Source organism: Rhipicephalus microplus, chromosome 7 (assembly GCF_043290135.1).
Source record: "Rhipicephalus microplus isolate Deutch F79 chromosome 7, USDA_Rmic, whole genome shotgun sequence".
Taxonomy (NCBI): domain Eukaryota; kingdom Metazoa; phylum Arthropoda; class Arachnida; order Ixodida; family Ixodidae; genus Rhipicephalus; species Rhipicephalus microplus.
In genome coordinates, this window is record NC_134706.1 from 88940729 (window position 1) to 89212348 (window position 271620).

At 46.1% G+C, this 271620-nt stretch overlaps 1 protein-coding gene, 2 long non-coding RNA genes and 1 pseudogene across 3 annotated transcripts; 2 read left to right on the plus strand and 2 right to left on the minus strand.

Annotated features, from left to right (window-relative positions):
- Window positions 1-17544: 17544 nt before the first annotated feature.
- Window positions 17545-228878, minus strand: LOC119185878 (transcriptional activator Myb-like). Its single transcript, XM_075869457.1, has 6 exons — window positions 223479-228878; window positions 221492-221638; window positions 214703-214936; window positions 163446-163633; window positions 18275-18336; window positions 17545-18197 (listed from the first exon to the last, which is right to left on the minus strand). The coding sequence occupies exons 2-4, from the start codon at window positions 221591-221593 to the stop codon at window positions 163514-163516; spliced, it is 456 nt and encodes a 151-aa protein (XP_075725572.1). The 5' UTR covers window positions 221594-221638; window positions 223479-228878; the 3' UTR covers window positions 17545-18197; window positions 18275-18336; window positions 163446-163513.
- On the plus strand, window positions 59963-61255 carry LOC119179639 (uncharacterized). The gene is made up of 2 exons (XR_005110838.2): window positions 59963-60162; window positions 61015-61255. It is a non-coding gene; the product is annotated as an uncharacterized LOC119179639 (long non-coding RNA).
- LOC119180069 (uncharacterized) lies at window positions 70965-72699 on the plus strand. Its single transcript, XR_005110955.2, has 2 exons — window positions 70965-71530; window positions 72510-72699. It is a non-coding gene; the product is annotated as an uncharacterized LOC119180069 (long non-coding RNA).
- LOC119186623 (uncharacterized) lies at window positions 181045-184675 on the minus strand (annotated as a pseudogene).
- Window positions 228879-271620: the final 42742 nt, after the last annotated feature.

Here is a 271620-nt window from a genome sequence, read left to right on the forward strand (position 1 = left end):
CGTGTGTTTACCGCTATCGAGCGAAGACGCGTGGCAACAGCTGCGTGTGTGAAGCCGACGTGTTCCCGGCGAAGAAGTTGAAGCTTGAAGAGTGGCCAATTGAAGGCGCGAGGGTTCCTGGAAGAGAAACTTCAGGGGTCAGCGGAACGACAACAACGCTGGACTTCGAGTGAGTGATTCTCAGAAGAGTATCATTCAGACTTTTGTTCCAAGGACTTTGGACTGAATAGGTTTTCTATCTCTTTAAGTGTCTTGGTTGTTCAATGCATGCGACTGCATTGTAGTGCGTATCATTGTCTGTGTCCGTTGTTTTGAGTATGGCTGATTGTACTGTGTAGTACGTTGTTGATTGGTGACGTATTGTATGTAACTATTGTGGAGTGTGCATTCTTGTGTATTGTTTTCGATCTGCCATTTTTGAGAATATAATATTTGTTTTGTTAATCAACTCTCGGCTCTGACTTGTTCTTTGGGCCACAGCCAGCGTCCGCTGGCGCGCCAAAAAGGACCACTTCCAAATTGTCCACGCTTTCGTGGTGCGGTTCGGGGGGCCCATACTTCGGCCCTTGGAATTAGCCCGGCGATCGCCTCCCTAATTAACGGGACTGTGTGACAATTAATCTGGCGTCCGCGACAGGACCTTTTGGTGCACAGTGTGTCCAAGGTAGTGAGAAAGAGCCTCGAGTGTTGATAGTGCTATCGGAACGATTTTGTGTGTTGTGCAGTGTTCTCGTTAACGAGTGCAGGGGAGTGTTCCGGTAGACTGATTTAGGCAGATATTTTTTGCACGTGTAAAAGGTTTTATTTGCGAGACACAATGGATCTCGAAAAGTTAGTCGCTCTTGGTGAGAAGATGGGTCTTTCTGGCACCAAACTACGGAAGTGGGTCACCGAGAAGGAAAAAGAAGAAAAAGAGAGAGCCAAAGAAGAAAAGGCAGCTGAGCTGGAAAAAGAAAGGCTGGCGGTCAAAAGAGCCAAAGCGGAAAAAGAAGCTGAGTTGGAACGAGAGAGGTTGGCAGCTGAGAGAGCCAAGGAAGAAAAAGCAGCTGAGTTGGAACGAGAGAGGTTGGCAGCTAAAAGGGCGAAAGAAGAAAGAGAGGCAAAGGAGCGACAGCTGAAAGAAGAATGAGAGGAAAGAGAACGGCAGCGGCAGCACGAGATGGAACTCGAGCGGCTCCGGTTGCAACAGCGAAGTGAAACTCCCGTCCAATCTAGAGTTGAAAACAGCGAACGGGAAGATCATGGCTTCCGCTTGAACCCAAGCAAGCTGCTCGTGGCGTTTGATGAAAGGAAGGACGACCTTGACGCGTACCTTCACCGATTCGAGACGATTGCGAAGAGCCAGAATTGGCCGGAACACCAATGGGCAACTGCTTTGAGTACTTGCTTGAGTGGTGAAGCGCTCAGTGTGTACGGTAGGCTGACGCCGACCGATGCAGCCAACTATGCAAACGTGAAAACTGCTTTGTTGAAGCGATTTAGATTTACTGTAGAAGGTTTCCGGGACAGATTTCGGACAGGAAAGCCAGCTGATGGTGAGACGGCTACGCAGTATGCCGCCCGACTTTGCCATTATTTCGACAGATGGATTGAACTTTCAGGGACAGCGCAGGAGTACGATGAACTTAGAGAGCTCCTAATTAGAGAACAATTTCTTACTAGTTGCCACCCAAGCCTGTCGCTGTATTTGAAAGAGAGAAAGGCTGAGTCACTTGAAGGAATGCTTGAATTGGCTGACCAATTCTCGGAAGCGCAAGGTGGCACTAATTTGGCCAAGGTCAAGAAGGATTGTCCCGATGATTCGAAGAAATTGGCTCCCGAAGAAAAGAAGCGTGCACCAGAGAGCATTCCGCGATGTTTTCTGTGCAACCGAGTGGGTCATCGCGCGAAAAACTGTCGAACGATCTTTACGAGCCCTACGGCAGTAAAATGTTTCAAGTGTGGTCAGACTGGGCACAAAGCAGACGCTTGTCGGAACGGAGTGAGTCAAACTCACCAGGTATCTTGTGTGCTAGCGGCCCCGAAATCTGATAATAATGCCGTCACCGATGGATTCGTAGAGTTGAAGAATGGGGAGAAAATTCCTATTGTGGGTGCTGTAATGTCAAAACATCCAACCGGTGTTACGAAAGGAATGCCAACGCTGCCTGGAAAAGTTGTGGGCAAAAAGATTACGGTTTTAAGAGATACCGGTAGCTCCACTGTTATCGTGCGGAGAAACTTGGTAGGGGAAAGCGAGTTAACCGGCAAAACGAAACCGGTTTGCTTAATTACCCGTACAGTTCGGATGCTTCCCGAAGCAGAGATTGAGGTTGAAACCCCATACTTCAGCGGGAAGGTTACGGCTCTATGTATGACGACCCCCCTTTACGACCTTGTCATCGGAAACATCGACGGGGCGCGAGGACCGAATGATCCGGAATGTTTGAGAGAAGGCCCTAAGACAGAGCCTTCGCCAACCCAGCGACCGCGAGATACAGTGGAGGAGCATCCCGTGATGGATCTCACTAGAGCCCAAGGTGAAGCCACGGCGCAAGAGACAGCGAATGAGAAGACGATCGTGTTGAATGAGTTCACGCGCTGGGCAGCTGGACGTACGTCGGCACGACCCCAACCGACCGACAGTGTAAAGGAGACGGAGTCGGCCAGCCAGGTCAAATGTAGAGACATGAACAAGCTGGTAAATAAACAGACCGGACCCGTCGAACGTCATGACCCGTTAGCAGGGTCGGAAGTGACAACGATGGCTGAGACGCTGCCTCAGATACCGTCGTTGGAAAAGGCTCGCCGAAAAAGAACATGGAAAAACAAGAAGAGATCGAGCGAGCACCACAAGAAAGGGCGCAAGCGCCGCTCGAAATACACAGGATAGGTGCTGAGGTAGAATCGGAATGTGTTTAACAGGGCTGAGTGCCATATGTTGTGTTAATGTTCTTGTTGTCCTGTGTCGCAACTGTATGTTGAGTGAGTCAAAATGTTTGTTTCGGTGATGTGATGTATAGTAATGATGTGAGTATAGTAATTGTTGTAATGAAAGAACTTTGTACCTTTGTATTGTTTGGAATATGTGATGGAGCATTGTATTCATGTACCTGTCGCTATACTCTATGTGTTGTGAGATTGAATTGCAATGTACAGTTGTATTGAGTGAACTATTGCGAATGTGACGTGTCATGAGCAACGGACTATGTTACAGTCTTTGAGTGTGTGGGGACTGTTGGCGCTCGTTTGTGTGGTTCTGAATATTATGAGATAATATTCTTAAAGTGGGGGGCAGTGTCACAGAACGAGGGCTAAAAATGGGCGCGCCGCCAAATTGTCGCGACGAAACGCCGGAGTGGCGCTGCGAGGTCAAAAGAAAAGAAAACAAACATCTAAAGGCTCCCCGGGGCGCGCGCTCTCCCCTCGGAAGCGTGGCTTCGCCGACGAACCTCCTCGCCCCACATCGGCGGCCAAGATAGCCCGCGAAAGTTCTAGAACGAAAGGGGCATGGTCATATCGAGTTGAGTCATCACCCGCGGAGGGCATTCCAACCGTCTCGCCCTCTTCCCAGCCTTCGCTGCGTATCGCGCCGACGAAATGACGAGAACCGTCTGGAATGTCGCGCGCAAGGTATTTAACCGAGCATCCGAGATGAGAGATCAGGAGAAGACGGAAGTAGCGCCAGAGTGCGTAGGGATTCCGCCGTGTAGTCGGCGAAGGTTTTGTCCGTAGGGACGAAGCAGGAAAAGAAGAGGATTTCCACCTGCGGGGTGAAGGCTCGAGCTACAGACAAGAGCGTGTGTTTACTGCTATCGAGCGAAGACGCGTGGCAAACGCTGCGTGTGTGAAGCCGACGTGTTTCCGGTGAAGAAGTTGAAGCTTGAAGAGTGGCCAATTGAAGGCGCGAGGGTTCCTGGAAGAGAAACTTCAGGGGTCAGCGGAACGACAACAACGCTGGACTTCGAGTGAGTGATTCTCGGAAGAGTATCATTCAGACTTTTGTTCCAAGGACTTTGGACTGAATAGGTTTTCTATCTCTTTAGTCTTTAAGTGTCTTGGTTGTTCAATGCATGCGACTGCATTGTAGTGCGTATCGTTGTCTGTGTCCGTTGTTTTGAGTATGGCTGATTGTACTGTGTAGTACGTTGTTGATTGGTGACGTATTGTATGTAACTATTGTGGAGTGTGCATTCTTGTGTATTGTTTTCGATCTGCCATTTTTGAGAATATAATATTTGTTTTGTTTATCAACTCTCGGCTCTGACTTGTTCTTTGGGCCACAGCCGGCGTCCGCTGGCGCACCAAAAAGGACCACTTCTAAATTGTCCACGCTTTCGTGGTGCGGTTCGGGGGGCCCATACTTCGGCCCTTGGAATTAGCCCGGCGATCGCCTCCCTAATTAACGGGACTGTGTGACATATGGCCACAGCGCAAAAGGGTGGAGATCAATTGCTAGATGTCGAATATGCGGAGAAAATAATGAAAGCAGTATGTGCAACTCTGCGGAGGCAAAGTGCTGTTTATGTAATGAAGCGCATCCTGGAGACTATAGATTGTGAGGCAAAAAAAAAACGAGAAGTTAAAACTATTGAAAATTGTGGAATGCAGGCGTTGCTACCGGAGGGAATTGTTAAATATTGTGTGAACGACGAAGATAGTCGCTATCAACATTAGGAAATTAGATCACTGTTCGGAGTGAAGAAGAGGTCGACGGGTTGGCTTCGCTTTGGGCACGGCGGCTCGTCCTTTCCTCAATATTTTGGTGCCGTGAAACCCGGGAGGAAGGACCTTCGGAGGTGAGACGGAGCGGACTTCACAAATTTCGACCCCAGTCGTAGCCTCGAGGACTTCTGTGAAGCCACCGTGGCTAAAGCTGATGTGTGAGGCCTAACCACCGCCGAGACCTGGGAGTGCGACTCCGGTGGCAACTGAAGCCGCTAGGAGCACCAATGGACGGACGTCAGTACAGGCATCGTCTGGAGGTTCGCAAGACGGGAGCCCTCACGTCTACTTCGGCTCCGTCCTGACTCGCCCTTCATGACGATGGCCCGATATTCACAAGGCAAGGTAGTCCATAGGTCAACGAAGTACTTCTTGACAGTGCAGCCCCGTGAGCGCACGCACGATCGTCTGGAGGCTCGCGAGACGGGGCCCTCACGTCTTCTCCGGCTCAGTATTGACGCCCTTCACGACGATGGCCCTATATGCACAAGATCACGAAGAATGACAGCCCGACAAGTGACAGATATTCGTTGTGTGAACCTTCTGCGATTGATGCCGTGACGACTCCGACTTCGCCTCGTGACACGGCCGGCCAGTGACTTCTCACGTTTCCGACACTGGACCGGATCATGGAGGCCCTCTACGTAAGGTGGAGTCAAACATGCAAGGCCGTCACGCAGGTCATCGCAGACGGCGAACGTCTTCGGCAATCGGATTGCCCAACAATCTGTGAGTTACGACGTATTCACCGAGTTTTGATTGAGCAATGTGAGGAACTCAGAAGAATCGACCAGGAAATAGAGGATGCAGTTGAAATCAATGATTTGGAAGCCGAGATAGAGGAAGTGGAAGTTTGTGAGCGTCAGATCATTCTGGCGAAAGTCAGAACCGAATATAAAATCGCCGATGCACTAAAAGTGCGGCAGGCTCGTTTGGAGACAAGAGTACAGATTAATTTGGAGGCAGAAGGAAAGGCACTCTCTGCGTCTGTGTCACCGCCATCCAGCCAAGGCCTATTAGACAGCAATCTTGTAGCACAGATGCCAGTCGAGTCAGCCCCGGGACATATTCTTGAGCGTGGTGGAAGCTAATCGATCAGGACCTTCACTGAATAAAGTAACGACCATCGAAGGAGCCTGCGCAGAAGAACCGTTACTTACAAGGACCCGGCCCACGCCTGCAGAGCTGTCGTGACCGTGCTATACCCATGAACCTGTTGTCAAGACATCTACAACAACTCCAGTTTTCGAGGTGGAAGGCATTCCCATGATTGAAAAGGGGGAAGACTTTGAAGACCCAAAGAGCCACCCAGTAGACGTTAAGAATACGTCGAAGCCAAGGCTGGCAGATTTAGACGTTGTAAAGTCCTCATCGCCCTGCGTACAAGTGCCCGATGGAAGAAAATCAAGGTTGATTCTCAATTCGACAAGAAGAAGACGAAATAAACGAAAGGCCCCGACGACACAAAAGCCAGCCCCTTGTGCTGCTGAAAGCTTAGGTTCTTCTAGAAAGCTACAGAAGTTAATATTAAAGAGGGTGTGCAAGGCACATCTTATTTCCGCTAAGTTGATAAATGCTGACTCAGCGCAACAGCGGCGAATGAGAGAGACCAGACGAAGGCGGAAGCAGAATGGTTATAATGTAAATGCAGCAACGAACAGAAAGCAGAGGAAAAGGTTACTCAAGTATAGCTACACGAGATCTTTCTGGAAGAGTCTTATTTGCGAATTTTCATGCCAAGGAAACTCGCTCAACGACAATGCAGGTTCATGAAGGTCAACGCGTTTAGAAGCATGTGTGTGGAACAAGCGCCGAAAGCACTGCTGGAAAAGCAGACGCGGTTGGATATCATGGATTTGCCCACATGGACTGACCTGGACTGACAAGTACTCTTAACAGCGCGTGCTTCGAACTTGGCGTGTGTTAGTGTTCTTCATCAACAATTGTGAGGGCGCAGAAGATGTTAAATATTGTGTGAGTGACGAAGATAGTCGCTATCATCATTAGGGAATTAGATCACTGTTCGGAATAAAGAAGATGTCGACGGGTGGGCTTCGCCATGGGCACGGTGGCTAGTTCCTTTCCTCAGCAGGAATTACAAGAACGCTCGAAAGGCTACGCAAGCGTAACAGCGCGACGTACTGGTGCTACGGATGCATCATTAGTAAAATCTATAGCAGAGGCTATAGAGAAGACAATGGAACAGGCAATGAAGTGTCTGGTCAACAATACTATTGGAGCCGTGGCAGAAATGTCAACATATCAGTTGACTCAAATCCCTGCTTCATTTTTTATGAAAAATCAGACTTCCCAGGAATATGTGGTTACAAGGAGTGAGTGCAACGATAGAAAGCCCGATAGCTCCTACACAATGTGCATCTCTTCAAGCAGGACCCCCCAAAGTGATAATGCGGGCAGATCCAGAACATATATCAGATGATTCGGGCGAGTTTACAGATATGGACGCAGAATCTCGAAATACCTTGAAGTGTACCAGATCTCCACTTTCAAAAAAGTCATCACAGAAATCAAAATCTAAAAAGTACTTGTCAAAGATCTTTGACAAGTACTTTGACAACCTCTCCAAAAACCCGTCTGATAGTAGAAGCGGCTGAAATGACACGCGATGATTTTGATTGTGTTAGTGCACCCTGTATCTCGCTCACACGGAAAGAACTATGTTTTTTGGATGGGGTGATAGACAATAACGGACAGTAATGTACGGAACTGGCACGTGTGATGTTTGTTGTCTACCATTTTTTATTCTTTTTCTCTTTTCACCCCATTTATAAACTGTGACGTTTTCAATAAACGTTTAGTTGAAGTTAAGCGCTTGTGTTGTGTGTTCTTTGTAATAGTGGCTGTGCTTCCTAGCAAGATGGATCCTTACCAACTGGCCCGATACAATTGTTTATTCTCCAAAAAAGACTTTTTGAAGAAACACCTCTTGAATAAAGCAGTCTCTGCGACCGGTTAATAGTGTCGAAATAGGCTCCCTAAAAGTATTACAGTGGAATTGTCGATCAGTAGGGTCGGCTACCACAGATTTATCATATTGTTTTCGCAAATTTCCCCAGATATCATTACTTTACAAGAAACTTGGCTTGCAATAGTTGTATATTCTGCTGCACGATCGATGTTGCTGCCTCTGTGCTGCAGTACCTCCTTGTCTTTACATATTTGAAAAATTGTCTGTTATTTCATTTAGATAGACCTAGCAGACGTGGTGGACTTGCCGTTTTTATATCATTTGAATTCAGTCATAGAGCGAATATTAACTACCCATGTGTGGATACTAACTATAGCTCAAGATCTTCGTCTTTAGATCCTTCGAAACTGATGACCACATATGACCTTCAATAAACTCGAAGTACACCTGCATTGGCAAATCGATGCACTTATATAGCGGCTCCGTCTTGAAAACGAGCCATTTATTTCATCTATGGAATTAAACAATGCACAGCCCTTGTCGTGTGTTCGTTTCATACTCGGGAGGTCACTGGTTTGGATCCCACTGTCGTACTCATCAGTAGGAGTCGAACCAGTGGCCTTCCACTTATGAAACGAACACGCTACTACTGCTCTGCGTTATTTTAGCCCACAGCTGAAATTAAGCGGCTCGTTTCCATGTCGGAGCCTCCATTATTGCAATGATTTGCCGTTTCAGGTGGACATTTTGGAGTTTTATTCAAGGTCATATGCCGTTATGAGTTTCGAAAGATCCGAAAGACGAAGATTCTAAGCCTAACATTGCAGGTTGGATACCACGGTGTGACATCGGCTGAGAGGCTAAGTGTTCGTTTCGTAACCGAAAGGTCGGTGGTTGGAACCCGTTGTCGGGTTTGTTTCTAGAAAAAGTGTTTCTATATTTCTGAAATTTTGTCACACCCCACTTAGCGGCAACTTGGCGGCGTGGGAACCTCGGGCTTCATGGTCCCATACCACCAAGTTGCCGTTAGGTGGAGTGTGTGGTGTATACGTATCTCGAAGGAGTACGGCCACCAGCGTGGGTCCGGTCTTAGCGAGCCGCAGAGCACGCGTTAACCGTCGCCGTGGCGAGAACACGATACTGCTCAAAGTCGCAACACTTTATTGTGGCAACACCAAAAGCAGTACAGCCCGTTGCAAAAAGGCGCGGCGGGAAAGCAAATAGGCTTATCCACGCCACGAGCACGTCTCCGCGGTAAAGGTGATCCACGGAGACACCGGGGCAAAGGCCCAGTTGCTCAAGTGAGGGCAAAGGCGCTCGCGTTGGCTTCGGAGGGAGACGGGTCGGCGTAGCCAGGCCACGCACTAGGACACCGTACCGCCCTCAGCCGTGCGTACGTAGCGGGGCAACAAACGGTGAGCGTTCGCCTCGGGCGCGAGGCGCCGTCAGCGAAGTCCGACGAGCCCCCGAGCGACGGGAGTCGACGGACAGAAAAGATTGCGTGGCTCACCGTTTGCTGTGCCGGAGAATATCTGACCGCTCCCGACATAGCGCGCGAAAACCTCTCGGGAGTCCCCGCGCGCGGCGCCACTGTCAACATCCGCTTCCGGGTGAGGGAGTTAAACGTCACTCCGCTCTCCCACCACGGCAGACTGCAAAGGAGGGCAGACATGTCGGGACATGAGAACGGCAGAAAAGGCGGCAAAGCCCGTGCAAAGGCAGCGGGCTAGCCTCAATTCCCACATCCCCCTCTCCTAAATTTGCCCTTTACCGGTCTGCAAAAGGCAGCCGGACGTCACCCATGCAGTTAAAATGACACTGCTATGAGCGACAGCTAACCTCAGTCCAGCCCTGCTACTGCTGCTAAAAAATGAGTACAAAGGAGAAACAAAACATAAATAACAAAATAAACACATGGCACTATAAAGATAACTGCGGAAGGGAGCACAGAAAAGTCGGACTGATGTTCGTGGTGCTGAAGCGGGATAGCGTCCACTGCGCGGAAGGGCGTGACAGTGTCCGCTGGGGGCAATGCCCGAGTGCGAGGTCAGAGGTACGGGAGGGGGCTCACTGATGGCTTGTTGCTGCTCTCGACAAGCCGCGAGTCCGACGAACGTGGCCTCGGCTGTGCTTCGGAGGCCCCGCATTTCTGCCTCAATGATGGAGCTGGTGCGTTGCGGGAAGCCGGGCCTCTCCAGTGGTCAGGGAGGCCGAACCAAAATTGGCTGCGAGGCGCCCTGGCGTTGGCCGGCAGCATATAGCTGCTTTCAGCTGGCCTCGCGCAGGAGCCATGGCGGGAAAGGCAGCACGGCTTCTTCGGCGATAGCCGAGAGCAGGGCACAGCCAGATGGTCTGACGTCAGTGGGTCAATGCCCCCCCCCCCCCAGCACCTCTAGTGTCCGCGTCGATGGGGGGAAAGCCATGACGCACTCTTCGCGGGCTCGCACCGAAGCGTCACGCACCCACACACGCACACACACCACCGACAGCTGCGCGAGCGTAGGCGCAAAGCGTCCTTCGTCTCTTTCTTCCGGCCAGCACCGACACTCAAGGTCACACACGTTGGGCGCACTAGGACACCGTACTGCCCTTCGGCCGTGAGTACGCAGCGGGTAACAAAAGGTGAGTGTTCATCTCGGGCGCGAGGCGCCGTCAGTGAAGTCCGACGAGCCCCCGAGCGACGGGAGTCGACGGACGGAAAAGATTGCGTGGCTCACCGTTTGCTGTGCCGGAGAATATCTGACCGCTCCCGACGCAGCGCGCGAAAACCTCTCGGGAGTCCCCGCGCGCAGCGCCACAGTCAACATCCGCTTCCGGGTGAGGGAGTTAAACGTCACTCCGCTCTCCCACCACGGCAGACAGCAAAGGAGGGCAGACATGTCGGGACATGAGAACGGCAGAAAAGGCGGCAAAGCCCGCGCAAAGGCAGCGGGCTAGCCTCAATTCCCACAAGTGTGACAAAATTTCCGAAAAAAATTATCAATTTAGATGAACCCGGTGGGTTTGTTTGCACAAAAAGTGTTTGTGTTTTTCTAAATTTTTGTCACACTCCACCTAGCTGCAACTTGGCGGCGTGGGAACCTTGGGCTTCACGGTCCCATGCCGCCAAGTTGCCGTTAGGTTGAGTGTGACGAAATTTAAAAGAAAAATGAATCTAAATGAACCTGGCAGTGGGACTCGAACCACTGTCATTTCGGTTATGAAATGATCACTTAACCTCTCCAATGTAAGTTTTAAGATCTTAGTCTTCTAAATCTTTCCTAACTTGATAAAACGTCAAACAAACGTGTGACGTCATGTGTGACGTCAGAAAAAAGATGAGCTTCATCAGGGGTGATAAGGGGCTAAAATTTTTTGACTGTTTTTGGCCATCCGTGTGGTGAAGCCGACGTACCAGGGGAGCTCTTAACTCCGAAAGAGCGCACAAATGGCGCATCGCTGCAAGGTGTGACGTCAAAGAAAAGTTGAACCTTATCGGGTGTGATAAGGGGCTAAACATTTTCGACTGTCTTTGGCCATTCGTGCGGTAAAGCCAGCATACCGGGGGACCTTTTAACTCCGAAAGAGTGCATAGATGGCGCATCGCTGCAAGGTGTGACGTCAGACAAAAGTTGAGCCTTATCGGGTTGGATAAGGGGCTAAACATTTTCGACTGTCCTTGGCCATTCGTGCGGCAAAGCCAGCGTACCAGGGGACGTTTTAACAAGGAAAGTGCGCGCAGATGGCGAATCGCTGCAAGGTGTGACGTCAGACAAAAGTTGAGCCTTATCAGGGGTGATGAGGGGCTAAACGTTTTCGTCTGTTTTTGGCCAATCGCGCGGAGAAGCCAACGTACCAGGGGACCTTGCAACCCCGGAAGAGCTCATAGATGGCGCATCGCTGCAAGGTGTGACGTCAGACAAAAGTTGAGCCTTATCGGGGGTGATAAGGGGCTAAACATTTTCGACGGTTTTTGACTAATTGTGTGGTAAATCCAACGTACCAGGGGACCTTTGGACTCCGAAAGAGCGCATAGATTGCGCATCGCTGCAAGGTGTGACGTCAGACAAAAGTTGAGCCTTATTGGGGGGGGGGGGGGATAAGGTGCTAAACTTTTTTGACTGTTTTTCAGTCAATGAACATGCTAGGAATTTTGAGCAGACAATGACTACTACGACACAAGCTGGCCGAGGTCTACGCGCCTAGACTAACAACAGCGCGTGTCATCTGATGGACCCATGTGTGCTCTCTTTTTCCGCAGGACCGCTACGCGACACTGAATCGGCGGACGCGTTTAGACGCGTCGGTGTGGCAAAAGAAAACAAAAAGATTCAACTGTTCCTTTAGGGCAAAGCAAGCGAACAACGGTATATGTGCCAGACTGAGCCTTGTTGTTGTGCCAGACTGAGCCTTGTTCACATCGATACTTGACAGTAGCACACAACGATTGATGGAATATTTATGCAAATATTTATACCTCCATTAGAAGATCAGTGAAGGCCCCGCCGCGGTGGTCTAGTGGCAAAGGTACTCGGCTGCTGACCTGCAGGTCGCGGGTTCGATTCCCGGCTGCTGCGGCTGCATTTCCGATGGAGGCGGAAATGTTGTAGGCCCGTGTACTCAGATTTGGGTGCACGTTAAAGAACCCCAGGTGGTCAAAATTTCCGGAGCCCTCCACTACGGTGTCTCTCATAATAAAATGGTGGTTTTGGGACGTTAAACCCCACAAATCAATCAATTAGAAGATTAGTGAAGGGCCACAGTGCACATATGTACACTCAAATGAAGTGTTATTTCTAAATCTCTTTTTTTTCATTTACGCGCAGGAACAATTATGAACAATTGAGGGGGGTCCGGTCGGCTGGGAACTTATCCGATCAGTTTTGAATGATTGCTTTTGAAGGTTCAAGTGTTGGAGATTGGGCAGACAGTAATATTAGGCAGGCAGCTGCCCGATTTCTCCTTCTTAGCAATCGCCATTAACTATGAAATGCCAAACTTACCTCTGTAAAAGTACTTACTGCTCTCAAATGTTCTGCTGTCAATTCAGAGTAGGGAGATCGCATCTCAATCTTCAGCTGCAGACTTGCCAACTGAACATCAGTGTTTGAACATGTATAGTCAGAACTTCCTATAGATAGAGAAGTGGACACTTCCACACAAGGGAGCGTACAGGACAAGCAAAGCTTTGATTGATTCGTAAAACAAGACTCACAGGCTTAGTACAATTATTGAATAACAAGCATCGAAGGAAAAGACATGTGGACAGATAGTCTTGTCTAAGCCCCTTGCCACGAAGACAAGTCTACTTGTCAAAAGGATCCCAGCAGCACGCAGTGTCTAACATTCATCTCGTAGACACTCCATATTCTGAACTTTTTCGGATTATGATCACTTTAATGTGAAATTTCATTTTAGCAATGCATCAATCTAATGTCTAACTGCCTAATTAATTAACAAATCTCTAATAGAGGGCAACTATTTGCCACCTTGACTGGTGCTGCAACCCCTATTGTGCATAGAAGTGCTCATCCAGTTGAACACCAGAGAGCACTAATTAAGAAAGAACATAACACGCAATGTAGATTTTATTTCAGCAAATTGCAACAACCAAGATTTATTTTTGAAACTAAAACTATGCAATACATCACAACAGCACAAACAATTTGACAAAAGAATGCAGTTTGGGAAGCTTCAAGTATAGTGTGAACCCAAATATGGTAGCGACATGGGAATGCACACTTGACTGGCTTGAAAGACATCTTGAAGTAGCACTACGGCTTAGAATGAACAAGGCATCGCATAACAATACATATTCCCAATAAAACAAACCTTGAAGCGACAATTGATGTTAGCCAAACAAAGGAAAAATACAAATATTTTGGAGGCCTAAACTACTTCGTAAATGTAGAGCAGTACTAGCAGGAAAGAACTATGTACAGCAGATCAGCAGATAACCTAGCGATCCCACGCAACCCTCAGTTTTCAATTCCTAATTTCCCTAAATGACGTGGCAACAAGAAAGGTTTCAAATAAAGCTTTGTACCCTACAATACTGACAGTTACAACTTTAGAAGTCAGCGACGTTTTATCTTTAAAGGCAAACTCACAAGCCTGCACCAATGGGCATGCACTACAGGCAGACGTTAAGAGCCCGATGTCCAGTGACCCCACATTTGGAAAACATTGTCGAGGGCATGGGCAGGACCTTCGCCAGCTTTTGAGGTTACTTGTTTAGTCACCAAAGTGACCTGCTGCCACCCAACAGTAATCATGGGGGCCTTTCCAGACTTCTAAATGTTGCCCAACTATACTGCCCAACATAAATTTAAGGGGTACGTTCACTACATTAGTCTTTACTACAAAAACATTGTGTACCCATGTAGCTTGGTGCGAAAACATGGTGCACCCATATAAAGGAAACCAATCTGGCAAGAAAAAACCAAATTAAAAACATCTGAAGTGCACTAAACTGAACAAAACGCACTTGCTATTTCATGATTGCCAGTCAATGAGCACTAGAACTTTACCGTGAAACAGTCTTCACTCATAAAGTACAGCACACACCTTCACTGCCGCAATGTGCTTATGTCTTGGTCCCTTTAATCGTGTTCCACAAAAGCGTATAGAACAACACCACAGTAACAGACAAAAGAAAGCACACATTACGCGCCAAACAGACTCCCATTAACCGCAAGTTTTCGTTTGTGGTCATTACGGCCCGTCCCGGCATACACCTCCCGTCAAATTGTTCGCTTTTTGGCATAATGATGCTCTTACATGTTCACCGACTGGGCAAATAGAAACTGAAGCATTCAAAGTTGAATGCCGAGTTGAAAAGCGTATACTATCAACAAAAATAGACTTGAGCACCTAACTGGTACACAGATGAAGTCGTGAACAATTAGCAGGTGGCCATGTGTTAGTATTGGGTTAAATACTAATGCTCACGACGACCTTCAACTAGGACGCCCGAAGTAAACAGATTCTTCAGAAGCGAAGACTCGACCTCCCGCACGTAACGATGGTGATGCCTCAGCTTAACTGGACAAACAAGAACCTACAGAGTGCGTCCGCACAGTAAACTATAGACCAAACCAAATGAGCATTAAGTTGAAATGTGATTGGAAAAGCGTATCTCCGAAATGCACTACAAACTAGTGCAAAACATGCGCACACGGAGAAAAAAAAGCCTCCCTGCCGCACAGAGTGATAGATGAATCTGTTCCAAGTTGCCCAGCTTTACATGCCGTTTAATGTAAAGGAGCATCAATATGCCACTACATTTCACAATGTGAATGTGGATGCCAATCATGGCTAACAAACATCCGTCAATGAATCTGGCTGCAGTTTTTTATGGCGGTTAAATACGAGCACTTGGGGGAATCGTGGCAGCATATGTCAGAATTGCTTTATTTATTCAATGATATGGGTTCAGCAAATTTGACACTCACTAAAACACGATTAACTTAATGGCATCCAAACAGTGTACCATTTCGGGGTGTGATGGATTTTTAAGGCTTGGAACCACCCTTGAAACAGCTCTGCACAAAAATAGGCAATATATTGCCGACGCGAACGTATTGCACAGCATTTCATGGGAAGCTGGTAGCCCAGGGTGGATTCATAGATCGCTGGCATGTCTCACGGGGGCTATGAAGGATGGAGTCCGTAGCGCACTCTTCATCCGCCGGCTAGCGATCACAGTGGAACGACACCGAGAAGTACTGCCGAAGAGTCCTCGCCACAGTGATAGGCTTTCTGCATGATGCGTTCTGAATAAGGCAAGAAAAAGGCAGGAGCCAAAAGGTGAATCCCTGCGGATGAAGGTACGGCCAGGCAGCAGGACAGGGATGGGACAGGGATGGCCAGGCAGCAGAACAAGAAGCACAGACTGGACGTAGAAGGCTTTGCGGGTTTGAATATGACATCCATCGATGAGATTGAAGGTTGAAGAGTTGTAAGTACACAAATATTTCACGGTTATATGTAGCACAGATACACAAAGTGCGCACAGCAATGCGAGCTCACTGGGGACGCAATATTTGAGAATGCCGAATTTTTACTTAGCCTAGAAAATGAAGAGTTAATAGGATGTTTCTGCAATAGGTAGAGCATTGGATGTGATACCCTAAGGTTGGTGGTTCAAACTGAAGCGAATGAAGTTCGTGCAATTTATATCTTAATTACCGCACAAAAGCTAAGGACAGCAATGTCTCCAATGCTTTCATTCGGCTCGTTCTGAATTTGGTCATGCTGAGCGAAAAAAAAAACCTATAAAGAAATGCTCCTTTTGTTCATAGCGAGCGTCTCACCTGCAGAGTTCATACACCAGGCTAGCACACAAAGGTTTATTGTTCATCCGCAGTCTTCTGCAAATGGCGCGATCTACCCTCTGGGGAAAAGAGTCGCAGTCACCACCTTCACTACACTTAATGCTGGAAACGCTTACAGGAAAATCTGGAGGACATACTGACCTGCAGGCTCGTCTCTTGCATGTTCCGGGTGCAAAAATTTTCATGCTAGAAGAAGTGAGCCCCATTCATGGCAGGGTAATGTTGAGTGCCATTGGAAGGACACTGAAAGTGCTAGTGCCACCAGACTGCGAGATACAGCATCATTCCATTAAGAATCTGGTCACTGCAGGTAATGTTTAGGCATGTGGTTTATCTGACATATGGGCGCGGCGAATATCTGAACGAATATTGTATTGAGAATTTCGAATTGAAATTCAAGTCCATGGAAATATTTAATATGAACTTATATGACCAACAGCATCACCTGACCTTTTGTGGAAGCCATTTCGCTGCAGCGGAGGGTTTCAATATAGTTAATGCATATATTTACCAGGAATACACACCGCCATGAAGCCTCACTTCAAACGGTTCAATGGACACAATATCGTCTCATCAATTTATCGTTTGAAAGCTTGTTATACTGGCTTACATGCTACAAGTATAGTAAGCTTTAAAGCTTTGCGTGCTATCTGCGTCAAATGAAACCCGAAAAGATGGAAGCCATCGCGATGGTATAGTGCGCACCATACAGTTATCACCGTTGACAGGTGCGCGCAACCTCTTCGGCCGCACTGTGCATTCATGCGTGCCTGTCCAAGGTTATAAGTGGACGGTGCGCCCTATTCCATCGCGAAGGCTTGCCGCTGTTCGGGTTTCATTTGACGCAGATAGTACCTTACATGTTATAATTTGCCTTCTACCGAAAGTAAATCGTGCTACTATTCAAATTTGCTTCCGGTTCCTTTTTGAACTTGAAATAAGGACATTTGCACATGCCTTATTTTAAATAAAGTGTTGTGCAGGTTGGTTGGGTCACAAAAAATATGTTCCTTATTTAGGGGCGAATCTTTTTAGAGTGTGGGTCGTTCCTTCCTCCGTAGCAGTACTATGTAGTCACCTCTAGTTTACGAATTTCTCAATAGAATTATTGCGTTGCGTGAATATGCCCTCTTAAATAATACCACTAGATGACGCTAGTGGGTTTAGCGGTATAGTGCTAGTCTTAGGGACACAGACAGATTGACGGACGCTTCGCCCCACTCATCATTCACTTCGTAGATATGCTGTATTTTTTATATTATGCGGTGTATACTATTTGAATTTCACTCGAAATTCTTCCACATCACTACTCGCGTCGAACCTAGAAAATTTACTGTTTTAGCATGTCTAGTAGTCTTAGCTCTGAAGCTAGCACTCGCATCGAAATCTCACCAATAATGGCACAAGTTGTAGACTGCAAACTGAAGTTCATTCATTGTGTAGCCTTAGAGTGTCACAATTTTTTTTAACAGTAATCTAAACTGGGCACCGATCGTTAAGAATTATAAAAAAAGGTTTCAGAAGACAAGCACTGACTTGACTACGTTTATTAGTGTCTGGTCCGACAAACAGATTTCTTTTGTTCCAGAAATAGAGATGAAGAAGCAAACCTTTTCTATCTAAAAAGAAATATATGATTGAAGTCAAACATTGTATGAATGAATTCAACAAAAATTTGATACTACTTGATCGTTTTGCAGTTTCTGCAGCATGCAGGAGATTTTATCCCCTCGGTCCTCTTTTTTTTGATTGATTGATATGTGGGGTTTAGACGTCCCAAAACCACCATATGATTATGAGAGACTCCGTAGTTGAGAGCTTTGGAAATTTTGACTGCCTGAGGCTCTTTAACGTGCACCCAAATCTGAGCACACGGGCCTACAGCGTTTTCGTCTTCATCTAGCTGGTATTTTATACCGCGACCTGTGCACCTTCGTAGTCACTGTTCGTGAATGTTTAATATTTTGCATATGCGTGCTCCAGCATTAGCCTGGGTGTGCTGTTAACCACAAATGGAGTCACGAGTCTTCTTTGTCTTCTCTTGCCCCTTTATACAACGTGAATTCCCTCACACAAGCCACTGCAGATCGTCGGGCAAGCATCGACCAAGACAACGCAGTGGGCTCGAGCTGGAGAACACCGTCAGCTGAGTGACAATCTACTAGAGACTTCATCACAGGTGGAGCAAGGACTGGACGAAATTCACCAGGAACCCGCAGGGCCGTCCATTGCGTGCATCAGATGCAGAGCTGCAAAAAAAAAAGCCACCCACTTATTTATCACGGCAAGACGTTGAGCACCAGTTTTGCCAATATACACAACTTACTTGAGGTTGTATAGACAGCACAATCCTCTGCGACAGCACCCTCACTTGGCGACTTCTTTGCGCTGTAGACAGAAACAATCACAAACTTTGTGTTATTGGTAAATTAGGCATATTTGTTAGTGAATATTTTGCTACATTCAAACGCTTTGGTGAAGGTAGCGCACTGTTGAACAAGATGTTGGACGTGGGTATTTTTGCAGATGTTTTAAGATTTTTTTACCATAGGCATGCTTGCTGTTAGAGTCCACTATATGATATAATTTAGGTGAGTCACTGGGTTGAGTTTATAAGAAAATATTGACTTACTGTTGCAATTACAATATTGCAATTACTGTTAAAAACAGCAATTTATTTTAACACTTCCACTTGCTTCAATTTTCATATCCAGAAAATTTGAATCAAACTAAATTTCAGGCACTTATAGACAGTCAATGAGTCTCGCAGAGAGAATGTGACAGTGCACTTTGCACGTAAGTATTTCGAGCATATGTGGAAGCTCATACAGCAAGGAGAGGCTATACACTGGAAAACATGTCGAGTTACCGTGCAAACCTGAAAGGTTGGCAGTGCTAGAAAATCACGGCAATATAATGCGAGAATGCGGCAACATTAGCTTATAAAGGGCTCCCCTATAGCTATTGAGTTCTTGCCACTAATGAAGCTCACTGCAACGATGACTGTTTTAGCGGTCCCCGATGGATCGCTGACTGTGCACCTTCTTGACAATGGTTCTCAGTTTTGCAGTGCACGGTCCAAATGTCGCCACCCCTTCACAAATCTGCATTGAGATGTTCCGTTGTGTGCAAGTAGAAATGATGATAGGATTGGAAATTTGTTTTCTAGAACTATGTCAAAAAAGCAAGCGTGCTGGACTTCGGGCTATTTTACGAAAAGGAGTTCCTAATCGGCACCTCAATTTAAAACTACATAAGTGTCTGCATGTTGGTGCCCGCTAAATGCGTCCACTGTGGTTCTTGTTCAATTTTTGATTGAACCAATGTCGTAGCTACAAAGTCACGTGGTGCAAGCGCCATCAAAGGCCAGCATGTTTCAGCACAGCCCCGCGTTAACCAAGTCGAAGAGGGCACAAAGTTGTGAAACCTATTTCTGGTTGTCTAAAAGGGGTTCAAACACAATCGTGAATGTGTTTGAACCCCTTTTGGCCCAACACAACCCACACAATTTGTGATTGTCAGTAAAAGATAAGCTTAGATTCTTTTGTTCTTGTACATTATGAAAATTTGATAGCAAAGGAATGCTTCCGTGCAAGATGAGGCCTGAAGTCGCTGTGTATAAACTGCTCAATCTATCAGGTGCTGGCTAAATGTCTCAATTTACATGCCAATGGCTGCTAATGAGAAATGAGAGACAGGAGAATTCGGCTTTTACTTTCTTACGGCTTGCGCTTCGTATCTACTTCTCATTTTTAACCACCTTGAGTTCATTCATGGTATATACAATTTCATTGTATTCATGGCACTGCGGCTCAACGCTCGCTAAACCTTTCTAAAGCTAAGGAGGTTACACCCAGCGAGTATAATGTAGCATCCCTTTCTTGTCCGATAGTGCTCAATGTACATGTCAATGGCTGCTAATGGGGATCGATGCGTGCGCGTTGACTAAAAGCCGAATGCTCATGTCTCTCATTCCCCATTAGCAGCCATTGGCATGTACATTGAGCACAATTTTTTATTGTTAAACAACGCACAGAAGAAATCTCTCACTGGCACCACCTTGGAGGTCAAGTGTTATACCTATTTCGGGTATGTGCCACTGGTGGTTACATACAAGGGACGCCCAAGCCACGCCATAAGGAGCTTCGCCCCTAAAATCCCTCATATGGAGGTCGACTGCAAGAAAAGCTAGACGAACCATTCAGCGAAGCTGAAATACGGTACGCTCTACAACAACTCAATGGCAGATCGGCGCCAGGGCCAGATGGAATCGACAATAAACTGCTACGGAATCTAGATGATAAAGCAATTGTAATCATTACTAAGAAGATAAATGAGGCTTGGGAAACGGGTACCGTGCCCAAAGAATGGCGTAGTGCCAAATTTTCGCTCATCCCGAAACCTGGAAAACCACTGAGCATCGATAACTTAAGGCCCATATCACTCACATCTTGCGTTGGAAAAGTAGCTGAGCATGCAATACTCAACCGTATCACGGACCACATTGAGAGCAGTGGGCTCTTTCGACACAACATTATTGGCTTCCGCAGGGCACTGTCCACACAGGACGCCATGTTGATGTTAAGAGAACACATATGTTACGGCCTCCTTCACACGCCCAAAGCCATATTAGCCCTGGACCTCGCCAAGGCCTTTGACACCGTAAAACATGAACACATACTGGGTGAAATATCGCACATGAACCTAGCGAGAAATTCTACAACTACATTAAAGGCTTTCTGGCGAACCGAACCGCCACCATACGCATAGGAGAGCAATGCGGTGAACCCGAACGACTCGGAAATATTGGCACCCCACAAGGGTCAGTGCTCTCGCCATTGATCTTTAATGTGGCGATGCACAGGTTGTCGGAGAAGCTCACTCAAATCCCATCCGTGCACCATGCCATATACGCGGATGATATTACCATATGGGTCCCATGTGGCCACTTATATGGCACCTTGGAAGGAATTCTTCAACAAGCACTGACTACAACTGAAGAATTTCTTAAGCCAACTGGACTCGCACTGTCCCCCACTAAATCTACTCGAACACTCTTTTACCCTCGACGAAATTCGGGCGAAGAGGAGCAGCAAGCAGTGCTCAAAGCTGAGAACAACCAAACGATACCGCAAGTATGTACGGTCAAAGTACTAGGGCTAACGTTAAGCGCCAAGGAGGGCCACAACAAAGAAGCACTCAAGCGCGTTGAAAAAAGCACGAACAATTTTTCAAGAGGCATTGCTAGAATTGCCAACAAGAGAGCAGGCCTCCTAGAAGACAACATCATGAAGGCGTATCATGCGTTTCTCGTAAGTCACGTAGCATACGCGTTCCCGTTTCTGAAACTTACGAAGGCTGAAATCAAAAAGGTCGACTCCATGCTTCGCAAGGGACTGAAAACGGCACTCGGCTTGCCCAATAGCACAAGCAACGAGAAACTCGGGCAACTTGGTCTGCACAACACAGCCAAAGAAATTTTTGAGGCACAGAGAGTGGCACAGATCACGCGCCTGTCGTTGAGGCAGGCAGGCCATCTCATCCTACGAGACGCAGGCATTTGCCCAATTTTTTAACCAGAGAAAAGAACACAACTTGGTAATGACGTGAGGAAACACATTAGGGTTGAGCCCATCCCGCGCAACGTTCGCCCTACGTTCAACAAAGGGCGAAGGGAAGACAGAGCGAGGGCACTCATAAACAAGGCAAAAAAACACAACACGCACGCGCTATTCGTAGATGCCGCCCGCTACTATGGCAGGGAGGCGTTTGCCATACGGTCGTTGATATAGACGTAAACCTCATAAACGCGGCAACCGTCCAAACAAGCCATGTCCACGAAGCAGAGGAAATGGCGATCGCGCAAGCCTTGCAAAGCTGCCAAGCCTACTCCACAGTATACACTGACTCTAAGACGGCGGCACGAACGTTCGCGGCTGGTCTAGTACCTAGAAGCACTGGAAAACTCACCGTCAACGTAATAAAAGAGTACGAGAGCAAAGAAACCCTTGTTAAGGAAGAGAAAGCTCAAATCTACGTATCCTGGTTCCCAGCCCACATGGGACAGTTACCGGGACTCGACCACTGCAATCCCAACGAAGAGGTCAACCGCCTGGCGCGTGAGCTCACACGCTGCGCCGCGGACAACGACCCCTTGATGAGTGAGCGGTACGAGAATCTCTGCAGCCAGGACAAAGCACTCACATACCACGAGATCACTTCACATTACCGGGGACAAAGACGTGCCTTCCCAGCACCGCACCCAAAACTTAACAAAGCACAAGCTCTAACTCTCAGAAGATTGCAAACACGTACGTACATAACACCATCCACCTTACACAGAGTCGACCCCGACACACCACCTACATGCTCCCTTTGCAACCATCCCTACTGCAATTTCGAACACATGCTCTGGCTGTGCCCTATCCATAGCGCAGCACAACTGAATGCCCAAGAGGCTTGGCAGGAAGCCCTCAAGAGCAATCAATACAAGCTGCAACTACAGGCGGTCCAGAGGGCCCGGACATCGCTACAAGCCTTCGGCTGCCAGCGCCATCCTGTGTGTAGCCTCCAGGTTGAATTAGGGTCGAATGGTCCTTTCTCAGCTTCCTCAGGATATGTTTAAAGTCAATCTCTCTCTCTGTCTTCCGCCTAACTGTGTCACATGTATCGACCTCTTCTCTATACCACCTATACCTGACGGCGATTACATGGTGGCCCCAATTCATGCCGTAATGCTTACTCATGGCGTCACTGTTCCGCACACCATTTTGACAATCGTTGAAAACCGCACATGCCTTCCTATTGTCAATTTTGCCCTCACTGCCCAAATTCTTCCACAAGGTATCTCCCTGGCTGAAATTACTGCTCTGTAGGCCATACGGTTGAACCCTTCAGAGTGGATGATTGCTGCACCTCAGACCATGAACCAACTCTATCACGTTCATCGGGCGTCGACGTTGACCACATAGTACTATCAGACCTCGCTCCTGATCAAGTGGAAGCCCTTCGTCACGTCCTGGAGTCCTATAGTGACATTTTCGACTTCGCCAGCACGGATTTAAGCCGAACGAGTGTTGTTACTCATCGCATCAATACTGGTGACGCGAGTCCTATTCACCGACGTCCATACCGTGTTTCCGCGTCCGAGCGCACAGCCATACAACAGGAAGTCAAAAAGATGCTTGCAAAAGACATAATCGAGCCCTATTGTAGCCCCTGGGCTTCTCCTGTCGTCCTGATCAGAAAGAAGGATGGAACATGGCGCTTTTGTGTAGATTATAGGCATCTCAACAAAATTACGAAGAAAGATGTTTACCCGTTGCCTAGAATCGACGATGCCTTAGACTGCCTTTACGGTGCTACGTATTTTTCCACTATCGACCTTCGATCTGGCTATTGACAGATCGCTGTGGACGAGATGGACCGTGAGGAGACCACATTCGTCACTCCTGACGGGCTTTATCACTTCAAAGTTATGCCCTTTGGTCTCTGTAATGCGCCGGCCACAGTCGAAGAAATGATGGACTCATTGCTCCAAGGGTTTAAATGGTCAACCTGCTTATGTTATTTAGACGACGTTATCGTTTCTCGCCCACATTCGACTCCCATCTCAAGCGTTTATCGGCGATTCTTGAAGTTTTTCGTCGAGCCGGACTTCAACTGAACTCGTCGAAATGCCACTTTGCTCGTCGTCAAATAACCGTACTTGACCACATCGTCGAGGCCGCAGGAGTCCGCCCAGATCCCGAGAAAATTCGCGCCGTCACGGACTTTCTTGTTCCGAAGTCAACAAAGGACGTTTGCAGTTTTGTGGGCTTGTGCTCCTACTTTCGACTGTTTGTTAAGGACTTCGCCATCATTGCACTCCCACTCACAAACCTCCTGAAGAAGGACACCCCGTTTTTCTGGGGCGCTGATCAAGCCTCATCTTTTTCCCAGCTCACGATGCTCCTTACAACACCGCCGATTTTAGCTCATTTCAATCCATCAGCTCCAACCGAGGTTCGAACTGACGCTAATGGGTATGGCATCGGGGCAATGCTATTGCAACACCAACGCGGACATGACCGTGTTATAGCATATGCAAGCCGACCGCTATCTACAGCCGAGCGCAACTATTCAATAACGGAGCGTGACTGTCTCGCTCTTGTGTGGGCAGTCGCCAAGTTTCGCCCATACTTATACGGGCGTCCATTCCGGGTAGTCACCGACCACCACGCGCTCTGCTGGCTGGCCTCACTCAAGGATCCCACAGGACGCCTCACTCGTTGGTCCCTACTATTACAAGAATACACCTTCACCGTATCGTACCAAACAGGGCGGTCACATCAAGATGCGGATTGTTTATCACGCTACCCTGTGGAAGAGGCTGCCCATACTGACATTTTTCCAGACCTTCTGTCTGTGACGCAGCTACTCAACCTTGGCCACGAACAACGCCGGGATGCTTCCCTGCGAACTATCATTGACAAGCTTGAGTCAATTCCTCTCGACGCATCTCTACAAATGTTCCTGGTAAAAGACGGCATCCTGTATCGCCATAACCCCGATCCATATGGCCATGACTTGCTCCCCGTCATACCATCACATCTTCGTGCGACTGTTCTCAATCAACTTCATGACGCTCCTTTGGCGGGCCACTTGGGCGTCTCTCGCACATACGACCGTGTACGTCGTCGTTTCTTTTGGCCTGGTCTTGCCCGCTCTGTTCGATGCTACGTCGCCGCTTGTGAGCCCTGCCAGCGCCCCAAAAAGCCATCTTCCCTACCAGCTGGATTCCTTCAGCCGATCGACATTCCCATTGAACCTTTTTTCGAGTTGGCCTCGACCTGCTTGGCCCATTCCCGATCTCCAGCTCAGGCAACAAATGGATCGCTGTCACCACTGACTATGCGACACGGTACGCTATCACACGAGCACTTCCGACGAGTTGCGCAACCGATGTGGCGGACTTTCTGGTATATGATATTATTTTAGTACACGAAGCTCCACGCCAACTTCTCACTGACCGGGGCCGGACCTTCCTATCAGCTGTCGTTGATGAAATCCTGCGCTCTTGCTCTGCCAAACACAAGTTTGCCACTCGTACCATCCGCAAACGAACGGTCTTACGGAGCGCCTCAACCGCACCATAACCGACATGCTTTCTAAATACGTAGCGGCCGACCACCAGGACTGGGACGTTCATTTGTCATTTGTGACGTTCGCATATAATTCGTCACGTCACGACACTGCCGGCTATTCACCATTCTATCTTCAATACGGCCGAGAACCCACCCTACCATTTGACACCTTGCTGCCTTCGGTCACTGAGTATGCCGGCGATGCCGTCGCGCGAGCCGACCACGCACGCCAACTCGCCCGCAGCCGCCTGCAGGCCTCACAGGAGTACCAAAGACAGCTCTACGATTCCCATAATCGAAACACGCACCTTTCACCGGGTTCCCTTGTCCTCCTCTGGTCCCCCACTCGGCGTGTAGGGCTTTCTGAAAAACTGCTGTCACGCTACACTGGACCATACCACGTCGTTCGCCAGGTGACTGACGTTACATACGAGATCGTTCCAGCCGATTCAACGTCATCATCGTCACCTTCGAGTGACATCGTGCACAAAGCTCGACTCAAGCCTTATCACCCTCCTTCTAACGCATCCGAGTTGCTCAAGCACCGAGACGGTGCTTCTACCGCCGGGAAGTTATGATACACAACAGCCGGCACAGCCTGGCTGCAAGAAAGAGAAAGACGACGTTGGTGGCTGGTTGTTGATGAACTGTCGCCATCTTGTTCGCCAAGCACGGTGCATCATATTTAATTTATTAAATAAGTTACCCGTGACAATATCATGGAGAGGACTCGCAGTGGCAACCACTGCGCCAAGGTTTACCTACCAGTGCCCCTCACATTTTGTAATTTGATGGCAGAAAAGAAATGGACACCACCATCGTCAACATTGCGGCTCTCGCTACACCTTATCAGTTTGGTGCTCGCAAAAATTGCCATGGAAGCAGCTCGATCCACGCCCATGGTCCCCACTTTTGCCCATTTGGTTTGCGCATGCCGTCTCTATGAAGCGCGATAGAAAAACTGAAGGTTTGGTCTAATCGTTGAGATTCATGTTTCACGAGCCACAGCATGACTAGAAACGTGCGTTTTATGGAACGCTTGCATGCCTTTCAGTCCGCTCATGAACGAGCTTAAACAACAAAATGAACAACACTGTGGTGAGAGCGCCGTGTGTCTTCCCTTTTCTCCTTGCCTAGTGTCGTGCTGTAAGCAGTTAAAGGGAAAGTGTTTTATCGCAAAGGCATCGGGCCAAACCTCAAGGTGAATCAGTAATTGATAAGAATCTCAAATCTAAACTGCAAATCAGACCTATAATCGAAGTGCTCACAGCAAATTTTACTACCTTGTCATGGTTGCCGAGTGAGCTGCAATTACCTGAAGACATTTTTGCATGGATTAACATTATTTAGAGAGTAGCAGGTAACTTTGTTCAGATGAAAAAAAAAAGATTGGAAACAGGTCCGGGATAAGTGTACAACCTGACATTAGTGGTGTGTCTATGTAAGCAGGATGTTTAGAATACAAAATATTATGTGAAGGGTAAAGCCACAAATTGTCGCTTTAACTTGTAACACGTACATATTGACTAAGCAAGTCTCAAGTAAAAAATTGGCCCCGTATCTACAAGTTAATCTGAAGATGTCGTCGAAAGGTGATAGTCTTACGTGTGGAGAGAGTGAACAAAACATTTATTTGATGTTCTGCGCAAGAAAATCGGTGAATGGTATTCTGGAGGCGCTGCGTTAGAGTGCCTCGAGCGTGCAGCGGAGGCGAACGAACGCATCAAGTCACGTCACACGTGGGGCATGTGCGCCATCTGGCAGTTTTATTGGAAAACGAAGCGCGTGGCTGTGAGACGGGTGTGCGCACCCGTCTCAGAGGTGATAAGGTGTAGAACGCAAGACGACGGGTAGGTGTCACCACTTTCTCGTCCTATCAAAGCGTTGGCAACACTCGCCTTTTCATGCAAGCGTTGCATGGTCAGCGCAGCGTGATAAGCGCTATGGTCCCTAAAATTACATATGTATACCTTTTCTGGTACAAGGCGCACATGTAGAATATATACGTGTTATGCTGCCCCAGACATGTGCAATAATTGCTTTTTAATTGACAATTGCGCAAGTATGAACGCTAAATGTTGAGCAACATTGGTGGGCGCTGCGGATGGGGTCGGCCGTTACAAGTACCCAGTGCCGTTAAAAGTGGACAAACAGACAAATGTACAGACAGACAGACAGACAGACAGATAAAAAATTTTGCGTCGAAGGTGCATGCCCAAGAAAGACTATGGAATGGAATGAAAAAACTTTATTTCAGTCCTGCAGGACGCGCTTAGCGCGTAGCGGGCGTCTCCCACGTAGGGACCGACAGGGAGTACCTGGCGGTCGCTTCGTGGGCCTGCTGGACGGCCCATTGCTGGTCGGCGAGAAGTGAGCTCCTGAGGGACCTCTCCCACTTGCTTGAAGTAGAGTCGGGAGGAGTTGTTCCACACTCCCAGAGCATGTGTGCGAGTGTCGCTGGGTGTCCACATGATGGGCATGTGTCGCTGGGGTATGCATCGGGATAATAAACGTGAAGCGTCGCAAGGTTTGGGTACGTGTGTGTCTGTAATAGGCGTAGGGTTAATGCCTGCGGTCGGTTAAGTTTCGGATGTGGGGGTGGAAAAATGCGGCGTTCCAAGTAAAAGTGCTTTGTGATTTCATTGTACGTAATTGGTGCATCCCGATTGGTATCTAACCCAGCAAGATGAGGTTGCCCTGTGGCAGTGCGGTCAGTAAGTGCGCGCGCTGCATCATGGGCGATCTCGTTGAGGTTGGATAGGGCACCCGGCACCTGGCCGAGATGGGCGGGGAACCAGATGACAGTGTGGTGCTTCAGGGCACTCGGGTCCGCATTGCGCAGGATACGTAACGCCTGGTTGGAGATGACTCCGCGTTCGAAGGCTTTGATGGCCGGCCTGGAGTCGCTGTAGATGAATTCCCGTTTGCTGTCGAGCATAGCTATAGCTATAGCTACTTGCTCCACTACTTCGGGTTTTCGGGTGAGGATTGTGGCTGAGTTAAGAGTCTGCTGCGCGGATGATACCGCGACCGCGGCGAAGGCTTGGTTGTTGCGATTGGCAGCGGCGTCCACGAACGAGACGTTGTCCGCTTCCGTCTCTATGCGCTTCAGAATGGCGGTCGCCCGCGCAAGGCGCCTGCCTCTGTTGTATTCGGGGTGTACATTTCGTGGTATGGGAGCGATCGTGATAAGATCGCGGATTTCACGGGGAATTAGAGTCAACTCTGGGGGGTCCCTGGCCCTCGAGGAGAAGAAGCCAAGCTCGCGCAGAATATGGCGGCCCGCCTTGGTGGTAGTGAGTCGGGTCAATTGCACACGTTCCTGAGCTTCGGCGATCTCTTCTAGCGTGTTATGTACGCCAAGCTCGAGGAGTTTGTACGTTGGAGTGGTGATAGGGAGGTCAAGGGCTCGTTTGACCACCTTGCGAATAAGCGCATTGAGTTGATCGCGCTCAGCACGCAGCCACTTGTGTATAGCGGCAACGTAGGTAAAATGGCACAAAACAAACGCGTGTACAAGACACAGCAGGTTGTCTTCTTTGAGACCATGGTGCCTGTTGGCTACTCTACGTACGAGTCGTATGGCATTCTCAGTCTTAGTCCTGAGCTTGTGCACTGTTTGGGTGTTGGTTCCGCGGGACTCGATGATCATGCCGAGGACCTTGATGGGGTCTACCCTGGGTATAGTATGACCATCTCTGGTGTGGAGGGTGATATTGCGTTCCGCCGGAGGTTTCCACCCTTTGGGCTTGGCACCCCGGCGTTTGGGCAAATATATCAACAGCTCCGACTTCGCAGGTGAGCACCTGAGACCGGTGTGGTCGAGGTAAGACTCGGTGGGGTCGATAGCCTCTTGCAGGGTGGACTCAATGAAGCCATCCGACCCTGTGGAGCACCATATGATTACATCATCCGCATAGATAGTGTGATTTAGCCCGTCTATTTTTGAAAGTCGTTCGGAAAGCCCGATCATCACGAGGTTGAAGAGCGTGGGTGAGCGTACTCTCGTCTCCTTGGAATGGCGAGCACTTCAGCATTCAACATCTGCGCCTGCGAGGAAACCCTCGAGCACATTTTATGTCATTGCCCAGCATACCAGTCTGAACGACGTATTCTGGAAGCCAAGCTCCGCCAGCTGGATTCACGGCCGCTTACAGAAGAGAAGATCCTAGAACCTTGGCCGATGGTCTCCCATAAACGCAAAGCCACGAAAACCCTCTTGCACTTCTTAAGGACCACCAGACTTCACGACCGCTTGTGAAAGAACAGTGTGACACCATGCTGTGTAGTCTCGAGCTGACTATTCATCCATCTATTTCTTACTCCTCTCCTTTTCTATCTCTTTCCTTTCTATTATTCTCCCTTCCCCCCACCCCAAGTGTAGGGTAGTCAACCGAGCCAAGCTGCTTGGTTAACCTCCCTGCCTTTCCTCTCTATTTCTCTCTCTCTCTCTCTCTCTCTCTCTTTCTCTCTTATTCGCACACCTTTCATCAAGATTACTTGTATAGATGCAAAACTATTACTATTATTAGTGAATACTGGACTACTTGTCAAATGCACTAACGAGAAAACCAAGGATAAGATTGGTTTGTGAACATGGATGTAAAAAATATAGCTGAGCATGTCATGCCATCGGAAGGACAGAATCAGTGAAATGGACACTAAGAGGTGGGCGGCATGGCCAAGGGCAGCAATCTTAGTGGAGGGATAAAGTAAAGTTTGCAAGCAAGAAACAGTCTGCTATAGCACAGGAAAGGGTGAATTGTTGGAAATCTTTCAGCGAACCTTCACTGCTGCACCGGACAGAATACAACCTGATGAAGCATTCGACAATTAGACTTGCCGTGATATTTCCCGTAGTTCCAAGACCTACTGTCTGTCTTGGCAGAAAAAAAAAGTTTTAATGTGAGCTGCAGTCATTAAAAGCCATCTACATAGCACTTGACAATACGAAAATGGTTGAAAATTATGAATGATCCTCTCTAATGCAATAACTCAGTGAAGCTGTTCGTGCCTATTGGTTTCAGGAATCCTTTCAACAAGGGTGGCTTTGAGTCTTCACCTCGACAGGGTGAACAGTTTTGACGGCCACAGTGAAAATACGACTGCGCATTGTAGTCTTGTGCAGCACTAGCTATTCCCGCTGTTTCACCATCCCTTCCTAGTCACATTTTGTAGTCACTGTGTTCTGTTGCTCAGAACACTACTCTAGGCACGCCAACGTTAAGCAGGAACTTCGAGCTGTACTCTATAGCACCAAGGAGGATTCTCTGGTAAGCAACTGTAGTATTTTTTTGTCTATTAGCTTCAGACAAGGAGGAGGCACTAACGCTAAACTCGCGCGCGACTAAGTCGATCGAATGCCTGCATTTACCGGCATCAGAACAAGACTGACAGAACTACAGACAGTCAGCGTCCAGCCTGTTGATCTATCACTCACTTGCACAACGCAGTCTTTTCCTGTTATAATTTACCCAAACAGCCATGTTAGGTACACTCATGTTTTTGCTTAGCAGTTCCTCATTTTTTCCAAAACTTAGATTTGCTTAATGTTGTGGGGCTTCTTTATTAAAAAATATATACATTTGCCATCACCTACCAACGAACCACTTCAGTTGAATCTTAGCTCAAATCAGCGCAACACCCCAGCTGCCATGACCCCGTGGAGGGTGTGGGGTATAACAATCTTACATGCCGATGGTAGCCTTTTCAGAGACAGAGAAAAACTTTTTATTAAATACTTATAAGCAAAGCATCTGGGAGGGAACCCTAGTCCAGGTTCCCTATGATGATCTCATAGAACAATTGCGGCAATTAAATCTACCAGAAGCAAGATTTTTTGTTAAATATAGCTTTTGAAGGCATGAGAAAGTGCTTACTTGAGGAAGTGCCATGACGACGCCCACCAGGCGATCTTTTGACCCAGAGAGTGTGTGTGTGTGTAGTGAGTGTGTGTGTGTGTGTGTGTGTGTGTGAGTGCGTGCGCGCGTGCGTGCGTGCGTGTGTGTGTGTGTGTGTGTGTGTGTGTGTGTGTGTGTGTGCGCGCGATGACAGGGCTCCTGGGAAGAAGCCAATAAACTCGTTAGTCACCTAATTCAATGAAGTCATTTAACTCATTATGTCTCAATGGACATATGGGCGTAAGCTTCATCTTGTCAGTTTATGGGTCTAGTGGACAAGAGGAAGATAAAATATGAAGTGATGAGCTAGTTTGTAGGTCTTAATGTGAAAATATTTAGCATACAAATACGTACAGAAGATAAGTCGATTCACTAATGATGATTTCGAGACTACTATATGAGAAATTGCTTTCTGCAACACTGGCTTTACTTATTTGCTGTGCAAGGCTGCAGCCAACCAATTCAATCAGTGCACGAGGTTGTTTCATGGCTCTGCAAGCGAGCAACAGTGCAAGCTGATTGTGAAAAATATGGGTCGTTTACTTTTACAATGAACAACATATTTCACATGTATCTTGATTTTATGATTCATGTAAAAAGGAAAGATGACATAGTGCTGAGCAATTAAATATTTAAACATGAATTAAGTCTAATCTGTAGAACTCGGGACACTTTTTCTCCTGCAATCGAGTATCGAATGCGTTAGAAATTGTTAGGCAAATTGAACATTTGAAGACATTGATCACAATTCATACATGAAGGGTGTGAAAGGATAAAAACCCGCAAAAAATGTAGTCTTACAGTGAACTAAAGGGGAAATTTAAGGACTCTTGTTAGGAACAACAGAGCGAACCACCAAGAAAGCCAAGTATGGGTTGTTATTTGCGGCAATGGCGACGTAAATCTCTAGAAAGAGTGGAGGAGGCGATATTTTCTCACTATAGCAGAGGCCGAACCTGGAGTCCTCGAATAATACGTCCGATGCTCTACCGACTTCGCTACAGCGGAGGTCATTCCTTCGTTCACAATACGGGACTACTATATGTATATGTATATATATATATATATATATATTGTGAGCATTATTTATGCGTCCCATCTTTTCATCTGTACATACTCATCATCACCAGTCAAGGTTAGGTTGTGGGGCACATCCTCAAGTCAATAAAGGAGAGTCTTGAGTGCACTCGACGACATCTTACAATATATATATATATATATATATATATATAGTGGGAGTAATAATTCAATGGGCCAGTTAGCCTTCGCGAAGGTATGGGATGGATATGGCACAACGGGAGCGTTGTCAACAAGGATAAATATATTTATTTCCCAACAGTTTCGGGAGGGGACCTCCCTTCATCAGGGGATGAGTTATACTGACATGAACTTCCTTGCTGCCGCGTCCCTCTCGCCTTGCAAGACGTTTGCGAGAGTGAGAGGGAACTGGAAGAAGAAAAAAAAAGAGAGAAAAAAGACGAAAAAAGAAAGAAAAGAAAGAAAGTAAAAAACAGGAAGAACCACTGTCAACACTGAGAACGAAGCCAACTGTCCGTCTACATCCACCTACGGTTCATATCACGTGCTGTTCAGTTCTTGGCGTGTGTCGGGCCACCCAAGATTGTCGCCGCGGTGCCGGGAGGGTCCGGGACGGCGTGCCTAAAGAAAGGGGTTTCCCCGTAATTGGTCGTTTGGTCGTTCGGCGGGCGGCGGGCGGTGTGTGTAAAGGAAAGGTTTCTCGTTAATGGGTCGGTCGGCTATTTACCTTTAATCTTCGTCCGTTTCCCTTCAACGGTCATGAAGTGGTAGGCGAACATAAACACTTTGTATGTGCATGTGAAAAAAAAAGAAGAAGAAGAGGACAGTGTACACGTACGAGTCAGTCAGAAAAAAGCATGGTCTCCAGCTATCAATCTTTGTCACCAATTTTCTCCTGGCTTACTTCTCGGAGGCAGTTGAGTTTTCCGGGGTCCTCATTGATACCGGCTACTAATGTACGAAATTTGAAAATAAAATAAAATTCAAATTTCGTACATTAGTAGCCGGTATCAATGAGGACCCCGGAAAACTCAACTGCCTCCGAGAAGTAAGCCAGGAGAAAATTGGTGACAAAGATTGATAGCTGGAGACCATGCTTTTTTCTGACTGACTCGTACGTGTACACTGTCCTCTTCTTCTTCTTTTTTTTTCACATGCACATACAAAGTGTTTATGTTCGCCTACCACTTCATGACCGTTGAAGGGAAACGGACGAAGATTAAAGGTAAATAGCCGACCGACCCATTAACGAGAAACCTTTCCTTTACACACACCGCCCGCCGCCCGCCGAACGACCAAACGACCAATTACGGGGAAACCCCTTTCTTTAGGCACGCCGTCCCGGACCCTCCCGGCACCACGGCGACAATCTTGGGTGGCCCGACACACGCCAAGAACTGAACAGCACGTGATGTGAACCGTAGGTGGATGTAGACGGACAGTTGGCTTCGTTCTCAGTGTTGACAGTGGTTCTTCCTGTTTTTTACTTTCTTTCTTTTCTTTCTTTTTTCGTCTTTTTTCTCTCTTTTTTTTTCCTTCTTCCAGTGCCCTCTCACTCTCGCAAACGTCTTTCAAGGCGAGAGGGACGCGGCAGCAAGGAAGTTCATGTCAGTATAACTCATCCCCTGATGAAGGGAGGTCCCCTCCCGAAACTGTTGGGAAATAAATATATTTATCCTTGTTGACAACGCTCCCGTTGTGCCTATATATATATATATATATATATATATATATATATATATATATATATATATATATATATATATATATATATATATATATATATATATATATATATATATATATATATATATATATATATATATATATATATATATATATATATATATATATATATATGACGCTACAAAATGGAGACACGTCGTGGTCCAGATGCCATGCGTTTATTCTAATGCACGCGCACTTCCTCTTCGTCGGCTTCTCCTAGAATCACCTTGTTAATGCGTCACACTTCCCCCTCCCCTCGAGAAAGTCTCAGTTCAGAAGGTTCAAAATAACGCCGCAGTTTGCTAACATGCACAGTGTCAGAGTTTCTACGTAAGGGTAGCACGGAGCGGTTGATCTCATAGTTCACTGTTGAGACCTTGCGTAGAATCTTGTAGGGTCCTTCCATGACAGAACTCAGTTTGCTGTTGTTGAGATGCCATGGTGTCTCGTAAAGGACAAAGTCACCGACTTGGAACTCAATCGGAAGAAATTTTTAATCGTAAATGACGTTGTTCTTATTATGATAGGCGATAGAATTGGTAACTGCAGTTTTTCGCGCTTCTTCGACGGTTTCTTCTCGTTGTTCCAGTACAGTAAGATAAGATGGAATTCCATACATCAGGAAGGAAGGTGCGTAGCCGGTCACTTCGTGGGGTGTTCTGTCGTATTCTCGTCAATTACCTCCGGAAGCAGCTTATTCCAAGACTTCTGTGGTTCGTCATTGATCTTACGTTTAAGTCTCGTTACGATAGTCTAGTTTGTCCGCTCGTTCATGCCGTTGCATTGTGGATGATGAGATGAGGTGAATAGTTGGTGTATACGATTATTTTTTAAAAACTGCTTGAACTTTCCTGCGGTTAATTATGTTCCACGGTCTGAAAGGAGCTTCCGTGGTTTTCCAGAAGAAAAAATTGTTTTTAAGCATGAAATGTAGGCGTCGCTGTTCTCACTTTTATGAGCAAACGCCCATACGTAGCGAGTCGCGTGATCAATAACCAAGTGTATAAACCTTTTTGACGAGCCATATCCAGAAAATCCTCCTATAGTGTCTATTGCAAAGAGGTCGAAGGGCTCTTCAGCTAGAGCCAGTGATTCAAGCGTCCTAAACTTTTTTGTTTTCGTCTTCTTGCATCTCTGGCATGTATCACAATGCCGAATGTAAGTGGAAACATCGGTTACCATATGCGGCCAATAATATTGCGGAGACAGGAGTGATAGCGTCTTCTTCACTCCGACATGCCCAAAATGTTGATGTGCATTCTTCAGAATGGTTGGGCGTAGTTAATGGGGCACGTATATTTTCCGTAGTCTTTTTCTTTTAATGATGATGATGTTATTTTCTAATGAGTGCGTTCCTTTTGGACGCTCATTGTTGCATCGCTGAAGGTTGTCGTGTGATAGAAGATTAACTATTGGGGCTCTGGAGAGCGCATCTGCTTTGACATTACTTGTGCCCTTTTGATGTTTGATGTTCACATCATACATTGACAGTTTCAAAGACCACCGGAAGAGTGGACCTTGAGGATTTTTAACATTCTTCAGCCACTGGAGTGCAAAGTGATCTGTTACAACAGTGAATGACTTTCCATGAAGGTAGCAATGACATTTATCAATGGCATCTACAATGGCAAGACATTCTCTTTCTGTAATAGCATAGTTCACCTCGTGCTTAAGTAGTTTGCGGGAATAGTAAGCAACAGGATGTTCTTTGCCTTTGTCATCAGGTTGTTTCAGCACTGCACCGATGCCTTCGCCAGATGCGTCACAGTACACAGTACATGGTCTCGAAGGGTCGTGTATGCGAAGCACCGGTTCTTCAGTTATCCACTCCTTCAGTTCACGAAAGAAAGGCTTGCTCGCATGCTTCTGTCCACACCCACTTGCTGCCTTTGTGGAGTAGTTTTGTGAGTGGAAGAGTGATATCGCTGAAGTGGGGGATGTACAGACAGTAGGTGTTTACAGTGCCCAGAAAAGGCTGGAGATCTTTTTCTCGTTTTGGTGTAGGAAATTTGAGTATGGCAGCCACATTACTTTGCTTAGGTGTCACTGTTCCTTGTGAAATTTTGTGGCCCAGGTATTCAATGCTGCAGTTTGCAAATTGGCACTTTTTTCGTTTGAGTTTTACGCTCTCGGTTTTGAGAGCTTTCAATAGCGCCTCAAGGTGTCGTATATGATCATTAAATGTCTCTGAGTATACGATCACATTGTCAAAGTAATTAATAACATTGGTGAGCTGATGTTTCGCTATTATTGATTTCATGGCTCTTTTAAATGTAGCTGGAGCGTTCTTCAACCCAAACGGCATTACCAACCACTCAAAATTACCATCAGGCGTGACAAATGCAGTTTTCTGAACATCGTCAGGGTGCATTTGTACATGCCAGTATCCCGACGTTACGTCCAACGTAGTGAAAAACTCCGCCTTTCCTAAGTGGTCAAGAATATCATCTATACGTGGAATTGGTTGAGAGTCGGGTACCGTTATGACATTGAGTTTCCGGTAGTCAATACATAGACGAGTGCGTCCTTCACCTTTCTTTTCTGCTAAAATGACAGGTGCGGCGTAGGGCGATAATGAAGGCCTCACAACACCTTGCTTGAGGAGAGCGTTAACCTGTTTGTTGATCTCCACTTTGTCTGCCTGTGAACATCGGTATGGTGCTCGACGAATAAGGACAGCATTGGTAAGTGCGATCTTATGTTTCTCAGTAGTGATGCACCCAATATCTGTCTGAGATTTCGAAAATATCTCGTCATACTTGCTTATAAGAGAGTCGAGCGCCACAGACTCATGCTCTGATAAGTTTTCTGAAGTCAGGGTTCGCATCAGCGGGGCTTGAATGGTTTCCTTTTCATTGTGATGCGGAAGGTTCATATTCTCACGTGCTTGTGTCACTGACTTGCTTTCCAGATTTACAGAAAGATTGAAGTATGAAGCGCTGTCTAGGCCAAGAATTAATTGCGTTCTCATGCCTCGCAGCACATGTGCATAAACTTTCTTGATGACGTTCCCAATTTGTAACTGAATGTTTACGCGACCCAAAGTTCGAATGCTTGATGCAACTTGCTGGACCATGATGCTGGAGTCTCTCATCAACTGAAGCTTTAGCTGTTTGTACACATCCTCGCTGATACAAGTAATTGTTGCTCCTGTATCGAGAATTGCATTTACTGGCTTTCCGTTGATGAGAGCACTGAAGTGTATTAATGAAACTCTGGGTCGCCCTCCTCGTTTCCCCGTTCAGTATCAATAGCGGACACATTGCCGTGACGCGGACATTCGTTGTGCCAGTGAAACTGTCGTGGGAAACCAGCAGCTGAGCAGTATCTACATTCGTTTTGCGGGGCACGCGTTTGAAGAGTTATTGTCGGTTATTGCGATCTGCTGAAGAGACGTGGAGCTCCTGATGCGATACTAGCGTTACGAGTAAAGGAAACTCCTCTCACCCGTTTTAAAGATGTCTCGACCCGTTGAGTAGCGGTGAGCCACTCTAATGACGAGTTGAAAGACAGTCCGGCGAGCGCCAGTTCTACATCAGGAGGAACACCATCAGTCAGCCCAGAAATGATGTGGCACTCTTTCAGGTCAGCCAAGGAACCCAGTCGCTTTTTCTCGTCGTAGTAGTCCTTGATGGTCTGCCCTCCTTTCAGTCGGTAGTGAATGAAGAGACGGAAGGCATCTCCGTCAGTCGAAGCAAAGTGGGCTTGCATGTCACGCTTGATATCGCCCCAAGTTGTCTCGCCGTTGCCGAAAATCTCTGTCAGGTACCACTTGAACGCTTCCCCTTCAATGTATTCGTTGAAGTGAGTGACCCGATCGCGGTGAGTCCATGATGCCTCGGCTGCCTTCATGTCGAAAAGAAAAAGCCACTTGTTGATGGGGACGTCTTCTGGTGTTCCCTTGAACTTCTGTATGTTGAGCAGAGGCTTTGGCTTAGCCATGGCACGTTGATGAGGTCGATCCTGTCGACTTGTGTGACGCTACAAAATGGAGACACGTCGTGGTCCAGATGCCATGCGTTTATTCTAAAGTACGCGCACTTCCTCTTCGTCGGCTTCGCCTAGAATCACCTTGTTCATGCGTCACACACACACACACACACACACAAACACACACACACACACACACACACACACATATATATATATATATATATATATATATATATATATATATATATATATATATATATATATATATATATATATATATATATATATATATATATATATATATATATATAGTAGACATCTAACAGACAAGGAATAAACAGGGGAAGTTATTAGAACTGAGACGTCACCCGTTACGCCACCGATTGCCAAAGAGAGGGAAGACCACTCAACCTCTTTTTATCCGGTTCCCTCTTGGCTACGTGTCTCAATCACTTTCCACATACAGGGATTTGTGCTGGGGCCGGGAAGTAAGAGACGTCATGATCTTTTCTTAATCATGGACGGATTTGATTCAATAGCAAGTGCAAATGGCTTACACACATACTGTCCGTGAACGACATCTCTGTTACAAGAAATTGTAACACATCAGCAAGTACACGCGAAACATGATACATAAGCGAAGTAACGGTGACAATACAAGGGTGCCTCAATACAGAGTAAAGACTGGACGACACAAAGGATAAAGTCATTAATTAATAAAACTGCGCAATGTCTCAATATGCCGCATCCCTTCCCGCAAAGCTCGTTTAAGTAAGGGAGGTGAAGTTCGTCTCACAGAATGTCCATGTAGTCGGGGCCTCGGAGTTGGCTGCTCGAATCGGGTCCGAAGGTTGGTTCTTGGAGTCGAGGTCTGATCTGCCCAATTCGTCAGCGTCTTCATCGTCTTCGTCATCGTCGCCTACGTCGTGCCTCTCAGTGATTTCCATCTTAGCCCTCTTTCGTAACACTCCATTCACTCGCCTCCTATCCCAAACTTTCATTCCTCATCGTATCGTCCTTGCCCCAGTATCATCTCATCGCCTCTCATCGCTATCTCTTCGCACCATTACCTTCCTTTTCCATTCCGTCTCTCTACCATCTCGAGCTCATCGCATCGTATATCTCTGACTCTCCCGTATCGTCTCGTAGTCCCTTTTTGTAGGACCCGACTCTGCCCCTCCGTGGCACCTAACCAATTGCCACTGTTGAAACGACACATTTCTCTGTCAATCGATGTGTGTCATCTTCGACGGTCGCTCCCGCGGCCCACACCAGTAGAAAACCCTCTCCCAAACAAAGCCGAGCAAGTAACAATGTACAAACTCAAGCATCAGGGAGAGAGATGGGTGAGCCGTCCGAAGACACTTTAATTACGGGCGAACAATGGTCCCGATGCTTCCGACAAAGTGTGTCGTCTATAATGGCCAACGTCCGGAGTTTGCAATGTTGTGCCAGAATGCTTTCGGCCGAACCAATTGTCCCGGTTTTTGGTACTTGATTAGCCGATGTCCACAACGAGACTCGACGTCCCCATGCAGCTTGGTGTCTCTCGCGAAATTCTCCGTAGCCGCCGCCTCTTCGTCATTCAATGCCGCGGGTGGCCATCCGCGCAGAACGCAGTAATGAGCCCTGGAGTCACGGAGGTTGACCGAAAGTCAGACTGGACCCGGCACAGGCGCTGTGGCAGGGTCGCATTCCCCGAACCAACAAAAGGTGCTCTGCTGCTCCCCCGTGCCACAAATCTGAAAGGTGCACGCGCATTATTTCCACCGTACACTGTCACACTGTCTGTAGACGACAAGGCGCCGCCCGGTCACCGTGTTTGCGCGGGGAGCCCGTGAAAATAGTAGAAATAATCCTTCCAGGTACTCCACTCCGGAATGCCCATTCGTTACACCGAAGGTTTTCTTTTTCTTTTTTTACGTGGGTTTAAAAAATGAGCGAAAACATCCTGAAAGGACCGGGGTTCAGTCCGTGTTTGCGGGGACGTCACAATCCCTTAATCTTGCAGAAGAATTTTCCCAGCGGGGAAATTCAAACACGAGAAAAGCGGGCGCATAGCGCCTTCGGGTTGCGCAGCGAAATTGAGACATTGCAGCAGTCCTAGGAATACGATATGCGAACACAGCACACTTGGGATTCAGCCCTGGTGGTAGCGCGTCGCTGAGAGGAACCAATCTGTGATTGTCGCTGAATCATCACCCATTATGAAGCAGTTTGATTCCGTGTTTCTATCGCGCACACCTCACTTGAAACCTCCAGAAACACCGCGGAAACTCGTGGATGACGCGTGGACAAAACGCACACTGGTCACAGCTGCTCGTCGGATGGTTTGGCACGCAGCATTCAGTCATGGGTGCGGAAGGTTCTTTATCATGCGAGCACATCACACACTTCGCCTGCAGTGTCCACTCTCGGCACAACCTAACAGAGGATACACACATTTCAATACGCTTTCATTCCACACATGCACAAAATTTTGAGACCTTATCGAACATTTCAAACCAAACGAAAAGCGGGATGGCGGGAGAACATAGGTCATTCAGGCAGCAACACTGAATTACCATCTCCTGCCTGGCCTCATTTCAAAACACAATCAACAAAATAAAACAAGTGTACAAGCCAAAGCAAAACAATATAAAAAAACTTAAAGTTCGGCAGAAGGTCTTTACTAAAGTAACATGCACAATGACCGAGTAGAAATTATAGAACACAAAATGGCATACAACATTGTGGACTCTTATGACCCTATAGCCGATACCCGAGCGCTCAGCGTCTACCTGTATGCAGACTTTTTCCCCGACTCCGAGTCCCAGACCCTCGTTAGATGGTCCGAACTTCAATCTACTCAACGCAGTCGCGGAGTGGGGCATGTGCGAAGCTATCTGACAAGACCACCGCTGCGCATGCCCGGGTTTGGTGCGGTGTACATCGAGTGTGCTGCAGTTCCCCTTTGGCCCCACAAAAACCACCCCGTTGCGATCTAGGCATTCCTCAATCTCATCTCTCTCTAACGCTCGGTATACCACCATGTCGACCCAGACTCCGACAACTGCATTTTCAGAAAACCCATGCTGATCCAACTCCATATCTGCTAGTCTCACTGGTAATGCCTCATCGTCTCGTGGGACCTTCGTAGTAGAAACCGCAGCTAAACCGTCTGTATCCGCTCTGGCAACCTCAACAGCTTTTGTTTCACCCAGTGGCACCGGCGTGCGACCTTTCCCCTTAAACACACACTCGCTCAATGGCGGAACATCCTCCTTGATCACGGAAATTATATTAACCACATGCGCACACGGTGAACCGCGACTCGTTTTTACGGAGCTGGTTTCCTCGCGAATATTTACGACCGCGATTGACCTCTGGGCGTCAACGTCATAAAAAGGAGTTGCGTCTAGGTTTCCAGAATCGAATTTTGTCACCATCTCCTTGTCTTTGTGAATGCGGCTGCCACCCGTCGAACTCCACTTTCGTCGCCGGTGCCGATGGCAATCTCGCCAAAAGTGACCAATTCTGCCACAGTTATAGCACCCGCCGGGATAAGGGAGCTGCTTAGGGAATTCCTGCCAATTTTGTTTCACCTTATTGCGTACTGCCAAGCTCTCCACAAGTTTTTCGAGGTGGTCAAGGCGGCTATGCATCTCATGAACATCCGTGTTCTCTTTTACGTATCGAACGGGTAACGAATGGCCCCTCGAAACTTTCTCATTCTGTTCTTCCTTGACTGCTATGGCAATGGCCTCGTCAAACGTCTTCGGGTCTCGAGAGAGGACAAATCTGCGGACCGGATCCCTCAGGCCTAATAAAAATTGCGAAAGCAGTTGTTCGGCTAGAATTTCGTGGCGCAGTGAAGCTTTCACCGGATCCTGACTATCGGAGCTCGTCAGGGTGGCAGTCCCGAGCATGCGCAAGCGACTCGCAAATGACCGCACCTCCTCATCTGCCCTTTGCCTCGCGTTTAAAAACCGTTCCGTTTTAAACATAAGTGGCTCCGTATCGAACCTCTTGAGGGCCAAATATTTGAACTCAGAAAAAGGTGCAGCCGCAGCGACGCCATCATCCCACCACGCAAAATCGTGCGCCGCGCCTACCATCTTGCATCGTGCTATGCAGAGCAGCTCACTATCCTGCCATTCACCCAAGCGACCAACCTGCTCCAAAATTTTCAAGAAAACCCCAATATCCGGACCCGTATCACCTCCCGTAAACGATGGAACCATTTCTGCTAACATTAACGCACTCATTTCAAGTGGGTCGTCTCTGTCGGTCATTTTGGTAGCCTGGTCGTTCATTTTTCCGCCTCTCCTTTCCTAGTACGAGGGTGAAATCTCGCACCGTTGCCCCAGCAGTAATCCCACCGTTTCCACCACTTGAGACGTCCGCCGCTACACTACCGATTGCCAAAGAGAGGGATTGCCAAAGAGAGGCGCTTGCCTTACACAGTTGCGCTGTAACTGTGTAAGACAAGCGCCTACAGGGAACGAGTTCACCGGCTCGTCTGTCTACCTCTCCAAATGCCCTTCCTCAGTGACCGAGGTAAAATTCCAGGAATGCGAACGTCTGCCAGCAAAGGAAGACGCGAACGGGAGCGTCTGTAGGTGGTTTATGGGCCTGGCGTTTTCCGCGACGAATGCAGCGACGGCTTCGGAAACCGACAAAGTGCAGATAATGAATACACGCAGGACCACACATTCGACTAGTCATATCATTCGATTGAGGAACTGCGCTTCGACTACAAGGATAAACAAGCATACTCAACCATCTTCCGCTCGCACAGCGTAGACAAACGAAGACTAATTCATTATTTTACTGTGCACGTTGTCGTGCTTTCTTTGCTCAAACTGCTTTTCGTTGCATGGTAAGTCAGCCATTTCACGAAATGTGTGGTGATACATTCAACCCACTCGCAATACAACGGGTACTCACCTCACAAACACGGTGAGAAGTAGTCGCCTCCAAGCAGTCTCACTTCACTTGTGTAGCCCAGCGTTTGCGTAGGCTAGAGCAAGTCGGGAAGCGGGAAGGTCTCCAGATGGTTTTGCATTGTGGCACGCAGCACCCTTGCATTTACACGTCAAAGTTCTTGTAGGTGAGCTTTGCGCGAGGATGGTGTCGTAGCGGAAGCTACGTCTATGGGGTAATCAAACGCAGCTCATACCGCAGCTTGCACACCCGCGCCAACATGCAGCTGGTGCAGTGCGACGGAGCAGGAACGCCTGGCCGCAAGAACGAACATGGCGCCTGTTGCCACGGAACCCGGGACTGGTAACATTGCGTTTTAGCGGGTGGCGGCAAGTGGTGGGTCAAAGGCTGACAGACGCGCGCACATGAAGGCTGCCTAAAAGACCTCGGCACCAAGTGCCACCTAATATCTAGCGGTGACTCGGAGGCCTCCAGCAGAGGCAGAAGTCCCTGCAGACTTCGACGTGGCCCACCGAAGCCTGCGCTTCCGGTGGGTCACGTGGTAGTAAGCAGTGGTTGAGCTGCTTGCGGGGCACCCACTCCCGCGTCTGTCAGAACTGTGCACCGTCTAGTATCCAGGTTAGTCTTTAGTGTTTATGATGGCTACTTCGTTGAATATTATTTCATTGAATGTAAAAGATTTTCGCAGTCCGGTAAAGCAAGCTGAGGCGAGTAGAGTAGCCCGTGTTGCAAATTGTGATGTTTTGTGCCTGCAGGAAACTGATTTCTTTTCGCTATCCGACGCTCGGTTTTTTAAACAAAAACTGAACTTAGATTGCTATTTCTCTTTCGCTACAACTAGTTTTACGGAAGTAGGCATATTCTGTTTAATCGGACATTATTGAGAGGTCACCATATTTCTTATGAAGGCGTTAGTAGAATTTTGCCTTTGAATTGTACCAACTTTTCTTTCCAATGTGGATACTCTGTGCGTAGGCGCCTGCACAAGCTGAACACTCTATTTTTTTCGAAAGTTGGATGTTTTTTTCTGACGGTCATCACGTAATTCTAATTGGAGACTTTATCTCTGTTATAAAAACGTGAAACGATGTACAAGGTCCTGAATGGGGTCGGCCTACTTGGTATTCACGTGAGCTAAGACTCCTTGTCCAGCATTTTTTATTGCAAAATGCACCAGATGTCATGCACGTGGAATACTTTTGTTTGGAGATGGTGCCGCGGACCATCCTCTATCAGACTCGACTTGGCTTATATTCCACATGTTTTAGAGGCGTTTGTCTCAGACCTACGTGTTCCGCCCATCCCACCTTTGCGTGTGTACATCTCTGACTATCGTCCGATTTTCTTAGAACTCAAAGTGGCATTACCTTTTAGGGGCAAAACTCCTTAGGGCGCGGGTCTGTACATCCCATGGGGCTTGTTGTTGGTGATGTACGTAGCCAGCGATGGCAATACTTTTATGTGGAACAAGATGGCGGTACTTCTAGTTGATAATGCTTGTATGTGATAAAATTTAAACAATGAACAAGAATGCACCGCTCATACTCGTTGGTGATTTCAACGTTGATATCGCATACACGACCAATAATTGGCTTATCGAACATGTGGCTTGTAGATATGCCCTCAGATGTATATTTTATGACCATATGGAACCAACCACGATCCGAGGAAGATGCATATACCTAGTGTTTGCAATTTTTCCGCTGCGAACTATATAGGAACCGCTCACCCTTCATTTCACAGACCATAAAGCCGTCATAATTAAGGGACATCGCAAGCCTTCAATCGTCTCTAAGAACAAATAAATGTTGATTTCTATATATACACAGATAGTGTTTGTCATGATGTCTTTAGAGCATGATCGACTGGTCGAATTATACTCGAAAGATTCACGGTTTTGCCAACGGGTCTATCCAGAACTTCGCCAACTCGTCATCATTCACCCCGTGGATATGCTGTGATTTGTTTTTTTCGGAGAAACCAAGGCGTCTTGATTTTCGCGTCCTCCAGGACGCGTGCTCTCGGTCAAATTTGTCCCGTGCAATACGCTTGTCACACGCTGAGTCTGATTCATTTCATTGGAATGTGCTTAAAATACCGCGGCACCTGCACTGCTAAATGACATCCACTTACGTACCAAAAGTGGACGATCAATCCCCAAAGTCGCTTCCATTCGGATCTTAGGTATGACGCTAGAAGCAACGGGTACCAACACCATCACGATTAAAAGGTTGGAAAAAAAGACAGACAGTGTTATTAGGCTCATAAGACGGGTGGCTAACCGAAGGACAGGACTATCAGAGGACAACTTGGTCAGGCTTATACATGCTTTTCTGCTGTGTCATTTTGCATATGTGGCGGCAATGCATGTCTGGAAGAGAATGGAAAGGGACAAGCTTAATGCAATGATCAGGAGAGCTGTAAAGAATGCCCTTGGGCTCCCCAACTACACCCACACCAATCGTCTCCTGCAGTTGGGAATTCATAATACATTGGAGGAAATTGCGGAAGCACAAGAAAGAACACAGGTAATTAGGCTGTCTGGCTCAAAAGCGGGGAGGATGATTCTCGCAGAAATGGGTATTCCACCAGCTCAGATTGAGGCTCTGTACCAAGGGTTGACGAGGGATCAGAAGGAAAACATCATTGTCTCGCCTGCCCCGCGGAACATGCATCCCCAACGTAATGTTGGAAGGAGGAGAGCGCGCGCTCGGGCCCTTCTTCGCCAAGTTGCGGATCTTGACGGGGGGGCCTGTTTCGTAGACGCGGCGCAATATGATGGCCAGAGAGACCGATTCACGGTAGTGGCAATCAACCATAAAGGCATTACAATTAATGCGGCGTCGGTATGCGCCAGAACTGCCAATGCAGCTGAGCAGGTTGCCATCGCCTTGGCTCTTTTAGATCAGCGTAATGAACACATATTTAGCGATTCTAGGGCTGCCATTCGTGCCTTCAGTGTTGGAGCTGTGTGCAAAGAGGCCAAAAACATACTCGGTGATAAGTTGCTTACAACCCATACCATTACATGGTTCCCAGCTCATATGGGAAACATGGACGGAGGGATCATAAATCTCAATGAGTTGGCCCACTCCAGGGCGCGAGGGTTAGCTGTCCGCGGCCATGGAGGACCTTTGGGTCGAACTGGAGATTTCGTAAACAGGGATCCGCCAACTACATATAATGAAATAACCCAACATTTCGCTATGGATAGGAGAATCTTTCCACCTCCACATGCGAAGCTAAATAGAGCGCAGGCGCTTACATTGCGATTACTTCAAACAGAAACGTACCCTAACCCTGCCTTTCTTCACAAGCTTTATCCTGATGTTTATTTAACCAACTCGTGTACAAAATGTGGCGGTTTAGCCACCTTACACCACATGCTCTGGGAGTGCCCTTCGGTACGTGGCACCGATACAGCATCGTCCAGAAAGTGGGACTCCGCTCTCCGGAGTCCAGACATAACATCGCAACTTTGGGCTGTCCAGAGGGCCCACGATGCGGCGCTAGGGCTCGGCCTTACTGTCCCATCGTGGGAGCGGCCCGCCGTGTGCTAGGGCGCACGCCTTCGGACTTGTCAATAAAGTTTTTCCAAACCAAACCTGCACTGCTTAGTTGAAGGGCGTTCATTTCGTCTTCGCGTTTCTGGGGAGCTGGCCGATACTGCAGCGAAGTTGCGCGACGCCTTGCGCGCCAAAACAGACAAAACCTGCACAGACGCTTCCTACGTGTGATCGATCTCTTTTTTGGCGCATTTCGAAAAGATGTCATGTTTGGCCATGCGGAATTCTCGCGATATAATACCGCCTATTCTTAAAGGTTTGCCTCACGTTCCTGAAGAAGCTGCTGAGTCTTTGCACGTCCCTACATCACCCGAAAAGGTAAAGGCAGCACTACATTCTATGAAGTGGAGGACGGCCCCTGGGTCAGACGGTTTCACAGTTGAATTTTACTTGTCATTTTTGAATGAGCTTGGTACTACTTCCTTAACCGTGGTTATATGGCGATGTTTTGAGGATGGTGTCTTTTCGTCCAGTTTTCGAGATGGCCATATTGTAGTAATCTCAAAAGCTGATGTTTCCTCCGTTAGCCTTGAAGATTGCCCCGCCGCGGTGGTCTAGTGGCTAAGGTACTCGGCTGCTGGCCCGCAGGGTGCGGGTTCGTATCCCGGCTGCGGCGGCTGCATTTCCGATGGAGGCGGAAATGTTGTAGGCCCGTGTGCTCAGATTTGGGTGCACGTTAAAGAACCCCAGGTGGTCTAAATTTCCGGAGCCCTCCACTACGGCGTCTCTCATAATCATATAGTGGTTTTGGGACGTTAAACCCCACATATCAATCAATCAAGCCTTGAAGATTGGAGACCTATCAGGCTTCTTAACGTTGACTATAAGATTTTGGCGACGGTAATAGTTCAACTTTGAGGACTCTGTTGAACACTCTGGTGGGTCATCACTAGGCTTCATTTATGCCTGGACGAGAAATATATATAGCTTGTCCTTTACCACCCGGGATATCATAGCCTATACTCGGTCGTGATCTGCGCGTTGTATCCTTGTGTCTTCGGACCAAGAGAAAGCATTTGACCTACTAGAGCACACGTATACCTTTGCACGCGTATACCTCACACCTTTTGGTTTTCCTGGTTCTTTTCTGGAATCACTTAGAAATACCTACTCTGGTACAAAAAGCACACTTGTTCTACATGATTCGGAGAGTGCTGCCTTTTCTAATACACGTGGGGTGCGTCAGGAATGCCCTTTGTCTCCTGTTCTATTTGTCTTCAGCCTTGAGCCATTTTTTTATGCTCTAGAAGCGTATTCACGTGTCCGGGGTTTCGCGCTTCCGGGCAGCCGTGCCGTCAAAGTCACAGCTTTTGCTGACGACATAACCCTGTACCTTTCAGACGAAGATAGTCTTTCACATAGCCTGTGTTTATTCTTTCAGTATGGTGACATTTCAGGTGCCGCACTAAGCTTCTCTATATCGCGGCATTTCTTCATCGCCTGTCCAAACTCCAGACTTAGCTCCACATTTCTTCTTCAGCCGGCTGCGTCTCTTCGCATTTTAAAAATTTTATACAACCACTACGAAGTTTGTAGCTTCATTTGGCCAAACGCCCTCGACAAATTAAAACAAAAAATTAAGAACGCCCGGGATATCGACTTCCCGTGTTTTGAGTGGAGGTACCTTGCGCAGACTGTGTTCTGTGGTCACATTTGGCACCTGTCTCACGTGGAGCCACCGCCTTTACACATCGAAAGGTCATTGCAGTCTACTTCTTGTGCCTTCTTTACGTTCGGTGGCACTAAGCTGGTTTCTCGTACGGTGTTAGGAGAGCAGCGTTCCCGGGGAGACTTTGCTTTCTTTTCGGTGTCAATACGCTGCCGGCTACTGGCCCTGCGCTTCCTGCTGCGCCTCGTACAAGGAAAAGAATCCCCCGCTCGATCTCTGGCATATTATTTTATAGGCACTCAGCATCGGTATTTAATGCCTAATATGCACCTTAATCGGGGCCCACAATCAGTAACACTTCCTTCGTTTTATGCAACAGCTGTCGCATTTTTTCGTCATATCCAGTCCACTTGCCCTGGGGTAGATGTGCTAGACAATACTATCGTTGACTTAACAGCCGCTTTGTTGCTCCCGTTAGCTCCTTCAGCAACATGCCCGAACAGCTCCCTACAGGAAACAAATAATCATATTTGGAGACAATGCGTCGTTGGTCATGTTTTCTGGACGGCTGTGCATGCTGGATTTCCTGGCCTCGGAGTAAATCGCTTTGTTTTTTTCTGAATGTTCTCGAGGCCTCTACACCTGCCTTCTCGTTGTTCTTCTCGCTGTCAATTTTTATGAAAGAAAATATGGCAAAAGGTGGCCTGTGCGCTCCAGTGGCTACTGGCAGCGTGTTCAAACGAGAGCGATAGCAACCACACTGTCATCTCGCGTCATCTCTCGGCGAGCAAAGCGACCATTCGTCGCTGACATATACCGGCAAGCTCGCCACCCCTCCCCCGTCAAGGCGATTACCGGCTCTCGCGTAATCGCCTCAAAGGGGGAGGGGGTCGCAATCTTGCCACTGGTTCCAGATCAGCAACTAACGGTTGTTTTGCTCACCGCGAGATGACGCGACAAGGAAGCGTGGTTTAGGGAGCCTACATGAACGGCCGTTTTTAGGGTGATGCCAGCCTTTGACCCACTACATGCCGCCAACGCACCGCCGCCCGCCAAAACACAATGTTACCCGACAGCAACGCCACGCTGTCGCCCCATCTTAATGCCCGCACTGCGTCTACGCCCGGTTGCGTTTAGTTGTCAATAATACGGCGTCGAACGTTGCGGTAGCGTGTTAAACGCTGCCGGTGAAGCCTTAGAATGCCTGGATGCTGCGTACCGCTCTGCACTAACCACAACAGAAAGGGGGTGCGAATGTTCCGCTTCCCAGCGAGCCCTGGACGACGACAACTATGGCTGGCTCAAGTGAAGCGAGACGGCTGGGAGCCCACCAGTGCGTCTCATATTTGCTCTGTGAGTACTGCGTATTTCGTTCACTGTTTTTTCCTGCGGCACACGTATATGTGTTTCGCGGTGTTCGCGAATGAGTAGATAACCGAAGTTGTTGTTGCTGCGTCCACGCATTGCGAGTAGGAAGCCCACAAACGGGACGCGTCCGCGCGTTCGTACGGAGACGCGCTCGCTAGTCTGAGCTGTTGCCACCCTTGCGTTCGTGTCAGCGTAACCTCAGTATTATGTCGCAAGTGTTTGTGTGTGGGCTGCGAATTTCTTCGTGCGCTCACTTTGAGAACTGGGTCGCTTACACGACCTTTTTGTTGCGCCGTACTTCGCGTAGCTGGAGGGAGCGGCGGCTGGCTCCAAAACGGCGGCGCACAGAAAACTATGCTGAATTTGGTGGAAGCTGGCAACAGCGTGCCCCGTTGCCCGCTGGTTTTGGCTGAGTTTCTTGAAGGCACTTATTAAGATGTCTCCACCCTAAAAACGGCCGTTCATGTAGGCTCCCTAGCGTGGTTGCTCTCGCTCTCGTTCGAACGCATTGCCAGTAGCCACTGGAGCGCACAGGCCACCCGTCGCCGTATTTTCTTTCATAAAAATTGACACTGTACATATGTAAATTTATCTTTTTGTAAAAATTTTTGGTGTGTCTGTTTATGTTCTGTTATATTGTACATATATAAACGTACCTTTCCGTCAGAATGTTTGACGTGTCTGTGGATGTTATGTACGATCGCGGTGTTCTTTTGGATTGTACTTGATGTTCACTGTTCGTGAGAATAAATTTCTGTAAACACATAACCCATAGTGTATCTTTATAGAGTTTCCTAAAATTAACTAGAGGGGACTCTGGCGCTGCGATCTTTTTGCGACCATGGGAATGATGGGTCCGTGTTTGTTCGTGTGGCTTGGAGCTGTTTTCTCACGAAGACTAGACACACATTTGTCTAGTCTTCGTACTTTCGGGTGGCGAATTGTACTTGCGGCTTCGTTCATTGCTGTGTTTCAGTTTTGTTTTGAAATGAAAATTGAAACCGTTGAACTTCGTGACCCGATTTGGAAAGGTAAGTCTAAAATAATGAGGTGGTGAAGCACAATCGCTGAACATTTGCTGATTGTTGTTTCGTGAGAAAACAGCTCCAAGCCACACGAACAAACACGGAGCCAAAATCAGACCAGAAGTATGAAGTTTAGACAAATGTGTGTACTACCCATCATTCCCATGCTCGCTGAAGCGCCGTGCGTCGCAGCTCCCATAGACACTAGCGCGAGAGTTCCCTCTGGTGTATATTAAAAAAACTCTATGTGCGTCTTTTCTCTTCAGAGTGTCCGAGCTTGATCCTCCTGTAGTAGAGTACGGAGTACTCTAAACCGTTAAGCACTTTTTTTCTGAATGCACATTAGCTAACGTTGCGAGCTATTCACTGGCGTGCATAAAGATGTCATAGTAGAGTACGGGGTACTCTCAATCACTAACAACTTTCTCTAAACACAAGTAGCTTCATAGACGTAACACGATGGCGTCGTTCATCTTTGTCCCATAGTAGAGTACGTAGAACTATGAATCGATACCCACTTTTTTTAAACACACAAGTAGCGTACGCGTAGTACCCTAAATCATGAAGAATTTCTTTAAAACAATTGTGTACTACCTCATAAACGAAGCGTTACTTGCACTTTTGAGGTGTTCTACCGTGTTACAAGAACACGTACAGGGACAAGTTCTATGGACGCGAACACGGGAGCGCGAGGCCTGCACGCTCCGGCGACTGGTGGCAGCGATTTCAAGCGGGAGCGAGAGTAACCACAATCTCTTTTCACGCCATTTAGCGTTGAGCAAAACAAGCAGTCAATAATAAGATGGCAACCCTTTCCCCCCTTAAGGCAATTACGCAAGAGCCGGTAATCCTCTTGAAGGGGGAGGGGGTTGCGATCTTGCCAGCGGTTTCATATCATCAATGACTGCTTGTTTTGCTCGCCGCGAGAGGACGAGAAGAAATTGTGGTTGCTCTCGCTTGAACGCGCTGCCAGCAGCCACCAAAGCGCGCAGGCCGCATGCTCATGCTCGCGTGCTCCCATTCATAAAAAAATTGACACGGTACTTCTATATCGGGCACCCCTTAAGAAATAAGATGTGACCGTCGTAGAGGTATGTTTGCTCGATGGTTGGAATTATCTTGAATATCACGCTGCTCCCTACCATATATGTACCTTTTGCGTTACTGCCATGACAGCCTGCGTCTGCTGCTTGATAAAATAAGCGTCATGTCAAATAGCTCACTGATGTTTGCGTCAACATTTCACAAAGAACTGAACAGCGCAGCTTAATTGATTGATTGATTGATTGATTGATTGATTTGGGGGGGGGGGTTTAAGGCCGCGTTCACACTGAGCATTCCGGCCGCCGAAAGTGCTCCGAATCCGGTTCGGCGGCGGCGAGATCCGCCGAAAGGGCCCTCTCCGCGCCGATTGCTCTCGGACCGATATTTGCGGCGTCTGCCACCGAATCGGTCCCCGCGGACCAATAGGAGCGCAAGTCAAGGAATTTCGAAAAATGGCGGCCAAGCCCTACTCACTTGTTATGCTGCAGTGCACGTAACTGAATGTTGAAACCAATGGGAGTTTAACCTACTCTGTGCCTACTTCGCCTCCGTATTTCGTGAAAGAGGTGACCGAGCTTGCTGTTGGCGTGACCGAGCTTGTTGCGGTCTTGCAAAGCAAAACGAACCCCCCAACGCCGCTGGCGTCGGTGGTTTTTCTGCTCTTCGTGCATTACAAGACAGCCACTTGCCAGCAAAGTAAGCAGTACTGTCTTCTCTTGCTTCTTGCGTACGAGAATCGTCGAAGTATACACCACCGGATAGCGTAGTAGCGTTTGCAAGCTGCGACAACAACCGGGTGACAGCGCATCCATCCCGCGTTCGCACCGTAGTAGATGGCATATTCGGCGGCGCGGCGCGCGTCCAGTGCGAACGACGCTGTGTTTCGGCGGCAAGGGAATTTCAGCCGCTGTAGAAAGCGGATGTTTCAGTGTGAACTAGGCATCACGGCCCAAAACCACTATTTGATAATGAGAGACGCCGTAGTGGAGGGCTCCTGAAATTTTGACCACCTGGGGTTCTTTAACGTGCACCCAAATCTGAGTACACGGGCCTACAACATTACCGCCTCCATCAGAAATGCAGCCGCCACAGCCGGGATTTGATCCCGCGACCTGCGGGTCAGCAGCCGAGTACCTTAGCCACTAGACCACCGTGGCGGGGCAACGGCGCAGCTTAGTACGTTAAAGGATAACCACCGTGGACAGACATTTTAGCTATGAAAACTAAGCAGATCCAGTGAAGCTGCTATACAGCCATCGCGACACTATTTTGTGTGCGGTACACTTCAGGGGCCTAGCTTACCGTCCATCCATCAATCTCATGCGGCGTGAATATTCTCGCCTTCAAGTGTTCAATACAGGCCATAACAAGAGTAGCAATGATTTAAACTGGGTTAAAATGAACGAGCACGGCCTCAAACACCTAAGTTACCCGAAATGGTCGAGGATGAATAAAAAAAATAAACAAAACCTCTAAATGACTTCAGGAAATTGCGCCTAAAAGTTCAACGCAGGCAAGCGAGGGCGCGCGGACCTCGCCGAGTCAGTGAATGCTTGTCCCCTTAATCTGGCTATTTATTGTGAGAGAAGCTTGACGGAATTCGGCAGAAATGACACAAATCCTAACTGCCGTAACAACCAGGCTGTCGACAAAGTGCAGCCAAAAGTAAGATACATCGCCCACAAAATTTTAGATTTTCCCTAAGAAGACTCCGCTCGTGCCGGGTAAGTCCTACCACAGTCCCTTAATACCGTTCTGGTCACGGAACTTCTCCGTCATTCTATGGGAGAGCTTGATATGTTGCCAAGAGCGGCTGCTACGCAGCGCAATCCGTCCTAGGGGGGGGGGGGGGGCCATCACCCCGCTGCGCCCGGCGGAACGCACTGGCCGCGGCGGCATCCCGAAGGCGTTGTGTGGTGGCAGCTCGCGGTTTCTGCATCAGCGAAACGCGAACTTCATGTGCCAGTGCACCGTGCTCGAGGTGGACGGCATGAAAATTCGAATGAACAATGCCTAAGACGTGCTGTGTTACGGGTTGCAGCTCCGGATACCGAAGCAACAAAGAAAAGGCGTCGCTCTTCTGTTTCCCAAGTAGCGCCGAACTCCGAGAGAAATGGAAGCGAGCTATACCGCGGCTGGAAGCTGGCGGTTTCAGCTTCGAAAGTAAGAACGTTCAGGTGTACGAAAAGCATTTTGATGCTAGCGACGTTGTAAGAACCGACGAGCACATCGCGAACGGGGTGGTCGTGTCGCTTCAGCGAGAGAGACCGAGGCTTCGCACGAACGCCGTTCCAAGAATTCTTGACGGGCTCTCGGCGTACCTGACAAAGCAGAAACCGCGTTCACGCCCTGCGACTCAGAGGCAACCAGCGAAGAGGCGGCGCGAATTGTCACCGAAACGCGCAGCAGTGGAATGCCAAAATGTCAACACCGACTCGGCAGGAGAAGCCAGTGACGGTAAGCTCTTGAGCCGGTTTAGTAGCGGCGTTACTTTGTTCCCTCCGCCCCATGACCCTGTGTTAGCGGCTGGTGGCATTGAGGTGCTTCTGAACAGTGTTATTGAATTGTATTACAGATTCAGCAGCTAGCGATAGCGGACACGCAGATCAGGCCTGCCAAACGGAACAGGCAGTGTGTTCGTTTCTTGAAGTGCAGGCGCTAAAGGCGCAGTTTTCGAGTACGCGGCAACGACTCGAACGGTGTCAGAAGCAGCTTGCGAAGATGAGAGTCCTGGCCAACAAAAATGCAAGACTCTTGCAAAACCTGACAAGCTATCTACCCGCGAGAAGCTTATTTACGATCAGCGCATCATGAAGGCAAACGCGAAATCTCCGAAAGCTGCCAGGTAATCTTTAGTCGCACATAACTGCCACGAAGCTATGAATATAATCACACATCTTTTTCGTGCCACTGTCTTGTGCATATTTTTTAAGAGCAGTGCACGCTAGCATTGCATGTCAGAGTAATCCTAAATTGCCCGCTTTGCATGATCGCACAATGCAAGCTGTCTGTTGCAATTTACGACTCAGGTATTTGCAAAAGCCCTCTACGACTCAGGTATTTTGCAATTTGTGTCCTGTATGTGTCCTGAAGTTTCCTTTTTATTACCTTGAAAATTCAGGAAGTTCTGCACATTTCAGGTGGACACACTAGCTGCTCTGCTGGACGATGTCCTGCTAGAGCCAACAACAGACTGCGTGGAGGACATTGGCCTCTTTTCGACCAAAGACTCCATTTTGGATTACCTCGGCGGATATGTAGCCAAGAAGTTTTCTACTTTGGATTGCTTTGGCTGCATCGAAACGATGTTGAGCACAACACGTCAGCCATCTGCCTTGATCCAAACAAAATCGAGGGGCTATTTGAAAGTACCTAGCAGCCGTCTTCTTGCTCTCCTGAAAATTGTTGAAGAACATGTAGAGACGTACACGGTGCAAAACATTGCATGCGGTGACGTGTACGCGAGGGTTGTTGAGGGCATTTTGCTCGACAGCCGCACAGCGTCAGCAAGTGTAGGTTGTCTGTTGCACTTTTTAGGGACAACAGCTGAGGTTGTACACTTTTTTTGAGATTTAGATTAAATTTCTTCACTCGAGAAAAAAAACAAAGCCTCGCGGGCAACTGTGCGCAGTTCATGCCCTGCAAGTGGTGGGCGGAAGCCACAGTGTTAAGCATAATGGCTGTGTATGTGAGCACGCCTTCCCATTTGTATATACTGTTGTATATCTTGTATATATTACACTGTAATATTTTCGTACTATTCATATTTATCTGCATATAGTGTAAATTGTGTATATTCAAATACAGTTTATTTTAGGCAGTGAGCTAAGGCAGAGTGCAGCTGTTAATGAAACGAAATACACATTGTACAGTAGAGTCACAGATTGTGTAGCATTGCTCAGAACAGCTGCAATAGTTTCTAGTGCTTTTCTTCTCCAAAGTGTTGTTCTCAGTGTATTTTGTTAAATAAATGTTTTCCAACTTTCTCCCTATTACATGCACCATATGTGAATCTCCCATTCATAAGTACACACGAGACTACTAGGCGGCGTATCATTAGCACCAAATTTAAGATTTATTGCATGCCTTAAATCATAACCGCCCTTCCCCCCCTCCCACCCAAAAAATAAAAACAAATGTGTGATGAGGTACCTCGGTAGTGGCAGAGGCGGCCAAGCGGCTAGCACTGGCATCAAAAGGAACTTCCAGATTAGGCTGCTGTACTTCCGTTCCCGGAGAAATCATGGGTTGTCGGCCGGTAAATAATAATGCCCTAAACAGTAAACACAAGGAAACGTCAAGCGGCGGGTGTCCCGTGTAAACTGCGTGGAAAGAAGTGATCAATCAAATGTTGGGCACGTTTAGAGCGGTCGCGAAAGCCCTCGGCATCGCAAGTCCCCGCGTCAAAAAAGCGATCGGCGCTCACAAACGTGTGTCCAAAACAACTGCGCATTTGGGTATAAACTCAATTGAAAGGTCTGGGATAAAACTTCTGGCTCAACCATTTAGTTCATTTGAATACTTGGGTAGTAGTGCACGAGAGGCGAGCCGGATATAAACCAATGTGATTGCTCCTGTACTACCCAGTCGTGTTTCATTTCGTTCATCTTCCTTCCCCTATTAGCGGCCCTACCAGAATATAAAGCTCACCTACCGCATAAACATAATCGCCCTTTGGCTGGGCGCAAATACAAACATGTTGTCGAGCAGATCAAGCAGTAGCTGCTCGCATCAAGAGCATGGAGCATAAGCATCGTCTTTCAACGCTTGCGAGCTATAGCTCGCAAGTACCGCTTCGAGGCATCGTAAGTATGCATATAATTGGGCTATGAGACAATTATTGACACAATGCGTTATCGCGCGGTGTGAGAACACTTTTAATGCGCTGCTGTTTATAAGGTGGGCCTGCACTTCCAAGTATACTACGCGTGCGTTCCAAAGTAAACAGCTCTCATTCGTCGTCGACACTGGATGCCGTTTCAACTTATTTATCCGGTGGCATTGATGCGTTCAGAGACGTTTAAAAAAAGGTAACAGAAAGAACAGTACGCACATAATCGCGTCGAAACGTCGGCCGCAGTGCGCATACAAGCCCAGCAGTGGAGGCGGCTTGTGGCCCCCATACGACGGGTGGCGCCTCTAGCGACAGATTTTGTCCCTATATCAACCTTCGGGCGGAGTTTCGTGACCAGAAAAGCATTGAAGGATTCTGGTCCTACTGACATATACCCCCCCCCCCCCAAACATTTTAGACAGCGACGCTATCTTAAACAGAGTCGTGGGGTCTCCACCATCGGGAATCGCTGGATGCTCGTGCTGTCTGTGCTTCGCACTCCCTCGGGTTTCGCAGTAGTGCCACTTCCATGCGTTTTTTTTTTTTGAAGATTGGAGGTTAAAACTGCTTGCATTCAAGGCTTATCGCAGCGAAACGCTTCTCTAAGGCGTAATGCGTGAAGACGTGTGTAGATAAGCAGGTGCAGCGTGCGTCTATAGTAGCGTGCGATAAGATAACTCCGAAGTGTCTTGCAGCCGCATACGACCCTGTGCGCAGAGCGATGGGCTGTGACTTCATTGAGTCGCGCATGGTTCATGTGTTAGCGTCATCATTGATAGTATATCAAAAGGGAGAGTGGTGTGCCATTTCAGAGGTAAACGTTTAGGTGCGACTGATAACATCCGAAATTTCAGTGCGTGTTGAGGGCCGCCCACATGGTGGCCTGGCTATAATTAGAGAAAGCTGTATGCTGGTAAATGTATAGGAATGATGTCCCGCAAGGAGATGTTTCCCTCTGTACACTGTAAAGCAAGCCTCCTTCGATATGGATGGACGAGAAGTGCACGCTGGCTTTATGACGTTGGATGTGATAATGATCCCCGTAACTGTATAAGGGAAGCCTGTGCGACACGCCACTTGGCCGTACTGGTTTCCGCAAATGGAAAGAGCGTCAATTATCGTCACTGGTGACCTATTCTACGGGAAGAGCTACGGGAAGGGATAATGCAGGTATCCATTTTGGCAAGCTAATTGAAGAGGTTGATGATTGATTTGTGGGGTTTAACGTCCCAAAACCACTATTTGATTATGAGAGACGCCGTCGTGGAGGGCTCCGGAAATTTTGACCACCGGGGGTTCTTTAACGTGCACCAAAATCTGAGTACACGGGCCTACAACATTTCCGCCCCCATCGGAAATGCAGCCGCCACAGCCGGGATTTGATCCCGCGACCTGCGGGTCAGCAGCCGAGTACCTTAGCCACTAGACCACCGTGGTGGGACTAATTGAAGAGGTTGTTCCAAGACCCTTTCTGAACTCAGCTATGGGATTGCCTCTAAGATTAGAGCTCATTACTGTGAGCACGTTCTTTTTTGAGTGCCTAGGGAAAGTGAAGATGGTCTATCTAAAGAAGAGAAGAAATAAAGTACTGAAAGCACATAATAATTCGAGGAGGTGCGGCGCCGATATCGATCTTTATCGACTGGTGTTGACGTGCGGGCGGCTTCTATAGCCGTCAATACGCGTGGAAGAAAGATGGTGCTGCCTTTACAGGCCACATCACCTGCTTATAATTGAACTCTCTGCCAAGGACGCGACCATTAACTCGCCAGCACAAATGGACACGACGATGCAATGTGCAGTTTTCGGACAGCTGAAAATGACACGACTGCAAACGCCAGTTCACGAGTCAATGGCAATGCCTTCTACACATCTTCGAAGAAGAAACGTAAAGATAAACACCCGGTTGGTCACTTAGTAGGAATCGATCTCAAAGACGGGGAACGCGGCCCCCTTACATGACTGTTTTTGTCCTTTTTTTTCTTTAGCGAGTGTGTTAATGAACCTTCAACCCATTGTGCACAACTGCTCTCATCAAGGGAGCAAGGCCGCTGCAGAGGTTTCCTTTCGAATATCTGAAGAGGTGATTTCGCAGTTAAGGAATGCTCCACTTTCGAATATCATAGTTTCACTCTTCCTTCCCCCCGACTCAAGAGAAAGAGAAGACAGAAGGTGGAGAGCAGAGGAGAACACCCGGTATCGGCATGTTTCTCAAATGCAGACTTCAAGTCGCATTTTGAAATAACCGATGTGTAATTATGAGAAAGGCCTTCCTCCAAATGGCAAAGTTAACTGACATTTGTTCAAACTGTCCGCTTCCACTCCGAGCCCCAACCTTTTTAACTGTACTGGCTCTTGCAGGACACAATTTTAACTTCAACATGTCAATTTTTATTTAAACAAAGCTAGTCTGGCAGCTCCCACCAATTGTTGATATTGCAAAGACCATGAAACAACAGTTCATCGTCTCATTTCTGGTAAAAAGTACACCGCGTTGTACAAAATTTCATTAGGTGCCTTCATACGATTCCTAAAATTGGATTTGAAGACACCCAATGTGGTTTCCTTGATGGATTAGTCCCTTAGGTACAGTGACGCCAAGGCGGTCGGTGCCTTGCAGATGTTTATTAAGCGCTGAAAGAGATGCAGGCTAGACAATCAATCTGAACTAGTAGTGCCTTGGTTTTCCGAATCGGTCTTTTTGTTGGTTCAATTTCTGCACTTTACTTTTATAAACCTATTTCTTCTTTATCTACTCTTAGCATTCGAAGTTATTGCTTTTCCTTACTTTTACAATTTTAACAGACATATTCTAACTTCAAAATAAAATTTTTTAAAAAAGTTACCCAGTTCTTAGCCAATTCGCAAGCGTGATTGTGTGCACGGCTTCAGTGTTCTGGTCTTCTCTGCTCTATCGTGTCTATATATGGCCCACTAAGTGAAGCGAGTTTGGGAGCCCTGGCTCAGTATGTACATTATAACAGCAGATTCGTAGTTATCTTTATCAAGGTTTGCAGTTGCACTGGTTGTAGGCGGTCCTGTCCTTAGTCACATTCGTCACATGAGCATGCAGTCAGTCATAGAAGCCTACACATGTCGCGCCAAAAACACACATGCTGATCGAATGTTAAACCCCAAAAATAAAGCGCATGATTAATTAGAAAGACACTTTCCGGGCAGACATTTCGCATTTACTTGAAGGATGTTTGGTCGACAGCCATTCTGGGCCCCGCGATAAACAGCTGCAATAGTCCATCCGCCTATACAGAGTGGAATGGTTTATTATCTATAGCTTTAGGACTGGCGTTTTATCGAACACGGTGGCCTAGTTTAGCAGTGGAGGGGGACGGAATGTTCAAACACTAGTGTTCTTATGTTCTGGTTTCGATTAATGTTTACTCCCAACGCGGGTACAATTTTAGAGGCCTGTGTTAACGCCTCAGAGTCTTATACACACACACAAGCCTACTCCATAGGGCGCGCAATAAAGCATGACGTCATGAGCCGCGCAGCCGGTTACCCTGCCTTTGGAGAACCTTGCCGAGTGCGTGAACGCGAGTATTCTTGAGCGCGGAGTCCTCCTTTATGGTTAACCTGATAATCATACACTGGGTTCGGCACGTAAAACTGCTGAATTTCAATAATTCCACTTTATTTGTACGTGACGCGCGCAATGTACACGTTACAACTCAACAGCGCTGGAACATCACGATAGAATGCAAACGAAAGCTGATCGTGCATGTCGACCAGATGCGCCCAGTGGGGAGTCGTACTCTTTTCGGATTGGCGCATCCACCCCAGCGTTATCAGATCACGTGACATTCCCATGAAGAGACACCGGTATATAACGGAGCCCGCGGCGAGACGCTCGACCAGATATCGCACTCTGCTCTTCGATATCACTCGACGCACCGGCTTGCAAGCAGCCTCTCCCCTCGAAACCATGGACCTGGACCTCAGCATGCTAATTCGCAACAGCAAATGCTGTGGTGACGTTCTTCTAGCTTTCTAAGGAAGGCGCCGCTATGGTCCTCGGACAGCTTACACCACCCACATTTTTTTTCGCCCTGCGGATGACGTTCAACTCGACTCACCGATGACCCTGCATGGTTTAGGATGTGAGTATATAGCTGTTCTCTGGCAGATTTTCCGTTCTTTTTGGGGGGGATAGGGAATATTGTTGAAGGCTGCTCAGTGTTCTTAGAGGTCGTTGTTTCGAGAAAAAAAAAGAAATTTCATGAAAAGTAAACTGAAAGGCGTGGTCGTCGTCCAAAATAATTACAGGTAACCTCGATTAGTAGTTTACTCACTAATATTCAAATATGGCTTTATAATTCAGTTACGGGATGTCAAGACTGGTTAACTCTAGTCTGCGTGCATTCATTGCTTATCGACTTGAAATGAAATATGAGAGCGGGGCCTATTTTGCGATATGCACCATCAAATCTTCGGTACGAATGCGCTTTCCGGTTGATTCCAGTTAAACATGCAACAAGATACTAGTCTGTGCCTTGAAACACAGAAGTAGTCTGAACCATTGGCAGCAGTAGTTATCGTAGTCGGGACTATTAGCAGCACGACCACTTTCCCTTACATTATGTTCCTAATAATTTGTTCATGGATCATTGGTTAGCTCGAGTTTGATGCAGCAATTTTTACAAGCTCTTCACTGCCATGCCTAAAAAATAAGACAAGAGAGTACACATTAGTGCAGAAAGACTTCATTGTCGGTGCGCACACAGTATGATCCTCCCTGTTCCGTAATAGAAAGAGTGAAAAGTACAGCTGCTGACATGCTTCTACCTAAAAGGTAGATTTTAACTAAATTACCGCTTCTGTATTGACGTTGTGATAAGCTTTATCTTCAAGTTTTCGGTAGCAGATGGTTGAAATGACGCGAGTGTCGCGTATCGAAAGAGAATGCGTAATGATGTTAGCTTTTGTTTACTCAATGTTTACTTTTTTTGCAGAAAGACGCCCATCTCCCGGTCTGTGACATGCTCTCCCGAGAAAAACACCTCGGCGCCACGCATCGATGTAGCCTTAAGGAAGACCGCAGATTGAGTACAAGAATAGATGTCGTTACAAAACAGAACGAAGAATATGTCGCTACAGCCCCTGTAAGGCGCCGTCCTACAATACATGTATGCAGGACGTTCGTGACAAACTAAATCAATTTCGCAAATAAAAAGGAAGCATGCTGCCAAACAAGTTGGCATTTCTGGTCATTTTAGTGAAAGTAAAACGCAGCAAACAGTCTTGAACTAATAAACTAATAGCGTGCCTCTCGTTGTATGATTTATAATTCTGATTTAACTAAGACAAGGAGTGAAGTGAGAGAGCCTCAAAGGTTATAATTAGCGACTTCACTCGATAATTCACTGGAAATTGTGCATGCTTGAGATCTGCAAGCACAAAGTCATGTGCACAGCCCATCCATTGCTGCAGCACACAGATGGAAATAGATTACCTAGGTATTGCTTCTGAGCACGAGATAACAGATGCTCATTGTTGATCCGAAAACCTTGAATAGTTTGATTTTTAGCGCATAAGTTGCGGTCGGTTAACCTTACCATTTACTATAATAATATACCTTATACACGAGAAAAAATGTGCAAGTGCATCTTTTACACCACCAACTACAATGACTCAAAACAGGCTTCTAAAGAATAATCTAAAGAATATTCTAAAGAATATTCAGACGTACAATGACAATAAAACGTTTAATGCTATCTTACCAGTGCCTATACAGAAATGCTCCATAAAAACAATCATTGAAAACAAAGATTTCAGGTACGCAAATGTTTGGTCTACAAAATCAATCATACAACCCCCGCCCCCCCCCCTCCCCAAAGAAAAGACCTACTCGCGGTTGATTGCCTTCTCAGCTTGAGTGGCTCGTGCACGTTTTGAACAAAAAGTGATGGGCTGCACAGCAGTGTACCTGAAAATTGTGGCAGAGTCATCCACGTTCTTTAATCACAATATGTGAGGAATAGAAATTAAGAATAACACATTTGTTAAAAGTAAAAACTAGGTTTTCGAAACAATCGCTCAGAAATACATCTGCCCCTATAAAACATGGATGCCAAACAGATTAGATTTCGGAAAATGTAACAAGATCGATTGCGCTTATAATTACGCGTTAAATTGAACGTTACTGACCACATCGAATGAAAAGTTAATATTATAACTGGGTTGCAGCTGTTCTTTTGATAGTGCACGAAAGTGGTAGTGATGTTTGCAGGAAGACGCATGCAACAATATGAAGCGCGATGTGTTTGTTTTAGATCAGTATTCGCAGGCTCGCCTTATCTCCCTTTCGTGTAATATAGCAAACATAAACACCAAATCAATTAATAAGGGAAAGTTAGTAGGTGACATCTAATATAGCATGCGCTACATAGACCCAATGAGCTTTATTGAGCTTCTGTAAACTTTGTAGTCGAGAGGCGGACTCTCGCTCCCGTTTCGGGGCCTGCATGATGTGTATTAGTCAACGGGTTTCTTCACAACACGGCGTACCTTGTAGTAAACAGAATGAAAAGAGCTCGCAGAGACATACGTTTAAACGAGGAGTATTAACGCAAATGTCTGTTCCTAATGGTATGTAATAAGCAATATACGTACTCACTTGCACAGAAAGCGCTCTAAAACAGGACTGATTACTGCTTGAACGATGTGCTTGAAGCGTGCGTAAGCTACCTGCAATGGGTCGAGTCGTAGATAATATGCGATGACTCGCATCAGCTACTCATGAGTATAAGGTGACAAGTAAAGTGGTGGTTCATATGCTGGAACTATGTTGTCTAAAGCGCCCCGTAGCAAACTTCAAAAAAAAAACGGACTTCCATCATAGTCACTGCAGAAGGTGTCGTGAATCTCATCACGAGTCTTGAAGTGTATACTTTATCAGGCATTGGTAACATTAACTCTAAAATGATGAAGAGCACCACTGGTATTACTAGTCACTTTCTTCGTCTTCTGTTTGACCAGCCTTGGACATCCGGTGAGTTGCCTAAACACTGGAAGATAGGCAAGTTAGTCCCAGTAGTAAAGTTCGGTGATCGCCCTGTAATTATCGACACATTTGACTAACATGCATATCCTACAAACTACTTGCACATATTATATTTTCTGAAATCCATGATCACATTCAATCCCACTTCTTTTTTTTCCTGATAAGCATAACTTCAGGAAAAGCTACTTATGTCGCACTCAGTTGTTCGAACTCGCCACAGACATTCATTTTATTATGAGCGGTAACGATGAAACCAATGGCCTCCTTCTCGATTTCGCCAAAGGTTTTGATACTGTTCCTCATTGTTGTTTAGTCTCTAAACTGTTTTCTCTCTGTATCCATTCATTAACACTCTCATAAATACGAAACCTTATGTCATACCGGCAGCAATTTACGGTAGGTACAGACACTTCATCTAACATTTGCGACGTATCGTCTGGTTTTCCCCGGGGCAGTGTGATGGTTCATTACACCTTTTATTATATATTGACAATTTGCCAGCTCACCTTCCATCCGCAGGTTATTCGCAGAAGATTGCGTCGTATACCGCACTATTTAATCTATTGACCACCATTCCGCCCTCCACAACCTACAAGTAGTGAGAGGCTTGACAGATGTCCCTTAACGCCTCTAAATGCAAAATAATCTCATTCACTAGAAAGTGTACTAACTCTTGAGGCGCAGGGCATCCATCCCACTGAAGACAAAGTGCGTGCAGTCACCGAAGCACGAGCGCCTACTAACAAGCAAGAACTGCAGTCGTTTTTGGGGCTATTGAAGTTCTACGACCGCTTCTTAGAACATCGAGCTACAGTGGCCAACGATCTATATCAGCTCCTGCAGAAAGAAGTCCCATGGACTTGGTCGCCACGCCACCAAGAGTCATTTGTTGCCCTTAAGCAACTACTTCGCAAGTCTACTGTTCTGCGACACTACGACGAAAGGAGACCCCTACTGCTAGCCTGTGACGCATCACCATACGGAGTGGGAGCAGTCCTCTCCCAACTTGACGACCAGGAACGGGAAGCCCCGATCGCTTTTGCTTCGCGCACCCTATCGCAGGCAGAGAGGAATTATTCCCAGCTAGATAAAGAGGGATTTGCCATCGTCTACGCAGCAGATCACTTTCGGCAGTACATTACCGGCAGGAAAGTGACTTTCATAACAGATCACCGGCCCTTATTGGGTATTATGGGTCCCCAGAAGCCAATGCCACAGACATTGTCGCCGCGAAAGACACGATGGTGCATCAAGATGTCGGCGTACGATTACGAACTCGTACATCGCACGGGGAAGAAACACCAGAACGCCGACGCACTAAGCCGCCTGCCGCTAGACACCACAATAGATGAACCACCCCCGCCGGGTGATATACTCATGTTCGAGGCGCTGCCGAACCCTCCGCTAACAGCTGACACGGTAGCAGCATCAACACAGGAGTGCACTGTCTTGAAGGAAGTCTACGCGGCTATACACGAAGGCAACGTGCAGAAGCTAAAGGGTGAACACTTCAACGCTTACCGCAAGCGAGCTGCGGAGTTGAGCACTCATCGCGGTTGCGTCACCTTGGGATCAAGAGTTGTAATTCTAGCGGCACTTCGCGAACAGGCCATGTCGCTTGTCCACGCAGGTCATCGAGGCATTGTTGCCATGAAAAAGTGCGCCAGAAGTTATATGTGGCGGCCTGGTATCGACCATGATATAGAATTAACAGTTCACGATTGCCAGCCTTGCCAATGCAACCACAGAAGCCCGCCAAGAGCCCCTATTCCTGAATGGGAAAGACCAGACACGTCTTGGCACACCCTGAACATTGATTTTGCTGGACCTATCGAAGGGTGTTCGTTCCTGGTGGTTGTAGACGCATACACCGAGTGGCTGGACGTAAAACAAATGGCTACAACGACATCGGCAGCAGTTATCGACACTCTGCGGTCGTTGTTTGCAACGTTTGGCCTACCGCGCAAGGTGGTCTCGGACAACGGCACTCCGTTTGTGTCCACAGAGATTCTCAAGTTTTACAGCGACAACGGCGTCTCGTCTGTTACATCAGCTCCTTACCACCCGGCTACGAACGGACAAACCGAGTGCTACGTAGCTGAGCTAAAGCGCGCCCTTACTAAAGACCAGACTGGGACAATGCAACGCCGCATCGCGCGCTTTCTCTTCAGACAGCACAACACTGTTCAAAGCACTACTGATCAAACACCAGCGAAATTGATGTTCGGACGAGAAATGAGAACCCAGCTGACAGCAATTGTCCCGGAGCCCTGAGCGAAAGCACCGTCGGAGGAAGAAAAGCTCCCGCATAGCACGAGAATTGAAAGTGGACAGTGCATATACGCCCGCCAGTTCCACAGAAAGCCCGGCTGGGTTGAAGCGACGGCACTCAAACGCATAGGTTTGCGGTGATGGCTCGTCGACATTGGTGGAAAGGCCACACGCCACCACCTTAATCAGCTACGCCGTTCAGGTAAAATTTGCCAAGGGAACCTTCCATTCAAGCAGCCACCTCGACGGAAGCTTCGTTCCACTTAGCCTGGCATCTCGCACCATATGAATCGGCGCCGCCGCCCGCCGGCTCTGAACACAAGAGAAACGACACCCAGCGAGCAGAGGCTTCTCTTCCTAGTGCGTCCAGAGCGTCCACGCACCCACGGCGGCCCCCAGATCGCTTCCAAGCGACAAGCTAAGGAGGGAGGAGATGTGTTTCAAGCACCCCTGTGTCACGAGCGGGCCTTTGAACCCGCGAAGGACCGGTTGCTGAAACTGCTTCCAGATGTTGACTCCTCCCCTTCCCCCGCTAGGCGGAAACGAGCCACCGTCGTTTCCCCCAGCAGTTCGGCCGCCGCCTCCATCCGAAGAGGAATAAACTTGTTTTTAACCGTTCGAGGCTGTCTGAGCTTTTTGGACTACCACGACCAACGCGTACGTCTATGGGCCGACGACAACACCGGACATAACATATATATATATATATATATATATATATATATATATATATATATATATATATATATATATATGTTATTCGAAGGTCGTAGGTTCGATTCCTGCTTACAGTTGGTAATTTTTTCATCCACTTTTCTTTCTTCTTATTTACATTCCATTAATGTTAATAACTTCCCCTGTACATTCCTTGGCATTACTGTCTGTTATATCTCATTATTATTGTGTTAAAAACACGGAAAAACGAGCCCTTAGGTATACACTTCTTTCCCTTATATATATATATATATATATATATATATATATATATATATATATATATATATATATATATATATATATATATATATATATATACACACGAGAAGAGAGATTGGTAAACGCCAAGTAAATATTTGAAAATGCAGACATTGAACGACTATGTTCGCAGCGGTATTAACGATGTCTTTTGATTTTCTGTTTTTCACAGTATACCTGAATTTTCATGTATAATGAATGCTTATTCGCGAACACGTGTCTGCTGAAACGTTTGGCCTTTGGAAAGTGCACGCCAGTGGCGTGTCAAGAGCGATCACTCTGGAACCCCTTGAATTTTTGGGAATGAAATTAGGCAAGATTTCGGTTTTGCGGGACAATTGCTTAAGACACCCTTGGGCAGTCAAGAATGTCATTCGCAGCAACTTGTCTTTATTTTTTTTTGCAAATGAACATGCAGCAGCGATAAATTAATTACAATAGAGCGTGAGAGCATGCTTCAGCTAACTATACCTGCTGTTAATTGCTTCAATGAACAAATTGTGTTCGGAGGGTGTCGCATTACAGTATTGCAACGTGATGCCACTACTGGGCCAGATACATGGCACAAAACTAAAAGCTACAAAAAATCATAGATGTATAAGTGAACACGACCGATAGTGGCGTTCAGTTTCCCCAAATAACAAACTTACCATGCAAATGAACCTATAGTCCTCTTTTTATCGCATCGAAGTTATTTTGAATAAATATAAAAGATTCTTCTAAGAATAAGAGAAAGCCATCTTATAAGAAAGGATGACTATTATAATTACAACCGCTTGAACGATGTCGCGAAAGGCTGGGTTGTGGCAGTGCTGGTTTGCACCTCACTCGTCGTGACTTGGATAGACTATACATGGCTCCACTTGCTCCACTTTATTTTATCTCATTTATCAGTAGGTACGTTTCTATCTCTTTCTGTTTATGCCTAAAAGTTATGCTGTAGAACACCCATAGTGCACCTGGATTGGGCCAAATATCAATACCCAAACCACTGGTAAATGACAAGTGAACACACTTACAGTGAACACCGATTAAGGGCCGCACGTTGCAGCTTCTCTTGTTAATCGTCTGGACGACTGAGAACGTGCGAGTTCATAGTGTTCATAATTTTCTATCTACAACGCGTGTCAGACCTCATCTATAACAGAGTTGCTGCAATATTCCGACACTTTAGTGACTCGAGTCTCACTATATCATACGTTGGAGAAAAAAGGGCGCACGTACCACTGTATTCGACTACCTAAATACAACACAGGTTACCTTATTTCATTTCCTTGTTTTATATTCGTTTTGGTGGGAATTATTCTCTGTGTCTTTTCATTTTCTGGTATTTACTATGGCTTGTGCTATTATCGGTTGCAGATTTTTTATATGTGCTAGCCTGCATTCAAACACCCACTTTGTTTATTTCAATATGAGTGTTCACTCAATAAGTGCGTTAACTGATTCAATAGACCATGTTAGTTTAGTTTGTTTTTCTTGTTTATACTAGTCAAATCGGGCGTTCCTACTTCTCGGTACTTCGGTATCCTACTTGTGGGTATGCGTCTTAAAAAATAAATCGTCGTCATTATCGTCATATGTAGCTATACGATTAGCTATCTCCACCTACAATAGCAGCCGTCCTATATGCACACCAATACTTTCCCGCTATTGTCCTCCCGCCCTAATATCTATTGACAGCGCTTTGGTACAGCATGAAACAATATGGCGTGGCATTCCATTCAAAGTGGAGAAAACATGCAAAGCTGCAGCTTTTTTTTTTTTCAGAACGCCTATATCACCATACGAGCAATCCGCGTAGAGTAGCTACATGGCTTCAATGGCTGCAATTCATGGTGCTGCAATCAAAGGCACAAATTTCATTTACACAGGCGCGAATTCATTGAAACCAACCAATTAACCAATTATACTTTTCTTATTACAACCGTCCAGTTATGTTTGGATAATATGAAAACCGATGTGGAAGAGTAGTTCGAGTGCATTCTTATATTTCCTGAAGGAATACGAAAAAAAGGAAACCACTGTTTGTATAACAAAACAGTGCGTTCCTGCTTAAAATGCAATATAAAAGGCGCGCAAGCAAGCACACACACACACACACACACACACACACACACACACACACACACACACACACACACACACACACACACACACACACACACACACACACACACACACACACACACACACACACACACACACACACACGGAATTTCGATGGTCTTTATTATCTCTTTTGATGACCAGCCAATCAGTGTGAGCTCAAAACGGAGTCATGAAACTCTATTTTATGATGTAAAACATGCCGTCTTACTCTTTAGCATGCATTTTAGTGATTCTTGATGTGTAAAGAGCTAGAAATACACAATAGTGGAGGAGGGTGGGCTGTGTAAGGCGTAGTACAGGACTCCCGACCAACGCTGACAGTCTGCACTTCTTGAATTGGTACAAAGTACCCGATGTGAGAGTTCTTGTGTTAAGCCCTTGCCGGAACGCAGCCTTCGTGGGCGGGAATAAAACCTGCAATAATTGCACGCCAACCATTTTTTTCCTGAGTGAAGAAAAAAAGTGTTCTGCATTGCAGGTGTACTTCAGGGATTAAGAAGATATGCACCAATTAGAAGACGGCACAGCATGGGTGCCATTACTCTGGTGCGAGGTCAGTCTTGCAGATACTGGAGAACAAAGAAAGTTGAGACGCATAAGCAAGTCTCACAGTGCCAGCACTACTTGAAGATTCATCGGTACATGGGCCAGTATTGCACCATCAGCCCATTCTGTAAAATGAGTCCGATAGATGGATATGTGGGGTGAACGTCTCAAAAAACCCATATAATTATGAGAGACACCGCAGCGGAGAGCACCGAAAATTTCAAGAACTTTTACGTGCCTCCCAATCAAGCACACGGGCCTACAGCATTTTTGCCTCCATCGAAAATGCAGCTGCCGCAGCCACGATTCTACACCGTGACCTGCGGGTCAGCAGCCGAGTACTTTAGCCACTAGAGCCACCGTGGCAGGGCAAAATGATTCCGATAATGTGATCAGCCGTACAGCTGCCATGGTACAGACACATGTACTCGAAGTGTATGTACCGTTACTTCATGATTTGATATGTGGGGTTTAGCGTCCCAAAACTACCATGCGATTATGAGAGACGTCGTTGTGGAGGACTCCGGAAATTTCGACCACCTGGGGTTCTTTAACGTGCACCCAAATCTGAGCACACGAGCCTATACCAATTTCGCCTCTGTCGAAAATGCAGCCGCCGCAGCCAGGATTCGATCCCGCGACCTGCAGGTCAGCAGCCGAGTACCTTAGCCACTAGACCACTGCGGGAGACCATTATGTCTTGACTCAATAACACTCTCAGAACAAACGTAGCGCGAACATACTCCTGATGCCAAAAAATAGTTGAATCTCTGTTCATTTCTCCTTGACGACATATGACACTCAAATCATATGACCATTGCAGGAACAGTATAACTTTTTCCGTTCTCATTCATTGCAAACGGCATGCTTTTGTAGATAAGATATAAGCGAATACTAAAACATTGGTTGATGGCATATGTAAATAAACGTGTGTGTGTTGTCTGCCAAGAATCACGTGACGAAATTGTTTGAAGAACTGACACGAATTCGAGATATTTTTTGGTCACTGCCCTAAATAAGTTTAGCACCGGTGTCGAGATCCTTAAGAAGAACGTCATAGTGCTTCGGATTGCATTGAATATATATTAACGGAATAACGCGAAAGAGCTAGTTTCGCAGAAATTACGGCGTCGGCGTCGGTGTGTGCGTGTGAGTCGTTGATGATCATCTTGTGCATGACTGAAAAATCGTGAAATGGAAATAAAATCAATAATAAAAATTTTGCGGTCCTGGTCTAATGTGGTTCCGGAGTGCTTTTATTTACTCAGCACTATAAGACAGCACTCATGATCGAAAATAAAAACAACACACACACACACACACACACACACACACACACACACACACACACACACACACACACACACACACACACACACACACACACACACACACACACACACACACACACGCACGCACGCACACACGCACGCACGCACGCACACGCACGCACGCACGCGCACTATCGCCAATTCAGTCGCTAGCCTGCTTTCTATTTTCTCGATAGAAACGTAACCATGCCCTAAATAGCCAAAGTTCAAGCACCCCTCCGACTCCCATTTGCATCTGTATACCTTGAATTTTCACTCACGCCCAGCGCTGCTTTATCACCCACAACCAATGACTACGTCGCCACTAGAGTTTCTCTGAGGCAAACTTTTGAAACTTTAAAACTGCCATTTCAGGTTCAGCATGAACTACAAGTAGCCAATGCATGACCACAAGGTGCCACAGATAGAGTTCGTCAAATGAACTACTTGCACAGGGCACTACGTTTGTTCACTACGTCTGTGCTCAGAGGGGTATCGCAAAGTTCATCCGTTCTACAATATAAGTCATTCATGGGTACTTGGAAACAGTCATCGTAGTTTGTAAAATTTCTCATCGCCCATGCGCCAGAAATCCGAGTAACTATAGGTCTCTACTCAGAACTGAGATCAAGAGCAACATTAGTTTCTTGCAACCGTGACAGATCGAGCACTCCGTCTACGAAGAAAGCAGAAAAAGCACTCGAGAGGCAAGGTTCTCGAGATCGTACGATCTGGACATCTTGCGTCAAGCACGTCTGCATAAGTAGAAAGATGCAGATTAAGACTACATGTTGGATACTATATTGACGTGCTGAGCAAGCTTTGTCGAAGGAACATTCCTTGCCCTATTGAGAACAGAACCTCTTCAAGTTGGCCTCGAATGGATGGGAGCAGCAGTCAGTGTCGTGCAACCTCTCATGTGCAGTGCAGCTGCACTGACGCTCTACGTTGTTATCCTTCGTTATCTTTTCAAGGTCAGCGCGCTTTCTCACATCGAATGTCTCCCCATATAAGCGGTAGTGAAACGTGCTCTTTCACCTCAACGTGAGCCATCCGTGCTGTAAGACGCTTTTCTTTCCACGCACCAGCGATCACTCGCAAAGCGAAACCATGGACGCCTACATCCTGGGTGACAGCCAGCAACTCAGCGAAATCTGTGCAAACTTGGGCCTCTAGTCAACATTGTGTTTCAAGCAATGCTTTTTTTTTCTTCCATTCACGATCATGACATGACCATCCCGAAATCATCACGTAAGTTCAAGGATTGGTACTTAGTTTCCCAAGTGTCTTCACTCACGGTTACATACGTAATGAAGAATCATTGACGAAGTTAAATATGTTTATTCTCTAATAGATAGATGCACCACTTCGCAATTATTTTATTGATTCGTTCAACCATTGTTATGTCGTTAACATTTATAGGTTGAATAGACATCCCCATTACTTATCATTACCTGAGGAACGGGATCAGCTCGTGCGAGACAAAATTAGTTGGATGCGAAAGGCTGGGTCCATGTAGATTTGACTCTCTTGAACGTCCATTAGAACTATTTCGGGGGTGATGCGCCACGAGTTCGATTCCTTTATTGCTATTCGTTTTGCAAGATAGCGTTGAGTGGGACAATTTCTGATGTTTACAAGTTATTTATGTAAAACTGCTTTTTAATGTTAAAGTAATTATTTGAATTTATGTTTGGTAGAACTCTATTGATACTTGAGTCATTTGAATTTGTTTCGAAACTATAATGATATTACTAATAAATGAAGTATATGGGCCATCCGATCACGAACTTATCTATATGTATTCGTTGTCTGCATGTTTTTTGAGCTCAACATGTTTAAAATACAAATAGGCAAAGCTGCGCAATTCGACTTTGTTATTATTATTTGGATTGCAGGTATCTTGTAACATTGGGGATTTAGATCAAACCAAAACACAGGATACGAGTGAACCTTGCGTGTTGCCTACGATTCCATATAAAGCTAACGATTGTCACGAATCATCATCTGACTAAAAAAAAGGTAATAAATGTAGAAACTGTGTGAGTGAAACGAACTAGTTTTGTTATTTGTTAAAAGCCATGAAGGATGACAAGCAGTTTAACATGCGACCGCAGAACAGTAACCTTACTTTTTTTACTTTTATTCGAGTAGTTCACTTGTTTTTACAATGTATATGGCCAAATAATAACGTTATTCTTGTTTTGTTTTTGTGACATGACCATTTCAGGAACAACGACCACTGTACGTTCAATATGATTCCATTAGAAAAGCACTGGACATTGTACACCACATTGAAAACAAGGCTTTGAAGACGAAGATGTACCGAAATATCCTGACAGAAACGTGCAGATGTCCGGAAGCAATCAGAAGAAAACAGGCCATTACAGAGCTAAATAAACAATTTTGAAAAAAGTAAATGTTATTGATTTCACCCAAAGATGCGAATTTGGTAACATCGAGTTACAGTGACAAACTCCTGGTCTCTTGATTACGATATCACATGTCTGGTCCTCTCAGACAGTTTAGTGTTCCTTCATAATTCGCAGTGTAAATATATTGCACATGCGCAATCAAACTCGTAGGTACACCGCAAAGACGTCATTTCGCTAGATAAGCGACTGACCACGGAACACCTTTCCTTTCCTTTATATGCTACCTCTGTCAGATGACAGGCCTGTTGTCTTACATCACATCAGCGAACAGCAAAGAATAGAGACGTGCGTTGTGACCAGAAGGAGACATAGTTTGGTGAAACGTAGCTGGCAGTGAATCATTAGCAGTCTAAAAAGTTCCGAGGTGCTATAAATCTTTTACATAATTCTCAAGTGCGCTCCCTCACGCTTTGCATTAATCTAAGTAAAGGCGGAAGTTGTTGTGCGCCGCGTGGAAAGGACGTCCTGATTGCATGTGCCAGGGCTTGTACGTGCTTACACAAAGAGATATCAGTCTACGTTTTCTACAGTATACGCTGGCAAGCTGTGGTTGAACACACTGTTTGCACAAGTGACTAGCAGCAATTAGCTGAGCTAGCTGCGTTGCAGAAAAGCTATAGACTTAGGATTATTCCGTTCATGCCGTACCAAAAATTTAAAAAAAGTGTGCGGTTTCACATTGCAGAAGAGCAATGCAATAGAATGCTGCGTTCGGAAAGCAAGTTCCTATTCTTTTAAACCGTCTTTCTAATGCTCATATCTGTTCCGCTGAATACGCGTAGTATGTTCGAACCCTTACAAGAACAAAAGAGTAGTCGTGGTTTTATTTGTGTGTGCACATTTTTAAGTAGAACATAACCAACAAATACTCTCTGTAATGTGGAAATCGATGCAGTCGAGTTCTGCAAGAGAAGGGTGGAAAATGAAAGACTTACAAGTTAATATACAGCGAAAGCTTGGAAACATTCAGTAGGCGTTATGGCTTAGTGCTTTTTGTCAATAATCTCCAAGTCCAAAGTGCACTGATGTACCAGCGCAATACTGGCACCAACATTGTGTATAACTGCTATTTCAGCCCACATTACATTCCAAAATTAGTGCACAACCTACAATGGTTTCACTAAAACTTTTTAGGTGAAGTTAACATGAAAACGGCAAAACGAACATTTCTTTTTCTATTTCTCCCCATTTGTACTTCAGGTGTGGTCGATTGATTGATTGATTGATTGATATGTGGGGTTTAACGTCCTGAAACCACCATATGAATATGGGAGACGCCGTAATAGAGGGCTCCAGAAATTTCGACCACCTGGGGATCTTTAACGTGAACCCAAATCTGAGCACATGGGCCTACAGCATTTTCGCCTCCATTGAAATGCAGCTGCCGTAGCCTGGATTCGATCCCGCGACCTGCGGTTCAGCAGCCTTGGTCACTAGACCGCCACGGTGGGGCGTCTTTTAGGTGTGGCGCAGTGGACAGCGGGCCGGACTCAGGATGTGTGATTTCTCGCAATGCTCGCCCTCGTAAACTATCTTGCTCGTATACATTAGGTCAGTTGCTCGACTATTTCTCTTTTTTTTTTCATCGAAAGACGCGACACAGTCAGCAGCCCAGTATGTTCGAATTTAAACACTCTGTAGTTATCACGGATCACTACAATATGCACAACTAAGCATCCCGCTCTATCAGTGTTGATGCAGCAAAGTGGCCAACGCTTACTGTTAGTTTCTCGAAAATTGTACTCTTTTGTAAATAGTCAATCATAAGTACTGGTTTCATGTGATTAACTGAACAAAAATAGTTCCATTGTAAACAGAAGCTCTCTTTGGATCACCGAAACCATCCTCATGAAACGTGAAAAAAAAAAGGAAATGACGCAGACACAAATATATGCGGGCGCCCCATTGGACTTCTTTTTAATAATCATACACTGTACGTTCTACCTAATGCCAGCAGCTACGAAAGTTTTGCGCCAGCAAAAGATAATGCGCAGGTATTTTCTACGTGACCCTGTCCACCGCGTCTTCAAATTCGCCGCAATACATCAGCCTAATAATAAACACAACGCCAGTGCAGAGCACTGATTAAGGATATGCTAACTGATGCCCAGCATCTCTGTGCCAGAAAAAAAAAAGAAGTGACAGCTCTCTTACAAAAATCCCATGATGTTGCGTAATCATAACGTCAATGCTGTAGATGCTGGAAATTCAACGCTTTGTCTCGGTATATTGGTCGCTATAGCATTCTGAAGAAGCCATAACGACTGCCGTAGAGTTTATCATGCGCGCTGAGTTGAAATGTCATAAAGGTGTTAGAAAACCTATAGAAAGAACAAACATTTGCAGCAATTCAGTGTAGCATTGCAGCGTTTAAAACAATTTGACATAAATAAACTTCTTTACAACGTGTAAGATTCTGTATTTTTCATACAACTGTCACTTTTTTATTGCTTTGTATTACTTTGACATCTCAGATTTATTGCGACGATTCATTTCAAATGAAAGAAACTGCTATGATGTATTAAATGCTAAGCATTTTTTTAGCAAACATCAGTGACTTAGAGCGTATATATCTACAGCCGCTTACGTTTGGGTGCTCTCGGGGTCTACGCCCTTAACTTGGCGTGAACCAAAATTAGCATGGAAGGGTAAGGTGTTTTGACGAATATGGTGAACTGGTCAAGACATGAGTAATGTCTTATTCCCGTCGCGTACGTCGTCAAAAACTTCCCGCCAGACAGTGGCACATGCCCAATGGCGGGTATGTGCCGTTGGTATGCGGGTATGTGCCACAGGTGATTGAAACTTAGTATCTACCCAGGTACGACGAGAACACACGTGGACAAGTTTAACGCATGGTTAAGAAATACCCGACATCGGTATATCGTCCACTCGACGAATGCAAAGAATAAATGTCAGAGTCCGAAATGGAATCGAACCCAAGAATTCTGCGTGACAATGAAGCAGTTTACCACGGAGCTATGCCAGCTCTCGGAACTACTTTTCAAATAGACGCTAATCTTCGTGAAACGTAAATAGTGGTTGCAGTGCTGCAAACCCAATTTTTTAAACATTGCATATTTACTCCTTTGATACAGCCGTCGCGTCGTTTTAACCTCAAATGTGGTTAGTTGCCATGCGCTGAAGTTGATTTATGTAGCAGTGCACACGGGCAGCATCCTCGAGAGCATCAGTGCTTCTTATCAGCTTCCGGTGTTGCTAATACGCATATTCCAGTTGGCATCGTTGTGCAAGTGCAAACAACTGGTTATATGAACATTTACAACTCTTCAACGTATGTCTGCGTGTGCAATATTTGTACATACATTTAGCGTCATGCAATGACATGTCGCTCAATAAAAAAAATTCAGAACGGTCACCTTCCCTCCATGTGCTTTGCACACGTCGATTCCCAGGTACGTGGGATCTGCCGCATTTTTGTCTACAAGTGTAATGCGCATCTCGTGTATTTTTTTTAATATATGTGCTCGTTTGCAAGCGTACTTCTGAGCAAAAATTTAGTGTGGCACTTTGCTTGTTTGAAAAACATCGTTGTTTTTCTGCTTTTGTTCACTTTCAATTTTTCTTACTGTATAATGGCAATGGTTACGGTATATATGCCCTGCTCTTGTGATATATGTGCATGTTATTTTGTCTCATAATCTCTACTGTGCGTTTAACTACGATCATGTCACGCATTCCGTTTTTTTTTCTGTCTTCCAAGCCTTGCCGGTCAAGCCACCATTTGGCGGTGGCAGGCCTAGCCATATGCACGAATTTTTTTTGAAGCCATAAAAGGTATTATTATTATTATTATTATTATTATCATTATTATTATTATTATTATTATTATTATTAAGGTATACAGGCGCGTTGCAACCAATGAAAAAAAAATTATTAGAGCTCGCACTTGCATTTTAAGCCCCAGGGAAGTGCAGAGCTGGCCATACTTCATTGCTTATCTTTCTTTTCTGCTCTATTTCTTTTTATTTTTCCAGTTTATTAGTGTCTTTTGTTTAATTTGTTTTTATCATCATCAAGAAGCTTAAAGAACAAGGGGAAGAGGACTTTCCTATGGAGCGAGCGTGCACTCAAACGGCTATGCTTTGGGGGCTACAACTAGTTTCGCCTGCGTTACGCCAAGCTACAACCACGCAGGACGACGACAGCACATACGACGGCGTAGGCCGCTTGAGTGTTGCGTACTTCACGGAATCTCAAAGCGCATCGTTGCAGAAAAGAAAAATGCACGCAAGCGGTGTGACGATCATTGCCGAGGTAGAGTACTACATCGAAAATGCCGGCAGATCATGAGAAATCCGGGGAATCGATCTCATGCGAAGCAGCGAAGGAGTATGCGGGATTCGCTGCATTTCTTTTTGTTGGTTCGGTCCAAGTATTACGAGGTGTAAAAGTTAACGTACAAGCCGAGTGTTACATGAACTATTCTTTAACAGTTTTTTAAGTCACGCTCATTTCTCTTGCCACGAATAATTTCCTCATTCTTTTTCTCTGTTTCTCAATCAAACATTTTCTCAGTCAAATTTCTCAATCTGTCAGGCCAAACGATACACCGTCGGGGTTAGCAGGTACAAAATTCTTACTTCATTTTTTCTTTTTTTTTTTGCGTGAACACATTTTTAGTCGGTTTAGCCTCCATATCAAGTTTGAGAACTCTTCATGTTATGGAATGATTAGTACAAAGCCAGGAGCCGACACAAACTTTTGGCAAATCATGCACTTGCTACCTTATTTTGACTAAAGCGTAGCAGCCTACACATCGGAGATATACTGTTTAGTACGTGAGCAGGTCTGGGCATTATGGAAGATACGTGTATGCTCTTTTGGTATTTTGTATCTGTATCCTGATGCTTCGGCCAGGTTGTAGGAGTTTCTGTCTTTCGCCTACATCATACGAAGCGGCGTGCCTTTTAGATAAAAGGTACCCCTTTGTGGGCAAGTGATTGAGCTTGTTTAGCAGTTGAGGCAGTTTGATTTAAATGCGTGATACTGCGTAATAACGTCTCGACATTTATTCATCGCTCAGTAACTTCAAACGACCGCAGAGATTGACTTTTGTCTGTAACGCGGCTTAGCAGAGAGACACGTAAGGTGACACGTCCTCCACTCATGGCACCCGCAAAAAGATGAAAGACGAACTTCTTTGAATCGCTCTCACCAATCATGCACCGTGGACATTGCGGCATACTCACAAAGCACCAGATTAAGCCGCAACATCGACAATGTTCACGCGCTGAACGAGATAAGGAGATGGAGCACTCGCCGCCCTGTCGAGAATAGACGCTGACATTCGGTTTTTGAAGTGCATACGTGAGAAGAAAAAGAAAGACAAAAAAGTGGAACGATCTATTTCATGCAACATAGACATTCCCTGTCAACAGTTCAGTTTCGCTGATGACCTGCATGTGTTGGCGTTATTTTTTCTCATTTCAAGAGCAGCAACGCATGGTCCCGCCTCAGGGATCATGTAAGCAACAGAGAATCGATTGACTTAATTGATTGATTGATATGTGACGCTTAAAGGCGTCCTAAAACACTTTTTCTGAGTAAACATGGAAATAATTCAGTAGAAAGCGCATTGCCTCTCAAATTGAACGCTGCAAAAATTTTAAGAATGCGTCCAGTGCGAGCGGAGTTACAAATATATGTCACACGCTGCAATCACATTCTCCCTTCTGTTCTCCCAAGGAAAGCGCTGGAAACTTAGCAGGGAGAAATGGGAGAGGCAAACAGAAAACGTCACTCGCGCCTCGAAGCATTGAGGATTTTTTTTTCCTTCGAATTCGCAGCTTTTTTAGTGCGATCGTGCGTGCACGCGTGGACAAGTGACAGCCTCTCGCGGCGACCTCTGTAACAACCGAGCACACCATGTTCAAATCAGCCAATGGCTGATAGATGGGTCGTTGACGTGTGATTTTTGGGCATATAACGCAATCGGTCAAGAGAATAGAAATTAATTTTAGCTGACATTTATAATTTATTGTGAATTACCGGTCATTTGCTGTGCTATAATGTTTGGCTCGCGTGTTGTCGGGAGCCTCTACTACCGATCAGCAGCGTTTTCTGACCATGCTCAAAAAGTGTTGCAAGGCCCCTTTACCATCCCAAAACCACCATTAGATTATGAGCCACGCCGTAGTGAAGGGCTCCAGAAATCTCGACCACCGGGGGTTCTTTAACGTGCACCCATATCTGAGCCCATGGGCGTGCATCATTTTCGCCTCCACATAAAATGCAACCAGCGCAGCCGGGATTCAATCCCGTGACCCGAGGGTCAGCAGCTGAGAACCTTAGCCACTAGACCACCGCTGCGGGGCGGCAAACAATCGAGCATTTAACCATGAAGCCAGCAGTCTGGGCTGTTTACGTCACTGTCTTTATACGCCCAAGCGATTACCGCTCGCCTAGACACGCCATGGAGCTCCACGTTAAAGGCATCGACCAGGCTTGGGATATTCTCGCTAACTTGAGCATGTAAACTATATGGCCACCGTCACCTGTCACGACCCTTCGTAAGGCAGCCTGGACACTTGCTTTCCTCCTCTTCACACGGCCTTGACTACTCAACATCATCGCGTAAGTACAAGATGGGCGTTACTGTTTTCCACATGTCGTGGCTCATTTTCATCGATAAAGAAGCAGTGGCCAAGTTACTCACATTTTCTTTCATAATCGATTGATAAGTTTGCTGCTTGTGATTACCTTGCCCTAAGGGCTTGAAGTTTGAAGCGACACTCTTGTTTTCAACAACGGCTTAAAATGAGGCGTAAACAAAGACGCTGGGAGTCTGAGATAACTTGGTCAGACGAATCGCGGCAGCTGAGCCTAAATCATCTGAAGATTTCATATTACAGTACACAATGTAATTTTGAGTATATGTGCTTAAGCCCAAGAGATCCGCTAAAATTCAGCGTCGGTTCAGTGTACCTCTTCCACTCGCTCCTGCATGTGGAAGAGGCAGCGTTGAGCCCCTACTTCTGGATATCCTTAAAGGACCACTTAACAGGCTCTGAAACGCGCACGAAAAGCTCGCACATTCTTCCTGCGCGTGACCAACCTATATATACGCGCAGTGACCTCAGCTCGGCGATCAGCGACGTGACTCGGCACGCAGCTCGTCGATTGGTCTAAACCAGGTTTGAACAAACAGTATTGAAGTCAATGTGACCGATTGCCGAGGTGACGTCACTGCGCGTGGTAGAAGGTTGGTCAGGCGTTCGAAAGATGCGCGACATTTCCTTGCGAGTTTCGGAGCCTGTTGACTGGCCCTTCAATCACCCATGTCGACGAATGGAACCACCCCAGCACCCAATACAACCAGCCCCCGACCGCAGTTCACGGAAGATTTTTATGCAAAGCATTTCTTAGCGAACTTCGGCGACTTTGAGCGTATCTATCTATCGAACCGCCTACGACAATTAGCTCTCCTGGCCGTTTCGATAATGCCATCGATACCAAACTTGGTATGGCATAGCATGACTGTATGAAGGACATATTTGCCTAGTCATAACATGAGATTCATGACATGTATGACATGAATGTCATTATTTACATTTCATGGTACTGCAGCTCTTGCGGTAGTTTTGTTCACATGACATGTTGCAGAACTGGTGTGGTATGGCATGATTGCATGGCAAACACAAGCGACAGACCCCAACATGAAAATCATGACATGCGTGTCATGTAACAACATTACTACATGCCACGCTCATGATGCGCCGGTGGCCGTTTTGCTACCTTCAGCTATACTAAACTTGGTATTACGGGACGTGACTGAATGATGAAGGTAGGGTACTACTGCAAGCATGATAATCATGAGATGCGTGCCATGTAACAACATGACTACATGCTACGCCCATAATGCCCTCGCGGTAGTTTCGCTAGCTTCACATGTACCAAACTCGGTATAACGTGACACGAACGAACGAAATAAGTAAATGACACGTCCAAACACGATAATCACGAACGCCGTGCGTCTCATGTAACACGACTACATGACACGCTGATGATGTGCTCACTGCCGTTTCGCTATCTTCAAATATGTCAAATTTGGTATTACGTGACGCCAATGAATGAGGAAGGTATGTGATTGGTACATACATGATAATCATAAGATGAATGTTATGTAAGACATGACTACATGCCACAGTCAAGGCGGCAATACATTTCGACGTGACGCGGTGCGCGTGCTCGCTGGCGTTCATTTGGTCGCGTCACGTCGTCGTTGCCACGCCAGGCGCCGGTGCCATATACTCGTAGGGACGCGCCGCGCTGCGTTGTTTTGACGCATGCGCGTTTCAGCGCGTCCGGCGTCCCTCCGTCACGAAAAGAGGCAGACGCAGTGTTGTCTGGCTAACGCATCGGCACGAAATGCAGCATGTCGCCTTTCGCGGCGATTGCCGTCGGTCCGCGCCGACGGACGCTGGTAGCGCCTGGCGTCAGACTATAGAATGCTCGCGTTTTGCTAACGTACCATCGCTGTGCCCAGTTGCGCGCGCGTCAACGCCACAAAGGAGTATATTGGGCCCTTTATGATGCGCTCGTGGCCACTTTGCTAGCTCCACATGTACCGAATTTGGTGTTACGTGACGTTGTTGGTTGGCGAGATATATGACTGGTGCAAAAATGATACTCCTGACACGCGTGTCATGTAAGAACATGACAACATACCATGCTCACAGCATGATCTTGGTCGTTTCGCTAGGTTCACACATATTAAATTTTGTATGACGTGACGTGAATAGATGACGAAGGTAAACGACACATCCAAACATGATAATCATGACACGGAAGTCATGTACGGCATCACTTACCTCTACCTCGTATCATTGTGCTGATTTTAGAGTGACACATCAACATTTCTAATTCGTGCTTCGCATATCATCGATTCCCGCTGTACGTGGGATCTGCCAATTTTCGGTGAGTGAGCTTTCACCGACAAAGAGACGCTAACCCCAATGACGAGCTCACAGTGCTCGCGGCGCCCGACGCTGGCGTGGCGGCGGCGACAACTGCTGCTCCTCGCCACGACGCTGGTGCCACCCTACTCCATCTGGCTCGCCCACGTTGAGCCTTACCTTCAGAAATCGCAGCCTTGTTAACCATGGAAGCGGTCGCAGTCGAAGGAACTGAAATCACCCATGAACACGCCACCCTCGAAGCCAGATGGATCTCTAGCCACTGAGACAAGCAACGAAATCACGTATCGAACGCTCCGGCATCGCCAACTCACCAGGGAAGCGCGTCCGATACCCCGACGCCGAAAAGATCTGCTCAGTGTCTCCCGCGCAAACCCAGGCAACCGCGTCTGCCAGATGATTACGTCAGACTTGTGATCAGCCCAAGGGATGGCCTAAACCTCTTTAAAGTGGGAGTAGCTTAAGTGCGCGATACTATTCTACGCGAAGTGGATCTGCATGCAACGCTACTCAAAGAGGACATTTACCGCACATGCGTTGAAGCTAATCTCCTCGTACCAAGCACACCTCATCTCTCCAATGCAGAAATATACAGTCCGATCTCCAAACTAGACGTGGAAACTGAAACCTATGATGTTCGAGCCTGCGTCACTTCCCACAAGAACACAGCAAAGGGAGTGATCCACAATATTCCCCCGTACGACTCTCCTGAAGCCATCTCAGCAAGTATTGTGAATGACCACAACCCCACGATATTATAAGCTCACTAATTGGGAGACAAACATGGTACTTATTATATTAGATGGCGACCAAGTCTCTTTCTCTTTTCATGTTTACTATCGAGGAGCCGAATACAAATGTTACCTACATAAGGAGCGCACCAAAGTCTGCGACAAATGCGGGGCAGTCAGCCACCGTCCAGATGTCAGCCCCAAACCGATTGCCATAATGTGCACGCTGTGCGGCACAGCCAACCGTGCTACTGCTCATCCATGCACCCTTAGGTGTCTTCTGTGCGGTCAAGCCCACCACACAGGTGACAAAACCTGTCCTCAACGCTACCAGACATATCACCTTTTCATTTATCGTCGTCAAGAAAAAGCTAAGCTCCAAGAACATCAGTACTTCTCAACCGCGATTTCTACGAAAGATGTTCATCCAGAATGCCAGGAGGTTAAGCCTAGGTACACCCGCTCCCGCAGTTCCAGTCCGACCTCGAAGCATCGTGGCTCACGCAGCCGATCAAAGCAGCAGCGCAAGAATCAGTCCCAGGAGCTCCTATTGGGGTCTACGGCGCCTGAGGCTTCACATAGTCAGCCCCCCCCTCCCTTCGGGAGTGGCAACCCGGTCTCATCCTCGCCACCCCTACAGTAAGCTCGGCTAGCATTGCCTCCCAACCTGCTCTTATACATAATGCAGCGCCCACAGCTACACAGACGACCACACTTAATAAGGAAACCATGTTAAGTACTATCACGGTGGAGCCGCGTTCGCTCCGCACGTTAGTACATGAACTTCGAGTTGAAAACACTGCTCTCCGAAAGCAACTTACCCAGCAACCTCCGTCCTCTTCTTTGCTTCACTCTGCTGACCTCCACGCAATCTCTGCTACACCCTTATAACAGACCCGGCATATCCTACGTCGTTGGGCAACAGCGTTGGCAGAGACACCAATCCTGACCTCACTTTCACTGCGAAAATTACGCATGCAGAGTGGTCCAACGTTCATGAACATCTAGGCAGCGACCACTATATAATACAAACGATCGTCAAGGCTGGCCCGCAGCGAACGAAATCCAAACAGTCTGCCCTAGTTGACTGGGGTGTCTTCCGCGAATTGCGGGCATCGGCCTCTCCAGAATCTCCCACCTCGATCGACCAATGGACAGCTTTCTTACTACGATACATTAAGCGTGCTACTAAGACTCCCCCACAAGACGCCGTAAGCGACACGGTAGACACCAAGCTGCTGCACATGTGGGAGGCCCTCACTGGTCTGCGCAAGCGCTATAACTCCAACAAATTGAACCGCTCATTACGCAAACCCATTGCTATATTAGCACGTCAAATTGAAGATTATGCTCTTCATCTCTCCCGCTAAAATTGGCATCAGCTTTGCAACGTTATAGAATGCTTACTTAACGTGCCCAAAACATGCAACAGTCTTCGCCATATGATAGACCCAACATTGACAAAGACTGCTCAGCGCCACTCCTTAATCATAGCTCTGCACAATTATCCAGGTGCGAATGAAGACCTTATCCAGGACTTATCTAGTCAGTTCATTTTCAGTGCTACTTCGTTTGATATCCCGTGCTACGATGGGGTGTATATTTCAGCCCTCGACTCCCAGATTACAAAAGCAGAAGTAAGGTCCGCAATTTCACAACTGAGACCCCACTCAGCGCCTTGCCCAGATAAAATTACAAATAAAATCTTACAAAACCTTGACAAAGAATCATTTGAAACGCTCACATCTTATTTGCAAAAGATTTGGGAGTCTGTAGAAATACTAACACTATGAAAAACCGCCTCAGTCATTCTGATACCTAAACCAGGCAAACCACTCCCTATCGAGAACCTTCAGCCGATATCTCTCACATCTTTTGTCGGCAAGGTACTCGAGTACGTTATTCACACTCGACTACAAAGGTTCATAGAAGAGCATGCCCTCTACCCGCATACAATATTAGGATTCCGCCCTAAACGTTTGACACAAGACCTAATGCTGCAATTGAAGAGGCTCTCGGTACGGGACACATGCTATTCTGGGGCTAGACCTCACCAAGGCATTTGACAAAGTGCTACATTCATCCATCCTGAGTAGGGTGCAGACAAGTTGGAAGTCGTGCGCTCTGGACTGACGAAGTTCGTCATGGCTTAGCGTGATGACGTGCTGACTCAGAGGGCAATGATAAATAGCTTTTTTTTTTCCTTTGAGGACGAGTAACGCGTAGGCATACGTTGATTAGTCGTCGTGTTGGTTGAGCGAGAGCCGATGTTGGGCGACGCGAGATCGAGCGGTGGGTCTGTGGCGTCCCAGTTGTCAGGGGCCGTTGACGGCGTTGAAATTCTCGAGCACGCGTATGGAGCGGTAGGCGGATGGTTTACATGCGCAATGTTGAGGCATACACGGGGTGCTCCGCGTGGGGGGAGCAAGGGGGGCGGTCCTCGGGATTTCCTGTCGTCTTCGCAGCATCATGCACGTTCAGTCGTACATGCTGAGGCCAGTCGTACATGCTGACGTCTCACTTAACATACAGTAGAACCAAAAGACCAAAATAGAACAAACTAAAAATTAGATCGAGAAAGTTAGTGCACATCATACCGAGTTGCTTCATTTTATTTCATTGAAATCAAAAGTAAAATTTTATTCCGCAACAAAAACATGTTACCAGGAGGGCAGGTAAAAACCGTGAGAACAGCTCGAGTAGCCCGGACCCCCTATAGTACACAAGGTAGCACAGAAGACATGCTAGGAGGAGGTGCTACTAACATGCCGGAACTACATGGCTCTTTGAAATCAATGTTTAGTCAAACCTTTTTGAATCCATCCACTAATGCACAGTGTCATCATTGTCGTAGCTAATACAACGACAGAATACCACTATCCCAAATGTTATGGCCGTGTTTCCAAAATATCCGCTAGGTTTGTACAATAGTGGGCAATGTGCAGTGGGCTGAGGCCCGAGCTGTTTAGTCTCATCGGCCCAACTAACTTTCTTCGTGCGTATTCCCCTTCATGCCCCTTCGTGTATTTGCCTTTTCTGGAAATCCAGGCACTTACCCTTAATGACCAGTCAGTTAGCCTAATGAGGCGGGTTTTCCTGCCTACGTGCTACGTGCCCGGCCTATGCCCATTTCTTCTTGATTTCAACTATGATATCTTTAACCCTGGTTTGTCCCTTGACCCGCTCTTCTTTCTTCTTGTATCTTGATGTTAAACCTATCATTTCCTTACCATGGCTCGCTGCGTGGTTTTCACTTCAAGCTGAACCCTTTTTATGGCCCTACAGGTTTTGGCTCCGTGCCAAGTACCGGCAAGATGCAGCTATTTTATACCTTCCTCTTGCGGGTTAGTGGCAAACTACAATTTAAGATTCAAAAATGATTGCTGAATGTGATCTACCCCATCCTTATTCTTCTAGTTATTTTACTTTCATTACTTGGCCCTGCGGTTACTACCTGTTTCAAGAAGAGATATTCCTTCACAACTTCCAGCGTCTCTCCACTTATCGCAAAGTGCTGTTTTCTGCCGAGACTGCTGTATATTTCTTTAGTTTTGTGCATATTAATGTTCAAACCTCCTCTTCTGCTTTCTGTGTCAAGTTCAGGAATCATGAGCTGAAATTCGTCCCATGAGTTACTCCTCAATGTAATCTCATCAGCGAATCGCAGGTTATCAAGATACTCTACGTTAACTCTTATTCCTAACTCTTCCCAATCTAGGGCCCTGAAATCCTTCCTGTAAACATGCGGTAAACTGCGTTGGAGAGGGTGATGTGTCACTACCTTACACCCTCCTTATTGGGATTCTGTAACTTTGTTTATGGAGAACTATGGTGGCTGTGGATCCACGGTAGGTTTCTTTCAGTATTTTTTGTAGGGTTAGTCGATGCCTTAATTCCGTATTACCTGCATTACTACTGATGTATCGACTGAGTCATCAGCAGTAATGCTGATCAGTCTACTGTCTCAACTAATGTCTCGACTTCGTGTAGCCACAGTTAACTTCTTTACGTTTTGCCTCTACTGGCTTCAACACCAGCTAAGGAGAGCAAGTGTTTCAAGTAAACAATCAGCACCCCTCGATCAATGGAGCATACGGTGGCAGGTGGAAGAAAGTTCTGTTGTCTGGGAGAGAGACGGTATATGGCAGCGGTCAGGCGTGTTTTGTCAAATTAGAACCAAAAACTTTGTACTGTTCTGGCATTGAATATATCATTTCTTGAACCCTCAGTCATATTTACAACTCTCTCACAAGGCAATCACGAACGGGTTGTTCACATATTCAAAACCATCAGCGGAAACAGACTATTGACGGAAGCAGTACCTTGCCAAAAGGAAGTTACAATCCGCAGCTCGCGATGGCATATGTTTTCTGCGCGACACTTTTACTGAAACTCTACCCTACAATATACTACGAGTAGTGGCCTTGAATCTGCAAGAAGGTATTCTGCAAGGAGGTGCTCCAACAGCAGCGAGAATGTTTTTAAGCCCCAGCCTCCGAGAACATACGTGTCGAGAGCGAAATACTCTGCCAGCGCTGGGAAAACTTGGTGATCTTGTGCAGCTGGGGGCCGGTTCGCCTGAACGTGGAGATTGCCATATTTCCACATTTGTGATCATCGCACACAAAAGCAATCGTCAGTCGAAACCAATATCTGACGGCAATATCAACAAATGTGCGCGAAGGCTGAAAAGTATAAAACTGAAAGCGAGTGACCTGCTGTCGCGAGCCTCGTCCCTTTGACGGAGCTTCTCCGGCGTCCCCGCCACGGTGCTTCTCACCACCATGGTGCTTCTCACACCTATAATGTTGCTTCGATTAATTAAATTTGTGGATTGCTCAATCGGTGCATATTTAACAAGAACAATATTCCAGAAACGCGCACCACGAGGGCACCACGACGGCAGTGCGTCGTCTGCTTTGAGAGTATGTCGTGGCGGCACCTGGCGGTGTCACCGGTCCCTACGCGCCAATTTTCGGGCCCACACGTTCCCATAGGGGTGGTAACTGCAAGCAGGTCGTAAGTTTATAGGAGGAGGTTGTGGTGGAAACTACTGATTGGGCCACTAACCTTCTGATGACGATGATGATGACCTCAGATAAATGGCGCTCACCTACAGAAAGGATGGGCTATGATCCGGGCGGCAAGATACCTCAATAAAACTAAAACTAACCTGAAAATTTAGTTTGAAGATCAAACTGCTTTTATGTTGTCGATTTAACGCCCTCGTGCCGATGTTTCTCATCGTCGTCTTTAGCCGGTTTTTCTTTGCACGTGAACTGTTCGTCTTCTGATGTTTAGTGACGTGCACTTTTTCGAGGGACTCACTTAACGCTCGCACTGCACTAATCACACACCTACAGCATCAATCGCTTTAAAAGAAATTATTTAGAATACACGAGATATTCAGAACTTTTTGACATTCTCACTCTTAGGTCGTTTGTGATGATGGTCGCCACGGTGATGCACATCAGATACCACGTAGATGTCGCGTCTGCTGCGTTTGTAATGGAAATGCATTTTGATAGCTGTTTATATTATTACGTCTTATCGCGAAAGAAATCCTGCCTAAATAGCCAACAGACGGGAGGCTGCTTGCTTACCATCGCCATTACTATAATTCGCAAAGTACACTACTCTTTCTTGTCAACCAGGGCACCCCAAAAATAATAACCTAGATGGACACTTGCGCTCGATAAAAATGATTGGCTTGTGGGATAGAGGTACACGTATCTCGTCAACGATCGCATATTAATGTGAAGTGAACATTCACTTTTCAGTATGAAGAAATGTTGAGTTAAAGAGACGATGTACACAGACGTGCATTGCATTATAGTTCTCAACAATGGAGCATTAGCACAAAGTCGTGAGTGCGGTTACCCACAATCGTCATTCTGATTTACATTGAACTGCAACGAATAAGGACCTGTTCACTTCGTTTAATGCAAGAGTCTGGTTTCAAAACCAGACTGGTCTGGTTTCGAAACCAGACGAGGTGGGCTCGTCAGCTGCGCCATGGGTCCAGCGGGTAACACCGTTTGCGTTTACCGCACAGGTCTTTGTGGCAATCGGCCTCGTCGACGCCTGCGGCAATGCGACATGCCCTTTGCACACTGGAAGCTCCGGAAATCCAGGAGCCAGTGCGCATGCGCCGTCTGCCGGATGCTCACTGTATTTGGGAGCACCAGACCGAACAGCTGGGCCGAAAGATGGCGCCTTCATCATTTCTACCGAGGGACTCTTGGAACCTACGGCATCTCCGGGATCATCAACATCAGCCTTTCCATCGCCTATAAAGGACCACACCCTGCAACCGGCGCTTTGTGGGCCCGTCAGCTGCGCCATGGTCCAGCGGGTAACACCGTTTGCGTTTATCGCGCAGGTACGCCATTACGATTCTCTTTTTGCTAAGAAGACTAGCAATCGTTACCTGGTGCAGCTGCCGAGCACCCACTGCCTTGCGTTGTTATTGTGTGATTGTGTGCACGTTGTGCATGAGCTGTTGTTGCTGTCAGGCGACATAGAGGAAAACCCAGGTCCAACCACACGTAGCTCTACTACCCAGAGTGACCAGACGATGTATGCTTTGCTAACAACCTTAGAAGCCAGCCAAGCCACCATCCTGGCTGAACTGAAGGCTATCAATACTCGCCTGACTAGCACGGAACGAACCCTTGCCGATTTGGTTGCGCGGATTGCGCAGACGGAAGACCAGTGCAAATTGCTACCCGATATGCGGTCTGATGTAGACGTTCTACTCCGCTCATCCACCCAGACATCAGATAGCATCGCCGGCATTGAGGAAAGGTTGAATGACGCAGAGGATAGGTTGCGTCGCTGCAACCTTGTCTTCTATGGCATCAGTGAAGGCGAGTCTGAATCCTGGAGCGATAGCGAAAAACTGGTCACAGATATTTGCAATAAAAATTTGAAGATAGCACTCGAACCTAAAGATATTCACAGAGCACATCGTATCGGCAAAATTGCTCGTGACAAAAAACGCCCCATTATTGTTAATTTCTCTTCTTTTAAGACTAAAAATGATATTTTATCTAAGGCCTTCAAGCTCAAGGGCACAACAGTCAGTATCTCTGAGGATTTCTGTGCTGCCACTCGTTCAATACATCGCGAGCTCGTTCGTTTCGCCCGAGAACAGAAGGTTCCTTTCAAGCTGCGCTACAAAAAATTAATAATCGACAAGAAAACTTACTACTATGACACCACTGATAAGGCGGTTAAAGAAAGAACAGCACGGGAAAGCTAGCAAGAAGATAATATAACGGAGCCTTGTCTTTCCAAATCACACCCCTGCAACACACCGAAACGCGCGTCGCTACGCCCTAACGACGTCACATACTCGATTCTTTGCACTAACATTCGCAGTATAATTCCAAAGCGTGAAGAAGTATCCGCCGTCATTCAATCATGTGATTGTGATATTGTCGTTCTTAGCGAAACATGGCTTTCATCGCATATTTCTGACGCGGAAGTTGCTCCGTACATGCCTGGATTTGCCGTTTACCGCCGTGATCGTTTGCTAAGCCGAGGTGGTGGAGTTCTTATTGGAATAAAGAATTCGATTATTCACTTTAAAATAGAACACGAGAGCCCCTTAGAGATAATGTACGTAGCATGTCGAACGCTATCAGGACTTACCATAATTGGAGCGTGCTATCGCCCCCCACAACCAGACGCCGATTTTTGCAGGCTCCTTAACGACTCTCTCGACTTCATAAGCAAAAAGTATCCTCTAGCTAACCTAATAATATGCGGTGATTTCAACTACCCTACCATTGATTGGAGTGACCAATATCGTGTAACTATCGGTGAACCCGGCCAGTTCTTAAGCATCCTACAGGATTTTCAATTAACACAAATCATAACCCAAGCTACCAGACAGACCACAAATACCGCAAACATTCTTGACCTAATTCTAACGTCCGACCCGAGCGGTATCTAGTCAGTACATTACCTGAAGGAAATAAGTGATCATAAAGTTATCCTAGCGTTTTTTCACTCAGTATTTCAGACAGAAAAAACAGTAGCAAAACGAATAAGACTTTATGACAAGTGAAATTACGCAAAAATCACGGCTGAGCTACAAAGCTTCATCTTTTCTTTTGAAGAAGGTTTCCATGACCGCTCTGTAGATCACAACTGGAACTTGTTTTCGGAGAAAATTCAAGAATTAACTGATAAATATGTTCCAACAGTAAAAATTAAAAGCAAACAATCGGCACCATGGTTTTCTGGCTCAATTAGCAAAGAAATACGCAGAAAGAAGCGACTGTTTAGAAAAGCCAAAGCCAGAAACAGTCCATCCGCATGGCAGGCATATCAAGGCTCAGTAAAGAAGCTAACGAAAACAATTCGTATTGCCAAGCGAAATTTTTTTGAGACAACATTGCCTAATATGCTACAAACTAATCTAAAACAATTTTGGAAAGCTATAAACCCGTCTCCTGCCACCCCAATAAGATTGTATAACGATCAAAACGTAGAACTTAGTGATAGTGAGACAGCTGCAGTACTCAACGTGGCGTTCTCCTCGGTTTTCACGAAAGAAGCCAGCATGAGCACCCCCATTTCCTCGGATCTGGTCATTAATGATCAAATGCCCCCGATAATATTTACAGCTCAAGGAATAATGAACATAATTGATAAAATGAAACTATCATCTGCTACGGGACCGGACGGAATCAACTCTAAAATGCTGAAAAATTCCAAAGAACCAATTAGTGCCATGCTCGCTTTGCTATTTTCCCAATCATTAACGTCAGGCTGTATCCCCAATAAATGGAAGCTAGGTAAGATTGTTCTGACCTTTAAAAGCGGCAATGGGTCATCACCGTTGAACTATCGCCCCATTTCAATTACGTCCGTACCATCAAAAATATTGGAACATATAATTTTTTCGCACATCATTAATCACCTCGAACGCCATAACATTCTCTCCACATCGCAACAAGGTTTTCGCAAGGGGCTGTCCTGGGAAACGCAGCTTGCTTCATTTACACATGATTTGCACTTAAACCTTGACAGAAACATCCAAACAGACGTAATTTTCCTAGATTTTGAAAAGGCATTCGACAAGGTACCCCACCATCGCTTAATGTGCAAACTATCACTGCTGAATCTTGACCCATTTGCACTTAATTGGATCGAAAACTTCCTCCTGGAACGAAAGCAATTTGTGGAAATAAATAGCGCACAGTCTACCACAGCATTCGTCTGTCCGGTGTACCACAGGGTACAGTACTCGGGCCGTTGCTATTCTTAATTTATGTTAATGATCTACCTTCTGACATTTCTAATAACATTCGCCTATTTGCGGATGATTGTGTGTTATATACCAAAATTACATGTAAGCAAGACCAAATTAATCTACAATCTGATCTTTTTCGTATTGAAAATTGGTGTAAAACTTGGCAAATGTCCTTAAACGTACCAAAATGCAAACTAATGTCATTTTCCCGGCACGCATGCCCATTATTTCACAATTACACCCTTAAAGGCTTTTCATTACAATCCACAAAAGAGTACAAGTACTTAGGCGTCCATATCACCAACAATCTATCTTGGACAGTACACGTGTGCAAAGTAATCGCCAGCGCCAGTAGATCCCTCGGGTATCTGCAGCGCATGATGAAATTCGCTCCTTCAGACTTAAAATTGTTGGCCTATAAAACCCTTATTCGCCCGAAGCTGGAGTATGCGGCCGCTATATGGGACCCGCACCAACGTTACCTCATCGACAACATAGAAGCCATCCAAAACCGGGCTACTAGATTTGCTTTCTCTGATTTTTCTTCATACACTAGCGTCACAAATCTCAAGTCGCGTGCGTCCCTTCCTCCCCTCAACAACCGTCGGAAACTAGCAAGGCTGGCATTATTCCATAGGTTTCATTACTGATTATCACCAAACTCCTACGTCACGCCAAAATCGCATGTATACACTCGCACCAAAAACGAACATCAAGTTTCATACCCCCGCCCACGAACTAACACTTTCGCGCAATCCTTTTTTGTTCGGTCAGCCAAAGACTGGAACAATCTTCCCGCTCACGTGGTACAGACCAAAGACCTTGACCAGTTTAAATCGCTGCTTATCGCGCCCGGAATTGTGTAATATCCTCATGTCGTTTTCATGGTTGCCGTTTTTTTGACTTTCATTGTTGTCAGTGCAGGCGAAGTAATGGAGCGTTCCCTTCTAACATCATATTGTTTTCTGTTTTCACCAAATTTATGGCTACCTAGCTCATTGCCGTTGTTTGCATTCTGACTTGTATGTTTGCACCATTGTACTGCTGTAAAGCGCGGTTATCCAAGCTGTTTGGACTCTGATTGGTCCTAATGTAAACTACATGGCGTGTCCGGCCATGTAGTTTCTTTTATGCTTCTTCACTCATTTATTGTTGTAACGGGCTTGTATATAGTTATGTTGGTAGCACACCTCCCCCTCACCCCTACCCTCGTTTTTTGTTCTAGTCTGTCACTTGTACCACCCCTCATGTAATGCCTCCTTCTAGGAGGCCCTTGAGGTATGAAAATAAATAAATAAATAAATAAATAAAGTGTGTGAATCGATATGTGGGGTTTAACGTCCCAAAACTACTATATGATTATGAGAGACGCCGTAGTGGAGGGCTCCGGAAATTTAGACCACCTGGGGTTCTTTAACGTGCACCCAAATCTGAGCACACGGGCCTACAACATTTCCGCCTCCATCGGAAATGCAGCCGCCGCAGCCGGGATTCGAACCCGCGCCCTGCGGGAAAAGTGTGTGAAGATTAAGAGTACTTGATATTCAATTATGGGAGAGCCCAAAGCTACCCTTTAGGCTCTTGCAGCGCAAGCCCAATCAGTGCATGAGGAGCGCGCTACGCACCGTCATTGGAGACGGCGATGGCGATGATGATGATAATGATGATGATGATGATGATGACCTCTTATGAATGGCGCTCACCCACAGAGGGGGATGGGCCAAGAACCGGGCGGCAGGATACCTGGTTTAGAAAAAGTTTATTTACAGCATGTACAGAACACAAAGGCTTCATACCATTCCAGTAACAGGGCACATAATACCTGAATGAAACTAAAATGAAAATGAAGCCAATCTGATCGGCGATGGGTACCCACTGTTTGACCTTCAAATCTGTCTAACTTCTTCTGTTTCTCTAAATATTCAGTTGCTTTTGTCAATATACTTTCATAAAAGCAGAATGACAATAAATAACCAAAAGAAGATATGAATATATTCCTAGCGCTATATCTGTTTTTTAACCTTGCATACACATTATCAATAAAAAAATCTGACAAATATAGAAATGTACTTCTTTCATCTGCAAGATATAGTAAGTTGGAAAAAAATTGGCAGATCCCACGTACAGCGGCAATCGCTGATATGCGAAACATGAATGAGAAATGTTGATATGCCACTTTAAAATCAGCACTACGTTACGAGTTGGATGTAAATGATGCCGTACATGACTTCCGTGCCGTGATTATCATGTTCGGATGTGTCCTTTACCTTCATCATTTATTCACGTCACGTGATACCAAACTTAGTTTATGTGGAGCTAGTGAAATGGCTGCAAGCACGCTATGAGCGCGGTATGTTGTGATGTTCTTACATGGCACGCATGTCAGCATTATCATGCTTGCACCAGTCATATGCTTCGTCATCCATGGACGTCACCTAACACCAAATTTTGTATATGCGGAGCTAGCAAAACAGCCCCGAGCACGTCATGAAGGGCCCACTATATTCCAATGTAGCGTTGACGCGTGCGCACGCTGTGCACAGCGTCGCTACGCTAGCAGAACGCGCGCACTCTATAGTATGACGCGAGGCACGGCCCTACGGGAACCAGCGCGAAATGCTGAATTTCGCACCGATGCGTTACCTGGACAACACTGCCTCTCCCTCTTTTCGTGACGGAGGAATGCCGGACGCATTAAAACGCGCACGTGTCAAAGCAACGCCGACTAATTTTCATGGCCGAAAGGCTGCCGCAGTGTCGTCAGAGGTTGGGGGCCCAGTTGCCCAATTGAGCATGCTCAGTAAGACTTCTTAGGGGCGAAGCTCCTTATAGCGGCACCCGTTTGTCCCGCGTCCCGTTGTAGTACGTAACCAGTCTTACGCTTTGACCTGGAAACATTTTGACCTCCAAGGTGGTGCCGGTGAGAGATTCCTTCTGTGCGTTGTAGAACAACAAAAAATAGTGCTCAATGTACATGCCAATAGCTGATAATGGGGTATGAGAGACAGGAGCATTCGGCTTTTAGTTAACGTGCACGCTGCGATCCCCATTAGCAGCCATTGCATGCACATTGAGCACTATCTGAAGGGAAAGGGTTGCTACGTTATACCCGCTGGGTGTAACCACCTTAGTTTTAGAAAGGTTTAGCGAGCGTTGAGCCGCAGTGCCATGAATACAATGAACTAGTATATACCATGAATGAACTCGAGGTAGTTAAAGGTGGGAAGTAGGTACGAAGTGCAAGCCGTGAGAAAGTAAAAGCCGAATTCTCCTGTCTCTCATTTCCCATGCAGCCATTGGCATGTACATTGAGCTCTATCTGCCAGGAAAAGGTTGCTACGTTATACTCGCTGGGCGTAACCTCCTTGGTTTTTGAAAGGTTTAGCTAGTGTAGGGCCGCAGTGCCATGAATACAGTGAACTAGTATATACCATGAACTCGAGGTGGTTAAAGGTGGGAAGTAGGCCCGAAGCGCAAGCTGTTAGAAAGTGTGCGTGTGCCACCTCTCGTTTAGTCCTTGGAATGTCCGCTGGATGGCGGTGTTTCTATATGGGGAATATATGATGAAAAGATGCGAGATGGTGGTACTTGGAGTGTTGAATAGATGGACGAACGGACACACAGACAGATGCATGAATGGACGCATGAACGGACGCAGGGGTGGATGCATGGACGAACGCTGGAACGGACGCACGCACGGACGGGCGGATGGACGCATGGACGGTCACACAGACGTAAGGAAGCAAGAACGAATGGACGGACGAATGCTTCGCCCGACTCTCCATCATTCACTCCGTGGATATGCTGCCAATTTTTTTTCCACATCTTTTATTCGGCTCGATCTAGCCGCAGCAGCTGCGAAAGCGGGAGCGTTGGTTCTCCTAAAACGTGAACGAAACACAGGCTTTCCGCCGCGTTCGCGGCGTAACTGCGCTCCCACCCTCTGACGTCAATGCGGCAGCCTTTCGGCCTTGAAATTTAGTCGGCGTTGGTCAAAGCAACGCAGCCGGCGCGCGCCAGCGAGTATATGGTACGACCGGCAACAGGCGTGGCAACGACGGCGTAATACAACGAAATGAACGCCGGCGAGCACGCACACCGCGTCACGTCGAAATGTGTGCGCCTTGATTGTGGCTTGTAGTAATGTTCTCACATGACACGCATCTCTTGATTATCATATTTGCACCAGTCACAACCCTTCGTTATCCATTGACGTAACATAACACTGAATTCGGCATATGTGAAGCTAGCGAAACGGCCGTGAGCGCATCATGAGTGTGGCATGTAGTCATGTTGTTGCATGCACGCATGTCGTGATTATCGTGATTGGATGCGTCATTTACCTATGTCGTCCGTTCGCGTTGAGCGATACCGAGTTTTGTACATGTGAAACTAGCGAAATGGCCGCGAGTGCATCGAGAGCGTAGCATGTAGTCATGTTTTTACATGACACGCATCTCATATTTATCATGTTTGTACCAGTATCATACCTTCGCCACCCATTCACGTCCCGTAGTACAAAATATGATATAAGTGAAGCTAGCGAATCGGCCATCAGTGCATCTTGAGCGCGGCATGTATTCATGATGTTACATGACACGCACCTCATGATTATCATGTTTGCACCAGTCATAATTCTTAATCATCCATTCACTTAACGTAATACCAAATTTGGTGCATGTGACGCTATCGAAACGGCCGCGAGTGCATCATAAGCGTGACATGTAATCATGCTGTTACATGACACACATATCATTATTTTAAGTCAGGGTCTGTCGCTTGTGTTCGCCATGCAATCATGTTATACCATACCAGTTTTGCAACATGCCATGTAAACGAAACCACCGCAACAGCTGCGGGATCATGAAATGGAATTTAAGTTATTGATGACATACATGTCATGATTTTCGTGTTATGACTTGTCAATTATGTTCTTCATACAATCATGTCATGCCATACCAAGTTTCGTATTGATACCATTATAGAAAAGGCCAAAATAGTTAGAAGTCGTAGGTGGCTACATAAATAGGTATATAGATAGAAAGATACGCTTAAACTCACTGAAGTTTGGTAAGAAATGCTTCGAATTTAAAACGATGTAATTTCACAATTGTATTGCTATATTAATATTCTGAATTCGAGAGGAGCCTCTCGCACAGCTGGCTGCGGGTGTACAGAAAGGCAATGAAAGGAAGGTTTTTCAAGAAGTATATCCTCCTGACTTCCGGGTTGGATTTTGGTCCACGGAATTTTCTGAAACCTTCACAACTGGGTGTGTAGATGACGAAGATAAAAAGTGAAGCTTATTATTTCCGTGATGCCTGTGCTTTTCGTATGGCGTGATGTCCAACTAATTGGACGCTGAAACTTAATTAAAGCGTTAAGTAGTGGGCCTGAAGCAACACAAAGCAAGGCTACTGAAGAAAATTGTGACAAATTCCGGAATAACTGCAAGCTATTATTCAAAATGTAACAAATAATAAAAAACCAACAGAAAAGTGGACCTTAACTTTCGCCGTTTAACTTCTAGAAGATTGCCCTGTTGAACGCCACCATGTTTTCTTCTTTGTTTCGCGATCTCCTGGCGCAATTTCGACAAAACTTCATGGAGGGCGCCAGTAGATGTCCAAAATATTGGACAAGTGGTTTTTGAGGAAGAAAACATGCTGAGATCTTTGTAGTGATGGGGTATCTCATGTCCAATATTTTGGACAAATCCCCATAGCTGGAACTCAGGAGGATATAGAAACCGTGCAGCTGCCTCTGGACAAACTGCTGATGATTTGCGCCGATGTAAAGCCTGTGACACCTGAGCATGTTCAGTGTCACTTTGATCGAGTGCTCTTTGCTGCCACTTTCATGTGAACGCTGTCACACGGAAATGCTTTGTGATACTCTTGATAGGAAGCGTTCGCCCATGAATGCACACGCCATATTCACTTTGCTGCATGGAAGAGCGTCACCTACAGCCGAAGTGGCTTCTAAGATATATTAGTTTGAAAACTTGATTTGAAAGTTATTATACAAAATTTGTCGACATTCTCATGCACTTTATGGGCATGGCCGCAAAGTCATGCACCTCAGACGCCGTGCAATGATCTCCTTTGCTGCCTTTGTAACTAAAACTTATTTGCAAGGCGTAAAATCGCCAGATATGGGGCTGGCTGGGCTCCTCCTATACGTTATCTCCTGCCACCGACATGAACTCTCGCTGAGTGGTGCCCCGTCCTCGGACTCGTGCGACCGTGTCCATCTTTTCTATCTCCTCTTTACTTCCGTCGCTCACTGTCCCTGCACCTCGCTCTCTCCTTCCGATCTCTGTATATATGTATATACGTTTTACCCTATGCCTTTATTCCTTCCTTAGCCACATTCATTGTGAGCTACTGTTGAGGTGACACACCCTGATGCAGACAGTTACGGGGCTAATGTTTCTCTTCTTTTCTCTTCAAGAATCACATAGGATAACAAGGTAATATGAATGTTCAGCGTTAATTATAAATACATATTAAGTAAAAACAGCATTACAGTTCTCAATCCGACTGGTTATAGAACTGCTACTGGTGTTGGAGCTGATTTATTGCAAATTACTGTGTGCCTTTATATATGCATAACCTCGGCTTTCCCTCTGAGTTTTCGGCTTGGTTTTGTCAATATATTTTATTAAAAGCACGGCAACACTGAATTACTCAAAAGTTATATGAAGTCTTTCTGGCTGTCCAGGTGTCTTTAAACGTAGCATGCGTTTTGCCAATGAAGAAGCCGGACAATTCAGGAAATAATTTTCACTCATCCCTCAAAATATAAAAAGTTAAAAAGGGCAAAGGATTTCATTCGAAACTAGCATATACAGCAGCCACAAATATTGCGAAAGTTTTAATCAAGGTATCGTTAATATTATTAATAGTAGAAAACTTTAATATGTACAAAACGCAGGAAATTCAAAGGGTGAAGAGCGTTGTCCATTCGGCAAGACGATGCCCCTATTTTAAGGCCCCACTGGCACGAGCCATCCGTTCAGCTCTTTTGGTCAGCCGCAGCTGTCCATTCGGCAAGACGATGCCCCTATTTTAAGGCCCCACTGGCACGAGCCATCCGTTCAGCTCTTTTGGTCAGCCGCAGCTGATCTTCCAGCGCCGAGCTAGACTGATGCGCCTACCAATAAACCAAGCAGGTTTAAAAAATCGCTTGTTGGGAAGCCCCCGCAATGCTTTGACAGCAATCGTGAAGCCAGTTTTAGATGCGGAGCATCTTATACTCGCGCCTTGTAGTGCGCCGTCCGCGCCGTCCGCACCGCTTCTCGAACATTCGACAGCTGACGCGCACGCATGCGCCGTCGCACCGTCGCCCACTCTTCCACCATCTGTGCATCCCTTCCTCCTCTACACACCGCGCGCGCTTCACTCCTCCACCATCTGTGCACCCTTCCTCCTCTACACACCGCGTTCGACATCTACAATTCTCCTGATTCTCCAGTGGACGCGCATGTGGCGTCGCGCTTCGAGAACATTCAACAGCTGACAGTGCATGCGCCGTCGTGCTGTATATATACTCAAGGTCGGCGCTCGCTCGCTCAGTTGCCGCTCGTCGGTTGGTTTGTACGGCGCGTCGACGTCCAAGGTCGCGGTGAAATGAATTCCAACGAATCCACAAACACAATGATCGACGTCCCTTCGACCAGCGCCGCCCTTTCGCATACGTGTGTACGTGTTCACTCATTTAACACCCCCTCCTACAACCACGTTAACCAATTTAGCCATCGACCCAAGTAAGTCGCAATTTAACACCCCATTTCACAACCACGTTAACCAATTTAGCCATCGACCCAAGTAAGTCGCACTTTAACACCCCGTTAACCAATTATATGCTCCGCATCCTCCTCAGTGTTCCCCCGAGGGAAGCTGCGGGCAATTTTTTTGCCTTCCAAAGATCTCAAAAACATACTATTTTCTGGTGATGCCCACTCAGACGTCAAGAGGCTTTGATTTGCGGTTTAAAGGCTGCGTTCACTATAAATTGAAAGATAGCTTATAGTAAAATAACTCACAGAGACGAGTATTGGACAGTCGCTCTCTAATAAACTTGGCTTTTTGCTTGAGGATCACTACAGTAAAGTAGTACCAGACAGACGCACTTTGAGCACTATCAGACCAAAACAGATTGCCGCGTTAAACTCACCGGGCGTGCGAGGAAAACGCTGCTTCTCAATCGCCGAAAGCCAACAGGTCATCATGGCTCTAGTAAAATGGCTGCCGTGGCCGGAATTTTACGGTGCATATGGCTGAAGGACGTTAAAAAAATTCTGGTGTGGGAGATCCCTCAATACTGTGCCAGCAGCATTGAAGTCTGCTTTCGCCCTCCAAAGATATCAGAAGCATGCCATTTTCTGGTGGTGCCCACTCAGACGTCAAGTGGTTTTGACTCGTTAGTCTTTATATAGTCTACGTTAAGTATAATTTAGAGCATAGCTGTTTTCGAAGAAATCGTAATCATAGATTGGTATTGTAAACCTTATCTTCAATAAAGATTGCCTTGAGTTCGGGGCTTACTAAAAAAACTAGTAACACAAGGACGCACTTTGAGCACTATCCGATCCGAGAAAGTTGCCACGTTAAAATCGTTGGGCGTGCGAGAGAAACGCTCCGTCGTTTCGCGTTGTGCTTATTTCGTCGTTCCAGTCTTCAGGGAGTTGGACGCTAGGAGTCGCAGAGTGCGGACGCACGTTGTGTAGGCTCCGCAGTTTTCAAATGATTTTTGTTAAAAAATTGCAAAACTTGGCTAAAGTCTCTACGCCAATCGACGGAGGAAGTTCAGCCGAACACCTGGATACCAACTATTGCAAGGTGGGCCCGCTTTTTCGGCACTGACACCGATAATTCTGAGTCGCCACGAAGATCAAACATTGCGTCTGCCGCCGCAGCGGTGGGGAGAGCTAGGTCCAACGCGTCGACGAGGACGCCTGGGGCGACCCCGGAACGCCTCGACGGCGCGTCTAGCACCACGATGGAGGTTGTAAGCGTGGAAGGAGAAGATATGCAACCGGAGGACTTTACCAACGACGCCGGATGGTGCGAAGTCCGCAGAAGAAACATCACGAAAACATCTGGAGGGATTTCAGGCCCGAAGAGAACCATGCTAAGAGACGCTGCTGCGCCGACGGGCGCGCCTGGGGACAGCAAGTGGAAAGGTGAACGAACCATACGACAAATTGCTAATGCAAGCAGACTTCCTCGTCTACCGGCAGAAGACTACAAAGTGATCGTGCGACCACGAGGAGGACTCAGCGTTTCGGAGCACAGGCAGGCACGCATATACTGCTGCCTGAGAAACGCCGCTGGCGTCGGTCGCGAAGCAGCAGAAGAAGACAGTATATGCATAAACTACAAGCAGAATATCGTGGTCGTCAGCACGCCGTCCGAAGAGCGAGCCAGGCGGTACGGAGCCATCACGAAGATCCGAGTGGGAGAGCAAGAACACGAAGCCAGCGCCTACAGAGCAGCGCCGGAAAACACATCTAAGGGACTCATAAGAGGGATATCCCAAGAGGAAAGTTCCGAAGATATTATAGACAACCTAGTGACAGCAAGAAACCCAAGCATATTACACGCGAAGAGGATGGGCAACACAGACAATGTAATCGTGCTCTTCGACGGACTTCACGTGCCGAGATACGTGAAATACGGAGCGCTCATCGTCCGGTGCTCGCTATACAGAAAACACATTGACATTTGCTACGAATGTGGGAGGCTGGGACACAGGGCGGACGTTTGCCCCAACCAAGACGAAAAAATATGCAGAGGATGCGGCGTGGCCAACCCGCCGCAAGAACACCAGTGTGAAGCAAGATGTCAGCTATGCGGGCAAGCTCACTTTACGGGAGACAGACGCTGCAAGGCAAAGTACAAGATACCGTATTTGGTCCGGCGAAGACGCTGGGAGCGACGAAGAAGAGAAGAAGCGGAGGCCGAAACACCATACGGCATCAACGACTACAACAAACGAGCTGGCAAAGCAACGAGCGAGAACACCCAGGGATCAGAAGGCCATCGCACAGAAGGCTCACCCCCGGGACCATACGAGGGGGACAGTCGGAAGCAGCCCGGTCGCAGACCAAGGTCGAGGACCCGGTCCAGAACCCGTTCGAGAACCCGATCGAGAACCCGATCGAGATCCAGGGCAACGTCAAGATTGCAATCCAGCCGAGGAGCGGTAGAAACTCAGGCACAGGTGAGCTTTGCAGACGCGGTCTCTGGCACTTCTGTTACACCTACACGCGCGGGGTCCGCCTTAGAACAGGAAATAACACAGATCAGACAGTTGTTAGAGCAAATAAAGCGAGAAAACGCGACGCTAAGGGAAGAGGTAAAAATGCTTAAAGTAGAAAACGCTAAGCTTAAGAACCCAAAACACTCAGAGATGACCCATACCACGCCAACACCCATTAGGGCGTCGACACCTCTTCGAGCTCCGGCGACGCCCGTTCCCGCGTCGATGAGTGGAGAAACGCCACCGCATAAACGAAGGGCAAAGGAAAACGCCGATGAGCAAAGCGACTCTACACTCGGAGAAGTTAAAGGCATGTTTCAGGAAATGTTCGTAGGTTTACAGCAGCAATTCATGCAGATGCGCGCGGACCTACAACAGCAGATAACGCAGATGCGAGATGAAATGTCTCAGAGGTTCGACACCCTCGAGGGTAGGGTAGGGCAGCTGGAAAACGTCTCGAAAGACGCCCGACCCGCAGGAGCGAGGCCGGTCAAGAGCAAGCCGTACAGCAGACCACCTGCGGCTGAGAACAGCTGCATAGAAAACTCGAGTAGCCAACATGGCGCCGCCTAATGAATACACGATTTGGCAGTGGAATTGTCGTGGGTTTCGTCGTAAGCGGGGTAACCTGCAGCAATTCGTAAAAACCAAGCAAGCACCAGATGTAATCGCCCTCCAGGAAACTGGGGGGACCGCAAAATTATCAGGATACAAATCATATAGCACTTTAGCTGAAAAAGCAACAGTAACCACACTGATACATCGTAATATAACGGCTGTAGAACACGATACTGGCGTACGCAACATAGACCACGTCCTACTAGAAATTCTCCCGTCTCGAAAAAAGGAGGGAAGCTTGTTTGTGCTGAACGTGTACAGTCCACCACGACAAAAGGTAAAGTTTGGCTCGCTTTTCCGCAAAGTGCTAAACGTAGCGGGCAGACAAGCACTGATCGTCGTGGGCGACTTTAACGCACCACACGCCGCCTGGGGTTACACCATCGAAAACGTTAAAGGCCGAACCCTGTGGAACGACGCGCAGCACGAGGAGCTCACGCTAATAACTAACCCACAAGACCCTACCAGAATGGGGAACAGCGTCAGTAGAGACACCACGCCGGACCTTACATTCATAAAGAATATATCCAACCCTCATTGGACCAACAGTAACGTAAATCTAGGCAGCGATCACTACATTGTATGCACAATTTTACAAGCAGGTCCGCGTAAAAAGAAAGGTAGAAAAATAATGTTAACCGAGTGGGACACCTTTCGTAAGATAAGAGAGGACGATGCTACAGAGACCATCGAAGATATACAGAAGTGGACAGACACACTCCAGCGTAGCGTGCAGAAAGCCACCAAACATGTTCCCGAAGAGGCAGGAATGGAAGAAATGGACAGCAAGCTCTTACACATGTGGGAGGCAAAACGCAGCCTGCAAGAGCGCTGGAAAGGTCAAAAGCACAACCGGCGTCTAAGAAAGAGAATCGTCGCGCTCGACAGAGACATAGAAGACTACGCAAATAGGCTGTCCCAGCAGCAGTGGGCAGGCATGTGCACTTTAATGAACAGGCAGTTCGGAATGTCCAAAACTTGGAACATTCTCCGAGGCCTCCTTGATCCAGAAGGCACGAAAACAACACAAAGACAAAACCTGCAACGGATACTACACAGCTACGCAGGTACAGAAGCAGAGCTCTTACGCGAGCTACGCCAGACATACGTAGGAGATGCCACAAAGGCGCGACTCCCAGAGTACGAAGGGAAGGATAACGTCGACCTCGACGCCTCCATAACAGAGGCAGAGATTCGATACAAACTCGGACGACTCAATCCCAAGTCCGCCCCGGGTCCCGACGGTATAACAAATAAAACACTTCGCAACTTACATGACGAATCCGTCACTGCTCTCACAAAGTACATAAACGAATGCTGGGAGAAGGGCGCCATACCCCAGCAATGGAAAACCGCCAAAATCATATTAATACCCAAGCCGGGCAAAAAGCCGCTCATCGGAAATCTCAGGCCCATTTCATTGACGTCCTGCATTGGAAAGCTCATGGAAAAAGTAATTTTAACGCGTCTCGTCAGATACATGGACGACAACGAGCTATACCCACACACCATGATCGGCTTTCGACCAAGACTCTCGACGCAAGACGTCATGTTGCAGCTAAAGAATCAAATCATAGACGCCGAAACGCACACCCTGGATACAAAAGCCATTCTGGGCCTTGACCTGCAGAAGGCATTTGATAACGTCACCCACGAGGCCATATTGCGCAACTTGCAAAACCTACACGTAGGTCGGAGAGTGTACGATTACATAAAAGATTTTCTCACCAACCGTAAAGCTACAATCATGGCCGGGGAAGCGGAATCCGAAGAATTCGTTCTAGGCAACAAGGGAACACCACAAGGTTCGGTGCTTTCCCCTTTCCTATTCAACGTGGCGATGCTTGGTTTACCCTCAGAGCTGGAACGCGTCGAAGGGCTTCAGCACAGTATCTATGCGGATGACATCACCCTATGGGTGACGGGCGGGAGCGACGGTCACATAGAAGAGATTTTACAACAAGCAGTAAATACGGTAGAGCGATACGTGGAGAACAATGGCCTAAAATGCTCTCCTCAAAAATCGGAGTTATTACTCTACAGACCTACAAGCAGAGGTCGCAAGCGCATTCACGAACGACACAACATCACAATCTTAGCAGGAGGTTACCCAATCCCTCAGGTACAACACATAAGAGTTCTGGGACTCCGAATATCCGAGAACGGACATAACGGGGAAGCAATAAAGTTCCTGGATAACAACACCCAACAAACCATTCGAATGATTCGAAGAATCGCCAACAAAAACTACGGCGTGAAAGAACACAACTTAGTGCAGCTCATCCAAGCCTTCGTCGTCAGCCGCATAGTGTATGTGACCCCATACCTCAAGTTGCAAGTGGCGGAAAAACAAAAGATAGAATGCATAATTAAAAAAGCATATAAGCAAGCCCTCGGATTACCGATCACCACGTCTAACGAAAAGTTCGAAGCGTTAGGAATGCATAACACGCTAGACGAACTTATTGAGGCTCATATGATAGCGCAATATGAACGACTCGCGCAAAGCAACACGGGAAGACACATCCTGCACAAACTTGCAATAACGTACGCTGGCCAAAGCGGCAATAAATACGATATCCCAAAAGAAACCAGAGAGCGCATCATAATACCTCCGTTACCCAGAAACATGCACCCCGAACATCACCGGGAGCGGAGGAATGCAAGAGCGAGAGCACTGCACAAGAAGTTTCAACATGACGCGGACGTGGTATATGTAGATGCAGCCGAATATACAGACGGTCGACACATGGCAATAGTCGCTTCAAATCAAGCGGGCCACCTGCTTGCTAGCGGCACCATTAAAACAGGAAATTCGGAAATCGCTGAAGAAACGGCCATAGCGCTGACGCTTGCGTCCACAAGGGCCAGCGTCGTAATCAGTGATTCTAAAACCGCGATTCATAACTTCGCTAACGGAAGGGTCTCGAAAGAGGCGTTAAGAATCTTAAATAACTTTCGCGGAGAGCGCGACGTTTATGTTATATGGACGCCCGCCCACTCCTCCCTCCCGGGCAATGAAACCGCACGCACCCTAGCTCGAGAGTTAGCGAGCCGAGCAGGGGCAGGAATGACGCGGAGCCCGCGTGCGGAGAGAGACCGCATGTTCAGTTACAACGAAATTACCAAGCACTACAGATTAGGGAGGCAGCATTACCCGCCACCACATTCCTCATTAAATAAGCAGCAGGCGACAGCGTGGCGCCTATTACAAACAAACACGTTCCCAAACCCAATCGCTTATAATCATTGTTACCCGGACCTCTACTCAGACAGATGTAAACACTGCAATCAGCGGGCGGACCTCAAACACATTATCTGGGCTTGCCCCAACATCGTGAAGGGGCCAAACACATACATGAATACGGAGCAGTGGGAGACCGCGCTGCTAAGCTCAAGCATCGAGGACCAACTACAGGTCATCAGGCAAGCCGAAGATGCCGCTAGGGCCCAAGGACTCCTAGCTGCCATCTAAGGGAGGGGAGTCAACTCCTCTAACACTTGCCGTTTCAATAAAAGTTGTTTCTCTCTCTCTCTCTCTCCAGTCTTCAACGCGGTCAGCGTTCCGGTGGCGTCACGGCCGGGTGTCCAGTCACGACTTTGCCAGCCAGCTAGCTACTTTGAGGTCTGATCCCATCGTCGTCCGCCCCTGCCGGGAACAGCAAGGATGGCGTCAAGGCCTGCCGCGCTCCCCCTCAAGGAGCACTGCTTCGACTTCACCGTCCCGGAGGGGACGGCATTCATTGACGAGGTCTTCGATGGTTTCGAAGACGTCATGGGAGTGAAGGGGTGCTGTTCCTGCAACACCTCGGAGCTTCGATGTTTCTAGATGCGGCTCGATCAGTTGCACAAGCAACCAAGTTGATGGTAAACCAAGGATTCAAGTTAGAAGGTCACGAGGTACAATTTGAAGCAGTCGGGGCGCCAAGTGTGCAAGTCAGTGTGTTCTGCCTCTCGCCGTACGTGTCAGATGACGCAGATATTTCAGCCCCTCAGCCATACGGAAAAGTGAAGGGTATCACATTTGTTACCCTGCAAAGGCATCAATCAACGTACATTAGTACTCGCATCGTTCAAATCGAGATGGCCAAGCCCGCCCCTAGCTTCATGTGGACCCGTGTCTACATGTGGACGAAAAAGCTGACGGGGGGACTTAGTTGACATCAGGTAGTGGGCCTCTGGCTTGACTCGAGAACGAAGAAGAAAATCTTGCGGCTCAGCTGTTGAGAACACGCTGCTTTCGCTGCCTGAAGGCGTACTTGTGCTTTGTTCGCGTTGTACTGCGACACTGGTGGATGTGCTGACCCGTGACCCCACCTGATGCTCCACACTCCCACGGGGAGCCGAGCGTTTATCCAGCCCAGAAGCACTTGTCGACACTCCCGTGCATCGCTTCAGTCGTCGCTTGCGAGGTCTCCTTCCAGAGTTCACCCTCTCACAGGAACACTCTACAAGGCACCGCCCACTTCTACCAATGGCCACCGCCAGTCCACAACAGTTACTACGAGACACTAGTTTGCCAACCCCATCTCAGGTAACCCATTTTTCACCACTGGTGCCTGATCGCTTTGGTGGTGGAGCACATGAAGACGTCGAAGACTGGCTTGATCACTATGAACGTGTCGCTAACACCAACCAGTGGTCCCTTGAACAAAAGCTTTCCCGTGCCTATTTTTATCTCGACGACAGCGCTCGAACTTGGTACGAGAACAGAGAAGGCAGTTTGTCAACATGGAGTGACTTTAAGAAGGGATGATTGACACATTTGCCGATGTCGACCGGCGCGAACGTGCGCAGCATTTACTCGAGCTACGGGTTCAGAAACCCAATGAAACGGTCGCAATGTTCGCTGAGGACATGGCCCGTCTCTTCCGTAAAGCTGACCCGCACATGACCAATGACAAAAAGTTGCGCTACCTCATGCGCGGCGTTATAGAGCGATTGTTCGCCGGACTTTTGCGGAACCCGCCAAGCACCATGGCAGACTTCATCAAAGAAGCTGCAGCTATCAAACGGGGGCTTCACCTACGATGCCGACAATACGATCGCTTGTCCAGCAGCGCCCACATTCAAGACGCCGCTACGACATCTGACTATCAAAGCTCGTTGTGCGATTTAATAAGAGAGATTGTGCGCGAAGAGCTACTGAAGCTGCGGAATCTGGTCACGGAACCACCCACGGCGTCTGTCGCAGAAGTCGTCCGCGAAGAAATACGCCAAGCGTTTTCAACAGCTGATCCTACTGATGATCAGCGACCTATGAGCTACGCAGCCGCACTTCGCCGCCCACCGCCCGTTGCGCCGTCGTACCGCCAGCCATCGGCAGCCGTTCCTTGGTCGCCACCGCAAGAACAGACACCGCGGCGCCCTGCCGTCGTGCCGCCGTACGAAATGTCACCGTGCTAAGAGCCGTCTCCCAACGAGACATGGCATTTGCCACATTACGAGCCATTGCGGCGTCCACAGCTTCGTAAAACAGATGCCTGGCGCACTGTGGATAGGCGTCAGCTTTGTTTTACCTGCGGAGGTGTGGGCCACATTTCCCGCCATTGCTGGCACCGCGTAGATATGTTTCGACCTCTTCGGCAATGGTCTGACGATCGACGCGCCAACGATGGCTACGCACCACGCCGGGACACTCATTTTCAAAGACCCCCCTTGTCTCAGTCCCATTTTGACAACCACCGTGCCAATAATAACGACAGTGTGCCTGATTACCAGCGAGGTTTGGTACGTCGACCACGCTCTCCGTCTCCGGCATATTCGCCTTCGTCGCGCCACCAAACTACAGCCTACATAAGTGGAAGGAGGTCACAAAGTCCACGCCGGGGAAACTGAAGGCGGCGACCTCCGGGGGTGAGGTTGCAGGCCATCAAGGCGAGGAAAAAAAGACCCCGTTACTTGTACCACAGGACGCCGTAAAGCCAAGAAGTTATAACACCGACGAAACTGTGACCACATATCTTACCGTTTCGGTAGACGGACAGCAAGTAACAGCCTTAGTTGACACCGGTGCCGACTTTTCTATCATAAGTGAAAACCTTGCCGTACGCCTCAAAAAAGTGAAGACTAGGTGGACGGGACCGTAGCTGAGGACAGCAGGCGGCCAGCTGTTGATGCCTGTCGGAAGGTGTACAGCAAGACTCGACATCAGTGGATCTTCTTTCGTGGCGACGTTCGTCATCCTCACCTCATGTTGCAAGGACTTGATCATAGGGATGGACTTCTTAAGAGAATATGGTGCCGTCATCAACATCCCAGACCGTTCAATTACATTCCGCAACAGCCCTGGTTTAGTTGACTGTTCAGACGCAATACGTAACACTTTACGTATAATTGATGATGATGTGGTCGTCCCGCCCCGGTCACGCACTCTTGTTTCGGTGGAAGGCCACGAAGCGTTTGATGGCGAAGGTATTGCTGACCAAATTGACTCGCTGCTATTTAGTCATGGCATTTCGGTCGCATGAGGTATCGTCCGTCTCACTGGTGGACGCACGAATTTACTTCTGACGAACTTTAGTGCTGAGTGCCGGCACCTTACGAAGAGCACAGCTATCGCTTCGTACGACAATATTGTAGAAATGCGAGGCAGTTTAGGTTTGTTGGTATTGGACGAAGCGCCTAATCAAGAACCAGAACCCGTTCTCGACGTTGGCACCACTCTGTCAAAGGACGAGCGACAGAGACTTCTTCAGCAGCTAGCCGAATTCCGCGACTGCTTTTCAACGACATCACGGGTTGGTCGAACACCTTTGACAAAGCACCGAATAATCACCGAGGACATGGTGAGAGCTATCCACCAGAACCCTTATCGTGCAGCTTTAAAGGAACGCGAAGCCATACAACAAGTCGCTAAAATGCTTGCAGATGACGTCATTCAACCGTCACAGAGCCTCTGGGCATCGCCTGTAGCGCTAATAAAGAAAAAGGACAGCACCCTGCGTTTTTGCGTGGACTACAGCAAGCTGAATCGGGTGACCAAGAGAGATGTGTACCCACTCCCACGCATTGATGACTCCCTTGACTGACTTCAGCACGCTCGCTACTTTTCTTCCATGGAAAGAAGAACAGGAGGCTGCCTTTAAGGACCTGCGTCAACGTCTTCGAACGCCCCCGGTGCTTGCCCATTTCGACGAAGAAGCCCCGACGATGCTTCACACAGACGCCAGCAATGTAGGTCTTGGGGCTGTGCTTGTGCAACGGCAAGAGGACACAGAAAGAGTGATCGCCTACGCAAGCAGAACGCTAACATGCGCAGAGGCTAACTATTCAACAACAGAGAAAGAATGCCTCGCTGTAGTATGGGCAGTAATGAAATTTCGCCCGTACTTGTATGGCTGGCACTTCAAAGTTATTAGTGACCATCACTCCCTTTGCTGGTTAACTAATCTAAAATATCCCCCCCAGCCGATTAGCGCGTTGGAGCCTACAACTGCAAGAGTTTGACATGACGGTCGTGCACAAGTCAGGCAAGCGACATATGGACGCCGACTGTCTGTCCCGTTCACCCATTGAGTCGGCAACCCTACCTGAGGAGGAGGAAACGGCATTTCTCGGTGCCCTTGACACGACTGCCATTGCGCAGCAACAACGTGACGACACTGAGTTGCTTGGCTTAATTAACTACTTGGAAGGCAGATCTCAGAAGGCACCAAAAGTTTTCGCAAGAAGGTTGTCATCATTTTGTTTACGGGGCGGAGTACTCTACAAAAGAAACTTTTCGTCGACGGGATCTGCCTATCTACTCGTCATCCCAGCAGCCCTGCGCAACGAAGTACTGAAGCATGCCACAACGAGGTTACCTCTGACCACTTGGGTTACATACGAACGTTGGCTAGGGTACAGCAAAGGTATTACTGGTCAAGACTAACCACAGCCGTGAAGAACCACGTTCGTACCTGTCTCGACTGCCAGCGACGCAAGTCACCACCAACTAAACCAGCTGGCCTCCTGCAACCCATACAGGCGCCAATGACTCCATTCCACCAGATTGGCATGGACATTTTGGGCCCACTCCCTACTTCTACTGCAGGCAACCAATGGGTTATTGTCGCGACCGATTATCTGACCCGTTATGCCGAGACAAAGGCTATCCAGAGAGGTACAGCAGCGGAGGTGGCAAGAATTTTCATTGAGAATATTGTACTGAGGCATGGTGCACCAACCGTCGTAATCACTGACAGAGGTACCGCATTTACGGCAGCTCTTTTGGACCATGTCTTGATGCTGAGTGGAACAAAGCATTGTAAGACCACCACCTACCACCCGCAAACGGACGGGCTGACAGAGCGTCTGAACAAAACCATTGAAGACATGCTTTCGATGTACGTAGACATTGAACACAAAAATGGGGATGAAATCTTGCCATACATACCGTTGGCGTACAACACGGCCAAGCAAGAAACGATCCGCATGATCCCGTTCAGCCTCGTTCATGGACGAGAAGTACGAACTATGTTAGATGCGATGCTACCACACGAAAGTGAAGACGTCAACCCAGACGCCAACATGTTTACGGAACGCGCGGAAGAAGCTAGACAACTGGCAAGTTTACGGATTCGCCAGCAGCAAGAGTACAATGCAGGCCGCTACAATGCTCACCGCAGAGCAGTTTTCTATCAAACTGGCCACAAAGTATGGGTTTGGACACCCGTACGGAAACGAGGACTATCAGAAAGGCTCTTAAACGGAGTGACGTCACTTACGAAGTCGTTACCGATAATTCGTGTAATATCAAGCGTTGCCAGCACCATCCTGAACTCGTTCACGTGGTGCGCATGAAGCCTTACGTCAGCGAGTGATTGCGTGAGACTTTTCTTAAAAAAACTGCATTATTGACTTCCCATCGGGTCGATGCTCTTTGACAGGGAGGCAAATCACCCGTGTCTACATGTGGACGAAAACGATGATGGGGGGATTTAGCGGACACCAGGTAGTGGGCCTCTGGCTTGACTCGAGAACGAAGAAAAAAATCTTGTGGCTCAGCTGTTGAGAACACGCTGCTTTCGCTGCCTCAAGGCGTACTTGTGCTTTGGTTCGCGTTGTACTGCGACAATATCAATTCAGGGTCAATGCGTGATGCTCGAGTATCGCGGTATGCGCAGATTGTGCGCATGCTGTAGCAGAGAAGGTCATGTTGCGGCTACTTGCACAACATCTTTCCGTCAACTATGTGTCACCTTCCACCATACATCTCATGATTGTGTGTCCTAGTGCAAGCGCTCTAATGAGGACCCCGCGACGAAAGATTGTTTTCATCCCAAGTCATACGCAGACGCAGAGCACGTCGCAGTCACTGAAAGAATTCCAGAACTTGGAGAGTCTGCTTCGAAGAGAGCGACCCAAGTTAGAACCTCCAGGCACATGGAAGTTTTGTAACGAAAAACCAAGTCATGGCAACAAAAGATTCCAGATTATTGGGATGACGACCGCGCAACTGACACAGAATTTCATGATGCCGAGTCAGAAGACGCCAGTGGCGTTGATGCTACGTCGCCATGCACAACGAGTGACAACGACGTTTAAGCGCTGACTGGAAACACCGCAGCGTTGTTATCTCCCACAACGTCGTCAGAGAAGTGCAGAAACGGTGTCGAGACGCCGAGTGCGTCTGCTACGTCTTCGTCAGAGGAACTCAAGGCCACAGAAAACGAACACTTTTCGAACGCATCACTGCTAGAGGAAGCGTCCCAAGCACCTCGGGGCATTGGCCAACCGGGAAAATTGCTCACCAATATCCGACTTCCCGGAACAACAAGTGCAAGTGACGAGCTCGATGAACGGCCAACTGCGGGCCTGGAAGGTAGCGTGAAGAGGCGCCCACAAAAGAAGTAAAGACCACGTCTTCAAGAAAACCTAAAACGCCTCACAGACATGTTGTACAGGCCCAAGAAGAAGCGTTCCACAAGACATCCGGATATTGTAGGAGCCGGTCTTCTTCACGAAAATAAGGAGTGACAGATATTTTCAAGCCACACAATTGATACCTTTGTCTCCTGAAAATATGTGTTCTCCCGACAAGTTGTCTAGAGCCACAAACTCTCAGCGTCGCTCCAAGCCTGGTAGCTCAAGCAGTGCACGGCGTCAAGTGACGTCACCACATCCTTAACGCCCAAAAAGCACCGAGTGGATTCGCCAAATCGAGATCCATCACTTGATGTGGTTGAGGACTCACTGTTTTTTTATTTGCGCTGGGTACATCCATTCTTTCCGCTTCCTGTTGCCTGTACCTTTGAAATACTTGCTTCCCAGCCGTACAACCACAATGCGCGTGTTGTCTCTGATGCACGCAAACTGTCTTGTATTCCATATGTTACTGTCATTCACGATGGAACCTTCATGCACCAATTTGTGAGTTCTGTGCTGTGGCGTCTATGCCCTGCTATAGTAATTCTATCATCTGAGTTACGTTGCATGCTGCGTGTACTATTGCTGTTATTATTGGTGTTGCTTACTGTGTCCGTTCTATCTGTGCGCGGGAGTAAATCGCAGCGTCAGTCCTTCGTGTATCGGCAGGTTGACTTCGTCTACTGCCGCTTGACATAGGAGAAGCCGTGGCCTTCCTTGACTCATTGCTTTTATGGAAGAAACGATTGCTCCTTTTCTCCCTTAGTTTATTAGGGGCGAAGCTCCTTAAAGTGGCAGCCGTTCGTCCCTCGTTATAGTATGTAACATGTCTTACGCTTTGACCAGCAAGGTGGTATCGGTGGTAGATTTCTCCTGTGCGTTGTTGAACAATAAAAAAATTCACAGCGTGCGCGTTAACTAAAAGTGAACTAGTATATACCATGAACTAGAGGTGGTTAAAGGTGGGAAGAAGACACGAGGCGCAAGCTGTAAGAAAGTGTCCGTGTGCCACCTCTCGTTTAGTCCTTGGAATGTCCGCTGGATGGCGGTGTTTCTTTATCGGAATATATGATGAAATGATGCAGAATGGTGGTACATGGAGTACTGACTAGATGGACGAATGAACACACAGAAGGATGCATGGACGGACGCACGGATGGCTGCACGGACGTAGGGACGCATGGATGGACGCAGGGGCGGATGCATGGCCGAACGCAGGGACGGACGCACGGATGGACGTGTGGACGCACGAACAGATGCACGCACGGACGGGTGGATGGACGCACGGATGGTCACACAGACGGACGCATGGACGAACGGAAGCAAGAACGAATAGACGGACGGATGCTCGCCCCACGCTCCATCATTCACCCCGTGCATATGCTGCGATTTTTTTAAGGATAGGTTGTCTTTCATGACTTTCAATGTTCATGGTTTCAAGGATCTTGTCAAACAGGAGATAGGGAACATTGTGCGCTCGCTCGGGGTCGACGTGCTTTTTCTGCAAGAAACCAACTTTCGAACGTGGCACGACGTCATCACCTTCCGTACTAAATTTCCGGTTGAAGCCTTCTTTTTAACGCAGACGCAGCCACGTAGAACCGGTGTCGTGTTTCTCAATCCGAGGTTCATGTGGGGTGCGCATTGTCTGTTCGATGCAGAAGGCCATGTTATCGCGGTGGACATGTGGATAAACGACCACAAAATCTGATTCACCGACTTTTACGTGCCCGTGAATAGATCTCTTGTCAATGATTTATTAAGAGCGGCCAGGTCGTTCCTGCTAAATTCAGCACCGTGCGTGTTGTTAGATAATTTTAACTGCCTTTTTGCTTCAATTCGAGATGTCCAAGGCCGAAGTCAAGGACGAGGCACACTCCATTTGAAAGGGCTGCAGAAAATATGTAGAAAGTTGAAGCCGGTCGATGCATGAACGCTTCGCGGGAACACCTTTGGAGCCAGGCGCTTTCAGGGTACGTCTCAAAGCAGGATTGACAGAATCTATATTCCTAACGAGCTCGTTGCAAGTCTAGAGACATGCGATGGCGTTTCTTTAGCGCCTAGACAACGCAAGCTCAGCGACCACATGCTAGTGCTGTTCATCTTGAAGGGCCAGCTTGGAAGGCATTGCTCCAAGTTGTGGCGAATGAATTCGATAATTCTAAATGATGAAGTTTCAGTGTCTGAAATACGCATGGAGATCTATGCGTCTTTGGAAGACACGCCGCAAATTCCGCCAGCAGCATGGGATTTTTTGAAGGCCAGATGGCGTGTGATTGCGCAGGAGGCAGGGAAAATGCGCCATTCACGTCTAACATCACCGATGAATGAAACATGGAGGCGTATTTAAATCGTTGAGCATGCAGGTAATCTAACCAGGGCAATGCAAGAGTACATAGGGGCAAAAAAGCTAAATACGACCTCTTGTTTAGGGCAAGGTCCGAGGCTTTTAAACGCGCAGAGGAACTGCACCTGCCTACGGATGAACTAGGTAACTTGGCAAGCGCACAGCGAGTAGGGGTAAGGAAACACCAGCCCAGTATTATCGGCGCAGCATGGACGGAGTGTGGGAGCATCGTCACGGATGTCAAATTAATCGAGGAGTTCTTTCGGGCACATTTTGAAAAGCTCTATTTAGCAGACCATCGCTCCAAAGACAGGAACCAGCATCAAAGAATCGCAGAGGTTTGTGAAGGCTTGCCCCCACTCTGTCCTGAAGCGTCAGATATGCTCTGCGCTGAGGCGACAAAAGATGAAGTTTGGCAGGCCCTGACGAAAATTAACACTACCGTGGCTCCAGGTCGAGACGCAATAATGACGATGTTTTCTATAACTTTCTTCGACGTTCTAGACGACGCACTTGCTGACGTGGTCAACGGGTTCATTGTTGATGGGCAAAAGCTAAGGTCTTTCAGTGAGAACCGTCTAGTCTTGCTGCCAAAGAAGGGCATGGATCTTGACAATTCACTGTCGTGGAGGCCAATTACCCTCCTTAACACGGACTACAAACTTGTAGCTAAGATCCTTGGCTTAAGGCTAAAAACTTTTTTGCCCGATATAGTGCCACCCAAGCAAACGTGTGCAGTGCCGGGTAGGTCGATTTTTGAAACACTTACTCAGATAAGAGATTTATACTATGCCAACGCCAAAAACGTTACTGGTGCTTTTGTGCCGTTGAATGAAGCTAAGACCTTCGACAGGGTCGAACATGACTACCTATACTGCGTAATTAGAATGTTTGGTTTGCCTGAGTAGTACGTCCGCTGTATAAAAATTCTATACACGAACATGACCACCCAACTCCTCATCAATGGCGTGGAGACAACAAGCTTTCCAGTAACAAGAGGTGTTCTTGCAGGGATGCCAAATCGCACCGGTGCCCTTTGTTCTATTCATAAATCCTCTATTTAGGAAAGTGGCAAAGTGCCCTAAAATTCAGGGCGTTCCAATGTCAGGTCTGGGGTCAGTTAACATCACCGCTTATGCGGATGACATCTCTGTGTTCGTGCGAAACCAAGTCAGTTACCGCGCCTTCTAATAAAGCTGTTGAAAGAGTATGCCAGTTTATCGCGTGCTTTTCTGAGTGCGGGGAAAAGTGAAGCCCTTCGTTTCGCTATCTTGCACGGCTCTTTGCCGGGCAGTGTTCAATAGGTTGAGGCCGTAAAAGTTCTCGGGGTATACTTTCAAGACGGGGAGGTCACCAAAAAAAATTGTGAGGATGCCTACATAGAGCCACGTAAGTCTTCGCGTATGCCACTGACTTGAATTTCTCACTTGACGCCAAAGTAACGGGGGTGAAAACCAAAGCGTGTGCAAATGCTTTTTTTATCGGACACACTGCACTCATACCCAAAATCATACCCAAACATGCCCAAGACACCGAAAGTTCCAACAAAAGTTCCTGAAGCTCCCAAAAAGTTGTGGAGGACTTAGTCTGCCAGATGTTGCGACAATCACAAAGGTACTTTCAGGGAAAACAGTTCACAAATTGTTTCTGGACAATGACTATTCTGGCCGTAGCTTATTGCTATATTGGACCGACATTCTTGGAGCCGCATTCACGTTGGAAACGTACCGGGGACCTCAAGCAGAACACCCACATGCCTTTTATAAGGCAGCGGAGGGCCTCAAGCGTTCGGTTGACGGCGACGCCACCGAAGAATACGTTGCAAAGCTCGCACCCGCACGCATTAGCGAAATGTTAATCAGTCACTCGAATACTGACGAGAAAAAACAGAGATGGAGGCCCAGCAAGTGAAAAGAATGGAACAACCACGTACTGGAAATAGAAAATATGATTGGCTGCGGCGTTGAGACGCGTTGTCCACTCGTTACAGGCTGTCAAAGTGAGGCGTCGTTCCCAATGAGCCCTGCCCCAACTGCGGGAAAATAGAAACGATCCGCCCCACCATGTTTGAATGCGTAGCGGCTAAAGGCGTGTGGTACGTCATGCGTCGTCAATTCGGAATGTCAATTCCTTCGGGCCGACAGCGCAGAAGGGGCTTATTTCAACAGCTCGTACTGTACGTCACAATGTTAGTCGTGAGGCGTCGCCCAGGGTTACAGAAAATTAGAATGATCATGGTTCGGTTCCTTACCGAACAGATTGAAACTCAGGGTGAAGAAGCCTTCATCAGACGGTGGCATGACGTTTTTTTAGAGTTCGAAATGGGAATATTGAATATCCTTTACTGCCGTTTTAACTCAGGAAAAAATTGCTTCTCGTCGCATGTAATGTGTGAATCTGTTCCAACTTAGTGCTTTTTGCGTTTATTTTTCTCCTTGTTTTTTGAGTGATTCGTGATCTGTGAGAACATAGAAGTGCTGTGTGTTACATCCTGTCTATGTTCTCTTGTTTGTACACGCCACTGAAGTGATGTTGTTACACCAGACAGTTGTACTCACCTGAAATGTTGTTACCAGTTTGCAATAAACTTTCCTGTCTCAATCGCCGTAGCCAACAGCTCATCATGCCTCTAGTAATATGGCTGCCGCAGCCGGCATCTTACAGTGGGTATGAGTGAAGAACGTTTAAAAAATTTTTGGAGTGGAAGCTACCTCAATACTGTGCCAGCAGTAGTGAAGCCAGCTTTCACCCTTCAAAGATGTCAGAAACATGCCATTTTCTGGTGGTGCCCACTCAGACATCAAGTGGCTTTGATTTGTTAGTCTATAGGCTATGTTAAGTATAAAATAAAAGATGGTTGTTTTCGAAGAAATACTATTCATAGATTGGTATCGGTGACCTTATCTCCGATAAAGATTGCCTTGAATTCGTGGCCTACTAAAACAAAAGGACTCACTTTGAGCACTATCCTATGCTAAAAAGGTTGCCACAATGAACTCGTTGGTCGCGCGAGGAAAATGCTCCTTCTCATTCGCCAAACGTGAAACATGAGCTCATCATGCCCCTAATAACTTGGCTGTCGCAGCCACCATTTTATGGTTGGTACGGCTCATCACGCTGCCAAGAGTTTCCACTCCAGCACTTTTCTTAAACCTCATTGATATGGCGTCGCTCGACGGCGAGAGTCTCCTATGCAGCCATTTTTTTAATCCTCCTTGAATTACATCCATGTATCATTTGCGTCGTGCTCTTTGCTGCGCTCTACACTCTTGCACGTAGGTTTAAAAAATCGACGGATCCTTAAATCGCAAAGTTTGTTCAGTGGCCGTTCGAGCGATAATGCGTTTATTTTATTTTAGTTATCATACTCCAACAGCAATTGCATGATTACTGAGAATGTTTAAGGGAATGAGGTGACAGCTGTCAACGCTACAGGGCACGGATGCACGAATGAACTTGAGTATTACTTATTAAAGGCTGTCGCTGAAAATGAGCTTTGAAAGCAAAGTACTCGCAGATATCGGCACCAGCATCATACGCGAAAGACCCGGCGCTGGCAAGCGTACAGAATACAATCTTTCAAAGTGCAGCAGTATAATGGATGTTTCTTTGTATATGTCATTTTTCAAAACTTCAGGCTTGTTAAATCAGTGTGATCTCAAACATGAGAACCTTTTTCTAGTAGCCAGCGGCCCACACACGTCTTCATCAGAGTTTTATTTGTTTTATTTCCGAATGAATACGTTTATAAGCTGCACAGACGCAACTAGTCTCAAGCAATGTTTTTTTTAACAGCCCATGTGGTCACTATGTGTTGAATGCTTGGTTTCCACCCCAACGTAGCGTGGAGAGCCCGTGGTCTCCAACTTCCGCCGTCACTGGCCTACGCGAACGGTGCACCAGACTATAAAAGGCCCAGTCAGCTGGACTGATCAACGCACAAATTGCTCGTGTAAAGTATTATGTGAACGTTGTTGGTGCGGCGTGTTTGAATACAAAGAATCTTGGCTGAGCACTCTTGAGCGAATGCAAAGCATAAAACCACACACTTTTGGGCAACTATCCTTGTGTAACGAGTGGGGGGTATTTTACCCTTCTGCCACGCTATATCGAAAATGTTTACGTGAATCTTTGACCAATATGGCGCATGTAGAGGTTTACCTATATGCAGTTTCAAGCACCAGCGTTGCTCTGTGGTAGAATACTTTATTGCCACGATTAGAGCCCGGCTTCAAGCACTAAAAGTACTAAAAAATTTCAATCAAGCCTTATACTAACGAGATTACGAAATGGACCTTGTAAATAGCCAGCACTATGACATAAGCGGTTTCAACAAGCTGGTTAATCAAAGCTCGCACTCTTTCAGTGTCCTGCACCTAAACGCTCGAAGTATCAAGAACAAAAAAAATCTTGATGTGTTTCTAGACTCTTTAGCAATAAAGTTTGACGCTCTGACATTTTCCGAAATTGGTTAAGACCAAATAATGTCCCGTCAAGATTTGCTGGTTATAGTCACAGTGGTTTGGTACGTCATTCCGGTCGAGGTGGAGGCAACGCTGTATACGTCAAAGAACAACTAAATCATGAAATAATTGATGATTTTTCGTACATTTAACCGTGCGTTGAATGTCTTGTAGTCAAAGTTATTAACGTAATTGTTGTGGTGTATCGGCCACCAGCTGGTAAAAAGCAAGAATTCCTTGACTACATAGATACTCTCTCACAAAAGCTACACACAATACGCATGCCTTTTTGAATTATCGGTGACGTCAACGTTAACATGCTAGGCGGTTCTCCCAGCTGTAAACAACTTCAGTCGGCTTTGAAATCATACACATGCGCAAACACAATAACAATGCCTAGTCGCATATCTGAAAAGTCTTTGACGCTGCTTGATATAAGTGCCACAAATCTTCCAAGCAGAAAATGTATTTCAGGGTTATTGTTATACGATGTAAGGGACCACCTATTCATAATTTCTCTTTTATCATTATCTTGAACACAAAATAAAAAGCAGATCGTGGAACAGTATCGCAAAATAAATAATAGCGCACTAAACCGATTCCGAGCTGATGTTGCTTCGACGAACTGGAATCTATAGTGTGCGCAGAAAGAGATAGAAACCAGGCTTTCAATCTTTTTCTTGAGCAACTTAAGAACATATATGACCGCGCCTTTCCTTTAACGAAAAAGCCTTCGAGGAAGAAGATACGCAAGCCGTGGACTAACAACGCACTGTATGACCGAATACAAGAAAAATACAAAATGTATCACACGTTTGTAAAATATCGCGATTTATCACTTCTTGAAGGTTACAAAAAGTTCCGCAATAAGCTAAATGCTTGCATCAAACGAGCCAGGATATCATATTATCAATTCACATTTGAAAAAAAATCTACGATAATCCAAGGAAAATGTGGAATGAGGTAAATAACTTAACTGAACGTAACAAAAAAGGTTATGTTAATATAACTGATTTTGCAGATGTGATGAGTGAAGAAAACGATGACAACGACGCAAGTGCGGTGCAAGGTGCGTGTAATGTGCGCGTGAGGTCAGCCAATCAGCTGATGACCTGTGGTGGCCCATAGAGGTGGCGTGCCACGATTGGGCCACGTGTGACCATCACGTGGCAGTGGGCTTTGTGGCTAGGGACGAGCCGAAGCAGCGGCAGACGGAAGACCGCGGGCCGAAGCGTCGGACGCAGGCGATCCAGGTTCCGGCCAGGGAACGCGGCCGTCCACGCTGCTGCCGTCCAACCACCAGCTGGGGCGGCATTGCCGGCACGAGTACTGCATCTCGGGGCGCGGCCTGGCCTGCTGTTCTCTTCCTTGCCGAGGGTATCGCGGATCTCGGCGAGGCGTCTCCGTGGTCAGACGTTCGGCACAGCGACGTACGTGGCCTGGCTAATGGTCACCATTGCGCCGAGCATCGCGTCTCGACGCAAGCTGTTCGCTAGACGGGCTGGCCATTTACACGCATGGAGCATCGCGTCTCCGATGCGGGTTGACTGCTCCGTAGTCGTACCCACGCTCCCACTCCGCCAAGCGTCGTCACCATAGCGTCACACATCGAGACGCACCCCGCTTACGATCGCCTGTCACCGCCTCCTGCCCTGCACCTCGGCGTTCGTCGGGGCCCGCATCTCTTTGTGAGGTTTTGGAACTCTGCGGCTTGAACTCGCGTTCTGTAGTTTTTCTCGTTCGATCAGACAGTTTTGTTACTTATTCAGCTTCATGGTTTTTCTGGTTCTATGTTCTATTTTGATATTTTGTGCTCTGTCATAAAAGTTGTGTGTGTTGTCACCGGGTCGTCTCAAAGTCCGTTTCTCCTCGCAAGACACGCAAAACAAGCGTTGACGAACCTTGGCACCGATAAAGAATAAATTTTTCATTACAGCAGACGATAAGGCAGATGTCGAAGCACTATCAGCCATGAATGAGTATTTTGTTAACGCTGGCGACTACACAGACTCATCTTGTGGGGCAACAGATCCGCCTGTAGCAGATAGAAAGCGTCAACGACACTCACTCTTCCTTACTCCGGTTACACCTTGTGAAGTAAAATACGTAAAATACGTGACAATGTTGCTGCAGGTGTTGACTAAATAGCAGCCGGCCCGATAAAATATAGCGTCACTAATTTCACACCTTCTTTCATACATCATGAACACTATGTTAGAAACCGGCATTTTTCCTTCAGAACTAAAAATAACCCGCGTTTGTTCTATTCATAAAGGAAGTGCCAAAAATGTATTATCGAACTACCGCCCAATATCGGTTCTACCGGTAATCACCAAAATTTTTAAAGAAATAATACACTCTACACTCGAATGCTTTTAGACTAAGCACCTGATAATTAATAAAGCACAGTATGGATTTCAAAAGGGTAAGTCTACGGAGTCAGCGCTATTAGATACGAAAGAGGAGATATTAAAAAACATGGAAAACAGAACCTACACCATAGGTCTTTTTATTGACTTGAAGAAGGCCTTTGACACAGTCAAACAAGATATTCTGATATGTAAGTTGCATGTTTATGGTGTAAGGGGCATGGCAGCTAAACTAATAAAAAGTTATCTTACCGAAAGAAAACATTAGGTTAAGGTGGGTAACCTTGTTTCCCCATAAAAACTGTAAAAAATGGTGTACCGCAGGGTTCAATCATTGGACCGTTATTATTTAGAACATATATTAATTATCTGTGTGACATTCCACGATCCCAAAAATTAATTATTTACGCTGACGACACCTACATATTTTTACAGGTAGAATACTGATGCACCTTGAAACTGAAGTAAGTGATTACTTACTCAAATTAGAAAAATGGCTTCATCAAAATTACTCATGCTTAATATATCTAAAAGTACGTACATAGTATTCCAGCCTATCAACAAGCCCTACGAGGACGACATTAACATTTTTTTTTCAAAAAGCAAAGGCTGGAGCAGGTCAAATCACAAAAATGTCTCGGAGTGTGGTTCCAAGAAAATTTTGTCTTGAAATACTCATGTTGATAGTCTCGCATCCTAACTAAGTAAGACTGTTGGGGTATATTTAAAGTAAATCCACTTATACCAATTTGGCTAAAAAAAAGATATACTACGCTCTTTTTTATTCGCGTTTGAATTAGAGTATGCTAGTATGGGCCACTACAAGTGAGAAGAATTTAAATAGACTAGAAATCTTGCAGAAAAAATTCTCTGCCTATTTGATGAATATTATGGCAACCCAAGGGAGATGCCTAACGGTCCACTATTCATAAAACATTGTATACTCAAAGCAAGACAGGTGTATGAATATAAGCTATTACTTTACATTTATAAACATAAAATCCACACTATTACGGCACAGGAAGGCGCACTCAAATACTCGCTCCGTAGGCAACAAATTCGTGTTCCTGCTACTAAGACTGGATATGGTGGAGCCCTAATTGCACACCGCGCCCCACAGCTTATAAATCATTTAGGTGAACATTTAAATTTCAACCTCCATTAGCGTAATTCAAATATTACATAAAACATCTCCTCATTAATTGAGTAAAGTAAACATCATGTTTCCAATAAACTTCTGGCTAGGTTCCACATATACTCTCACCTTTAGGTACAGAACGCGTGCATATACAGTAGTATGTAAGTACATATGGGCAGATGTATGTATGAATATATGAGTGTATTATATGAATATATCACTATGTAAGTATGTGTCTTTTTGGATATGTAATGAAAAGAGCTTCGATGTCTGATTCTGTGTGTCTGTGCAGCCACTTTTTTTGTATTTATATGTCACCTATTTTTGCTTTTATGCTATTTCTGTGTACTATTATGCTTTATTGATTGAATGATATGCGGGGTTTAAAGTTCCAAAACCACCATATGATTATGAGAGACGCCGTAGTGGAGGGCTCCGGAAATTTCGACCACCTGGGGTTCTTTAGCGTGCATCCAAATCTGAACACACGGGCCTACAACATTTCCACTTCCATCGGAAATGCAGCCGCCGCAGCCAGGATTCGAGCCCGCGACCTGCGGGTGAGCAGCCGAGTACCTTAGCCACTAGACCACCGCGGCGGAGTGCTTTGTTATTATGCTGCTCCTTGTATTGTGATAATTATTATTAAATGTAGCACTGTTTGCTGAACTTTTATCATTTCGCGTAGCGAAGCCATGAAGCCACGTCAGGCCGAATGGCCTATAGCTTCGCCTTGTTTTTGTGTATCTCCCCAGAAATGAAGTCTGTTCATTCATTCATATGGGGCAGGGTGTTTTTCTGATTTTATTTTTTGATGACTATCAGTTACAGCACTGCCTGAAATAGCGACGGTGACTCTGCTTGACGCAGGAATGGGCGCTTACTTGCTACGCTCTAGGAACAAGTCGCAGGAATGCCCATCACGCAGTATTTTGGACGACAAAATCTGCCTTACACATTTACCACAGTCTTTACTAGTTATTGGCCCAGAAATAGAAAAGATTGGTGGTTTAGAGCTCCCGTTTCATTCACCAGTTGCCGGGTCAGGCATGCTATGGCTGTCATTGTAACGAAGATGACAGGAATGCTTGGCTACCTCTTCTTAGTTAGAACCCCCAAAATTTTTTCGCCCACAGCTGTCACTCTCCCACACACAAAAAAAATCTTAATGGTAGTCCCATTCAGCAGCAATTTACACATAACAAAAACACATGTGTATGTCTAGAGCGCAAACAGAGGTAATGCAGGAGCGACAATTTTGATCTTAGTTAAGTAGAAATTTATAGTATATGCAAGGCTCATTTCAAGGAATCGTTCGAGGCGTTGTGTGTCGCTGTCCAAATGATTTAGTACATCGTCGAACCACCGGAGCACGTTCCTTCTTTCTTTCGTGAAAGTGATTCTGTTAGCGGTGACTGTGGCAATGTGTCTCAGTTAAGAACTTGATAGCAAGTGATCCCACATCCTAAGTGATAAATTTTGCCTAAAACCATGACCTAATTACAGACTATTTTTCAGTCCCCGTGTCCACGCTCACTTCTAAACTATAAGAAAACATTGTAATTACTCGAGTGAAACACTGCGATTCCTGCCGCTCGCTGCTTTTGAAGATCATACGCCTTCACTCGGCCACTGAAAATCAAGATATCAATGTGAGTTTTGAGTCATGTGCTCCTTTTTATGGCTTTCAAAAATAAATGCAAGAAAAGTGAAATAAAGTGCACGAAGCTTTCCATCGTTTCCATTGTTTAGTTTCATGTTTTGCTTAAATTTATGTTCGGCAATTTCTTCACTACGTTCGTCCACGTCTTCGTGTGGTAACAAATAATTAAGCATGAACAAAAGAGTTCGAGAGAAACTGATGTGTTACACTAATGCAACTCGTAACTGCCTTTATCAGATTTTTTTCAAAGCCTAAGAGCTGCATCATCTCTCATCTCTAGAGAAACAACTCAGTAAGGAGGAAGAATAACCAGATAATGTAGGGACGTCACCGAGGCACATGGCTGGTCGGCTACCATGCATATGGGGAATGCGAAGAAACAACCGCGGTTTACAATAATTGGATAAACCTGGAAGGTGATTAGCAAGCTGGGCGCGAAATTCAATGAGCATAGGTGACTTCATAAAAACAGCGTTCATCCTTATTTTTCGGACGGGGCACTTGTTGCCTATGCTAGTGTAGCTATTATGCCCTGAACAACCATTCATTTCTCCCAGGGCGCGTGAAAACCTACGGTGTCTGTGTTCAATACCGGTGCAGCATATTAAAGTACCCTCGACACCAAAAGTTTAAACTCAAAGTGCTTTTATTGTTTGAGGGTCATCAACGACGGGGGCACTTCTGACTCATTAGTAGGGACGAGTGTTGGCTTTAGAATGTTTTATTTGGTTTAAAAGGGTGCGTGCTCGTCGGAGTATTGTGCTGCAATCGACATTTTCTGTGGGTTGACGTAGACAGGAAGTCCCTTCGGGACGTTTCAAAGGTCAAGCAAGTAATGTTTTCGTCGGAGATCATTTACGGAGCGCGAGTTTACGTACTCTCCGTAAATGTTTACGAAGAGTACGTAAACATTTACGTACTCTCCGTTAATGTTTACGGAGAGTACCCCGAGTGGCACCCGACGAGTGCTGTTGCTCGTCAACTTTCTCACTATAGGATATCAAACTGGCCAAAAGGTGATTCAGGGCGCTTAAGCTACGAACACGTCTCTTTCTTTTTGTCGCATTGAAAACGCTCAAAACATCTATATACTTCCATATTTCACCACCCAAAGTACCTCTCTTTGAAAAAAGTGCGTACAGCGTCACCGAAGCTTGAGCGCACGTAGTTTCGGGGTATTTGCATTGCCGGCATGGCGCGTTAGTTTTATGTGTTATATGAGCCAGTATTTTGAAGTGACGCAAAATATTTTTCAATTAAGCACGTTACCATAACTCATACGACGCGTTAGAGCATTTTTGATACAATTAGGACATTACAGCACGCAAAGCTACAAATCACTCTAAAGAAAGTATCAAAAAAACCTTTCTCTGGCAGGAGTAATTTAAAACACTAGCCTTACATATGACTCATCAAATCCGGGAATTGACGTCGGAGTCCACATGTGATATTGGCATTTAACGAAGTCATAATGCATCGCAGGTATCCATGACTTGTGACGTAAATATTTCATCTCAGGAACACCATACCACATAAGAACGCCATCACACGCACCTTAGCTTGGTCGACTGTGGACTGACCACGCATGTGGCCGAGAACCAGAGGAGGCGCCTTGGATCCTGGGGGCAAGGCAGAACCACATTAGGTGCAGATGGCTTTTGGGAGGGTGGTGGGGAAGACAGAATACTTCAATCGAAAAGAAAAAAAAAGTGACTTTTACAGGCATGTTAGGTGTGTGCGTAAGGGACCACGTGAGTTTTTGCTGTACCAGAGCAAGTTACGAATAACACCTTCAAACGGTCACAATTTGTCCTGGACTGGTAGAGTAGCGTCTTCGAGTCACGTCTGACGCTTGTGTTTTGACATTCCTGATTTTCGTAGGTGTATCTACTGGTTATCGTAGGCAGCGATAAAATGTACACGTGAATTTAGATATTCACGCCTGAAGCGTGCTACGTGTTTTTCTTCGTAATGTTCACACCAGTGTCAGATGTCTCTAAAAACAATAACGCATAAGCTTTAGACTACTTACAAATGCGAAAATTGACTACTGGTGTCACCCGCGGACATCCACGTGTGTGATGCAAAAAAACACGATGACGCGATGATGTCGTCATAAGATGCCATAGCTGGAGTATCACATGACTTTAAGAGCCCCAGGTTTAAATGAACACACATATTTAATAATGTGGACGGGAGGAGTAACGTCACACTGACTCAATTGGTTGAACATCTGTTACGTTGTTCCAAGGTTAGACATTCTGATTCTGCCAGTGAGAAGTTGTCGTTTCTTAGGCAACAATTCCTGCAATCATATAACACAAGCTACAAATCACATGTATAGAATCGTTCAGTGATTTTAAAGACGAGAGGCTTTCTTGGGGACCTTCGACGCAAGAATTCTGTCTGTCTGTCTGTCTGTCTGTCTGTCTGTCTGTCTGTCTGTCTGTCTGTCTGTCTGTCTGTCTGTCTGTCTGTCTGTCTGTACATTTGTCTGTTTGTCCCTGCTTTTACGAAAGACGACAACGCCAACACGGTCCCGAAGGCGCCACTGCTCCGATCTCTGCCGACACTGCCACCAGCCGTTTGGTAGCGTAGGTTTCTCAGCTCCCGACTGCTTCTGCTCAGAGCTGATAGACGAGCGGACGAGACGACGGTGACTTAACAAGGTTTTTGTGCAGCAAAGAAATAGAGGTGTTACTAATTCGGCACTGGGGCTGACAGTTTACAGACTCGAAGAGCCAGGCTCTCTTCTCTGACACATGGGTCTACTGCTCGCGACGGGCCGCATGGCCTTTTTTATAGGCACCGGGTGGATTCTTTGAGTAACCAAATGTCCAACCAGAAGCGCCCCTGGCCGTGAGGTCAGAAACCTCCAATGGGGCTCGCCGCTGGGCCGTGTCATGCACATCAAATCCGGAGCCGCGGCGCGTGGTTGCAGCCAAGGACGAGTGACGTCGCCACGCCTTGCGTAAGATTTGTCAGACTGGAAGACACCGATTGCTTCGACGGGCTCGTGGGCTGAGGGGGCTTGCTGTGCGTTGCGCGACAGACCAGCGCCGCCGCGTGATGACGCCGTTGAGTTGTTCGCGTCACGTGAGCTCGCGTGCTGACATTGACACAGGTTGCCTTTTTTTCAGAGGCATGGACGTTCAGTGTGGACTCTCCTGCGTAACAATGCTTAACGGTACCGGGTAACCTGAAAGGCACCAGCCGATACCTCAAACGGCTGATCCCATCCGCCGCGCCCACCAATGTTGCTCAAGGTTGAGCGTTCATACTTGTACGATTGTCCATTAAAAAAATGCCGCCATATCCACGAAGTGAATGATGATGAGTGGGCGAAGCTCCGGAGGTAAACCTGGTAAACCATGAATCCTCCGTACATTTTGCCCACTCGATTTTATTGCAACGCTCCCCCTAGCGTACGTCGCCGCACTATATCGAACGATGACACGCGCCATATGTGGCATCATTCCTATTTTATAACACCTCGCATCTTTCATAATCAACTACACGTACCGCCGTCTAGTTTATAACATCTTGCATCTTTTGGACGGACGGACGGACGGACGGACGGACGAACGGATGGACGGATGGACGGACGGACGGATGGTTGGATGGATGGACGGACGGACGGACGGACGGATGGATGGACGGACGGATGGACGGACGGACGGACGGATGGATGGATGGACGGACGAACGGACGGACGGACGGACGGATGGATGGACGGATGGATGGACGGACGGACGGATGGACGGATGGATGGATGGATGGACAGACGGACGGACGGACGGACGGACGGACGGATGGATGGATGGATGGATGGATGGATGGATGGATGGACGGATGGACGGATGGACGGATGGATATGACTGTACCCTTTAGATCGGGCGGTGGCTAGCGTAATACTTAGAACTGAACGAGAGGTGGCTACATACAGGGGACGCACAGCCCACGCCTTACGGAGCTTCGCTCCTAAAAGCAAATATTGCGCATATCTGAGGCACCATAACAACAGGTATATATTCTGTATGTGCGTCTTTTACTAGAAATGGCACACATAGGTAATTCTAAGAACTGGAGTGTTTATCACGCTGCGCTGACCTGCAACGGTTGCACGAAAACGCGAGTGTTTCCAACGCTTCCGAAGGGCAAGTGTTTCCAACCAGTATTTCCAACCTACCCGTCGCCTTGCGTTCTACACCTTATCACTTCTGAGATGGGCGCGCACGCTCTTCTCAGAGCAACGCACTTTGTTTTCTCATGGAGGGGTGGGGGGGAGTGTTTTTGTTTAGAAGAAGGAAAAGAAAAGTGAGCCCCGCCACTGTCTTCATCAGGCTGCGACACTTCAGCAGTAGCTCACAAGGGATGGGGGTGAGGAGGGATTAAAAGGATAGGAATAAAGGAGTAGAGAGAGAGAGAAAGAGAGATTAAGAAAGCCAGAGCGAGCGACGACAAATCGAGGGGATAGAAGAGATAGGAAAGATGGAAACACGGTCATAGAAGTCCGAGGACGGGGCACCACTTGCGAGAGCTCTTGTCGACGTCAGGAGATGGCGTAGAGCAAGTCCAGTCGGTCAGAGCTACACTGTCGTCAGAGGTTGGCGCCAGGAGATGACGTAGGGCGAGCCCAGTCGGCCAGAGCTACGCTGACTTCGGAGATCGTGAGGGCTCAACCGGTCGGCACGGAATCCAGCAAGCGAGTCTTTGTTTCTCAAAAAACTGCCAGATAGCGCTCATGTTTCGCGTTTCACGTGACTTGATGTGCTCGTTCGCCTCCGCTGCACGCTCGAGGCACTGTAACGCTGCGCCTCCAGAATACCATTCACCGATTTCTTGCGCAGAACATCAAATAAATGTTTACTTCACTCTCTCCACAAGCAAGACTATCGTCTTTCGGCGGCATTTGCAGTATAACATGCAGATACGGGGCCATTTTTTGCGTTGGTTCTCATTGGAGCCGAAAATAATATTGATTCGCATGATGAAGTCATCTCGCAGCATCATCATGCCTTTCTTTTCGTGATTCAATTCTTCCCGATGACTGGCGTACGGCGCGTGTTACTAGTGTTTTTAAGATAGGTGATCACCTGAATGCTGAAAACTAGCACCCTATATCATTCACTTCCTGTCCATATAAACCTCTTGGGCACATCATCACGCATTACATAATGTCATTTCTTAAGAAAAACGATATTATGGCGCCTTTTTAGCATGGTTTTAGGAAAGGCCTCTCGACTACCACCAAACTCGTCACCACTATTCATGACTTCGCAGCAGCACTTGATAAGGGTGACCAAATAGACGCAGTATTCTTAGATTTTAGAAAAAGCATTTGATTGTGTCTGTCACGGTAAACTACTGACGAAACTTTCAAACATAAGCCTACATATATACATAATTCAGCGGATTCACTCTTACCTCACGAGCTTCAAGTTGTTTGTTCAGGTCCAAGGTTGCAGCTCTGCGGTTTTGCCTGTAATTTCAAAAGTTCTCTTGGGCACCACCCTAGGCCCTGTTTTGTTTCTCATCTTTATTAATATTATAATTTCATCAATTGCTACCTCTGCCATAAGCCTAACATTTTTTGCAAGTGACTGCATTCTTTACAAGCCAATTAAAAGTGACAGGGATCAGGAGTACTTGCTGAACAACCTAAATTCTTTCTTCGATTGGTGCAATACTTGGTCGATGGAGTTAAACATTAGTAAATTGGTCTTTATGCAAAATTCAAATAAAATTGATCCTTTTATGTTGCGTTACACCTTAAATATTAACCCTTGATCGAAGTGAACAATTTCAAATACTTAGGAGTAAAGATTACCAACAATATGGACGACGCTTGTTCCTCCGCCTCTAGAAAACTAGCGTTTCTACGACACAGATTAAAAAAAACGCACCATTACACGTAAAATATTTTGCACACAGTTCATTTATACGACCCCGCCTACAGTATGCATGCGTGACATGGGACCCATATTTTAAAAAAAGACATTCATAAACTTGATTTGGTTCACAGAAGGGTGTTAACATTCATTTATAAAGCCTATCACAATCTTGATTCCCCTTCATGACTTATAGCTACGAACAACATTCGACTTTTAAAACAGCATAGAGCTATCGCCTGACTCAAGTTTCATTTCCTGCTCCGAAATTGTCAGTTTAATATCGATGCTCATGAATACCTATCTCCGTCTTCTTCCAGGCAAATCAGTTATAATCGCAATCATGATCTGACACCATACTTCGCACGTACTAACCTTTTCAAACAATCCTTATTTCCACGAACCATTAGTGAATGAAATACATTGGCTATATATGCTTTTCCTGAACATGGCCATTCCTAACCTAAAAAAAATTCATGCATCTTTTAGCTCCGTCAACATTGTTGATACCATATTATATAACGTCATCTCATGAGTTCAGTTGTGTTGCGTTACTTCCTGGATTAAGACTGTTTCAAGCAATTTGAGCACTTTTTTCTTTAGAGTGGTGTGTATTTATTTCACTCTACTTAGTATGTACTTGTTTTTGGTTATTGAGTAAGATAGAAAATTTTGCTGTACAAACCTGTTCCCTTTGTTTCCATAGTGTTTCCTTTCTTCACCCCTTCTGCTTGGTCTACGGACTGCAGTATTTTCTAAATAAATAAATAAATAAATAAATAAATAATTAAATAAGTATTTAAATATATGTGATCAAAGGTGGACCTACCACAGAGTCAATATAAAAACTGATGAAATGCAGAAACGTTGAAACGCTCCAATCACGTGTTGCGCACAGCTTTTCGAGCAGAATGAGAAGTATTAACGCTAAGAGAACGAAAGACAGAAGTCGGCATTCACAGTCCAGTCTTAGGTGAATGCATCTGCGACCCTGTCAGTTTTTGCGTATGTGAGTGAACATTGGAAATGACATATTTATACATGTTACCCATACCTAATTTTATATGCTAGTTTAGGTATGGGTGACTTAAGCCTGTTTTATCGAGAACGATAGAAAATTGAATGAAAATTTATTATAAATGTCAAAACTAAAACAAATATGACAACTTCGTGCGAGCAGTGTGAAACTTGAACAAAGAACGGAGCTATGCGGACATTTCGTTTCACCTATTTTCCTTCTGTCATCTTCTCTCTGTTTTTCGTTTCATCTGATTGCTGGTTTGTATGAACATAACCAATTACGCTGCCTTGCGAGAGGCTTTTCAACGTTCTTTGTGTCTTCGCTAATAACTGAGTTCAATGTCCTAATGTAGCAGTCACGGGAATAATTAGAATTGTCAGTATAAAACAAATAATTTTGTGCTTATAATTACCTCATACAGCGAACAACACAATAACATAAGGTTATGCGCCTAATTTTAAGCACGGCTACTTAGCTAATGAGACCGTACTCTGACCCCGAATGCTTTGAAGCATAGCATTAGGCGCCCGTACAAAAAATGGCAGCATGTCCACGGGCTGAATGATGGACAGTGGGACAAAACATCCATCCGTCCATTCGTTCTTGCTTCCGTCCGTTCATGCGTCTGTCTGTGTGACCATCCGTGCGTCCATCCACCCCTCCGTGTGCGCGTCTGGTCATGCGTCCGCACGTCCATCCGTGCGTCCGTCCATGCATTCGTCCATCTATCCGCCCCTGCATCCGTTCATGCGCCCATCCATCCGTGCAGCCACTCATGCGTCCGTCTATGCATCTGTCTGTGTGTCCGTTCATCCATCTAGTTAACACTCCAAGTACCACCATCTCGCATCTTTTCGTCATATATTCCGCATATAGAAGCACCGCCATCCAGCGGACATTCCAAGGACTGAACGTGAGGTGGCACACGCAAACTTTCTTGCGGCTTGCGCTTCGTGTCTACTTCCCGCCTTTAACCACTTCGAGTTCATGGTATATACTAGTTCTCTGTATTCCTGGCACTGCGGCCCAACGCTCGCTAAACCATTCTAAAACCAAGGAGGTTACGCCCAGCGAGTATATTGTAGCAACCCTTTCTTGTCAGATAGTGCTCAATGTAAATGCCAATGACTGCTAATGGGAATGAGAGGCAGGAGAATTCAGCTTTTAGTTAACGCGCACGCTGCTAATTTTTTATTGTTCAACAACGCACAGGAGAAATCTCCCAGCGGCACCACCTTGCAGGTCAAAGCGTGAGACATGTTACGTATTACGATGAGGGACGAACGGGTGCCGCTTTAAGAAGCTTTGCCCTTAAAAAAGATAAGCAAATGTGTTGTGTGAGCGTTACCGGTGTGTACACTAGCTCGCAGTGTAGTGATGTGTAATAGTGATAGACCGGTGCAATGCGTAACTATCCTTCCATAATCAGAGTTTACACTTCGAAGCGACGACCAAGTACTCACAAGGTTAAGACTGGTTGAGGGAAGCAAAACTAGGGCTTCCGGAATGTGGGCCCTAGTTTTGCTCAGGAAGCAGAACTATGGCCCAAACACTCCCCGGCAGTCTCCGCGTGACTTGTCATTTTTCTGTCTACGTGACGACGTCGTCTATAAGCGCGACATTCATCCCACGCAAACCGTTTACCTGCTAAAAGTTCCTACTCTTCTCTGCGATGACGTTTTACGTGCATGACATGACGAGCCATCATCCGAGCATCATGGCTTGACACGCTATTTGGCGATCGTTAAACATAAACACTACTGGCGGAAACTCGCGAAAACCGTCAAACAGTAGGTCAAAACTCGTACGGCTTTCCAACGCCATAAAGTTCTATCCATGACATACCTGTGAAATCAGCCGGTCTATTCAAGCCTGTCAGACCTCCGCACGTGCCTTTCGAACTGGTTGGCATAGATTTGATCAGACCGTTTACGAAGTGTACAGCTAGCAAATGCTGTATTGTTGCCGCTGCAGATTGTATGACTAGATTCTGCGAAACTCAAGCCTCTCAGCGCGCTACTGCTTTTGATGTGGCCAACGTCTTTGTCAGAAAGATCATTCTCCACCTTGATTCTCCACTGTTGTCATCAAATATTGCGGGGAAGCCTTGATGGCGTTGTTGCTCCGCGATATCTTGCAGCTGAGTGGTGCCACACACCGAACAGCAACAGCGTATCACCCGCAGAACAATGGGTTAACAGAGCGCCTCATCAAACTGATTGTAAATATGCTTTCGGTGTATGTAGCCTCGGATCACAAATGTTGGTACTACGTCCATACATACATAGCAATCGCCTACACCATGGCTCTCCAGAAAACCACCAGATTTGCACCTTTTAGTCTCGTTTATGGGTGCGATGTCACCACGATGCTTGACGTAATGTTCCACCAACTCTCGCTACCACCTGGCCAATGCCCTCCCATGGAGTGGGTCTCCGGCCTCGACATCAATCTGCCTGAGGGTACAAATGATGAATTTTCTGACATGTCTGAATCTTCTTCCACTGTTACATACATGGATGCTACCGCACCTTCTTCCCATGGCTTGGAAAAACAAAATGCACCACTTAACAAACGCTGCCGCGGATCGAAGAGGTCGCGCAAGCCATTTAACTTTCTGCCAGCAGAAAACACACCTAAGCCAAACTTTACCATTATATTTAAACCAAAAATCCAGAGCGTGTTATCAAACGATTAAAACCACTTGCGTTGAATGCAGCCTTCGAGAAGAAGCAGCTCCAGATGGAGTACTGCAAGTACGGCCAAATGAATGCCTGATTTTCTGGCTGTCGATACTCGTAATGCAGACGCTTCCTAACGTCTACCGAAAATCTCAAGCATTGCAAAAATATTTGTACAAGCCTACGAGCCATGACCGAGCAACTGCGCAGTGGGCGTCATCAAGGGAGTTCCAGTAGAGCTTGATCAAGCAGACATCCTCGCTGCACCTCTTCAAAGAGCTCCCGTCAGATCTGTAAGGTGACTGGAAGCGTCAGAAAACGTCCGCGTTGTCTTTGTCACAAAAAGCGCTCCTGAGCACGATACCGCGTGTACAAATACATTGAGACTACGAGACGGCGGACAAACTGCCAGCGTTTCGGCCATGTTGCTGGTGCCTGCAGAATACAGGCACGGTGTTCACGCTGCGGTGGCAATAACGATTGATCTGCATGTGGAAATGAGGAGCCACAGTGTCCTAACTGCAAGAAAAAATATAAATCTACGTCCACTCGCTGCCCCATTCTGCGCAAAGTGAAGCGCATCCACAACTACAAGGTGGAAAACAACGTTGGGTACCGAATGGCAAAGAATGTGGTACGCTATCAACAGAAACCTCGAACTGGCGGCCAAGCAATGATATCCACAGCAGACAGACGGACATCAGCAAATCCGCCACGGGTCAACGACACAAGTGAGTTCCTGTCTCTACCGACACGTCCATCAGATTCAGCTCCTTCCATACGAAGTGCTCAGAAGCGCACGTCTGGCCAGTAGAACAAGTCGCGGGCCCCAACTTCTTGGCGCGGACCACGCGAGTATAGCGCTCGACAAGACAATGGAAACATATACTCGTTGCTATCTGCACTTGTCGACGCTGTACGCAGCTTCCTCGCTCCGATGTACTCCCCGGTAGCTAAGTCTATATTGGCACTGCTTGATTTTCTGTGTCGTGTACATGCGCAATGGCGTTAACAGCCCAGCCACCCACTCTGAAGAACATTAGAGAAAAGGCAACCATATTTCAATGGAATGCCTGTAGTCTCCGCGGTCGTATTTCCGACTTCAGAAAATGTGTGTATAGGAACCGCTTTTCAGTGATCGCCATCTCTGAGTGACGAGTGCGCACTGGCATACGTCTTTCAAAATACACCATCACAGTCTCATCGTCAGGAAGGAATGTCATTAGAGTTGTCTTAGCTGTTCGCAATGATTTAACTTTCAATGTTCACTGCATATAAGCTGACGCATCCAATTACGTGCGGCAGTGACAGTGAAAATGGACACTTTCGTATTTGTGGTGATCGCGGTATACATACCTCCTCGAACCACATTTGATGTGGAAAGACTGCAGGACATAACATATGGAACACCTGGACCTCACATACTAACAGGGGACTTCAATGCTCATCACCTAGCCTGGGGTGGCAGGAGGACCTCAGTGCGATGTAGACGCCTGTTTGGCGTCGCATATCGAAACAACCTGGCGAATATAAATGATGGGCGGCCAACCTTCTTTAAGAACGACCGATGCAGCCCACTGGACATCACCATGAACTGAACCTGCCTCATGTCTACGGCGGCCTGGTTTGCTGATATCGAAAGCTATGGGAGTGACCACGGGCCCACCTACATCTTATTGGGCTATTCTACGCTGAACACAAAGTGAAGGAGGATTCGGTGCACTGGCTGGGATGTATATAACGTTGCAGTTGAAGAAGCAGAGGCATCTTAAATGACGTATGAGGAATTGGTGGCTGCTCTGAATCGAGAAAAACAAAGCAGCACTAAGCATCTAGAACCACCTCAAACTCACTAAGCGGTTGACGTGGAGTATGAGACGCTACGGGCTATTCGTCGCCGATCTGAAATTTGTGCTCGTAGGACATTTTCTGCAGATGACATTCGTTAGCCCAGGCGAATGCGAAAGCGAAATAAACGCCACCTGCACAAGCTAGATAAGAGGCGATGGCGGCTTTTCATTTCAAAGCTAAACCCAGGAAAGCAGCTGTCAAGAATATGGAGTATTGTTCGTAGCCTCAAAACCCCACCGACCCTACTGCATCGCTTCAGCTCAGTTGCTTTGTCTCGTAAAAGCAGCGAGTTGAACATGATGGAGGCTTTCTGCTCTAAGATCACTGCAGTGGCTCTAGCAACGTTACCTCGTGCATCAAGACAAGTTTCAACGCCGCGAAGCACTATTGAGGTAGATGAACCTTTTCCTATCATGGAACTTCTTGGTGCCTTGGCACTGATTAACAAGGCGTCATCTCCTGTACCTGATTGTTTCCGCCACGCTGAGTTAACACATTTAGGCGACAAGGCAAAGATGCGTCTACTTGCCATATTTAATTCCAACTGGGAGAGTGGCCGTCTTGAACCTTCCTAAAAACGAGCTCGTGTTATTCCTATTCTAAAGCCTGGCAAACCTCCCACAGAACTCAACTCCTATGGCCCCATTGCTCTTCTCAGCTCTTCTCATAAGTGCACATGCGTTTTTTTCTTGTCTCTCTCTCTACATCTACCCCCTATTTCTCGCCCCTATTTCTCCACCCCAGTGCTGGGTAGTAAACTAAATGCCAATATCTGGTTAAGCTCCCGGCATTCTTTCTCTCTCCCTCTCTCAGCTGCATAGGAAAGCTTATAAAAAAGATGGTGTCGATACGCCTGGAGTGGCTGCTTATGAACAAAAATGCGTACCCTCCACAAATGTCTGAGTTTATAAAAGGTTCCAGCAGCATTGACAATGTAATCAATCTCATCAACTGCGTAAACTTGAACAAAGCAACTGGCAACATCACTATCAGCGTATTCTTCGACGTCAAGGGAGCATTCGATAACGTGACTCATGAGTCTATCCTACAGGTCTTGAGGTCATTAGGTGTAGGAGGTCGTATGTAACGCTGGATCTTGAACTACCTCAGAGACAGGACAGTCTACATGTCCACAAAACAAAGGTGACACAACTCCACACACGGTGCATCAACGAGTTTCCCTGGGTGGTGTCCTCAGTGCGACCTTAGTCAGTATCTCTCTCATCAGACCCATGCATTAGTAGAAATCTCACTTTACGCAGATGACATTTGTATATGGAGCAGTGGCCGCAATGGACGTGTTCTACGAGCAAGATTGCAGAAAGCTCTCAACTCATTCGAAAAATTCTTACTCGAAAGAGGTCTAACGATGTCGCCAAAAAAGTGGGCCGCCATTGCTTTTACGAGGCATGATGTCTCATGCTAGACATTGAAGGTAGCTGATTCTCTCATTCGGTACGTGACAAATCATAATTTTCTGGGAGTGACGATCGACTGGCTAATGACGTGGACTCCTCACGTTCGGATAATAAAGGAAAAAGTTCCGTCATACGCGAGCATTTTTCGCTTGCGTCGGCGGCATTTTAACTGACATGTATTTAAAGAGCTTTACGTAATAACACGTGCAGAGTTACGTGTTATTACGTAAAAAAAAATACTCCCTGAACTAGCCAACAGATGTGGGGCTGCTTCAGTGTTGCCAACCTAGGAGGAGGTTTTATGCCGAAATTGACCCTCGGAAAGTCCCTGATTGCAAAAAAATCTAGATAGTTCCAGTATCCTTATTCAGGGTCGTTAACTGTTAACTAAGTGATAGGACAGTGAGTGTTGTGGCCAGGTTATTGTAAACCCTCTCGAAAAAAAAGCCATAATGATCAACTTTCAGGTGATTTTTTCTTAATATTCTGAGGATTTCTATATAATTTCCTTGCAGACGGCACTAGTTGCCACAGAGAGAGCTTTTTCTGTTAAATTTCTTTTGCACATGCAATAAGGGTATAGATGTGATCATTCTGAGAAACTGCAAGTCCGTAGCACGTTTTGTTTTGCAATTTCTGAGGTAGTGGTCCATTCTGAACTTTCTACGCTTGTAATCACTGTTTCAATATTTTCGTTGGATGTCTGAGAGCCATCTTTTACCGGCCAATAGCTACGTCTTTTGCCTGCAAATTCAGCCAGTTCTCTGTTTGGCCAAATACTTTAGTCACCTTCGCGCTCAATTGTAAAGGGCACTACGCAAACACTGAAAACACCAGTCTTCTTGTCCCTTTTCATCATGCCGTTTTCGCAAAATTAAACCCGTACCACTATACAAAGTCTCAGTTACACTCTGTTCTTCACTAAGCCTCTTCATTAAGGTAATTCACATGAAGATATTGCTCGGGAAAGGCACGAAGCCAGCGTATATACCTATGTGTGCACTACTAGACAAACTTTACGTTTTTTTCACAGAGCAGCAATAACTCAAGACGGCCATGTTATAACACGTGCGTGCTGAACTTTTACGACAACAAAGTTTCGTTTCCCCCAGTATTCAAGATATAATAATCTCGCGTTACAGGATTGCTATTCTCTTCACTGGGGCCAGAAGAACACCAACTCTGCCTTTAATCAAATTAACATGAAATAGTCAAAATTATTGTTCTTTTAAAGCCAGAGCACGATTACTGAGTTATGCCTTTATCAGGCCAGGCATTTGACATTTCAAGAGTATTACAATAGTCCTTATATTCAATAAAAAGCCGTGAAATTCCCCAGAAGAGGTAGAATATTCCTAGATCTAAGGGTAAATTTACATCTGTGGGCTGTTTGCTAACCCATCGCCGTTACTAAAATTTCCAAAGTGTGATTACACAAAGCGTTTAACAATTTCGAGTACTTCGTACTCAACTATGGAAGAGCAGTGAGCGTCCCGAATAATTGTGTGTTTAGAGAAATTTATTCTCATGAACAGCGAAGATCAACTACAATCCAACAGAACATCGTGTGTGTAGAAAAAGGGGTTATCGATTTAAAGAAGTTCGTACTCTGCTATGCGAGAGCATAAACCGTCCCGTGGGCCTCACACTTGTTCAAGAGAATTGTATTTCCTAAAGAAGCATACATACACAGAAGAAATTCATATGTTACCATTTTCGTTCTCAAGACATTGCTAATATATCCTAATTGATTGATTTATATGTGGGGTTTAACGTCCCAAAACCAAAATATGATTATGAGAGACGCCGTAGTGGAGGGCTCCGGAAATTTTGACCACCTAGGGTTTTTAACGTGCACCCAAATCTGAGCAAATGGGCATCAAACATCTCCGCTTCCATTGGAAATGCAGCCGCTGTACCTGGGATTCGATGCCGCGACATGCGGGTCGGCAGCCGAGTACCTTAGCCACTAGACCACCATGGGTGGGGCTACTAATATATCCTAATATACATTCAATTGCACAACAAGAGCTGTTTGTACCTGTAAACAGATATTCTAACCTGCACAAAGAAAATTATGCGCAGAGGTACGTACAATTGATGAAAAGGAACAAAAACAACGCTTTAAAAATGCGTATGTGAATAAATAAATACTTATACAATACTATATGTAAGTTCATTGAAATCACGAACACTACACTACCTTCTCAATAATGATGGCAAGGCATGGACACTTTGGTATTTCTGAGGAGAATAAATCGTGTTGACCACCACAGGTTGAAAGCTTCCTCCCCCAGAATGAATAACTGTGTGTTTTGAAAAAGTGGTTAACGATTTAGAGTAATAGGTACTGTACTATGGGAGAGCGGTGTGTTGTTCCTGCCTCTCCTGCATATATGTCTATGTGGACACCACAGAGAGAGAAAGGTGTGTTTAGAAAAAGTAGTTCACAATTTAGAGTACTAGGTTCTCTACTAAGAGGAAGGTGTTTAGAAATAGTTGGTAGCGATCTAGAGTACTTGGTACTCTACTTTTAGAGAGCGAAAAGCCGTCCCGTTCTCGGGCCGCTTAGACGCTTCACATGATTAGGATCCATTAACAACATCACACTGCTATTGGTGCCGCAGAAAGGGACTTACTGTCTGACCTTCCCATTTGCCTAACCTTGTTCCTTCCTCTAAGTATCTGGCCTAGTTTCATCAAGATAACTTCTTAACAGTGCAATGAAAATAAACAACTAAACAAAAAAGCGAAATTATTCTGGCGCTCTATGCGCCGTTTAAGCTTCCGTAAGTATTTCAATACAAAGCCCCGACATTTCCGACGTTATATTTGTTTGTTCTCCGAAAATATAAAAAGTTAAAAAGGGCAGTGCATTTCATTTAGAATTAGCATATCCAGCAACTTCTTACGCTGCAAAAAGTCTCAATCAAAGTATTACTGTAGTAATGGTAGTAGTAGTAGTAATAGTAGTAGTAGTAGTAGTAGTAGTAAACCAGATAGGCCAGAAATTCAGTGTCCCTTAAGAAATATGCAGGTTGAATAGCGCTATCTGTCTGGAAATATGGTGCCCTATTCCAAAACACCACTGGCGCAAACTATCAGTTCAGCTCATTGGATCAGCCGAAGCTCATCCTTCATCACCGGCCTAGACAGCAGCGCCTACCATTCTACCTATTTGCCATTTGTGTCGTGCTCTTCACCGTGCCCTGCGCACTGCCGCGTACGTTTTGAAAAATTGAAGGACCCTTTTTCAATTCGAAAATATGTTCGGTGAAAGCCTGCGCGCATTCAATTGATTATGCCATTTTACCCTCTCACCAATTATATGATTGCTTGGAATATGAAAGGGGGTGGAGCCACATATGGCACCGTTCCAAGCACGAACGGAGGAACATGGCTGCGAGCCGTTAAATGCTTTAACAATGGGAAGTACTCACAGATATACATAAGTAATTCTAAGGACCGTAGCGTTTATCACGTTGCTCTGACCATGTAACACTTGCATGTTTCCAACGCTTCGCTAAGACGACAAGGTGGTGGCCCCTCCCCGTCATCTTGCGTACTACACCTTATCACATCTGAAACGGGCGCACACGCCCGTCTCAGAGCCTCGCGCGTTGTTTTTCAAAATAACTGCCAGGTAGCAATCATGGCTCACGTGTGACGTGACCTGATGCGCTCGCTCGCCTCCGCTGCACGCTCGAGGAACTCTAATTCAGCGCCTCCAGAATACCATTCATTGACTTTCTTGCGCAGAACATCAAATGAACGTTTTGTTCACTCTTTCCGGCCGCAAGACTATCGTCGTTCGACGACATTTGTGGTGTAACATGCAGATACCGGGCTAATTTTTTCTAACACAATTTTTCCGCTATCTTTCAGCAGGTGCGTTGTTAACTCATCCTCCCCAGTGGGTTCACCTCTTTGCATTCCTTCTAGGGCTTTGCTTACTTCCCCTGTCGCTACTAGTTGGATGTCAAATTGCTCCACGTAAAAGAACTAAAGCAATAAGTTTTATCCTTCACGCTGAAAATATGGGTGCTATGGAGGAACTGCATTTAGTGGCTGTAGAATGCATGCAACTTGCCTTTGCAGCCTTCGTTTCAATGCCAAGAACTGTTGTCGCGGAGTATTGCTCTTTGTAACGCTGGCCATCTGCGGCGTCGCCTACGCTCTTGGCATTGAAGGTCAGGCTGATCCATCCCTGCCGTCGTTTGCTTTTCTCCGCTGTCGTATGATTGCAAGCCGCGGAGGGATCCCGAACACGTCACATGTCACGTGACTGATACGTCCGCGATCCCGTTCATCGTGCGAATCTAGCTTAACGGCCAATGTTGCCGAACTTTAGATGGGCTCGCGCGAATGAAAAAAGCTCTCTCTGGTCTGTATATGGTGCTTATGGTGAAGTTCACTTCAACACTGTTTGTCCATGTCGTCATGTAGTGACAAACGATTACACATAAATAAAACTTCAAAAGAAAACAAAGTCTTGCATTACTAAGCTTCAAAGATCAATTTATCTGCTTTTTGCAACAAAAACGTAATCAACCCGCATCCAGAGAGAAACAACTGAGGTTAAACCAACGAAAGCTTTCGGATCACTTAGCAAGCTTGACTCTGAAAACAGGGAATATTCCTTGGTGTTTGCACTCGTGTGACGAAAGACGCTCACGTTTTATTGCAAAAAATTCGCATCGCTCTATCCGAGACCCTTGCCCTTGTATGGTCATGCGAGCATGGCAAGCAGAGCTAGTGGACAGTTACAAGTGTGTCATGCGCGCATCTTCACTCTCAGTGACTGCTTGGCGCTGTAGAAGCGTGCCATGTGCGCACCCTGAGGTTCTCCGGCATGCACGCCGGGCGCTAGTTCGTCCTTGCGGCCCACCTGCACACCAGCTGCCCTCTGCGACTCCTGCTGCTACTGGTTCACGTGACTTCAGAGATTTGTCGCACCAGTTTGAACCTATGGTGGAGTTCTGCCACAGGGAGGTTTTCGCACGCTCTTCTAGAAAATTTATAACGTTACTGCAACAGAGATTTTGATATTCTTTTATCGCCGCCATCCCAATAAGAAATCAAAAACGCCTTAGACGCTATGAAAAATGGCTCGGCTCCTGAGCCCGATGGTCTCCCCGCTGAGTTCTACACCAAAGTTTGGCCCTTTATAGGCTTTTTTTCTGTCGGGTGTCATCAGACAATGTTTCTACGAACTTTCCCTCCCGCATTTTTTCCGTAGAGACCGTATCACACTGATACCGAAGAAAGACTTCCTATCCACGCGACCCGAAGATTGGCACCGCATAACACTACTCATTGTTGATTACAAGCTCCTTGCTAACATTCTAGTAAGCCACATCTGTCTGTCTCTTCCATCACTCATAGCTTCACACCAAGCCTGCGTCTTTCCTGGCAGCGACATTCATACTCCCTCCTGCCCCACGCGTGATATAATACAGCAAACCACTGGACGATACGCCCAGGGGCCTCTGGTTTCCTTTAGTCGGGAAACGGCTTTTCACCTTGTTGAACATGGCTATTCATTCAACGTCTTAACAGCATTCGGTTGTCCTGACAAATTCATCTGCCCTATTCATGCTATGTTTGCTAACTCTGATTGCACACTTTCCCTAGATTCGCGTGAAAGCCGCTCATTTGAAGTTACACAAGGAGTCCATCAAGGTTGTCTTCCATCTCCCATCCTGTTCGTCCTAGTTTTAGAACCCTTTTAGGGGCTATCGGGAGAAATCCACTGATTCGTGGCTTAACCCTCTCTGGTTCCTCTGAAGTTAAAGTAACTGCCTATGCCGATGGCATTACTCTGTACATACACAAGGAACAGTCACTGCAGCATGTCGTGAATACCATTTCCCAGTTTCGTGTTATTTCCGGTGTTCGTTCAAACTTGCAAAAGAGTATGTGGTCACTTGAAAACCTGCCCTACGTCTTAACATCATGTTGACATTGCAGTGGTCCCCCACCATAGAGATACTATAGGTGTCACAATATTTTCGATATACAGGAAACTACCTGGGCAACTGTTATACAAGCTATAACACAAAGTGTTAATGAGGCTAAGCACTTTATTTTAGCCCCTTCAAAACGTGGTACTTGTCGCAATCAGTCTATCTCGGCAAAGTTTGGTACTTGTGACACACGGTCAACCCCCCCCCCCCCCCTACACGTTTCACAAAAAATTTCAAAGTTTAATCAGCTCGTTCTTTTGTCCTGGCGGTACATAATCACTATTGTGTTCCACGTTAGTGTAACCACGCCACCGAGAAGGCTTCGCGTTTCCTGACGTGGCCGTCGCGGGTTCCATCTTGGCCTGCGTATTTCATTGCACGTTTTAAATAATGATGGTATCTTTGTGCAAACACTCACACTTTACCACCTCGGTCCATCCTTACGTGTCTTTGTGCCCGATGGTCCTATCAACTGTGGTCCGCAGTTCTCTCAATAGCCGACTGTGTATCATGCCTTGCTGGCCTTCCACAACCACCTACAGGCCGCATGCCCAAGAATCGATGTGGTGAAGTGAAAGTGCTGAAAACAATGGCCGCCCTTGTGGAGCCTTTGGCATTAGACACTTCCATGTGGTCATGGGTCAACCGTGGGAGCACATGGCCGCCACAGCATTGCCAAGTCATCTTCGTGACTGTTTGGCAATAGGGCTGGGGCTTGCTCCCCACTCGCAATCGGCTACGACGATGGTAGGTGGTACGCGTGTCCACTTGCCCAAACTGCGTCATGTTTGAGACTAACCGTTATGTGACGATCGAATGTGTGGTCGCCCGCCTTTTTCGGCGTGTGGTCTATGTTGGTTTTCTTGGCCAACGTGTCCGAGAGTTCGTGTCTGGCAGCCGGTTTCCACGGAGAAGTTTCGCTGCCCACTTAGTAGTTGTAAGCTGGTGCAGTCTTTGGCGTTACTGTTGCGAAGCCGTCGCTGGGAATAGTCGCCGACGTTCCTTAAGGGAAATAATGGGGTGCATGAGGCGTGAGGTGCTCTTTTCTTCAACCAGCTTTTCTTCTTGGGACAGCGCGAGTTTTTGCGTCATTGGTCTTGGCCATTTCGTCAACGTTGAGGATGAGCGGGTACAACCTATTTTTCGGCCGACATTATGCTAAGCTGTACCATCAGTTCAGAGTTGACGTGCTTGTCATTTTACCTTTTTGAACACTATTCGCCACCTTGGTATCCCATAGCCTGGTGATTCTACGACCAAGCTGATGTACACTACGGAAAAGTATGTGCACCTACCCATTTACACATTTGACCTATTTCCTGTAGTGTCAGTTGTAAGTACTATGCATTTTTTATTTTGTTGACCTGATTTTTGCTGTTTGCTCTATGTGAAAACCTTAGTTTTTGTGTTGTGGTGAGGTGTGACGTGCAACTGCGAAAATGTGATTGTATTCCTGAGTACTGATTCATAACGTATATATTATGCTCTGTACAAAGTGTAAATAAATTTCTTCTAAGTAGTAGAATAGAGTATAAGGAACTCTAAATTGTTAACTACTTTTGCTAAACACCTACTACTTTTAAACTGTCTAACATGTTTCCTGAACGCACGTTGCGATCTCGCAGAGTTTATGCGGTTGTTTGGAAAGCTTGACTCCAATAAAAATCGCGCTGTCTCCAGTCACGGCGTAGCGCACATCGTACTTTTAAATCGTTGACCATGTTTTCTGAACACACGTTGCGATCACACTCAGTTTTTTTTTTAGGGGCGAAGCTCCTTATGGCGTGGCTTATGCTCCTCGTAGTACGTAACCACCAGTGGCACAAACCCGAAATAGCGGTATAACATTTTGACCTCCAAGGTGGTGCCGGTGAGAGACTTCTTCTGTGCGTTGTTGAACAATAAAAAATAGTGCTCAATGTACATATCAATAGCTGCTAATGGGGAATGAGAGACAGGAGCATTCGGCTTTCAGCTAACGCGCAGGCTGCGATCACCATTAGCAGCCATTGGCATGTACATTGAGCACTATCTGATAAGAAAGGGTTGCTACGTTATGCTCGCTGGGTGTAACCTCCTTAGCTTTAGAAAGGTTTAGCGAGCATTGAGCCGCAGTGCCATGAATACAAGTAACTTGTATATACCATGAATGAACTCGTGGTGGTTAAAAATGGGAGGTAGATACGAAGCGCAAGCCGTAAGAAAGCAAAAGCCAAATTCTCCGCCTCTCATTTCCCGTTAGCAGCCATTGGCCTGCACATTGAGCACTATCTGACTGAAAAAGTTTGCTACATCATAGTCGCTGGGCGTAACCTCCTTGGTTTTCGAAAGGTTTAGCGAGCGTTTGGCCGCAGTGCCAAGAATACAGTGAACTAGTATATACCATGAACTCGAGGTGGTTAAACGTGGGAAGTCGACCAGAAGCGCAAGTCGTAAGAAAGTGTGCGTGTGCCACCTCTTGTTTAGTCCTTGGAGTGTCCGCTGTATGGCGGTGCTTCTATATGGGGAATATGGGATATGGGTGATATGGGATGGACATCATTTGAGGGCAGGGAAGCTAGCAGCAAGATAAAATTTGAGAAGCGATTGAGAGAAATGGGGGAGGAGCGTTGGGCTAGAAAGGTTTTCAGCTACTTGTACATGAAGAATGTCGACACAAAATGGAGGAAGCGAACCAGAAAATAGACTGGTAAATACTTAGAAAACAGCAGGTGGCCAAACCAAAAAGAACTATCGGTTAAGAAGAAAGTGAAGGAAACTGAGACTGACATGTGGAGAATGGGCATGATTAAGAAGTCCGCACTAGAGACCTATCGAACCTTTAAGCAGGAAATTGCCAAGGAAAGGATCTATGATAATACTCGGGGTAGTTCTCTACTGTTTGAGGCCAGGACAGGAGTACTGCGAACCAAGACATATCGGGCCAAATACGAAGGTGTAGACAAAGTATGCAGTGCGTGTGGAGAGGAAGAAGAAACTGCCGAACACTTGATAATGTTCTGTAAAGAGCTTCACCCTATAGTTCAGGATGATGGCGCTGAGTTTTTCAAAGCACAGGGGTTTAGGGACCGGGAGGGCAAAATAGACTTTAAGCGGGTAGACGTAACTAGGAGAAGGTTATCTGATTGGTGGCTAAAATCAAGACACGAGTGAAAATTAAACCCTTCACTGCAAAGTACGAATCCTCAAACTCACTTTTTAAAGAAAAAAAATAAATATAGTTTTTGGTTCATTAAGTATTACGGCTTAGTGGCGCTAGCCACCGCCCGATCTAAAGGGTACAGCCACATCCATCCATCCATCCATCCATCCATTCATCCATCCATCCATCCATCCATCCATCCATTCATTCGTCCGTCCGTCCGTCCGTCCGTCCGTCCGTCCGTCCGTCCGTCCGTCCTTCCGTCCATCCATCCATCCATCCATCCATCCATCCATCCATCCATCCATCCATCCATCCATCCATCCATCCATCCATCCATCCATCCATCCCTCCATCCATCCATCCAATATATGATGAAAAGATGCGAGATGGTGGTACTTGGAGTGTTGAATAGATGGATGAACGGACACATAGACAGATGCATGGATGGACGCATGAACGGACGCAGGGGCGGCTGCATAGACGAACGCAGGGACGGACGTACGAACAGACGCACGCACGGATGGGCTGATGGACGCATGGACGGTCACACTGACGGACGCATGGACGGACGGAAGCAAGAATGAATGAACGGACGAATTCTTCACCCCACTCTCCATCATTCACTCCGTGGATATGCTGCCATTTTTTTTCGGGATGCCTCGCTGCTGTTGCATGGTAGTTTACCTAATGTTCCTGAATCAACATCTTATACACGCAACCCACGGAAAGTTCATGCAGTGTCCGTGCGGAGTACCAATTCAGTTTAGTAAAGCGCAGGCCTGAGAAGCCTCATCCAACGCGAACATTGATCGTAGTCTGACGTCGGCCTCCAGACAGGTGAACTAAAGAAGTGATGTGATGACGTAACGAAAAATGTCATACGGTTGTATGCAAAGGTAATTCCAATTCATAAAGGCGGGAACAAGCTGTTCATAGAAACATTCAGGCCTATCTCGCTAACTAGCTGCTGCTGTAAATCAACAAGGCAATAATTACTTATTTAGAAGACAACAACTTATTGCACCCAAACCAACACGGATTCCGTAAAAACCTGTCTACCGTTACTCAACTCTTGGAAATAACGCATGACTTCGTAACTACTATTAACTCACAATCGCAAACCGACTCCATATTTATAGACTTCGCCAAAGCTTTTGATAAGGTGCCTCACTGTAAATTGATTGACAAACTTGTGTCTATTCGTATTAACAGTAACATAATAGCATGGATAAAAATGTATCTATCAAATCGAAGCCAGTATGTAACCGTAAACAACACAGCCTCTGATTCATTGGAAGTTTTTTCCGGAGTACCACAAGGTTCCGTTTTAGGACCCATCTTGTTCTTAATATATGTTAATGATACCTATATGTGCCTTGAGCCTAACGTTAAAATGAGATTATTCGCTGACGACTGCGTGATCTACAGCACTATCCGCACAACTGATGACCAGCTTAGACTTAATACCACACTAGCTAATATTGCATGTTCGTGCCTTGAGTAGGGAATGGAAATTAACGTGTCAAAAACAGCTTGCCTTAGCATAACTCGCAGAAAAACAATCCAGCATTTTAGTTACAATTTGGTCTGCACAAACATTGCAAGAAACGACGCTGTTAAATACTTGGGCGTTACCTTTACAAGTAAATTGAAGTGGGATGCTCATATAAGCAGCATATACACAAAAGCCTATCGCCAGCTAAAGTTCCTGCGTCGAAAACTTGCATTGGCGCCTTCTAATGTAAAGATGACAGCATATAAATCTCTCATAAGGCCGATCCTCGAGTACGCCAGCATTGTTTGAAACCCCCACCAAAAATATCTTTCCGACAAATTAGAAATCGTCCAACGCAAGGCCCTTCGCTTTATCTATTCTAAGTATTCAAGGCATGACAGTGTCACTGAGCTGCGCTGGCGGGCATGCTTGCCGACCCTTGCAGCCCGTCGCCGTGTCTCTTCCTTAAAGTTTATTTTTCTTTTGTATCACAACGGTTTAAACATAGATAAAGACAACTATATAAAGCCGCCTAACTATCACTCCCTTCGTACCAACCACAATAAGTGCATTAGACCATTCATGTCACGCTGTGACACTTTTAAATATTCATTTTTCCCGTCAGCAGAGGAAGAGTGGAACAAATTGCCACGTGAATGCGTTAATCTTTCCTCTGCAGATTCATTTGTTCGGAATGTAAAAAACCTGTTTTATGAAGACTAAAAGCAACTTTTGTTTTTTTATGTTTGTGAGCGCTTCCGAACACACTGATTACAGTACCCCCTGCTGATACGTCGATGTTTTGTGACCTGTCCATGATTTTGTACTATTGCTTTCATCGTTCAAGTTTTATTTTCACCATCATCTTGTGATTCTGTTTCTTCCACTATGTGCGATATTGCCTGGTTTGTACGCGACTGTGTATATTTGCTCGCCCACCCTGTATGAGCCTGAGAAAGGCTTACAGCATGAAATAAATAAATAAATAAATAAATAAATAAAATATAATGTAAATGCAAGGTAAACAGTGGTAGCGGCGTCGGTACCGAAGCAGCAAGAGCAGGCCGAGTATACGGGCAGCGTCGCAGCAGCAACCAGGCAGTCTTAGCTCGTGCCTCGCGCGAACGTGTCGATGTCGCTTGGGTAGTGGGCATTCCTCTTCACTACATATCCTCCCCGTCAGAAAAAGAGCCATCCTGGCGACTCACGGAGAACAGAGTACGAGCGGATCGTAATATGGTTTCAACCGCTGTACGTGAACAGTTTCACGACCCCGAAAGCGCTGGTCTGTGGATGGCGTCACGGGTTCGATGATGTAATTAACAGGTGAAGTCTGCGAGACAACGCGGTAGGGTCCCCAGTATTTTGAAACAAGTTTCGAAGAAAGACCTGTAGGGACAGCTGGAACCCAAAGCCACACAAGGGTGTCCGGAACGAACTTAGGGTACGTGTGGTTATCGTCACAATGGGATTTTTGTCTTCATGGGTCGATGGTTGTGAATGACTGGGCGAGCTTACGGCATTCCTCGGCGCAGCGGGCAGCTTCAGATATAGGCGTAGACTCAGAGGAATCGGGGTGGTAGGGCAGAATGGCATCTAGTGTGGTGGAACGGTCTCGGCCATATAACAAAAAAAAATGGCGAAAAGCCCGTAGTCGCCTGTGGAGCAGTATTGTAGACGTATGTCACGAAAGGCAGAATGAGGTCCGAATTGGAGTGTTCTGAGGCAACATACTTAGATATCATGTCGCCAAGGGTACGATTGAATCTTTCCGTCAAGCCATTCGTTTGGGGATGGTAGGCGCTGGTAGTCCGGTGAATGATACGACATTAGTCGAGGAGTGCGTTGACGACTTCGGAGAGGAACACACGTCCTCTGTCGCAGAGAAGTTCACGCGGTGCGCCATGACGGAGAATGAAGTTCCGCAGGAGGAAAGATGATACGTCGCGTGCTGTGGCAGCAGGCAAAGCGGCTGTTTCTGCGTATTGCGTCAAGTAGTCAACAGCGACAACGATCCAACGGTTTCCGGAAGCCGTCAATGGAAGAGGTCCGTACAGATCGATTCCAATACGGTCGAAAGGCCTGGCTGGGCAAAGGATTGGCTGGATCGGAGCAGAGGTGTGATGAGGCAGAGCTTTCCGTCGTTGGCACTGCGGGCATGACTGAATGTACTTGTGCAGAAAGGTGTACATGCCTCGCCAATAAAACCGGGAGGAAAGCCGAGCGTATGTTTTGAAGATGCCCGCATGTGCACACTGAGGGTCAGCGTGGAAAGCTGAACATATTGCCGCACGAAGATGGCGAGGTATGACCAGTAACCACTTTCGGTCGTCAGACTTGTAATTCCTGCGGTAAAGGAGGTTATCGCGGATCTCAAAGTGAACCGCTTGACGACGCAATGTTTGAGAAGATGGAGAAGTTGATGGGTCTGATAGGAATTGCCGAAGAGCGTTGATCCAGTCATCCTTACGTTGCTCCGATGCCATGTCGCAGTTTGCTGGAAACGCAACCGTTTCGTCCACGGCAGATAGACAAGCAGAGCTTTCCGATGATACAGGTGAACGCGATAGCGCGTCGGCATCAGTGTGACGTCGGCCAGACCTGTAGACAAGGCGCATGTCAAACTCTTGCAACCGCAAAGCCCAGCGAGCTAAATGGCCGGAGGGGTCCTTCAACGTGGATAACCAACAAAGTGCATGGTGATCGGTGACTACGTCGAAGGGGTTACCATATAAGTACGGTCTAAATTTACCTAGTGCCCAAATAATTGCCATACACTCCTTCTCTGTTACAGAATAATTCTTCTCCGCTTTGGTGAGGGTACGGCTTGCGTAAGCGACTACGTACTCCTGGAATACCAATTTGCGCTGCGCGAGAACGGCGCCGAGTCCAACACCGCTTGCATCGGTGTGCACCTCAATCGGAGCAGTTGGGTCGAAGTGACGCGAGATTGGCGGTGAGGTTAACAGGTGGCGCAACTTTTTGAAGGCATCATCACAGGCGGGCGACCAAGTGTAACTTTTCGAGTCATTCCGTAAAAGTTCAGTCAAGGGGGCGGTGATCATCGCAAAATTCCGAATAAAGCGGCGGAAATATGAGCAGAGGCCAAGGAAGCTTCGCAGATCCTTCAGAGATGAGGGTTTAGGGAACTCTGCAACAGCCTGAAGTTTGGCGGCGTCAGGAAGAATACCGTCTTTAGAGACAACATGGCCGAGGATCATGAGCTGACTTGCACCGAAGCGGCATTTTTTCCGGTTGAGCTGAAGGCCGGCGTTAGTTAGGCACTGTAGTACTTCATCTAGCCTGCAGAGATGCATGAGGAAATCTGGCAAAATATAACCACGTCATCTAAGTAGCACAGGCATGTTTTCCACTTCAGGCCACGCAAAAGATTGTCCATCATCCGCTCGAATGTTGCGGGCGCATTGCAAAGACCGAAAGGCATGACGCGGAATTCGTAAAGGCCATCAGGTGTGACAAAGGCCGTTTTAGGCTGATCTTCAGGTGCCATAGGGACTTGCCAGTAGCCGCTCCGTAAGTCAATAGAAGAGAAGAACTCCGCACCTTGGAGGCTGTCAAGGGCATCGTCGATTCTCGGTAAGGGGTAAACGTCTTTTGGAGTTATTTTGTTAAGACGACGGTAGTCAACACAGAAGCGAATTGACCCGTCCTTCTTCTTAACGAGAACGACTGGAGATGCCCAGGGGCTATTCGAAGGCTGGATGACGCCACGCTTGAGCATGTCAGCTACTTGGTCACTGATAACCTGGCACTCTGTCGCGGACACGCGATAGGGTCCTTGACGCAGTGGTGCATTGGTGCCCGTGTCTATGCGGTGACACACAGCCAATGTGCGGCCGAGGGGACTATGCTGGCAGTCAAAGAAAGAACGGAACTTGTTCAGGAGTCGTAGAAGCTGAGCACGTTGCGAAACGGTTAACGTGTCGGCGATGGAGCTGCTCAGTCTGTCAGGTCTAGTGTACTGCGGCGAAGAGGCACACGTTAATCCAGCGACTTCGTGTTTGGCGAAAGAACCAGTTGGCATGTCAATAATTGCAGATGGGTCGAGACTGTAAACACGCCCGACGCACTCGCCCCGAAGTAGTGTTACAGGAGATGACAGCAGATTCGAGATGAGAATTCTGCTGACACCGTCAGGAAGTTCCCAAAGGGCATGAAGTAGCGGCGAACATTTTCGACGAACGAAAACGGCAGATGGCGTGAAAAGGGCACTTGACTAGGCGAGCACGTTGCAAGAAACCATGGCAAGGGCGAAAGAGTGTGGCGGTATCGTAACGTCTTCAGCAACAAATAGTTTGTCCCCGGTTTCAACAGCGTCGTGTAAAGTAGCGTCGCTAAACACTTCGAATGCCACCTCAGCGCGCGAACAGTCGATGACGGCCTTATTAGCGGGGAGAAAGTCCCAGCCCAAAATGAGGTCATGGGAGCAGGAATCTAACACTAGTAACTCCACGACATAGATAAGACCGTCAATCGCAATGCGAGCAGTACAGGCAGCGGCCGGCGTGACGTGCTCTGCGCTTGCTGTACGAAACGATATACTTCCTTGTGGCGTCATAACTTTTCTGAGCAAGTGGCAGAGCCTGGCACTGATCACTGAAACTGCGGCACCAGTGTCGACGAGAGCGAGTGCAGCGACGCCGTCCACATATACGTCGAGTACATTCGTCGGTGAAGAGAGAGGCCCTGGTCTTTTCGCGGGTGTCGCAGTTCCTGCCTCTGGAACTGCGGCAATCAGTTTTCCCCTCCGGCGATGAAGGACGACGACGCATCGGCGATGGCGAGCGGCGTCGAGGTGATGGCGAGCGACGGTTAACAGGTAGGTGGTGGTCGGCGTACGATGACATCTGGTCGGGACGCTGAGAGCCTGCGAACGAAGGGCACTGTGGCACATAAGAGACAGGTTCGAAGCTCTGGTGGTAGTTCTGCTGATAGGCAGGGACACGCCGGCGGCAGTATCGCGATATTGGGCCAGGCAACCCACAAGCAAAACATATCGGCCGATTGTCGGGTGTACGCCATTGTCCACTACTCTGGAGGGACCTTGGCTGAGTGAACCGAGGAGTGGGCACAGCTGAGGCTAGTGACCTAAATGTCTGGAGAGGTGGCCTTGCGGCAACCTCAGCATAGCTTAGAGGTGCATGCACTTCGGCACAGGCCACAGGGGTCGACAACGGCGAAGTGTCACGGGCAGGTGGCAGAGCAGCGCAAACTTGCTCCTGGATGACCTCACGAATGTTTGCTGGCAGATGTGATGGTGGTTGGCCGGCTGTTGATAGCAGCGACAGCTGACGAGCGACCTCAGCGCGAACAAACTCCTTGATCTGCGATAGCAGCGAGTGATGGTCAGAGGTGGTTGTCAAGCTTGAGAGGGTGTCATCCGGGACGTTAGGATGTCGCGTGAGAAGACGCTGTCATCGGAGTTCATCAAAACTCTGACACAGCTCGATGAGCTCCGAGACACTGGCCGGGTTTTTCGAGAGGAGCATTGGGAAGGCGTCGTCGGAAATGCCTTTCATAATGTGTCGTACCTTGTCAGTTTCCAGTATCGTCGGGTCAACACGCCGGCAGAGGTCGAGGATGTCCTCGATGTAGCTGGTGAATGTCTCACCAGTTTGTTGGGACCGGCTTCGTAGGCGTTGTTCTGCGCGAAGTTTGCGCACCCCTGGGCGTCCAAAAACAGCTGTGATGCAGGTCTTGAAGGTCGTCCAAGTAGGAATGTCCGTCTCGTGGTTTCTGTACCACAGCTTGGCGACATCCGTTAAATAAAACATCACGGTACCCAGTTTCATGGCATCATCCCATTTGTTGGTAGCGCTGGCTCGTTCGTAGGATTCCAGCCAATCCTCAACGTCTTTCTCGTCTGTGCCGCTAAAGATGTCGGGTTCACGCAGGAGCTGGGCACCGGGACAGCCCCTGGGTGGCGAAGCCCGGGGGGGAGGGAAGACAGCGTCGTCAGGCATGACGGACGGCAGCTTTCGGCTACGCAATTCCAGGGTCGGGGTAAACCGCAGCAGCCTCCAACAAAATATAATGTAAATGCAAGGTCAACAGTGGTAGCGGCGTCGGTACCGAAGCAGCAAGAGCAGGCCGAGTATACGGGCAGCGTCGCAGCAGCAACCAGGCAGTCTTAGCTCGTGCCTCGCGCGAACGTGTCGATGTCGCTTGGGAAGTGGGCATTCCTCTTCACTACAAAATAAATATTGCATCAGATTGACTGATTGATATGTGAGCTTTAATGTCTCACAATCACCATATGAATATGACAAACGCCGTAGTGGAGGGCCCCGTAAATTGAGACCACCTGTGGTTCTTTAAAATGCACCCCAATCTCAGAACACATGCCTACATCATTTTCGCCTCCATAGAAAATGCAGCCGCCGCAGCCGGGATGTGATCCCGTGACTTGTGGGTCAGCAGCCGAGTTCCTTAGCCACTAGCCCACCGCCGAGGGGCCATATTGCATCAGAGATCGCCAAATGTTTTGAGGTCAGTATTACGTCGTACTTACATATCAAGTGAGCACGCCATCACATGCATGTCAGTTTCATCAACGGTGGGCCAATTGGAGACGCAGTTTTTATACTTCATTTCATACATGAGGTGCAACGTGTTGGAAGCTATGCAAGAAGTTCGGTCAGTAATATGTGTTATACCCCTGTCACGCGTAGCAACTTAAATGCACATTGAGTGAGTACACTTAGCAGCGAGTGTCATTAGCACGCAGTCACATGAGCAAGTTCAGTGTCACTCAGTGCAAAGTGCACTTGGCGGCAAGTGCATTCCCCAACCTCACTACACTGCGACGGCTGCGAAGAAGTGTGTAGCCTCGGTACTAGTGGCTTGTACAGAAAGACGCTGCTGCCTAAAGGGGCGCTCATAATATATTAAAACCACTGTGTTTGTTCTGATGGATATTGTTATGTATCAAACAAGTCATGAAGTACAACAATAACCTTGCTACTTTCACCGTCGGGCTGTTTGCGGTCACGTCCGCTAGGGTGATGCGGCAGCCCATGCACAGCAAGGCTGCGTCCGTCGCATTGTTTACTTCCAGGTACACTTGCATATGTGTAGGAAAGTTGTTCTCTGTGATTTAAGATGGAATGTGTCACAGGTTCCATTTCCACGAAGACAACGTGGTCCGAAGATGAGACAGATGCGCTAAAATAACAAATATACGTTGTGCTACAAATCCGTCAGTCACCGCTGCCATCGTTTCGAAAGTACATTTGGCTCTCTCGTGTAGCAGCGAACCGCCGAAACGACACTTGGCGAACGTAAGTACGCTCGCTCAAAGTGCACTCAAGTTGCCACGTGTGACAGGGGCATAAGTACACTCGATCAAAGTGCACTAAGTCGTCACCTCTGACAGGGGTAGAACTACGTACGTCTCGCACTTGGCTTTATTCGTTGTACATGCTCGTGCGAGATGAGTACGAACGCGCACGCACAGCATCGCGAAAGGCTACAAATAAAACATCTACAGATGAATAGAAAGAGACGCTAAGTGATCCACATTCCTGTCGCGCACAGTGCACATTCCTGTCGAAGCCCGCATTGTATCTCTATATGTTCAGATACCTGTTCTTCTCATTTGATAACTGCCTTGTTACTTTTATAGACGCAATAATGGAACCCTACAGAGCCCTGTTTCTTGGTTTCCTGAGATGTAGCTTGCCCGTGCTGAGCATTACCTGCAAGAGCAATGTTCGTGTTCTACGGGCAGTACAAGCCCAAGCACTGAGAGTCTTTCTTGGTCTTCCCAGATGTTCGTCATTAGAGGGAACAATTGCAATTGCTGGTGACAATTTAATACAAACTAACATTGCTGTAGAAGTCCTGAGAACGCACATTAGACATTTTGTACGTGCTCCCTGTCATCACCTTGCACTGTTGCCTTCAGAGAGGTGCCAAGCATCGTTCGCTAAAATGATTGTGAAGTACAACGAGAAACTTCCCTGGGGCTTCACTCCTGCATCTAAACCATCGGTATCCCCTTGGTGTCTTATTCGACCCACAGTGCACCTTAGTGTACCAGGGATCCGGAGGAAGTCTGAGCTTGCATCGACCGTGCTGAAAGAACTGTTTCTTCTTCTTTTGCACAAGAAATATTCAGACAGTGTACATATATATACCGATGGCTCCACGAACCACCAGTGTTCGTCAGGTGCAGTAGTTGTCCCAGCAAGAGGTGTTACCATCAGCTTTAGGACTGACCACTCCACCCGATCTACATCAGTGTAACTAGCTGCTTTGCGCGCTGCACTTTGTTTAGTCAATCGGGAACCACCGCAACAATTCTCGATTTTCAGCGACTCAAGGGCTACCCTACAATCTGTGCTCTCAGCACTGTGTCGCGGGCCGTACAAACAGCTTGCTTTCAAAATTCGATGCCTTCTCCACACTTCACTTGAGAAAAGGCATCATGTGACATTTCAGTGGCTGCCAAGTCACTGCGGCGTCATTGGGAACGAACGTGCCGATACTGCCACGTGGGCAGCTCTTGAAAGAACATGAGAAGAAGCCATACCACTTTCGCGGACCGATGCTGCCAGTAATCTTCGACGACTTGCGCGTGAAACCACGTGTTCACTATGGTGCCCACCAAGCAACGAGACGAATCGTCAACACCCCCTGTCCTCTTTGATGGCTCTCCGCATGCCCACTGGGCTCGACCGAAAAGAAGCCGCCATTTTTAGTCGCTTAGGGCTAAGGGTGGAATTAAAAAATCTTATTCATTTGTCACAAGAATGGCCGACAATGCTCTATGTGGTGCCTGTTGTTGCGAAGAGACGCTACACAACATCCTGTGCGAACGTCCATTGTATGACTTCCAGAGACAGTCACTGGCGTCCATTCTTGCGCGCATCGACAACAAGCAAATGTCTGTGGACACTATTCTTTCAAGTGCCCGAGAGAAGACATTGCAACAGAAGGCGACAAAAGCACTGTTGAAATTCCTACGCGACACGGACTTGAACAAGTGGTTGAAACAGCAATGTCACACACCACGAAAGATAAGACTGGACTATGACTGAGTGTGCACGCATGTGCTACCTAATATGCTGTGTTTATCTCTCTTACCTCTCTCCTCTCTATCTTTCATCTCCCCCATCCCCCTCCGATGTACAGGGTAGAAAACCGGCTGCCTATAGGATGGTTACCGACCCTGCCATTCTTTTCCTTCCATTTTCCTTCATTCTTCAGAATAATAGTTATTCCATCTTACACATCTAGTGTGTCCAGTATTCCACACAAGTTGTCTTGAATCACACTATCGTAAGCTTCCTTGATATCTGAAAATGCCAGCCACAAGGGCCTGTGTTCTTTTCCCGCTATCACTGCATAAATGAAAACATATTGTCCTCCAACCTCCTTCGTTTCTGGAACCTATTTTGTAGTTCTCTCAGGACCCCCTCATTCTCCATCCATGTCTGTAGTCTTTACTATCTGCATCAACAGCCTATAAACTACTGATGTCACTGTTATAGGACGGTAGTTGTTTATATCGGCTTTGTCCCCGTTTTTTTTATAGATCATGCTCAACCTGTTTAGCTTCCACCCATTGGGAGCTTCACCATTCATTATTGCTTTGCTCGCTGCTTCTCTTAATGTTTGCTTAAAATTTGGTCCTTGTTCCCTTATTAGCATGATTGGGATGCCGTCAGAGCCTGTCGATGTGCTATTAGGAATTCCTTTCTCTGCCCTTTCTAACTCTCGCTGTCACAGTGGAGCCACTGAGCCAGTTGGTCCATCCTCATCTGGTACGGTGCATGCAGCGCTTTCTTGGTGTTTCTGACGTCTATGTCTCCCTTAACTCCATCATCCCACCTGCTCTTGGGTTTGGGTCTGCTTTTCCCGGTTGATTTGGCTCGTACCTTAGCAAGCTCTAACTGAAACAATCGAGTTAGATTTGTGTACGTCCACTCTGCTTTAGTATCCTCGGTGATTACTTTCTCAATCTCTTTAGTTGCTATTTCTACTTGCCTTTCTACATAAATATTACCGTGTGGTTGCTCGTAAAGCCATCTTTCTAATTTGATTTCTCTTGCGAAATTCAGCTTGATAGGTTTGTGACCACTACGTAAGCTTCCGGACCCGTATTCATCTATGTTCATCACCCTTAGCCGATAATACATCTCATGTGACATTATTGCGTAATCTATCGTCCACTACAGCCTTCCCATCTCTCTTGTTATCTGCCCTTTGCATTTCTCGGTGCTGTTGGAAATGAATGAATCATGCCTTTCACGCATATCTATTAGCATTCTGCCTGTTGGGTCACTATATTCATCCATATCTTCTATGGGCGCATTCATATCTCCTAATATAATTATTTTGCACTCTTTTCCTAGCTCGTGAATGTCATTTCCTATGCACTGCACCGTTTGTTGATTTTACTCTATGGCTGTTCCCCCTGTCCACAAGTATAGAAAATCCAGGAGCGTCATTTGCCCTGCCACTTACCCTTTTAGCCAAATATTTTCCTTGCACTCCTGCTTGACCCTTTGCCAGTCTGTACTTTTATGAATGAATGCCCCAATACTACCCTCTTTCCGCTGCCTTCTGTTATTTTACATTATTTCCACGTGTAGTCCGGATTGTTAGGAGAATGTTCCATGTCCCGAAGATGTGTTTCTACAAAACCATATACCATCGGCCTCTCCTCCTGTAGCTGTTTTTCTATCTCTTCCCATTTCATCCTATTTCTACCACCCTGCATGTTATTATACCCTACGTCTGAATTGGCTCGGCCCTCGTGGCTATGTCTATTTCTGCCCCGGACTCTATGTGTCTGAGATATCGGTGCCACGTTGGAATCGTATCAGTTCACACCACCTGTGAAAGAGTGCCCTGGTTGTTTTCCTCGTTACTAGCTGTCTTGCAGCCAGAAGGACCCACGTGCCCCCTGAAAAAGCTACGGCGCGCCCTGTTAGTCGCCAACCGACCTCATGACCTAGCCGCCCATCAAAGTGAATTCTGTCTCGTTGAAAACCACCCCACCTATGCACCTCTCTGTTTATTTCCACCACCTCAAAGCATTTATCTCGACTCATCCGCGATATCTCTTGATTTGCATTGAGAACCGCTCTTTGCAGGCTGCCATCACGCACCGGTACCTCCGGTATTGTGCATATCGCTTACTGTACCTGAGAATAAATGGCGCGCATGTCATCTACCCCTTTCGCCAGTGTGGTCCTGCCGTATCCTGCCGTATCTAGTCCTGCCGTATCTTCATATGAGACATCATTTACACCACCTGAATTTATCCCGTTTATTCCATCAGCTGTAGCTTTTAGTTTTGCGCATGTTTGCCTCATGACTGCTTCCAGCTTGCGTCCTGGGAACGTCCCTACTGCAACCCTCTTGTCACCTCTTACCCTCTCTTTGATTTCTTCTGCGCATCGATTTAAATTAGAGTAAGTACCCGGTGATTATCACGTGCTGTGACTTTTCAGCTGGAGTGTCCTGCACCTGGGGGTTACTTGCACCTGTGACGCCGACTGCTTGGTCCCTTCCCAGACTCACCACTACTTCGCTAAGGCTGAGTCTTGTGACCATTGAACCGGCTGATCCTGTTTTTTTCGAACTTGCTCGCTCTTTCTTCTCCGTCGTTCTGGTTGCCGGCGCCATACCATTCTCTCCGTCGGCCGCTCCTTTGTTGATCTTCGCTAGTGCCTCTTCAGTGGACTTGAGTCTTTCTCCCACAGCCCTCGTTTTCTCTTGCTCTGTCCCCAACGCAGTCTCCAGCTCGGTGATTCTCATTAGCAGTTCACTCTGGGCAACCACAAATTTCTCGATTTTTTCCCGTCAACCACACATTACCTACACTTGGCATCAGCCTCCTATCCATTCGCGTCTGCACCTGGGTCTGATTTCAAATCCACCCCGCATTCTGAACATTTTACAGCCTTTTTTACTATGTCTTTTTAACGCCAGTTGTCCCTATAAATTCTCATATTCGATAATTACAAAACACGGCTCACGATGAACCCTGCCCTACAAAAAAAAAGAAAGTCTAAGCTCTACTACAAAGATTTGCGTGTTTGGTGTACGTGCGCCTCCCCCACGGAGTGGCAAGAGAAAAAACACAAACACACACACACACACAAACTAGTAAGTACTTGCTGACTGACCCCTGAAAAGCCATAGAACGTAGTATGTGCTACAAAGGTTCTAGCTGCTGCCTTAATCTTTATAAAAGCAAGCTCGAAACATGCAAAATCATTTATCTGTGCAGTCGACCAGGAGCGCTCAAAAAAGTCCATCCACCGTGCCGGTGCGAACCGCAACAGCGGCATATTAAAACACCCTGAGTGCCCCATATAGGCGATGAAACTTGCGAATTGACAGCCTTAAAACGAGCGTCTTGATTTCTGACACAAGCCTATTCATTTTTTTCTAAGCCCAAAGAGGAAAGGAAGTCATGTTTTGGATGTAAAAGTGAGCGTACGATTTTTTAGTGCGAACGCATTCATTACAAGAACTCTCGCTAGCTTTCACAGCGTTGCACCTGATGTATAACAGAGTATATATAAAAGGGACAGCGTGCCCCTCTCAAGCTTTTCGGTGCCCTTCTTGAAGGGCTCAAAGCATCCGACGACGTCCGTCAACGTGGCCGTAGCGACGCCTTCCTAGAGTAGATTTCCCCTTGAATCCAGTAGGTTTTCTATCGCATCGTATGAGTTAGCACGGACTTTGCCAATTTATTCAATAACACATACTTCAGGGCTAAGTGTGCTATGTCAGGATCATAGTGAGGTTCGAATTCAACCAACTCTACGCACGTGTCACTTCAGTTTGGCGCAGTGTGCTTTAGACCATGCAGTGCATAACGTTCGCGTGTGCTTGAAGGATCGAATTTCACCTTTTTTAAGTGGACCTGTGTCTGGCCCGGGCATGTGACAGGCCCGTGGCATCACGCCCTGGCCCACCCTAGGCTAGAACGTTCCAGCCATAGCCCAGCCCGGGTCCACCGGGAAACGCTTCTGACGGCCCGGGCCAGGCCAGATGTATTGGGCTGACTTGGAACGTGATCTGGTTTGATCAGAGTCTTCAAGGGGCGCGGCAGTGCCCCAGGGCTTACTTCCGCCGATCTTTTTCTTCCTAAATTAGGTAATGCATCAATAACAAAGAACCCCCTATGCACAACGATGAAAAAAGGCAGGCGTGAGGGGAAGTTCAATTACAAGCGCTGCTGAGTGTTCATAAAACTGCCATGGAATCGCGACGCAGGTAAGTGTACTCGGATGCGGCAAGAGCGCGGGAAACAGCGGCAAAACGCCGGAAGCGTTCCTTACCTGATGTTGGTGGCATCGATGCTCGGTTGAAGCACAATTTTCTTGACTGGAGTTACGAGCACCGCTTCAAGGTATGCAATCACCTGTGGCTTGTCAACAATATGTACAAAATCACCAATATTCAAAATGAACAAACCCAAACCAACGTCATTGCTGAGCTGCCACGAGAGTTTGCCGGCGATTAAGATCACAGTGAGTATTTACGAGCAAAACGAAGTCCACACCTCGATGCTATATCCGGCCAATGAAAGAACACGGTAGGTACTGTACACACTTGTCACTCATTTTCATGCTCCAGTAAGCATTTTACGGGACACTCATGGCTACCCGAATGATCCCTCAGTGTTTCGTGCACACATTTACTACATGTGTGAATAAGGGGTTATGTTTGTTTTTCTGGTCTCCCTTCATTGTCATCGTAATTTATCGCTCTTTAACTCCGTAGTCACCCTCCCCCTGTGTAGAGTAGCAGGCCAGATGAAACTTTCACTCAGGCTGACCTCTCCACGTTTCTGTAAAAAAAGCTATCCCTTGTTTTTCGTGGTTCGGGCTCCGTAGCGGTGGGCAACACCATGAGGCGCACGTGTTTGAAGCATGTTTTGGGCCTCTTTTAGCACCTTATAGGCATGCTTCAAGTACTTTTGGGTTCGCGATGCCCTCTTGCTGTGTTTTCGGGTGCAGTACGCGTGGCTTTGTTGACCAGCGACTCCCTGGGATTTCAGCGGAGACGCACGATGCCGCAAGGAGGAAGATTTGGCTTCACAGAAACGGGCCAGATTACTCTAAACTGACCTAATAATCATACCTCTGTGAATGAATGCAGTGTCTCTTTGCGCATCGGTGGCGTTGTTATGTTCCCCTCCTCCTCAGGGCCCCCTATTTGCTCTTCGTTTATTTTTAACGTTCATGTACATATGAAAACATTTTGCAACGCTTCTGATTTACGTTGATCATGGCATAATATACAGGCTATTTAGGTTAGGACATTACTCAGCTTATATGTGCGGCGAAAGTGCTTGAAACACTGACATCAGGCGCTTGTAGCAATCTTGGAGCTCAGTAAATGTGGTAAATCAAAGCGACAACGTGACATTACATTCCGCCAAAAACGTCAAGCTCATTTTCGTTTCTTTCAGATCTATGATTAAAGTGTATAAACTGTAGGAATTCGAACTGTGGCTTCACATGACAGTATCCATGTCTGCAAAATTTACTCAATCCTTGAAGAATAGCACGGATAAGAAGAAACGTTGACTATCTGACCAGTTTGTGATGGTCAGTTACGTAGCAGAAGAAAACCACGGGTTCGTTCTCTTACTTTCGAACAAGGATTATCCGTACGCATGTCCCGCGAAGCGATAATCATTTGTGTTCCCCGACTCTCTCACGTCACGCAGCAGTTTTCGGTTCTGTACGGTAATGATTTCACAGAGTGAAACGTCAGCACATATGTTTCGTAAAAACTGCGTTTTTCAATCCATCTGTCTCGTAGATACATCTGTGAAAATCGGCCGATTATATCAGGTGATTTGGCTTGCCGCGAAGGCAACCTGTGTATTACCTCGGCATCAGGAGCTGTCGGCTCTGACAAGCTCACCAGTTTTCATTCTTCACTTAGCCTTGTGATGAGATTTTCGTTAATAGTGATTTGTATTCAATGTATTTCAACGTCGAGCTTCTTGCTGCGCCATTCAAGATCATTTACAGAGGCTTCGAATTGTTGTATATCGCTTGGGTTTACACCTTCTGCAAGCTTAGATACTTTTTTAACTGGTTTGTTCTTTATTCCGGTCAGTTTGACGACTCAGTATGTCATAGTATTTTTAAAATAATAACTAGATTGAAACTTTACTTTGTCAACCGGCTGTTTCAAGCTATCAAGAATGTATAACGTCCTCGTTATATCTGCCAAGATGACCGACAGGTTGGTATGCATCACCTGTAATTTCGCTGTATTAGCTTTTGACACTCCGCATACCACACATCGCCACGCCAACTCTCGCCTTTATTTTTATATGCTGCTTCACAGCAGCTAAAACAATCCCAAGATAATAGGCGTACTCACATTCACAGCACTTCATGAAGGGCCCCTTGGGGGCAAGGGACTCGTTGTAGGACTGGTATTGCGTCTTCATTGGCCTATCTAGTGTACACGTATTGCAAAGAGTGCAAAAACGCCAAAGAATTTGCCACAGAAACAACTACCAACACGGTGGCATTGGGGGTGGCGGTGGCAAAAGATACATTGTAAGACAATTCTTTAGTCAGGAATAAAACTGAGCTTACCAACCTGCAATGGGCAGGAGAAAGATGCATGGGGGTGTCTTTCCACCGCCGTTGCCACCCGTGTTAGCGGGGTCAGGGGGTCAGCTTGAACATCAAAAGCACAGCCAGCACAGCCAAGGTGAATAAATGTTCATGACGTCCGTGTGGGCGAGAATTCTTGCAGCCGGTGCAGCACTTCGGTGATGAGACAAGCTAGATAAAAACAAAAAAACACATTGATTCATTGGGTAGCAAAACAGTAGGCAGCCACGCTGGTCAACATTATGCGGTCAGGTAATTGGAGACAGCCACGAACCTGCATAGGGCAAAATCAAGAAAACTTTTGCTCATATTGTAGCACTGCGCATGTGTGCGCCTTCACTTCATTAAGGTTTTCGCGCCACTTCCCAAACTAGTGGCTGAACACTGAAAAATGCAGCTACACAAGCTGTCACTTAGCCACTGCTTTCGGCTCGGCACGCACGTGTGGAAACCACAGCTAGTTTTCTGCCAGTCAACCCGTAGGTTTCATAACTATCTTTCTGCACGCTGGAATGACGACGAATTTTTTTCTTGCCAAACGCTGCCGATTTCACTTGGTGATTTATATGTGAATTTACACAATTTTGCAGATCGTCGTTCTCCTACGGCCCGCGATGGATGCAGACCCCCCCCCCCCCCCCCGTATGCCATCCGGACTTTGCATCGCCTGCCTCAAAAGATCACAGCAGCCGAAATAACGACACCACCAGTAACAGCACTCAACTGGGTATGACCAGTAGTGGCAACCGGGACGACAATTTCATCCTTGCAGTGAAGCGTATAACTAAAAGGACAATGGCCGGTGAGTAATTTGACCACAGACGTTGAGAAGCCGGCTTTGCTACTTACCTTGCGGAATGTCATGGAGCTTGGAAACATCGGTCTAAGTGCTTACATCCCGCATGATAGAGACATGACGAAAAGCATCATCTATGACGCCGTGGAACATCATATAAAATACCGTTGACATGAAAAGCGATGTCAGCTGCGAGCTCTCGACGCGTCACTCTGACATGGCATGGGTGCTGTGTTGAAGGTTAAAGTGGCCTTCTCACCAACGTTTCTCCTGACAGGCGCGTCAGGCGTAGAAGCAAGAGGATGTCAGAGTGGTAGGCTGCTACGAAAAATCTGCCTCTTGTCTGAGAAGTGGAGGGGCGTTAGCACACTGGCCCACCCAATTCATGCCAGTGATTCCTTGAAGAAGAGCTAGGACATTCAATACGCCCAATCTTAAAATGCACTGTGTGTGGGCCCCATACACACAGAAACTACTCTGTATCCACTTTTTTGGATGACAGATACTTCAATTTGTTTACTTTTGAGGGAACAGTGCGACAGCTGCATGCCAAACAATATCACATGGGAAGTCTCACTCCGCACGTTGGACAGTCCAGATAATATATGCCATGTTTCTTTTCATGTTTATTTCGTACGTTACTACTATAACAGTTATATGAACACGCCAGGGCAATTAGCGCTTATGACGCGGAGTTCGGTACCGAATTCAGGAGCCTAACATTGGCCTATATGTCGTATGCTGTGTTTATGTGGGATTGAAAGCGTTGCCGGGGCAGCCGATGACTGCGACGGAAGCGGAGACGCGACGCGCAGGCAGTCTCCGTCGCGTGAAGGTGAGAAACCGGTGGTAGCATAGTGAGAAGTAGCGCTTCCCTAAACATTAAACGGCACTGGTACGCGCAGCGAAGCAATGGAGATGCCCTCTTTTCTTCTCGTGATTGATGCTAAAACATTGTTTTTTTTTGTTCTTTTCTCACCGGCATTTCTTTCTCTTATATGCGTCCTTATGAAGTGGCAATGCTGCCTAAATAAGCATGAAGGCCCTCAGGCACACCTATAAGGACCGTCTACCGTCATTTTACGCTTACTTCAGACAACGATCGTCATGCCCGTGCATCATGAGTGGTTAGAGTATCGGCATGGACACGCCCGCTCCGACCTGTGACGTACGATCTGAAAAAGTGCGACAAATATAAAAATATTGACTAGCATGCCCTGGTGTACACTCTCATTGATATGTGGGGTTTAACGTCCCAAAACCACCATTTGATTATGAGAGACGCCGTAGTGGAGGGCTATGGAAATTTCGACCACCTGGGGTTCTTTAACGTGCACCAAAATCTGAGCACACGGGCCTACAACATTTCTGCCTCCATCAGAAACTGGTGTACACTCTCATGTCCCCTAGTGTTTTTATTTTTCAATAGCATATATTTCCTTTCCAATTCCTGAAGAATAACAACCATATCAGGCCGAGAGAAACGAGAAAAAAGAAGGCAGGGAGGTTAACCAAATGCTAGTATCTGGTATGCTACCCTACACTGGGGTTGGAGAATAAAGGTTTGACACTCACGCACACACAAAATCAGTCCACTCAGAGGCGTTCCGACAGGCCAGCAGTTCGCAAAAAGCCCAGGAGTGCTTTTACGGCCTTCTTCTGTGATGACGAGTCATGACGAAGGCAAAGTAAACTTTTTTCTGACAACGGCTGGCCATTTACCTTGTTTAGTGTATTAGAAAGGAATTGTCTTTCTAGGTTATATTCCGGGCAGTCACACAGGACGTGTCGGATTGTCTCTATCTCCGCAGTGTGCGCAGGCGGCGGTGCCGGCCATCCTTATGCGGAACGTGTACGCACGGGTAAATGCGACTCCCTACCATCATCTGCACAAAGCAGTACAGTCACCTCGCTGAAGTTTAGTTGCAAGCTGTAAGCTTAACGTAAGATCAAAGAATCTTAATTTAGAAATATAGTAAGGAATTGTAAGTAAGAGATCGTAACCCAGAAAGTTGTCAGATTGACAATATTATATATTTTTAACATTAATTCACATTTTGTAGTTCATCACGGATTTGCGCGTAAGTGCCAGAAGAGTGCTCTTTCCGGAGGAAATTTCCAGACCTTGCTTGCGGAGGTACAAAGCAGTTGCAGTTGCAGCTCTCTGGATTCTCGCTCGTAACTGCAAACGGTTACCGCAGATGTCCAGATGCAAATGTCATCAGCGTATGGTGATAGACAAATATTGCTTGGTAGGTGCGTATGGAGAGCGATCAGTGTTAAATTAAATAAAGCAGGGCTCAGTACATCAACCTGAAGGACGCCACGACAACTGAAATGTGCAGAGATGTTTCCGGCCTTCATACTCACAAAAAAAAAATTCCGCCATATCCACGAAGTGAATGATGATGAGTGGGCGAAGCTCCGGAGGTAAACCTGGTAAATCATGAATCCTCTGTACATTTTGCCCACTCGATTTTATTACATCGCTCCCCCTAGCGTACGTCGCCGCACTAAATCGAACGATTGCCTTCAACCAATGACACGCGCCATATGTGACATCATTTCTATTTTATAAGATCTCGCGTCTTTCATCAACTACAAGTACCGCTTTCTAGTTTATAACATCTTGCATCTTTTCATCATCAGCTACAAGTACCACTATCTAGTAAACACTACAAGAACTAAACGAGAGGTGGCTACATACAGGAGACGGTACCGCCATCTAGTGAACACTGCAAGAACTAAACTAGAGGTGGCTACATACAGGGGACGGTACCGCCATCTAGTGAACACTTCAAGAACTAAACTAGAGGTGGCTACATACAGGCTACAGGGGACGCACAGCCCACGCCCTAAGAAGCTTCGCCCCTAAAAGGATCGCATTTGGAGATAGCTGCGTATCCACTTAAACATTCGGCCACCCACTCCAATCTCTTCTAGTGCGGCAAGGACGGCTTCATGAGCAACGTTATAATAGGCTCCTTTGACGTCAAGGAATAGAGAGGCGCATAGACGCTTATGGCTTTTATCCTGTTCAACGTATGTGATTAGGTCGACGACGCTATCGATCGATGATCGACCACGTCGAAACCCAGCCATGGTAATTGGGTAGATCTCACGATACTCCAAGTACCACTCCAGGCGGCCGAGCAACATTCTCTCCATCACTTTACCCACGCAACTAGCCAATCCGATTGTGCGATAGAAGGAGAGTTCCAATGGTGACTTGCCCGGTTTAAGCAGCGGTACTAGACGACTCATTTTCCAACTTTAGGGGACAGTGCCCTCTAGTCAACAATCATTATATTGTTGAAGCAGAGCTATTCTCGCGCACTCACCCAGATGACACAGGGCTCTATAGGAGATGCCGTCAGGTCCTGGGGCGGACGTGCGTTTGCACGAAGCGAGTGCTGTCTTAAGCTCCTGAATGGTGAACGGGAGGTCCATACAGGAATCACGTGGTGGTGGACAGCTGCTCGAAAGTGGTGAGCTGTTAAGTGCTGTAGTTTGCCAAGGTAATCCAGCGCAGAACTTTTCAGCAACTTCAACATCAGGTCAATTTTTTAACGGGCGACGGCCTTGAACGATGACCTCTGAATTGGGTATGACCGCAAACCTCGTACCATCTTTCATAACTATGATAAAGGCTTACGATAGCCGAGTGACTCGCAGGAAGTGATCCAGCATTGGAATTCTAGCTTGTCCAACCAAAGTTGGATGTTATTCTGCATACGCCTAGCAGTCCTTAAATCTTCTATGTCCTTCGTGCGCCAGTACATTCTTTCAGAACATCGTTGGAAAGCTCGAAGCCACTCCAGCTCTATGTCGGTGTCCATGACTTCTACAGAGCATGGGATCGTACACACAGACTCTTCTACAGTGCTCTTGATGGTCTCTTAGAAATCGGATATGCGTTCTTGGCATCGGTCTTCCACATGAAACTAAATTTTTTTCAGTTCACTCGTTTAACCGTGTAGTGAACTTTAGGAAGCGACAATCATCAGATCTTGACGTATGTTGGAACATGATCACTCCCATGCGTTTCTATATCCACGAATTATTCAGTATGCTTCACTTTGCTTTGTGAAACAAAAGCCAAATTGTGACATCCGCTGTATGTGGAGCCATGTGAAAATGTTGGACTGCCCTTATTCAATAACCATAGTTCGTTGTTGGAGGCAAAAGACACCAAGTTTCTGCTCTTAATGTTGGTCTTCTGACTTGAACATAATGTATGATGAGCGTTGACTTCAACATGATGTATGATGTGCGTTAAAATCCCCGATGATAACACGAGGATCAGGACTTCATGCTATGATGTCTCGTAGTCTTTTGTGATCGAACTGACCAGATAGTGATGGGCATGCGCGAACCACAGTGATGTTGAGCCTCCTCTTTTTCACTCTTAACCATACGTATTGAGTTCCGTCATGAGGTGGTACAGGTTGAAGGATGTAAGTGAGGTCTTGGCGAGTCTTCGCGAATGAACACCAGAACCTTGGTGTTTTTAGTAACAGTAGACGACATAAAAGGTTCGTATCTGAGAGTGTTATTTCAACTAGATCAATTTTAGGTACAGCAATGTGGTCATAATTTCGGTTTTATTTGAAGGGTGTTACAGATCTTTGTTGCATGAAAATGGTCAACTGAGTGAGTGCTGAACTTCGATTTTGAATGAATAGAAGCGCGCTAAACACATGAACACTGGATAGGATGTGTTGGTGGCGTATTTCATGCGCAGTAGTGTTTTTTTGTCTCAATAATATATATTTTTCAAATTTATGAGTAATTACAACCACAGAACTTATTATTACAAAATAATTGATTTCGCATTAATTATTAGGTACGACAACGTGGTCATAAATTTAGTTTCAGGTGAATGGTGTTTGAGATCTTTGTAGCATCAGAACAGTCAACTGGGCGAGTTGCTGAGCTTCCATCTGTAACAAATACTGGCGCGGAAAAAACGAACAAAAGTTTTTGTCTCGCTAGTGATCGTTGAAGGTGGTGTCAGTGATAGAAACTCATTTTTACTGGAGTGGAACACTATTATGTACACTTTTTGCAATATTTCAATGAAATACTGTCTGTCTGTCTGTCTGTCTGTCTGTCTGTCTGTCTGTCTGTCTGTCTGTCTGTCTGTCTGTCTGACTGACTGACTGACTGACTGACTGACTGTCTGTCTGTCTGTCTGTCTGTCTTTCCATCCGTCCATCCATCTATCCATTCATTCGTTCGTTTGTCCGTCCCTCCACCTGTTCATCTGTCTGTCTGTCCGTCCGTCTGTCACTCACGCTATACTCTGTTTCGGCACATTTGTTCAGCTCAACCAAAGCTATGGGGGGTAAGAAATCCACACGCTCACGCAGCGAAATGTAGTCCCAGATATAAGTGCCTTGAAATGACATGGTTGTCAAAATTCGTGTTTGTATGATGTGTACTGCGCCACATCAATACGGGATATGTTTTTCTTCATCGTTGTTTTCTACGCATTTAATTATTTGTGTCAGTACCTGGCAGTAACTATGGTTATAAATGAACATAGCAGCCCCCGCGCAGAAGCGACCACTCGCTTCCATCTGAACTTGCTCCTGTTAAACGCCCACAGCACTGACAACCACAAATATATGGTGCAATCGGTCATTGAATCCTTTCATCTCGCTCTGAGCATGAAGCGTGAGGTACGTTTGGTCGTTATTAGCCAGATATGCTGCTTGTGTAGCCATATCTGGCCCGCGTAACGCGCCGAGGCCGGGGCTACAAGCGGCATCGCTAGACCAAGAACGCTGCATTTTCAAATATCGGACATGCAACCTCGCACAGCGTTCCGCGCGCGTCGGATGCTCGTTAGGTGAAAGAGAAAAAATGGCAGCATATCCACGGAGTGAATGATGGAGAGTGGGGTGAAGCATTCGTCCGTTCATTTGTTCTTGCTTCCGTCCGTCCATGCGTCTATCTGTGTGACCGTTCATGCGTCCCTCCGCGCGTCCGTGCGTGCGTCTGTTCATGCGTCCGTCCCTGCGTTCGTCCACGCATCCGCCCCTGCGTCCGTTCATGCGTCCATCTATGCATCTGTTTGTGTGTCCGTTCGTCCATCTGTTCAACACTCCAAGTACCACCATCTCGCATCTTTTCGTCGTATATTCCCCATATAGAAGCACTGCCATCCAGCGGGCATTCCACGGACTAAACGAGAGGTGGCACACGCACACTTACTTATGGCTTGCGCTTCGGGTCTGCTTCCCTCCTTTAACCACCTAGAGTTCATGGTATATACTAGTTCACTGTATTCATGGCACTGCGGCCCAACGCTCGCTAAACCTTTCGAATCCAAGGAGGTTATGCCCAGCGAGTATAACGTAGCAACCCTTTCCTGTGAGATAGTGCTCAACGTACATGCCAATGGCTGCTAATTGGAAATGAGAGACAGGAGAATTCAGCTTTTACTTTCTTACGGCTTGCGCTTCGTACCTACATCCCACCTTTAACCACCTCGAGTTCATGGTATATACTAGTTCATTGTATATATGGCACTGCGGCTCAACGCTCGCTAAACCTTTCTTAAACTAAGGAGGTTACACCCAGCGAGTATAACGTAGCAACCCTTCCTTGTCAGATAGTGCTCAATGTACATGCCTATGGCCGCCAACGGGGAATGAGAGACAGGAGCATTCGGCTTTTAGTTAACCCGCATGCTGCGATTTTTTTATTGTTCAACAACGCACACAAGAAATCTCTCCCCGGCACCACCTTGGAGGTCAAAATGTAACACTTGTTACACATTACGAATAAGACTAAGAGGGACGAACGGGTGCCGCTTTAAGGAGCTTCGCCCCTAAAAGATAGAAAGGAAGCATTTCAGCGAGAAACGGGAAAAAACGCACTGACAAAGAAGCAGTCATGCCAAAGCCACGAACAGCGTCGGAGAGCCTCAAAGCGAAGTTATCCGCCCGCATGAGCGTCTACTGATGTTCAGTAGAGCCACAAATCACATTGTTAAGATGCCAAACTTCCTGAAGGTGAAGTTTAATGGCTTGTCTGGGTGTTTTACTTATTTTTTAAAGTTACTAAACCACTTATGTTACATGACATGAGCGTGCAAGGAGAATAAAGTGAGCAGACGCCATGAGGACGGTGAGCAGACGACACGGCACGGATGAATACAAGTGAAGGGGTTAATCGCCTTTCTTATTGGCTGGAAGCCCTGTAGCCTTCACAGTGCTGAAGGGAACTTCTGAAAAAGAGTATAGCGCCGCCAGCTGATTGAGTCATTGCCACTCAATCATGCAATGTGCCACAACTCTCTGATATATTTTCTGTAATAAAATGTTTCTACCAGCACCACAACTAGGTGGTTACGAACCAGTTACAGACATGAGTGGATATACCCACAGCTTTAAGAGTTTTGCCCCTAAAGATAAGTCGGTTGCATCGAAGTAATGTTAGCACGCATTTGTTAAACCTTGGTTCAAGTTTACTTCATTCACCACAAAAAGACTCTAATAATTAGGTATTCCGCCTACGTGCGAGCAGATATGTTACACAGTAACGTGATTTCACTTTCTTGCAGTGATATAAAACGGATGGCTATTCATACTCTTCAGCCAAGTGATAGGATGTGCCAGAGGATTCGGGTTAGTGTTTTGTCATAATCTAAGCATCTTACGATAACCTTCAAGGAGAAAGTCCAGAGAACCAGGATTTATAGGACCTCGTGTCAGGAAGTTAAGCTACGTAAGCAATGCATACAGGTACAAAGGAAGTGCATCTTGAAAACTGAGCGATTTGAAAAATCAGACAAAGAAAACAGAAATCTCAAACACATGAAAAAACTTGTCAATATTCGAATAGCGTAGTGTAGTTGTCGAATAGCGTACGAAAAGCGTGTGGCCATTGCGACGAATGCCTGCTCACGGGCTCCCGTTAAGTGACGCCCACAGCGCTGCGCTCGCAGGCTTTGCGCGCGCTATTCGAAAACTCCCTGTTGAGGAGCGGTCGCTGGGCCTCGCAAGATTCACGAGATGTTTCCCGAGACAACAAATAAACCCTGGTGTACCGGGCACAAATCTGGACCATCCAAGTGGCCATATTTTTTTACTATAGCCTTGCACCACCAGTTCAAGCTGCCCACATTTTTTTTGTGTTTCGTATAAATTTTGACCGTGCTAATTTGAGCTCGAAGTTTTCCTCGCACAGTACGGCTTCTATACTGCGTATTTACAAAGTTGTTCTAAAGTTCCCAGGACGCGATACCAATGCATTACGTGGGATAGTGGGCTGGAAAGTTTTGAGCACTTTTGTACGCGGTGCGAACATATCTACTTTCTAAGTCCGAGTTTTGTGGGTCAGATCCAAATGGGCCCGTAGTGTTGTATTGTGCATCGGTTCGCTAATTGTTCAAGGTGATTTCGCAGTACAGTTATGACATGCACATATCTTCTTCACAATTTCACAGTGAAACACGCATTTGCACACATTTTCAGGCAGCGCTGATGCCACGCCATCTGATGGTCCAAGCTACGGCAGCTACTGCTGTTTGTGGTGGTGCTTGAACAACAGCATAACCCAGGAGAAGCCACATATATATCCATATAGATGTTTACACACTCGCCCATTGCGTCATACTTCACCACCTATTCGGCTAGTGTTTACTCTAGCGCTATGTGCTTTGTCCGTGATCTCGCTGCTTTAGTTAGAATTTACTTTTATGCCTACATACATTTGTTGTCTACTTATCATTTCAGTGTGATACTTTTCTCACATTGTGCTTTTTACATGCCCAGCCTGTATATTGCCCTGGAATAAAAACATTACAGATACGCTGTCTTTTTGATTGATGTGTATATTGACCACTTGTTTCTAAAGAAAAAAAAGTGCGATGAATAAAGCCAGAGTGAATTATGATTACATGCATATCTTTTAATTATAACTTAGTAAAAAAATACGTCATGACCTGACTTCGCCCAATCAATTTGAGCTAGACAAAATAGGGAATAACTAAATCAAAACGACCAACACTAGCGTTGTCACTTGGGCGGAAAAAAGTGGTCTGAAATCATTAACTTTTGCCATAGCGAAACGTTGGTTGCGCATAGAAATGCGAAATTCCTGCCAGTAAGCCGAAACAGGAAGCGCAGGTAAGTTGCTCTCACCAACCACCAGGGGCGCTAGGGTCGATTGGACCTTTTGGGTTTATGGGAGTGTGTGCTCTTAACATTTTTATTTCTCTACGACTCTACTATGAGAGAGCATAAAGCCGCCCCATGGTACTCACATTTGATAAGGCCCTGATTCTCACCATTTAAGATTAAGTAGTGTCTGTTTCCAATTAGAGAAAAAATATTTACACTATGTACAGAGCATAGGTTATGTGTGACGAATATGTGCTCCGGATTATATTCAAATTCCAACGATTGTACATCCCATCACCCCAAGAAAACACAAGAACTAACATTTTTGCTTGCAGAAAAGAGCAGAAGACAGATCAGCCGAATAATAATTTCATATACCTCACAACTTACCCTATACAGAATGAATCAGATGGGTAAATGGGTAGGTGCAGATATTTTTTCTTAGCATACATCATCTTGGTGGTCAAATCCTGTTTCCAACTGGTGGTTTAGAAAACTTTGTTCTCACGAACAGTAAACATAAATTATAATCCAACAGAACATCTCGAAGAAACACAATATCCACAGACACACCGAAAATTGTTACATAAATTATGTGTACATATGTACATTACATGGTAAATGAATAACACACAAATTAAACGTAGATATTTATTTGTAAGATATTTACATGGTATTGGCATGGTATTTACAAGACATTTGTGCGAATAATAAACATACACTACCCTTTCAAAAGCAAACAGGCCTGAAAACAAGCTTCAGACTTCTCTTGCAGGTGAACACAAAACGGCAGCACCAGTGTCAAAAGATATAAGCGTTGTTTAGAGAAATTTATTCTGACGAACAGTGAACATCCATCACAATCCAGCAGAACATTGTGACAACGCACCATCCAGAGACAGACTGAAAATTGTGACTAAAAGATGTTTAAGTATGTACACGGAACACAAAATACAAAGACACACCAAACATTGTTAGAAAAAGATATGTATACATATGTACATTACATGCTAAACGAAGAACACACAAATGAATCGTAACGATCTGTGTGTTTGTTTAGAAAAAAGCGGTTAACGATTTAGAGTACAGGGTACTTTACTAAGGGACAGCATAAAGCCGTCCCATGAGCCTCACGCTATGTTAGGTATGTGTGGAAAAAGTGGTTAACAATTTAGAGTAGATCATAGCGATCATAGAGTCCTCCCTTGGGCCTCAGACAGCTCAGTGTTTAAGATCGGCCCCAACAAATCAACCGATGTTTAAGAGAACTTTATTTCTGAAAAAATGATACATACACTGAAGACATTTATGTGTTATATTGTCTGTTCTCACGACATGCTAATATATCTTAATATACATTCAAATGCACAACAGGAATCGTTTGTACCTGAAAACAGAAATTCTAGCGTGCATAAAGAAAACTATGCTCAGTGTACGTACAATTCATAAAAAAGAACGAAAAACAACATTTAAGAAATGCGTATAAGAATAAATAGATACTTATACAGTACTAAATGCAGGTTCAGTGAAATCCCTTACACTAACCTACCTTCTCAGTAATGAAGGCAAGGCATGGACACTTTGTTCTTTCTGAGAATAATAAATCGTGTTGACCACCACAGGAGGAAAGCTTTCTCCCCCAGAATGAATAACTGCTGTCTTCCGATCGGGCGTTCTGATTGCCACTAAAGCCGGAGAAGGGCACTCACCGGATGACCTTAAATTCTGTCTAACCTCGTCTCTTCCTCAACCTGTTCAGCGTCGTTTCGTCATATTCTTTTTATAGAAGCACAATAACACTAATATAACTAAAGGCTAATATGAAATCTTTCTGACGCTGTATGTGTCTTGTAGCCTTGCGTGCATATTGTCAAGCAAGAAACCCGACAATTCTGGAAGTAGGGTAGCGTGAGGTACAGTGTGCAAAAAATTTAATATGTCGAATAATTTTTATTTCGTTCCTTACTATGAAACATAAATGCAGAAACTTTCTTTTGAGTACAACGCATGTGCTTCATAAATATTGTCATGATGTCACAGTTCAAATATTTTTTTATAACATAAATGTTAATGCTCCCTAAGACGTCTTGTTTTGTCCCAACCTGCGAAGAAAACGAGACCCTGTGTGGGGCAAAATGAGGCAGTGTGAAAAAATTCATTTCTTCAGTTTTTTTGCAGTATAAAAACATTTAGGGATTGTCATTGCACTGAATTGTCATTGATGAATTGAATCTAGATAGAAGCCGGTGTCGTTTGACTCCGACACCTTTCGCAGATCGAACATCGCCAGTCTTTTTTTTTTCCCGCTAAATTTATCTTTCGTTGAATGATTTCATCTTATTAGATTACTCGCCAATTGGATTCTATAGATGTTTTGACATATCTTCTTCACCTATTTTGCTGTTTTGATGCAGAAATGTTCCGCGGCTTCATGGCTTTTAAGTCCATCTGCCGCGCTTTGTGAGAGAACGAAATAGGGCTGTGCTAGATTCATCATTTCTAGGGCTTGTCTTTTTACTATTAGGATAATCAACATCAATTTTACTATTAGGCAACAGTCGTCAATAAACCCTTTTTCTATATATATATATATATATATATATATATATATATATATATATATATATATATATATATATTATGGTGAGTGAATATTGAATTATGTGCATGTTAAGCGAGGAATTCGCAAACGTATATAGAAAACAATTCCACGCCGTGATTATTCGTATTACAGGTTTCCGAAAGACGGTGCACAGCATTTTGCCTGGGAACGTGCTGTTCGAAGAAATAGTTGGAAGGGTTCGGATGGTGACCGCCGCTGTTCTATTTACTTCGAAGAATGCTGCTTCGACAGAACGGGGCAGACAACCAGACTGCGGCCTGACAATGCACCTTCGATTTTTCCTGATTTCCAAGCGCATCTGCAAAAACATGTGAGTTTCCACCTCCTTCAAGTAGCTTCAATAGAATGTAGTCACAAAAATAAGCAATTGCGTCTAAAACAAGACGAGAAACATACCTTTGCAATCTGTTCTATTTTGCCGACGAAAAGGAAACCAAAAGACCGATAGAAGAAGTTGTCGAAATGAGTGAGTGGCGTTATATCAAACATCGAGCCACATCGTTTCTAGGCTCTGAAGGCTGCGCTTGCCATGGCAACACACGTCGCCAATGGAAGTTGATCAATAGTATATATAACTAACGCCACTGTAATAGTTTTTGTAAACGGTTCATTTGGGGTATGTCTGCTGGAGTTTGTTTGTTGCACGCGACATCGATGCTTTTGTTTTGGTTCCGCCTGTAAATTAGTTAGAATTCGATAACTTAAAAAAATTACTGGTGACTCCCAGTTTACTTAACTCTCTTCTCTAATTTTAGCTTTAATTATTTCAACTTCCTTATATATATTGTCTGGTAATCTGCCGACACACACACAAGCACATATATGAAAGAGGCGAGCAAATGTAGCTATCCCCTTGATCTTCAGTATCTGCAGGCACATTTCTTAGAACCCCAATATATACTACAACCCTTTTGTACCACAATAGTGCGCCAGCAAGCTCTATTTACGAAGCATCTCTCGACAACAGATTGATCTGAAAGCGTGCAGCTGACAATGGGTGCATGAAATAATTTGTTTAATAAACAAGAAGAGGAATTTATTCGTTGGTGTAACCTAAAAGTTGTTTCCATCTCAATTTTTTTATCGTGAAACTGTAAACCGACGCGTGCAACGCACGTATTTCATCTCGGTGTATGGCGGTTCCGCACTGTTTTTCCTCTAGAAATATGGCCGGTGGCGGCTTCACTTGCTCCCGTTGGCGGCGGCCAGGATTGCCACTGCAGATGTTCTATAGAACCTCCTTGAATCCACCCCACCGAGAGATAAGGGCGTGCACTCGAACGTCCACCATCTCCTCTTGGCGGGGCAAAGTACGCGTCGCAGATGAGAGTGTGCGCAACCGCTTCGTGACAATGCGGTGACGCGCGCTCATTGCGTCATCTCGCTGGTAATGCTGAAAACACAATAGTTCCTCTCTCCCCACCTCTGAGATACCTGTTTCCAGTGGTAAGTGGCAGATATAAATAGCTTGTTGTTTCAACGTTGAGGGACGTGCTTCTCTGTAGCTCAGAAGTGGACGCCTCGAACTCGTAAATATATATTGCCACCGACGTTGGCGCCGACACCCGTGGCAACATCCAGCTGAGAGTGTCCATATAGTTGTTATCACAAAATTATTAGATAGATAGATAGATAGATAGATAGATAGATAGATAGATAGATAGATAGATAGATAGATAGATAGATAGATAGATAGATAGATAGATATATAGATAGATAGATAGATAGATAGATAGATAGATAGATAGATAGATAGATAGATAGATAGATAGATAGATAGATAGATAGATAGATAGATAGATAGATAGATAGATAGATAGATAGACAGGCAGGCAGACAGACAGATAAATAGATAGATAGATAGATAGATAGATAGATAGATAGATAGATAGATAGATAGATAGATAGATAGATAGATAGATAGATAGATAGATAGATAGATAGACAGGCAGACAGACAGATAAATAGATAGATAGATAGATAGATAGATAGATAGATAGATAGATAGATAGATAGATAGATAGATAGATAGATAGATAGATAGATAGATAGATAGATAGATAGATAGATAGATAGATAGATAGATAGATAGATAGATAGATAGATAGATAGATAGATAGATAGATAGATAGATAGATAGATAGATAGATAGATAGATAGATAGATAGATAGATAGATATGTTGCCAAAACGAGACTTTCATACGAACGAAAAGCAAAATTTTTATTTTATAGTTCGCTTAATAACAATCACGCCCTTTGTGTCCTCATATCTTCAGCGAGTTTCAATACCTTCCGGCCCGCATGAAGTTTTCTTCCTTGCATTAAAAACATCTCTCTTGTTGGTAAATGTGTTGCTGAGGTCTCTGAATGAGTTTCCCTTGGATTTTAGAAGGCCGGAGCGTATCTTCCCGTAGACTCCCGAATAAACTTTTATTACTGTAGCCAGGTTCAAAAGTGATCTAGGAGTGCATCAATCGAGCAACACGATGTCCCCCCGATTCACTGTTGTTTGTCGTTTACTTGTGAAAGATTACTCTCTCAGTTTCTTCAGGTAGTTTTATTCCATCTCTTCCACCAATCTTTCCTGACATTCCGCCGCTTTCTCCGGACTCCTTCAATGTTGATTAATGTTGATTTCGTTATCACGTGAAAGTCTTACTTTAAACCTACTATGTGAGCCGGCACAATATGTTGCGGCTCATCCGCTGTATACCCAAGCCAAGGACCTGTTGTTAGGCACCGCTTCAATGTCGGTGTGAATCGTTACCATCTCTTCCCTGCTTAAGAAACTCTTTCCGATTATTTTCCTCATTGATCTTGAAATCTTGAAATTGTGTTTAGAAAAGGGGGTTAAAGATTTAGAGTAATTGGTGCTCTTCTATGGGAGAACTGAAAGCCGCCCCTTGGTCCTCACACATGATGAGGCCACATTGACAAAAAACAAAAAAAAACAAATGCCAGACTGGCACGGAACGCTTAAAACAGCTACAGTGAAAGCTAAAAAAACGGTTTTTAGGAGCTGTTTCAAACGCTCCTTGAAATGCTAGAAGTACACTGCTGGATACCCACTACGTCATAAATAATCGTAAATTTTGTGTAGTTGGCCGGTATTCACTATGGTATCGTTTGTTATTCTCTGGAGAAGCGTAGTATACGCTACACACTCATTAGCTATTTTGTGCAATTTTTTATGCAGTGGCTGACGACGACAAAGGAATATGCCTGAAGTTGATATGCGCTACAGCTTATAGGCGATCAAGAACAAGTTTACTGATTCGGATCATTGGATGACCCAATACCTACGCAATTCGCACTGTGTGACGCTTAGTTGTTCCTTTGATGTTTCAAAACACTTTGTTTCTTACATTAACGCGATCCCTTTCCCGACATCAAGCCTGTGTAAGGCCAGTTTAGGAACGAGTCCCAAGCACGGACATGGCTACGTGGTATAATAGACGGTTTGCACGCAGCGGACCCGTGTCCGATTCTTATTGTAGCATCGGTGTTTCTTAGTTGCCGAGTTTTCTTTTTCGACACTGGTTACGGAAATCTGCGGAGGCGGACAAATACGGCGGCGCTCGTGACCCATGTTCTGGTCTCATAACAGCTTTCGCTGTAAAATTACGATCAGGGCCGGGCCAGGGTTACATGTGAGCCGGATCGCAACCGCTTCGTGTGTGCTTTTGGTTCTTTGTTCTTCTTGCCGATCGTCCCTCGAGCCCGTGTGCTTAGAAAAAGGGGCTAACAATTTTCGGTGGGAGAGCATATAGCCGTCCCGTGGAACACATACTTGATGAGGACACGCATGGTGCTACCGGAGTATCGCCCTTGAAGCCGGAGATTGCGACTCACTGTTCGATCTTCAAATCTGTCTAACCTCGCCTCTTTCTCCAAGTGTTCGGTGGGGCTCATCAATATACATTCATAAAATCACAATAAATATGAATAACTGAAACGAAATACAGAGTTTTTCTGGCACTCTATTGGTCTTTCATCCTAGCATACATATTGTTCATAAAGAAACCCGCCAATTCTGAAAGTATGTATCCTGGATTGTTGAAAATATAAAAGGCTGAAAGGGGCAAAGTCAATCAATTTGGAATTAGCATATCCAAGTAGCTTAGAATATTGCGAAATCAATATTAGGCATATAATAATAATATTATTATTATTATTACCAGTAGTATTACAGAAGTAACAGCAGTAGCAGTTATAGTATTAGTAGCAGTAGTTGTACAAAATTTTATTATGCACACAAAGAGACAAGATAGAACCCCAGTGCCGCGTATCACCAACACCACCTAGACTTTTTTTCAGGCCTCCGCAAGCCTACGTGACGTCATCAGTGTGAGATCTGCCTGGAAGCTGGCTTCACTCAAATGACCGGCACCCGTTCGCGTTTTGTCGTTCCGCGGCCCAGTTGCACTTGTAGCATTTTTTTTTCTCTGAGGTCTACACCTAGAAGCAGGCCCGTAGCCAGGGGGGAGGAGTTAGGAGGCCCCCTTCGCCCCCCCCCCCCCCCCCACGAAATCCGGATGGAGGGGGCTGTTTTACTGAGAATAAATAGTGAAAATAGGGGTTTGTCAAGGACTTTAACAGGTGCCCCACCACCCGAAAAATTAATTTTTGGCTACGGGCCTGCCTAGAAGGAATTTTTGTTAGCAACAGGTGTAACTGTTATAGACCCCGAAACGTTTTTGATATTTACACCTGTATTTACAATTGTAGCAGAACCTTGTGATGAGCTCATCGTGCAATGGACAAGTTCACACCTAGCAGCAGAGCAGCGGTAACGGGAAACGAAAATAGGTCTATTGGCTATAATATCACACGTGAGAAAGTGTGCCTCAGTGAGTTATGATTATACTGAAGTAAGGCGCGTTATCGGACTCGCTGGTTTATGTAACGTTTTCGAAGGCATTGGAGGGCCTATTTTGCATTTCAGTAAATGGACCAGAAGATTTGTGTCAAAACAAGACTGCACGTTTATTATATAAAATGCTCTTAAAAACAAACCATTGAACGAGGATTCATGCGAAGTTTTTCACATACGATATTTTCATAAAAAGTAAAATAAAGCAAACATGACATTACCTGTAAAATCTTTCCGACACTTAGGTGACTTATTTTCAGTAGATGTAATTGAACACACACGAAATGGGTTAGATATGATCTATTTAAATGTTCAAATGATTCTTCCACATAACAGCTCAAGTGCCAAAAGAAAGGCAATGTTCACAGCAAAAGGAAAAATGTGACAATACTTTAAAAAATTGTGGAGGTAAAGCTTTTAACATTTTTAAAATGATCGTGTAGAAGGTGTTGAAACTGGGAGCTCAAACGATTTGGCTTTATAAACAGAAAGGACAAATCATCAGTCATGTGCGAGAGATTACGCCTGGAGTGTCTTCAGTTTTCGTTTAGCTGCTTTGGCTTTAGACAGCTTGTTGTTTTCTCGTTTGCAAAGGTTGTTTAACAAAATGTTGGCTGCTGCACTAAATATGTACCCCATAACTACATGTGGCGTATGGCCATTGTCACAAACATCAAAGTCTTCATTCCACTCAAGGAAGAGTGTTGTCATTGAAACAAGCAGTTCTTTCTGCTTTTCACAGGAATGAAATTTGGCTGCGTGTTTTTCACTTGTCAGTTTCTCGAGAACAATATTCATCATCAGTACGGCGTTCACAACGATGGCTTGGGCAAACTTAAGTCCACCTCTTGTGATACTCGTTATGAGCTCGTCTGCCTCAATTGTAAGAGTCGTACTCTCAACAACTAGATTCTCTTTACAGAATGCACATTTAAGCTTCTTGAGTGCAGCATGTGCGCAATAACCAGCGACATAAGTTGTAGCTGGAAGTGTGTGCTGCTTTGCAGCAATGTCCTCTTCTCCAACTACAATCTGGAATTGTTTTAAAGCATCACGAAATTCATCAGTGGAGGCACATAGATAAATCTCGTCACTCTCTGGCAGCTCGAGGACCTTCTGCAGCCTCAATTTGTGCTCCGCTTCATACATCTGCCGTATGGAGATATGGTACTGTGCGCCACTTAACTGTTGGTATCTGCCAAACCTGTCTTCAAGGCAGTCCGACTAGAATTTCCCCAGTAGGACGTACCTGAATTCAAGCTTTTCAAGGCAGTAGCTTGTCACCTGAACAAGAGCAAGAGACGTGTGACGCAATGCATTGTGCGTCTCATGACTGAAATGACCAGCGTCATGCTTGAGGCTTTTCCAGTAGTCGTGCCAACTGACTATTTTGTTGAAAAACTTAACTTGGGGGTAACAAACTGCCTTTATGGGCTCTTGTAGGTCATCTCGAAGGTGCCTCCCTTTATCCGGCGTCTTAACATTCATTATGTGCCACCACATTATGACAGTGCTGATATAATTGGCCGTGCTTTTGGCATGCTGCAGTTCTGCTGCTTGTGCGCTCTTCAGAGCTGCGATTGTGAAACTGTTGAACACCTTGAGAACAAGTTTCATGTTTTGTCGCTCTAAGTTCGAAGGTTTCAGTGCCTTCAAAGACAATGTTGGAACAAGTCGTACAAGCTCGTTTCTTTCTCTCTCATGGAGCTCTAGCAGCGTGTTGAACGAAGCTGTTAGCACGCACGGCTTGTCAGGTAGTCCATTGATGTCTGGAAAAACATACATTTACCACTGTTACGCTGGTTAAGCCAATTGTTTCGCATGCGTTTTAAAACATGAACATAATCTAAAATAAAAAACAGTGGTCTTGATTGGTCTGATGGATGCTTGTAGACCGTATCAATCTTACGTGGCTCTGAAAAAAATGACATTGCCTTCCCATTGATGGAGTTGTTGTCTGAAAATACCGTGATTACTCGAAAGCCTGTTGCCTTCAGCCCATTAATGAGCTCACGAAGAAATTGATGCAGCTGTATTGCATCTATTTTCGCCACTGGAAGGATGTGCACTACGTCTTTGCTTGACGACAGGAGGCTTTGAATCATAAACACATATGCAGTTTTTGCTGCGTTTTGTTTGTTTGTAGCCATTCCTACTAGACCACCACCTTTGTAGTCAATGTAGGGCTGCAGATGAATTTCGTTCATGACAAGCGTCACAGTTTTTTCGGGGTCATCCATCCTACGGCCTGCCTCTTTGCATACGACAGAAATAAAGCATCTTGTTGCTCAGAGCACGGGTTCACACGGTATGACCCACAAGCACGTCTAATTGTGTCGGGATGTGGAAGTTTCAACTTTGATGTGGACCTAATAAATCTGTACGCATGTGGAGATATTGTGAACACAAGGCTAGCAAATACCAGCAACTCCACAGGGTATCTCGAAGTTCTGCTCAGTAAAATGCCGACTTGCTGTTTTTCGAACTTGACAACTTCCACTTGCCACTCATGTGGGAAACTTTGTGACGCTAGTTCATTCAGTGTTTTCACTGTATTCTTCATGACAATCTGCAAGCGTTCTTCGCTGTCGGAGAAGTATCCTGCCAAACTTTGCACAGCAATAAGGACCTTGTCGATTTCTCGCAGATCACACAAATAAACAAGAAGCACGAGGGTCCCAAACTTGTTAAGCTGCACGTCACCAACGAACACTTTCACAATCAAATCAGCTGACACTGTCACAGAAAAACGCACAGTTGGAGCTTCTTGAGAATCGAAGTTTAGGAAGAGGACTTTGTCGTGAGTAACAAGTTTTGTCCAGAAGGTGTTTGTCTGAGAACTTATCAGAGCGGTGAGCAAGTCTTCAAAAGTACTGATGGTATTCTTTTTATTCTCTTCTTTGTGAGCTTCAGCGGACTGCCTTATTGCCTTCTGTAGCGATTCTCCCTCTAGACGAAGCCGCTTCTCTTCAGGACCTTCCCGGACAACAGTAGTAGGACGAGAAAGATACGAAGGGCAGTTTGGAAATAGGCTCGGGATAGCACCAGGCTTGAATCGCCTCAGCTGGAGAGGAACTTCAAGTACTCGTCCGGTTGTCACATCTTGATAGGTCGACGTGGTCACAAAATCACTTGTATGAAAGTGCTTCTCACACACCTGAAAAAAAAAAGAAAAATGAAACAGAGCTTATAGCACAAAAATCAAGCAAGAAAAAGTTAGTGGACATTCGTCAACTACATATCAGAAAATGTGGCTGTATTATTAATCATTATCATAGTAGCAATGCCTTGTTAGGCGGCCCAACAGGCGAGCGCTGTTTATTAAATCTAACTCTCATAGGATTTGATCAGGCGCTGCAGTCCGTTTAGAGCGACTCAGGCCATCAACTAGCCGTGAGATTGCGAGGAAAATACCTGTTTGTCAAGACTGGTCGCGCGAAAACAAAAATTAGGCAAACAGCACGATTACTAATACTGCGCGTCTCATGTCCTTCGTAATATATGCTGGAAGTGCCCCGAAGGCATAGCTCACAAATAATGAAAATTGAAAGGTTTTTAGTTGCATAGCTGAGTGAGTTTACACATGCGTAGGCACCTGCGACAAGTGAAAGAACTCACTTACCACAGTGTACTTTGAGGGCGCAAAATCCTTGCGAGGGATCGCTCGCGTCCGTGCGGTTCTTTGGTCGGCGTCCATTGGAAACCGATAGACGCGCGCTTTAGGTCCATGAGCATAGTTAGAGTTGCACCCCGGTGCACAGCAGCATCCAGGCATATTGCGTAGTTTACCCAACCATGTTCACACAGCACAACAGAAAGAAAAAACAGCGTGAGCGGTAACAAAATGCAACTGGCCTACAACCACAACAGCCAGCAGAGCGAGCGAGCACGTAAGATCAATGTGGCCAGATGCACTGTCATGCGCTGCCAACTTCGCTCGGCTGTGCACAAAAATGTTTAAAACGTGAATAAATTAAGTAAATAAGTACATCATTTGAAAGATAGAATATTGCTAAGCTTTTTTTTGTTAGACAGTAGGTAATAATTTTCTACAGTTTGCCTACTGAAAACTTGTTTCGAAGCAAAAAAAGATTGTCTGTCTATTTGGCGAACAGAATCCGCAAGCCATTCCAACCTGAGCCAGTCGAGCGTTGCTTTCTCACAGATCTCGCAGCAGTGGCGTCACGCTGACGAGACGGAGGCTTGCCGAGGCCTTGAAAAAGTCTAGGTGGTGTTGGTATCACTCTAATAAAATTTACAGCCTAAAAGGTGTAAATTGGTTGTACGCATTAAACGCACCCATATGAACAACCCTTTTACACTCCATTATTAAAACTTGAAGAGTTCGTGAATAAAACACTCTCAAAACACCCCATTTACACCCTTACATTTGGGGTGTTATAAACAAGGACAAATGATTGATTGATATGTGGGGCTGAACGTCCCAAAACCACCATATGATTATGAGAGACGCTGCAGTGGAGGGCGCCGGAAATTTCGACCACCTGGGGTTCTTTAACGTGCACACAAATCTGAGCACACGTACCTACAAGGCTACAAATGCACGTAGTTTTCGGGCAGTTTTGGTTAACTTTTAGTATACATTATACAGCTTGAGTTATTTGACGTATGCATGTGGGAGGTAGTAGACCGGGTTAACTGGCGGAACATGGGGGAGGCCTTTGTCCTGCAGTGGACGTAGTCAGGCTGATGATGATAATGATGATGATGATGTATCAGCTTGATACCAGCAAGGCTCCTACTACTAGCTGCTTGCGAGTCTAGTAATGAATCGAAGCAGGAAGTAATGTGACCGAAACACAGTTTTCATCGATAAAGCACGAAAACTGCTATAGGACGGAAGATACAATAGGAGCGCCACTTGATCAATAGAGTAAGGGCCAATTCTCCTGTATTTGTTTCTTTCATCTGTGTCATTTGCGTAATTAGTCAACACTCACAAAAAGCACTGATTTGCCTGAACAAGGTATTGTTGCGCACATTGGTGTAGCCATGCATAGAACACTCCCCCCGCTCCCCCCGTCCCCCATAAGATCAAAGCTTTTAAAGCTGGAGGTAAAACGCCCACCACCTGCAAAAAAAAAAATAGCACAGTTGTTTAGCCATAACCACCACGTCAGCAGGCCATCAGGTTCCTTAAAAACGAACATTGACGCCATGTATTTTTAGCAGGCACGTTTTATTTAATTACTGTAGCGAATATTTCTCTTCATGTGTCCTTAAAAGTGGGTCATGGAAATTAGGAAGAGGATACCGATCATAAAGAAAAATGCAGAATAAGGACATTTTGGTGACCATGACGCAGCCTTGCTCACAATGATGGAAGCCTTGTTGACTAAATTTCGAACAGAGCAGGGGATCCGAAACGCATTCTCTAGTTCTCTCTCTCTCTCTCTCTCTCTCTCTCCATTTTTTGTGGATCCCCTTTTTTTAATTTATGTAGCTTTCCCAGCAGACGTGCTGCGGGCAAAGCCTTGACTTTGTAGGTAGAGGGAAAACAACATTGATGAAACATTTTCAGCCGTGGCCTTGTTCCAAGGACTACAAGCTAAGTATAAATGTATTGTCGCAACGTGAAGACAGAAGTAGTAATTAACAGGTTGAGAAAATAGGAGCAGGTCAGTATTTTTTATTTACTGCGCGCCAGAGCGTTCCTATTCTTTCTTGTTATTGCTTGCTGCATAAAAACGTGCAGATACGCGTATGCGCTGTCGCTTCGTCTTCCTAGCAGTACGCACGTGGCTATATGATCTCATCGGATAGTGTGACGGCCCATGCATACAATGTTGCAATGTCTTTACCGAAATGAAAGTGCTGATAAAATATCGCCTACGTGACCCTGAATGTGCAGTCCCTAAAGGCCCATAGAGCTAAGCAAAAAGAATCAGCTTAGCTTTTTTACCAGTATGCACTACATTAGATCGGTGAAGGTGCGCTAAATATTGCTCCTGAATATTACAAATGCGCATTCTGACTAGTAGCTCTTGCTGGCCGCACTGCACCGTCACAATGTTGACTGCGATTCAGATGCACTGTTAAAGAACGAGTATAACGCAACAAATCACTGCCACAAAAAAAGAAAAAAAAAGCAGCGCCCGCGCTATCAGTACAGGGCCGGAGCTAGCACTAAACCGCATCTAGCCGGTCTGAGAGCGCACGGACGCCATAAAGTCTCGTCGCCTAGGCAACCTTGGCTGCCCGGTATTGCTGCTCTCTCGGACGCAGAGCGCGGGAAAGGGACCGACATCGTCTTACACATCACTGCGTGCGCTGGCAAAAAACCCTCCCGTGTGTGTACGTGTGGTGCGCGTGGCTTCTCAATCGGTAGAGTTTATTAGTCGGTGTTTAGTTTGAAATGTGCCTGCGCTCTGGGCTCGACCTGTGTGTTCTGTCAGTGCTGATTATTGCGAAGATGCACCATCCTGAAGACTGGACCTGTGAATTCATATTGTGGAGCACTCGAAGTGAAATATTGAGTACCGCTCTCACATTATTCCGTTCAGCGCTTTGTTAACTGTGTGAGCACTAGAATAGCGCCTACAAACAGTTTTGTTTTCAACTAGTTGATGACAAATCAGCATTTGTTTACTTTGCGACAATATTTGTCCGAACTGTTTCACGGGAATGATGGCGAAGTGTGATTGTGGGCAATTTTTTTTTGTTTGTTTAGATTGTTTGGAGTACAAAGCAGAGGGTGCGTGCGCCGCTGTGGTTCAGTGAAGAAATTGAACAGATTTTTGTGGGGCCCTTTGTTGGCAGCCATTTTTAACGGGGCCCACTCGTGATGCACTTAAATTTTAGTTTACTAATTATTACATGTGTGGGGACGGTGCCTGTTAGCTCTTAGCATCAATCGTATGTAAGATGCATATGCTTGGGCGTGTCGGTAGTTCATTTACTCTCTTTTTTTTCCTAATGCACAAAAAGACCGAGAACGAAAAACAAGGGCGTGGTGTCCGTGTCGTTCTTTTCGGTTCTTTTTCGTTTTGTGTGGTAACACTACCGTGATAACTAGGGTTGATGCATCTGGTGACAACACAGCGTATTGCTTCGCGTTTGGTGTGCCTCGCGAAGTTTGCCTACTTGCTAATACATTCAATTTTGTTAAATTAGTCTTCACCGGTATTTTCATTCACCCGCAACGTAGCGTGGCACTGCCGACAGCCGTGCCTATGTAGCGGATTGAGCACTGAAGCTGTACTTTTGTTTGAACACGCCTTTCGTCTGTGTGTGTGGTCGAATTGCCTACTTGAACAGTGCTGACGCTTGTTTGAACATAACTGCTAACGTTCGTGCACATTTTATTCGTATTGTTTCCATCATGTGTAACTTTCAAAATATTCTTGTTATCCAGAGTTTTATTGCCATCGCCTCGCTTTGGTGGTACACTTCGCTAAGTACTTCAGATGTTAAAGGTATTTTTGTTATGTAAAGCGTATTATTAGTTTTTGTTGCACAAAAAACACTTTAATGTTATACATGCTGCACGGTATCTGAATATGTGTTTCAGCCAAAATGTAAGACTCGGCAGCATATTTATCTTGGAACACAACACGCACAGCCACTGAACAGCCTACGCTGCATCGGGAAGAAGTTATGCTTTCTCAGCCTGCCAGCATGATTGAAACAAATGGCCCTAATTTAGCAGTATGCAATGGACATTGAGTGAAAGTATCAGGGTCACTTTATTCCAAATTTACCAGCCAAGTTTGTGGCTATGACAAAGTGTTTAAAAAAATCGTGCTGATTTAATGCACTGAAAACAGTGAACTGCTTGAATATTTCGGAGAGAAAAAAGTTTTTGGTCACGTGGTTGCCTTCTAAATTTTCCAGAATGTTGTTTGAGTGTTGTTTGTGAAAAAAAAATATTTTACAAGTACCGCACCTTCTTTTATACCAGTTTTGGTACATGTTAAGTAAAAGGGCCTATGTAAGGTGTTTGAAACTGAGCAATATGAATATAAATTTTTCGGCCACATACGTTTGCAAGAATTTAGCCAAAGTGTGTTATGTTTGCATTTTCTCATTGCTATACTGCACTTTGTATGAATATCTGAGCTGTGACTACTTACTTCACAGAAAAGGTGTTTTGATGAAAAATTCTATTTAGACATCTTAAGCTGTTAACCTCTACGAAAAAAGATCCCTCATTTCACAGATTTGTCGTTTTTGTCCGTATTGAGACGCAATTTGCACCATGTGGTGGTCCAATTAGAAATCACCTTTTACCTGAATTGAAAGCAAATAGACAGTTCTTTGTATGTGACAAGTTTCATCATTACAATTTCTATTTCAAGGAATAAAATATATTTTTTTTGAATTTTCCCATCAACGGCAATGGGGAACTTCGAGGCGTCGGCTGCTGTATGACCAAATGGCGAATGGAGAACTTGGAGCTTGAAAAATCATTCAGGGGCAAAGCTCTTGAGGCCGTGGGTCGTTTCGTCGTCTGTAGTCGTACTAGTATTATGTAGCCACTTGATGAGTTGCACAATAGATAGCGTTAGTGGTTTTCACAACATATACACGGACAAAATGATGATTAGTGGGGCGAATCGTTCGTCCGTACATTTGTGATTTCGTCCGTTTGTCTGTGCATCCATCCGTCCGGGCTTCCGTGTGTCGGTCTGTCCGTGAGTCCGTCCGTCTTTCTGTCCATCCATAATGGCGTCAGACTGTCTGTCCATCTCTTTGTGCTTCCGGACGGACGAACGCTATGCCCCACTCATCATCATTCACTCCGTGGATACGCTGTGATCTTTTTCTCAAAACATAAATTGCTATGACAAATTTTGGCACATGAAAAGAACTGTTTATTTGCTTTCGATTTAGGTACAAAGTCTATTCTAATTCAACCACCACATGGTGGAAGTTGTGTCTCATCATAGACAAAACAGCTATTTTGGGAAATCAGCGATTCTTTCTCGTAAAGTTTGACAGCTTGAGAGTTCTGAAATATTTTTTCCTCCAGGTATACCTCATGAGGATTGAGTATTCACTCCTGAAATATTCATTTAAAGAGCAGTATTGATATAGTAAATGCAGATACAACACATTTCGGCTAAATTATTTGAGGCTTATGTTGTCGGAAAATGGTAATAATATTACTGAGCTTCAAACACTAAATGCAAGCCCTTCACTTAGCTTGTAGACAAAAATTGGCATGGAAGAAGAGGCACTTATGATATGATTTTTTTCACAAACATCCAGACGAGATTACGGGAAGTTCAGGAGGCAGCCACGTGACCAAAAAATTATTTGTCTGCAAAATATAGCAGTTACCTTTTTTATGCAGTAAATTCAGCGCGATTTTTTTAATATATTTGAGATGGTCACCAAAATGACTGGGACGTCTGACGTAAAATGACCCAATAGCCAATTATTCCATTATATAATCGTGTCAATGTGAGCCAGTTCAAGAGCACTAGTATCATTCGCATTTTGATACGTAGATGTACAGTACTTAATTTTACAAGTTACCTGCACTGAATACCTTCTCCATGCGCATACCGTCATGTATGCTCAGTGGCATTGTGCTTTTGTGCAATACAGATAAAATATGTATATGTTGTTGCACGTCGTACTGTACTTCTTTTAATAAACTAATCGAATGAGTACCATGGTAGATCTGCAGAAATACACATGCAGCTGTGTTGATGCATACTTAAGCAAGGAACTTGCCATTCACCTAGATTGGTCGATGCATGCAGCTAATGGAACATTATCAACTTGGAGCAGCACCTTTTTATTTGCCTGCGCGAGCAAGCTAAAAAGGTAAAGTAAGGTTCATATCTACGGCACGAAAAGTATAATGACTCTGCCACAGCACGCTTTTTATGGCGTTTATTGCTTAGCATACCTTTTCTACCATTTTACTGCAGTGGAGCCCGTTGCTACTGAATATGCTTGATATGCACTCAATTTATACTTACACATAAGAAAGCAGTTAGCTATGCAGTGTGCATACTGTATGTTGCACTGTTTGTGAAATTTCAGTCATTGTTCCTTGTGTACTTAGTTTAGGTTTCCGGGATTGAATTTCCTGTACAGAAAGAACAGCTTCGCCCCCACTTCTCTCGAAGGCACCAGTCATCTAAGCAGCTGAAGATGATTGTGCAAGCAGTAGTGACGACTGGTTTTGCAGTTAAAAGTATACCAACAGTGACTTTACATTAATACAACTCGAATTACACCACCTTGTCGAATGATTGAATGATTTATTTTTTAATGTTGAAATTTATACTGCGATATATAATAGGTTGAAAATGTGACTTCAGAAACTCGCTCTCTCTTTCTACGTGTTTTTTTTCTATTGTATAGGTGTCAGTCAACGCCATAACTCTCAGTCGTTTGCCCGACTAGCGCAAATGTTTTTGAAAGTTGTTGGGATTTATTGTATTGAAAACAATAAATTTCTAGTATAGAGAGAGAAAAAACTTGGTCACGTGAGATATTTCAAAATTTGGCAGAATGCCATCAGAGTCCTGCTTGTCAGACTTGCACTTTTTCTATAATAAAGGCAGATGTTAACATATAGGCTCAATTGTTTTTTGTTTCAGCGTTCAGTTCGGTTGAACCTTACGCTACAGATTACTTCTTGCACTACTGTGGTGTGGTGTGGTGTGGTGTGGTGTGGTGTGGTGTGGTGTGGTGTGGTGTGTGTGTGTGTGTGTGTGTGTGTGTGTGTGTGTGTGTGTGTGTGTGTGTGTGTGTGTGTGTGTGTGTGCGTGCGTGCGTGCGTGCGTGCGTGCGTGCGTGCGTGCGTGTGTGTGTGTGTGCGTGCGTGCGTGCGTGCGTGTGTGCGTGCGCGCGCGTGTGTGTGTGTGTGTGTGTGTGTGTGTGTGTGTGTGTGTGTGTGTGTGTGTGTGTGTAAGTGCCTTCCGCGTGCTACTTTGTCATTTTCGGCCCAGTCTACCTACACATATATACACTGGTCTTATGCAGCTCAAGACCACGACACCTTATTTTATCAGCTGCATGCATGCAGGTATAAATGCAGTGGGTGACACTAGTATCTTCCTTCGTCCCTGTCAGCCGCAGAGAAGGTTCATATATGCTTCTCCCTGAGAACAATTTAGGCTTGGGCCCGTGGGTGATGCCTATTTGATGGAATGAAGTGCTATGAACGGCTCTCCTCAACACACAAGACTAAGCGTCACCTCCTGTGTCTCTGCTTTTGTTGTCCCATTAATCGCGCTTCATTTGATCAAAAATGCTTATCCATATAACTGCCATCGTTTTAAGGGGGTTTTTAGTGTTACACCCCACTCGCATGGGTGTAGCTTCATCCAAATCCCACATTTAGGGGTATTCATAAACATCTTTTAAAGTAGGGTGTAGCGTTTCTTTACACCCTACGGTTTCAGGGTGTTTCTAAACACCTGATTGTTTAGGGTGTTCCTACACTCAAAAAAAGGGTGTCTTTTTCTCCCACAATAATAATCGTTATCAGACTTGCGTGCGCTTCCTTTCTTGAAAACTCGGCGCTGGCCACTTTCCTATCGAGAGTGCAATGTAACCCTCATATTAGGCATGCCGATCGTGAGCGGAATGTACTGGGCGCGGGGCGATAGCGCAAAAATGGAACTCATTACAGATGACGATTATTGTTGTGGGACAAAATGACACCCTATTTACTCGCTCTTTTTTAGAGTGTAGACACCCTAAAAGGGTGTTGCCCGTGGGACAAAATAAATACTGGGTGTAAAATTTTTTAAAGTGCACGAATGACGAGAACATATATGGCCTATTTTAACGCGCGAGTGTCAAGAAATACCCGACATCGGTAGCGTCCACCCGACGAATGCAAAGAATAAATCTCAGGGTTCCAGCTGGAATCGCATCCAAGAATTCTGCGTGGCAACAAAGCATTCTACCACAGAGCTACGCAGGTCTCAGAACTACTTTTCAAATAGACGCTAATATTCGTGAAACGTCATAGTGGCTGCAGTGCTGCCTACCTAATTTTGTAAACATAACATATGTACTCCTTTTACACAGCCGTCGCGTCGGATTAACGTCTATTGTGGATATTTGCTTGCGCTGAAGTTGATTTATGTAGCAGTGTCCAGGGCCAGCATCCTCGCGAGCATCAGCACTTCATACCAGCATCTGGTGTCATTAATGCGCATGTCCCAGCTGGCATCGTTTCGCATGTGCAAACTGGCTATAAAATATCTGCAACTCTTCAACTTATGTCTGTCTTTGCTGTGCAACAATTGTACATATATTTAGCGTCATTTTGTGACGTGTCACTAAATAAAAATATTGCAACACGGTCCCCTTCCCTCCGCGTGCTTCGCATAACGTTTATTCCCAGGTACGTGAGATCTGCCGATTTTTTTTTTTTCAATGTAAGTTTCAAGCACCCTATGGTAGAATGCGAAAGTGCAACCCAGAGGGTTAGGTTTCAAATACCATTGAGTGGCGGGTGTATTTTAACACGAAAATGTCTCATGCCATCGTGGCGCACGGCACCACTGACGTATTTCTGTCACTAATATGACAATGTAAAATATGCGCTAACAGACCGCAATGAACAAAAGGAAAAGAAAAAGTTTCACTGCGGGGCGTCGAACGAGCGACGTCACGCTGCTGAGCGCGTGGCACCATCCACTAAGCCACAGAACGAAGCTCCTCGAACGTTTTAACGGCGAGCCATTAGTATACACCATGTACAGCTGGCTGCCCTGACAGCTCATCAACTTCAGCGCATTTTCATCTTCAGTACCGAGATACTTATTCTGTATTTTATGTGCCTCGGTTATGCCACCGAAGGCATCGACGATGGTATCTGCAATCGACACAGAAGAGCGGTACGCTCTAGATGTAATTCATGCAATTGCCCATAGCGCCAATATTTTGGAGGAATAGCTCTGCCTCGCACGTATAGGACAATCTGTGATTTGTGAGTGGCCGAAACATAGCAAAGATTAAGGTTTTACACCTCCACTCGCATTCACCCGTATTTTTTTTAATGCGAAGCATTTCTTAGCGAACTTCGGCGACTTTAAGCCTATCTATCTATCTATCTATCTATCTATCTATCTATCTATCTATCTATCTATCTATCTATCTATCTATCTATCTATATATCTGTGTGTCTGTTTGTCTATCTATCTATCTATCTATCTATCTATATATCTGTGTGTCTGTTTGTCTATCTATCTATCTATCTATCTATCTATCTATCTGTCTGTCTGTCTGTCTGTCTGTCTGTCTGTCTGTCTGTCTGTCTGTCTGTCTGTCTGTCGGTCAATTTATTTATCTATCTATCTATCTATCTATCTATCTATCTACCCGTTTACGTTCAGGTGCTCTCGTGGTCACCCCATTTACTTGGCGTGAATCAAAGTTAACATGAGATGGTAGAATGGTAAAAGAATGCCAGGCTAGAACTGTAGTGGAAACTTATTTTTGGTTATGCAAATTTTAGGCGAAGAAAAATTTTCTTTTCACATTGCTTGCAGAGAGCGGCATACCACAACTCGTCGAACGTTGTGATGCCTTGAGAAAATTGATCCTATGTATCAGTACAGCGCAAAGTGAAGGTAAATGAAAACTAATTTAAAATGCACAATCTTCAATTCATCAAAAGTACGACATAGGGTGCTCTTCATTAGCCTCTACTTCAAGCGAATAGCAAAATTAGGGGGCGCATGCAATTGTTTTGGCCGCGAGGGCCTAAACTAAAGAGGCCAGCGCTGCGATGGTTTTGTCGTCAAATATAGAATGCGTGCGCTCGCCTTGTGTGCATCATCTCCCATGGCTGCGCTTAATCGTCCCCTATGGTTGCACCAGTTCTTAGTCTTGATATTATTAAGCAAATTAGACAGTAGAGTGCCACCGAGGGCACCACTTCGTAGTTTGCTTGCCCTTATTTTCAGGTTCTACCAATTCTTTAAGCACTGAGCTTCAAAACAACGGGAAGCACAGATGGTGTCCATAGCAAAAGCGCAGGAAATGTTCTAGCAGACAACACAGCCCGGCATCCTATGAGTGACGTCATCGCGTAGGTAGTGCCACGGTAGGTCCTCGAAGCCAATAGGTAGCGTCTCAAAGGGTTAAAAACAGCGTCTACTTGAGAAACGCTTCAAAGAAGCACCTAGACAGACAAATCAAAACCGTATTTGGAGGCCAAGCCAAAGTCACTGATTTTAATACGCATTCAATATCTTGTTCTTGTTTTCTATATGTTGAGTATTCAGTTCCCATATATTTTGTACATGTGGGGCAAGTATTGGTAGTATTCAGGCGTACTAGAATGAATAGGAAAATGTGTTATTAACGGGTGAAGCACATAAAGGTCGCAGAAAGTCTAAGTGTCACAGTCATCTACAACAAATATAGATCAAGTGTATGTAAACTAACCGAAGCTTTTGTGATCAACTGAAAGTTGATTACAAGGTTGTTACCCAAAGTAAAAATAAAAGATCGGAACGCCGTAGAAGCATCAACATTCATTCACCAATCTTTGAAAGTATTTGACAGAACAAAACGTAAGCAAGTATAATTTATAACGCTGTTAACCAGAACAATTTTAAAGGTCAGAGAACCATTAAACCGGCATTCCTAAAGCATGCAGGGCGCACTCATATCAGCATTTGGATGTTTTAAGTGTTGAGGTGGTTATTGTTAGACTAAGCCTTGCTTTAGGGACGGCTTTAGGCTCTCCCATAGTCGAGTAATAAGTACTCGAAATCGTTAACCACTTTTTTCTAAACACTTTATAAGAGACCCCAAACCATCCACCGCCGTTGGCGGCGTCCGCAGTCTTCCCTCTATCTTTAAAAGAAAGAGGACCTGGCGGGCCAAAGCGTGACGCTCTACCGAATAAGCCACGGACGCGACGCTGATATCGGTGTCAGTAACGCGCCTTATACCCCATCCCCCTTCGCTCGCTCCTCCGCTCTCCTCGCTCGCTGCAGCTGCGCGCGCACCCCTCTCGTTCGCGCGCCCGCCTTCTCTCTCAGTCTCCCGTCGAGAGCGGGTCGTGAGGGGGAGTAAAGTTAAAATCCGTTGGCATTCGCCAGTCAGTTAAAGTAAACTCCCCCGTGTGATCAAATTGCGATTCCCAGGAACCATTACACCTTAAAGGCACCATAGTGTGATTAATATAATAGTGCGAATTAATAAATACCCCTCATTGCATCACCCCGTGTATTCGCACTTAACCATGTTCACCCTCGGGGAAATGCTTGGGAGTTTTTCTGCAGCTCTTCCCCGACTAGAGCACACGTATAGCTTTAAAGGCGACAGCCTCAATAGTGGAGTACCTAGTACTCTAAATCGTTAACCACTTTTTCTAAACATATCTTTAAAGTGCTTAGAACCCTTGATTTTGCTGGTTCTTTTATAGAAATAATTAGACATACCTACTCTAGTATAAAAAGCACGCTAGTTCTAGATGTTTGGGAGTGTGCTGCCTTTTCTACTACACATGGTGTGCGTCAGGGACCTCCTTTGTAACCTGTTCTATTTGTCCTCATCCTTGAAAAATTTTTGAATGCTCTAGAAACAGATTCGCATGTCTGGGGTTTTGCGCTTCCGGGCAGCAGTGCTGTCAAAGTAACAGCTTTTGCTGATGACATAACCCTGTACCTTTCAGATGAAGGTAGTCTTTCGCATAGCCTGCGTTTTTTTTTCTTCAGTATGGTGACATTTCAGGTGCCGCGCTAAACCTCTCTAAATCCTGGTATTTGTTCATCGGCTGTCCAAACTTCATACTTAGCTCCACATCTCTTATTCAGCCGGCTGCATCTATTCGCATTTTAGGAATTCTATACAAGCACTACGGCGTTTGTAACTCCGTTTAGTCAAATGCCCTCGACGACGTAAAACGAAAAATTAAGAACGCACGGTATTTCGATTTCCCGCTTCTTGAGTGGAGTACACTGCGCAGACTGTGTTCTGCAGTCACATTTTGTACCTTTCTCACGTCCAGCACTCGCCTTTACGCATCGTGGGGTCATTGCAGTCTGCCTTGTATTCCTTCTTTTGGTCCGGTGGCACTGAGTTGGTTTCTCGTGCGGTGTTCGGAGAGCAGCGTTCCCAGGGAGGCTTTGCTTTCTCTTCGGTATCATACACTGCCGGCTACTGGCCCTGCGCTTCCTATTGCGCCTCGTACAAGGACAAAATACCCCGCGCGAACTCTGGCATATTATCAAAGACGATACTCTTTCTTAGGGACCTTCGACGGAAAAATATTGATCTGTCTGTCTGTCTGTCTGTCTGTCTGTCTGTCTGTCTGTCTGTCTGTCTGTCTGTCTGTCTGTACGTTTGTTTGTTTTTCTGCCCTAACGATACCTGAAACGGCACCAAACGGCTAACGCTATCCGCAGCGCCCACCAATATCGCTCAAGGTTTAGCGTACATAGTTGTGCGATTGTCAATTAAAAAAGTGAAGGTTGCGCATATCTGAGGCGCCACAACAACATGTCCATGTTTTATATGTCTGCCTTTATACTAGAAGAGGCACACAAAAGTAACTCTAAGGACTGTAGCGTTTAACGCGCTGCGCTGACAGTGTAACCCGATGCTCAAGAAGGTGTTTCCAACGCTTTGCTACAACGGCATGGTGGTGGCACTTGCCCGTTGCTTTGCATTCTAAACTTTATCACCTCCGCGGTCACACACGCATTCATTTTCGAAGATAACTGCCAGATGGCGCTCGTGTATAACGTGCCCAGACGCGCTTGTTCGCCTCCGTTACACGCTTGAGGCACTCCAACGCAGCGCCTTCAGAATACCATTCACCAATTTTCTTGCGCAGAACATAAAATAAACGTCTTGTTCACTCTCTCCAGACGCAAGACTATCATCTTCCGACGACATTCACAGTGTAACATGTTGATTCGGGCCAATTTTTTCTAACCACTCACCTTCGGGATTTAATGCTTAATGTGCATCTTAATCAGGGCCCACAATCTGTAACACGTCATTTCTTTTATGCAACAGCTTTCGAGCTTTTTCGTCATATTCAATCGGCTTGCCCTGGAGTAATTATGTTAGACAATCCTATCGTTGACACAACAGCTGCTTTGTTGCTCCCGTTAGTTCCTCCGGCACGCCGCACCCGTTCTAGTCTTGTGTCTTGGAACGCACTGACGGCATAGAGAAATAAAAACAGGTCTTTTTCTTTCTCTATGCTGATGGCATCATTGCTGCCTGGCCACCTCGGGCACTTCATGTGGCGGCTAGGAGGGGGTGTTCTTCCTACTTTTTACCACCTCGAAAGGTGGAGAATGGTCCAGTCAACAACATGCCCGAACTGCTCCTTATCGGAAACAAATCGTCATGTTTCAAGACAATGTGTCGTTGCTCGTATTCTCTGGAGGGCCGTGCATGCTGGATTTTCTGGCCTCGGAGTAAACCGCTTTGTTTCTTCTGGGCGTTGTTTTCGAGGCCACTTCGCCTGCCTTCTCATTGTTGCTGGTGCCTACTGTCTTTGGGGCAATCGCTGTGAGGTTGTTGCAGCAGGTCGTCACCGTCGCGCTCTCTTCCCGATTTTGGAGCGATTGTACAAAGAAATACTATCTGTTTTGTCTGAGGAACTCTTCTTTCTGGATTAGGAAGAATTCCTTCCTCACTGGTTCTGCCCTTTGTGTTCGTCTGCGAGAGACGTGTACAGCTTGTTTTCAGGACTGGCTGGTTTTGCTAGGTTAATGTTTGTTTTGTACTGACACAAATACCTTGTAAATACTTTGTAAATACCTAACATATAAATCTCTATATTTCATTTGTGTGTTCTTCACTTACCATGTGTTGTACACATGTAAACATATCTTTTTGTAGCAATTCGGCGTTTCTGTGTATGTTGATCGATGTGCATATGCAAACATATGTCTTTGTAAAACTTTTTTATGGGTCTGTGGATGTTGTGTTCAGCCACGGTGTTATGTTGGATTGTAATTGATATTCACTGTTCGTGAGAATAAATTTTTATAAACACAGTAGTCTATTGTATCGTTATACAATTCATTGTATCATGATATGATATTGAGTTCTTGCGTACATGTTTGCCAACATTGTCGTGTACAATAGGGCAATGATATCTTCATTGCAACGTATTGATGCTTGTCTCGGTACATAGATGTGCCAAAGTGTATGTGCCTTTATTACTGAAATGTTATTACTGAAATATTTGTTCTCTGTACATTGTGTAAATAAACTTTTTAAGAAATTTTTAACGCCGCTTTTGGTGCCGTAATTTCCTCGACGCGGCCACCATATGATTCGACACCACAAATAACCACCATATGATTAACAGAGACGCTGTAGTGGAGGGCTTCACAAATTTCGACCACCTGGGGTACTTTAACGTGCACCCAAATGTGAGCACACGGGCCTACAACATTTCCGCGTCCATCGGAAATGCAGCCGCCGCAGCCGGGATTCGATCCCGCGACCTTCGGGTCAGCAGCCGAGTACTTTAGCCACTAGACCACCGTGGTGGGGCCACGTGACTAGACCGCTTCGTGCATTAGAAAGAAGTGCTCTCAAACAAGCTCACTTTGAGTTAGCCAGTAGCAATGAAGGAAATGCAGAAAAAAAAAATCGCGCTATGGGTCCACAAAATAAAAAATAGATGGGACCGTTACAGAGCATGGACGGACGAATAGATGAAAACATCAGTCATTAATGTGGTGAATTTCTTCAACCGCCTCCCATCTTTTCTATATCATTTTTATGTCGCTTACCTGTCCTATTTCGTTATCTATATCTTTCCAGTATTCTTTTAAAGAAGATACTCTTTCTGGGGGACCTTCGACGCAAAAACTTTGGTCTGTCTGTCTGTACCTTTGTCTATTTGTCCCCCGTTACCACGAACCATTTACTCTAAACAGCACCAACCGATACTCCGAACAGCCGACCCCATTCGCAGCGCCCACCAATGTTGCTCAAGAATGGGCGTTCTTGCGTGTGCGATTGCCAATTAAAGAAAAATTGGCAGCATATCCACGGAGTGAATGATGGAGAGTGGGGCGAAGCATTCGCCCGTCCATTCGTTCTTGCTTCCGTCTGTCCATGCGTCCGTCTGTGTGACCGTCCATGCATCCATCCGCCCGTCCGTGCATGCGTCTGTTCGTGCGTCCGTCCCTGCGTTCGTCCGTGCATCCGCCCCTGCGTCCATCCATGCATCTGTCTGTGTGTCCGTTCGTCCATCTATTCAACACTCCAAGTACCACCATCTCGCATCTTTTCATCATATATTCCCCATATAGAAGCACCGCCATCCAGCGCACATTCCAAGGGCTAAACAAGACGTGGCACACGCACACTTCCTAACGGCTTGTGCTTCAGGTCTACTTCCGACCTTTATCCACCTCGAGTTCATGGTGTATACTAGTTCACTGTATTCATGGCACTGCGGCCCAACGCTCGCTAAACCTTTTTAAAACCAAGGAGGTTATGCCCAGCGAGTATAACGTAGCAACCTTTTCCTGTCAGATAGAGCTTAATGTACATGCCAATGACTGCTAATGGGAAATGAGAGACCGGAGAATTCGGTTTTTACTTCCTTACGGTTTGTGCTTCGTATCTATTTCCTACCTTTAACCACCTCGAGTTTATGGTATATACTAGTTCATTGTATTCATGGCACTGCGGCTCAAAGTTCGCCAAACCTTTCTGAAACTAAGGAGGTCACACCCAGCGAGTATAGCGTAGCAACCCTTTCTTGTCAGATAGTGCTCAATGTACATGCCAATGGCTGCTAATGGGGATTGCAGCATGCGCGTTCACTGAAAGCCGAATGCTCCTCTCTCTCATTTCCCATTAGCAACCATTGGCATTTACATTGAGCACAATTTTTATTGTTGAAGAACGCACAGAAGAAATCTCTCACTGGCACCACTTTGGAGGTCAAAATGTTATACCTGTTACAAACTACAACTGCTACGAGGGACGAACAGGTGCCGCTATTAGAAGTTTCGTCTCTATAAGCAATCATTGCGTATATCTGAGGTACCATAACAACACGTCGATGTATTGTACGTGTGCCTTCATACTGGAGAACGCACACACAAGTAATACTAAGGACCGTAGCGTTAAACACGCTGCGCTGACAGTGCTACGCGGGGCTCAAAAAGGCAAGTTTTATTAACGGTTTGCTAAAACGACACGGTGGTGGCACCTGCCCGTCGCTTTGCGTTCTGCACCTTATCGCCTCCGCGAATGCACGCATCTTTCTCCGCAGGCTTGCAGGCCTTCCTTCGTTTTCGGAGATAACTGCCATGTGGCGCTCGTGGCTAACGTGCCTCGATGTGCTGGTTCGCCTCCGCTGCACGCTCGAGGCAACGCAGCGCCTCCGGAATACCATTCACCAATTTCTTTTTTTTTTTTGCGCAGAACATCAAATAAATGTTTTCTTCACTCCCTCCACACTCAAGATTATGGTCTTTCGACGACATTTGCAGATTACATGCAGATACAGAGCCAATCTTTATTCCTGCTTCCTCCCTCCTCTCCCCTACAAGGCAATGCGCTGTGTCGCCCTAGAGGCAGACAGAAATTGGGTGCATTTTTTCTCTTCTCAAAAATCACTCACTCACACCAGCCATGAAGCGCTGAATGCCACCACACCCTCTCAGGTATCTATCATTTATGTTGAGACCTAACGGAAATTTAACGTCAACCTCGCACATCGGTAACCTCAGGATACGGCTGTGATTGAGCCATTCCAAAACACCAATGACTGCTTAGAACAAGGCGAAAATTGCCATGCTAATGCCATCTTATAACAGTCTTTTAGTGAAAGCTACCACCAAGGGTGTTTAGACCTTGTATAATAAAACTCGGCGCTTGCAAATAAGTTGGGTAGCTCCTGAAGAAGAGAGTGTGCGGACAATGCATTTATTAAGTCATTAACAAATTTGGAATCATGACTATTCTCACGGGAATGTTTTATTAGCTATGCAGGGAAGGCTACAAAGCCATATCACGTGCATCCTACCGCTAGCACATAATGTCTTACAATTCTGTGCTCGTGTTTCACGTGAGATAAGAAAAATACTGCCTTCCTTTTTTGCATGTAGCTGCTTGACACAAGACGCCGCTCACACCAGTAAGGTATTCAGAATTGTATTGCTTGACTCATAATCGCTTCTTGTTTTTGAATGCGTGAGAACGTAGCCTCAAACGCAAAGCGGCGTCCGAGGCGATATGAAACGCTGATTCAAGGCAGCTTTCACTTTCCACCAACGTACGGAACACAAGGCATTCCACACTATTACGCCGTAGTACAAGTGTAGAAGCCCTGATCCTGTAGCTTTACTTTCGTAGCCAAAAGTATGGTAGCGCTGGTTCTATTTCACACACCTACTGATTGCGTTGTAAAACATTTTCGGCCCTCCTTCAAACGCCACCGATGTAAGCATTACAAAAAACTTGTAATTGTTTCTTTAAATGCTCCAACGTCAAGTAAAACTTTCTTTAACGGCGTTTTGAAGAGACCGGTTTCAAATAATACTATTGGTATAGACAACCGAAATGTGTGATATAGCCAGAGGGAGCACTGAAGCTCTTTAGGTGGACTATACCTAAGGGTACCCTATTACTTCTGGCTCCAGGCACAGCAGTAGCTGCTTCCCAATGGTATTGTTGGACGGGATGGCTTTAGGCTCTCCCATAGTCGAGTACTAAGGACTCGAAATCGTTAACCACTTTTTCTAAACACATTGGCTTCCAAGTACTCTATTTGTTGAAGGCCTCATCAAGTGTGAGGGCCACGAGGCGGCTTTATGCTCTCCCGTAGTGGTGTACCTATAGTACTCTGAATCGTTTACAACTTTTTTTAAACGCAGCACCAACTACTCTAAATCGTTAACAACTTTTTTTGGATTCCCTCTGCTGTAAGCTCTTTTAAAGTACAGGTGCCATCACCATTTCTACGAAAAAACAAGCAGTAGGCGCGGAGCTGAAGCATCAAAGCGAAATAACTAGAACGCATCTTCTTCTTCTAAAGGGAACCATGTGTGGATGCGAAACAGTGGGTAGACGGTGAGCACCTTATATAGGTATAATTGCTTTGGATGTGTACGACCCGCTTTTTAAAGAATAAACAAGTGAACGACGAATCTGAGACAGGGAGTGACACGAAGTCCGTACTCCATGGAGCAAATAAACAGCAAGATAAGCCAATGACGAAGTGCGCGTAGATTAAGATAACTGGATAACGTTTAAGTGAATGACAGTCGTTAATTAATAACGTAACACAAGCACATCAGCAACGCCTTTTCTACAAGACGCCCTGGCCTTTTACGGAACACCAAAGAATTTCCCAGCTGCACACAACCAACATGATGGCAGCAGGATCCCCATACCTTGGCATCCCACAGCATGCTGGATCAGAGCACGTGGCACCCGCAGAGCACTGGTTCGATTTTTTTGAACGGCACGCAACCGCTGCATCGTGGTCGGAATGTGACATAGCCGCCCACTTCAACGAATAGGTCAACGGTGAGAGATTTCGAGTCTATTTGGCGCGCATCATCCAAATCAATGAAACTTGGAAAACAATCAGAGCAGAGATTTTCGCCTAGTTTAGAGACTACAGAGCAGATTCATGTATAACCCTCTATTTCGAGAAATTTTATTTCAGCGATTTCAGTGCAGGATCTTACTCCAAAAGTACCAGCCATTCTTGAGGCTTCGGTTCTGCAAGAAAACTGCGTTTTCAACATCTCCATTGCAGATTATGACATGAGTTGTTACTAACCAGCTGATGCCCTTGATTCATGACTTCGCATGTGCGGCCCACCACGTGGTTCCGTAACGTGGCTCTTCGGCTGCTGAGAACGCCCAGCTTATGCTTCACAAGCTTGCTACGGTCATGATGCAGCTGAAGAACTCGAAAGATACATAGTTGTGCCGAAGTGTTTGTGCCCTGTTACTGTAATGTTATGAAGTCTTTGTGATCTGTACATACTGTAAATAATTTTTCTCTAAACAGATACCCTGCTGACCCATTGCTACTTCCGAAGCAGTTTTTGCTTCAGTAGGACTTAGCTCAGTAGCTCGAAAAGGCGACACGCATAAGTCATAGAGCGAGCAGTCACTGCCTGACCAGCTATACAACAGCCCACAGAGTATTAGTGACTGAATAGACACCACACCAGCTTGTGAAATAAATCACAGTCATGTAACCACAAAGCTGCCACATCATCCCGCCAGCACAAGCAAGGCGACCACTATCAATGAATAAACGCATCTTCCAAAAAGTGCGAACACCAACGAAAGCTTCTTTGCAAACATCATTTTGGCTGAAAGCGTGATTTAGGAAAGGCAGCCTCCTAAAACAATGATAAATTCAAGACTTATAGCATCTTCAAATAAATGATTGTTGCCGAAAACACATTTTGCAGAACTTATCAAGACTGCATCTATTTTTACAGCCCAATTATCTTAAAAAAAGAGCGAAAAAGACAAGAAAGGGCCCCATGTACCCCTGTAACCTACGTCATCTACCACGACAACTGAAAGCAAAACCTGTTTGCCCATCGGCACCAGGAATCCGATGACGACAACTTTCAAACTTCTGATTAATTAGGGTGCGGCATTATTAGGCGTTTTTCATATGTCCACCAACAGTGTTTTCCCCAGTGTCTACGTGTAAGGCAAGGGGTTGTTTTTCAGTACGTAACAGCCAGCCTCGCGGACAGGAGCTCTTCTCCAATTCACCAAGCGCGCGCCCTTCATGTTTTTTGTGAGTTTACCGAATCCACCGGAACATGGAATGATTGTTTCATTTCGACTTCGGTCACTTTTAGTCACTCCTTGTTTAGTTTCTGTTGCTATTTTTAACTGACACCTTCGTAGGGGGGAGGATATCGTGTGACCGATGAATCCATGGCAAGACAGGCTGACTATGAAGTTCACGTGAATTAGCATAAGTCGATTGCTTGCGTGCCCAGCCTCATCTCTTTCATAACATCACACACACACACACACACACACACATTATATATATTGCTACGTAGCTGACATCTTAACGGACAGAAGACGACAACGAGGAAGTGGTCGCTGGGTTGTGCGTGCTGTCCTCCATCTTAGTCGATGCTGCACGCATCAGTGTGAATGGAATGAAAAAACTTTATTTCAGTCCAGCAGGACGCGCTTAGCGCGTAGTGGGCGTCTCCCAGTGTGAATATATATTCTGAATAGACACGCCTCGTATCATTTTCACGTAACATCTTTGTGGCGGATGTGCTGGATACTTCCCTGTCTCCATCACGAAGCTCCGCAACGGCCGCATCATCATAGGTCCAACCATGTCACAGATTGAACGACCATCGTCTTCACCACCTGCCCCTTCCGTGACTTCTACGTAAGTCGTTCTACATCCTTCTCGTGATCCTGGTGTATTTTCCGGTCAGGATGGCATCGACGTCGACAAATGGATCAACCGGTACGAACGGGTCAGTGCAAGCTATAGGTGGGACCCGACTCCAATGCCATGCCAATGCGCTTTTTTACCTCGATGGTAAACCGCGGGTCTGGTTCGAGACACACAAATTGGATATTACAAGCTGGGACTCTTTTAAAGAGAAGATCCGCGACCTTTTTGGCGACACCGTTGGGCGGCAGATCGCAGCGCGTGATCAACTGGCGGCTCGGGCACATACGTCGATGGAGTCGTTCATCGCGTACATTAACGACGTCATCACCCTATACCGCCAGATTTACGAGCACATGAGTGAGTCTGAGAAAGTGGCCCATGTGCTGAAAGGCATAGTAGACGACGCCTTTAATCTTCCAGTATACAACAACGTTGCCACCGTCGACGACATCATTAAAGAGTGCCGGCGGTTCGAAGAAGCCAAGAGCCGCCATATTACTCAGCGATTCACCCGGCTGCCCAACACGGCCACAACCTCATCGTGTGAAGCAACCCGCCAGTCCCCCACGTATGACAACGTCACGCGCATTGTACGTCGGGAAATCGAAGCTGCCTGTCCAGCTCCTCTTCAGCCACCCCTTTTAGCAACGCTCACCTCTGACCAACAACAGCCGTCAGTGGCGTTCATACAAGCTGTGGTGAGGCAGGAGTTTGCGAACCTCGGCCTTCCATCAGCATGTCTCTTGACTCGCCCTGAAGTCCCGTCTTACTCCCCAGGACACGCTCGCCGTTTACCTCCAACAATGCCCATCCGTAACCCTTCGGAATGGCGAACACCCGACGACAGGCCTATTTGTTTTTCCGGCCACCAGCCTGGGCACGTTTCTCGCTATTGCCGCCGCCGTTGGTCAAACGAACCACGTCAGACCTTCTCTACCTCTGCGCACATACACCCGACGACCCCTTGACGTTCCGCCGCCGCACCCTTCAATTTCTATTTGTCGTCATATTACGAGCCTTCCACTACACTGACGCCCCTTCGTACGGTCGCCGCCGCTCTCGCTCCCCGTCGCCACTACGCCACCAATCCCACTCTCCGCCGCCTCGACGCTTTTCCTCGCCGAGCTTCTCTGGACGATTGCAGCAGGAAAACTAGTTATTGCACCTTATAGAGGTGAAGCTGCAATACCAATGACAACTGAAAATTCTCCACTGACACTTCCCACGCGCCACAGCCTGCTTGAAGTACAAGTCGACCATGTTCTTGTGACCACCCTCATTGACACAGGTGCGCACCTGTCTATTATGAGCGCTTCTCTACGCCGCCACTTGCAAAAGAATATGATGCCGTCTACGACGCAGGCAATACGTGTTGCCGATGGCGGTACTGTACCAGTAATCGGAATGTGCACGGCTCGTGTCCGCATTGCCGGTCGTCACGTCGTGGTCCCTTTGCCGTACTAGCCTGTTGCCCTCATGACCTCATACTTGGGCTTGATTTCCTTTCGACACACTCGGCCTTAATTGACTGTTCGTCTAGTACCCTCAGCCTCGACCTCCCAATCTTTGCTGACTACTCTGCAAAGCCGACCAGCCGCTTGAGCCCAACCACCTTCGTTCGCCTGCCTCCTCGAGCCTTCACATACATGTCTGTCATCGTCCCCTCCCGTTCCTGACGGTGAATATATCGTAAGCCACTTACTGACGTTCGGCTGACGCGCTGTGTTACTGTGCCCCATACGTATCATAGCGACCATAGCGGATAACTGTGTGTTCCTTCCGCTCTTTAACTTTGGTTTCACCCCTCAAGTGTTGCCCTGCCAGATGTCTCTGGCCCAGCTAACCGCCATAAAAGAGGACGATGTCAGTGTTGTCGCGGTATCTGCTCCTGATCAAAGCACAGTCTCACGGTCACCCACCTGAGACGATGCTGTTTTTCGAAACATGATTAGATCGGAGATTTCGCCTCATAAGGCCGACACTCTGAGCCGGGTTTTGACCTCATACAGTGACATTTTCGACACCGACGATCATTCCTTGGGCCAGACTAAAATTGTCACTCACCGAATCAACACTGCTGACTCTGTGCCCATTCACTGTCGGCCGTACCGCGTGTCAGAGTCCGGGCGAGCGAGAAGTGAGTCAAAAAGAAGTGGCCAAAATGGTTACGAAAAACGTAACCGAACCATCATCGAGCCGTTGGGCATCTCCCATGGTGTTAGTAAAGAAGAAAGGCGGCTCATGGCGTTTCTGCATTGATCATCGCCACCTCAACAAAATCACCAAAAAAGATGTGTACCCTCTACCACGCATTGACGATGCCCTCGGTTGCCTCCATGTTGCCACCTTCTTTTCATCGCTCGACCTCCGATCGGGCTACTTGCAAATTGCTGTAGATGACATGGATCGAGAAAAGACCACCTTCATCACACCTGACGGTCTTTACCAATTCAAGGTCATGCCCTTCTGTCTCTGCGACGCTCCAGTGAGCTACAGCAATGCGTTGTAGCGAATCGCAGAATCCACGCTATTTTACAAATTTAGTTTTTTTTTTATCGGAAATGATATATTTTTCGTAATACTTCAGGCAAGATTCGTAAAAACATAAGTACGGTCAAAATCCAAACCTTATACCGAATAATCGGAAGAGTTGGCAGGTACCCAGCATGCACAAGTCGCTTGAAGGACTAACGGCATTGCGATAAGTTTTCAGTGGTGCTGAACCGCATCCCTGTTCATAGCCTTTCCGATGGAAACATACTACTTATAAAATAACTACGTGCTTTTGGAAATACTGCACCTACGAACACTACAATAGGAAGGCTGTCTGTCGCACCAGAAAAAAGGTTTAGAAAAAAATCTGATGTCGCTCCCTTTAATATGTAACTCTAATGAATACCTAATGAAGTTTTATAGAGACTAATAATTTTTCTGATGCTTGTGACTGCTTAAACTGTAATTGTTTGCCTTATGCTTAACGTTAGCGCGTAGCCTACATATCATGATACCTTTTATGCCATAAAATGGAATTGTGCAGCTACACTTACCGTGGTTATATTCTGCCATGAAATATCTTTCATACTTTCGAAAAGTGCAACATTCAGTCAATGATTGCAAGCATTACGTTATTGCGGCCACACATAGAGAGGTAACCATCAGGAATAAATGACGGTGAGATGACATCCGGAGACTCATGTGCTAGATGATCATTGAAAGCCCTATGCACGCCTCGCCTTGTTCAATGAATGCCTCAGCCTGCTTCCACGAATGTTTTAGTATCTTCATATTTATAACACAGATAGCCCTTCACGTAATGAATGACCGTGTTTGTTTATGTTATTCTAAAATTCTTTATTGCAATTAATTTCGTCAATTCAAATGCAAAAAAGATAGTGTTGGTAAAATTCTATACTAAAGCAGCGCACGATTTCGGCTAAATTTATTCTCATTGATCTCAGCGGACTCCAGAAAGATACTTCAAAAATGAAAATTGCATCAATTTTATGAGCACAAAATTACCAATTTTAAAACACTGTTTTCAGAAAGTTGTTGCTACTGCAACAAATGGGTGTCAACCAATCTGCTTTTTTGACATTCCCCGACTTTTCCAGGTTTTCCAAGATGATGATTTCAAGCTGATACCATGGCCCTTACGTCTCCTTTCAAAACTTTGTGTACTAGAAACACACCCTAAAAAACTCAGGTGCTCCTTTAAAATAAGTAAATAAATGTACTATAAGTGCCGACCACGTGCGGTAAATATAAAAAAAATATGTACATCTGTGCCAAAGTCTCCCAGTGAGCGAGTTAGCAAGTTGGCTGTTTAGTGCTTGGAAGAACAAGAAAGCCAACACAGGAGTTACAAATAACTGCAGCTAAATGCTTAAAGGAGCAAGCTGCTAGAAACGTAGAAGTGGCACCATCTGGTGACATCTGTGTAAAAGGAGGACACGGGAGCCCGGTCAGTTCCGCCACTGAAATGTATTCTTAGTTCACTATGAAGAATAGAGCGCAAGCCACATAGGATGTGGATTGGGCTAGACTGACCTGTATTTACTAACTTAACTATGTATTTTCTTTATTAACCCACTCATAAAACAATGATGAGGTCCAGATTGGAAGTCACCATGCCTGTCAAATTGTTTGACAGAGTCTGAGAATTCAAATGTAGATCCCCCATGATGGTGACCATGAGATTTGTAAAACTGGAAAAAAAAAAGTCTTCGACTTTTTACAGCTACAGAGATCTCATATTGTACTCCAAATCATTTTGCCAGTCACTTTTTTAGACATCAGCAAGCATATTAGTACTCATAATTATGTGTCATTGAACAAACTGTGCAGTGTCTAGAGACTACAACTATAGGCTCCTTCTAAATTTTAACGCTTTTCCGCAGGCCACCCATATACTATGGAAAAGGTGGCTTGAACGGTGTTCGTGCACAGGTTAGAACAAGACCAAGAAATTTTCGAACCACAACCCCCCCCCCCCTCCATTTTTCTTTTCATGAAGGGGTTAGGTTTAGGGCACAACTTCTCGGCTTGCTTGCAAGGCGCGTTTGACCAGGTAAAGTAACAATGGCACGTGCCTGTTTGTCTGGCAACGGCACCAAATATCTATCGCATGTGGCATTGCTATGGCAACTGACGTGGTGACGGCATTAACTAAAGCTGGAAGCGTGCAAGCTAGACGTGCTGGGAATTTGTACACTTCTAGCTTTAGTTCCTAATGGTTCCTAACATGCCATGGCCGCACTTGATGACTAGGCAATTCATATTTCCCACGAAGTGTTGCCGACTGCGGCAACCATGTTGAAGTTCCGTCGTCCCGCCGGTAAATATCTGCTGCGGTCAGCAGACCGACAGGCACGCAGCATCGTTACTTCATCTGGTCGATCGCGTTTCACGAGTGTCTTGGCCTAACGAGCAGCTATATTACACTGCGGTTTAGGGTTAGGGTCTGCCCGCGTAGATTGATGTCACAAAGTACAGGTAGCTAAAGTGGTCTCCATTTCTCACTCAAATTAGGGCAATTGAGAAAATTTTGAGGCTGGTCGGGCATTTTGGCACAGCGTGGCACAATTTCAGCAAACTTCATGGTTCTGACACAGCTCGGCGCATAGATCAGGAATTTCATCAAATTGGCGAAATTGGCCCAGCTGTTGCACCCCTGCGATTCTAAGCACCCCCCCCACCCCCGCCCTCATTTTAACTAGAAATAGTTTAGAAAAAACGTTTGCTTGCGGATATAAGCACCCCTCTTTTTTTTTACTTTCTGCAAGCATGGCACAGTCAGGGCCGCAGCGCACCCTCTCGTCGTTAATCTCGAAAGCCGCCATGTGATGTATGTTGCTAGGTGCAGACAAGAGGCAGCGGCACAATCCAATCCAATCTGCAAGTACAAACAGGTCAGGCTAGCTTTGCGGTGGCGTGTGGCATGTGCATGTGTCTTTCTCAGTTGTTGGATAGCCCTGACATTGGTCAGAATCGGTGCAAAGAGGGCTTCCTACAACTTGAAGTTTAAGCAAGCAGCGATCGCATTTAATGAGGACAATGGCAGACACAGTGTTGCAGTAGAATTCCGCGTGGACCGAGCCTGCATCAACAGGTGGAGGAAGCAGGCAAAGGCAACGGAGGTTGCGATGAGAATAGAGACCCTCCCGCGTGGTGTTTCTTGCTTGCCATGGCGGGGGGTGGGCACAAGATGCAGAGGAACAAATTTTCTTTGAGACACCTGACCCCAATACGCCATCAGCTGGCAACTGATTTTGATGACAAACTCGATGCTTTCCAGCAACATGTGCTGGTTTTTCACAGATAAATAGCTATGACTTCGGCTGAATCGGCCACATCAATGATTGATTGATTGACTGTTGATTGATATGTGTGGTTTAACATATTAAAACCACCATATGATTATGAGCGATGCCATAGTGAAGGACTCCGGAAATTTTGACCATCTTTGATTCTTTAGCGTGCACCCGAATCTGAGTACACAGACCTACAGCATTTTCACCTGCATGTAAAATGCAGCCACTGCAGCCCGGATACAAACCCGCAACCTGCGAGTCACCAGCCGAGTACTTTAGCCACTAGGCCACCACGGCTGAGCAGCAATGCCGATGAGACCCCTGTTTCTTTCAAAAAGCCGAGAGCATGCACCATTAATGAGGTAGAAGCCCAGGAAGTGAGATTGAAGACGACAGAATACTACAAGCAGTGTGACACAGCGATGCTGTGCATCACAGCTGACAAGCGCAAACTTCTACCCTACATAACTCTGAAAAAGAAAAACGCTTGGTCGCGATTTCAGGAGGCATGACACCAGTGCTGCAACACCTGGACGCCCCAGTGAACAAGCCGTTCAAGTCCCACCTTCGCCAGGAGCATGAAAGGCGAGTCCGGAACCTCAAAAAAAAATAATAACAGCAACGGGAAAGTTGCAGAAAGCGTCTCTGTCCACCGTGGCAACATGGATTTAGAACACACGGAAACGTATCAAAGTCGACGTCGCGAAGTCGCTCAAGAAGTGTTGCATTACAAACAACCTGGACGGCACCAAAGATGATCTGTTGTGGGACACTGACAGTGGTGGCTTGAATGGTGCGATGGACTCAAGCGGTGCGACGGACTTGAGCGGCAGTGAAAGTGACCGGCATGCTACAAGAGTGGTGCGTTCACTGTGTGCACCTATTTTTATTAATTCTTTCAAACTAAACGCAATTTCTCGCATCAGCCTTGTTGATATGTTGCCGCAAAAGGGGGTTGGGCTGAGCGGTCTTACGAAGCCGAGACGCCAACACGGTCCCGAAGGCGCCACTGCTCCGAACTACGCCGCCAAGGCCACCAGCCGTTTGGTAGCGTGTGTTACTCAGCTCACGACTGCTTCTGCGCAGAGCTGATAGACGTGCGGACGAGACGACGGTGGGTTAAGGCAAGGTTTATGCACAGCATAAAAATAGAGGTGTTTTAAATTTGGCACTGGGGCAGACAGCTTAGGGACTCGAAGAGCCGAGATGCCTTCTCTCGCATGCATCCGTCGGCCTCTCTCTCTGTTACAAAGTGCACCGCCGACGAGGTTACGAAGGGTGCCACGAAACTCGCCGCTGCAAAGGACACCGGGCGCACCGATTGCGAAAGGGACTCAACGCAACGAGAGGCTCCTTTGACACATAGGTCTACTGCTAGCGCCGCGCCGCAGGGCTTTTTTTATAGGCACCGGGTGGATCCTTTGAGTCACCAAACGCCCAACCAGAAACGCCGCTGGCCGTGATTTCAGAATCCGCCAATGGGGCCCGCCGCTGGGCCGCATCATGCTCATCGAATCCGGAGCCGCTGCGCATGGTTGCAGCCAAGGAGAGGGACGTTCCCACGCATTGCGTAAGACTCGCCAGACTGGAAGGCGCTGATTGCTTCAACGGGCTCGTGGGTTGAGGGAGGTCGCTGTGCGTTGCATGACAGGCCGGCACCGCCGCTTGATGACGTCGTTGAGTTGCGTCAGGCGGGTTCGACCGCTGGCTTTGACACAGATTGCCTTTGCAGAGGCATTGACGTTCGGTGTGGACTCGCAGGCGTAACAGCGTTCATTTTTCAAATTTAAGCACCCCCCTTCACTTTGAATATCCCGATTGTGAAAAAAAGAGGATACTTATAATTGAGTAAATAAGGTAGCCATCAAGTGCAAACACACAAACCATTCCTGCGAAACAGGGCAAATGAAAGTGTGCTAAATCCCTAATAGCCTTTTCAATCAATGTTCAAATTTATAGGACTCTGTAAGCTATTAAGTCTTGGGGCTTTACTTGCTGAAAACTATGGTATGATCATGAGATGTGCCACAGTATCCTGTAACTCCGGATGACTAATTTTAACAACTTGGGATCCTTTAATGTGCACCTCAATATAAAAACACAGGCCTTCTCTCATTTTACACCCATTAAATTGGCCGTTGGTTATCTGCCATTGGTCAAAAGCCACAGCCCAGAAATTTTCACCAACGGAATACAGCTAATGAAGGCATAAGAAAGTCGAAGTATCGTAATAGAATTACGCCACCATCGTTAAGCGATTCTCTTTTGATTTTATAAAACTGATGCATTTACTTAATTCTAAGGTCTAACCTGACCCTAGAGTTTGGTATACGATTACTGTTAGAAGAATAGTATCAGTCCAAATTGATTGATATGTGGAGATCATTGTCCCAAAACCACAATATCACTATAAGAGACGCCCTAGTGGAGGGCTCCCGAAATTTTGACCACCTGAGGTTCTTTAACGTGCCCCCAAATCTGAGCACACGGACCTGCAGCATTTTCGCCTCCATCCAAAATGCAGCCGCCACAGTTGGGATTCGATCCCGCAACCTGCGAGTCGGCAGCCGAGTGCCTTAGACCAACGCGGCGGGTGGTGTCAGTTCAGACTTAAAGTAACACGGTAATAACTATGACGCAGCAACTACAAGGACGACTCAAGATGTGAGCAATGTCACTGCACAATAACGGCCCATACAGTGCAGCGCACTACCACACCCGGTGCAGTCAGCGGATGCAAGCACACTTCGACGAGCCCGTGAAAAAGACGGCTCTTACCATATGCAGGCTTGGGTCACAGATTCCCAATGCATTGTGCACAGAACAAGCTCTGAAGAAAAAACAATAATGTGCAAACACCTTTTTTCTGGTTTCATAAATAGCCGTAACCTGGTGCATGGGTCAGGAATCACTCTGGGGCAGGTTCCAAGGAAAGAAGCCAGTGGGGCGGTTACTGAACTGCGGGTGACAGTAGTTCAGTAGCCACGACAAAGAGTGGCTGAACACCGCACTCTAAACTGTCCGACCGCAAACGCATCTTGACAATGGGGTTGTCTTCATCTTATCTCACTATATATACACTAGGGGGAACTTTGGCGCTAGTGTCTATGGGAGCTGCAATGCAGGGTGTTTCAGCAAGCATGCGAATGACGGGTAGTACAAGGATTTGCCTACTCTTTGTACTTTCAGTTTCATTCAGATTTACGTGGCTTGGAGGTGCTTTATCACGAATTGACAATCAGCGAATGTTGAGCCATCCTTTCTCACCGCTGCAACCTTTTAGGCTCACTAATTCAAATCGGGTCATGAAGTTAAAAACCAGTTAATTCTTTTATTGAAAAAAAAACCAAAACACAAAATTAAACGAAGCCACAAGTGCATTCAAAGCCCGCAAGCACAAAGACTAGGCAAATCTGTGTACTACCCATAATTTCCACAAAAACTGAACAATTGCAGCGCCAGAGTCCCCTCTGGTTAACTTTGGAAAACTATGATCTCAATGACAGAGTTACCCAATGAATTTCTTTTCAAGAAATTTGTCAACAAGCCACGAAAACACCCCTCTGAGCAACAACAAAACAAGGCACACTTGTTGCCTCCATTGTCAACTCGATGTCTTCATTGAAAACGCGCAGGTCCCCTCACCTGGTCCCAGTTGCGCCCTTTCCACTTGGCGGCCACGGTTGCCAGGCGCTCGTCCTCCTCGGGAGTCCAGGGGCCCTGGTTCAGGCGCACGTCCAGAAGGTTGCGCCACCTCGCCTCGCAGTCGAATGCCGTCCGGTTCGTCCGCATGTCGACAGTTGCAATGCGCAGCCAGTCGATGGGGCGCGTAGCCTGCTCCAGCAGCTCTTCCTGGCTCAGATCGCGAGTCTTGGCCATCTGCGAACGAGCGAACGGAATTCAAAGCTTGCAGGTTCGATCCCTGCCAGAGGAAAGTCGTCTTTCTGCCTGTCACATCTGGATCACCATTACTACAGTACACTTATAACAGCAGAATTATAAAAAAGCCAACCAAAATTAGAATTGTGTTTATTTTCCAACTTTAAATAGCAACCTTTAAATGATTCTGCAGTTAAATTATCCAAAATGCAAGTTTAATGCATACCTTTATATATGTCACAAATTCTCCATGTGTCACAAAAAAAGAAGACGTTGGAACAAAAAACGTACCTAGTAACTACAGTTGAAACCTGGTATATCGAACTCGCCAAAAAACGTTTATTAGTTCGATATATGGTATAATTCGATATAGGCCAAGTATAGGTTTTGACACAAAGGCACATAACAAACTAGAAGAAAAGTACTTTATTAATATGCTGGCTTACTTGCGTGCCCTATTGTGGAACAAAATAGTACCGGATTTTTTTCTGCGTCAACGACTTCGCTGCCTGCGACAGCACGCATGCCTCCATGTTGTCCAACGAGTCAGAGCAGCTGAGGCCGCAACCTTCCACATTCAACCAATAGCTCCAAACCAACGCAAGTGCACATTTCGCTTCGGAAGATGTAGGCAATGGGCCGTCGTCGATTTCCATATTGCTGTCGCTTTGGCTCGTGGTCGGCACGACGTCTGCAATGTAATCCTCATTCTGTAATTGGCCCATGATGGTGACATCATCGTCCGCACTGACGAACTCGTCGAATGTCGATCCGTCGATAGCACCCGAGAACTCTGCTAGCTCGTTCCAAACTTCGGCGGAAACACCTGCGGTGTCTTCAGTGCTGTCAGAATTTGGAGTGTCATCACCAGGCATGCGGAAGCCCGCATGCCTAAAGCAGTTCTGAATCGTCTCCTTCTTGACATCTGCCCACGATCTACTCAACATAGAAATAGCTCCGAGCAAGTCGGTCTTAAGCTCCCTGCCGACACGAAGGTTCTGCAGCAGCCTCTCCACCAGGCGCTTCCAATAGCCGGCTTTCATTGCGCGTATAACGCCTTGATCCAGTGGTTGCAGTACACACGTAGTGTTCGGGGGCAAAAAATGCAGCTCGATGTTGCTGAAGGTCGTACTGCAGTGGTGCGATGAACAATTGTCCACGAGCAGGCACATCTTGCGATTTTCGCCTACCAAATCATCATTTCATGACGATAGCCATCTGCTGAAAAGCTCCCCGGTCATTCACGCTTTTGAGTTTGCTCGGTAGGTAACTGGAAGCGACAGCGCATTTCGAAAACACTGCTGTGCCATGCTTTTCCCCGATAACCAGAGGTCGAAGCTTTTTCGACCCATCTAAATTAGCTGCCAACAGCACGGACACACGAGCTTTGTTTGCCTTGCTGCCGCTTGTCTTGTCGCCACGACACGCAACTGTCTTGTTTGGCAACATTTGCAAAATAGAGCGGTTTCATCCACATTGAAGATATCTTGGGCTCTATATCTTGCTGCGATATCTGGCCAGTTTTTCTCGAGCCATTTTTCTATGCTGTCCAGGTCCGTCGCTCTGCTTTCCCCTGTAACAGCTTTGCCAACGATGTCGTGCCGTTCTTCGAACCGCTGAAGCCAGCCTGAACCGTCTTGGAAATCATTCCTGCCAAGCAGAAAAGCTAGGTCCTTGGCTTTCTGCTCGATCATAGGGCCGGACACCGGCATGTTTCGCGATCGAACGTCCACAAACCACTTGTAAACGGCCGTTTCAACATCTTCGTACACAGCAGCGCGCACACGTAGGGCGCCACGGGCACCTGGCCTTTTGTCCGACTTGGCCCTGATGTCTGCGTTTTTCTTCAGGATAGTACTCAAAGTGCTCCTTAGAATTTTGTACGCGGCGGCGACGTCGGGCTTCTTTTCATCGCGCTCAACCCGATTGATGATTTCGAGTTTTGCGGCGAACGGCAAATTTTGCCTCTTTGCGCAAGCCATGATGACAGCGTGCCAATACAGTTCACAGAGCATTAACAGGCAACACCACAGACCACGCTGAATCAGCAGTAGCAGGCACACAAGCATAAAGAAAGAAAAAATGGCGTTCACTTCTACCACCTTCGCACCCCGGAGAAAGCACGATGGCCTCTGATTGGCTGTAAGCGCTGCGAGCGGGCCAGGATATTTTCTTGGAGGGGGGGGGGGGGTGTTCGCCCGCGCACATCCGGGTCTAACCAACTTTTTCTAGGGTGGCGCCGGCAGTTTCCCCGCCACTGCAAAGGAAAGCACACTTGCTGGAGCACTTCTGAGGCGCATGGAGTTTGATATATCAGTTGTCGTTGCTATTTTCGTTCGATAAAACAGCACCTTTTGCTATATATTCTCAATGTAAACTTACCGCGTTTAGGAATTGTTCGATATATGGGATAATTTGATTATAAACAGGTTCGATATAGTCACGCTCGACTGTACGTATCATGTCGTGTGGTGCACCTTGGGTATGCACAAATCAAAGAAACAAAATCATTGAAGATAGAAAGCAAGAGTTGAAGATAGAAATTAAGAGTTGTTATACATGCTTCGCATTCTCTTCCATCAGCTACAAAAGAATTGGTCCTAGCATAGAATACGTTCCAATGGACGGTGCTGAAATTTTCATGCTCAAAGCCATCTTCCTTGTGAGTGCTTGAATGTGGGCATTAAAGGCCACATACATTTCGTAACTTGCTTGCCCGAACCTTTACAATGTGTCACGAATTCGCGACATGCGGCAGTAAAGGGTAATTTTCGTTGGCTTCGTTAAGGCTGCCTGCCTTTTCCCCGATACTCCTCTGGGCACTATAAAACACTGTTATGCGGATCGTGAAATTACAGATTAGTTTTAATAAACAATACCAATGTTGGTGTTTGACATATTAAAACCAAAATGTTATAACAAGGGGTACCGCAGTGGAGGGTTCTAGAAATTTTGAACAACTAGGGTTATTAACGTGCACTTAAATCTAAGTGCACGAGCCTTGTACATTTTAAGTCTATCGAAAATGTGGGGGACTACACTTAGATTCAGAAGCATGTTAACGAGAGATGCTAACAAAAAAATGCCAGTTTTTGATAAATTACGTTGTTTTTACTTGCTTTCACAAATTGATTTTCTTAATTACAAAAGCAGTAAAAAAAGTCGACCTAACTACACTCAAAGTAGGTTGAAATCCGTTTTAAAGAACACAAGGTGGCTATCGAAAATTGAAAGGAGCTCATTGTCTAGAATCATCGAGAAGTTGTCACCAAACACTCATTGTGAAGAAGTAATTTCAAAAAGCATATTTTTGCCACATAGATGAGCTTTCATTTCTACGTTTCAAATACATTTTTATCCAAGTGCAATTTTGGGCAACTTTTTAGTTTATTCCCAGGCACTACAACTACACTGTTTGTATCAAACGTTTTGGGAAAAGTTTAGAAAAAAATACCTGCTAACAATATTGCCACAATGCCTCAAACTATTCCAAGGCAGATTTCTAGATCCTCGACACACTTTCGCCAACAGCTTTTTTCACAATTCGAAGGCTACCTGGTAGGCAAATTTCAGAGGGTCCTTATATAGAGCACGCATACAAGCTTCTTCAACAGCACTTGGGTTACCATATGATGATGTACTTGGAGGCAGGTTTTCACTTTTTGGAATAGGTAATAGTTTTCTGGAGTAGAGCAAGAGGTTGGTAAATTGCCTGTATGCCAGTTATCGCCAGGCAGTTGGGCATTGTCAGGCCAGCGCTAAACTTGTGCCGCGCTCCTGTTCAATTGTATGCTGCATTCTGCTCCTGTATCAGGTCACTAAGCAGAGATCCAATAAAAACTCTTACAAGTGATTGACACTTTGTGTCTCTGAAAGGCCATATCCCCCCAACAGTGCACACCCAGTGAGAGTATGCTGCAACATACCATAAGAACCCGCATATAGTCCAGACCCATCTATAGTCCTGATCCGGATATACACTAAAACCTGCCTATAACGAACCTCCATATAATGAATTTTTCGATATAACGAAGTTTTTCTATTCCCCGCCGTTACTCCATTGAAGCACACGAATTTGCTCCCTCTACGTAACAAAATAACAGTGGGAGAAATCCTTGATATAACGAATTTTTGCCACGAACAGTCTAGGAATCTTGCCCCGATTTTCGCCATTTAGGCACGAACGTGCGTCTTCCGCAGTTGCCCCCGCCAATGAAGCGCGTAGTGGCAGCGGTGCACTCATGGCCCCGGCAACTCCCATGCTGGCTACGGCTCAAGGCAGGCCTGTGCCCCACGAGTCGCTCTAGCCGCCGCGGACGAATGTGCCCACCCCTCCCTCCAAACGAAAAGAAAGAAAAAGTAGTTTGCGTTGGCAGTGCCACGGTTTCAGTTAGCCTCCCATACGTGGGGCTACACTGCATATGGAGGGCGCTTTACCGAGTAGTTTTCCGCTGTATCCGTGTCATTCGCTCTTCGTTTTCAACATCATGTGCCCGCAGCCCCGACGATGCTCAGCTTCGTGGTTTTTGTGGCTTGTTTGTTTTTTAATGTGGACAACCATGTCGTCTCCACCAAGGAGATGTAAGATTAGGCACTGATGGAAACTGACACCACGGTGACAAAGACAGATCTTCGGAAGCAGACTTGTCACACGCTTCTATCTTGCGCCATGCCGCGAGTTTGCATGCTTTGGCGATCAGCTATGGAACAACATGGTGGCGCCTTAAATGCGATATCAACAAATCGTAATGCTATACAAGATAGGCAGACAACTCTCGTGGGTCCAATATCACGGAACTCCTACACAACTTGGTTGTAAGCAAGTACGACCGCTCCAGGAACGAGTGCTCTTTTCACACACTCTCTTCGAGTTAAAGCGCACTGACGCTTGCCAAGATAGCACGAGCACCAGCGGTCCGATTGCACACTTAACATCAAAGTTCACCATTGCTACTCAACCTCCTGCAGCGATTTTTCACGCTTGTTGAAGACTGGTGGTTTCCTTTCTGTTTGAGCAATCGACGGCAGCCTGAACATGCGAGGGATGTTATTGTATGCAGCTTCCAGGCGATAGAGAAGAGCCGACTCATTTGATCTCTGCTTCAGCAGCCCTCGCAGACTTTTACCCACTCGTAAAAGTTACGATGCATGGGGGCATGTTATTAATTTGTTACGAAACATGGCAGCGGCAGCAAACCTCCCCCATCTCTCACCAAGAGTGTACACATGATTGCTATCAAAAGAACGCATTTTTTACTGCCCAAATAGTGTTCTAGGTTACCTCTGCCTTCAGTTTCCCTTTCTTTTTAAATTTGTGCATTCATTTTTCAAATTTTCGTACCAAACCTGCACACAACGAAATCTTCTTTACAGCAAATTTTTCTAGGTATTTGTCAATTTCAATATATCCTCACTCCACTGTAGTCTGAGGATAGAAAACGCAAGAGAAAAGCTTTCACAGTAATATAGCAACACAGCAATTAAAAAAAAATTATCCACACAGTTGTTCATCATCATCTAACGCACTTCATTCCGAAACTCCCTAGTCCGATATGTCTTCTCACAGCTCCTCACCTTCACAACCATCAAAAGTGTTTGCAACCAAGCACTCCTGGACGGCACAATGAACGAGCGCCTCGGGAGTCGATGTTTTAGAGGTTCACGTGCACTGCATCGCTTAGGGAGCCCTACTTCAGCCTTGTGGAGAGGGTAGCTTCCGGACCTCCTGATTGCATCTACTCCGCATACAGTGCTTGAAACGGTCCGTGACTGTTTTATTTAGGCACACATCACACGGTGCTCATAATTTGTCCTTCGAAGGCAATGACAAGCTAGGCATGCGAGAGTCGTGCAGCAGCCGCTTTTTGGAGGTGACAACGAAACGCGCCAAGCACGAGTATTGATGGGAGCTCCAGCAGTGCTCCATTGCCATTGAACAAAGCCTGTCAAAGCCCGTTCAACGTTGCAAAACGCTCCAGTTTTCGACCCCGGAAACTTCTCGAACAGCAGCACACAAAGAGAGGTTCCTTCCATTTCCCCCAACCCCGAATACTTCGCCTGTCTACTAAACTTCCTATTCACTGCACAGTTGCCAATGGTTCTGGCCTAATGATAATGACAGAGCCATGCAATCCCAAAACTGAAACTAAATTCTCAGCTGAAAATTCTTGAGAATGGGCACAGCCCGGGGCCGATGTTAGACAGAATGGAAGCTAGGAAAACACCTCGACTATACGAGAGTTTTTACTTGCACGGTAACACCAGGACAAAATTGTACCAGGTATTTTTTATCAAAACATTGTACAGTTAAACCCATTTATAAGGGGTAGCAATTCTTGTCTTTTATATAAGATGTCTCTTCTGAGCATGGTACCTCGTATGCGTTTTCATATCGACCCGTAATTTACTGTAGGAACACTGGTGTCTCTTATACCCATTTGTCTGTTATATCAGTGTCTCTAATAAAGAGGTTCGACTGTATTTGCAATGTTCAGCGTCTCGACGTAACACAACAAATTCACTTCGAAATCACAACAGGCTGTGATTAGTGCTTACCTGCTCCTCCAGCTGGTCTATGCGAGCGGTGATTTCGGCTATCTGGTCGGGATCCTCATTCTCCAGAATCTTCTGTGCTAGGGCCTCCTTGCGGTCCATCATGGACTCGAGACTCTGCTGCAGCACGTTGCTCTTCACTGCTTCCACCTGGGAAGACAAGATCACCGCCCTTTGTTCGACACGTCCTACAGCACCTCGTGCTTCTCCAAAGAAAGTAGATTACATTATTTTTGCTAATGGCAGCATTACTTAGTTGAGGCAGGTGCGAGCGAATCTCTATTTTTAGTTTTGAAAATCAAATTCAACACGCATCTTTCTCTCAATAAATTAGGTCTGAAAATTGCCTGCATGTTAAAACCAAACCGAAACCGTGTTACCAACAGCCTCCCATCAGAAGAGTTAGACACAGTGTCGTCCACATCTAATGATGGCGATGCACGACTACCTCACGAGGTTGCATTGAATGCCTTCTCGCTCGACTGAGATATTGTAATCTGTTGCCTCATAAAGAGCAAATACTAGCGACGTCCTGCTGTTATAATGAGCGCTGATGTCAGGTGAAAGTTATTTTGCATGGTGAAAATTGTTACATTGCACCCTTTTGCATGCTCAAGCTTGTGATTACGAGTGCCACAAACCAAGGCAGGTGATCAGCTGTACATGGACCAGAAAAAGTTTCCACAGACCAAAAAACAAAAATATCGGGTTCTCAGAAATGGGCTCTTCGGCCAGCTGAAGCTACTCTATAGATAGGGCTTCTCCAAGTCATGCCATTTGGGCTCTCCAACGCACCTGCCACATTTGAGCACATGATCAATACCATCTTGCGTACCCATAAGTGGAAAACTTGCCTGTGTTACTTGGACGACATCGTAGTCTTTTCATCTGATTTCCCGACACATCTTGTTTGCCTCCACGAGATTCTGACGTGTCTGACTTCCGCAGGCCTACAACTTAACTTCAAGAAGTGCCACTTCGCGGCACGAAAACTAACCATCTTGGGACATGTCATCACAACAGACAGTGTTCTTCCGGATCCCGATAAGCTTCGAACTGTCGCTGACTTCCCGTTGCCCACATCACTGAAAGCCCTAAGAAGTTTCGTCGGTCTCTGCTCCTACTTTCGTCGCTTCGTGCGCAACTTCGCGTCCATCATCGCACCTCTCACGAGTCTGCTTTCCAACAGCAAAGGTATATCTGCATGGTCGTACTGCATCTGACGACGCATTTCACCAGCTGCGCCGCCTGCTGACCTCACCACCTATTCTTCGTCACTACGACCCCGCTGCTGCCACAGAAATTCGCACCGATGCAAGTGGCATCGGTCTTGGTGCAGTTTTGGCACAACGGAAAGGCACCCAAGCCGAATACGTAGTCGCCTATGCAAGCCGCGCTCTCAAGAAGGCTGAATTTAATTACTCCGTCACAGAGAAGGAATGTTTGGCCATAATCTGGACGTTGATGAAGTTTCGCCCGTACCTTTACGACCGTCCTTTTCGACGTGGTCACTGACCACCACGCTCTATGTTGGCTGTCCACCTTGAAAGACCCGTCCGGACACCTGGAGCGTTGGGCAGTTCCATTGCAAGAATACGACATCCGTGTTGTTTATCGTTTCGTTCGCAAGCATGCGGATGTCGATGAACTTTCGCGATCGCCATTAACACCAGATGTGGCTTCTCTGTCACCCCTTTTTACCACCTTGTCACCAATCGACACCCCTGACATGCTTTCGGAGCAGCGTAAGGACCCATACCTTGCATTGTTACTCGACTACCTTATCGATCCGTCTGCTGTCCCTTCCACGAGAGCGCTACGCCGGCAAGCAGCCCACTTTTCCGTGCGAGACAACATTTTGTACCGCCGCAACTACATGCCTGGTGGTCAGAAGTGGCTCCATGCTTTCCCTGCTCATATTCGTTCTGAAATCTGGATGAATTTCCATGCAGATCCCCGAAGTGCTCATGCAGGTGTCCTGAAAACCTACCAAAGGGTGCGCTGTTACGTATTCGGCGGCTGGACGACAGCCGGCCCAGGAAAGAGACGACTCAAGCAGTGCCAGGAAGACAATCCCAGTTTATTCACCTTGCGGCGCGTTTTTAAGCGCTACGCAGCCAATCGCAGGTTGGCACGAAAGAAAAGAAAACAGCAAGATAACAGCAATCGGGCAATGTTATCAGAAAGCCCCGACGTAGAAAGAGGGCGAGCACTGCAAACGTTACAACTCGGCCAAAGCTACCCCTAGCGGAAGGCGTTCAAGAGGATGACGCTTCATGAACGGCTGGAGGTGGTAACAGGTAGCCAACACGTGGGCAGGTCTCCAAGCACAGCACTGACACGTTTCGCACGGTCATATTGTCTTTGTGCACGGCGTGGGCGAAGACCCTGAGGTGCATGGTGGCACTGGTCGTTGAAGTAGCCACCGCAGAAGGAAATGGAAATGGCATTGCGCGTCGTCTGGCTGGAACACGCCCGCGAAGGTTGGCATTAAAGGCCAAGAGGAGGCAATGTCGAGAACAGGCAATGTTCAGAACGGGCACCACTCGCCGAGTGTCGATTGGCTGCAGCACGGGAGTTGGCTGCAGGCGCCTGGAGCAGGGTTGATTTCGCCATCTGGTACGACAGGATCTGAAATGGCTGAGTGGACGAGCGGTAGAAACGCAGAAACTACGTCAAAAGCAACCTGGCGCCCAAGCTTAGAAAAGCCCGACAGTTGATTTCACTGGGAGCAGATAACGTGAAAGCCGAATACGATAAGGAAAAAAAAAATATATACTTGCGCCAAGTTGCATGCACACAAAAGAAACAAGAAACACTTAATAGGTTCGGCTAAGGCAGTCCGCATTAGCATGGTGTTTGCCTTTCTTGTGCCGCACTGAGAAATCAAATTGCTGAAGTGCTAGACTCCAACGCATCAAGCGGCTGTTTTTGTTCGACATTTGATTTAACCACACTAAAGGTGAGTGATCAGTTTCAAAAACAAATGAGGAGCCTTTGAGGTAACACGACAGCTTTTCGAGAGCCCAGACCAAGCAAGCACATTCTTTTTCAGTTGTACTGTAGGCTTGCTCGCGTGATGTTAGTTTTCGACTGGCGTAGACAAGAGGATGTTCCTCGCCCTTTTTGTTCACTTGACTTAGAACAACGCCCATTCCGCGGTCACTGGCGTCACACTGAACTAAGAAGGGGAGAGAGTAATCTGGTGCCGCGAGGACCGGTTTGCTGACAAGAATCTTTTTGATCTCAGCAAAAGCATCTTTACGAGCCTTATTCCAACTTACAATAGTTGGCTCAGTTTTGCGCAGTGCGTCTGTGAGAGGACTAGCGATATTTGCGAAGTTGGGAATGTAGCTTCTGTAGTAGTCGGCTAAACCCAAAAAGGAACGCAAGTTAGTCTTTGTTTTCGGCAAAGGAAAGCTAGTGATTGCTTCAACTTTTATTTCGGAAGGACGTCGCTTCCCTTGGCCAACAACATGCCCCAAGTAGTGGACTTCAGAGCTCGCAAGACGACATTTGGCGAGTTTGAGAGTCAAGCCTGCCTCGTGTATTCGAAGGAATACCTGCTGCAGATGTTCCAAATGCTGTTGCCAGGTGCTCGAAAAAACAGCTATGTCGTCAAGGTACGGAACAGCGAACGACTCGGCTCCTTTGAGCACTTCATGCATTAACCTTGAAAATGCGAAGGGTGCATTCTTGAGGCCAAAAGTGAGCACAAGAGGGCGATATGTGCCTGTCGGTGTCATGAAAGTGGCGAGCTTACTGGCGTTTTCCGTTAGTGGCACTTGCCAGAAACCGCGTACCAAATCTAACGTAGAAACGTACCGTGCCGCGGACACTTTCTCGATCAAGCCCTCAACGTTTGGAATGGGAAACATCTTTGTTTTTGTTATCGCATTCAATTTTCGATAATCGATGCAGGGTCGCGGTTCCTTGCCTGGACTTTCTACAATAAACATAGGTGACACATACTCGCTTTCTCCTGGCACGATTAGACCCAGTGTCAACATGTTTTGAACACAATCGTTCAGGATCTTTTCGTGACGGGGGGAAAGTCTGTGCATCCTGGTTCGGAAAGGTTGGTTGGATGTTAACTCAATGTCGTGCTCCACGAGATTTGTCCTGCCGGGAGTGGGACTAAACAAGTCTCTGAAGTTGCGCACAAGCAGTTCTAACTCCTTTCTTTGCTTGTCAGTTAGAGAAGCTTGTTTAGTGACAGATTGGACTATCTCTTCTGTTGATGGGGAAGAGCAGGGGCTTGGCACTTGGGGTAGAGGAACGTTGATCTCTTCAGGCTCGTTAAGGACAATGCTCAACGTCTCACTGCGTTCGATAAAAGGCTTCATTAGATTGCAGTGATATATCGTCACATCATTGCGTTTACCGGGCGTCGTTACCAAGTAATTGGTGTCGGAGAGCTTTTGTTTAATCGTGACCGGCCCATCCCATGCTACTTCCAGTTTATTTGCCTTTGACGACCGCAGAATCAGCACTTTATCGCCTTCCTTGAAGGTTCGTGTGCGTGCGGATCTGTCGTAGTACACCTTTGAGCGTTGCTGCGCTTCTGCCATGTTTATCTGCGCCAGTTCTTGCGATTCACGTAGGCGCTTCAACAAGGTCAGCACGTACTCGACAACTGATTTGTCTACGAACTTGTCTTCCCACTTTTCTTTCAACAACGTTAGCGGGGAGCGAAGCGCTCGACCGTAAACAAGTTCCGCCGGCGTGAACCCAGTCGCTTCGTGAGTGACGGAGCGCAGAGCAAAGAGCATCGCGGGAACAGCTTCGTCCCAGTCGGCGCCTTTCTCGAAACAGAGTGCACGCAGAATGCGCTTCATTACAGAGTGAAGTTTCTCGACTGAATTACTTTGCGGATGGTAGACTGAGCTGTGGTGAACGGATATGCCGCATTTCTTCAAGAACGTCGTGGTGAGCGCGCTTGTGAACACAGAACCTTGGTCGCATTGGATTTCACTAGGAAATCCAATTCTTGCAAAGACGCCGAGTAGCGCGTTTACAACTGCAGTGGAGCTTAATTCGGGTAATACCACTGCTTCCGGGAACTTCGTAGCAGGGCAAATGAGTGTTAGCAAGTATTTGTTGCCCGCCGCTGTTACTGGTAATGGACCTACAATGTCGACAACTAATCTGCGAAAGGGTTCGCCAATCAAAGGCACTTGGACCAAAGGTGCTTTGAGTTTTTCGTTTGGCCGCCCCGTCCTTTGGCAAACGTTGCAGGAACGTACCCAGTTCTCCGATTCTTTGAAGCACATCGGCCAGTAGTAGTCGTTCAATAACCTGCTCTTGGTCTTGTTGATACCTAAATGGCCAGCCCAGCTATCGCTGTGAACCAAACCCAAAAGTGCGACTCGATACTTTTTGGGAACGACAAGCTGTTCAAAGGTTCTGCCTTTCTTGTTTTTGAATATTCTGTACAAAATGCCTTCTTTGACTATGAGCGACACGGCTCCTTTTTGTTTCCGTTTTGATTTTTCCCAGCACGTCTTCAGCGACTCGTCGTTTGCCTGCTCCATTTTGAGAGCGCTTTTGTCTAACTTTGCTAGAAGCTGAAAATTTTCACTGACTGGGTTTATCGCTTCACCTGGGAGCGCATTACCGACGGGAGTGCTGCTATCAAAGGCTGGCGCGACACAATTGGCGTCGACAGGAACAGTTTCGCTTGGTGCAGTAGCTTGTGTCGGTTCACTCTGGTCTGTAATTTCCGTGTTACGGGTAGCGCTGGTAGCTTGAGCTCTTGTTTGGGACCTCGTGACGACCATTACAGGGTTAGCATTAAGTTCCAGTCCTGCATTTTGGAAGTCCCTCATTGATCGGTTAGAAAAAATGTAGGGAATTTTCTGAGGAAGTTTATCGGAAACCGCAGCATCAGTTTCGAATGTGCCGAAGGCGCCCTTCATTTCGACTCTGGCTACCGGCAAACACTTCATGTCTGGCTCTAGTGCCTGGCGTACCCATACACATGAACCTGTTAAGTTCTCGGGCTTAACAAATGACGGGTGGACGATATCAAATGTTGCTCCTGTGTCGCGCAGAACGTTGCAACTGATGCCGTTCACCTTCATGTCATATGTGTAGGGCAAGAGTAAATCGCTCTCTTCGGTTAGCAAATTGACGGAAACTGCTGGCTGTCGGCAACCGACTGCGATGTGACCCGGTTGTTGGCATTTATAGCAGACCAGCGGTTGTTTTTCTTCGAACTTGGAACTTTTCGGTTCACTCGCGTTGGCTGCATGCCCTTGGGCTGGAACACTGTCGCCTGGTTTCCCTTGGTTAGTTTCTTTCGTTCCTTTCTGAAATTTCTTGAACGCTCCTGACGGCTTCTTTCTTTGTTCTTCCGAACTTTCCATTCTACGGGAACGGTACTCGTCCGCCAAGCTGGCTGCCGTTTGCAAAGTCTCTACGTTTGGCTTGTCCTGAATCCACAGCCGCATTTGGTCCGGAATGGACGCATAAAACTGCTCGAGCGCAAACAGTTCAATCAGACGTTGCTTGTCCTCGTATGCGTTGGCACTCTTAAGCCATTCCTCTAACAAGCTCATGGATTTGTAGGCGAATTCTGAAAATGACTCCCCTTGGCCACGCCTCGTGTTACGGAACTTCATCCTCAAGGCTTCTGTTGACAAGCTGTACCTTCGCCTCAAATGAAGTTTCACTTTTTCGTAATCATGAGCATCTTCATCTGGCATTCTCGCGATTACATCGGCTGCCTCATTTGGAAGTAATGTCAACAGGCGTTGCGACCAAGTCTCTTTTGCAAGTGCAGCTCTTGTACACGTCCTCTCAAAGTTGACGAGATACAAAGTGATGTCACTGCCAGCCTTGAAAGGTTGCATGTATCCTCGCATATCGAAACTGTCATTGCGTTCAAGGCTATGCAGTTGCATCTCTTTTAACTTCAGTTCTACTTCTCGTTCTTTGAGCTTTTCCGAGACTGCCCTCCAACACTCCTCGACTTCGTCGTCGTTTGCTCCGCATTTGGATATCGCTTCGATAATTGCAGGCTTCCGCATAGACTTCTGTACAGGGATACCGAGCTCTTCAGCTAGCAGCACTAGGTTGGGTTTCGTTAACGACGTGAGGATCATGACTGCAGTTAACAAGTGCTACCCTGATATGTACTACTATTTAGCAAAGTCAACAACAAATACAAAAGAACCTCGACTACCAAGTAAATGCTGCTAATGCACCCAATGAAGTCAAGCAAGCCGTGCTCTCACCAAACCGGACGCCAAGGCCGCCTTCGACGTGCGCTCCATACCGCCGCCACCGCTGCCACCAGCTGTTACGTATTCGGCGGCTGGACGACAGCCGGCCCAGGAAAGAGACGACTCAAGCAGTGCCAGGAAGACAATCCCAGTTTATTCACCTTGCGGCGCGTTTTTAAGCGCTACGCAGCCAATCGCAGGTTGGCACGAAAGAAAAGAAAACAGCAAGATAACAGCAATCGGGCAATGTTATCAGAAAGCCCCGACGTAGAAAGAGGGCGAGCACTGCAAACGTTACAGCGCCAACAGTACTACTGGCGAGGAATGTATCTCTTTGCGCAAAAATACGTTCAGTCTTGCACCACTTGCCAACAGAACAAGACACCTCCGCGGCACCTTACTGGCACGTTACAGCCGCTCCCATGCCCAGCTCGCCCATTCGACCGCGTGGGTAACGACCTCTATGGCCCCCTCCCATATAGTCGCTCTGGAAACCGATGGATTATTGTCGGCGTCGATCATCTGACACGCTACGCTGAGACTGCAGCTCTACCAGCAGCGACCACCCACGAAGTTGCACTCTTCATTCCGCGCAGCTTCATTCTCCGCCATGGGGCTCCACGGGAATTAGTGATAGAGGTCGAGTGTTCCTGTCGGAGGTCATCCAAGCTATTCTCGCTGAATGCAACATCATCCACCGGAAATCTACCGCATACCATACACAGACGAATGGTCTCACTGAACGGTTCAACCGCACACTTGGCGACATGCTGAGGATGTACACCTCCTCCAACCTTTGCCAGACTTGCCGTACGCCCATTTTCCATCGCGACTTCGTTGCGACTCCTCTGTTTGAATAAACATCATCGCACACAGTACATTTCCTTCTACCTTGAGTACGACATTATGAGAGTTAGTTCTTAACTATAAGTGCATTCCTTTTAGCTGGGAGTGGAAAAAGGGTATTTGCTTACTCTAGCATAACTTTAAAAACAAGCTTCCTGATTCTTTGTTAGTGAGTGATAATTGAAGCGACAAGAAGTTTTTTGGGAAGCAACACGTTTTGCTTGCGAAACTGATCAAAACGGCAAATATCGCAGGCACCGCAAACCAACTGAAATGGTGACGTCCCCGTTATGACAAGCAGAGCCTGTTGTAGTGCACATCCCAGCCCTGCCCATGCAAAAGCTCCAAATGAGGGGCCAGCGCACATGACAAAGGAAGAAAGCGAGGTTAGAAGCCAGCGGCTCCAGATATCGACAGACTCCGTGTCAGCTCTTTTTTTCTCGTTCGCTCTGTTGGTTATGCTGACGCCAGCCAATGGGGATGTCGCTCAACGCAGAAACGGCGCTTAAGAGCTGTGCTCTAAAGATACTGCCCTATTGTCCTTGTCCAGGTCTTGGTGTAGCTTCAAGGCCTACACTTAAAAAAACTACCGAGAAACCTGGGGAAGTGCTTAGCACGGGCGACCCATTGATTTCCTTGGCTTTGGCACCAAGTAACGGTATCACGTTACTTGGGCATCAGCCGGATGTTTCAAAAGTGTCTGTCGCTAATCGAGGTAACTTGTGGCGGTTACATCTTGTTTATTTCTGTAGTTCATGTTCTTGACATCCTTGATTTACTTTGGACTAGTTTAGAGTAATGTTAGAGTAATGTTAGCCTCTTCCTAGGCCTGTACCAATCGCTTGATTTGGAGCGTGACCAGGTTGCACGAGACACAGCATGGACGACAAACCAAGCCCCTCTTACATGCTGCGCACGTTAATGTCGACAAAACTTTTCATTTAAGAACTCCTGTTAATAACAAAATGCTAGAGCTGTGCGAACAGCAAAATTCTGGGTGCGAAGCAAGCTTGAACATTAAGGTTTGAGCGTGAATCAAACATTTTCTGAATAGCTGTCGAATATCTATTTAAAAATTTTCAAATGCTTCGAAGCGTGAAAAGACAAAAAGGTTGCCGATGATCGCAGATGATCTCGTCTTTCAATATCATAACCTTTCTTTCAAGATCATTTGCTGGCTGCTGTGGCCGCTTAACTCCTGTGACGGTCGCCATGAAGCGCGACAGCGGGCACAAACACAGCCGATACACTCGAAATCACAACACAAAGAACCAAGACACGAAGTAGTTCACTAGCAGGCATATCACGGGCGTAGCGAGCAGCTGTTAGTAGACAGCGGATGCGCCGGTGGCCAAAGCGCTTCCGCTGGGTGGTGACTAGTGCCACCTAGCCACTTCCCCCTCATTCACTATCATCATCGTCATATTCTGCAGCAGTTTGCTCGGTTTCGGTTTCTCCAAAACTCCTGTTCTGCAGTCGGTTGCGGCAAGCGATGCTTGAGCCTCCAAGCCGCCTAGATCGCGCGACTCTGGAGTCATGATAGCCCTCTCCGGAGTTGTCCGAGATAACCGGTGCACGGCTAAATTCCTCCGAATTAATGAGCATTTGACCTCATTGAGATATACACAGTTTTGCCGGGACCACACCACGAGTCCAAGTTGACTGAATTTCCAAGTTAACGAGGTCCGGATAAACAAGCTTTTACTGTATGCAGCTAGTATACAAACCGGATAGCAGCAGCATTATTGTAAGTCATGGGGGCGGGGGAGGGTCAAAGAAGTCCGGAATTTTCTTTTGTTCAGGCTGGGGAGGACAGCCCTTGCAAGTGTCCCTTTTGAAATTTAGCTTTAGCAGGTGATATAATTGAGCTAACAGTTAAGTATAGCACAATGAACTTTTTAAAACACTCTTTATCTGTTACTGCATAGCTCTGTTAAATGCCCCTCAGCTGTGTGAACTACGGAAATTGCAAAAAGGTGAAAAAAAAAGACCAAATAGAACAACACAATCGCTCAAGCTTACACCCCGTGCTTATTTTTTTTATATTCTATTTGAAAGCATGATTTATTGCTTATATAAATAAAGATACAACTCACATTAAAAATACGAATTGGCCCCCATGGCTTTATACGTGACACCCTTTGTAACTTTTCTGGATTTAAGTCACTGAGTTGCATACTGGGACGATAGTGTGTACACAGCTTGCTTTTGGTTTCGCTTAGGCTCGCGGGATGGTCGCATGGTTCAACTTAATTCTATTTAGTTTGCCAACATCTTTTACTAGCAAATATTGTACTTTGGAGAAGCATGGAGCAGCATTTCCCATTCAGAGCAGTTTGTAGCAATTGTAGCAGCACTTCCATCACTGAAGTATTTTTTTTTCTGTCTCTAAGCAAATTTTCCCCCACTAGGAGGTCGTAATTTTTTTGTAATGTCATTCTGACTGTCCAGATCTTTGGTGCTAGCACAATGCAGAACCTACACAAAAATGGGGCACCTACTTCGAGGTTTCTTTATATTTTGCCAGCACCTGTGTTTGAAGCTCTCCTACCAAATAATGAGCATCTTTATGAGCAATCCACAACATGCACCCCGTGATTGGTGCTTTTTGAAGAAGCAGGGAGTTTTAGTTTTTCCCATTTTTCTCAGAATAGTCAATTTACAACTGTTCATTTTTGAGGCCTCAATATCACTGCGACTAGGGCAGGCACAACAATAATCCTTTTTGCAATATAAACCTGTACGTGTATAGAATGCAAGTATGGGAGCAGAATTTGGAGCATAAGCCTTTTTTATTAAACACTCATCAAAATTGTAGCACAATTAAAACTGTTTTTGAAAATAGAAAGCTAATTTTGCTGTAAACTAACCAAGAAAATAGAAAGTTATTTTGCTGTAAACTAACCAAGAAAAACAAAAAAGAACTCTTGCATACTTTCAATCTCTATTCCTTAGTCAAGTTGTCATATCTAAAATATAACTTTTATAAAGCACTTTTTTCCATGGTGGCCTTAAATAATAGGGGGCGAACTTAAGTTATCTCGGGATCAAAATGAGTTACATAAAAATTATTACATATTTGAAATCAGCAGAAAAAAACTGCATATGCCTGCGCACTTTGATCAAGATCACTGAAGAAAAAAACAAAAAATGTCTAAGATGAGTCTGCCCACTTATTATGATGATGTGGCCATTGAAAAGCTAATGGCGCAGTGCATCTCCATTTTGGAACCAGCATTTTCTCAGGTCAACACATTTGCTACCATAACCGAGTCTGAAAGGCAGCTTTGCCAAAATGCCAGAGTGCAGTGGGATGAAGCATAATAAAAATATAGAGGGCACACTGCCAACTGGACGTTGACTGCGTTTGCCTTCGGCAAATTCGAATACAGTCAAACCTCGCTATAACGAAACTGATGGAACGTGCCAAAAGTTATGTTTAAGCGGTAATTTTGTTGTGGCGAAATCTGCCCCAGAACACTGTCACATTAGACTAGAAACGTCACAAACCTAATTTATTTGCGAAAGAAGTCTGTCAGCTTCCTCTGCAGTCTTCCTTTCAACATCAGCGCTGTGGCGCGATGTTCGCAGAAGGTGATCTGCTGCATCGCGACGTCATCATCATGGACGCCGAAGAAATTGCGAATCACATCAAATGCGTCCATCACAGTCAAAGCAGGTCCGACGACGCGTCGCCATGGCAAACTGCAATAATTGCCTCGTCAGTTAGGTCCTCATGAGCAATAACGTCCGCGTCAATGGTCAAGAACTGATCCATGCTCACATCCTCTGGTATATTTCCGGTATACCGAAGGGCTTTCCAGGCCGCAGTTGCTTCTCCGGAAGGTGGCTCCACTCTCTTAGTCAAGTTGAATTGACGAGTTGGCCGTTACTTCAGCGCCAGGCTTAAAGCCGGCGTGAGTGAAACAGTTTTCTATGTTGCTTCACCGGGTCGCCGTCCATAATGCGGTAACAGTTTGTAGGGCCATGAACAAATCCACTTTGGTCTGGCGCACTGTGTCAATATTCAGCAACAGTCGCTGAATGAGCTGCTGCCGATAAGCACTTTTAGTGCTGCGAATTATGCCCTGAGCTAACGACTGAATCGAAGCCGTGCGGTTATGTGGGAAGAATCACACGTACACATTGTCCAGCTAAACGTTAAGGTTATAAGCTGAGCAGTTATCAATTAGCAAGCACACCTTGCGGTTTTGGCCCTTCATCTCACGGTTACACGCCTTTATCTAATCAGAAAATATGGCCCGTGTCATCCACGATTGTCTGTTCGCCACGTACTTTACTGGCAAGATTCAGCAGCCTTTGAGGCATCGAGGCCTCAAGCTCTTGCGGATGACAAGTGGGCAGTGTTTATCAGAACCATTCATGTTAGTGCAGAGCAGTAGTCACACGTTTCTTGCTGTGTTTCCCTCCGCTGGATGCATGACCCTTTATTAGCAGAGTCTTTTTCGGAAGCAGTTCATAAAAATATCTTGTCTCGTCCGCATTATAAATGTCGGACGGGACAGTAGTCTTTCAGTATGTCCAGAAAAGCAGACGATGCCCAAGTCACTGCACCATTGGCCTCTGTTGCCGCAGACTCCCCGCACAACACTTTTCCTACCATGTCATGCTATGCCTTGAAACATGTCAGCCAACCTGTGCTCGCAACAATGTCCTCAATGCCTAGAATACAAACAAAATTCAGTGCTTTTCTGTAATACACATCCGCTGATAGGCGCATCTTCTTGGCACGCATGTCAAGAAACCAAGTGTACAGTGCCTGTTGGAGATACCAGTGTGCCGAAGATGTCTACTTCTTGCGCTTTGTGGACGTCCCTGCCGAAATAGCACTAGTGATCACGTCCTTCGCCTTCAAAATTGTGGATGTGGACAGCAGGCTGTTGGAGATGCCGAATTGTGCAGCAATGTCTCCTTTTTTTCTGCCGGTTGAAGCTTCGCTGATGATTCGCGCCTTTACCTCGAGAGTAAGAAACTTGCGCTTTGCTGCCATGATGGCGCAGAGTTCTACATACGTGAGCACACAAGCACGAATTAAGCGCAATGATCGGCTTGGCAGCTTAAGTAACAGATGATCACATGACCTGGCATGGATACGTGTTGGCTGTGGCTCTGCCTTGCCAAAGCAGGACAGCGCCGCGTCGCAAGGCAACCAGCCGCATCGTAATCACCACCAATCAATGGCGCTCTCCATAACTTTGTTTACAGGCGGTGCAGCGTGCATTGGCCGCACATTTTCGGTGAAACAAAGTGTCATCAATGTTTGAAAAGTTGCACAGTTGGCGACGTGCTGACTTAACCATCGAACAAATTTTCAATCCAAGCGCCGCTGAGCGAAAGTATCGTTGAAGCGAACACAAGCCCGAAAAATTTTTCGTTGTAGCAAGAGCTCTGATGCATTGACTTCTATGGCAAGCCGACGGGGAATAAGAAATACTTCGTTGAGGCGGAAATTTTGTTAAAGCGGCGTTCGTTGCAGCGCCATTCGACTGCACCGCTAATAGTCAAAATTTCATTGTGAATCAAATACTAAACACTATTTGAAGAAATATTCGGAAGTTCGACTATTCACGCACACCTAAAAATTGCCCTTGAATGTGCTCCTAAGAAATGTGAAAAAATATGCGATGAAATGTTTTCAGGAGACACACTTCAACCTTGGGTTTGTTTGATTTGCTGGCACCGATCTGAACTGGTTCATACTGGTGCATGGCAGACTAAACTAATAGTGAAAATAGTAATTTAGATGAAAAATTTTGAACCGGGTAGATAGAATAGCACATACCATATATTATAAAGAAAAATAGGCTATCTTCTCAAGGCCAAGGTAACCTGCACAATATTTCAAGAATTGAAACAAGGTGTGTGCGAATGCCACCTTATTGGTTCGAAGCTGAGTGGAAGTAACATTCAAAAGTAGAAAGACTTCAGCAGAAGATCAGTAGAACGCCAATTTAAGATTGTCTAGCTGACTAAAACAAAACAAAAAGCTTCTTTTGAAAAAAAAACTTACAGTCGGTACACAGGGCAGGCTTCTAGCAAATGTGCGCTGGACACATCAATGTTACATTTAGAACCTAATGCGGCGCGTCATTGGCTCAAAATCTTTCTGCAGAACACCACAGTCTAGATGCTGATGGTCTACAAGTCCTTCAATTAGCAGAAGTGGTCTCTTACAACGTGCTTTATTTTTCCAACTGCGTCATGCGTATAGTCTTCTATGCAGCCCCCTAGAATAGGTTTAATTGAAGGACTCATTAAAGAAGAGATACAAGCTAGCTAGTTTTCTTTTTGTACCAGCACCAAAAAGCACATCGGCACTACTGCCGCGTGCTCCACATAGCACCACTCAGTGAATAGACAAACGCCATGATGAAAAATAGATATGAGCAAAGTGTCTTGTTTAACCCACCAACCTCATGACTAGAGGGTTTCGTTACACCGGCCGTACAGACAATAGCATAAAGGCTTTTACTGGTCATCTTCGTGTTCGCGATGGTCAAGAGTTGTAGTGTGCAACATCTGTGCACCGGGCCCCAGTGCATAAACCGGGTTTTCAGCAAAAATATGTCGCTTCTTTTAATCAAAATATGCCGGAGGGAAAATGTCTGGTGATCGAATGCTTGGTAGTCTGTATGAAGTCCTGTCACAGCGTTGATACGGCTTATTGTGCACCATTCTATAGAAGTGGCAGTGGGGCTGAACATTCATGAATCATGGAAAAGCACCGACAGAGAACAAGTACTCCCATGTGCGAGCTTAGTTTAAAAAAAAATGTTGGAGTGATTTCCTTTTTCTTGGCGCATCATGCAGGAGTATCATTTCCAAAAATCATGCGCGGCGAATAAATATTTGTAGTACTTTAACCCAAATCTATGCGACTAACAACCACCTCATACTTCAGCTATATAATGACAATATACTAGAATTCCAAGACTAAGAAAAGAAGCTATGGCATACACTGCACGCCTTTTTATAGCAGATGCACGTTACGTACGTCATTGTGACTACTACCAATTCCCTCTCGGAGTGAAACTGTGCGTGCGTGTGTGCGTGTGTCTGTAGAAGATGTTAAGATCGGCCTCTTTGGCTCAGCGCCGCTTGGACGCAGGGGACGATTGCAGCTAAGCCTACCCTAATTTGTTCCAGGTCAACGCACTCGAGGTGCGCCAAGACGGTCATACTTCAAATTCTTCAACACAAAACGACAGTCATACTTCGAATTCTTTAGGGATGTTGGCTCCTCTCGTCAAAAACCCTTTGGACACGCGTGACTGACTGACGGCCTAGGAAGAGCTGTTCGAAATCGAGGCTGCTTGTTTTGTTCGACCTGCCAAGAGACGCACTGAACAATTAGCCGAGAGCTTCAGATCCGTCATCAGGTATGTTTCCCACACTCTGTGGTGCTTTCAAGTCTTCCATTCTCAGAGCCCGCAGCCTGCCTAGCGCTGCAGACCCTATTCTGCACGTGTGATGCAACGTCTTGCACTCTGCTGTGACCTATGTTGTGCTTCTCCCTCGCCATGTGACAAACTGAACGTGCACACTCTCCCTTTCCTGGGTTGAAAAGAAGGCAGTCTTTGACTTCCTCTCTCTTTCTCCCTCTCGTTTTTTTTTTAATCCTTATTCGCTGCGCCGTGCTTCCTGCTGGGCTGCAGAAATTAGGCGCCTTCTTCTAACCACTACCCCCACCCACCATTTGGGGAACGGAGATGAAGACGGCAATTTCTTTGGACTGCCCTGGACTGAATGGACATGCAGTCTGTCCGTTTACAGTGATATGCAAAGCGGCTTTCTTATAAGGTTTATTTTCCAACCAAAAACTATTGTTCACAGACTGCTTTTTTCCTTCATTGTGCCTTTACCTTTTCGAATTCCAGCGAATGCACGCGAGCACGCGAGTACAACAAAATGTCACCTCTCCAAATTCCAGCGAAGGCACGCGAGCACAACAAGATCTCAAAAAGGTGAATGGCAAAAACAAAATGACCGAGAAAAGCAGTCTGTGAACGAGAGTTTTTGGTTAGAAAACTAACCTTACAGAAAAGCTGCCTTGCAGATTATTGCAAACTGTCCATTGTTTTCTCCTGCAGAGAGTTTTAGGAAAACCACGGCTTAAAACGCGAGCACCGAGACGCTCTGAACCAGCTCTCGGAAGCTCTCATCAAGCTTCTATGATGCTACCATCAACATATAGTATTACGCTACCTTTAGTGTGTAAATAGTGTATATAAACGTTGCTCTTATCAGCACCGGCTACTCTGCTTGACTTCTACCTGACACTTGGCTAGCTCCTTCGAATACATCACGAGCAAGCAAAAGGGCACGGAGTTGTTAAGATGAAAATGTGCAACATCACATCGCTTTTATTACGTGACCTATTCGTTCTCCGCCGCATTCGCCCGATCGTGTCCATATATAACTTTCCAGTTTTTATAGCGACGACACACGGTTGATTGCGGTCATGTCATTGAATATTATTTAAACAGAGGTTGCATTATTTATTTGCAAATTACTTCAACATAAAGTATGGTGAAGTAATTTATTACTTAGCCACCAGAGGAGCTTTCTAACTTGACTAACTTTTTATCATGACCTGAATATAAAGTTAAGATTTATTTGGTTAATTCTGAGCATTACCTTCGCAACAGAAGTACATCTGTCAGCTCAAATTTTGGTCTCTGCATTTTTGATGAATCCAGCCGTCTTTTGTAAAGTCTCTACTGGCAAGTTTTTTTTTTAAATTTTGTTTTGTTATTTTTAAAACGTGGCCTCAGACAAGCTTATTACGCCGCTTCTCACCATTGGATAGCCGTTGTTACGCGCGGCGCCTCGGCCGACGGGGGCGGGCCGCGTTCTTTGTTCATCAAACAAGTCACCGAAGGGCTGCCAGTCTGCTGTCCGCCGTGTATCGTCCATCTTAGCCGGGAAGTGAGGTGGCATTCCGACAACATAATACGTTCAACGAGACGATCACAATAGTTTCTTGGTGTCACAAGTGCAGTGCGGTGGCCACGCCCAAATCAAAGATCTTGACTTGAGCGAGCGTGAGCGGCACCGTCAGAAATGGTGTGTATGCCTCGTGATTCAACAGCGCAGTCTGGACCAATTCCCTGATTTAGTCAAAACGCACTGTTTATAGTGAGCCACCCAGCTCATTCGCAAGAGATCTCCCGCCCTGTCTATACAGAATGCAGTAAATCCTCTGTTAAGTTTGCCATCTTACTCCTGAGTGCACATGCGTTTTCCTTTCTGTCTCTCTACACGCCCTTTCTTGCCCCTATTTCACCACCCCCAGTGCTGGGCAGCAAACCAAAGGCCAGGATATGGTTAATCCCCCAGCCTTCCTTTCTCTGTCTTGCCATCTTATTGCCTTGGCATCTTCATCCCGGATATCCAATGTCTTAAAAGGCCGGTACAAATAGATAAGTTAAAGAATAAAACAGATGGTGAATATTTTCTGCATGTTTAGACGCTGCATATAAGTGGTCATCCTTGAAAATTACCAACTTTAACACCACGAACAGGTGCTGATGTACCCCGAGTAGCTTCAAGCCTGTGTTTATACTCGATGCTTTTAATCTTCATTAAACTTCTCCCTTTCAATTTCATCCTTCGGGGCTTTATGTAGTTCTTCATCTAACGTGCTGCATCCGTGCTGCACTGCTACTACTTCATTTCTTCTGTATATACGCCCTGTTTCGGGCACGATCATAGGCTGCCATCTTGGACTGATAATGACGCCGTTTTGCATCCATATGAATATTCGAATAGTGCTACGGTGAACTCGCACGCATCAACACGCTGGGCCAGTAGATTCAACGTCGTATGACTATAATCATCGCTAATTACGACATATAAAACCAGCAAAAATTGCTTTTAAGCCTAAGATGGCAGTGTCTATGCTTTACTGTAACTGTTACATTTATTTTTTGTCAATTTGTCCAATATGTGATTTCATGCAGCGGCCGCCGGACTCGTTCCGCTGTTCATAGTGGTACTCTCTGTCTCTGAAGCTGGATGAAGATAACTAAGAAGCCTGGTTTTTACTGGCTACATAAAATGTGAAACGAAGCTATAAATCACGATGAAAAAGAAGACAAATCTGTGAAAAGTCAGTACTGGCGCATAAATGGTGCGCCGATTGCGCCGCAGAAAAACGTCGGCGGCGGCGGCGGCGGCGCGCCGATCAGTTCACGTCGGCGGCGGCGGCGCAGCGAAAACTATCGGCGGCCGCGCGCCGACGAATCGGCGCACACCTCTAGTCTCGATATTAGATGTGTGCGCCGACTGGTCGGCGCGCCGCCCCCGATAGTTTTCGCCGCGCCGCCGCCGCCGACGTGAACTGATCGGCGCGCCGCCGCCGCCGCCGCCGACGTTTTTCTGCGGCGCAATCGGCGCGCCATTTATGCGCCAGTACTGACTTTTCACAGATTTGTCTTCTTTTTCATCGTGATTTATAGCTTCGTTTCACATTTTATGTAGCCAGTAAAAACCAGGCTTCTTAGTTATCTTCATCCAGCTTCAGAGACCGAGAGTACCACTATGAACAGCGGAACGAGTTAGGCGACCGCTGCATGAAATGACATATTGGACAAATTGACAAAAAATAGATGTAACAGTTACAGTAAAGCATAGGCACTGCCATCTTAGGCTTAGAAGCAATATATCTGTTTTTTTGTGTCGTAATTAGCTACGATTATGGTGATACGACGTTGAATGTAATGGCCCAGCGTTTTGATGCGTGCGAGTTCGCCATAGCACAATTCGAATATTCATACAAATGGAAAACGGCATCGTTATCAGTCCAAGATGGCAGCCTATAATTGTGCCCGAAACAGGGCGTACATAAAGAAGAAATGAAGTGGTAGCAGTGCAGCACGAATGCAGCGCGTTAGATGAAGGGAGGAGGAGGAATAAATGAGGAAGGACATGGAGGTTAGGCGTTAGATGAAGAACTACACAAAACCACGAAGGATGAAATCGAAAGGAAGAAGTTTAATGAAGATTAAAAGCGCCGAGGCATAATACATGCTCGAACCTACTCAGGGTATATCAGCACCTGTCCGCGGTGTTAAAGTTGATAATTTTCGAGGATGACCACTTATATGCAGTGTCTGAACTTGCTGCAGAAAATATTCACCATCTGTTTTATTTTTTAACTTGTCTGTTTGTACCGGCCTTTTAAGACATTGGATACCCGGGATGAAGATGCCAAGGCAGTAAGATGGGAAGAGGGAGAAAGGAAGGCTGGGGTAATAACCATACCTTGGCATCCGGTTTGCTGCCTAGCACTGAGGGTTGAGAAATAGGGGCAAGAAAGGTCGTGTAGAGAGACAGAAAAAAAAACGCATGTGCACTCAGGAGTAAGATGGCAAACTTAACATAGGATTTATTACATTCTGTACAGACAGGGCGAGAGGTCTCTTGCGAATGAGCTGGGTGGCTCACTATAAAGTGTACGTTTTGACTTAATCAGGGAATGGGTCCAGAATGCGCTGTTGAATCACGAGACACACACACGATTTCTCACGGTGCCGCTCACACTCACTCAAGTCAAGGTCTTTGATTGGGGCGTGGCCACCACACTGCACCTGTGACACCAAGAAACCATTGTGGTCGTTTCGTCGAACGTCTTATGGTATCGGAATGCCACCTCACTTCCCGGCTAAGATGGACAGTACACCGCGGACAGCAGGCTGGCAGCCCTTTGGTGACTTGTTTGATGAACAAAGAACGCGGCCTTCCCCGGTCGGCCCAGGCGCCGCGCGTAACAACGGCAATCCAGTGGTGAGAAGAGGCGTAATAAGCTTGTCTGAGACCACCAGTTTTAAAAAAGAACAAAACAAAATTTTAAAAAACTTGCCAGTAGACCATTTAAAAAAGACGGCTGGATTCATCAACAATGCAGAGACCGACATTTGAGCGAGATGTCATATATGACATAGCTCAGCAAACTGGTTTTCATCACGTAACTTGAACGGACCTACTGGCACTGGGAGAGGTTAAGAATGATTGTCGCTGACAGATGTACTTCTGTTGCGAAGGTAATGCTCGGAGTCAACGAAATAAAACTTAACATTATATTCAAGTCTTGATAAAAAATAAGTCAAGTTAGAAATCTCCTTAGGTGGCCAAATAATAAATTACTTCACCATACTTTATGAAGAAGTAATTTGCAAATAAATAATGCAACCGCTGTTCAAATGACATTCAATGACGTGACCGCAATCAACGGTGTGTCGTCGCTATAAAACTGGAAAGTTATATGTAGACACGATCGGGCGAATGCGGCGGAGAACGAATTTGTCACGTAATAAAAGCGATGTGATGTTGCACATTTTCATCTTTCAAACTCCGTGCCCTTTTGCTTGCTCGTGATGTGTTCGAAGGAGCTAGCCAAGTCTCGGGTAGAAGTCAAGCAGAGTAGCCGGGGCTGATAAGAGCAACGTTTATGTTCACTATTTACACACTAAAAGTAGCATAATGGAAGCTTGATGCGAGCTTCTGAGAGCTGGTTCAGAGCGTCTCGGTGCTCGCGTTTTAAGCCGTGGTCTTCCTAAAATTCTCTGCAGGAGGAAACAATAGACAGTTTGCAATAATCTGCAAGGCAGCTTTTCTGTAAGGTTAGTTTTCCAACCATAAATTCTGGTTCACAGACTGCTTTTCTCGCACATTTTGTTTTTGCCATTCACCATTTTGAGATCTTGTTGTGCTCGCGTGCCTTTGCTGGAATTTGGAGAGGTGACATTTTGTTGTACTCGCGTGCATTCGCTGGAATTCGAAGAGGTAAAGACACAATGAGGGAGAAAAGCAGTCTGTGAACGATAGTTTTTGGCTAGAAAATAAACCTTACAGGAAAGCGGCCTTGCAGATCACTCTAAATGGACAGACTGCATGTTCATTCAGTCAAGGGCAGTCCGAAGAAATTGTCGTCTTCATCTCCGTCCCCCAAATGGGGGGGGGGGGGTAGTGGTAAGAAGAAGGCGCCTAATTTCTGCAGCCCAGCAGGGAGCACGGTGCAGCGAATAAAGATAAAAAAAAACGAGAAGGAGAAAGAGAGAGAAAGTCAAACACTGCCTTCTTTTCTACCCAGGAAATAGAAAGGATGCACGTTCAGTTCGTCACTTGGCGAGAGAGAAACACAACGTAGGTCATAATGCAATAATACGCACAACACAGCACAGTGCAATAACGTTGCATCGCACGTGCAGAATAGGGCCTGCATCGCTAGGCAGGCTAGGGCCTGGGGGAGTTGAAGACTTGAAAGCACCACAGAGTGTGCGAAACTTACCTGACGACGGATCCCAACCTCTCGGCTAATTATTCAGCGGGTCTGGTGGCACGTCGAACAAATCAAGCTGCCTGGATTTCCGACAGCTCTTTCTAGGCCCTCAGTCAGTCAGGCGTGTCCAAAGAGTTTTTGAGGAGGGGAGCCAACAGCCCTAAAGAATTCGAAGTATGACTTTCGTGTTGTCGCCTCTTTTGGCGCACCTCGAGAGCGTTGACCCGGAACAAATCAGGGTAGGTGAGGTGACTTTCCGCGAACCTTACCTGCTTTCCAAACCAGTTACTGCATGCAAGCTTCCCCTGAAAGGATGAATGTGTGGTTGAAGAAAAAGAAAAATGCTATATTTCTTTCGGAGACCATGGCTTAGTCCCTTGAAAAGAAAGGGGAGAGTGGAGAAAATTGTTTAGAAGTAGGTAGGAGGAGAAGGTTTGGAAGAACGTGATGGTCATGGCTGCTAGAGCAGAAAGAGAATAGGGGCCGTCGGCAGGGCAGTCCGAGTCGTACAACTTGAAAATGTGGAGCTTCAACCATGTACTCAGATACCTATGGTCATTCCCACGAGAAAAAAAATTCTGGATCACCTTTCTTGGGCAAGATTACAGAAAACTAGCTAAACGAGAAAACTAAAATAAGTAAAGAAATAACCGACAATCTAACCAGCAATTGTCACCACAGCTGCGGAAGGAAAGAAGGAAAAACGTAATCCGTGACCTCGGCACCAGTGGCTACACAGAGGCATTTATTCGCAGAACACTGTGTATAAGAAAAGACACGGGAAACACGACACCAATGGCGCCGCAACGACGCCGCGTGTCGACCGAACTTAAGCTCACGGAACAGGGAACGAAGCACAATGGCAGAACACTGCGAGACCACTCGCAACAAGTTTGCCCCATACCAGTCCCGATGGCACGGTGTAGAGCTCGTTGCGTTGTTTTGTAGTCTTTCTGCATTCCTTGAAGTGCACAAAGAGCGCGAAAGCTTCCGTACGAGAAACCTTAGCGTGGAAGCAACTTTGCCATCAAGCCTTTTGCAATGTGGACTGGACGAATGCAACGACGTGTGAGGGGCGACGGGAAGTTCTTACGCGCTTCAAAAATGTCTATGAATGGAAAAGTGTCTAAATAGAAACGAAAAAAAAATCTACAAAAACACGGTCATTGCTATGTTGTGTCAGTACAACAGAATTGCAAGCGTGTTGGAATAAGATGGCAGCAATATCTCATAAAGAGACTCGAGAATTAAAAGCCTCTCTGATTGCCGAGAGGTAACAGAATTCTTCGACCAGTAAATTTATTTCCGCGAGTGATAAAGGATCACGTACGACATGAACGGTGCGTTTCTGCCTTCTTCCTTCTTGAAATACGACCGCGACAATTTTCATGGTACCTTAAAATACGCCGCCGCTGTTTAACTGGTAGCAAATGACTTGACAAAAGCCCATGGTCTGTGCCATTGCTACATTTTAACAAAACTTGAAATTCAGCCAGATGGCGCATTGCTATCGGGAAATTTTGAGCGCAAACCTATGCTTCCACATGACGTTCACAAGCATCTGTCCAGTCTCTCTCGTTCTTGTTAACGTCTTGTTTGGCGCTCAAACTTTCTCAATCACCACAAATATTCAAGAAAAAACTGAAGTGGCATCTGATGGCACAAGCAGTTCAACGCAATAGAATGGGTGCTCGATTGCCCGCGAATCGTGTTGCTTTCTCGTCCTTGAAGCCACATTAATGAAACTGGAGCTTAGCACTCATACTCCGTTGATTAGGTACATAATCATAGATCAAGCTCAGTGTGGATTCCGACGTCACGTAATAAAGGTGACCTGGAGTGCCACATGCGTCACAACATGCTGCAGAACCCAATTCCATGCCTTCGTACCATCATGCTCGTTTAATACGAACGCTTGTAGATTGGACTACAGAAACAACATTAAAGACCGAGAATTATTTAATTCTTCTATTCATTAGTAACGCACTTCGTAATGCATTCTTCTGTTCCCTGGGAGCAGGTCACGTGAGTTTTGTAACATGAATTAACATAAATTGCTGCTTCTATTTTACCACAGTCACCGAACGGTGTACTCTATAAAGACATCACCTGCATTAAACTCCGTGTCAGCACAATGTATACAATGCTCAATTACATCGCAAAAAAAATACGTGTTTCATGCAAAGAATTTTCTAATGCTTCGTTAGATATTCAACCGTTAAAAATAAAATAGCACCACCGGGAATGGGATTAACTCCGCGACGAAATGTCAGTGCAAAAAGCGCTTGAATAACTGCAGCTTGCAGGAATGCAATATACATTGCATGAGGTTTTAGATGTGTGGTGACTTCATTAGTTCAGGTTACATTGTTTTTGTAGAAAAAGCTTTTTAGTCACAATTACTATGCTTTTTAATGTTAATATTTCACCTCATCAGTCATTTATGATGGTCATTTTATTTCCACTACTTAAATGAGAGTTATGAATAGTTAATATCCAAGCATTTTATAAAGATATATGACTGGTTTTTATCAAAGGACCAACCCTAGAACGAGTTCCGGGGAGGATGGAGATAGTAACAGTCTTATAATTCGAACAATAAAATTTTTGGCTTTACAAGCCCGAACGACAATACGAGAACAAGGCACGCCATTGTGGGAGGTTTTAAATATACGGGACAATAGGTCGGCAAAATAAATAGAGCCCACATAGACTCACTCAGTAAATGTGCTTTTATCTTAGAACTCGATATAGGGCCCATCCTATAGCCGGAATTTCGGTCACATATAAAAATATTTTTCTCTGCAAAACAATTTCGCAATAGACTGCTTGCGATAGAGTAAATCAGCGCGACATTTTTCGAATACACCTGAGATAGTGGAATGACCGATCGAAGTTTACGTCGATACCTATCACTTTTCGTCTCCACTGTCTCTTTCCAAGTTCGTGTTCTTCATTTCTTGACATTCAACTTCACAGTTTTTTAACAAATCCGCATCATATTGGTTCTATAGAAGAAAATAGCTTGTGGTATACGCATCTCAAATGAAACTTGGGCGTGCACTTACGCCCTATCTCACTGTTTTGCATCGATCATTTCAGCGTTCTCATTTCACTTACGGCATTGTCACGTGGTTGCGGCGGCAAAGAATATGGTACGTGGGTTGCTCAAGACGACACTTTTTATTGAGTGAACATGTGCATAGGAAAGTGCAAAGTACTAGAAATTCATGCTTTACACAGATAGCGGTAATTAGAGCATTGGTCGTCGGTAAAATAATCTGCGCGAAGGTACGTCGCCATTTATACACGTAGCCTCCATATCGTAGGTGTCTCAAGGTTATCAGAAGATTCTAAAATAATCTAGTGTTTTCGCAGACAGCCAAGCGTCCTTTGCGCAAGGCAACTGATTAATATGTGGTGTTTAACGTTTCAAAACCACCACATGATTATGAGAGATGCCATAGTTGAGGACTCCAGAAATTTTGACAACCTGGGGTTCTTTAACATGCACCCAAATCGAAGCACATGGGCCTACAGCATTTTCGCCTCTATCGAAAATAAAGCAGCCGCAGGTGGGACTTGATCCCGCGACGTGCGGGTCAGCAGCCGAGTACCTTAGCTACTCAACCACTACGGCAGTGCCTTTGCGCAAGACAGTTACATAAAAATACAAGCGAGCGTGGCAGTATAATAATGTTGCGATAAAACTTCAGCAGATGCAACATGTTTCACTGGGGATGCCATTTTCATACAGAACCGTCAGCGGGTGGCCACGCGTTGCTAGGTGGATCGACGTCTTTAGGTATTTTGAGTAGGCTAAGTTTCTACCTAAAACATACGGCGTGACAACCGCACTGACGTTGACTGTAAACTTTAGCGAAACGAAGTGCACGCTTCAGTGGGATGATATGCATATCATTAAGAAGCTGTTGTGTATTCCTCAAAGGTCTAGATCCTGAATGGTCGAGCAACCCTTCTGGATTAATGGAATATATCCATGTAAAGTTTACAGCCAGCCTGTAGACCGCAACAACTAACGGTGTGGGCCGACATCACTCCTGTAAGTCTATTTATTGATGTATCCGTTACAGTAAAAAGTAACTAAATACCTCACTAGTTACTCAAATAAGAAAAAGGGGAACGTTTCACGGCTCCACGTTATATAGATATATAAAAAAGGTAACGCATTACCGTAACCGAAAAAATAGAACGAATGTTACCTCTGCCGTAGCTCCGGAGTCATCAGTTTTAATCAATGTGTCTTTGCTGCAGAAACCCACAATGATAAATTTAAATCTCAAATTTATGTTTCACACATACTAACCCAAGCAAGGATTATACTCAAAATGTTCAATTAACGAGAAATATTTGTACAAATGTACTGAACCTTAGCAATGTCATATAGAAGCTTAATGATGCCTGCACATGTGATGGCTTCTGACTCTGCAGTGACACAGGATGAAACCATTTTTTTTTTCATTGGAGCATTATACACAAAGTGAGGTCCAACAATCCACGCTATTCATGAAGAAAATATCACTGAACTCTCAAGAAATTTACAAATATCGGCCTTTTCTTGATCCTTCAGCACCTCCAATAAAGCAAGTCGAAATTGCCACTGTTGGACCTAGCCACCGGAATGGTCCGCCGCGCGCCAGTAGGCAATCACGGAGGCCTACGGAGGCCTACATTGGTGCCTTTTTATTAGAGGGGGGGGAGATCGGGAGATGTCGTGGGGAAAATGGCGGACACTTACAAGTTTGTGACACCAGATGTGCCTTGCAGAGACTTAAGTCTAGAAAAATCACGTCTTGCAACACACATCTTGCAATAGCAGCCTTTTTTCAATATGTTGCAGGTTTTATTTTTGTTTATATAAGAATTCAAATCATGCCTAGAAATCAAATATACAAAAGAACAAAGGTTCCCAGCACTCGTAATTGCATTCTTCTATTGTGTCTTTTCCGGAACAAGTCGAGAGTGGCAGTTGCTATTTCGATTTCGCACACATCTGATGGGTATTGAGCACGTGAACACGCTACAAAAAGCATTGAAAAGTTGAATGTTTTATACATACTTATCAAGCATTCTTATTTGTGACGTTTTTAAGAGAAATTTTAAAGGGGCCCACTTGCAAGGGGTGTTCCCCTCCTCTGACCAAACACCAAGGGGTCGGGGAGTCAACGTTCTCTGCAGGCGTGGTCAACGGACGCCCAGCTCATGACCAGTATGGGCTGTCTATCTGAGCAAATATTGCATTTGCTCTCATCTGCACATATAACCATCGACAGGTTTTTGTCTTGGGGGGGTGCAAACCCTTCTTTCAACTTGCATCACGACTGAGGGAGTAGGTCGTGTTGGTGTCACTAGAGTGGGTAGCAGGTGCTGGTGGAGCTTGAAGGGTTCAAGTGTCAATTTTTTGCACCGTCAGCCTCGCCCATGCCCATGTCTACATTTCATTCATTGAACACCGCGCTGAGAACTAGTTGAATAAATGCGCATATTTGTTTCCTTCCGCATCCTATACCGCTGCATAAAAGATTCTCACATTGTGAAAAGTAGGTATTTTGGTTCGTTTGAAGGAAAGTTACATTCAAAGCATAACAGATACTCAAAAAAGCGGTTTCATGCAATCGTAATAAGAAAACTCGAAGCAGAGGTGCTTCTTCTTTTGTGCACCGTACAATGTAAAAGTAAGATCAGATCCGGAAAAAGCGAAATGAGTGACGTGCGTCACTGCTTGCTCATTGTTCAATGAAAGAAGGTTTCATGAAGTATGACGTTGCCAACAATAACAACAAACTGATGCATCTTAAGTTTAAAAAAAAGCAAAGTGCTGCACATTTACCGTAGAACATGGAAATAGATTGAAATACGCGTTATTTTTTCATGAAAGCGAGATAAAAACTATTTTACAAAACGCTTTGCATTCATCGGGATGTCGACACATCTGTGTAGTGTCATTTATGCTATTTGGATTTAAATTCCTGAATTTCAACTAATTCAGTAACCTGTGGCAGAAGAGCCTTTTGAATTTTCAGTTTCGGTTTTCTCGCTACCGGCGCCGCCACCGCCGACGAAAATTGGCCGCGCGCCGCCGCCGATGAAAAAACTGGCGTGCGCCGACAACGCCGCCGCCGCTGACTCTGAACGACCCCCACGTTGCCGCCGGTCGAAATCGCCTCGGCGCACACCTCTAACTACAGTGTACTAGAACAATACACTGTACTAGAACACTGCGCTACGGCTAGAGAAACAGATTGCGCCGAGGAGATTTCGACCGGCGGCGGCGTGGGGGTCGTCCAGAGTCGGCGGCGGCGGCGTTGTCGAAGCACGCCGGTTTTTTCATCGGCGGCGGCGTGCGGCCAATTTTCGTCGGCGGCGGTGGCGTCGGGGGCGCAGAAACCGAAACTGAAAATTCAAAAGCTCTTCCGCCACAGGTTACTGAATTAGTTGAAATTCAGGAATTTCGATCCAAATAGCATAAATGACACTACACAGATGTGTCGACATCCCGATGAATGCAAAGCATTTTGTAAAATAATTTTTATTTCGCTTTCATGAAAAAATAACACGTATTTCAATCTATGTCCATGTTCTACGGTAAATATGCAGCACTTTGCTTTTTTTTAATTTAAGATGTTGTTTTAAGTTGTTGTTGTTGTTGTTGGCAACGTCATACTTCATGAAACCTTTTTTCATTGAATAATGAGCAAGCAGTGACGCACGTCACTCATTTCGCTTTTTCCGGATCTGATCTTACTTTTACATTGTACGCTGCACAAAAGAAGAAGCACCTCTGCTTCGAGTTTTCTTATACGATTGCATTAAACCACTTTTTTGAGTATCTGTCATGCTTTGAATGTAACTTTCCTTCAAACGAATCAAAATACCTACTTTTCGCAACGTGAGAATCTTTTATGCAGCGGTATAGGATGCGGAAGGAAACAAATCTGCGCATTTATTCAACTAGTTCTCAGCGCGGTGTTCAAAGAATGAAGTGTAGACATGGGCGTGGGCGAGGCGGGTGGTGCAAAAAGGACACTTGAACCCTTCAAGCTCCACCAGCACTTGCTACCCACTCTAGCGACACCAATACGACCTACTCCCTCAGTCGTGATGCAAGTTGAAAGAAGGGTTTGCATCCCCCCAAGATAAAAACCTGTCGATGGTCATATGTGCAGATGAGAGCAAATGCAATATTTGCTCAGATAGACAGCCCATACTGGTCATGAACTGGGCGTCCGTTGACCACGCCTGCAGAGAACGTTGACTCCCCGACCCCTTGGTGTTTGGTCAGGGGAGGGGGACACCCCTTGCAAGTGGGCCCCATTAAAATATCTCTTAAAAACGTCACAAATAAGAATGCTTGATAAGTATGTATAAAACATTCAACTTTTCAATGCTTTTTTGTAGCGTGTTCACGTGCTCAATACCCATCAGATGTGTGAGAAATCAAAATAGCAACTGCCACTCTCGACTTGTTCCGGAAAAGACACAATAGAACAATGCAATTACGAGTGCTGGGAACCTTTGTTTTTTTGTATATTTGATTTCTAGGCATGATTTGAATCCTTATATAAACAAAAATAAAACCTGCAACATATTAAAAAAAGGCTGCTATTGCAAGATGTGTGTTGCAAGACGTGATTTTTCTAGGCTTAAGTCTCTTCAAGGCACATCTGGAGTCACAAACTTGTAAGTGTCCCCCCTCTTTTCCCCACGACATCTCCCGATCCCCCCCCCCCCCTCTAATAAAAAGGCACCAATGTAGGCCTCCGTAGGCCTCCGTGATTGCCTACTGGCGCGCGGCGGGCCATTCCGGTAGCTAGATCCAACAGTGGCGATTTCGACTTGCTTCATTGGAGGTGCTGAAGGATCAAGAAAAGGCCGATATTTGTAAATTTCTTGAAAGTTCAGTGATAGTTTCTTCATGAATACCGTGGATTATTGAACCTCACTTTGTGTATAATGCTCCAATAAAAAAAAATGGTTTCATCCTGTGTCACTACAGAGTCAGAAGCCAACACATGTGCAGGCATAATTAAGCTTCTATATGACATTGCTAAGGTTCAGTACATTTGTACAAATAATTCTCGTTAATTGAACATTTTGAGTATAATCCTTGCTTGGGTTAGTATGTGTGAAACATAAATTTGAGATTTAAAATTATCATTGTGGGTTTCTGCAGCAAAAACACATGGATTAAAACTGATGACTCCGGAGCTACGGCAGAGGTCACATTCGTTATGTTTTTTTCGGTTACGGTAACGGTAATGCGTTACCTTTTTTATGTATCTATATAACGTGGAGCCGTGAAACGTTCCCCTTTTTCTTATTTGAGTAACTAGTGAGGTATTTAGTTACTTTTTACTGTAACGGATACATCAATAAATAGACTTACAGGAGTGATGTCGGCCCACACCGTTAGTTGTTGCGGTCTACAGGCTGGCTGTAAACTTTACATGGATATATTCCATTAATCCAGAAGGGTTGCTCGACCATTCAGGATCTAGACCTTTGAGGAATACACAACAGCTTCTTAATGATATGCATATCATCCCACTGAAGCGTGCACTTCGTTTCGCTAAAGTTTACAGTCAACGTCAGTGCGGTTGTCACGCCGTATGTTTTAGGTAGAAACTTAGCCTACTCAAAATACCTAAAGACGTCGATCCACCTAGCAACGCGTGGCCACCCGCTGACGGTTCTGTATGAAAATGGCATCCCCAGTGAAACATGTTGCATCTGCTGAAGTTTTATCGCAACATTATTATACTGCCACGCTCGCTTGTATTTTTATGTAACTGTCTTGCGCAAAGGCACTGCCGTAGTGGTTGAGTAGCTAAGGTACTCGGCTGCTGACCCGCACGTCGCGGGATCAAGTCCCACCTGCGGCTGCTTTATTTTCGATAGAGGCGAAAATGCTGTAGGCCCATGTGCTTCGATTTGGGTGCATGTTAAAGAACCCCAGGTTGTCAAAATTTCTGGAGTCCTCAACTATGGCATCTCTCATAATCATGTGGTGGTTTTGAAACGTTAAACACCACATATTAATCAGTTGCCTTGCGCAAAGGACGCTTGGCTGTCTGCGAAAACACTAGATTATTTTAGAATCTTCTGATAACCTTGAGACACCTACGATATGGAGGCTACGTGTATAAATGGCGACGTACCTTCGCGCAGATTATTTTACCGACGACCAATGCTCTAATTACCGCTATCTGTGTAAAGCATGAATTTCTAGTACTTTGCACTTTCCTATGCACATGTTCACTCAATAAAAAGTGTCGTCTTGAGCAACCCACGTACCATATTCTTTGCCGCCGCAACCACGTGACAATGCCGTAAGTGAAATGAGAACGCTGAAATGATCGATACAAAACAGTGAGATAGGGCGTAAGTGCACGCCCAAGTTTCATTTGAGATGCGTATACCACAAGCTATTTTCTTCTATAGAACCAATATGATGCGGATTTGTTAAAAAACTGTGAAGTTGAATGTCAAGAAATGAAGAACACGAACTTGGAAAGAGACAGTGGAGACGAAAAGTGATAGGTATCGACGTAAACTTCGATCGGTCATTCCACTATCTCAGGTGTATTCGAAAAATGTCGCGCTGATTTACTCTATCGCAAGCAGTCTATTGCGAAATTGTTTTGCAGAGAAAAATATTTTTATATGTGACCGAAATTCCGGCTATAGGATGGGCCCTATATCGAGTTCTAAGATAAAAGCACATTTACTGAGTGAGTCTATGTGGGCTCTATTTATTTTGCCGACCTATTGTCCCGTATATTTAAAACCTCCCACAATGGCGTGCCTTGTTCTCGTATTGTCGTTCGGGCTTGTAAAGCCAAAAATTTTATTGTTCGAATTATAAGACTGTTACTATCTCCATCCTCCCCGGAACTCGTTCTAGGGTTGGTCCTTTGATAAAAACCAGTCATATATCTTTATAAAATGCTTGGATATTAACTATTCATAACTCTCATTTAAGTAGTGGAAATAAAATGACCATCATAAATGACTGATGAGGTGAAATATTAACATTAAAAAGCATAGTAATTGTGACTAAAAAGCTTTTTCTACAAAAACAATGTAACCTGAACTAATGAAGTCACCACACATCTAAAACCTCATGCAATGTATATTGCATTCCTGCAAGCTGCAGTTATTCAAGCGCTTTTTGCACTGACATTTCGTCGCGGAGTTAATCCCATTCCCGGTGGTGCTATTTTATTTTTAACGGTTGAATATCTAACGAAGCATTAGAAAATTCTTTGCATGAAACACGTATTTTTTTTGCGATGTAATTGAGCATTGTATACATTGTGCTGACACGGAGTTTAATGCAGGTGATGTCTTTATAGAGTACACCGTTCGGTGACTGTGGTAAAATAGAAGCAGCAATTTATGTTAATTCATGTTACAAAACTCACGTGACCTGCTCCCAGGGAACAGAAGAATGCATTACGAAGTGCGTTACTAATGAATAGAAGAATTAAATAATTCTCGGTCTTTAATGTTGTTTCTGTAGTCCAATCTACAAGCGTTCGTATTAAACGAGCATGATGGTACGAAGGCATGGAATTGGGTTCTGCAGCATGTTGTGACGCATGTGGCACTCCAGGTCACCTTTATTACGTGACGTCGGAATCCACACTGAGCTTGATCTATGATTATGTACCTAATCAACGGAGTATGAGTGCTAAGCTCCAGTTTCATTAATGTGGCTTCAAGGACGAGAAAGCAACACGATTCGCGGGCAATCGAGCACCCATTCTATTGCGTTGAACTGCTTGTGCCATCAGATGCCACTTCAGTTTTTTCTTGAATATTTGTGGTGATTGAGAAAGTTTGAGCGCCAAACAAGACGTTAACAAGAACGAGAGAGACTGGACAGATGCTTGTGAACGTCATGTGGAAGCATAGGTTTGCGCTCAAAATTTCCCGATAGCAATGCGCCATCTGGCTGAATTTCAAGTTTTGTTAAAATGTAGCAATGGCACAGACCATGGGCTTTTGTCAAGTCATTTGCTACCAGTTAAACAGCGGCGGCGTATTTTAAGGTACCATGAAAATTGTCGCGGTCGTATTTCAAGAAGGAAGAAGGCAGAAACGCACCGTTCATGTCGTACGTGATCCTTTATCACTCGCGGAAATAAATTTACTGGTCGAAGAATTCTGTTACCTCTCGGCAATCAGAGAGGCTTTTAATTCTCGAGTCTCTTTATGAGATATTGCTGCCATCTTATTCCAACACGCTTGCAATTCTGTTGTACTGACACAACATAGCAATGACCGTGTTTTTGTAGATTTTTTTTTCGTTTCTATTTAGACACTTTTCCATTCATAGACATTTTTGAAGCGCGTAAGAACTTCCCGTCGCCCCTCACACGTCGTTGCATTCGTCCAGTCCACATTGCAAAAGGCTTGATGGCAAAGTTGCTTCCACGCTAAGGTTTCTCGTACGGAAGCTTTCGCGCTCTTTGTGCACTTCAAGGAATGCAGAAAGACTACAAAACAACGCAACGAGCTCTACACCGTGCCATCGGGACTGGTATGGGGCAAACTTGTTGCGAGTGGTCTCGCAGTGTTCTGCCATTGTGCTTCGTTCCCTGTTCCGTGAGCTTAAGTTCGGTCGACACGCGGCGTCGTTGCGGCGCCATTGGTGTCGTGTTTCCCGTGTCTTTTCTTATACACAGTGTTCTGCGAATAAATGCCTCTGTGTAGCCACTGGTGCCGAGGTCACGGATTACGTTTTTCCTTCTTTCCTTCCGCAGCTGTGGTGACAATTGCTGGTTAGATTGTCGGTTATTTCTTTACTTATTTTAGTTTTCTCGTTTAGCTAGTTTTCTGTAATCTTGCCCAAGAAAGGTGATCCAGAATTTTTTTTCTCGTGGGAATGACCATAGGTATCTGAGTACATGGTTGAAGCTCCACATTTTCAAGTTGTACGACTCGGACTGCCCTGCCGACGGCCCCTATTCTCTTTCTGCTCTAGCAGCCATGACCATCACGTTCTTCCAAACCTTCTCCTCCTACCTACTTCTAAACAATTTTCTCCACTCTCCCCTTTCTTTTCAAGGGACTAAGCCATGGTCTCCGAAAGAAATATAGCATTTTTCTTTTTCTTCAACCACACATTCATCCTTTCAGGGGAAGCTTGCATGCAGTAACTGGTTTGGAAAGCAGGTAAGGTTCGCGGAAAGTCACCTCACCTACCCTGATTTGTTCCGGGTCAACGCTCTCGAGGTGCGCCAAAAGAGGCGACAACACGAAAGTCATACTTCGAATTCTTTAGGGCTGTTGGCTCCCCTCCTCAAAAACTCTTTGGACACGCCTGACTGACTGAGGGCCTAGAAAGAGCTGTCGGAAATCCAGGCAGCTTGATTTGTTCGACGTGCCACCAGACCCGCTGAATAATTAGCCGAGAGGTTGGGATCCGTCGTCAGGTAAGTTTCGCACACTCTGTGGTGCTTTCAAGTCTTCAACTCCCCCAGGCCCTAGCCTGCCTAGCGATGCAGGCCCTATTCTGCACGTGCGATGCAACGTTATTGCACTGTGCTGTGTTGTGCGTATTATTGCATTATGACCTACGTTGTGTTTCTCTCTCGCCAAGTGACGAACTGAACGTGCATCCTTTCTATTTCCTGGGTAGAAAAGAAGGCAGTGTTTGACTTTCTCTCTCTTTCTCCTTCTCGTTTTTTTTTATCTTTATTCGCTGCACCGTGCTCCCTGCTGGGCTGCAGAAATTAGGCGCCTTCTTCTTACCACTACCCCCCCCCCCCCCCCCATTTGGGGGACGGAGATGAAGACGACAATTTCTTCGGACTGCCCTTGACTGAATGGACATGCAGTCTGTCCATTTAGAGTGATCTGCAAGGCCGCTTTCCTGTAAGGTTTATTTTCTAGCCAAAAACTATCGTTCACAGACTGCTTTTCTCCCTCATTGTGTCTTTACCTCTTCGAATTCCAGCGAATGCACGCGAGTACAACAAAATGTCACCTCTCCAAATTCCAGCAAAGGCACGCGAGCACAACAAGATCTCAAAATGGTGAATGGCAAAAACAAAATGTGCGAGAAAAGCAGTCTGTGAACCAGAATTTATGGTTGGAAAACTAACCTTACAGAAAAGCTGCCTTGCAGATTATTGCAAACTGTCTATTGTTTCCTCCTGCAGAGAATTTTAGGAAGACCACGGCTTAAAACGCGAGCACCGAGACGCTCTGAACCAGCTCTCAGAAGCTCGCATCAAGCTTCCATTATGCTACTTTTAGTGTGTAAATAGTGAACATAAACGTTGCTCTTATCAGCCCCGGCTACTCTGCTTGACTTCTACCCGAGACTTGGCTAGCTCCTTCGAACACATCACGAGCAAGCAAAAGGGCACGGAGTTTGAAAGATGAAAATGTGCAACATCACATCGCTTTTATTACGTGACAAATTCGTTCTCCGCCGCATTCGCCCGATCGTGTCTACATATAACTTTCCAGTTTTATAGCGACGACACACCGTTGATTGCGGTCACGTCATTGAATGTCATTTGAACAGCGGTTGCATTATTTATTTGCAAATTACTTCTTCATAAAGTATGGTGAAGTAATTTATTATTTGGCCACCTAAGGAGATTTCTAACTTGACTTATTTTTTATCAAGACTTGAATATAATGTTAAGTTTTATTTCGTTGACTCCGAGCATTACCTTCGCAACAGAAGTACATCTGTCAGCGACAATCATTCTTAACCTCTCCCAGTGCCAGTAGGTCCGTTCAAGTTACGTGATGAAAACCAGTTTGCTGAGCTATGTCATATATGACATCTCGCTCAAATGTCGGTCTCTGCATTGTTGATGAATCCAGCCGTCTTTTTTAAATGGTCTACTGGCAAGTTTTTTAAAATTTTGTTTTGTTCTTTTTTAAAACTGGTGGTCTCAGACAAGCTTATTACGCCTCTTCTCACCACTGGATTGCCGTTGTTACGCGCGGCGCCTGGGCCGACCGGGGAAGGCCGCGTTCTTTGTTCATCAAACAAGTCACCAAAGGGCTGCCAGCCTGCTGTCCGCCGTGTACTGTCCATCTTAGCCGGGAAGTGAGGTGGCATTCCGATACCATAAGACGTTCGACGAAACGACCACAATGGTTTCTTGGTGTCACAGGTGCAGTGTGGTGGCCACGCCCCAATCAAAGACCTTGACTTGAGTGAGTGTGAGCGGCACCGTGAGAAATCGTGTGTGTGTCTCGTGATTCAACAGCGCATTCTGGACCCATTCCCTGATTAAGTCAAAACGTACACTTTATAGTGAGCCACCCAGCTCATTCGCAAGAGACCTCTCGCCCTGTCTGTACAGAATGTAATAAATCCTATGTTAAGTTTGCCATCTTACTCCTGAGTGCACATGCGTTTTTTTTTTTCTGTCTCTCTACACGACCTTTCTTGCCCCTATTTCTCAACCCTCAGTGCTAGGCAGCAAACCGGATGCCAAGGTATGGTTATTACCCCAGCCTTCCTTTCTCCCTCTTCCCATCTTACTGCCTTGGCATCTTCATCCCGGGTATCCAATGTCTTAAAAGGCCGGTACAAACAGACAAGTTAAAAAATAAAACAGATGGTGAATATTTTCTGCAGCAAGTTCAGACACTGCATATAAGTGGTCATCCTCGAAAATTATCAACTTTAACACCGCGGACAGGTGCTGATATACCCTGAGTAGGTTCGAGCATGTATTATGCCTCGGCGCTTTTAATCTTCATTAAACTTCTTCCTTTCGATTTCATCCTTCGTGGTTTTGTGTAGTTCTTCATCTAACGCCTAACCTCCATGTCCTTCCTCATTTATTCCTCCTCCTCCCTTCATCTAACGCGCTGCATTCGTGCTGCACTGCTACCACTTCATTTCTTCTTTATGTACGCCCTGTTTCGGGCACAATTATAGGCTGCCATCTTGGACTGATAACGATGCCGTTTTCCATTTGTATGAATATTCGAATTGTGCTATGGCGAACTCGCACGCATCAAAACGCTGGGCCATTACATTCAACGTCGTATCACCATAATCGTAGCTAATTACGACACAAAAAAACAGATATATTGCTTCTAAGCCTAAGATGGCAGTGCCTATGCTTTACTGTAACTGTTACATCTATTTTTTGTCAATTTGTCCAATATGTCATTTCATGCAGCGGTCGCCTAACTCGTTCCGCTGTTCATAGTGGTACTCTCGGTCTCTGAAGCTGGATGAAGATAACTAAGAAGCCTGGTTTTTACTAGCTACATAAAATGTGAAACGAAGCTATAAATCACGATGAAAAAGAAGACAAATCTGTGAAAAGTCAGTACTGGCGCATAAATGGTGCGCCGATTGCGCCGCAGAAAAACGTCGTCGTCGGCGGCGGCGGCGCGCCGATCAGTTCGCGTCGGCGGCGGCGGCGCGGCGAAAACTATTGGCGGCGGCGCGCCGATCAGTCGGCGCAGACCTCGACACCTCTACAGATTGAATTGGATGGTTGTTTGCCTTGAAAAGACATGGTTGCCAGGCAAGCAAAAAAATCCACTAAATTGAGGCTAACGATACTTTGATTGACGAAATTCAAGGACATTTAAGGACCTCAAAATAACCTAAAGGTTTTGAAGGCCTTAAAATTGCCATTTGAAAATTCAAGGGTTTCAAGGACCGCTCTGAACCCTGTCAATGCAGCACAAACTCATGTCGATCGCGCTACTTTAGGCTGTGCCAATGCAGTACAAATGCGCTAACACATTTCAAACGCGCTGCATTGAAGGCAGTGGCAAGCAAAGTTCAAGTCATGATTGATTGATATGTGGGTTTTAACGTCCCAAAACCACCATATGATTATGAGAGGCGCCGTAGTGGACGGCTCCGGAAATTTAGACCACCTGGGGTTCTTTAACGTGTGCCAAAGTCTAAGCACAAGGGCTTACAACATTTCCACCTCCATCGGAAATGCAGCCGCCGCAGCTGGGATTTGATCCCGCCACCTGCGGGTCAGCAGCCGAGTACCTTAGCCACTAGACCACCGCGGCGGGACAAACACAAAGTTCAAGTCAAGGAGCACTTATGAGTATGGCGGTAAAAGTATTACAGAACCTCAGAATGCTCTGAATATATATTTAGTGCAACCAGCTTAAAAAAACAACTTTCGATTTTGACATTGAGAGGTTGGTGTCATAGTGACGTGCCAACATACTCTGATGAAGGTCTAAATCTCGCGGGAAAAGAAAGCAGGTCATGACGTACTAGAAGTGACTCTGGCCTCTACCGTCAGTTGCACATAAGCACTGATGAGCGAATTGTTGTCCAGCAACTTCGGCATCGATTCTGATGATTTCGGGAACATGCAAGATGCAGAGCTCACAAGCCCAGTGAACTATGCTGACTCATCATGATAATGTCCATTGAATTGGGGCTTACCTGCACATGATAGGCAATGAAAAATGTAAGGTCAAAGTACTACAATATTTCATGCGTTCCCGTTTCGTCAACAGCAACACCTTTATTTAGATTAGCTTCTATACACTACGAAAAGTCCTTCGACTCAGTGGCAATACCGGCAGCCTTGAAAGCAGAGTCACAAAGGAGTACCAAGCAGAGGTTTAAGGAAAGATGGAAACGTGAAGGGATGCAAAATTTGTGAACACGGTGTGCCGCTAAATAAACATTTCCACAGAAAGACTTGTCACTTAAGTGTAGTGACATTCCCACAAAAAGACTTGTCTTCTTCAAGGCTCAGCCTTGAAGAAGACAAGAGTGCTTGTCGAAATGTCAGCTATAGCGACACAGCATCCTTGAAGACAAGTCTTCTTCTGGAAATGGCTCCAGCGACATGCCATGTCAACAAATTTCGCATGTCTTCAAGGAGTACTTGAAGTATATATGAATACCTTAGTTGACATCTACGAAGACGTCACAGCTACCTTGAAACAGCCCCTGCTCCCCTCTAAAAAAGCTGCCAAATTACAACACAGAAAGGTGATGCAATCTTCCGAGTGTTGTTCCCTGCATGCGTGAAAATGTCTAAGCTTAACTATAGTAATATACAACTTAAGAAATCCGGAGGGGCTCTGCCCCGACAACTGAAGCACAGCAGCTGATCGGGTTCACGCCTAAAAAAACAGTGTCACTTATGCACGCACTGATGTTTTTCGAAGGCAAAGTCACCAGTCATCCGGCTCCTGAATCAGTAATGACTGCACTCCCCTTTGTGCAGGCCTGTGTTCATTCGCCTTAGAGAAGGCTGCAAAATTCCAAATTTGTATCTGAAACAGGCGTAAAAAATTAATTGAGATTATCTCAGCAACCTACAAATGGCAGATGACATGGTGCTCTTTATGAATAATGGTGACAAATTGGAAAAGATGAATATGATGAAGACAAAGATAAATGGCAAAAGAGAAACAGCTCGCGATTGGTAACCAGCCGGTGGAAGATGTATACCTAGGTCAATTACTAACAGGTGATCCCAATCATGAAAAAGGATTTCGTCAAAGAATAAGCAGGAGCAGGAGCGCATATGGTAAGCACTCCGGATCAATGCTGCTGTCCTTAAAGGAGCATCGACATATTTCAAATTTAAGATGATGAGTGAGATAGATTTATCTAGAGATGTAAACAACATCTATAAAATATCAGGGGCAAGCATAGCACAGAACATATATAAAAGCAATCTTTAAGTACATGCCATCCGATTGAGCAAGATGCAGAGCCCCTCGCGATGCCAACATCAACGTGGGGGAGTGCAAACGAACCTACCTCACTAGTTTGTGTTGGCTGTTAGCTTGGCGAATGCCCTACGCTTGATGATGATGATGATGATGATGAATCCACAGACATGGCTCGTACCCACTCAGGGGGATCAGCCAAGAATCGATAATTTAATTAAGTAAGTTTTTTTTTAAATATCGAAACCACCCACCATAAAAAAAAAAGAAAAAAGAAAAGAGACCCTAGTCAGAATGAAAGGAGTGCAATAGTTGCTTGTCACTCGTGCAGATAAGACAATTATTCATTACCTTGAATAAGAATCAGCATGGTTAAACAATGCTCTTGTGTTCGTTGGAATTATTTTTTTTCATGAATAATAATCACGCAATTAAAAGCTTAATTCTTTTACTTTCATTCAGGTACTTGCAAACTGCGTAGAAAACGTTCTCGTGGCTGAAGCCCAGATCGCAAGCACCGAAGGAAAGTATGTTTTCTATAGTGAAATTCAACCCCAGGTTAGCGAATGGGAGGGCTAAGAATGTTTTCCTGAGCAATTTGTATCGGCGACATGATAAAAAATAGTGCTCTATAGTTTACAATTCTGAACAAAAGTTGCATAGTGGTGATATCGCCAGACCAGCCCTATGTGAATAGAAATTTAACGGGGGGACACGACATCGAAATCTGGTTATTATGGTTTCCAACTGTTTTGTAGGACACCAATGACTTTTCCATGGAAATCTTAAGTGAGTAAATTCTGGTGTTGGCAACATTGCTTCCATAGCGTCTGCACTGAGCGCAAGCTTTCTGTATCTTGTCGCCGTTATAGTGGCCACTTCGGGAAGGACTGATAGTACTGGCCCTTCCAATGCTGCTCGTGCTAGAGAGTCTGCGATTTCATTTACTTCTAAGCCGCAATGACCGGGTACCCATACTAATTTCAGTAGTTGCAGCTGAGGAGGAACTAGCATAAGGAGCGTCTTTAAGGCCATCGATTTTGTTGACGCCGTAATCGACGTACATACTGACAGGGAATCCGTTATTATGATGGCATTAGCGGCATTCAAGGGTAGCTTTCGCAGCGCTAGAACTATTGCCAACAGCTCAGCTTCAAAAACTGGGGTGAAATCCGGTAATCTTAATGAAAAAGACCAGTCAAGCGAATGTGAGTATATACCTACACCTGTCTTTTCATCCAATACTGAAGCATCTGTGGCTATAATATTATTCGTTTCCGCGTGTGCAAGGTAATCCTGCAGTCGGCTATTTAAGGCCCTATAGGATTGTAATTTGGGCTTAGAGGGAAAAATCTCATCGAATTCAATTTTAAGAATTTGATTTGTATCCTGCGCAGCAATCACATCTAGAATTTTTACATTTAACCTATCTAGTTGTTTCTGGACAAAAGCAATTTGAGGTGTTCGAAAGCGTGGCCAATGGGCAAGAAAAAAGCTGTCTGGGTCATTTATAAAATCATACTTGGATCGTCTTGGCGCATAGCTATAAAATTTCAGAAACGTCTGAACCGTTAGGATACGAAAACGGCAAGGCAATGTAGGTAATCGTGCTTCCTGATATAAAACATTGTTTCTTACAAACCTCGGAAGTCCTAGACACAATCTCAAGGCTTCTCGTTCCAGCATAACCAGAGGCTTTATTTTATAGGCAGGGCCACCTGAGAACAATACGCACCCGAATTCTAGGATTGGTCGCATATACATTTTATAGATCATCACCATTGTGCTTCTGCGTAGACCATATCGGCGGCTGCTCAGTCTACGAAGAATTCCTAAGGCGCGTTGTGCTTTAGATGCCATGCTTTCTATGTGAGGAGTCCAGTTTAGGTTGGCATTATAAATTACTCCCAAATATTTAAGAGATTCCACCTGTGGAATGGGCTCTTGTTTATAACATATTGAAATTGAGATGGGATCGCATAACGGGAATATCAATACTGCACTCTTATTTACATTTAAGGTCATGCAGACTGCATCTAGCCATCTCTCCAGCATATTGACATATCTTTGTAGCGTTTGATATAAAGAATATATGTCACTATGTGCCGTGAAAAATGCAATATCATGTGCATATACAAACACCTTCACGTCCTGGCAATGCGGTATAGTGCTCATTAAGATGTTAAATAGAACTGGCGATAATACAGCGCCTTGGGGGACACCACGTGTTTGTTTGCACTTTGACGATGCGCAACCATTCTTAAAGCAATAAAACTCTCTTCCTCTAAAAAATTCCCTCACCCACGCCAATATATATTTTGGGAGATTGTAGCTCTCTAATATGTCTAATAATACTGAATGTTCTACACTATCGTATGCCTTAGCTATATCCAATGTAACTAGTGCCGCATGTTGTCTTTTTTTGCGAGCAAGCTGAATGCGGCTTTCTAAATCTGCGTGTGCACACCAGATTGAACAATCTGTTCTGAAGCCAATCTGATTTGTATTTAATATCGAATTTTCCTCCATCCATATTAAAATTCTTTTATTGAGCACTCTTTCGATGAGCTTCACTATATTAGATGTAAGAGAAATGGGTCGAATGTTTTCTATGACATATCCGAATCCTTGTCTTTTTTGTATCGGCACTATTTCAGCTAATTTCCACTCATACGGCATCCAGGCATATTTTAACGAATAATTTACAGTGTTTAGTAGGTCACATGGTGATAATTTGAATAAAATTTTTAGCATAGCAGTTGTGATTCCATCCGGACCAGGAGCTGACGAGGGCAAACCTTGTATCACTTGTGCTAACTCTTCCTCTGTAACTTCAGTAACTTCAATCGTTGACGCTGGTTTTTGTGGATCGTAAGGCTTAGTTGATGTAAATCTACACTCCAGGCTTTTAGCCATGGTTTGTAAGGATTTCTTTGTTTCTTCCAAGGACATAATCTACAACATTATATTATTTTGAGATGGCATCATTTTACGTGATCTCATGAACCTGAACAGCGCCTTTTTGTTACAAGCTTTTGAAAGGTGGTCATAATGTTTTCTATCATATTGTTCCTTAGCTAAAGAGACTGTGCGTTTGAAAATTGCAGCGTGATACTTGTAATCAGACCAGTTTTGAGGGCACTGGTTATACATAAGTTTTTTCCAAGCTGCCTTTCTTCGTCGGAAATCCCGGGCACAGTCCGAGTTCCACCACGGACTGTGGGTTGTGCTCTTTGCGGATTCCACAGCGAATTCTGCATTTTTATATGTTCTTTTGATCAGTGCACTTAGTCTCATGGCTTTTGTATCTTCTTGCTCTTCAGAATGAGTTGCCAAAGCAGATTCTAAATCTTTCCTAAATTTTGTGTAATTAATAAACACTCGAGTCTGAGAGCCTGACATTTAAACTTGGCAAGCAATCTCGAATAATATTGGCAAATTATCGCTGTTAGTTGCACAGTCACACGCACTCCACGACAAACTAGTGAGGGATGAACTCACAAAGCTTAAATCTAAGGCTGAACGAGACCTATCACTAATGTAAGTGGGTGTTCTTGAATTCAGGCAACACAAGTTATTATCTGCTGTCCACTCCCACAATCTCTTACCGCATTGATCAGTTCGGAAACCCCAGCACGTATGATGAGAATTGAAATCGCCGATTAGAATTTTATTTTGATAACTAGAAGTCACTGCAGCGTCTAAACATCGAGTATCTATTACACCTTTAGGAAAGTATGCATTCACTACCAAAAAAGGCATGCAGCCTGGAAAGGTTATTTCTAAGGCGAGAATTTCACTGTCAGGTGACATGAGCTTATACGCAATTTTTGCTTTGAGACTTATTCTATTATTAATAAAAAATACCAAACCTCCACCTTTCGATGGACGGTCTAGACGGAAAGATCTGAATCTATTTAATTGGAAAGACTGATGCATTGAAAGCCAAGTTTCTTGTAGTGCGTTAATATCTGGAGAAAATTTCGATGCCAAATATATTAGATCAGTTGCTGCAGAGTGAATTGATCGGCAATTCCAATGAAGAATTTTAAGTGACCCTATTTTTGCTCTAAAATAGCCTCAGCGATGGCCTTCTTTAGAATATTTTCTTTAAGAAAATCAGCTTTAGACAGGGTATTCTTCTGGTACTTTTTGGTTTTTGAATTGACAGGTGCGATGCCTTTTTTGTATAAAGGGGATCTCGAGTGCTTTAGCGATCGGGGATCCATCTCCATTTCGTCTGAGTCCTCCACTTTCCTGGTAAGCTCGCATTGAGATGCGCTATCTTCCTCTACTGAATCTGTAGCTACCGTAGGTTGCTGTGGCGTATCGGAGCCATACTTCTTTGAAATTTCAGGGGAGTCACGATTGTGAAGGGCTTCCGTAGCCTGCTGTGGCGTAGCAGAGTCATATTCCTTTGCAAACTCCGAGGAGTCACTAATGTTACGTGGTGCACTGAGGTTGTTTTCCGCTGTACCCAACATTTGAGCCATCTGGTTCGATAGAATCTGGGCTAAGGACTCACAAATATTCCCAGCGATGCGCTCCATTGCCTTCTCCACTGCCTTCTCAATCGCTTCCGCAATAGGGACAGAGAGAGCTTCCATTGTTGGCATATTACGAGCTGTAACACCGGCGTAGCCTTGTGTTCGTGCTTGTATTTCAAGTGCTGCTTCCTTCCGTGAACACCGTCTTCGTTCTACTATCTCTAGAATTTGCAGTTCACGTACCTTTGCCGAACAACTAGAGCTATCGGCCGCATGAGCTTCGCTACATAGGCAACACTTTTCTTTATCACTCAGACAGTCGCTAGAATTGTGACCTTCCCCACATACCTTACACCTGACTGCTGACCTACAACCTTTCATTGTGTGACCATATCGCCAGCACTTTATGCATTGGAGCAGACGAGGAGAAAGCGGCTCTACTCTGTAAATTAAAGGCCAAGCCTTAATTTCTGATGGTCGGACTGATCCCGCAAAGGTCACAATTACAGACTCAGTTGGTATTTTGTTGTTATCAACCACCCGTCCACACCGATAGACTGAAATAGCACCTGCTGGTGAAAACAGCTCTAGTACTTCGGAGGGTGGCACGTTGGCATCGACGCCTCGCACTAGACCTCGGGTACATGCTAAATGAGAAGGTATGAACGCGCTCACCGGCTGGGATGCAAACGTTGAGCACTTTAGCAGATCTAGAACACAGGACTGGTCTGGCGAAAAGCACAGTATGCCTCCTCTGCCGAACTGGCGGACCTCCGTTATGGACTGGTATTGGGCCGTCACTGACCGTAATTCCGCCTGAATGATCTTCGGGTTTTTTATCCGAATGTTGCCGTCATTGTTCGGGACTATAGCCACTGGAACCGATGACATTCCGTTGCTCAAAAAAACATCCACTGGCACCTCCTTTGGATCCGTAGAAGCAGACCAAAGAAAAGTCCCTGGCCCTGGCGAAGATAAGGGCATCTTGTCTTGTCTGAACTGCACAAAGAACACTGATCAAACAACTATTGCAGTATAAGAAACGATGGTAGATCAATTAACCAACAACAGCTACTTAATTCTTGGCCACACCCCGTGAGCAAGCTTCAACGGCTAGAGCGGTGATCCCTACGCTTGCACTATCCGCTTCTTCCTTTTCTGTGTCTGTGGCTTTGCACCTGCAGACTGTAGTCACTGTCAATGGGGCACTTTCTTACGCGCGGCGCTCATGTCCGTTTTGCGTGGTCACATGGCTAGTTGTCTTTACTTTGCTACCGGAAGTGCTCCTGTCCAGCCCGGTGCTCTTCGAAACCTAAACTGCGACCGGGCGCTCTAAAAACAACTCTAATTGAATATAATCGTTGCGCACTCGAGGTTTCCAGCTGTGATCAGTGGGTCATAAGCCTAACTATTGCAACAAGAAAAACAAGGAGCAAAACTTTTGTGTCAGTGCACCTTCAAACGAAAGGTGTACATTCACTACATTTTGCCACTGAAAGAAACTAGAGAAAAGGCTAGAAACACACAGCGTACAACAGAACAAAAAATAGCAGGAGTGACATTAAGAGATTAGGCTGCAAAATAGGTCAGGAAAATGGGGTCGCTGAATATTTTAGGTGATATTCAAGCAAAAGATTGACATGTGGGGCTTAACGTCCCAAAACCACCATATGATTATGAGAGACACCATAGTGGAAGGTTCCGGAAATTTCGACCACCGCGGGGTTTCTTCAACGTGCATCTAAATTTGAGCACATGGGCCTACAACATTTCCGCCTCCATCCGAAATGCAGTATTCAAGCAAAAGAAGTGGAGATGGGCCAAGCATTGAATGCGTAGGAGAGGCAACCAGTGCAGTCGATTAGAGCAACGAAATGGTGATCAAGGGACGGGAAACGCGGTTGAGGATTGCAGCGTAGTGGATTGGGTGACAAAAATTAAGGGATTCCTAGGATTACAATGAAATCAACTCACACATGCCGGATTAAACTGGAGATCACTGTGCAAGGTCTTTGTCCTAGAGTCGAACGAAATAGGCTGCAAATGACGAAACAATCGTACGCACATGAAACAAGTCTACGCAGAGCATGGAGGGTCCAACCATTAGTCTTGGCAAGATACTTTAGAAACATGTACTGAACACAGTGCTCCACTGACCATCATAGCTCTGCGCCCCATCTGTGTTGTGTGTCCCTTTCTTGGTCGCCACCGAAAAAATCAGTGGCTCGTAAGATGAATGGTGTTCACTACAGCTGTTTGCCACTGTTCCACAAAATGCCTGCTACATTGCATGAGCGTTGGCAGGATTTTGTGGTGGAGGCTGCAACCCCTTGTTGCATGACGGTGGAGTATGGGGGAATGCGCACTGGTGTAGCTTGGGTGAGGGGCAAGTACTAGTGTGACTTCTGGGGAGCAGGGGAGGGATGATCGCGTGCCTCTTTTGCGCCCCCGTGCCGATGCCCATGCTACAATGTCCTCTCCAGTAAGGACTGCACACATTTATGAGATGTGTAAGTAAATATGCAAAATATGTAGCTGCACAGCACAAAAGCGTGTGTACACAATTCTAGTCAGTGCAACCCTCACAATATAGGATAGCACTGACGGCGCACTTGGTTTCGTAATTTCTGATACCAGTGTCACACGAGCACATTTAATCGCGCTGAGAACAGAGCCAGATTTTTTTTATCACGACCACGAACGTTCGCTACGACGCAGTCCAAACTAATTCTGGCTGAGATTGGCGTAGATGCTGGATCGTCTTAAACCCGGACTGGGCTGATCTCGATCATAGATGCCAGTAGTGAGACACCGATGTAGCTGTCAAGACACGGAAAGTTGACAGCACGCTTCATCGGTGCCAGTGCGACAAAGGCGCGGAACTCGATCGACCACTGCAGCGCTGGCGCAGAAAGGAACTCCGGTAGCGGTCAGTACACTTGTCACATATGACACTTTTCGGCGTACGATGGAAATATATATATATATATTGTAACGAGGGCAGTGGGCATGGAGCTCGAGGATAGAAAAGGAAGAAGACTTGCTGTGATCGCAGGCTTGCGTTCAGTTAGCACTTGCGCTAAATAAAGCTCTCCTTCGCCGAGTCAACTCCTGCTTGTTCAACAACCCGTTTCAAGTGGTGGAAGTGCTGGGTACATCTGGTCCTCACCCTGGAACTTTGCAGCCGCACACTCCAACGACTTCCTACAATGACTGATCCGGGGCCATCTCATGCTGCTACTCCAGATCTCGCACCTGTGCCTGTCTTCTGCGCTGGCGCTCTCCGGCAGCGCGACCCCCCCCCCCCCCATATTTGGTGGCACAGAGGACCAAGATGTGGACAACTGGATTGCCGAGTATGAACTGGTGAGCGCCGTCAATAAGTGGAACGCAGCCGATAAGCTCACAAATGTGAGTTTTTACCTGACCGACGTGGCAGAACTATGGTACGGAAATCATCAAAGTGATTTCAGTACCTGGTCGGAATTGGCGAAAACCCTCGCGGAAGTATTTGGTCGTCCTGCTGTCCGCCGCCTTCGTGCTGAACAGCGCTTGCGGGGCAGAGTACAGAGAGCAGATGAAACTTTCACGAGCTACATCGAAGATGTGCTATTTCTCTGCAAGCTCGTCGATTCGACTCTGGACAAGGCCGGCAAGATCAAGAACATCATGAAAGGAATCGACGACGGTGCATTCGAAATGCTGGCTGCGAAGAGTCCCCAGACGGTCGCCGAGGTGATTCAGCTCTGCCAAAGCTATGATGAGCTGCGTAGGCAGCGCGCTTCTACACGTTGCGCTGCTCAAGACACCGCGGGCATCTCATCCCTCGACTATTGCCATGACACCGCCGACCACTCTGCGTTGATGCCAGTCATAAAGCAATTCATACGCGAGGAGGTCGCCCGGCAGCTATCTATAATAACAAGAACTACCGAGCCGATGGCACCCTTGTCGCCTTCGCTTCGCCAGGTCATTCAATCGCAAGTTGCCGAAGCATTGCCGCCAGCTCAGGCTCCACCAACTGTTACCGCACCACTAACGTATGCAGCCGCAGTTGCTCGGCCACGTGCGCCAGCGTCTCCGGCCATCTACGAAGCTACTCGCCACGTTTATTCGTCGACGCCACCTTCCCGCTCGCTGACCGTCCCGTCTCTGGCTGTATATGAAACAGGTCAGAACGTTTATATGACGCCGCCACCTGCACGACCATTTACGGTACCAATTATTCACCGAACAGTGCCCCTATCGTCAGCCAATGGCGCACTCCGGATAATCGGCCGATATGTTTTTCATATGGCATCCCAGGCCACGTAGCTCGTCACTGCCGTCGTCGCAGCTTCCCTTCTCACGACATTGCAGGGGCCTCACATTACATGCCCACCATGCCCACTCAGCCGCGATATCCCGTTCCTGCTGATCCACCTCTAGACGTACGTCCCGGTCGCTGACCATCCGGCGCAAGCCGTTCACCTTCTCCTCGTCGTCGATCTATTTCTCCGATGTTACGTCGCAACAGCCCACCGCGAAGGGAAAACTGACGGGCGCAGTTCCGGAGGCAAGAACTGCGTTGGCAGCGAAAATTTCAAAACCTAGCTGCTGTCCCCCGAACGAAATCGAACTCTATATTGATGACATTAAGGTGCACGGTCTTGTTGGCACTGGAGCTGCCGTATCTGCAGTGTAATTAGCGAGAAACTGTGCCGAAACTTGAAGAAAGCGACCACACAACTTGCCGACCTATCTTTGCAGACAGCTACGTCCCATCATATTCAGCCTTCAGCTTTGTGCACTGCACGAGTCGTCATTCAAGGTGCGATGTACGTCGTCACATTTGTAGTTTTATTCCGTTCTTCGCATGACGTTATCCTTGGGTGGGACTTTCTTTCGTCAAATTCTGTTTTGGTCGACTGTGCTCGTTCTGAACTCGCGTTATCTGTGCCGTGCTGTGACCCCGACGATGGTGCTTCGCGTAGAGTGTTTGCTGCTTCTGACGTTGACATTGCACCTTTTTCAGCTGTTGTTGTCTCGGTGTCGTGTGCCTCCCCTCCGAAATCGCCTGTGTTGTTTATGCCATCGGTCCCATCTGTGTGCCGTCGAAATATCATGCTTCCGTTTGCCGTCGTCAATTTTCGCAATGGTCACGCTGCCATTTATGTGTGCGATCCTCGGACACCCGTCATCCCTACTACGTGGAGAATGCCTGGGAAGCTACGAACCTTACGAGTGCATTCTTCCGGCTACTATCCCCGATTCTTCGGTTTCGCTCCAAATGTTTGCTGTCACTCCTACCAACGCGCCTAATGATGCTCTGGACGTATTCTCGGATGCCATCGACTCTGAGCTCGCACCAACTCAGCGCGAAGAGATTATAAATCTTCTCCGCTTTCGTTCTTCATTCGATCGTGACCAGTCAGGCTTAAGCCGGACCTCTGCGGTCGTTCACCGTATTGACACCGGTCAACAAGCCCCGCTAAGGCAGCGTCCTTACCGCGTGTCATCTGCTGAACGCCGTGTCATCGATGAACAAGTGGATGACATGTTGAAACGTGGCATCATCGAGCCCTCCAACAGTCCCTGGGCTTCACCGGTTGTTCTCGTCAAGAAAAAAGACGGATCCATCCGTTTCTGCGTTAACTGCCGCCGACTCAACAAAATAACACGCAAAGACGTATACCCTCTGCCGCGCATCGATGATGCTTTGGACTGCCTACAAGGAGCAGAGTTCTTTTCTTCGTTAGATTTACGCTCCGGCTACTGGCAGGTGCCCATGGCAGAGGGTGACCACCCGAAGACAGCCTTTGTAACACCGGATGGACTATATGAATTCACCGTTATGCCCTTTGGCCTCTGCAATGCGCCTGCCACTTTCGAAAGGATGATGGATACCGTCTTGCGAGGTCTGAAATGGAAAACGTGCCTCTGTTATTTGGATGACATTGTGGTATTTTCAAGCGACTTTACGACCCACCTCAACCGCCTCGAGCAAGTTCTTACGTGCCTTTCCACGGCGAGACTTCAACTTAACTTGAAGAAATGCCACTTCGGCGCTCGCAAGCTTGTAATTCTCGGCCTTGTGGTTTCTAAGGACGGCATTCTCCCAGACCCTACGAAACTTAATGCAGTCGCGGCGTTCCCAAAGCCAACCACCATCAAAGAGCTTCGAAGCTTCATCGGCCTATGTTCTTACTTCTGGCGCTACGTCCGCAATTTCGCCTCCATTATCGCCCCCTTGACCAATCCTCTTGCCGGATGTTCTGATTTGTCAGCGTGGTCGCAGACGTGTGATGATGCATTTCAGGAACTCCGACGGCTCCTCACCACGCCTCCCATAATCCGACATTTCGATCCGTATGCTCCAACGGAGCTTCATACGGACGCTAGTGGTGTCGGGCTAGGGGCCATACTGGCCCAACGCAAGGAGGGCTTTCACGGGTATGTCGTTGCCTATGCCAGCCGCACCCTCAGTAATGCCGAGAAGAATTACAGTGTAACTGAAAAGGAGTGCCTCGCCATTATTTGGGCAATCGGAAAATTTCGGCCTTATTTATATGGACGTCCGTTTGATATGGTAACAGACCACCATGC

What these genes read in the sequence shown, in the direction of transcription:
- LOC119185878 (XM_075869457.1), bottom strand. Translation starts at nt 221,593, where the DNA reads ATGATGGACCGCAAGGAGGCCCTAGCACAGAAGATTCTGGAGAATGAG. An exon ending in TAGACCAGCTGGAGGAGCAG is followed by an intron (nt 214,937 to 221,491) that starts GTAAGCACTAAT and finishes GCTCGTTCGCAG; the next exon opens with ATGGCCAAGACTCGCGATCT. An exon ending in AAGGGCGCAACTGGGACCAG is followed by an intron (nt 163,634 to 214,702) that starts GTGAGGGGACCT and finishes GTTTTTATCTAG; the next exon opens with CTTGTCTCATCACCGAAGTG.